Genomic DNA, 242,693 nt, shown 5'->3' with positions numbered 1-242,693 from the left:
TTTGATTAAAGGCGAGCTTTTAAGCCTGAGAAATCACCCCGTAAATGCACACGTTTAATTGCACATGTGTTAATATGTATGCTTACACAGTATTAAAAGACACTCAAAAATTAACGTCATTTACCTTCGTTCCCGCGTTTGACTCGTGCTGTAAATCTCTTCCTTGTTTTTAGTTCACGTGATTACGTAGGAGGCGTGATGACGCGATACGTGATTCCGCCTCCTCCATTAGAGTATATGGACAAAAAACAGGTTCCAGTTATGACCATTACACGTAGAATTTCGAAATGAAACCTGCCTAATTTTTGTAAGTAAGCTGTAAGGAATGAGCCTGCCAAATTTCAGCCTTCTACCTACACGGGAAGTTGGAGAATTAGTGATGGGTCAGTCAGTGAGGGCTTTGCCTTTTATTAGTATAGATATAAACGTCTATGCGTGGAAGAGTGTGTGTCTGTCCGGCCCGGAAGTGAGAGGTGGAGTTGGGGTAAGAGCTCCACCTCCGAGGTAGCAGAAAACTTGCTTAGCCACTAATAACACAAGTGAGGCCAGCACGTCATCAAAATTAAACTTCAGAAAAAAGACAAAGTCGCTTAGCTGCTAACATCGGCAAAACGGTATCCCTTTTACTTTTCCTCCTGCCCCTAATACACAAGCGAGGCGAACATGTCGGCAAAATGAATCCTCCTAGAAGAGAGATGCCCAGAGTAGTTCTTTTCAATTACCTGACATCTCTACATTTCAATTTTTTTCTGATGATTTCAAGTTTCTAGGACCCCGGGCTTTTTACAGAATGGGCTTACACAGCTAGTATAATATTTACTCCCAAAAACTTCAGCATTGGTGCTGATTCACCACAAGAGTAAAGAAAATAAAGAAAGGCCAAGGAGCATTAAAGTAGAGGATTTCTTTTCAAGAAGGCTGGAGGTTGGCTTGAGGTGCATGAGCAGAACTAGAGGAAGCTGGGCCCGTTTGAAGTTCACACTTCCAGATGTACCTATCATTATCTCTTCTCATTTAAGTCATGCTGATGTAGCTGAGGATGACAACAGCACACACACTGTGATTCTTGCTCCCTCAACTGTGTACGCATGATAGTTCTTCTGCATGACAGCAGTGCTTGAAAGAGAACGGTGTGACATACTGAAGACTTCACAGTTATACCCAGCAGACCGGAGTCAGTGGCAGATAGCTTGTCATTATTTCATGGTACAATACCTACTGTTTCTGGGAACAAAGTGCTTTGCCAGAGCACTTACAGGGCTAGCAGAGATGTGCTTGTACCTTTGAAGCACAAACCAAGAAATCACTTCAGTTAAGGGGTTTTGTTCCCAGTGAGTCCCTCTAGTAGAATACTGAAGGCCAACAGGAAACTTAGGAGGATCAGTTTCACATTGAAAGCTTATGTCTGCTAATAAGTTACAGTGTTGTCAAGAGACTTGGTATAACTCAAAACACTACTTTACCTTAAGTTGCTTTTTACCTCCTTTTACCTTTAGATGTGTATTGCATCTTACTTATTACAAATAACTCAGACACAGGCCTATAACATAAACTCCAATCACTTTTTTAATCTTTTTCTCCAACCCCCTTTTTTTCTAATTGTCCTGCACCCCTTCCTCTAGCCCATAATCCCAATTCCCTTAAAGGAAATTCCCTTACCCACTTTTGCAAATAAGAGACCACCATATGGCCGTACCACAAAGTAATCTGGCATGTTTGGCTTACTTTATGATTTCTGTCTTAGGTGATTCTATTATATAATTACAGTATGGATTTCTTTACTTTGCATGGATTCCACTGTGGTGGGCTGGCGCCCTGCCCGGGGTTTGTTTCCTGCCTTGCACTCTGTGTTGGCTGGGATTGGCTCCAGCAGACCCCTCTGACCCTGTAGTTAGGATATAGCGGGTTGGATAATGGATGGATGGATGGATGGATTCTCACAATGTCTCAGATATGCAGACTGATAAATTAGGAATTGTAATGGACTCTGTAGAAATCTGACTTCAATAAGACACCCTTGCGATCGGCTCATTTGAGATGCTGGGAACATATTCTGCTTTTATGGTTTTTTTTTTGGTTGTTTAATAAAACAAATGAAATACTGCAAATACAAGTAGCAAACAAAGAATTCAAACTAATCATGTCATTTCCTATTTTCTAACCTGTTTAATCCTGGACAGGGTCCCAGAGGGTGCTGGAGCCAATCACGGCTAGCATAGGGTACAAGGCAGGAACAAAACCCAGGCAAGGTGCCAGTCCATCACAGGGTAAACACACACCAGGGCCAACTGAGTGATGCCAGTTCACCTAATCTGCAAGTCTTTGGACTGTGGGAGGAAACAAGAGCACCTGGAGGAAACTCAAGCAAACACGGGGAGAAAATGCAAACTCCACTTAGGAGACTTGAAACACAGAAGCAGCAATGCTACCACTGCATCTGATCAACTGCAACTGATCATGTCGTTATTCTAAATATTCAGAATATCCTGTGAGGTTTTGGAAATATTTGGAGTCACCTGGGCCCCAAGGCCTGGGCAATAAAAACGGCCTCTGTGCCAGTCACCAGTCATACTTACTTTTTGCCCTGTTCATATTGACTTACAAAAAGCAACACATCATGATTTTGTTTTTAAAGGTTTTTAAACCTTTAAGAAGTAGAAGGTGTGAGACATCATGTGCTTATTATTAGCCTCCGCACATGTTGTCTTCAGATTATTTTAGGATTATTTTACTTTCCAATGTGAAATAAATAGCTGGACACACAACAAAGGCTTGGGGCAGCCACCTGTATAGTTCCCCTGGCTGCCAAAGGGCTTAAGTTTTAGTACAATATGTACAGGTTCAAGTCCAAAGTAGAACTGCTCAAGTATGGAGGATGAGGGGTTTTTATAGTCAGTTCCCAGGAAGTGACGTCCTCAGGGCTGGGACAGGAGTAACCTCCTTGGGTCTGGGACAGGCAGGATTTCTCATATTTGGTCTACAGAGAGAAAAGAGAGAGGTTTAGCACAACCCACCGCCCCCTGGCCTGGCGTGGAATTGGCATTTTCTGGTCCCTTTGGTTGACTCCCAAGCACACGTGTGTGATCCTGAGAAACGACAAATGATAAAGAGTCTGTGATATTCACCAACCAGCCACAGTATTAAAACCACTGACAGATGAAATGAATAACATCGATTATCTTGTTACAATGGCAACTGTCAAGGGGTGGGATATATTAGGCAGCAAGTGAACCAGTCAGTTCTTGAAGGTGATGTGTTAGAAGCAGAAATGGGCAAGCGTAAGGATCTGAGCAAATCTGAGAAAAACCTTGTGATGGCTAGATGACTTGGTCAAAGCACCTCCAAAACAGCTGGTCTTGTGGGGTATTCACAGTATGCAGTGTTTACTTCCTACTGACAACAGGGTTATAGGTGCCCAAGACTCAATGATATGGATGGGGAGCAAAGGCTCTCCTGTCTGGTCTGATCCCACGGAAGAGCAACTGTAGCACAGATTGCTGTAAAACTTAATGCTGGCCATGAGAGAAAGCTGTCAGAACACTCAGTGCATCTCAGCTTGCAGACTGATCATAGTGCTCATTCTTTACAATATTACCCATGTCGCTCAGTCGTACGGCATTAAGATCAATATGGAGAAGAAGTCTTGACAACCAATGGTTCTATGGCCAGTTTCCATCTCAATGACATTCAGGTCAAACAGGTTAAAGAATTTAAGTACCTTAAAGATCACTGGTCCAGGAGCAAAAAGTAGTATGACTACTACCAAAATTACCAGCCAGATTAGCCAAGTCACTGTGGCCTTTGAATCCCTCTAATGGTGCTGGTAGCAAAAGAAAAACATATACATGAAGACTAAAAGTCTGCCTCTTCAGAACATTGATCTTGCCTATTTTGCTCTATGGATCAGGGAATTGGACGATGCTACAATCAATAAACTTGAAGTTTTTCAAATGCGATGCTTGCATTCAATTCTATATGTCTCGCTTCCTGACTATATCTGAAATGACACTCTCCGAATCCAATGCGAGCAGCAGTCCAAAATTAAAGAAGAAGCTCAGAGACGCAGATTGAGATGGTTCAGGCATATATGCAGGATAGCTGACAGCAGGCTTGCACACAGGATGCTGTGGGGTCAGCGACTATCACAGCAGAAAGTGCACAAGGCAGCACCGAAAAAGACCTGGATCAAACACATCGAAGCTGACAACAAAAACCAATCAACAGTAGTGAAGCTGAAAACATCACACTAGACAGGAGTGGAAAAGCAGCATGAAAGAAATCTGGGACCTAGTGGCACCCACAGTAGCTTACTGGCTGAGAGGTCACCCTCATCCAGCTGTTCGCTAGGGATCAAAGAAGAAGAAGAGCCCATGCTGACCCCGTCACTAGCTAAAAGCACCTTCAATGGGCATATTAATGTCAGAAGTGAACCATAGAGCAATGGAAGATAGTGTGGCCTGGTCTGGTGAATCACGTATTATTTTAGATCATGTCAACAGCCAAGCATGAGTGCATCATTTACTTGGGGAAGAGATGGCAACAGAATGCACTTTGGAAAGAAGGCAAGCCAGTGGAGGCACAGTGATGCTCTGGGCAATGTTCTGCTCAGAAACTTTGCATCCTGTCGTTCATGTGGATGTTACTTTAATACATTCCACCTACTTAAAGACTGTTGCAGACCACGTACACTCCCTCATGACAACAATATTCCTTGATGGCAGTGACCTATTTCAGCTGGATAATGCGCCCTGCCACATTGCAAAAATTGTTCAATAATGACAAAGACCTTAAATGGCCTTCAAATTTCCCAGATCTCAAACCGATTGAGCATCCTTGGAATGTGCTGGAAAAACACATGGCAGCACCCCCTCACAACGTATAGGACTTAAAGGATCTGCTGTTAACATCTTGGTGCCAGATACCACAGAACACCTTCACCTCTTGTGGACTCCAAGCCTTGAAGGGTCAGAGTTGTTTTGGTGGTACAAGGGGGACCTACACAATATTAGGCAGGTGTTTTTTAATGTTGGAGCTGATCAGCGTGTGTGTTAAAGTAGAGATTAGTAAAAACTCATCAGAAGAGGTCAGCCTTCATGTAAGACAAACACACGCACACACACACACACATACATACCTCAGGCTGCTGCAGTGTGTGTCTGTGTGTGTCAAGATTAAAGTGTCTGATATATTTTTCATATAGGTAATTTCTTAAAAGCCCCCACCATTCTGTATAAATTTCTCAATTGTCATTTTTAACTAAAATATTAGAAAGAATGATTTATGATCAACTGGTTGATCATCTTAACTGTAATAATTTACATGAGATCTACCAATCTGGCTTTAGATGTTATCATGGGGTTGAGACTGCCCTCCTGAAAGTATTTAATGACATCTCTCTTACTACTGACTCGGGTGAGGATGTCCTCCTAGACTTTTCAACAGCTTTTGACACTTTGGATCGTGAGATCTTGCTGTTATGGCTTGAGCATCTGGGTGGGGCTCAAAGGGTAAGCTCTTGACTGGTTGAGGTCATATCTCACTGGTAGACATTTAACAGTAACTCTCAATTCCTCTTTTTCATCTACTGCTGCTGTTAAATGTGGTGTTCCTCAGGGAACCATTATTGGTCTTATTTTATTTTCTATATACTGTATCTTCATCCTATAGGAGCTATTTTTAGGAAATTTAATGTTCCTTTTCATTGTTATGCTGATGACACACAGGTTTATATTCCTGAATGCAACTCTGCAATGAATCAGTTGCACAATTGTCTTGAAGAGCTAAGATCCTGGATGGCTGACCATGTTCTTGATCTGAATCATAATAAAACAGAAGTGCTGATAGTTAGTTCTGCAAATTGGTTTAGAACTTCTTGGCACTTTTGTGGACTTTTGTAAATCTCAAGTTCAAATCTTGGGATTATTTGTGACAGTAACCTCTCTTTTGAGAAACAGATTAATTCTGTGGTCAAGAGTTGCTTTTTCCAGCTTCGTCTTTTAGCCGAGGTTAAGCCTTTGTTTATCTCCTAGGGACCTTGAGAAAGCTACTCATGCTTTTATCTTTTTATCGGCTTGATTACTGCAACACGTTGTATTCTGGGATCAGCAAATCCCTGATATGCAGGTTGCAGTTGGATCAGACTACTGCTCCTCATTTTTAGGTTAGATGAGAAAGTTTGATTCTGTATCTCTAATTTTAGCCTCTTTACACTGGCTGCCTGTTCATTTCAAAATTGATTTTGAAAATTTTGCCACTGGTTTTTAAATCAATGCATGGGTATGCACCGTCTATCTATGCAAATTGTGTGTTTTACACCAGCAATCCAGAGAGCTTAGGTCTACCAGTCAGCTGTCTCGTGTGCTCCCTCGTACTAAGTGTAAAACTAAGGGGGACTGAGTTTTTGCAGCTGCTGCACCTCATTTGTGAAATACTTTACCATGCTACATTAAGAATGCACCATCAACTGACCTGCTTAAAATGAGATTGAAGACTCATTTCTTTTCTTTAGGTTTCAGTGTTCTTCGGTGATACTGCTGATTCTCCCCTCGTAGTCAGTGGTTTGTTTCAATTCACTGCTGGTTGTATTATGTTTTATTGTATTTTATTCTATTTGTTTTATGTCCTAGGCCACTTTGGCTACTGCATTGCTGTTGTTGTTGTTTTAAATATGTGAATTTCCCATTGGGATTAATAAAGTATCTATCTATCTATCTATCTATCTCTATCTAAATGTACTTTATAAATACATTAACATTATAAACAGAAAATGGAAATAAAAAACTTTAAAACAGCCTACAATGCATTTTAACAAGTATTCAAAAACTTTACTGCATTGGATCAAGTTCCAATTTTTAATGTTCGTTTAAAAAAAAATATTAGTGCAGTCCTCTATTCCTGAATCTATATAATACCAAAGATCGATCTCTGAGCTTATGCAATAAGCATTGTCAATCATAGGCAAAATGAATTATTACTATTTATATTAGATCAAGTTAAAACCAAATAGCCAAAACCCAAAATCTTATCCAAATATCACACATAAATCTTTAGTATTTTCAGTTCGTTAAGCCTTACTGCACTAAGACAAGGATTTGTTTTGTTTATTTATTCTCAAAGTTGGATGACCAGTAGTAACACACCACCATCTGCTAATTTCTTCTAACATTAAAATATTTTCTGTTTGATTACTTTTTTTAATCATTTTGATTGATTATGATCATGGAATCATGGATCTCTTTTCACTTTGGTGGTTTACTTTCATTTTGATTTTACACTTATTAATTTTACATATAATTATGTTTTAAATTTTATTGCAATGCATTTTGTTTTAGAAGGCTCTGCCATTTTGAGAAGCTGCTGCTATTACATAATGACCCATAACGAGAAATCATAGCCCTGAAGTCTCTCTTGCAATGTCACTGTCACTATTGCGTGTTACTTACTGTCCAAGGCTGTGGATTCTCTCCCAGCCATCTTTGCAAGTGCTACTGCTAGTTTTCCTGGGTTATGATTGTTTAGCTTAGAATTTTTGACCTTGATCTTTGTCTCTCGATTTGGTCCAGACATAACTTAGGTTGTCTCTCTGGTGGGATTCCTAGCTGTCTTCTGGTTTAGAGTTAATCTTTCAGTACACTTAGCTTTATTTTGCCCTGCAAATGTTCCATGTTGTAGCAGAACAATGATATATTCTGTATATCCAAGGCCAGGAGAGTGAGTCTCTCACACATTTATGGAGAAAAGATCTTGGTATTCTTAGTAAGATCTAAGTATTGAATTGATTTTTGTGATTTTCTTAGTTTGATGTTGTCTTCGAATTCTGAGTATTGGATTATGGACTTGGACTGAGTTGCTTTGGATTGACTTTTTAGGAAAATTCTTTTGCCTTATTTTGCCTTATTTCCTTTTTTGTTCTCTTTTTGATTATTCTACACAAATCGTTCCTTTATAAACATTCTTCTTTGGAATTGTCAAGTTTATCGTCTCACTTGAAGGGCATTTTTCACATATGTTTGAACTTTTAAAGCTGGCTTCCAATTTTTGGGCCTGTGCAGGCTGAAGCCTGTCTGTGGTGGTTTGGGTTGGGCTGCCTTGGGTGAGGGCATCTGTAGGTTGATCAGTGAATGTCCTGGCCTTGTTAGTGGGTCTTTTTTGCAAACCTCACACTGTTGTGAATGGGTTCATTGTTAAACTTTTATGCATTCTGGAGGTTTCTGGTACCCATGATTCCAAATCTCTTATCAGTTTTTCGATTGAAAGCTTACTTTTGTTGTTGTGAATTATTTGTCCCTTTTTACTGCCATTTTGATTATCCCCGTGTTAGGATGGGAATAAGCAGGCAGTCTCATTATTTTATTTTTACTGTTTGCTAAAGATGAACTGTGAAGTATGCCACTTTTGTGAAAATGAATACTAGACTTTGCTTCCTCCCTGTGGATAGAAACAAATGGGCTGATAATTGCCAAGAGAAATACGTAGTGGTTCAATTGCTTTGAAAAATGAAAAATGAAAAAGGGGATAAATCGATTCCATAATGAGTGGGCAGTATTTGAACTTTAAAGCTATTAGAACAGACAGAGGTCACTAGAGACAAATAGAACATTGATTTTGGTAGAATCCTGGGTCAATGTATTGAATGTGGAAAACCCATTCATTCTGGTTGTAAGCGTGTCCTGTATTGAGTAAGAAAAACATGAGTGATGAACATTCTCCTGTATGTGAAAATCTCCAAATGCAAGGCAATGTTTTGAAAGACTTGAGGGTCTACTGATTTCCTGAACCTGAGAAACAATGTTTACTGAAACAACGTGGTAAGAATGATTAACATAAGTGCTTATGTATTCATGAGCATTTAAAATGAATATGCTTTATTTATAGTGAGGGGAGGCATTTTCTAAGAAGGTTTCTCATGTTTGCATTTAAACACTGAAAAGAAGTATTCCTCAAAATGACAGATAAATAAAGTATCTCAAGTAAATACTCATATCCATCCCATGCTCTTTTCAATGTCTCTTGTGTTGACGACTTATATTGAATAATATGAGAGCTATGTCACTAATAATCCCCTTGTATCTGGTCCCTCTGGTAAGTTCAATTTTAAATAACGGACCTCCTGCCTGTCTAAAAACAGTTGTTTACAGCATTTTGGGAGACGGGTAGCAGATTGTTTCAGGAAGCACATCTGAGCTGTTAAGATCAAAGACCTCAAATAACACTTCATATCAAAGACCTCAAATAACACTTCATATTTTTTGGTCAAAGCCAAGCTGATTTCTCTTTCTGTGTTCTTTCACAGGGTGTCAAAGACACTTGTCAAAGAAAAACAAAAGAAGCCAAGATCATTCTCAGCCTGGGGTCACATATTTATCCAGATCAGACTAACTTTTTAATATTTGTCTTCATCTTCTCTAGTAGAAGCTGTTGTATAACTACTGTCACCTTTTCTCCTTTCATCTGCACAGGCTTTGTTACCTTGTTGCTAGGTAACCTTTGCAAGGTGCAAATGAGGGAGCGCAGAACCAAAGAAATGTTGGGGTGCCTACCGGGCCACCCCTTTTGCTGCTAAATTCCAAAAACAGAACAAAAAATTAATACACGGTGGGTCAATAGAAATAAGCCACACCAGCTGCCTTGCCAACCACTGCAGCTTGGTAAAGGTTTCAGCTCACTTGAGCAGGTCTGAGTCGGGGAGCTCTGTCATATGGGACTGCATTTCTCAGACTCAGCCCCTGATTTACAGTCATATGAAAAAGTTTGGGAACCCCTCTTAATTCTTTGGATTTTTGTTTATCATTGGCTGAGCTTTCAAAATAGCAACTTCCTTTTAATATCTGACATGCCTTATGGAAACAGTAGGATTTCAGCAGTGACATTAAGTTTATTGGATTAACAGAAAATATGCAATATGCATCATAACAAAATTAGACAGGTGCATAAATTTGGGCACCCCAACAGAGATGTTACATGAATACTCCTTTTGCAAATATAACAGCCTCTAGACGCTGTCGTCCTATAGCCTTTGATGAGTGTGTGGATTCTGGATAAGGTATTTTTGACCATTCTTCCATACAAAATCTCTCCAGTTCAGTTCAATTTGATGGCTGCCAAGCATGAATAGCCTGCTTCAAATCATCCCATAGATTTTCGATGATATTCAAGTCAGGGGACTGTGACGGCCATTCCAGAACATTGTACTTCTCCCTCTGCATGAATGCCTTTGTAGATTTCGAACTGTGTTTTGGGTCATTGTCTTGTTGGAATATCCAACCCCTGCATAACTTCAACTTTGTGACTGATGCTTGAACATTATCCTGAAGAATTTGTTGATATTGGGTTGAATTCATCCGACTCTTAACTTTAACAAGGGCCCCCGTCCCAAGAACTAGACACTCAGCCCCACAGCATGATGGAACCTCCACCAAATTTGACAGTAGGTAGCAGATGTTTTTCTTGGAATGCGGTGTTCTTCTTCCGCCATGCAAAGCGCTTTTTGTTATGACCAAATAACTCAATTTTTGTCTCATCAGTCCAAAGCACTTTGTTACAAAATGAATCTGGCTTGTCTAAATGAGCATTTGCATACAACAAATGACTCTGTTTGTAGCGTGAGTGCAGAAAGGGCTTCTTTCTCATCACCCTGCCATACAGATGTTCTTTGTGCAAATTGCGCTGAATTGTAGAACGATGTACAGATACACCATGTGCAGCAAGATGTTCTTGCAGGTCTTTGGAGGTGATCTGTGGGTTGTATGTAACCATTCTCACAATCCTGCACATATGCCGCTCCTGTATTTTTCTTGGACTGCCCGACCTGCTGGGTTTAATAGCAACTGTGCCTGTGGCCTTCCATTTCCTGATTACATTCCTTACAGTTGAAACTGACAGTTTAAAACTCTGAGATAGCTTTTTGTAGCCTTCCCCTAAACCATGAGACTGAACAATCTTTGTTTTCAGATCTTTTGAGAGTTGCTTTGAGGATCCCATGCTGTTACTCTTCAGAGGAGAGTCAAAGGGAAGCACAACTTGCAATTGACCACCTTAAATACCTTTTCTCATGATTGGACACACCTGTCTATGAAGTTCAAGGCTTAATGAGCTAATCCAACCAATTTGGTGTTGCAAGTAATCAGCATTGAGCAGTGACAGGCATTCAAATCAGCAAAATTACAAGGGTACCCAAATTTTTGCACGGGCAGTTTTTCACTTTTGATTTAATTTCATACAACTAAATACTCCTTCACTAAAAATCTTTGTTCGGAAAACACCCCAGTACTCAGATGTTCCTAGGAAATGAAAGACATACCACTGTTATCTTTTTTATTGAAAGTAGAGTAAATTATTATGTAGGCTGAGAGGGGTTCCCAAACTTTTTCATATGACTGTATGTCGTCCTGACCAGAAGAGCCATGAATTAGCTGATGTGACTAATGTGCCCTCACTGGGTGCTTCTCGGAGCTAAAGGGTATTGCATACCTTGTTTGAGCCTTGAAGGTGATCCTCAGGCACCCATGTGTGACACCTTTAACCTTCTTTTTTACTTTTTAAATTAATTAAGATGGAATTTTACAAACAGTTTACAGTATATATAAAGTCTTATAGTAAGCAATTTTCCATATGTATCTCTGACAACACTTTCCTTAGTACATTGTGCTAAAGAAGTTGAGCAGATCCCACTGTCCTCTTTCAAATAGTAATCTTTTACTTCTCCTTTTGACTACCTTACTGTTCCATGGAGATAATGTATATAAACCCTCCAAGGCATGCTTGGTTTCATCCCAATAGACAATGCTTGGTACTCTACTTACTTGATTTACAATCTAGATAGATAGATAGATAGATGGATAGATAGCAAAAGCAAAATTGCCAATGGCCAAGCACTGAGACATATGCTGTCCAACACTGTAAGTGCAATCACAAATCTCACGAGGCACACATCATACCCTAAAGCACACAGTCATAAAAAAGTCAACGTAATCAGCAATCAATTTACAAATTATTTCTTCAAAAAAATAAGATAATAGTAAGAAATGGTAACTGCTAGGTTAAACTCTGTCTTCTTTTTCACACCATTCTAGGCAGAGTGCTGGCTCTTCCTCATTGTGATGGGGCAGACACCAAGTACATTGCTTTTGACATTCTCGTGTAATATATTTGGTTTGCTTGGTATAAATTAACAGCGGGAAGGACTAAATATTACTGCAAAAGACACATCATTTATTAAAAATCCTAATTTGTCAAGTGGAGGCAGAAGTAACCTGCCATGTGCTGATTCTGCAGGCAACCTGCAAGAGAAAATGTTAGCCTAGGTAAATACCGTCTGCTTTTCAATTTAAAGGTATAAATGATATGTCACCTATTTTTATTTTCTTAATCTGGCAGAGGAAATGGGTAAATAAATGCAAAAGTACATTAGGATGATATTTCATGACAGGGTATTACAGTTTACTCCATTTAACACTCTATGGAGTCATTCTGTATGCTGCCTGGGTTCCACACATCCTTGACTTAAAGCAGCCTTTCTGCTCAATCCACAAGTGGGACTAAAAAGAGAGAGGAAAAAGCAGACTTCATCTTGTAAACATGTACGGCTTGAAATATTTAAGGATATTTCCACATGGAAAAAGTAATGTGTTGCGATAAAAATGCTAGCAACACTCAAACCCTACAAAACAAACTTTATTCCTTTCATCCTTCCTTTTGAAGTGAATCCAAGAGCCATATGTGTGTTAAGAATTGTGTTACATTGATCGAATATAAAAAAAAGATCTATTTAAAAGGACTGTTTCCTTTGTACCTGCCTACATGCTTTTTCTAATATTTGGCTATATAGTATGTGGCAGTATTAAAAGTGCAGACAATGATATTTACAAAAAGATAAAAAAACAAATGACTTGGATAATCTTAAGGTTTGGGGGCAAACAATTGGAAAAATGCAGTTTAATGTAGAAAAGTGCAAAATGCTACATTTGGGCATAAAGAACGTCAATTATAAATAAAATGGGAGACACTGTGATACAGGAAGCAATCTCTGAAAAGAATTTAGGAGTTTATGTAGACACAACAATCTCATCATGTAAGCAATGTGCAGAAGGGATTGAAAAGACAAATAAAATGTAAGGTTATTTCCTTAAAACAGGTCAATATAAATCGATAGGGATCATGCTTAGATTATATAATGCACTAGTGAGGCCTCAGCTGGCGTATGGTGTGCAGTTCTGGTCATCACACTATAAGAAGGGCATAGTTCCACTTGAAGCTGTGCAGAGGAGAGCAACCAAGTTCATCCCATCACTTAAGGATGTGTCGTACTCTGAAAGACACAGAGAATTAAACCTGTTTAGTTTGAGACTGACTGGGAGTCTAATCCAGGTCTTTAAAATTCTAAAAGGAATTGAAAAAGTAGATCCAGCAGAATTCTTTCAGATTAATGTTAGATCACATACTTCAGGACATCAGTGGAAATTGAAGGGAAGTGTAGTTTAAGATTGAAGCCAGGAAGCACTTCTTTATGCAAAGGGTTGTGGGAACCTGGAATAAACTCCCAAGACATGGAGTTGAAGAAGGAATCTAGAGAACCTTCAAGAAGAATCTGGATGAGATAATAGGACAAGCTTGATGAACTGAATGGTCTCATCTCGTTTCTTATGTTTTATGTTATGAGAAAGAGAGAGATATTATAATGTGTCCAGTCCACATGTCTGATTCAAATGGCAAGGTAAAAACTTTAAGTTGCCTTGAATCTGCCATGGTCGTGAAAGCCAGATGTACAGGCATGGGCCAATTAGGAATAGCACATCTTTTGTGATCTTCACAAATGGCAGCATTCCTGGTACACAGAAAAATGGGACACAACTCTCAAAATCATCCTGGCTATAACAATTTTGAAAAATAGAACATTGACAAATGTGCTTGATGGAGAATGGTGTAACTTCTGTACATGAGCTTCATTTAGTATATTGGTGGTAAGAGATATTAGTGAGTCCAAAGAGTTCCTGCCCTGTGAAAAAAAGAAAGATGTGGCTGCATTGGACTAAGTTTGTTTTTCTCAGTCATTGGGTCATGACTCACTTTTGGGTTGCAGGTTGCCGCCGATGGGTTTGCAAGTTACTATTGTTTATAATGGCAGTGGAACGTGGTGAGTCGCTGCTCTGACGTTCATGCTTGTTCTCCCTCACTGTGATCATAAGGCCCGACTCTTGGTAGGTTGCAAAGACAATTACATGGGAAACAGTGGGTCACAACACTGAAAAGACTGAGAAAAGCTGATATGGGACATTAACACTGGAAATGTAAGCATTATTTTGTCAAATATAAACTTGGCTTCCTGCTGATTTTCACTGAATGAGGACTAGCATGTGACAAAAACCCCACACGTCAATTGATCTATCCTCTTGGGTGTCAATAAAGCAGGAATAATGTTGAGGGTTGTGCTTTAATTGCTTTCCTATGTATGAATAGTGCCACATTTGAAAGCCGCAGGACATCTAAACTCCATTGCTGGTCACATAACCCTTCGTGTAAGGACAGAAGTTGAGAGCAGGCATGAGACCACCACCAACAGGAGGTTCTGTGCCCCAACATTATGAAAAGACCCCCAGCGACAGCAACGTCTGAAGAGCAATGAGTGAAACAATGGCGTCTCATTTTGCAGATGGTTTTGTAAAATTGCACCAATAATTGATTTTGCATGGGATATTGGAATTGCAAAGCAAAAACTTACTATAGGTTTGTTTTTTGGGTTGAGGGTAATTACACATGTTTGGGGTTGAGAGCAAGAAATATTGCTTCCCATACAAATGTTAGGAGGTTTTTCTTCAGAAAAAGAGATACAGACAGAGATATTAAATTACCAATTAGTGTGGTGGACAGTTTGACATTCAAAACTTGGCTTGAGGTTATTTTAGAGAAATTAGGTTGATATAACTGGTGAGCCTTGTTGGGCTGAATGGTCTGTTCTCGTCAACATTTTTCTAGTGTTCTAATGCTCTAAGGGTTATTCCATTGTCTGCTTCCTTGGTGACCCTCTAATACATTGTCTTACACCCTACATTCCCTGCACGTTCATGTTGCCCGTTCTGCCTTGCACCACTCATTTGAGTATGGAGATAACACAATTTGTGCTCACTTTCCACAACTCTATAAGTTGACTGAAGCCAAGATCCTTACCAAGGCTCACTAACAGCCTTGCAAATAGGCCAATGGATTTTACCAGCTAAAAAGTGCCCCCGAAATGCATTCAAGTAAGTGCCATTAATATGCAACTGCCTTCCCATGATCTGCACCAGGCCTATGCACATGGAGAAAATAGTTACAGATTAAAGTAAATATATGTACTAATGGAGCAAAATAGCATTTCTGTTGAGAATTTATTTGTGAAGTGAAACTCTCAGTTTCATGTGAATTGTTTCCCTCATCACTGCTGCTTAAGCACAAATACAAACAAGACCATAAAGACCCAATACATTATACGTGTGTCCCTGCTCTTCTTCAATGTAGACAGATGAGTCGGGATAGGTGTGTCCTTTAAAGTGAGAAGTATGGGAACAGTGTCAAGCCTCAGGCCACTAGGGGTTCTAAAAGGATGGAACCAATGAAATGGTCTCAAGGACTGACCAGAAGTGGTTCACATGCTGGACTTTAAATCCCTTCTGGTAAAGCAGTCCAATGTACTTGAAGTGGGAGGAAGAGAGACCAGAAAATGAAAACAAAGGGAAGAGTGAGCAGGAGGAGAGTCACTGAGGTACACCCTTTTCAGAGCAGCCACCTCACGTGACAGATTGCATTGAACTCTGTATAGTTAGGCCCAGACAAGAGTAAGGTAATTAATTATAGGAGTAAAGTTTATTGTTTTCAGTTATTACTGCAGTACTGATCTCTTCACTAACCTATGCTCTTCTGTTTAATCTCCATATTTTATATTTTGACCTTCATGGTTGGTTTTTGGGTTAGGATGTCTGCTGCAGGATATCCAGCGGTGAATTCACCTGCAAAAGAAATTTTTCAGCAGGATACATTAAAGTCATCTTGTGCCAGGAAGCGTTTACCACACATTTCATACCTTATTGAATCTGGATATTCTGAGAGAAGAGCAAGGGTCAACATACCTGATTAACATGGAAACTGAATAGGTGGAAAGTAGGGCTTTTCAGGTCTAAAGGGCCAAAAATAAAAATAAGATAACCCCAAAAAACTCAAGTCATCAAGGTGAGTTAAATGGTATATCATATATGGGGGTTTTCTTATACCAGTGACTCAGAAGGCATGGTCTGAAGTGATTTACACACCTTCATAAATAATTCTTTTTTGTTTTTGACATTTATACGTATCAGCAATGGTTTTGCTTGCAGGTTCTTATGAGGGTACAGTGGTCTCTCAGATCCATAATCCATGGTTTCATTCATGGGGTGTGGGGGGGTTTTGCATGTTCTCCCTGTGGCTGTGCTTTTCTTCAATCTGACTTCAGCCAACAAGCAGCCTCTCTAGGAAGTACTGTATATTCTGATGTACTGTAATTTCTAGAAGAATGTATGGAGAAAAGTTAGATACTCATTCATAATGGCCATATTGCAAACGCATTACCCATTTCCACTTGTAATCAATAGCACAAAATTGCTTTGGGTGGTTCTAAAAACGACTCCTATTGAGTGCCGAGGCATATTCACGGCAAATTTGACAGTCAAGTAACTGGTTACAAAATGAATGCAGCCAGGCAGGCAGGCGGGCAGGCTAATATATTTCCCATCCAAATTTTATTCAATAGCTTTACTTTAAAGAGAAGAAAATAAACTGAGTCTGTCAACATGGGTATTTTATGATTTATTAATAAAAAATAAATTGTCAAAACCAATGACATTGAAAAGGGCCTGCAAACAAGCAAAAGGGCACAATGCTTTTGGTGCTGTTTTAAACAATGACAATTCTTACACTTTAAGATAAAGGAATTAATTTTTAAAAACTGCAAAAAATTATCTGTGTTCTTCCAATAAATTTATGCTCTTTGTTTATTCTTTCATTCATTCATTGTCCAACAAACATAAGCCAGCACAGGCCACAGGGCTCAAAGGTGGGAATCAGCAGTCACCAAAGGCTTAAACTGCTGTTAATCTCAGCACAAGAGAAAGACCCAGCAGGTCATCATCTGATTTTCCATTACAGAATCCCAGGTAGACACTGCCAGCATCATGAAAACCGATGCCAGTCCATTTCTGGACACCCACACCAGGGTTGGGGCTATTCATAAACTGAATTGAGAATGCATGGTAAATTCCAATTCACTTCCTGGAATTGGAATTGGAATTAGAATCACATGCTGCTGAAGGGACATTGAATTGGAATGTCAGGAAATAAAATTGAATTCAAATAAATTCCACAAAATTCCACTTTCTAAGATTTAGAAATACAAGAGTAAAATATGTTTTATGCATTATACATGTTAATTTCACAAATCACTGTTAAATATAAAAAAGTAAAATATGAAATTTGATTGTCTCATTTTGGTTGATTTTGGATCGCTTTTTGTGTATGATCTTGGACTGTTTTGAGCATCTGATTTGTTTATGAACTCTGAACTGCATCATCAAAGACATTCTAACAAACAAGGTCCTTTCACTCTCTTCACCAAAAGTAGTAACTACAAAGGATTGCCCTTCACCACCAAAAAAAGAGAACAAAAATTTTTGCATTTATGGACACCCAAGTCCCATCCACCTCTACAGAGTTAACAGCATCAGAGGAGGAACCAAGTTACCTAAACCTACTGTGCCATACCGAGGAGTCTGATTCTTTCCTGTACTGGAAGGACAACCAGAACCGCCTCACCTATTTGGCTTAACTTGCATGTCAGTATCTAACTATTCCTGCCTCATCTACTCCTGTGGAACAGGTTTTCAGCATTGCTGGCAAGATACCAGTGCCACTCATCATTTATCAATTGTTAATGTATTGTGCTCAGTTTTATTTACTATTTGTCATGCATTACTTGGTATTTGTAAAGCACCGTATCTAAAGTTCACATGTATATTCCTAGAAGTAATCCCTAATAAAACCTCAGAAAGAGCAATAAATGGAATTTGGCAGGATTTCACTGAATTGAATTCTACTTCCTGCAATTCCAATTCCATTCCAGTTCAGTTTCCTGTAGTTGTTGTTGAATTCCAATTCCATTTCCTTGTTTGAATTGAGATTGTTGAGTTCATTCTTGAATTGACCCCAACCTGTATTGTATGAAAAGCTGCGCATGCGTTAAATAATAATGTGTGCCATTTAGCTGCAGTAGTTAGAGGGAGGGGTGATCTGGAACACCTTCAAGAAATACTCCTTCCAAAAATTATTTCTATATTATTTACCTACAGATTGTAGTGATGGCCAAAAAAAAAAAATTAATCTCATGTTTTCATGCAGAATGGAGATAATGAAGCTTCTGATACAATAGGCATCTCTTGTGGCCAACATCGGACATCAGCAAACAATATTAAAAAAGCCATTTAAAAAATCTCATGTGTCACATAATCGACGGGTCAATTTGTCCGGTCGTGAGCTCACAACATCCAAAGCATGTAATTTTGTGTGGAAAAAACTCTGAATAGGGGAAAAGATCAAAATGTTATCACACTTAAATATCTAACTCTAATTTCAGTATATAAATACATTCAAGTACAGTATTATAAGAAAACAAACACGCTGTGCTAAAAATTGAAACATACAGTACCTCATCTTTTCTAATTTGAGAATGAGGATGTGAATTGTTCATTGAATTAAGATTTCCGCCATCTAATCCTATGTGGAATTAACTTCTGGAACCCGTGGCATGCAATAGCCTTTACAGAAACTCTCCTTCTCTTTTTTTATTAGAAATATTAAAGTTTGTGATGTAACTAATTAAAGTTATTGATTTGTAATGTTAGAATTTGGCCTCTGGTTTGTTACCATACATTTTGGAATGAATTTTTAAACTAAACTGAAGAGAGCACCAACCTGCCTCAACTGCCTCTCAGCCAAAGTGCGAACTTGAGAAATGTTACATGGTGAGCATAAAATAACTGATGGCTGCCTACGTCTATAAGGTGCGAGAATGTGTGGGACTCTGAGGAATGTAAAGAGGGATATATTAAAAATACCTGTATTAACTGCACTCAGTTACGCCATATCAGAAGAGCTGCTTGTTCGAAAATAAAAAGGGCGAAAGGGATAAAAGTTACATGTTTGTCTAGAGATGAAGGAGACAAAGATCCGGAGTCAGGATGGGGGGGTAAGGTGGGAAGGATTCAGTCCTGGCCTGATTTCTTGTAGCGAAAAATGTTCTGTTTGCTTTCATATTAGTTGTTTGAGCTGCTACAGAAAGTTCAGGTACTGTGATATTTTAGGTACTGCAGAGAATCAGCTTACACCTCTAATTTCACATGCTATTTTAATGCTGAACACGTTTCATCAGACTGAGTGGAAAAAACAGGAAGGGGGATGAAGTTTTTTATGAATGTACAATGGTATAAAAGTAAGCACAGTACAATTAAAACTAAAATGTGTGATCAAGACATTGAAATACAGAATGAATTAATCTATGACACTGCCCAGGAAAGTAAACCACATCACCCTGGCTCTCCCAGCGACAGAAATGAATCACTCTGTTACCAATATCTTAATGATGAATCATTCTGAATGCTGGTGATCTCAAACAAGGAATCTCTAGTGTCTATAAGGCATGTTCTCGTCATGGACACTACAAGCTGAACCTGCTCTATCCAAATGTTAACGACTTTAAATACAAACCTGTGGTCTGATCTCAGCAGGTCTGACTCCATCTTACTGCCACCTACAAGCCTATTATTGACAGCAGCAACTCTCTGTTATCCAAGCCACAAATTTTTATGTGTGTTTGTGTGTGTGTGTTGGGGGGGAGTTGTTGTTTGTTTAAATTTTATTTTTGGGGGAGCTCCTGTAAAATTTGAATTTACCCTTGGGAACAATAAAGTATAATCTATCTATCTATCTATCTATCTATCTATCTATCTATCTATCTATCTATCTATCTATCTATCTATCTATCTATCTATCTATCTATCACAATACTGATGGCAGTACATACTGCATGTATATGTGTGTATGAGTTCATATACTGTATGTCAGGCAGTACATGACCCTGACTGGGCAATTACTTAAATCCTGTGACTCCAAATATTTTGTTTTAACTAAAAAAAATATATATTCTTTGTGAGCTTTAGAAGAATGACTTTTGCCATAATTCAGGAATTTTGAACTGGGAAACAGTGAACCACAACTGCAAGGTGTCAAAGCCACTTTGAACTTTCCACAAAGATTAAATCAGAAAGGTTAAAAAAAGCAGACTGAGGTGGAAGAGCAAACTCAGGGAGAGCATTCTGGACAGAGCTGAGGTCAAAACACTGGAGGACAAAAAAGATTACAAGTACAAAAGGATTAGTAAGGCTTCAAGTCAAGAACAGCCCAGGTCAAAAACAAAAGATGAAAACCTCAAAAAGAGATTGACAGAGAAATTCATTTTCTCTCAGTAGAAAAATGAGGTCTGTCATGTATCGAAAACAAATTGCACACCTTTACTGAGCATGTGGCTTCGCCAAAAATAAGATGGTTGCCAAAAATCACAAAGCCATGCCCTGTGAGACCACATGCACTCACATGCATAAGCAACATTTTACGTCATAGAAGCTAAAAATCCATAATAGGTGTGCAATGACATCGTCTTCATTATGTGATGCATAAATAAAAAAAAAAAGATGATAAAAATACAATGATGTGAAAAAATAAGGACATCCAATTAAATGTTTTTTTCTTTTTTAACATATGTGGACAGATCAATATTTATTTGATCTTCATTTAAATAGTATCTATCGATAAAGGTGAGTATGATATAACAAACATCAGGCCACATTAACACTTTATAGTCCATTGTGTAAAAAGTAAGTACACCCCCACATCTATCACAACCTCAGACACGTACAATTTAGATTGATTAGAACATCATGAGAGAAAATTCTGTCTGAACCTGTCTTATGCTCTTTGTTGTTGAAGTGCGTGTTAACCCCATATCTACATTGAAAGAGCTCTCTGAGGACTTCAGACAGAAAGGTTGTAGATGCATCTGAGTCTAAGAAGGAATTGAAAAAGATCCCCAAAACAACTCAAAATCAACCATTCCACTGTCTGGAAGATCATATACAAGTGGAGAGGATTTCAAACAACTGCCAGCTTGCCCAGGTCAGGCCAACACAGAAAATGCAACCTGAGAGCAAAATTAAAGATACTGAAAAAGTTGTGCCAAGTGGAAGCATTTGCTGTCCAGAAATAATATCAGAGACTAAAGACTAAAGACCCTCATGTATAAACAGTGCATACACACAAAAATTTTGCGTACTCCCATTTCCACGCTCAAATCGTGATGTATAAAACCTAAACTTGGCGTAAAGCCACACACATTTTCACGCTAGCTAAATGCTTGGCGTACGCAAGTTCTCTGCTCAGTTTTGCAAACTGGCAGCACCCTTCATCAAAGCAGTGCTACTGTTCCAGTGTGGTTTCCCTTTCTTTTTTAGATCCACATCCCTGACGCGGCTTTATAAATACACTGAAATTAACTGCATATTGTTTATTAGTTTAAGGCGTGACCCTGTGTTCGGATTCAGCGGGTTGGAAAATGGATGGATGGATGGCATCTGATTGTAATTAACCTGTAACAATATAATGGTTCACGGAATGGCCAAACCATTCCAAATACCATAGCTGCTTTTGCGTTGTTCCTCTCAATGCACCACTCAGACTATTTATCCCACTGTATCTGAGTGTGCAATCTGATCGGAAAGAGAATTATTGGTATACAGCATCAAGCACACGCTGTCTCAGCCATGCTGTCTATTGAACTGCTCTTAAACAGCAAACGCTTTAGAGCCTTTCCTGTATGGAAACAGTTTCATCCCAAGAACTATAAACGCACTCAATCAGTCCATCAAGTGCTCCTTGTAGAGCTGTTTTTACTTATAAGTACAATTACTTTACTGTAAACTTGCGATACAGTTATAATATTGCACAACCTGAGCCACTTTATAAAGCACGTATTTACATATGATGACGATATCATTAATGTTAACATCATTTAAATAATCTATATTGTTAATAATTAAACATGTGAGGACAAAGTGTCGCATCGCTAGCAAGGAGCTGGCGCCCGTTCACAGGTTGTTCCTGCCTCGCTCTGTATTCTTGCTGGGGCATACGCGACACTGGAAGGATAGGTGGACAGAATAATTAAACATGTACTACGAAGATATTTCAATGTTCCTTAAAAGTTTTGAAGAATCAGCGTTTTAAGCTTACAGATGGCTTAACATCTATTACAGAGCTGATTGTGTGGCGATTGGTTACTTGGAGAAAGAAAAGGAAGGACAGGAACTGGGAGTTAATACTTTTGAAAGAGACAGTACTGCTGCAATAAATTATTTCATCGAAGGTCGCACACGGCGCAGCAAGCATCTTGCGGGAGGCAGTCTGTGGACAGGGCGCCAGTTCATCACTATCACTGCGCCACTGTGTTCCCATGCTTAATAACATGCTTTAACTCCTATTATCATGAAAATGATATCAAGTGTACATGTCAGTATTTTAATTATTCAGAGAGCTGTAATATCACGAATGTAATGGATTCTGTGTCCAGTCGGAGGAAGAGAAAGCCCATTTAAGAAGCACGTAGTGATTCACACACAGAGCACATAGAAGAAAACATAAAATACAAAGCATTTAACATGCTACTATAGTTACGATGATATTTGGGAAACTAGTAAATTAAATGATTTAAAGATTAAGTTTATGATGTTCTACTTTAATGACAAAATTAACTACGTGATTAAAGAGGAAATTTCGAGATTAAAGTTGACATTTCGAGCTTTTTTCTCACTGTGTCCCTAATTTTTTTCTTTTCTCTGTACCCTAATAAGCTTTCATATGACATTCAGATGGTGGGCTATGACTCGCCTTTTCACGGCGACTTTGATATCTGACAACTTCTTTTTTATTTTGGGTACTGTGCGACTTTGTGAACTTGAGCTTTCGAGTTTCTCCGACCCTCTGTGTCACTCGATCAACTTCCTTTTGTTGTTTATACCACTGTTTAACACTAGAATTACCAGAGCCTACGAAAAAACTCGTATATCCGGCCCACCTTAAATCGCTTCTTAAATCCGTTCACACCTCTCCGCCAGCATCCTTTGTCCTCTAAATGTGCTGATAAAAGACAAGCTGCCAGCAGCCGGCTATTCCATCCCCTGACTCTCTAAGTAAGATCGGGGGAGGGGTGATGTTAGAGCGCCTGCGCTTATTCAGTGCAGCTGGGACAACGCACATGTTGTTCTTTTTTTCTTTCAGTACACGTGGCTTCCCTGTTTATTTCTATATCTAGTGACTTCTCTGCCTGTCTGTCTCTCTATTACGCAGTGCTCTGTCTGTCTGTGTGTTATGGATCTTAAAAATAAGTTATAAGGACAGTTGTTCCTGTTAATTGCAGTCTCAATTGTTAAAAAAATATTTGAAAAGGAGCATCCCACATGAAAATATAACGATCTCAGTAACTGACAGTGCATACCAATGTATAAATTTTATGTCCGTTTGAGGTTTAAAAGAAAAGAAAAAAAAAGCAACACTTCATCCCCAGCGGGGAATCGAACTCAGGTCTGTGAGGCAAGGAAAAGCTGCTCTGCACTAAGAGGCAAATCTTAACACGCTACACCACAGAAACTGTTGTATCATTCTTGAAGCTTTTGTGAAAGTGTTTATTTGATCTTTTGAACTCGGGCTTTACATATTCTATAGTTTATGCCTACTACATTTTGTAACATTTATTACTAAAATATGAAAAAGTTTCTGTTTTAACAATGTGTTTACACAGATTACTTTAGAATAATGATCTCTTATTTCGACTGTAAAACTCCACTTCACTCCCACATAATCAATCACACAGTGAGCTGGGAAAACTTCGCTCACGTTCTAAGTCGGTGGGGGGATGGAATAGCCGGCTGCTGGCAGCTTGTCTTTTATCAGCACATTTAGAGGACAAAGGATGCTGGCGGAGAGGTGTGAACGGATTTAAGAAGCGATTTAAGGTGGGCCGGATATACGAGTTTTTTCGTAGGCTCTGGTAATTCTAGTGTTAAACCAAGAAATAGTATGTTCTTCTTTGCCTCCACTGAAATTCTTCTATTTTCCCCCGTGCTTTTGCCATTGCCTTTTCACAGAACGCTGAGCTTAAGGGGTATTTATATTGATTTGCCTATTCAAAGAAGCGTAATTCTGGGAGGAGTTGGGGTGGGGCAGCAGGTGCGTGTACGTGCGTTACTTTTCACGCTGACCGGGATTTATGGAGCGGAAGAACATGGAAGTTGGCGAACACACAGATTTATGCATCTGGATTTTTTTGTGCGTATGCAGGTTTCTGCTTTTGTCCTTACACCATGTTTTAGTGTAAATTCTACACACAGCATTATGCATGAGGCTCCAGGACTTCTGGAATAATGCACTCTGGGCAGCCAAGACAAAGATTGAGTTATTTGGCCACAGTACCAGAAGACATGTTTGACAAAAACCAAAGGAAGCATTTGACCTGAAGAACCTGATCCCAGCTGTAAAGCATGGTGGTGGAAATGTTATGGTTGGGGCTGTCAAGGCTGTACTTTCTTTTTCCATGGACAGAAATAATCTATGTGTTCATTTTTCATTGAACAAGTTATTGCAAAGACAACTTTTTAGAGTTTTTATTTTAATTACATCACCGTTATGAAAAGATACTATTTCAATAAAGATCAAGTCTTAATATGTCTACATATGTTAAAAAAGAAACTTACTTTTCCACATAACTGTAAATGTAAGAAGATCAAAACATTTTCTCCTCTCACATCATAACAGATAGACTTTTTTTCTTTCATTTTTGGTTATATCTGTTTTGAATATCTTAATTGCTCTCATTTATCTCCATACACTTCAACGTGTCCCTAAAATGGTGTATTCTGTGATTTTGGTTTTTTTTTTGCATTTATATGTTTTGTTTTTATTCTTGCCATTTTGGATCTTTTTTGCATGGCAGCTGTGTTATTTGTAGCTGATATGTAAATTGCTGGTTACATGACGAGCAGCACCATCCCGCTGCGTCTATTTGAAATGGTAGAACTCAGCAGCATGCATTTAAATATTGGATGTAAGATATAAAAACAAATGTAGTGTAAAAGATGTTTTGGAAATTGTGAGCTACTATTAGGACAATTGTAGCAGCTGACTGTAATTTACTGGTTTTGAGCTTTGATGTACACTTCAGATGTTTTATTTTGGTTATTTTAGCTCTAGCCTATCTCCTGACTATGATGTTGTTTCCTCCTAAAACATTTTTCCATTTACTGCCTCTTTTCCAGACTCGATTATTATACCGTGTACCTTTTTTCACCGTAGTGCTCATTACAAAAAGGCATTTAGTTATTTAATATTTTCTTCCATTTCTTTCTTGCCAGGCTGTTGTTTCAAGCTTCATTGTATCTGCATTCATGTTTGATCTTGGGGAGCAGAGAAGAGCCTGAAATCAACTCAAAATTGCAGAGTAGTCTACTGTCCAGTAATGCCAATTGACACAATGGGCAAAGCATTTTTTGCAACCAATTTCTACTGGGTTGACTGGTGACCTTGTTTACAGAATTTTCCCTAAAAATATGTTGTGCAGCTTGCTTAGACAAACATTTGTTCAATACTACCCCATGATGCTTTGTGAGACCAGTGTGACATCACAGAGATGTAGCGGCCATGTTGGATGTGGATGTCACTACTCACTACCTGTTGTAGGCGTACTCCACCTCACACTGTAAGACACTGCATTAATAATTTACGCTGTACACATGCATGCGTGATGGGACTATCAGTATTCACCCCAAGTGAGTTAAACAAAAAAACCAAAAACCTGCAGAATTTTTATTTAAGGGGTATGTTATCTGACCATAATGAGAATATTATGATAATACAGGTTAAATCCCATCATAGCGAATACCGAAGTATCAAAATTTTCAGAATAATGAATACTTTTTCTTGGCCTGGACAAACGTTCATGGAGCATCATGTTAAACTAATCTCATTTTAATGAAATGGAAATCTCAAATGTTTTTTCGACCAAAAATGTCCACCAAAGATAATGCAAAAAATACTTAATGCTGCTCCTACACTTTCCACGCTGAATCTTGGGAACCCGGTAACAGGTTGTCTCAAAATGAGAGACAGTCTGTTGCGAAATTTCCGGCAGGCTCGGTGAGCATATAGTAGAGACGTCATACAAATACCTAAATTCTGAATCAGTGCTCCACCGAGCATCCGCATGGGTAGTCGTGTAGTCTGCGGATACTGTACTGTTCAAGTATCATAGAGCTTCTCAAAGTTTCTTTGAGATGAGCAAAAAAAAAAGTGAGAAACAGAGTTATATTACGCTGAAAGAAAAACTGTAAAAGAAAAATAGGAAAAAGTTGATTCCAGAATGAAGAAAAATGACATGGTAAAAGCATTTTGGAATCGCGCTTTCATCTTCATCTAACAACTCATTTTCATTCTGTAATTTCATACCTGTATTTCTATTAAAAAAGTTGCATCTAAAGTCTTGTTTTCATTCTGTGTTCATACCTTTATTTCTATAAAAATTACATTTAACGTCTCGTTTCCATTCTGTATTCATACTTGTATTTCTGTTAAAAAAAATTACATTTAACGTCTTGTTTTCATTCTGTGTTCGCACCTGTATTTCTACTTTAAAAAAAATACATCTAATGTCTCATTTTCATTCTGTGTTTTCATACCTGTTTTTCTATAAAAAAATTTAAATCTAACATCTATAGTAATTTTCATTCTGTATTTCTATAAAAAAAAGAAGTTATACCTAACATCTCATTTTCAAATAAAATATTTTTTGCAGTTAAAGAAACACTGTTTTATCATACAGGTATTGTCAAGCTTGGGTCACAGTGTTGCACGAGAGACAGGAAGATGACTCCAGGTTTTCAAGGAAAATACGGGTACTTTATTAATGTATAGAGAAGGCAGGTACAGTCTCAAGACTTCATTCAGAATAGGAGCTGTTAGGAGCCACAGCACGGGGTTTGTCATGTTTTAGCTCCCATCTTCAGATTAGAAGAACACCAGCAGCATGGAATCATCACTGTGGTAGACACGATCTGGAGAAGACAGATCAATAGAGTGTGAGGGACAGCAGATCAAAGCCTGGTGTTAAATGTTAAACATTATGTGACAATCGCGGTACGCAGTAACCCTGATCCTGCAGAGGACAACCAATTGCTTTGCCCTTGGTTTACTGTTTACCAGACGCAACAGAGCAGCTATGGAACTGTCCTTGTGCCACTGCTGTTAAGACATGATAAATCGCTGGTGGCCCGATGACAATACTATATGTATTTTCCACATATTCGTTATAACAAAATACTTTATAGTCCCGTGAGTTTCGTTATAATGGGATTCCACCTATACTTTGTTGTTCTGCATAGATTTATTGTACATTGTGTCGTTCACAGCTGAATTTAACACATTATGGTCCTCTCTCTGTAGCACAAATTTGGTAGTGACAGGGACAGCTCCCAAATATATAACAATACCTTACATCTCAGACTCTGTGCATTTTAGTTAGTCAAAGTGATAGGTACTTGGGAGATGCAGAGTGAGTGCGAGGGACTGTCGGCAGCCTTACCTGACTGAGACATCCTCGGAATGGAAGGACCGGGGGAGAGAGTGTGCACAGGGCATTATGTCCCCCGGAGCACTAGAAGGCAGAGGTACCTCAGATTCCCACAGGGCAGCATGGGACATGGAGTTCCTCAACTCAGTCCTGCTGGGTTCCATGTGTGCTGCCAGGGGGTGCTGCAGGGACTGAGGAGCTCTGCTTAATGGGGTTTCCATTTCATCCGGAAGTGCTTTCAGATCATGTGTACAGAAGAACAGATGTTCTCCTGGTGGAAGATAAAAAGAGCTGCCTGCCTCATAATGACAAGCCGGAGTTGGGTGGAAGGTCGACAAAACTTACGAGGAGGAATGGAGGAGGCAGTAAGAGACTAAGAGAAGGACAAAGAGTGTGTTTATTATGCTTTATAGGGCTTATTGTATATACTTGTGGCTGTGGTGATGGGAAACACTTGTTGAGAAGAGTTTTCCCCAATAAAAGACTCTTTGGGTTTTTAACTTGTGTCCATGCCTGTTTCTGTTGGGTGTTTGGGGAGATGGAGCGGCCCCTGGTGTCCACAAGAGATTAAAAAATGTATTGTGGACTATAATTTTATCTCAGGGATGCACAGTGGCACCTCAAACTTGAAGTTACATTTTTGCTCAGAATAATCATTCAAGAATAATTGGCATACGCTTCCCTGGCCCTTAGGAAAACTTCAAAGGCCATTGTACCTTTATAAACCACTCAACACTAGTTCAGTTCTTCTTTCCTGAATTACTTCAATGCATTTCATGCAGCAAATTCTCAAAAATTCCTGAACATTTCCGTGTTTTCACCAAACTTGAGGTGAAGTAAATTCAGATGGCTTCACTCAATCTAGTAAAGGCCAGCCATCAGAATCAGTGGCTTGGGCACCATTCAAAATCAAATGAAGGACTTGATTTCCTGAATGTTCTTGGTGGATTTGGAGGACACCTGTAGGCTCTTCATCTAAATGCTTGAATGTAAGCAATGTCCAAGTAGATGGTCATTCATGGGAAACTGGAGGCTCTCCTAGTGGAGTCTGATGTCTTGGTTCCCCTGAGCTGTCAGGTGCTTTATGATGTCCATGTTTTCAGGGCAGTGCTTTTGCTGCCTCACCATTAAAAACGAGCAGCTCTGTCCCTGCTCTCCTGCCCTGGTGCCATGTGTTGTCTTCTGTCAACATGGAGGTCCCAATTTTCCATGCCTCCCTGTCTTTAAAAGTAGTCTGGGAAACTGCTGGGTTGCCTTCCCTGTAGCAATGTTAGGGAATTTTACATGTGTCCACTCAGGTAACTTCATTCCCTAATACCTGAGAACCTCTGCCCATAGCTCTTCTGCCAGATTTCCTTTGTGCCCGGGAGCCTTGATGGGGCATGTCCCCACCATGGGGCACCCGTGTTTGCCTGCAAACCCCTGGTTGATCCATGACTTATTACAATAGAATTCCATTTGAATGGCATGCCAATTTATGGACAAACCCAAGATCTCCCATTCTATCAATGGTTCCTCCTCTTAGGAGGCAATTGACTACATGGACAATGTTAATACTTTTTACAGTATAAAGAGATACATATCCCATATTGAGCACATTGGCAGATCTAATAGAAAGTCTGCTACAGATTATTGTATCTGTGCCAGGTGGTCTATAGCACGCCCCTGAAATCAAGCCAAACGTTGTTCACTGTTTGAAACCAAATTGCCTAACAAAAACATAATTTATCTCCTATTTGAAGCAATTTTGCATTTAGTGTTTTTCTTATTTATCTTCCCTCTTGTTCCTAAATAATCTTTATCCAATATATTATGCTCATCCCTAGGTTTCTGTTATTGCAGTAATAATATACTACTGCAGTGTTTAACTACAGCTTAGCCATTAAATATGTCAGCTTTCAGACACACAGCTCCAGGGATGTGATTACTTCTTCCAGTCATTGTAATTTACATGCTGGTTAACTTTTTTATTATGCCATATTCTTTTGTTTGCATTTGTTTTCTGTATGCATTTATTTTTTATTAAATTGAATTATCTTGAGTGTCACCTCATCTCCTATACTGGGGCCTATCTTTTTGAATCCTGCACTTCAGTTCTCAAGTTAAAGCCATTCAAATGCATTGCATTGATGATATATTGTACCTTTAACAACATGGCATCCATCCTTCAACGTTACCCACATATTATGGTAACAGTTAATATTTATGTTGTTCAAACTTTTGGATTTTCCTGAGCAAAGCCATATAATTTCTCTAGACATCCAGCACTAAAATAAAAGTAAAAGATAGGCCTCTAGTATAGTTCGACAACTCGTTATGGTTCTTATTTTTTGTGACTTGTGATCACAAGAAGAAGGATTAGGATGAGCTTTCACTCTGGATGGTTGTTAATGAAAAATCTTTATGAAAGAATACCATAATAAAAAATATTCCATTCTCCTTCACTTCAGTGAACAACCTTGCAGGATTTAAAATCTCTGATCTTTCAGAAAATATATTTTGAAAATATATCAATGTTTTACTGTGGGAAAGGCTTTCGTGGGTACCTCTCCACAAAATGTAAATGTCCTTTCATCAAAATACAGAGATTCTTTTCCTGTAGTTATATGCTACTCATGTTTGCCTGTTCTTAAACTTAACCACCCTTTAGAGATATACAGTTCCGAGCTGCAATTCACTTGCACCTAGGACTGCAGTCCACTAGCTTCCATAAATAGCCATCCATCCATCCATTGTCCAGCCCGCTGAACTTGAACACAGGGTCACGAGGGTCTGCTGGAGCCAATCTCAGCCAACACAGGGCACAAGGCAGGAAACAATCCCGGGCAGGGTGCCAACCCACCGCAGGACTCCATAAATAGCTCTCTCTCAAAATGTACTTAGTAATGACTGTCACTCTAGCTTATTTCTAAGAAGTGTTCTCTCTTCCTCACCTTCAATTGACTTGTCTGTTCCCAGTCCCGAGTGAGAATAGTGTAAAATATTCCAGAAAGCAGGCTTAACAAGGTCTAACCTTTTAAATAATTAGTGCCGTAAATAAAATGTGGCTGCCCACACCATACAACCTAATAGTGCTAGATGTTCGGTCTCTCTAATCAAGTAGTTACTTGAAGTCTTGATAACAGCTTAAAGCATTCTCAGTGCCCTCCACTCTCTGTCTCTGTTTCTCTTGTCTCCAGTCTTTTTTGATTTTGCTGGACTTTATATAGTAATCTGCATAGTCATCTTATTTGTGAATCTCATAAATCTAAATGCATGCCTCTCCAATCTGCTAGGCTTTCTTCCTAGAGTGGGACATCTTAGACCTTGTCTCCAGGAAAACTAGACAAGGTGTTTCCAAAACCACATCAGAAGAGTGACACACTCAGAAGCCACACCTCGATAAACACTCAGAAGACGTTTGCAGAACACCCCTGTTATATTCCAGCTAGAGTGCATCCACTAAGACGGCTTCAATTTCGTGTTATATGTCTCTGTTTTTCATTCTTGATTCTTTTATTTATGTTATGTGCATCATTCTTTATTTTTGATTTTTGTCTATCTAATTAGCTGCCTTTTTTATGTTCCATGTGTTTTGTGAGTGATCCCATAAGCGGAGGGGCCACCTGCCAATCACCATCAGGAACTTCTCTCTGCCCTATAAATCTGTTCTTAGTTGAACAGATGTATATGCTGTAAATAGGCAACATGTCAAAAACTATATATGCTACTGTATTGGAAAGCATTAAACTGCTTTCTAGTCTGTTAATGTGATTGTCTCTGTGAATTACTGTGTTTATGTTCTTTTGCTGTTAGCTATTAGCTTTAGTGTGCTCTTTTCAGTGAATGGTTAATTTACAGAAGTGTCATAGATATTTATATTATACCTTCAGTGTATGATTTTATATGGTTTTATACTTATTCTAGAAAACTGTGCATATTATGCAAGCCTAACATTTACAGATATCCATCCATCCATTTTCCAACCCGCTGAATCCGAACACAGGGTCACGGGGGTCTGCTGGAGCCAATCCCAGCCAACACAGGGAACAGGCAGGAACCAATCCCGGGCAGGGTGCCAACCCACCGCAGGACACACACAAACACACCAAGCACACACTAGGGCCAATTTAGAATCGCCAATCCACCTAACCTGCATGTCTTTGGACTGTGGGAGGAAACCGGAGCACCCGGAGGAAACCCACGCAGACACGGGGAGAACATGCAAACTCCACGCAGGGAGGACCCGAGAAGCGAACCCAAGTCCCCAGGTCTCCCAACTGCAAGGCAGCAGCGCTACCCACTGCGCCACCGTGCCGCCCATTTACAGATATCACAAAATGTAATTTAAGATATCGATGAATGCATTATAGATATCTGAAAATATGAGTATTTCAAGATATCTTAAATGTATTTAAAGATATATCAAATGCAGTTCAAGACATTTTAAAAAGAAACCCTTGAAATCAATTTTAAGATATCTTGGATATTTTTAATATTTTTTTTCCTTGGCCTCTAAAAATAATAGTGGTATCATTTTGAGATTAAAGTTGTCAAGAAATTCAATGGTTCAATCATTTTTTTTAAATTGAAATCATTTTGGAAGATGTTATGTTTATAATATGCCTTCCCGCTGTGTCGTTTTGTTTTTATTATGGGCGCCGGCACTGTTTGCTGTTTGTGATGCAGGCAAGATGACTGGGAGTGTGAGGCAGATAACGTGATTATCACCACAGTATAAAGGTCAACATTGCACACTTCCCGACGCTACAAGTTTGTGGAAAATTCAAAGCAAAAAAAAATTATGAATTCTTTTCTGTTCATTGACTTTCATTTACACAGGGGCACCACTAGAGGTTTTGGGCCCCATGAAAGGACATCGTACTGGACTTCTTACAGAGTCAATGCAGAAATAACAATTTGAGACTTTCTGTCACTTAAAGATATTCTGAAAATAATATGAGATATCTTGAATTGCACAGGTAGTTATTTTATGATATCTAGTAATATGTTTTAGATATCTCAAAAGGCACAAGAAGATATTTTAAAACACTTGGAAATGCATTTCAGAAATCTCAAAATGGTCAGAATGTATGTTAAGATATCTCAAATTAGATTCACTTCAGGCATCTTCACATTTACTTACCTTTGAGATATCGAAAATATACTTTTAGACATCTGAAATTCATTTTCCTGAATACATCTCCTCTTGAGATATACTGAAATATATTTCAAGATACAGTATTTCAGTTTGTCAACCTGCCTTATACCTTTAAAAAGACAATATCTAAACACCTGCTATGCATCTAAAATACAACAAAAGATTTTTCAAATGTGTTACTGTATGTCAAAATTTGGTTTATAAGCCAAAAAAATGGCTTCCTGACAATTCTGAAATATCCTAAATACTCCCTATAGATTTTAAGATATCTCACATGCAATTCAAGATAAGCTGAACTGCATTTAATGATATCTAAAATTCATTTTCAGTTATTTCTAAATGTTAAATTGGCTTGCCATAGCACATAAATGCTCGACTTGTATTGAGTTAAATTTATTTATGTACAGCTCGGTATCCAACCAGATAAAGTGTAAAATTTACATGCATCAATGTAACTCAAATACATAGTGACAGCTATGATCATGTTGAATATGAAAAGCGAAGGATTAGGCAGGAATAAATGCAAGGATCAAGAAGTAAAGAACTGAGTGCTTTCAGCCATGCTGTTCTTTAACCACACACTACAGATGGAAATCTAACTTTATCCAAGGTTTATAATTCAGCCCTCATCAATGCAGGGTAACACAATGCTGCTGCTGTTGCTGCTAACAGAAAAATAGTAAACTAGTAAATATCGTTACATCAAAATTGAGTTTACATACAATTCTGAAATTATATTCTAAACTGCAAAATACATCTTTACAGATTGTGTTTATGTTCATGGAATACATTTTCTAAAACCAGATTTTTAATACTGTCCATTTGTGTTATTTAGTCCATCCATCCACCCTTTACTCTTAAACACCCTAAACCTAGACTGCAAAAATGAACTCTAAACAAGTGAAAAGTAATTATATCCTGACACTAAATCATGTCTTCATTATTGGAAGAATTACTGACTTATCAAAAACTTTGTACAAGGGACGTTCAAAAAGTTTCCGCACTTTTTTTTTTTAACTCTATTTATTAAGAATTTCAAAAACAAATGACATCCCTTTTCTACATAGTCACCTTCGTTTGAGATGCAATTTTCCCAGTGTCGTACCAACTTTTTAATGCCCAACTACCACTCCTCCCGCCTTCACCGTTTCAAACGAAAATATAAAAGTGCGGAAACTTTTTGAACATCCCTTGTATTAATGATTCTTTAGCTTACTTTTAGAAATCTTGTCAAGTTAATGTCGCTTGCCTCATTGGCAGATATTTTTATTAAATAAAAGCAAAACAACTCCCATTTAAAGTATTTTTTTTTCTCTAGTTTTTCTATATGCCTTTTTTGCAGCGTAATTCAGGCTCATGGCCCACTGAAGCCTACCTCAACAACACTGCGTACAAGGCAATAACTAATCACGGTGAGGCCATCAGCCCCCACAGAGCACACTCATGCAAAAACCCACATATCCATTAGTTTTCAATCTTTCCTACATATAAAAAGAAAATATTTAATCACAGAAAATATAAGATACGGCATGCCACCCAGTTGTGAATATAGTCATTTATTTACTTTACATAGACACAAGAATGTACAGGGATTCTCTCTATTTAGAATATAAATCGGTTTTGTTAAATAAATGCCCATCAGTTCAAAAATTATGTCCATTTCAGTAAAAACCCTGACAATATATCCCTTTCTGGTTAAAAAAGCAGTACCAACAAAAAAAAAGCTAAAAAAAAAACTTCCAATACATATCCAGAAAATTGCAGTCTGGCTTATATTTATGAATATTTCTTTAATTTATTTATTACATTAAAATGTGCTATTCAATATAAAATGAGTCATATTGGCCATAAAATAAACATTACTCTGAAATAATATATAGATATGTACAACGAAACAATTAAAAGATGCCTTGGTTTAAGCTGGTAATTAGAAAGGTATCACAACTGCGCCTGGGCCCTCCTGGTTTCATTAGACATGATGCTTATCAGTATTTTCTTGTGAGTTTTGAGGTCTTCCTTCTGGTGCAAAAACAGGAATTTCTGTAAAATTAAAGAATGAAGCACATTAAGAAATTTGAGGAAAACAATAATTTGCAACATTCACTTACTGAATTTAACTTTCTCCATCCCCATCATCTCCAGTTAAATTAAGTAAAAAAAACTTAAAAATGTTTGTGTTTGTATGCCAGAAAATTAGGAACACCAGAGTAAAAATGCAGATGTGTGTTATTTTTATAAGTTATCCATTGCATTGTATTCATTCCCTTTTTAGAGCAGTTGTTTTCTATAAATACACAGTGACCTCCGTAATTTTTGGGGCAAAGACACATTTTTCCTTGTTTTACCCCTCTGCTAAAAGTATAAATCAGACAATTCAGATGTGATTAAAGTGCACATTGCAGACTTTCATTTAAGAGAATTTGCAGACGTTTCAGTCACACCATGTGGATATGATAACACTTTCTCTACATGGTACCCTTATTTCAGGGCACCATAATGTTTGGTACAGTTGGCGCCACAGGTGTCTGCGATTCCTCAGGTGTGTTTCATTCCTTCATAAGATACCTCGGCTTGCTTCTCTACCCTTTAGAGTCTGAAGTTTAGCATAATGACAATAGCTGTGCCAATGAAAGTCAAAGATGCCATTATGAGGCTGAAAAACAAGAAGAAAACCATTAGAAACATCGGTAAAACCTTCATATTACCTAAATCAACTGTCTGGAATATCATCAAGAAGAAAGAACACAATGGTGAGCTCAGTAATCACAAAGGGACTGGTAGGCCAAGGAAGACCACCACTGCTGATGACAGAAGAATCCTCACTATGGTAAAAAAAGCTGCAAACGCCTGTCCGACAATCAGAAACAGCCTTCAGGAGGCAGATGTGTGTGTGTCAGAGACGACTATCGGCAGACAACTTCATGAACGCAAGATGCAAACCACTAATTACCCACAAAAACAGGATGGCCAGTTTGCAAAAAAGGATTCTGGATAAAGGTCCTGTGGACAGACGAGTCATAGATGAACCTGTGTCAGAGTGATGGCAAGAGCAAAATGTGAAGATGAAAAGGAACTGCCCAGGATCCAAAGCAGAACACGTCATCTGGTAAACATGGTGGCGGGGGTGTTATGGCTTGGGCATGTATGGCTGCCACAGGTCCTGGCACACTTCTCTTCATTGATTGTTAGAATTGCTGATGGCAGTGAATTCTGAGGTATAAAGAAACATCTGCTCAAGTTCCAATTAAATGTCTCCAGACTCATTGGATGTCTCTTCATCCTACAAGAAGTTAAATCCCAAACATACTACTTAAGGCAATACAGGAGTTTATCAAGACTGAAAAATGGAAAATTCTGGAATGGCTAAGCCAGTCACCCAATTCAAATCCAATTGAGCAGACCTTCCATATGCTGAAGAGCAAACTTAAGGGGACAAGCCCCCGAAACGAGCAGGAGCTGAAGATGGCATTCGAGGTCTGGCAACAGCATCAGCACCTGGTGATGTCTATGAATCACAGACTTCAATCAGGCATTGTGTGTAAAAGGGATATGCAACTGTGGCAGATGGCCGGGGCCCTTGTCTAGCCAGGGTGCCTCTTCTTTATATGGTCCGGGGGAACAAACAGGGACTGAACAGTACCTCACCCGGGATGCTAGATGACAGCCCCCCAGGGTGGCAGTGGTGCCTCAGATTCCCGCAAGGCTCCATGGGAGATGGAGTTCTCTACAACCCTTTTGGGATCCGGGGTTGCTGCCAGGGGGCGCTGCAGTGGTTCCTGAGCCCGTATGGAAGTGCAACCGGAAATGGGTTGTCAAACACCTGGAGCCCTTCCGGGTGGGCTATAAAAGAAGCCAGCAGCCACCACTCCGGGAGCGAGAGTCGGGAAGAGGAAGACAAAGCTTGCCGGAGAGGGGTGGTGGAGAAAAGAAAAAGACAAAGAGAAGAAGAATTGTTTGGGCTTGTGCTTGTTTGGGACTCTGTTGTGCCTGTGGGAACGGGGAAGGCATAGCCCACAGGCAAAGAAAAGCAAACTAAAACAGTTATTTGTTTTATCAGTGTGCCTCTTTCGTTTGTCTGTGCCGGGTTGAGCGCTGGTATAGCAGCTTTTGTTACAGCGACAAAGTCCTAAATATGACTGCTATAACAGACCTGCCATTGCTATGCCCAAATCATCATGGTGCCTTGAAATGGGGGGACCTTGTAGAAAAAGTGATGTGACTGAAATGTATGGAAATCCCCTCAAATGAAAGTCTGCAATGTGCACATTAATCATGTCTGAATTGTCTGATTTATAATTTTAAAGTGTGGAGCAGAGGGGTAAACCAAGGAAAAGTGTGTCTTTGTTTCAAACATTATGAAGGGCACTGTGCATGTAATACACTGAATATAATAATAACTAGACTGCTGTCATTTTTATTTCAGAGTCTTCAGATTTCAAGTATTTTCATTTGCCTCTCCCTTCTCTGTCTGGTGTCCTCAGAGCTTAATAAAAAAAGAAAGTAGGAAAAAATTGGAGCTGAAGAACAGTGCCGGCTAATACCAGGAGAAGAAATGTTTCTAACACTCAGTGTGAACTGAATTTCATCAAACCATCAAGTGCTTGATCTTCCCTACAAGGAGACCATAGAATAATGATGTGAACAGACGCCCTCAGAAGGAACTGTTTAAACAAAGAAAAGAGGTGAGACTGAGGTATTATCTTTTTTTACTCCAGGATAGCACAACCTGCCATGAAGAGTTTGTGCAAATTAATTTCACTTGCTCTTTGAATTCATGATAAAATGACTCACACGCTGGCCTTCCATATTCACTGAACTTTGAGGAAGCAAACCGTCTCACTTTTTATCAAATGAAAGTCAGCTTTCCATCATGATACAGTCATAAGAAAAAGTTTGGGAACCCCTCTTAATTTTTTGGATTTTTGTTTATCATTGGCGGAGCTTTCAAAGTAGCAACTTCCTTTTACTATATGACATGCCTTATGGAAACAGTAGTATTTCAGCAGTGACATTAAGTTTATTGGATTAACAGAAAATATGCAATATGCATCATAACAAAATTAGATATGTGCATAAATTTGGGCACCCCAATAGAGATATTACATCAGTACTTAGTTGAGCCTCCTTTTGCAAATATAACAGCCTCTAGACGTCTCCTATAGCCTTTGATGAGTGTCTGGATTCTGGATGGAGGTATTGGTGACCATTCTTCCATACAAAATCTTTCCTGTTCAGTTAAATTTGATGGCTGCTGAGCATGGACAGCCTGCTTCAAATCATCCCATAGATTTTCGATGATATTCAAGTCAGGGGACTGTGACGGCTATTTCAGAACATTGTACTTCTCCCTTTGCATGAATGCCTTTATAGATTTCAAACGGTGTTTTGGGTCATTGTTTTGCTGGAATATCCAACCCCTGCGTAACTTCAACTTTGTGACTGATGCTTGAACATTATCCTGAAGAATTTGTTGATATTGGGTTGAATTCATCCGACCCTCGACTTTAACAAGGGCCCCAGTCCTTGAACTTGCCACACAGCCCCACAGCATGATGGAACCTCCACCAAATTTGACAGTAGGTGGCAGATGTTTTTTCTTGGAATGCAGTGTTCTTCTTCCGCCATGCAAAGCGCTTTTTGTTATGACCAAATAACTCAATTTTTGTCTCATCAGTCCAAAGCACTTTGTTCCAAAATGAATCTGGCTTGTCTAAATGAGCATTTGCATACAACAAGCAACTCTGTTTGTGGCGTGAGTGCAGAAAGGGCTTCTTTCTCATCACCCTGCTATACAGATGTTCTTTGTGCAAATTGTGCTGAATTGTAGAACGATGTACAGATACACCATTATGCAGAAAGATGTTCTTGCAGGTCTGTGGAGGTGATCTGTGGGTTGTCTGTAACCATTCTCACAATCCTGCACATGTGCCACTCCTGTATTTTTCTTGGCCTGCCAGACCTGCTGGGTTTAACAACAACTGTGCCTGTGGCCTTCCATTTCCTGATTACATTCCTTACAGTTGAAACTGACAGTTTAAACCTCTGAGATAGCTTTTTGTAGCCTTCCCCTAAACCATGAGACTGAACAATCTTTGTTTTTAGATCTTTTGAGAGTTGCTTTGAGGATCCCATGCTGTCACTCTTCAGAGGAGAGTCAAAGGGAAGCACAACTTGCAACTGACCACCTTAAATACCTTTATATCTCATGATTGGACACACCTGTCTATGAAGTTCAAGACTTAACGAGCTAATCCAACCAATTTGATGTTGCAAGTAATCAGTATTTAGCAGTGACAGGCATTCAAATCAGCAAAATTACAAGAGGACCCACATTTTTGCACAGCCAGTTTTTCACATTTGATTTCATTTCATACAACTAAATACTGCTTCACTAAAAATCTTTGTTCGGAAAACACCCCAGTACTCAGATGTTCCTAAGAAATGAAAGACATAACACTGTTATCTTTTTTGTTGAAAGTAGAGTCAATTATTATGCAGGCTGAGAGGGGTTCCCAGACATTTTCATATGACTGTAGATGTCCGATAGTACAAAACAGGAGTGTACAAAACAACTGTGCCAAAACCATGATAATCCTACACCATGTTGTTTGTCCAAGAAATTCTTTTTGTTGTGTGTGATATACTGTATCCTTATCACCTTGTTGCAAGCCAAAAAAATAATTTTAAAAACTAAAATGACGAAATATAAGTCTTTACAGTTGAAAGAAAACAAAATTAAAAATAATATACTGCTGTATTTATTTCTATGGAAAAAAAAGTTGAATTAAAGATGAATAGTCATTTTGACAATACAGTACATAAATTAGGCAAAAATAAGCAATTCATCTTTTCTTTCAGAAATGTTGAACCAAAAAAATCATCAATTTGTAAAGACACAAGAAGAAGGGAAGGACTTCACAGTGGATAGTATGGCACACAATGGGGTATGACAAATGTGACAAAAAGCACCAAATGAGCTACTCTCACATAGGTTATTAGTATTTATTAAGGTAGGGTGAACTCTTTAAGCAAGTGTCCAAAAATGAAAAAGTAAATCAGAAAATCAGAGATCCCAGTTGGGAGCAGGGAAGTGTGAGCTGTGGAAAGCTAAACAGTCAGATGTGACAGGCCCAGCTAGTCAAGCAGACCTCACAGATCCATCTAGTCAATACTGTTGTGCAAGCTGCTAGAATCATCAGGACAGACCACCTGCTTTTTTTAGTTCAAGCGGACCTCCCTGAGTTGTCTCCTGGCAAAAAGGGAATGTGAGCAACCACAAGAACAGCAGTAACTGGACAGTAGGTGTGCACGTGTTCAAGAAACGGTGATGAAAGTCAAAGTCTAAAAACTCAGAGAGGACGCTACTAAAACTGAATTAATGCCAACATGAGAATTATCAGAAGTCAACAACCAGAAGGCGAGCTGCTGCCAAAATCTGCACTTAAAAGCTGTTCTGTCACAGATGTCAGCTGGCAGACCACAAGAGCAAAAACAAATAAAAGATCAAGAGATGAAATCTTTATCCTAAGGCAAGCAAGGGTCAAATCCAGAAGGCAAAGTATTGATATAGCAAAGCTCAATGTGCAAACTAAAATTAAAGTTTTCGAGAACCTGGCCAAGAATTAATCAAGCCAAAAAAGAAATAAGAACAAAGTGCTTATAAAAAGTTAGTCAGTCAGTTATTATTTAACCTGCTTAGCCCTGAAAAGTTTTTGGGGGTCAGGGGGGTATGGAGCCTATCGTTAACAGCACAGGGTGCAAGGCAGGAACAAAACTTGGACAGGGTGCCGGTCCATCGCTGGCTTGTAAAAGGTTTAGGAGTTACCTACAAAATTTAACATGACTTCTGGGAAATGGCCTTAACAACAGACAGACATCATAGCAACGGAGGCTCAGAATGGTGGTGACTATAGAAAACAAACAATGTGTAAAATAAAAATTAAAAAAGAAATCAAATCAAACTAAAAAAATGAAAGCATTGCAGGTTTCAAAATAAATAATGAACCCTAAATAAACATTTATTAAATAAATTAAAGAAATTAGGGCTATTAATGTAACAAAACTGTACCACAACCTAAAGGCAAGCTGTCGGCAAAATCTAAACACAAGACTATGACAGAAGCCGAAAACAGAAATTGCCGTGAATCTAAAATCAAAAAGTGTTTTGAGGACTAATGCTGAAGTTCTTTGGCTCTTGAATCCAGAATCAAAGAATGGGGATATAAAGACGAGGATCCAAAATGTGGCACATAGGGCCTGCTGGAAGGGCAACCCCAAGTAACAATGCAGCACATCATCTCAAAACGCTGTCATGACACACTTAAAAATAAATAATAAAAGATTTTCCACTGGTTCACAACTACATCCTAAATACAGAGCCCTCACATATTAATATTTTATGAGCTTAAATCTTTCCAAAAATCTACTGTAAAGCAGCCAAAAACAAATTCCCCTGAAGTGAAAAAAAAAAGTGTAACAAACGGACCCAAATCGTAACAAATCCAGGGCTGCTAGGGAGAGTATTTCAAAGAAACACTCGCTGAGCAAAACATTGGGAACACCTGCACATCAGCTTATCCGTGCAGCTCCCTGATCATTCAGTCATGTGGCAGCAGCATAATGCATTAAATCCTGCAGATATACAGTAGGTCAGGAACGTTCAGTTAATGTTCACATCAAACATCAGAATGGGGAAAAAAATGTGATCTCAGTGATTTCGACTGTGCCATGAGTGTTGGTGCCAGACAGCTGGTTTGAGAAATTCTGCAACTGCTGATCTCCTGGGATTTTCTAGCGTTTATTTAGGATGATGTAAAGAGTAAAAATCATCCAATGAGCAGCAGTTTGGTGGACAGAAACACCTTGTTGATGAGAGAGGTCAGTGGAGAATGGCCAGACTGGTTTGAGATGACAAAAAGGCTATGAGAACTGAGATTACCACTCAGTACAACTTTGGTGAGCAGAAAAGCATCTCAGAATGTTCCAACACATCAAGCACTGAGGCTGATGGACTACAACAGCAGAAGACCACGTTGGGCTCCACTATCTTCCAAGAATAAATAGTTGAGGCTGCAGTGGACACTGGTTAACCAAAATTGGACAGATGAATACTTCAAAAACATACCCTGGTCTGGTGAATTTCAGTTTCTGCTGAGCCACACAGATGGCAGGGTTAGAATTGGCCTGAAACCATGTAGCCAACCTGCCTTGTGTCAACAGTACAGGCTGGTTGGTGGTGTAATAGAGTGGAAAATGCTCTCTTGGCCCATTAATGCCAACCAATCATTGCATGAATGCCCCGGCCTATTTGAGTAGTGTTGCTGACCATGTGCATCCCTTCATGGCCACAATTTACCCATCTTCTAATGGCTACTTCCAGCATGATAATGCACCTTTTCCAAAAGCAAAACTCATCTCAAACTGGATTTACAAACATGACATTGGGTTCAGTGCTCTTCAGTGGCCTTCCCAGTCAGCAGATGTGAATCCAACAGAACACCTTTGGGATACGGTAGATCAGGAGATTCACAGCAACAGTGTGCAGCTGGCAAATCTGACGAAACTATGTGATGCAATCAAGTCAACATTGACCCCAATCTCACTGGAATGTTACCAAAATCTTGTGGAATCCATGCCTTGAAGAACTGAGGCATTTTTGAGAGCAAAAGGAGGCTCACCCAGTATTAGTATATAGTGGTCCAAAGAATTTGCGGGTGGCACGGTGGCACAGTGGGTAGCACTGCTGCCTCGCAGTTGGTAGACCTGGGGACCTGGGTTCACTTCCCAGGTCCTCCCTGCGTGGAGTTTGCATTGTTCTCCCCGTGTCTGCGTGGGTTTCCTCCGGGCGCTCCGGTTTCCTCCCACAGTCCAAAGACATGCAGGTTAGGTGGATTGGCGATTCTAAATTGGCCCTAGTGTGTGCTTGGTGTGTGGGTGTGTTTGTGTGTGTCCTGCGGTGGGTTGGCACCCTGCCCAGGATTGGTTCCTGCCTTGTGCCCTGTGTTGGCTGGGATTGGCTCCAGCAGACCCCCGTGACCCTGTGTTCAGATTCAGCAGGTTGGAAGATGGATGGATGGATGGAAGAAGTTGCTCACAGTGAAGGTGGAAATATGTTGGTATCCAAAAGATTATTTTTTTAAGTACACTACCCTACTTCACTAACCCCTATGCACCAACCACTTCGCATTTCTGCCGCTCGCATTGTGAAGAGGGGGACTGAATGCACCCCAAGGAGACGCGACCGCTCCTCCGACACCCCCTCGTAAACGGTGATACAATGAGAAACACTTAATTTTTTTTTACCTCCTCTTTGCTCGATCAGCTGCTGGCTTGCTGCTGCTACTGCCATGCCACGTGATCTGCATTTCGAGCGGTGCAATTCTATCCTATCACCTATCTCCATATATTCGATCTCTTTTCGCTTTTACTTTTTTATTAATATCATATTGAATTTTGATTCCATTACATCATGGCAACGCAACATATAACTGCTGTAGAAGAAGAATGTTCTCCTCAGCACCATGTATTTTGTGTGTTTAGTAAATTAGAATCTTTATAATAACTATTTTGTAACTTGCCAGTGAGAGACGCTTTGGCTTATGAACTAACAAAAATATGTTATTCCAGGGTTCAGGAGAAATAGTGTCCAGATGAATAAAATGTAAGCTGTTTCTTGTTTTTCCCTTTCTCAGAGTGAATGTTTCAGGGACAAGGTCACAAGGCTGCAGAAAGTACATGTGGTTTATGCAAAGGCGTCTCTCCTGCGCTTAGCTTCCAAAACACAGATAATGCTTAGCTCAACAGACATATTGTTTAACTTTACTGTTTTGATAAGGATGTTCTTTCTGTCTTATTAATCATGAGATGCTGAAGTATAAAAAACCCCTCCTGGCTTTTGATCGGGGTTCAATTGAGCTTTGCGGCAATAAGTTATACTCTTTTGAATCTCTACTTACTGCGACTCCGAATGAATAAATAAAGTGAATTGAGAAAATATTATCTGTCTGCTTTCCAGTGTGCCTTTTTCGTCCACACTGCCCGTCAGTGAATATCGTTTCTTTCTCTCTACAAGAAATGTGTCTGACATAACCAAGCAGGACTTTTCCAGATCTCTTTGCATAAGCTCTTGTCATCTTGTGGGACGTGAAAGTGTCTCTGAGACAATCACGTCTCATCTCCTTCCAAGATTTTTTTATAATAAGATTTATAGACTTGGTCTAAAGATTGATACATAAAAGTATGTTTTAAATACTCGCCCTCTGTCGACATATAGAAAACAGGAGTTCCTATTATAGAAAATGCATAAATACTGCAGAAATGTATTGTACCCAATCACCTCAGTAGATGCTCATCCTAAAAAGCTCTTACACTACTTCCGCTCATCCACAGTCATTTCTGCTGCTGTTGTCTGAGCAAGAAGTACTAGCAATTTAAAAATTCTTTTAGCAAAAATGAAAGATTCACATTATTAAAAATATCTATGTTAAGAAAAAAAGCAAAATTATTTTTGTTTTAAAAAAGGCAGATTCATGGAGTCACCATTACAGATGTGTCCACACATAATATCTGAAGGGATCAAAGAATTAAGAAAATATAAAGTACAAAAATGTCAGTACAATCAAGAGCCAATGAAAGTAATCCCTAACAGCAGGCACTGCCATCGAATTTCCAATTAGCAGGACAAGCTTTCATTTTTATCATGATAATGACTGCAAACACACTGCAACAACACCTCAAAGCGATTCTGTAGCAAAGAAATTGGGACACAAAGACACTGGCAGTGATTTGAAAATATCAAACCTAATGAAGCTAATCTCGGACTCTCAATACTGAAAAACATCAACCACATAATGGGGATCTGGGCTGCATAAACTAAAATGGGCGCTGCAGGGGGTCATGAAGCCATGCGATTCAGATACATGGTTTAGGATATATTAAGATTTGCTTACTGATAATCAGAAGTGATTTGACAGACTATTTGAATACTGTCTTATTGAGCTACAGTATGTGCTATAGAGGTATAGAGAGATGTGTTAGCTGAAGCACAGACGGATTCCATGATTAGACACTTCTAATCCAATATGGAGTTGTTATGCAAAAGAAAAAGGCAAGAAAAGAAAGACGACATCTCTATTCTTATCATGCTTTTTCAGAGCTCACACTCAGAGTACAATTCCACAACTTTGTCCAGAGCCGTTTCTGCAGCATTAGAACAGGATGCTACCTAATTGACATTCACATCAGTTAGACGGGAGACTGAGGCTTGCTAGCAGTTATGTCAATGCTGAAGGCAGAAGCATAATGAAGATGAATCAGCACAAGTCTGGGACAAAGGGAGTTGTGGCTACTTTTTTCTTTATCTGTTGTAGCTTAACTTTATCTTTTTAAAATATAAGCCTGCTTTTAAAAATCTTTATAGCATCCAGAATTTTTCAAAATTGTTACACTTTGCCACAGCATGATTGCCAAAGTCTTTCTATAAATGATAAAATTTACATCAGTATCAAATGCAAACAATAAAATCTGTATAGAGTGCATCATGCCTGTTAAGATCATAATGTCTGATCTGGCAGTAGATCAGTTGTTCCCAACCTTTTCTATGCCACACACCCCTAGAAAATGTTTGATTTATCTCTGCACCCCTACAAAAGTAATATCACATCTGAAGATGATTTCTAATTTTTGAACCACATACAGTACTGCGGGTAAACAAATTGAAGGCAAAAAAATAAGCTTTAAGCTCAAGTGCATAATGTTAAATATAAATTTAGCGATTTACCTTTATAAATCTCAATAATCTTGTAAATGTTTCCCCTGTGAAACTTAATTACTGGATTGACGATCTGGGGGTCATCAAGCGCCATGAGGAAATGACACATGATGAACGATCAAGGGGTTTGGAGACCCCCATGAAGCAACGGGTGCTGGCACACTGCTAAGCAACGGAACACAGTCGACAAGCTTTGTCCCCCAATAAAACTTGCACTGCAGTTCAAAAACAGATGCACCGCAAATTGTTGCATTATTGCCAGGACCACCAGCAGGAGAAATGGTAAGTGGAGTGTAAGCAACAGGTGTTACATCTAATTCCGTCCCCCTTGGTCTCCAAATGGCAAAACTGTCAATCAAAACTTGAAATCAGTGATGTTTCATGATCAGGGCTTGCACAGAAATCAGTATTAGACCTCAACCTTATTATTTGCCTTTACAAACGTGACAACCGAGCAAGAAACCTGTGAGGATGCGCATTTCTGGGGCACATTCATAGGTGACATTTTCATATCAAAGAACAGGAGGACTAACTAATAAATGATCTTTAAATGACACCACACTGCAAGGCAATGATTGTACAACAATAAAGTTGGACATGCCCTCATAAAGATGCCCTCACTCAATTTTGGCAAATCGTGATGCAACCTTCCTTTGTGTTGCTCCCCTTGAAATGCCATTGGGCACCCCAGGTTAGGAAACCACTGCTATAGATGATTATTGTATTTTACTAAAAATAAATAAATAAATAAAGTCAAGACGCGTCAACGAATAGCACAAGTGAATTAAAAAAAATTCCTACAAATCCAAAGTGGCCTTCCATTCAAGCAGGACCATCTTAACGAATGGGAACTGGCCGGGGGCCTCAGGAGCATAGGGGCCCATGATGTTTCAGATGCCTATATACAGTGCATCCAGAAAGTACTCACAGCGCATCACTTTGTCCACATTTTGTTATGTTACAACCTTATTCCAAAATGGATTAAATTCATTTTTTTCCTCAGAATTGTACACACAACACCCCATAATGACAACATGAAAATAGTTTACTTGAGGTTTTTGCAAATTTAATAAAAATAAAAAAAACTGAGAAATCACATGTACATAAGTATTCACAGCCTTTGCTCAATACTTTGTCGATGCACCTTTGGCAGCAATTACAGCCTCAAGTCTTTTTGAATATGATGCCACAAGCTTGGCACACCTATCCTTGGCCAGTTTCGCCCATTCCAGTTTGCAGCACCTCTCAAGCCCCATCAGGTTGGATGGGAAGCGTCGGTGCACAGCCACTTTAAGATCTCTCCAGAGATGTTCAATCGGATTCAAGTCTGGGCTCTGGCTGGGCCACTCAAGGACATTCACAGAGTTGTCCTGAAGCCTCTCCTTTGATATCTTGGCTGTGTGCTTAGGGTCATTGTCCTGCTGAAAGATGAACCGTCTCCCCAGTCTGAGGTCAAGAGCGCTCTGGAGCAGGTTTTCATCCAGGATGTCTCTGTACATTGCTGCAGTCATCTTTCCCTTTATCCTGACTAGTCTCCCAGTTCCTGCCGCTGAAAAACATCCCCACAGCATGATGCTGCCACCACCATGCTTCACTGTAGGGATGGTGCCAGGTTTCCTCCAAACATGACACCTGGCATTCACACCAAAGAGTTCAATCATTGTCTCATCAGACCAGAGAATTTTCTTTCTCATGGTCTGAGAATCCTTCAGGTGCCTTTTGGCAAACTCCAGGCGGGCTGCCATGTGCCTTTTACTAAGGAGTGGCTTCCGTCTGGCCACTCTACCATACAGGCCTGATTGGTGGATTGCTGCAGAGATGGTTGTCCTTCTTGAAGGTTCTCCTCTCTCCACAGAGGACCTCTGGAGCTCTGACAGAGTGACCATCGGGTTCTTGGTCACCTCCCTGACTAAGGCCCTTCTCCCCCGATTGCTCAGTTTAGATGGCCGGCCAGCTCTAGGATGAGTCCTGGTGGTTTCGAACTTCTTCCACTTACAGATGATGGAGGCCACTGTGCTCATTGGGACCTTCAAAGCAGCAGAAATTTTTCTGTAACCTTCCCCATATATGTGCCTCGAGACAATCCTGTCTCAGAGGTCTACAGACAATTCCTTTGACTTCATGTTTGGTTTGTGCTCTGACATGAACTGTCAACTGTGGGACCTTATATAGACAGGTGTGTACCTTTCCAAATCATGTCCAACCAACTGAATTTACCATAGGTGGACTCCAATTAAGCTGCAGAAACATCTCAAGGATGATCAGGGGAAACAGGATGCAACTGAGCTCAATTTCGAGCTTCACGGCAACGGCTGTGAATACTTATGTACATGCGCTTTCTCAATTTTTTTTATTTTTAATAAATTTGCTAAAACCTCAAGTAAACTTTTTTCACGTTGTCATTATGGGGTGTTGTGTGTAGAATTCTGAGGAAAAAAATGAATTTAATCCATTTTGGAATAAGGCTGTAACATAACAAAATGTGGAAAAAGTGATGCGCTGTGAATACTTTCCGGATGCACTGTACAGTATGTTTCTATTTTGCTATCAAAACAGGGGTCCCAGTGCACTACTTTGCCCGGGGGTCTATGAAGCTGGTAAGACAGCCCTGCATTCAAGTACATTATGTATAAGCATAAGACAGTAGATCACATAGCACATCTTATAAAACATTTAAAACAGTTGATCAAAGGGCATCAAAGACATCAAACAAAAATTTGGACTCACAATTATGGAAGCAATCTGTTTCCTATCAATTCATTCTCCATAACTGTCTACTTATGTGAGTGAATATGTAATCTTTCTTAAGAGTTATTTAGATTTATCACATTAGCAAGCCAGAATTTGTAATTTTGGGGGACAAGGCCTTGAACGAGATAGAACAAGTTAGAAAATGTGCACATTCACGTGGATTCGATGACTCATTTAACTGATTTGTAAAGTCAATTTTTTTTTGTTACTTCATCAAAGAGTCGTCCATCTTTTTCTTTATTAAATATTTTTGTAACAGTGAGTACTGTATAAAAATAAAAGTGATTTATAGAAAACAATTTCATGTGTTAAGTTGACTACATTAAATACATGCTTTTTAACAGCAGTCTACAATGTCATGTAGTTAGAAACGTAGCCCAAACAGGTTTGTGGTGGCTCAGAAGCTTTCACAGATAGCTGATTCCGACTCAAGTGAAGTAAAACGGCCTTGATCGATGCTGTGGAGGATATGAGACTTCCTAAAACATTTTGTAAAGAAGCACCCAAAGGAGAGTTAAAATCTGCTGAAGTCTCAAGGTAAAATTGTTGCCTAACACCAGAATGTACAGCATGTCTGGAGTTTTGTCGATAATTACAGTGTCAGAGAAATACTGGGTAAATACAGTAACGGAGCTGTGAAGTTGTTTTCAGTGTAATGTAAATGCAGAGTACATACTGTAATTGTTCACTTTATGCTTACAGAACTCCTTTTCTCTTACATCTATTTCTCGATAAGTGATTTTTTTGTTTTGACTGTTACATTTACTTTTACTTGTTTGGCTGACAGTTCCAGTTAACAGTTCCAGTTAATTTTGGCTGACAGTTCCAGTTAACTTATCTCAAGGGACAGAAGTATGTGTGTGTACAAGTTGAATGTGTGCACTCACTTCTCACTGGCATTTGACTTAACTTCTGTTGGGAATGTCTTTTGTCATCAGGAGTGGCTGTCAGATGAGCAAAAGAGGAAAATATTTTTAAAAATTCAAGCTGAAGAGACCCTTGTCAAGGTAAATATAAAAAAGTAAACTCATCCATAATTAGAAGTCATACATTTGTTATTTTAAAATAGATTAGTTTGCAAATTCACTAATGCCTTTCAATGGGAGATTTTGAAATTTTAAAAATGTGTACAGTGTGCTCTATTTGAGATATCTGAATTACATCTTGCCCGAAAAAAGGGGCCTGAGTTGACTTGAAAGCTTGCATATTATAATTTTTCTACTTAGCCAATAAATGGTGTCATTTCGCTTAACTTCTCACAGATATCTGCATGAAAATGAAACTTTCTTGATAGAATTCCTCGAAAAATAAATATGCCAAATTTCAAACAAAGTCGGTTTACTGAAAGCCAAGCTCTTTCGTGCAGACGGACAGACGGACATAGCAAATGCGGTAGGTGCTTTTGGCATTACATGTACCCACACCTAAAAAAGGGTTAGGATGCAGTATGTTCTGGTCTATATCAAATACATTACAGTTGTATGCAAATATTTGGGCATCACTGGTCAATTTTCACGTTTCACCAAATTTCAATGTGAAAAAATGTTAAAATTTGAGGTTGTGGGTTCAAATCCTGCAAATGAGACCACGAGCAAGTCACCTCACTTCAAGTGGAAAAACAAAAGAAATGTAAACAACTGTATTTCAGATGTAAGTAGCCTTAGATAAAGGCATCTGCCAAGTAAGTTAATAATAATAAAGTTAACACAATCGCAACATTAATCAGTAAATGTTTATGCACATTCTAATGCAGTATTACTCTTTTTAACCTAATATAAAAGGATGATAAAACATGCTGTTTAAACATCCATCCATCCATCCATTTTCCAACCCGCTGAATCCGAACACAGGGTCACGGGGGTCTGCTGGAGCCAATCCCAGCCAACACAGGGCACAAGGCAGGAACCAATCCTGGGCAGGGTGCCAACCCACCGCAGGACACACATAAACACACCCACACACCAAGCACACACTAGGGCCAATTTAGAATCGCCAATCCACCTAACCAGCATGTCTTTGGACCGTGGGAGGAAACCGGAGCGCCCGGAGGAAACCCACGCAGACATGGGGAGAACATGCAAACTCCACGGAGGGAGGACCCGGGAAGCGAACCCAGGTCCCCAGGTCTCCTAACTGCGAGGCAGCAGCGCTACCCACTGTGCCACCGTGCCGCCCGCTGTTTAAACATTAGTAGGCAATCTTTTGTTCACAACTTACTCCCTAAAAATCCTAAACATGACTTTGTATACATGCAATGTTTGACGGTGCAAAAGCATCTCGTAATAACAATAAGCCCACTAATTAACAGTAAAGATGGCAAGATGAAATAGTGCCTAGAGCTACTGCTTCACAATTGCAGAGACCTGGGCTCGATTTAGTGCAGTCATTGTGTGTAAGTTTACACTTCCAGGACATTTAGACCACTGATAACACAGGTTCCTGACACACATCTAAAACGTTAATGACACTGCTATGGGACAGGATGAGTTAATGTGGGTGTTAAGAGTGACCTGTGCCATTCAGAGTAGCTTCTGCCTTACATTTAAATCAAAATAGCCACAAATGTGTAATTGTAAAATTACATTAAAAATAAATAACAATAGTTAAACTGTGCAGGAATATAAATCCATCCATCCATCCATTCATTTTCCAACCCGCTGAATCCAAACACAGGGTCAGGGGGTCTGCTGGAGCCAATCCCAGCCAACACAGGGCACAAGGCAGGAAACAATCCTGGGCAGGGTGCCAACCCACCGCAGGACACACAAACACGCCAAGCACACACTAGGGCCAATTTAGAATCGCCAATCCACCTAACCTGCATGTCTTTGGACTGTGGGAGGAAACCGGAGCGCCCGGAGGAAACCCACGCAGACACGGGGAGAACATGCAAACTCCACGCAGGAAGGACCCGGGAAGCGAGCCCGGGTCCCCAGGTCTCCCAACTGCAAGGCAGCAGCGCTACCCACTGCGCCACCGTGCTGCCAGGAATATAAATGATATGGGAAATTAAGGTATTTAAAATGTTAGTCCATTTAAAAAATTTCCAGTAGTAACCTAATTGATTAAACTACTTGGGCACTGCATGAAATGATGGGTACCATTAGTCTTTCTGGATTGATCAAATGAGATATAATAAATCAAGAAAAAGCTTTTGTATTTATGAATAATACCTTGAAAAAAATCAGATAACTTTATAAATGCAGTGTTCCTTATACAACATTAATTGTCAGATTTATTAATGATTTTACTCTTCAAGCTTGCTTTCTTATTGTTCAACTCTGCTGAAATTTAGAAGCAAACATTCTGTCAATGCTTTATAATTTATATTGTTATATAAAACAACAAATGTCATTTCTGTTGTGGCAACTTGGATCTATTTTCCAAGTGCCATATGTTAGATACTTTATTACATAGAGAAGAAAAAAGTTCACAAAAAGTAACAATGAAATGCCTTGATTAAAATGTATGCAGGTTTATAATGGCAAGCTTTTTCGTAAAACAAGAGGAAGAAAATTTTAAAGCCAATACTTTTGAAGCAGTAATTCAAAACAGTCTGTTCTTCTGGATAAACCCTACCAGTTCTTTGGTCTGTGAATGAATTGATGTAAATATGTCAGAATGAATGTTGCCTGGATTTTTCATTATTTTCTTGCGAGCACAGCACTCGAATTTCACATTTTTCTCTAGGCACCAATGTAATCTTTCTGTTTTCTCCCTCCACATATACAGTAATGGCAAATAACAGGAACGTTCAATAGACTGCAGCGACTAATTATACTGAGGTGCACTCTCACCACGAGCCGTCTCAGTTTGCAGATCTGCACTGCAGTAACTGCTAGTGGCCAGCTGCCAACCTACAACATCTGTATTACAAAGACCTAGACTAAGCTGACATGAAACTAATAGGCCTTGGCCGGGCAAATACTCCTTCTGAACACTGTAAGTGGGGTGCTTCCTGATAAGGTCATCTGAGATCTCTCTCTTTCTCAGGCCTCATTGTACTCCACAGTGCCACTGCTGCACTCTCCAACCCGCCAAGTGTATTGCTGTGTACTCACACCATGAGCCATTTAAGTTCACAGATTTGAAAACCCATAATATCTGCATTACAATGGCCTTCAGAAGCAGACTCTTATCAGTAAGAGCTAACAGTAGACCCCCAGCAGATACAGCTTCTGTACACAGCAAACAGAACACTTCTTGGTAACATCAGCTGATCTCTCAATGTCTCAGCCTCCACCATACTGCACAGAGCCACCATCCTAGGAAATTTAAGACTTCATTGTCCTATTCCACATCTGTCTCTTGATTCATTGTTGTACCTATGTTAGCAGTCAAGTTTGGAGTCTTCCTATAGTTTTCCCATTATATTATTAACAGTAACTACTCCAGCCAGTGAATTAGCTATCTTTAAAATTCAACCTAAAAAAATGCAGTTTACTGGATTTACTGGTTTCATACGTGCATGTTGGAGGATCTCCTTACAGGCGCTGTCAAGGTATGTAATAACACTCCAGGGTGAGAGGGGGTGCTATCACTAACATTGTCATCTCCTTCTCTCTCCACAGTGTTGAGAAACTGCACAGTGAGGACAGATGACCCTCTTCTGGTTCATTCTCCATTAAAGCTCGGGCTTCCAGGAGGGAAGTGTAATTTTTGGGAAGAGCTAATCGCCGAATGGACCTCCTGAGAAACCGAACAGATACCATTGGCTAAGCAGCCGATTGATTTAATTTGTTTTCATACCAAATATTTAGAGGGCAAGTACACTGAAAGGTGTTTATTTTTATTGGACTTTGAAACATTAAAAGGGACAACATGGTTAGCGCTCTAAATTTTTCATCTGTAGAGCTGTCATTCCTGCACCCTGCCACACTGGATTATGTATTTATTTGTGGCTGATTTAAATTATCACCATGCTAAACAGAAGATTCGTGCTGAGTTTTCTGACATTTTATATAATCCTCTTGTGACAATGTGCTGGCTGACAAAGATTTCAGGAATAAATGCAATACATATAACATTATCTATTTATCAATTAATCTTTCATAGCATTTTCACGGTGAATATTATCACATCTTCAGCGAAAACATAATATTTAATTAACATTACCCTGATTTAAATAAATGACATAACATTTTGGTATTTATGCCATTTAATTTTTAAGAAAGTCAAGCAATACACAATGAAAAGTAACTGTTATTTTGGAACAATAGATAACTCCACCTTTAGCAACTGCCAAGAGCAAGTTAGCTATAGTACATGAACAGATTCCCACTGCCATGTGAAGGTGTTTCGGTCTGATCCTCCTTGTATAATTGCTTTAATTATGTCACATTTACAGATTTTCAATATGAACCGCTTGTGTCAAGTCCTGGTGTACATCTCAGCATGGTCTGGAGTTTCAATAGGCCATTCCAAACTTTTCTTTTTCAACAATTTTGGAGGTGCACCTACTTGTATAATTCAAATTACTGTTTTCCCTGATGACTCAATGTTGCTCTTCAGATTCAGCTCAAAGAAAAAAATCAATTCATATATATAACAGGTATGCTTGTTCAATTACTTGTTAATGCAAATATCTAATCAGCCAATCACATGGCAAAAACTCAATGCATTTTGGCTTGCAGACATTGTCAAATCAACCTGTTGAAGTTCAATCTGAGCATTAGAATTGACTAAAGAAGACTGGAAAAATGTTGCCTGGTCTGATAAGTCTCAATTTCTGCTACGACATTCGGTTGGTAAGGGCAGAATTTGGCGTCAACAACATGAAAGCATGGATCCATCCTGCCTTGTATTAATAGTTCAGGCTGGTGGTGGTAGTGTAATGGTGTGGGGGATATTTTCTTGGCACACTTTGGGCCCCTTAGTACCAATTGAGCATTGTTTAAATGCCAGAGCCTATCCTAAGTATTGTTGCTGACCTGGTCCATCCCTTTATGACTGCACTGTACCCATCTTCTGATGGCTACTTCCAGCAGGATAATATGCCATGTCACAAAGTTCAAATCATCTCAAACTGGTTTCCTGAACATGACAATGAGTTCACTGGACTCGAATGGCCTCCAAAGTCACCAGATCTCAATAGAGCACCTTTGGGATGTGGTGGAACAGAAGATTTGCATCATGGATGTCCAACCTGACAAATGATCAGCGACCGCGTTATGCAGTCATGCCAATATGGACCTAAATCCCTGAGGAATGTTTCCAGCACATTGTTAAATCTATGCCAAAAACAATTACAGCTGTTCTAAAGATAAAAGTGGGTCCAACACAGTACTGGCAAGGTATAACTAATATAGTGGCCAGTGAGTGTATATATATATATATATATATATACACTTATGTCACATATGTACGATCAGTAGACAACCTCAGGGCTCATTTGATAGTAATTACCCATTGAAACCAGGGGTTGGCACTGTTATCTAATGCCTCACTTCTACCTCACTCTGCAGAAAGAATGATTGACGGACTGGCCTCTGGTGAATCACTTCTGGTATCCAGTCTACCAAACCTTCTACGAGTGTTCTACTTAAACCGTCATCTTGGGACAGCATGATGACAAGCATTTGGAGAGGAATTGTTTTGTCCATTTTTCAATTTATTTTCCAACATAATAAAGAGGGATCACTTCAGCATTCCAAATAAAAAAGTATTATTACAGTTTCTTATAAAATTGTATTTTTGCAATAACCATCGATAAAAGCCAAGTCACTAGGAAATGCAGGAATTGACCTAATGTAGGAATGTCTTCCTCACTGACAACTGTGTATAGCATGTTCAAGATTAAGCAGCTCCAATGACCTTATTATTATTACTTGACTGATGCCTTCATTCAAGCCAACTTACAACATTTGAGATACAACTGTTTACATTTCTTTTTCTTTTTTCTTTTCCAGATGGAGCTTGGCCAGGAGAAGTGACTTGTTTGTGGTCACACTGTGTCAGTACCAGGATTTGAACCCAAAGCCTCTGGGTTTGAAGTCCAAAGTCTGGGCCAATACACCACACTACCTGCCAATAATATTAGCCCTTGATTAAAAAAAAACTATAAATATTGTATACAGAAAAGCACTTAGTTATATAGTACTACTGATACATCCACAGTATATACAGTACTGTACACATGCACCATAACTGATGCCCAACGTCTTATGAATTTCAAGGTGAAGCCCGGTAACGCAGATAGTTTTAATTTTAGTCCCTATAAGCTATTAAATAAAATTACTGAACTCTAGTTGTAACATACCGTAACTATATATAAATATGCAAAATCCTGGTTACATCAAATATTGCATTATTGAAAAAGACAGAGAAGAATGAAAAGACAAAAAAGTGTCCATTACTTAAACATAATTTAAATATAGTATGAAGCAACATCAAATAGAAACTAAGTAATAAGTCTAAGTGAGGATATTTATGTTAGAACCAAAATCTGCCATAATAAAGGTGTAACAGTGTCAGTGACAATGCAGACTGTAATATCAATAATCATAACTCATAGTAATATTAGAAAAGCAAAAATAGACTTGCATGTTGTGGATATGAGCAGATTAAACTTACAAGAAATAAACTGTGGCAATGGAATAAAGTGTGAAAACTACCAGTGCTTGATAGAGCTGATACTCTTATCAATTTCAAGAAATAATTCTGAACACAGAACTATTAGAAGGCCGTGATTGTAGGTACCATAGTATTTTGGAAATGCAAAATGGCAAAAAAATAATAATAAATGTGTTTTCAAAGAGATAGCTTTTCAGCACATATAGAAGTTGTAAAGGAACAATCGGATTTACAGGAATAGCTGAAGAGCAGCAGAGTACATTCAAAAGAATGATTAATAAAATACAGCTAACAGCATAACTAATTGGTCTCTTCAGTGGATAACCAGTACTGGGACAGCTGCTCTTCTTAATTCAATTTCTGATATAAATTAATTGGACAAAAAATTTAATTTCTAGATAACATGAAATTATGAGGTTAAGGAGATACCACAGAGTATGAAAAATCTCTACAAATTATTTGGGCTAATATGTGGCAAATTAAATAATGATTTACATATAGTTTGTAAAAATATTAGACACAACTGTACCATATAATATAATGCAATATGTGCAGTATAAGTCAGAACAGGTTATGATGGAGTTGAAAAATTCATTTGGGAGGCCATATCTGGAATACTATGTGCAGATTTTGTATTCATATTATAATAAGGACATTATAGTGCTAGCAGTTTTGAGTTGGGAAGAATTTTTTTACCATTATTCCCAACTCTTGTATTCAAATTAGATTAGATTAGATAGATTAGATAAGATTAGATACAACTTTATTAATTTCATGGGGAAATTTAAAACTATATAATTATACTGTAAATAGTAATTAAAATTAGTTATTCAATCAAATACACGGAGGTCGCGATGGATGCTAAAAGATATTCTCTCTACTGTAGTAAGTGGAACTAATTAGCTAGCTAGATAGCTGAAGTAATACCATGGAGACCATTAAATCCTATTTCAACATTTTTCAGATAAGATAGGGGCAAGTCAAGTAAAATGACTCCTTTTATTGGCTAACTAAAAAAGATTACAATATGCAAGCTTTTGAGGTAACTCAGGCCTCTTCTTCAGGCAAGATGTAATTTTACTTGACTCGTCACTACATTCATAATGGCTAACACGGTACAACACCCCAGGATAAGACAGGTAAATTGTCAAAATTGAAAAAGAAATTGTCAAAGTAAGTTGCACTGATTTCTCAGTTCTCATGACAACCTTTCTTCTTTTCAGTCAAAACCAGCACAATATGGCACTGTTATTAAGGCGTGCAGCTGATATTCATACTGTATATGTTGGTCATGTTTAGATCTCAACTATTTATTTTTCCTATTTTGAAAAGATATGGTGAAGAAAGATTGAGAAGCCATCTTAGACTGGATGATCTGTTCTTGTTAAAATGTTCACACTTGTTCTTAATATGGAAATTTGATTTACAAATATTTTGATTTCACTACTATCACCCACATTTCAAGTTACAGTGAGGGAAGACATTTAATATTTAAAACAATTAAAAGACCTTCACAGTCTACAGTGGCTCAGGAAATATAATAATTATACTATGCTGTGCATTAAACATAACTTGGAAGACTCTTTGGACTTCTCTCATTTAACCAAATTATTCTGAATATTAAAGTATATGATTCTGTTTTATGCTATAAATGACTATCAAACTCTATGATGCTCTTATGTTACATTAAAAATTAATTTACGGTATAAAGGCAGGAAAACACAACTGGGCTTGTGGATTATAAGAACTAAAGTTGGATTTTTTTCAGTCTAATTTTTGTATATACATACTGTAGAGCTGAAAAAAAATCAATTTATTTATGGATTCATTTTGTGAGCTTGCTTTTTATAGTACAGGTGTCCAAGGTCTACCCCAACAGTATTGAAGCTAACCTTGAAGGTGGTGCCAGTCCATCGAAGGGCACACTACGTCAAATACCCACACCAACTCATTCCAGTTTATAGATGATAACTAACTCAACAGGCATATCTTTGGTATATAAAAAAGCACAATAATCCAGAGAAAACCCATGCCAGCACAACAATAATAAGCAACTCCTCAGAAGACTATGCCAATAATATTGTTTTTTGCTATTTCCAGGTTCATTTCAGAACTAAGAGAACGTCATTTTTTTAGAACCAGCCACAAAATCTGGATGTGGCCCTGCGCACAGCTATCAACTACACTGGAGGACTTGTCATCGATCTAATATACCAATTAATCACCTCCGCTGTCATCCACATAGAAACAACTTGGTTCAATGTTGTGTGTGCCCATCATTCCAGGTAACTTACTGAATGAGCATCATCAGTCTTCACAAGACATGCAGAGGTAAATGCTAGCCTTGAAATCACTCTCAGGTGAGCAATTTACTTTTGAAGAACTCTCCTTGTTAGCATCATGGAAGCACCCTGCAGACAGTTCTTCAAGTAGGAACAATTAACTGAGCAATCTGAACCAGCAAGCACCCATTTTCCTTACAAGGAATATCCAGAATAAGTGGGATTTTTCAAGGTAACAGGTTTTCAAGGTTTATCAAGGTAACAGAGTGAGGGCGTTGTGGGGGCACTGTCATAACACCTATAGAGATGGGATACAGCACACTATGATCGAAAGAGCTACTTGTTACCATACTGCAAATATAAGAAGTGTTCCAGGAGATGTTTTTCCAATCTATTTGTTTTCCATCTTAAATAATACAGTATACTTTATATATTGTACTCTACAGGTTAATGAAAAGTAAGTATTAAGTATATAATTTCTGAATTTACGATTTTGGGGCAAGAGGGCTCAATAATAACAACAAACATTATCAAAATTATAACGTGCAGTGAATACACTTGACTTGAGCATTCCTAGTTTTCATCCTCTTTCTCTGTATGTTTACCATTCATTTGCTCAGAGGTTGATGCGCTTGTTACTTCCTGAGCAGCTCTTCTTTTCTCCACCCTAGCAGCCCGCTTCTTCTTTTCTTTCGTTGGCATCTTTTCGGGTTAAAACTGATTAAGTCAGTGTTTGTGTTGCAATTACTTAGTACATTTTTCTTAATTTTTCACTTAAGCTGGCACTTAAGTCTTCAATCTGCCTCAAGAATGATTTAAGATATGAAGAGGTAGGGGAAGTGACGGCGAAGGTGGTAGGGAATGAGAATGACGCTTGTACGCATGCACCCTGCTGGCCGATGCCGACAGTTGATTCTACAATAAAATAAAATAAAAATAAAAAGAGGAATAACCATTGAGGTCAATCATCACTCTGAAAGCGGATAGTAGACGTCTTTGTATACCAAATTTCAGGTCAATAGTTCAGACGGTTTGCGAGCTACAGGTGATTTAAAATCCTGGACAGACAAACAGACAGCCATGGTAGTGCATTATATATAAAGATATCTTATTACAATAAGCGGAGTGGTGGCTCTGAGGCTGGGGATCTGTGCCAGCAATCAAAAGGTTGCAGATTCAAATCCAGTAAACTCCAGAAGTAACTCTACTCCACTGGGCCCTTGAGCAAGGCCCTTAACCTGCAATTGCTCCGTCTTGGGTATGACGTTAATCTGCATCTAGCCCTACAAGCAGGTCCTCCAACTTACAGGGAAAACTTGGGGGTTGGTGGCAGGACTGGCACTCCAGCCACTGTAAAAAACCTCACACTGTTCAGTGTGGTGCTGAGGTGTCACCCACTGCATTCAGGTCCCGATTTCAGGTGGTTTGTTGTGTGATGGGTGCAGCCACATGCTATTATGCTCCCAACCTTACTACAATCATTTCAGAGAAGGAAGAGGTGAAAACTTGGACGTTCTCCCCTTAAACCAAATCTGAGAGCTATAATTTAATAATTCAATGATGTTTTTTAGACCGTGGTGATGCCAGCAGAAAAAAATTGAGAGCCAGGGACAATTTACAGGAGATTACAGATCACTTGCAGGAGTCAGGGAGACCCCATGGAATTTCCAGGAGACCAGGAATATGTGTGGTGTGGTTACAGTTTTGCTTGGCTACATGTTGATGTCATATAGGGAAGCATTTACACAAAAGCATTTAAAAGTGAAAATTACACACTAAGCACAAGAGATGGGGGTGAACCCTGCTAATATAAAATTGCCTTCATTTTCAGGCATAAAAAGCTCTGCCGGTCATATAAGGAAAGCAAGTGTATAACTAGTGTGACATATGAAGAACACATCGCTTCCATCTGAAAATAATAAAACAGGATTCTGAACTTTAACTAAGAAGTTCTGAAGCTGCCAGGTGATAGCAGCCCTTGTACACCCATAAATACAATTGTAAAACCATCTTTGGAAATCCTAAAATGTATCACACAAAGGCAAATAAAAACAGATTTTTGTCACTTATTCCCTTTGATTCAAGGAGAAAAAGGAAATAATTTGTAGCCTTTTGCTATTCTGCATATATAATAAGTTGCTGTTTCAGCCAGAGGTATTATTATTATTATTATTATTATTATTATTATTATTACAGAAGTGGTATATATTGCAGTAAATCGGTAAACGTTTTTTAGATGCTGAATAAAAGAGATGTTGATTGACTTAGTAACACGTGCCTCTTGAATTTTAATTGTAAAAGGTGGAAAGATATTTATTGTATTTTTGAAATAATTCACTCCAGGAAAATGTATTTTCTTTTCCTCTTTAAGTAGATGTAAACTAAAGGTATGGAACAATTGTAAAAATAAGTGTTGGAAAATAAAAAGGTGACGATAATATAGGGTCATAGAACATGAAAAGGTACTTTTTGTCTTTACATAACAAATCCACAGTAGAAGTTATTTAATTACCAACACTTTCTCGCAAATATCCAAACATAAATTCAAATAAAATAGAAGTACAACTAAGATTACAGCAACTTGTCACCATTATTTTCACTGTGTCCAATATAACAGGATAGCAAGTAAACCTTAGTATAAATCCTGTTGGAAAGCACAGCTAATTAACGGGTATCAAATGCATTAGGAAAATGTTATTATACACTAAACATATATGAAAAAACAATCATGAATTTGTACATTTTTTAATAGCAACTTTAGAAAAAAATAAAATAATGAAACCAGTTTGAAAAGGTTATTTACTTACTTGTACTCTCGCTAGATACAAGCTATTAGTTTACTGTTTGTCCTTAATTGGCTTATTTAACTTTTCCTATTTTTCTTTCTTATAGGTTTAGGTCACTACCTGGAATACTCAACGCATGCTGGGGTGGAATAAAGTGCAGGTGAGGTCACATTTTGGCCCCAAATTAAAGTCACTGACTGAAGTCACTGTGGGCAGCAACTTTGCATACCTGTGGTTAAGTGCCAGCTTCATTTCAGAGGGACTTGCGCAGAATACAGACTTGGGCAGATCTGTGGCAAATTAAATTTAATGTAGTAAGCACAGACATTTTCAAGTAGTAAGTAAAACTGTTTGATTTGACTATGCAATGGGAGGTCTGAAACTTGAAAGGATACCTTTTTGAGAGTCAAGGTGGACTCGTCACTATTTACATCCACACAGTGCTCAGAAGTCATTATGAAGGCTAACAGAATGTTAGATTATATAACATAATGTACAGAGTAAAAGTCAAAAAAGAGTTTTGCTTAAGTTTTATAATGCACACCACCATACTCACTGACACTTTGATTTTTTTTTTTTGCAATTTCTCTAAATGAAAGGCCTACACTTGTAAGGGTAATGATGCTCTGTCACATTTCATTTCTTAATTGCAGTTTTCTTGCCATTATCACTGGAACTGATAAGTTTCTACAGTGTAATATTGTCCAAGTAGTACTTCAGAGTGTGTAGTGACCTAGTCAGTTCCAACTATACTTTAAGACAGACAGAGGATTTTTAAATAATCAACAGAAGTTTGGACACCTGTGCAAATTGTTTGCTTCAATTTGGAAGGCTTAATTTATTTTAATTGCTGTAGAACATCTGTTGGTTGTAACCTATTAGTTATTCCCTAAGGAAGGCCTATTTGTAATATTGTGAAATTTCTTTTTAATCAGTTTTTGCTAACCTAAACTTGAAATTTAAACCTCTGGCAGTTTACTGCTTACATATTCAACATTTTAGGTCATTCATTGCATTTAAAATCTATATATATACTAGTTGATTACCCAGTGGCTTCTCTCACTGAGTGCAAGGGAAAAAATAATATGTAGTCTATAAGTTATTAAACAGTAAAACATTAATATTTTAAGAAGAAAAGATAAATTGAGCATTACTGGACTGGTTTCGCATAAACTACATTTTAAAGGCGGTATAACACAACAGGTAAGTAGTACTAACAGCAGCTAAAATGTATTTGGATCATCTCTTGGTAGTAGATCCCTTTTGAAAGGCGCTACACAACCGCTGTGGTATAGAAATTACATTTTCTATGTGAACGTCCAAATTACATTCCACGTCTCCCAGTGTCCACTTTGTTCTCACGACCCCTTGCTGCTGAAGGCGGTCACGTCTTCACATTGTTTACAGCTTGGCGCAGTTAAAAAGTAGAAAGACGCAAAGCTGTTTTCCTCATCTCTTCTACTATCAAGTACTGCCAACTAAAAAAAAGATTACAATGTGGCAGTTTCCGCGACAGTCACGTGGACGAATAAATAAAACTTCTCTGTCAGAACGCACCTGGCGATTAGTTCCTGTATTATAATATGTTCTGTGGTCATACGTAATTTCCAAATCGCGTGGTCATACCTAATTTCCATTTCAAACATGAAAAGAATTTTATATATATAGATATATATGGTTGAAATAGTTTTACTGTCAAATAATGCAAAGAGTACGCGACACGTGTTTCGCCCTAATTCTGGGCTCATCAGGCGTACACACTCACTGCATCCCCTCTCGGGAATCGAACCTCGAACATCAGCGCCAGAGGCAAAGCCCCTAATGCTGCGCTACGGCATGTGGTTCGTTCATTTGACAGCATGTAGATCGGGGTAATTACATTCATGGCATTCGTAGTCTGAATCAGAATCTGATTGTATGGGTGGTTACCTACCAGGTAACGCTTGTGGTTGGTCAGCAAGTCGGCTAACATCCGCCATGGTGCCCTCTTTCAGTTGCGAGAAGCAGATCATAGAATGGTTGAAACAGTTTTACTGTCAAATAATGCAAAGAGTACGCGACACGTGTTTCGCCCTAATTCTGGGCTCATCAGGCGTACACACTCACTGCATCCCTTCTCGGGAATCGAACCTTGAACGTCAGCGCCAGAGGCGAAGCCCCTAACCCTGCGCTACAGCGTGTGGTTCGTTCATTTGACAGCATGTAGATCGGGGTAATTACATTCATGGCATTCGTAGTCTGAATCACAATCTGACATCGATATATATATATATATATACATATAAAAGTCAATGTATGTGTGTATGTATGTATGTATGTTCCAGTATCACTTCCGAACGGCTGGAGCGATTTTCATGAAACTTGGTACACATGTTTCACATTGGTCGACTAAAAATACTGTAGGGTGAAATCAACCCTAACCCACCCCCTTCTGGGTAGGAATGGGGTGATCTTGTATGCATGTTATCATCCAGTTGACACTCGGAACGACCACCAGAGGGTGAACTGGAGGTGACTGCCAGCATTCTTTATGTTTGAGCCCCACCGCGCCCCTGTTGCTTCTGAAATTATTAAATAGTGTTGGCCGGGTCCTGAGCGTCAACTGGGTGATAACATACATACAAGACTGCAAGACAAGCACATTAGTGAGTCTTCATTGTTTGTTAATTTATTTTTAAAGTTGTGATTTTTTTTAATTATATTTTTCTCAAACAATAAAAAAAAAACAAAACACTATATTTTCCTCCCTGTGCAACGGTGGGTATTTCAGCTATGTTAGCTAGTATATTATATTTGAAGGAAAACTGGAAACAGTTCTAAGACTTTAACGACAAACAAGCAAAACGTAAACTCTTGCTTCCATATTAGGAAGTAGCAAGGCAGAAATAAGGAAATTAGATAGATAGATAGATAGATAGATAGATAGATAGATAGATAGATAGATAGATAGATAGATAGATAGATAGATAGATAGATAGATAGATAGATAGATAGATAGATAGATAGATAGATAGATAGATAGATAGATCAAACTTTCTTTGTCTCCAGGGGAAAATTTGGCTTTTTACAGGAGCTCCTAGATACATACTGTAAATAAGGGCGGACTGGTGGCTCTGAGGCTAAGCATCTGCGCTGGTATTCAGAATGTTGCCAGTTCAAAACGCTGTTACTGCCAAGAAATCCCACTCTGTTGGGCTTTGAGCAAAGCCTTTAACCTGTAATTGCTTCAGGGGTGCTGTACAATGGCTGATCCTTCACTCAGACCCCAAGGGATATGTGAAAACTAACAAATTCCTAACTCAAGAAATTATATCAGGAAAAATGCACAAAAAATAGGTAGATAAGTAAGTAAATGAATTAATAAATACACACACACACACTTTGTTCTGAACAAGGAAGACAATTAAAAAGAAAGAAAACGTTTGACTTGGCTGTCATGTTCCCAGTGAGGCATTGTGCAGGTGTATTGCTCTTGCTATAAAGATGCCCAGAGTTTCTTGACACACTTATAGTATTTTAAAGGTAAGATTTATTTCAGTTTGTAATAATATTCATGTAAGTGTCTATTTCTAGGCAAAATCAAAACAGAAACTTTTCATATTTTATTTTGGCTAAAAACAGAAAATGGAGCTAATATGCCAGTTGTATTATTATTTCAGCACATAAATCAAATCCAGTCTTTGATTAGCATTTAATTTTCAAATCAGGACACCTTTAATTGTATTAAACAGTGAGACCTTTAACCTAATTATTCACCAAACAGCTATAAGTTGCATGAACTATTAGCACCCATGGTAAAGGTGAGTAAAAAAGGCTAAGGGAAAATGTCATTGTTCTTCATTAGATTGATCTTATGCTCAAATTAGGAAAGAAATCTAACCTTCCCAATTTATAAGTACCCCTAGGAATTATCATGAGCAAAATATAATTAAGATACAGTGTGTATGTTATCATTCTTGTTTCATCTTTCAAAAGTACCCGTGAGTCTTTAGGAACTCTTTATTGGTGGACTATGATTTTCTATTTCATTGGGGTAAAATATGAGGTAACAAGTTAAGGAAATAAAAGACCATTTACATAAAACTTGCAATAAATTTAATGATCTCCAGGAATAAATTCATTACATTTGAGAAACAACAGCTTCCCATACCATAATATAATTTTAGTATACAGTAATCCCTCCTCCATCGCGGGGGATGCGTTCCAGAGCCACCCGCGAAATAAGAAAATCCGCGAAGTAGAAACCATATGTTTATATGGTTATTTTTATATTGTCATGCTTGGGTCACAGATTTGCGCAGAAACACAGGAGGTTGTAGAGAGACAGGAACGTTATTCAAACACTGCAAACAAACATTTGTCTCTTTTTCAAAAGTTTAAACTGTGCTCCATGACAAGACAGAGATGACAGTTCTGTCTCACAATTAAAAGAATGCAAACATATCTTCCTCTTCAAAGGAGTGCTTGTCAGGAGCAGAGACTGTCATAAAGACAGAGAAAGCAAACAAATCAATAGGGCTGTATGCGAAGCACCACGGCACAAAGCTGTTGAACGCGGCAGCTCACACCCCCTCCGTCAGGAGCAAAGAGAGAGAGAGAGATAGAGAGAGAGACAGAGAAAAACAAACATGCAAAAATCAATACGTGCCCTTCGAGCTTTTAAGTATGCGAAGCTTCACTAAGCAGCTGCACACAGAAGGTAGCAACGTGAAGATAATCTTTCAGCATTTTTAGACGAGAGTCCGTATCGTCTAGGTGTGCGAACAGCCCCCCTGCTCACACCCCCTACGTCAGGATCAGAGAAAGCGCAAGAGAGAGAAAGAGAAAAGTAAGTTGGGTAGCTTCTCAGCCATCTGCCAATAGCGTCCCTTGTATGAAATCAACTGGGCAAACCAACTGAGGAAGCATGTACCAGAAATTAAAAGACCCATTGTCCTCAGAAATCCGCGAACCAGCAAAAAATCCGCGATATATATTTAAATATGCTTACATATAAAATCCGCGATGGAGTGAAGCTGCGAAAGGCGAAGCGCGATATAGCGAGGGATCACTGTATAAACTTAATTACAAGTTACAATTTTTTAACAGTTTACGTTTGGTTGGCCAAATCATTAACAAAACATTTACAAATATCTATTAAAGCTATATCTTCCATAGTAAAATCTGGTAGTTTGGAGGTGTCAAATGAATGTCCATTAGGCCAATATGCTTCTCATGAAGCAACTGGGTTGGAACAAAAACCTGCAGCCACTGTGGCCCTCCAGGACCGAAGTTGCACACCCCTGATTTAAAGGATCTTAATAATAAAGAGCATAATCAATAAAATGAAGTTAAATCAGCAGCAAAAAACAGTCTCTAATTAAGAAAACCACTGTGGTTCTCCTGGATAAGAGATAAATGTTACACAACTGAATTAGAAAGCTCTACTGATATATAACACTCATCATTATTGTCTTTTTTTACTTACATTATAAACTTTAAATCTCTCTGATTTAAAAAAGAAAATTTCTAAGGCGGATTCCTTTTACAAAACACTTACTGTATATCAAACTGGGATTTGCAATCAACAAGGAATTAAGAAACTCAAATCACTTTCATTTCTCAGTCTTTACTCTTTTAGATATTTTAACTTATCTTGTTTGCTCTCATTAAAACCCACTTCAGCATTTGGACATGTGAAGTGCCAGCACCAACCCTTGCACTACTTCTTCACTACTGTACTACTTCACCACAAATTTCATTACCAAAATAAAATGGAGGTCCATAAGCTCCTGGAGGAGGTGACTCAAGAAATCTATTTATGACCAGCACTTTGTATCTTTTCAAGCAAAATACAACTTATCAGCAAACAAATGTTGCTATCTAGAGTTGCTAATTTCTTAGCATTTAATGGTGGACCAGTAAACACAAAGACAATTTCAACCTATGAGCCATTTAACTGTTAACTTATATAGAATCATTTCTTTGACCTGTGGTTACATAACCACCTACACTACCATCAGTCTGAACTGCTGACACAATTTTTAATCATTCTACACCTCAATTACTTGTATTGCCTGATATTATTTGATCTGTCTGATACTGGTGGCATGTGAAGTATGTGATGATTTGTTCACTTTGAGAATTTTTTTCCATTAAAATAAATATTTTACAACAAAAAATATAGATGGGAATATGGGTTGTGTTTCCTCTAGAACCCTTCTGTGTGGTTTCCTTGCATTATAATAATTCCTGAATATAATGATTAATTAATGGACAAAACGTTAAAGGAACACTTTTTAATCAGTATATAGCATCAAGGCAATGACACTTCTGGGCTATTGATCTGGTCAGTTAAGTACCAGAGGGGGTTGTTAATCAGTTTCAGCTGATTTGGTGCACTAGAGAGGCAACAATGAGAAGACCCCAAAACAGGAATGGTTTAACAGGTGGGGGCCACTGACATTTTTCCCTCCTCATCTGTTTTTTCACTAGTTTTGCATTTGGCTACGGTCAGTGTCACTACTGGTAGCATGAGGAGATACCTGGACCCTACAGAGGATGCACAGGTAGTCCAACTTCTCCAGGATGGCACATCAATATGTACCATTGCCAGAAGGTTTGCTGTGTCTCCCAGCACAGTCTCAAGGGCATGGTTGAGATTTTAGGAGACAAGCAGTTACTCTAGGAGAGCTGGACAGGGCCGTAGAAGGCCCATAACCCATCGGCAGGACTGACCGGTATCTGCTCCTTTGGGCAAGGAGGAACAGGATGAGCACTGCCAGAGCCCTACAAAATGATCTCCAGCAGGCAGGCCACTGCTGTGAATGTCTCTGACCAAACAATCAGAAACAGACTTCATGAGGGTAGCCTGAGGGCCCGATGTCCAACTAGTAGGACCTGTGCTCACTGCCCAGCACTGTGAAGCTTGATTGGCATTTGCCATAGAATACCAGAATTGGCAGGTCCACCACTGGTGCCCTGTGCTTTTCACAAATGACAGCAGGTTCACCCTGAGCGCATGTGACAGATTGCGAAAGGGTCTGGAGAAGCCGTGAAGTATGTTATGCTGCCTGAAACATCGTTCAGCATGACTGGTTTGGTGGTGGGTCAGTGATGGTCTGGGGAGGCATATCCAAGGAGGAACGCACAGACCTCTACAGGCTAGACAACGGCACTTTGATTGCCATTAGGTATCGGGATGAAATCCTTGGACCCATTGTCAGACCCTATGCTGGTGCAGTGGGTCCTGGGTTCCTCCTGGTGCATGACAATGACCGGCCTCTTGTGGCGAGCATATGCAGGCAGTTCTTGGAGGATGAAGGAATTGATACCATTGACTGGCCCCCACGCTTGCGGTGGGACATTATGTTTCGGTCCATCAGGCACCGCCAGGTTACACCTCAGACTGTCCAGGAGCTCAGTGATACCCTGGTCCAGATCTGGGAGGAGAGTTCCCCCAGGATACCATCCGTCATCTCATTAGGAGCATACAAACTACTGAGCACAAATTTCAGCTGCTGCAATGAAATTTCGGCAAAATGGATTATTTTTCCCATTGAGATATGATGCGTTTTCAAAGTGTTCCTTTAATGTTTTTGAGAAGTTTATATATATATATATATACTGTATATATATATATATATATATATACACACAAACACATTTATTATATACAGTATATGTGTTGTGATGGACGTCATGGATGGATGAGTACTATTTCCTTTCCTAGCTGGGAGGAAGGTACAATAGAAGGACTGAGGGAACCTGCTTTCCAGGGCCATTTATTCCCTTAGTATGCTGGGTGGCATTATCCCCCTGGTGTAGTTCTTCTTTGACAACCCAACAGCTACGTGGCAATTGTAGGACTGGAGGGCATTCCTGTTGGTGTCCTTGGGAACCGCTAGAGGAAGCTGTTTGAAGGAAGCTCCTCTGTCAGGAGGAGGTTTTCCCTGAGCTGGAATTGATTTCTAGGTGCGATGTTGCGGCGCTGGAAGGTCTCTCAGGTCCGACATAAAAGAAGGCCCATTGCCTTACTCAGGGAGTTGGAGTGTTTTTGGTTTGGGTTTGATATATACAGTATAATATATAAATACCAGTAAATACTGTGCTGTAAAAAAGTATTTACTCCTTCCTGATTTGCTCTATTTTTGCATATTCATAACCTGTAATTGTTTCTGATCTCCAAACAAATTTAGTATAATACAAAAGACAACTTGAGTAAATACGATATACAGTTTTAAAATGATTGTTTGATTTATTGAAGAAAAAAAGTTCACCAACACCAATATCACCAAGGTGAAAAAGTAATTGTCTCCCAGAGATTTAGAACTCTACTATTTCTATCACTTACTTGTTTATCATTAGGCACATATTTTGTATGTATTTATTATTTTTTGGCACTTCATTTCATTTCATAATTTATCCTGTAATTGTAAAGCACTTTATCCTACATATCTTGAATGAAATTGTGGTATAAAAATGTACATTGTTAATGCTCCTGTGCCTGTCCCTGTGCCCCTGTAATGTTAGCCGGAGTCCACAAGAGAGACTTGGCTATTTATTTTTTATCATTTATAGAAAACGGCAAATTTTAGACCCCAGTTTTGCATGGCAAATGCATATACAGTATATAGAAATAACTTATCCTTTAACAGATCATCCCAAGACTCTGTTGTCTTTGTATTTCAGATTTTTGGTCACACTTTTGTAAAATGTCTCTAATTCTAATGGTTTTCAGTGCCACAACTTTTTCACCCATTCATTTGATTTTTTTTATTCAACATTATTTTTAACAGTTCACATTTTCTTTCATTGTGTGTTCGTTGCTTTGATCATAAAATTATCCTCTGTGATCTTCTATATATTGTATACTGTTCTTTTGTTTTCTAACATAGCTACCCTATATTATTCTCTTAAAATTAATTTTTGTTACTTGCTATCGTTCTTTAGGCTGCATTCTCCTTGGTTTACTGCTTGTCATATAAGATATTACACGTAGCCACTTGAGTGTCTGTTTCCTTTAAGCAAAGTAGACTCTAGCATAGCTGAGTAAGTAGAAATTAAAAATGTATCCCAATACCTTAACCTCTAAGTAAAACATACTTAAAAAGCTGAAAATTTTTATTTCACAATATTCCAACATACATCAATAAATCATTTTTTAAGCAATTAGATTCAACCATAACCTCATTTATTTGGAACTCAAAACATCCACGTATCCAAAGAGCAACCCTACAAAGACCTAAGGCAGAAGGTGGCATGGCGTTACCTAACTTTCAGTTTTATTACTGGGCAGCAAACATACAAGCTATAAAAACCTGGACACAAAAAAATGAACATACACAAGCTTGGCCCGCAATAGAAATAAAATCCTGCAGTACTTCTTTATATTCCCTGCTTTGTGCCCCAATTAATATAAGTTATCGCCAATATATAACAATCCAATTGTGCTTCACTCACTCAGAATATGGAACCAATGTAGAAAGCATTTTAAAGATGGAGAATCTTTTATCTGTGGCTCCTCTGCACGAGAACCACCTTTTTCAACCCTCGCAAACATATGCAGTTTTTAATATCTGGAAAAAATTTGGGATTTAATTGCTTAGAGTTCTTTATACAGTAATCCCTCCTCCATCGCGGGGGTTGCGTTCCAGAGCCACCCGCGAAATAGGAAAATCCGCGAAGTAGAAACCATATGTTTATATGGTTATTTTTAGAATGTCATGCTTGGGTCACAGATTTGCGCAGAAACACAGGAGGTTGTAGAGAGACAGGAACGTTATTCAAACACTGCAAACAAACATTTGTCTCTTTTTCAAAAGTTTAAACTGTGCTCCATGACAAGACAGAGATGACAGTTCCGTCTCACAATTAAAAGAATGCAAACATATCTTCCTTTTCAAAGGAGTGCAAAGCAAGCAGTCAAAAAAAAAATCAATAGGGCTTTTTGGCTTTTAAGTATGCGAAGCACCGCCGGTACAAAGCTGTTGAAGGCGGCAGCTCACACCCCCTCTGTCAGGAGCAGAGAGAGAGAGAGAGAGAGAGATAGAGAGAGAGATAAAAAATCAATACGTGCCCTTTGAGCTTTTAAGTATGCGAAGCTCCGTGCAGCATGTCCTTCAGGAAGCAGCTGCACACAGCCCCCCTGCTCACACACCCCTACGTCAGGATCACAGATAGTCAGCGCAAGAGAGAGAGAAAGAAAAGAAAGTTGGGTAGCTTCTCAGCCATCTGCCAATAGCGTCCCTTGTATGAAATCAACTGGGCAAACCAACTGAGGAAGCATGTACCAGAAATTAAAAGACCCATTGTCCTCAGAAACCCGCGAAGCAGCGAAAAATCCGTGATATATATTTAAATATGCTTACATATAAAATCCGCGATGGAGTGAAGCCGCGAAGGGCGAAGCGCGATATAGCGAGGGATCACTGTATAGACAACATCTTTGCATCCTATGAACAATTACATTCCAAATTTAACTGTCAGCAACACATTTCTTTCACTATCTTCAAATTAGAAACTTTGTTAAACAGAATCTGCCCGATTTTCCTCATCTTGCACCCTCATCTATGCTGGAAAAAATATTACTCAGTTTCGAGGACTCAGACAGCATTTCTGCAATATATAAAACCATTATACAGTCCCTCCCTTTCAAAGATCCAAGAGGACAATGGGAAAAAGATCTCTCCCTCAACATATCAGAAAAGGAGTGGAAGGTAGCCATGCAGAGAATTCACTTGAGCTCCATATGCACAAAGCATACAATTATTCAACTCAAAATTATATATCAAGTGCTTCTGTCTTGCCTATAACTGTCCAAAATGTTTCCAGAGCAAGATCCAACCTGCGAACGCTGCAATCAAGTTCCAGCCTCACTGGGTCACATGTTTTGGGCCTGCACCAAAATAACATCATTCTAGACCAAAATCTTACGTGCCTTTCAGATAGCCTTGGTGTCTCACTCCCTCCTAATCCACTAACAGCTGTGTTTGGTGTACTTCCAGATGGGCTTAAAGTGGAGAAGGACAAACAAACCGTGATTGCCTTCACTACACTATTGGCACGTAGACTTATTTTGTTAACTGGAAGAATCCTAACTCTCCTCTTTTAAGTCAGTGGGTAACTGATGTTTTATACTATTTGAAATTGGAAAAAATCAAATTCTCAGTCAGACGATCTGTACAGAACTTTTTCAAAACCTGGAAGGATCTAATCAATAATATTTTAGAATAAGCTCTTAAAGCACTGAGAAAGTAGATTCTCTCCCCATTTCTTTTTCTTCTCCATTTACCTTTATCCGCCTAGTAAACTCATCAATTTATGTATTTTTACATGCTTTAAGTTTTACTCAGTTGGCCATGCTCTCTTTCTCAGGGGTGGGGGTTGATTTGTTTTCTATCCTATTTTTTGTAAAAATTGATTTATATGTATGGAATGATTACAATAAAATCAATAAAATTATAAATAAAAATAAAAAAGCTGCAAATTAAATATATATTGAAGTCAGTGTATTTTCTGTTATCATGAAATAGAATACAGTTAGATATTACATTTCAAGAAATTCACAAAGAAGTCAGGTTAAAATCTATTAAAATCTTGTTCTGCTTGACAGAAAATATATTTAAGAATACTAGATGTTTAAAAATATAAGAATGATAATCTAAAAGATGACAATGAACACAGACAAAAAGATATAATGCTGTTAAGTCTGTATGTTCAATATAAGTACATGAGCATCTCCTGGTGGCAAATCAGTAGTATGGCAAGCAAAGCAAAACAATCACAAGAGAATAAGCCAAATAGTCAGCAAAGATAAACAAAAAAAACTAAATCAGGAAATCAATCAGTCAGTCCAAATATTTGACTGCTAACTGATATTCTATACAAATGTAATATTTTTCTAATATTTCTAATATTTAATCATTTCTAATATTTTTTTAATATTAGAAACTGGTGCAATTAATTTGTATACCAAGCATACAATTGTTGTCAAGCATACAATTGTTGTCAACTGTTAGAACATCATCACTCTGGTACATTATGTAGATCAGAAATTCTCAGCACAAGAATATGGATGTTAATGATACTCTAATGGACAGCAGCTATAGGAAGCATTCCATTGAAACTCCATTCCAGGACACAGTAAATTACATTTAGTTTTAAAGACTTCATACTGCATTTCAGGCAATATTTCAGGCTTATTACTGGGGCAAGGTGCTCCATTCACCAAATGCTAAAAGTGGAAACTTATGACAGAATCTGGAACTTCAACACAGACAAGTTTCCTTAGTGGCAGAAGTATTCCATAAAATTTATGTTAACAAAATTTGTTTAAAAATTTGGAGAGAAAAGCTTTCACAGTTTCCATAAAGCATTTTAAATACTGTAAAAAAATGTGCATAAATATACATGTACAACATGATGGTAGAGTGGTTACGGGTCCTGCCTTGCAACAGCTGGGAACTCGGTTTGAAGTTACAGTATTCATCTACTAGGTATGATTTCCTGCACTTGCACTGTTGTTGCAGAATTTACTTGTCCTTCCCAAGTTTTTTCTGGTTACTCCCATTTATCTTCACAACATAATAATGTGTGTGTTAGGTGTATTTGCAGCCAAGCCTGCTTTGACTGACTATTAGGTAAGTACATCTTCTGAAGGACTGGCATCCTGTCTAGTTTTGATTTCTGCAGGTATAAGCTCTCAAATGTGGGTAGATATTTAGACATGTATTTTTTTAAATATTTAAAGTATGCAGATATGATGTACAGTATGTATTAGGGTATGAGCTTTTATAGATAACAGGGGTACACATATCTGTACTTTTGCAAAAACATTCTATATAATTAACTACCGGGCTTTGCCCACTGCTCGCTTTGCTCAGCAACCCCCGGGCTGGCGCTACACGCAAGCCTCTTTGCGGTTCTGCCGCTCGCATATGGGGATGTGGAAGTACAATTTAAACGGTTATTTTCATGAGAATTGTTACATACGCATAATAGAACTATTTTACATTACAGTGAGTAATTAACCATATTTGAAAATAGTAAAATGTAATAATTTGAAAGTAAATTATGTCTCATGTTGAGTTCAAGTTTTTCGTTGCATTATATGAATTCTTTTTGTTTAGCTTTGAAATTAACAGGCAAATATTTTTTAAACTTACACTTTTACTGTAAAACTTCAGTAAAATCAATTTTTTGAATTACATTTTTGTCAATATTGGACTGCATTTTGATTCTGTTTTTGGACTTACATTGTGACAACGCAACGAGAGAATGAGAGAATTTCATTTCTTTCTATCTAATAAATAAACTGACTTTTTGAAAGTTTGTCTCTGTGATTTCTTAATTGTCTTTGCAAAATCTATTCTAATGGGAAATGGTAAACATTTTAATACGAATGGCATATCAAGATCTCCTTTGTTGTCTAATGTTATATGGGGAAGATGTACTACATTACCTTTCTTGGATACATTCTTCTTTCAACAGTAATTCAAGCGGTGGAAGACCGACAGTGTTAACGGTTGTAGTTATTCTTCAGAATATTGTAAGTTGATGTTTTCATCTTCCGCACGACCACCACCAACTGTTTCAGCATAGTCTATTGATATGCATTTAACCAATTTGCCATGAAACCGATTGACAATATTTGTGTTAATTCGTTTGACTTCATCGTTTCTCGGTGCTAGGATTGCCTGTGTACTCATTTCTTCTGTTGATATCCCTTCGAAATGAAATTCATCAATAAGATTTGGACATAATACGTCTTCTTAATTGGGAACTTAAAGTTAGGAAAACGTAAAAATGTATAAGAGCCGAGAGAGCAGGAAATGTGTCTGTCAAAAGCATTCACACGAAGGAGATGTGAGTGGACCGTGTGCGTGTTTGAATAAGGTTGAAAGGAGGGTGTGACTTGAAACCATCTCATGTCAAAAGTTTTGTCTTGCGGGACTTGAAAAAATCTCTTGGATAAAGTCTTGTCTCATCACAGGATTTTTTTTTATACAATAGAGAGATGTGCCCATCAGTTGTGTGAAATATTTGGTAATTTACAATCATACCAAATGTATACTTGACAAGAAAAGGTTAAGACACTCTGATATGTTAAGCAAAAGTTTAATTTTCCTGCAACAACACATAGAATAAACATGACTAATGTATATCATACATGATCAGTGTCCTTAAACAAATGTCTTTTAAATATTAAATGCACTGCCAGTGCTTCATCATATAGTACACAGGTCTTGCAGGACCTTCAGCCTGCTACAGGGCAGCTCTTAAATATGAATACTGTACACACAGAAAGAATCATACTCGGTCAATTTGTAAAGTCATTAAGGAATACTGTATGGTAAAATGTCATTTGACATTTACCCTAAGTTCTTGTCTATAAGCCGGACTCATGTATTAGCCGGAGACCAAAAATCATACGAATTTTTAAAATAAAATCGTATCATAGATAAGCCGGACTCATGGATAAGCCGAACGTACTATAACCTATAACTAATAGAAGGGAGGGAGGTCAGTGGTCTCACTCGCGCCCATTTAATTTCTTTAAGGGGGGAGAGAGTGTGAGATATTGCCGTCTCTCTCACTCCCCGCATGGCGCGGTTGGAGCGGCCGGAGCGCGTTCTTTCTGCTCTGGGCGTCGCCGAGTCAACACGAGCGCGTAGCGGTCATTTAAATTGTGATTTTATATGTAAGCATATTTAAATATATATCGCGGATTTCTGCGGACAATGGGTCTTTTAATTTCTGGTACATGCTTCCTCAGTTGGTTTGCCCAGTTGATTTCATACAAGGGACGCTTTTGGCAGATGGCTGAGAAGCTACCCGGCTTACTGTTCTCTCTCTCTTGCGCTGACTATCTGTGATCCTGACGTATGGGGATTGAGCAGGGGGGCTGTTTGCACACCTAGACGATACGGACGCTCGTCTAAAAATGCTGAAAGATTATCTTCACGTTGCTATCTTTTGTAAAGCTGATTCCTGAAAAGACATGCTGCACAGTGCTTCGCATACTTAAAAGCTCGAAGGGCACGTATTGATTTTTGACTGAAAAACAAACTCTCCCTCTCTTTGTCTGCTCCTGACGGAGGGGGTGTGAGCTGCCGCCTTCAACAGCTTTGTGCCGCGGTGCTTCGCATACTTAAAAGCCAAACAGCACCATTGATTTGTTTGCTTCACTGCTTTGAAGAGGAAGATATGTTTGCATTCTTTTAATTGTGAGACGGAACTGTCATCTCTGTCTTGTCATGGAGCACAGTTTAAACTTTTGAAAAAGAGACAAATGTTTGTTTGCAGTGTTTGAATAACGTTCTTGTCTCTCTACAACCTCCTGTGTTTCTGCGCAAATCTGTGACCCAAGCATGACAATATAAAAATAACCATATAAACATATGGTTTCTACTTCGCGGATATTCTTATTTCGCGGGTGGTTCTGGAACGCAACCCCCGCGATGGATGTATAAGCCGGACTTATGTATAAGCCGATATTCTATTTTTTCATTTTCACAACTTTTTTCCTTAGATAAGCCGCGGCTTATTGACAAGAACTTAGGGTAATTAGAAATGAAAAACACTATTTTACCTTTATATTTATAGGATGTTGTCATGCCAGAAAGACTTTCCAATGCTCCACAGTCCAGTGGCGGTGTACTTTATGCCATTCCATCTGACACTTGCCATTGGACTTGGTTATGTGCATGCAGCTGCTCGGCCATGGAAACCCATTCCAAGAAGACCTCACTACACAGTTTTTGTGCTTACATTAATGCCAGTGGAAGTTTGGAACGTTTCAACTAAAGAATCAGTAAAGCGTTGGCGACTTTTAAGCACCCTGCACCTTAGCAGTTATCGACCCCACTCTGTGACTTTACATGTTCTTAACCGTCTTATTCTAAAGGTGGCATCCTATCACAGCACCACACTTGAAGTCAGTGAGTGCTTCAGGATGGCCCATTTTGTTTCACAAATGTTTGTAACTGGGGACTGCATGGCTAAGTGCTTGATTTTATACACCTGTGGCAATGGGTCTGACTGAAACACCTGAATTCAATAATTAAGAGGTGTGTCCCAATACTTTTGTCCATAACAGCCTATCAAGGATTTATTTTCTGTCAGCAACATCTAACATGAAGGCAAATCCACTGGAGAGCATTAGACTTGTCTATAACCAAGGCCATCATCAGCTATCAGAAGGTACATTTTGTTGTACTTGCTATAATTCTTTCTAGATGGAAAAGTAAGAAATACATTTGAACAACTCTCTCTTACTTTATAAAAACTAGGGGGCTTCCCACCCTGCTTACTTCGCTGTCCAATCCCCAGGCCTGTGCTATGTGCCAGCCACTTCGTGTCTCTGCCGCTCGCGTTGGTAGATTTCTCTTTCACCAAAGAACAAATCTTTTAATTCTCACGGATATGCCTCTTCATTGAAAAGAAATATTACTTTTCCCTGATGGCAACACAAATTAGACGATCTACAAGTCTCCGACTTAAAGTTTAAATCTGAACAATATATTTGATCTCTTTTCGCTGTTCCGTTATTTCACCGAGTAATAATTTCCGTTTGTTTGTGCTAATGCTATTTTTACTATCATGTTTTTGAGACTTTCGAACTTTAGTACTTTCATTATCTCTAACCTGCTCTGCATGTGTATCGCGCCAACATTTTTGAACCTCTTTACGACGTTCTACTTTGTCATCTACTCTTTGTCTTTTATTTCCGGCCCCGGGCATGGTTAAATCTCTTGGCACAAAGTCTTGTTTCACTGGACTTGAAAGTATCTCTCTGAAAAAGTCACGTCTCGTCCCAGGCTAAAAAGTCTGGTTTCATCCAAGGATATATTTATATAATAGAGAGATGTTTACCATTGTCCAAACATTTTTTGCAACTATATAATAAATTTCAGATGAGAGGTATATTTGTATTACTCTGATGTGTACATGGTAAGCTTGAATATGCATGCCATGAAAAAATTATACAAGACGCGGATTAAGCAGCAAATAATCTTTTCCTTAACTCTTTAAAAATACGATCTGAAAAATTACTTACAAATACTTGGTGGTACCAACATCTAGTGAAAGATTGTATTTCATTCAATTCAGCAAGATATAGAAGCTTAAAACTTGATGTAAGTGCCAGTGTGGATCTTCTTCTTCTTAGAACATAGCAAGGTGTGGCGTTATGTCAGCTGAATTACACCCCAGACACTTCTGTCTCACTTGAATGCTCAAGTAAACTATGTCTGAGTACACCTAGACGTATAAGCAGCTGTATTTGTGTTAAAATGTGACTTAAATGCCTTTACATGAGTGCAGATTTTGTCTTTAAAAGCATTTTGAGGCCATTCTGAGGAATGTAGGTCTTGAGATAGACAGCAAATGATAGAATCTAGTTTCAGTAAAAAAGAAAGAAGAATGTTATTGTAAATATTAGAGGAATGACAGAGGAGTGACAGATGCTTATATACTTTTTTATTTGTTATTCCTGCATTGGTTTCCCCTTGTGTGAACTCAATGTAATTTTGTCAGTGCTCAATAATTCGATGTTACAACAGCTCAAAGCAAGTCTAGTCAGTGTTACACATGAAAAAAGCAGAGTTCATTTCTATTCACATTCACAAATTCTCAAAAAATTCTCAACCAAAAACTGTTTTTAATACATTATTATGCTAGTTGTCTCTAGGCACATAATTATTAAATTACTGTAATGCTATCAAAAAAATCTTAGCATACTTCATTCATGCTCACTTAAAATGCTAAAAGGTAAATTTAATTGAAATACACAGGCAAAGGTGAAAAGCAGATTTCATATGCAATATGCAATAACAGAATCTATTTCAATAGAATATAAGATTTCATTGATAGCTTATAAGCATGAATATAAGCTAATCTGTTGGGTAATGGATAATAAGCATCTATGTACTTCTGATCCTTACATAAGACTACTTTAAGCTAAATCCATACTTAACGTCTAAAAAATATAATTAGCAATTTCAGATTTATTATAGTAAAAAGAAAAACTTAATGAAAGCAGTGTTTGCCACAAACTCACAAACAGTTAACAACATGGTTGTTAAACAGCCTTTAGATGAAGTGGCTCTCCTTAAAATGAAGGTAGTTAAAGTTATCAGATTCTCTCTATGGTTCAATGATACAACATATTTTTTTTAAATTAGAATGCCTCAAACCAAAGTGTAGATGGAAAACAAGCAAATTACAGGTTTGCAAGTCTGCATGGACTGATAGCATTAAGCGGTAAAATAAATCCTTTAACATGGCTTGCACCGTTATTCTAGTGTCAGAGATGAAAACTTAAATAACCGTTTCTTTTTTTTCAGAAGAACAGCTTTGTTAGCTAACAAGAAATAAGATTTTCCAGGCACAAGTCAATGTAATATTATTAGCAAATATTAAAAAGATTACTTTAATGAAAAATAACATAATCCAAGATTGTAGATTAGATCATAACCATCTAATTCTAATGATAATGGACCAATAAATATCAAGCCTTGTGAATATAGTTTTATTATATTTTAATTAATTACAGTGCAGGAAATTTTATTCCCAAATTCTAAATATGGTTTGGCAATACTGAAATTAACCTGTGACAATAAAGCCCTGGAAATAAATCTTGATAGACAGTTTTATCATCTTTTTATTTCTCATTATTTGTAAAGTACTTTGAGATACGCTTTTGTATAAAAATGTGTTATATAAATACATTTTGTTGTTGTTGTTATTTATTCCTAATAATTATTATTCAGTGTGAACGTTTTCACATTTGTGGTCAAGTATTGTCTTCTTGGAAAATGGCACCAGTCAAATATCTATCTATCTATCTATCTATCTATCTATCTATCTATCTATCTATCTATCTATCTATCTATCTATCTATCTATCTATCTATCTATCTATCTATCTATCTAGAAAAAGTTTAGAATGTTAAAATATTAGAAAAAATAAGGTGAGAATAGACCTTTCAGCCCAACAAAGCTCTGTAGTGCTATCCACTTAATTCTTCCCAAAAAATATCAGGTTGAGTTTTGAAAGACCCTAAAGTCTTACTGTCTACCACAAAACTTGGTACTTTATTCCAAGTGTCTATCACCTTCGTAATGGTTTTCCAAAATTTACCCATATCAAATTACCCTTTTTTTCACTCATTTTAAAATAACAGTCTCGATCCAGTGGACTAATTCCCTTCATAATTTTAAACACTTCAATCATGTCACCTCTTAATCTTCTTTTGCTTAAACTGTAAAGGCTCAGCTCTTTTAATCTTTCCTCATAATTCATTCCCTGTAGCCCTGGAATCAGCCTAGTCGCTCTTCTCTGGACATTTTCTAGTGCTGCTATGTCATTTTTGTTGCTTGGAGAGCAAAACTGCACCCAGTACTCCAGATGAGGCCTCACCAGTGCAATATAAAGGTTGAGCAGAACCTACTTGGACTTGTACTCCATACATCAGGGTGCTTTATAACCTGCAATTCTGTTAGCCTTCTTAATGGCTTCTGAACACTGTATGGCAGTGGATAGGGATGAGCCCATTATGACTCCTCAGTCCTTGTCAGTCCTCAGTCTTCCTGAGTACTTTACACGTTTTGTGCTGAATCAATTCCTGAAATTGGAATTTCTCTACCACAAACTGTTTCCAAGAGATATCAGATTCAGTAAAAAAAACTTTTATTAAGGAAAAAAAAAACTGAAACTGAACCGTTAGTTGAATCAAGAGATAACAATGTGAAGCAGTCATCAGATGTTGGCACAGATAGTGCATATGGCATTGTTTGACCAAACCGCTATGATATGCCTGTTGAATTCAATGGCCTGAAGGTTCATAGTAGAACAAGTAGGTGCAAAAAGGAAAAATGACTGGAATCAAGTCAAGAAAGACGTTGGCCCCCTAAGCATTGTTCACAATGCAGCAACTGTTATTCATGTCAGGGAAAATGTTTTAATTCACTAACCTTTGTGCTGTGGTAGCCTACAACAACACAAGGAGGAAAGCAATCATACGGATTGAGCACTGACATTCTACTCTCTCATGCGCAAACAACAAAAAAACATAAGAAAATTGTGCAAAGAAACACGCTTCTACTCCTGATTGCAACGTCGGGCTGTGCTTTGGTGACTGTTTCAAAGCAGTCAAACAAAGGACATTTACTAACTCTACATCAATACATCAATGGACACTAGATATACCTTTCCTACTGTATTTATGTTTTGATATTTGCATTTTTCTGTTACACATAATAATATTTTTCTTGTTGAAAATATTCAACCTTTTTGACGCATAAATCATAAAAATAATATGGCTACAAAATGACCCTGGTATTGTTTTGGGTGTTTGGGAGGGAAAGGAATTTGGTACAGACATTTATTTTTTATTTAGTGATGTTCTTAACAATGTTAAAAATGAAAAACATTTTTCCACTGCCTCATTTTCTTTGTACTGTGGGCTCCTCCATTTTGTGTTTTTTTGTTTGGCCTTATTACCAAGCTGCTGCTAGTTACGGTCAACAGGAAGTTTGTGGTGCATGATATAACCAGGTCAAAGTTATAAAGGTTAGCGCAATACATTTTCTGATTGTCCGAGTTTGCAGATATTCAAAGAAAAACTATAGTATTCATTGATGTGTCCTTCCTGATATTGTGCCTATAAATTCTCTTCTGTTTTGAACTAACATTTTGTCTCTCATTCTGACATAAGATACCTGTATATTTTACTGATTTCTGAGGCCGTTTATCTGTTCTCATCTTCTTAGATCTGAGTGCCGTATTTGATACCATTGATCACAATATTCTTAGAAATCACCTTAGTCAATAGGTGGGCCTCTCTGGCAGTGTCTTAAATTGGTTTGAATCCTACCTGGCAGGTAGAAAATTCTTTGTAAGTTGTGGTAATTATACTTCAAAGACACATGATATTCTATATGGTGTTCCACAAGGCTCTATCCTGGGTCCACTGCTCTTTTCGATCTACATGCTTCCGTTAGGTCAGATTATCTTTGGGCATAACGTGAGCTACCACAGCTATGCTGATGACATGCAGCTGTATTTATCAATAGCGCCTGATGACCCCAACTCTATTGTTTCACTAACACAATGTCTCACTTGTGTTTCTGAGTGGGTGAGTAGTAATTTTCTCAAACTAAATAAAGAGAAAACTGAAATTTTAGTGATTGGCAATAATGGATATAATGAGGTTATTACAAATAAACTAGATACATTAGGATTAAAAGTCAAGAAGGAGGTAAAGAATTTAGGGGTAACTGTTGATTGTGACCTGAATTTTAAATCACATATTAATCAGATCACTAGGACAGCATTTTTTCACTTAAGAAATATAGCAAAAGTTAGACCTCTTATATCATTGAAAGATGCTGAGAAATTAGTTCACACCTTTGTTTTCAGTTGACTAGATTACTGTAACACACTCCTCTCAGGACAAGACATCAATCGATTGAAACGAGTGCAGAATGCAGCTGCTAGAATCTTAACTAGGAAAAGAAAATCCAAGCACATTTCCCCAGTTTTGATGTCACTACATTGGATATCCTGTGCCATTTAGAATTGACTTTAAAATAGTGCTTATGGTTTACAAAGCCTTAAATAACCTCTCTCCATCTTATATTTCAGAATGTCTTACACCTTACACTCCAAAACGTAACCTTAGATCTTCAAATGAGTGTCTGCTTAGAATTCCAAGACCTTCTGCTGTTATGCACCTAAAATCTGGAATAGCTTGCCAATAGGAATTCGCCAGTCTAATATGGTGGAGCACTTTATAAAACTGCTGAAAACACATTACATTAACATGGCTTTTTCATAGCTTCATGCTCTGTATATTCAATTAATTATCATTATTATTCATGGTGGCTCCAAAATCCGTACTAACCCCTACTCTCTCTTCTGCTCTTTTTCTGGTTTTCTGTGATGGTGATCTGCACCACCACCACCTAATCAAAGCACCACGATGTCCCTACTTTGATGGATTAAAGACCAGAAGTCCACGTGACCATCATCATCAAGTCCTTCCATGAGAACCCTGAGTACAATGAGGACTGATTGAGGTCATTTATGTTAGGTAGAATGCCTAGAGTGGGCTGGGCGGTCTCATGGCCTTGGAACCCCTGCAGATTTTATTTTTTCTCCAGGTGTCTGCAGTTTTTTTGTTTATTCTGTCCTCCCTGGCTATCGGACCTTACTTTTATTGTATGTTAATTAGTGTTGTCTTATTTTAATTTTAATTTTGTCTTTTTTTTTTTCTCTTTCTTCATCATGTAACGCACTTTGAGCTACATTATTTGTATGAAAATGTGCTATAGAAATAAATATTGTTGTTGTTGTTTCTCGCTTTGTTTATTTCAGTCAGTTTTGGTTTAATATTTTTGGCTAGTTTGACACATTCATTGGACTCCCTGCTATCAACCCTCACATGTTTCTGCTGTCACACTGTGCAGTCATTTCTTGGCTATTTACTATTCTACTGGTTTCTTCCTGCATTTCAAAGATGTGCACTAATGTTGACTGCTGACTCTAAAATGACCTGGAGCAAGGGAGAGCGTATGAGCACATACATACAGTATGTAGAGTATCTGCTCTGCCTTGCCCATACCATCAAGCATTGGTTCCTGCCAAGAACACAATTTGGTGGTAGGCTTCACCACCCCGCAACCACAATATGTATTGCTGCATATTTAATATATATGACCCTCCATTGAGTCACAGCCTTAACGTAGTGGAGTGGTTTGCATGATCAATGATCCCCTGAGCGATGCTGTCGGGATTTGGTAGGGCTATCCATGGTGACAAGGTCAGAGGTGAGGTACTGACTAAGACTGGCTCAGCCACCCACACTTCATCTCACCAAGAGTCCACCCAAAGTGATGGAACTTCTTGTTGCACCTTTTCATCTTGCATTGGCTTGCCACGTGGATTTCCAACAGGAAGTGAAGTGGTGTGATTGAGGATTGCGCTCCCTCACTACCAACGATATCAACAACTCCTTTGCGCAAGCTCTTCCTTTCATCTATCTTCTTCATCCTTTCTCCATGAAATATATGCCTAATATAGTTGGGGTTCTCAGTTTCCTGTATTATGTTAAAAGTATCACACATTGCATTGCTGCTGGGTTTCTGATGTTTTTGCACTAGTGTGACTAGCAACTAATACATTTCTTTTTACTGTGTTGAACTTAAAATGATAATAGAGTAACCTGAACTGAGAATTCATGTGGAATAAAAGAGGCTGGGAAAATGGAAGGGTGGATTTAATTTTTACTAACATGTTTTTACCATTGTGTTTGGTGTTTTGCTGTACTAGTGTTTATTTCTTCTTTCAATGAATTTGTTTTAATTGAGTTTGTAAAAGCATACTGCCATTGAGTTTGTTGTTTAAAAGTACTGTATGCAAGAATGAATTGAGTTGAATGGAACTGACGACACCATTCTAAATTTTACAATTTCATTGTGCAGGATAATTCATTAACTAGGACAAAAATATTGCTGTCCAGAGCGCTAATAGTACACAGAACCCAATGCTTCATAAAATGACACAAAACAGAGAGAACAGGCTTCATTCATATAATTCATACATTTGGGAACAGGAAGCACTGGCAAGCAGCACCATCCTAATCAGCCTGTCCTATTTAAAGCGATTCCATTTGTTTCTCCTGTTGCTTGTACATAGCTTTGTAAAAACAGAGTGCACCTTGGCTTCTCCACACACCCAAAATAATGCAGAAGAAACGCAAAATAATGCAAACAATAATTTGAATTAATTTGTATTACTTACAGTATTTCAGTATGAGTTGTAGAACCCCAATAAAATTCATATTCTTCAGTTTTAATCAAAGCTTACTGGGAGTCGGCAGTTCACAATCTTGGTGCACCCTGCAGCCAAACTCAAAAACTCTCTTCTAAAAAAAGAGTTTTTATAACAGACAGGTTCTTTGACTAGATAAACAATGACACGTCCCAACTGATGGTTTCCTTACATGCCAGAATTGTATTGCAGTCAAATGAACTGTTTAATTCCTTTGCAATTATATTAGGGTTTAGGGATGAACCAAGAAAGAGCACAAGCCAGGATAAATTTCTGTCTGCTTTCCTGTCTCTGTCTGCCAGCTAGAATGCGTTTCTCACTTTCTGACCACTCAGTGCCACAAATCAAGTCTCAGTATAGTGTACCATCTCTGTCACGTTTCTCACCTCACTTCCCTCCACTGTGACTGGGCCTACAAACTCAGAATTCTGTTTTCTTTCTTTTTAATTTTCTTCCTTTACAGTCATTATGGTGTGTGTAAATTAATTTATGTATTTACTTACTTATCTACCTGTTTATGTATTTACTTATTTAAAAAGCTTCTGTAAAAATCCAAAACATATCTGTCTAGGGAATGTCCTCTAAAATGTAGAACTTCCTGTACCTTCTGATTGCCCCTACGTTGACTTTAAAGAGTCAAGCCTCAGTGTCAACTAGGTCTTCATTCTCTCTTTAATATACGCATTTAAGAACAGTCTTAGAACAGGCCATTTGGCCCTAAATTGTGTGAAAGCCAACCCAGACAGGCAGGAGACAGGATTTCCACCCAGCACACGTTTATTTACAATTGAGGAGCGTTTCACCCTACTCCCCACAGCACAGTGCATAAATCACCACACACAGGCCAGTCCCTTCTTGCCACCAGTCCTTCTGCCTCCACTGCTCCTCAGGCTTTGTCCTCTTCCTCCCGACTCTGGCCATTGAATGGTGGGGACTGGCTCCCTTTATAGCGCACCCGGAAGGACTCCAGGCGCCCAACGAGCTTCTTCCGGCCACACTTCTGGGTGTGGTGGAAGTGTGGCCAAATAAGGCCCTGGAAAGGTCCATGTGCCCTGCTGGAAACCAAGGGGACTGCCCTCTGTTGGCCTGGGGGAGAATCTGTCCTAAAAATATTCTCTCCCCCGGTCCATTCACACTCTGGGTGTCCTGGCTGGGTAAGAGTTCCAGTTGTCCGCCTTACCCAACCTTTGTAAAATATTGTCAAGTTGAGAACTGAAGGTGCCCAAAGTACAAATATCAGCTACACAACTTGGTAACACAATTTATTCCAATTATCTATGGGTATTTTGCAAAATGTAATTAGTTTTTATTAGTTTCAGCCGCCTGCCATCCGCACTCTCCCCCATATTAGCAAAACAGTGCTATAGAACTTTTCTAATGGATAAAACATTTCAAACATTAACAAATATGACTACTGCTCTGCAACCTCTAATGTTAAGTATACTGGGTGTGTGGCAAAAAAGCGTGTTCAGTATTTAGACTAATACTATGGATCACCCAAAAAGCTACAACTTCGTTTTACACACGTTACTGCTATTACAAAGGCAATATATTTTTTATAAAAGTTTTGCAGCAAGTGCCACCAATTAGAGAAACAAGCCAGTAAAATACTGTATAGTACAGTACAATATTAGCATAGTTTTATGAAAATCATTCAGTTTTATTACTGCTGAACTAGATGCAATATTTATAATATATTCCTCAATGGAAACTTTTGTTTTTAAGAAGTTGTGAAAAGAAACTTATGTATAAAGACAGAATTAAATCTGACTCTAATCATTTTACTTTTTATTTCATTATGCAGAAGTGCATTGTTTTTATGTTCACTATGACAGCACCTGAGGTAAAGCTTTACCCAATAAGAATGTAAATGTGTAGAGGTAAATTGCTAACCGCATTATTATTATGAAGACCCCCAGGAAAGTCTCCACAAACCCCAGTTAGAAAGTCACTAATCGAGAATTACTGCCTTACATGAGTCAATAACAACATCCCAAAGAAACGTATTATAAATGGTAGCCTTCAATTTTGAAGTTAATTTGGATTTTATCATTTTGACCTCAATTTAACACACATGCTAGATGCCCCACAGCTACTACAAGAAATTATAAGTAGTGAGACAAGCTGAGTCCATTTACTTTTTTGCACTTTAACATTCCACTGCTAATAATTAAAAGTAAATAATGGGGAAGAATACTAGGTGAATATTAAGTGCACTCAAATTGATTTAAAATCATAAATACAACAGAGAAGTCATTTATGAACTGTTAAAAAATGACACAAATGTTTCTGAATATATTTTTTTGGTTTAAGTTTTTTTTTTAAAGAGGGATTTATCTACAATGTATCACAAATAATATGTTCCAAAAAAAAAAAACTGGACATAAGAACAAAATTTAAATGGTTTCTTTACTTCCTTTTGTTTGACCTTTTACACTTTTTATGAGTTTAAGTTATTAAAATTTTGCTAAACACCATTCCATCATTAGCACTAAGCAACTTTAACAGATAGTAAATCTGTAGCATATTGTTTAGAGCAGGGGTCCCCAACACCCGGTCCGCGGCCCACTACTGGGCCGCAGCCGTCTGACAGCCGGGCCGCAAGAGAACTGCCGGCAACGGAGACTCACTCAGACTTTTTAGAACCATTGCGGGCGGGGCTTTGCAGCGGCGCAGAGAGAGAAGAGAGACCGAGGTGAGAGACTATTACAACAAAGTATTTTATGGTCTCGACAGTTTCCCCATATGACATGAGTCTATAGAAATCGCGTTACTACGAAGTACATTCAGCAGATAGTTTCATTACAACGAAGTGACCTTGAAATGCTCAAATGAATCATCCACAGAGCAGTTAGATCTGTGGTCGCAGCTCAGTTGTACACATTTGCACAACGATCCCCAGACAGAAGCAATGTAAAAAAAAATTCTTTCTTTGAACTTTCCTCGTACTGTTTTTTTTTTGCTGTTTTTGTTTCCTGCGGTTTTCAGTGATACCTTTTTGCTTATTGCTTGTCAACATTTGAAAAACGTCCATTGGAATTTAACTCAATTGTCACCCTCCTATAGAACAGCAGACATGAAAAAACGATAACAGTGTTAATGTTTGTGATGTGCAATCTGTTGGAATGACAAATGCAATGCATATATCTTTGTTATATGCAAAAAAAGAAGAAAAATCACGGGTTGCAAACATATGCGAACTGCTTAATAACTTCATATTAATAGAAATGTAATGTAAATTGTGTATAAAACTGCCCTACAAACCCACCTCGAATCCTTAACCCCCCCCCCCCCCCCCCCCCCCCCCAAACCGGTCCCTGGAAAAATTTGCTTTTAGTAAAGAGGTCCTTGCTGTCAAAAAGGTTGAGGATCACTGGTTTAGAGGACATAATGATCATGGGGGGATTTTAAATTTCCAAACACTGATTTGGAAGCCTCTAGTCTCACTGAATCCAAACGTATAATACTGTATATACGTTCTGAGACAATGATAAATGAATTTTGCTTAAAACTAGGTGGGAACAATTAGGCAACTCACTTAGTGTCACATTTCTAAACCAATCCAAATTCTCATGACGGCGGTGCGACTTTGAACTCCAAAGGTCAGAAGCGCTCTCCTTAACCAGTTCCGACAGACAGCAAGTTCTGTTTATGATGAACTGTCTGCAGTCTAAAAATGTCTCATAATAAAACCCTAGTAGACATGTGTTGCATATAGAGAAAGCACATTACACGTTTTAAAAATATACACAACCTTTCTTACATAACCTTAGGAAAAACATTTCTGTAACATCAGATTATACATTGGCAATTAGAGAAATGAATGGACGAGTAGTAAATATGAACAATACATTGTCGTACCTGCTGTGTGTGATCTCTGTTGTTTAGTTATGATGATTGAAAGCGTGAAAGAACTGGCAGATATATTCATGAAAATCCATCCATCCATCCATTATCCAACCCGCTATATCCTAACTACAGGGTCACGGGGGTCTGCCAGCCAACACAATCCCAGCCAACACAGGGCGCAAGGCAGGTAACAAACCCAGGACAGGGCGCCAGCCCACCGCAGGGCGCACACACACACACACACCCACACACCAAGCACACACTAGGGACAATTTAGAATCACCAATGTACCTAACCTGCATGTCTTTGGACTGTCGGAGGAAACCAGAGTACTCGGAGGAAACCCACGTAGACACGGGGAGGACATGCAAACTCCACGCAGGGAGGACCCAGGAAGCAAACCCGGGTCTCCTAACTGTGAGACAGTAGCGCTACCCACTGCCCCACCGTGCCACCCTATTCATGAAAATATGGATTGCAAAATATGCTCTTGAAGTAAATGATGTGTCACACGCCTCAAAAGGACTGCTGTTCAGAGAGCTGATAACGAAGAGCCCCAGGAGATGCAGATTTCATTGCTCAAAACAACCAAATGAACAAAACTGCCTAACGACAATAGTAAAAGCACAATGGGGCTGCACATCTAAATGAGTTACTAACATTACAGTTTGAGAATGCAAACATGCCCTGCCAGAATACAGCCACAGCATTTTAACACATAGTACATACATAGACTACAATGCTTTTCTAAACTCTGTTAGTTGTTGTTATGTCTTATAGTGATACAATAGCAAAATGATAGAAAGATAGATAGATAGATAGATAGATAGATAGATAGATAGATAGATAGATAGATAGATAGATAGATAGATAGATAGATAGATAGATAGATAGATAGATAGATAGATAGATAGATAGATAGATAGATAGATAGATAGATAGATAGAAAAATAAAAGTAGAAAAGTACACATATATATACAGTCATACACGGAGCTGCTGAAAAGGCTGCCACTCATGTCATAGCAGACAAAAGTATTTCTCAAAAGTGGAGCCAAGTAGCTGCGGTGGTCTGTGTGTGTGTATGTGAGTCTGTCTCCTCTGTTGCAGCGCTCATTACAGTGTACAATCCATTCATTAATCTTCAGTTACCTTGTGCTAATGAGTTCCTGAATGGAACACAGCAATTTTAGTTTTCTATTTTTTCTCAGCATCAAGTCTTTTGTTTAGTTTCTTTTTTGCTCTTTGGTCGTTTAAAATGCATGGACTGGAGAAATTGGGGGCTGGATTTTAGAAAGACGGCCCTGTGGACGTTGCCTTTGCTGCGGCAGATTCCGCCAGTATTTACTACAAACTTTTTATCAGGTTGTCTCCAGAGACTCATATATGGTCCTGCGAGACTAAGAAGCTTCTAACGGGAATACAAAGCAGAACACTGAAACAGTGTTAATAGCAAATGACTGTTTTTTCTCTCAGTTTGTTTCAAGCGGAACATGTGATGACACCTGTCTAGATCTCAACTTTTTTGAAAAATAAAGATAGAAGAATAAAAACAAGAGTGTTAAGATACTTTAGGTTACATGATCACAGCTGCGACAAGCTGCAAAGCTGAGAGATGTCACAGAGTCATGTCTACCGATGTATGTAATATCTGAGAATGTAAAAGATACTGAGGAACATAAGGTTTGGTACAATAAGTACTCCTGTATTCACCAGGCAGCATTGTGATCACTCATTGTGATCAGAGGAGCTGCTCATCCAAAGATAGAAAGGGTGAAAGGGTGAAGATTAGAGTGAGAATAAATGTTGCAAGCTCATCTGAAGAGGCAAAGATGTGGCTCCATATAATGAGAATGGTCTATTAGTTTTATATAGAAAATATACTTAAAAATATAGAAAGTATATTTATATCTGACTCAGCAAAAGAAAACGATTTACTCTGTTACGAAAATCTTAATGATGAATCATTAAGAATGCTGGTGTTTTCAAATAAGGAAACAAGTGACTATCAGCATGATCCATTTGTAGACACTACAAGTTAGACTTGCTCTATTTAAATATTAGTGACTTTAAATATAAGCCTGTGGTACAATCTGAGCAGTTCTGATCTCATCATACTGCCACCTACAAGCCTGTTATTGACAGCAGCAGCTCTCTGTTGTCCAAGCCACAAGTTCTTGTATGTATTTGGAGGGCGGGAGTATGAGCCCCCGCCCACCACAGCAACACCATCGTCAAATTTGCAGACGACACCACTGTGGTGGGGCTCATCTCTGGGGAGGATGAATCTGCCTACAGGAACGAAGTGCAGCGGCTGACAGTATGATGCACTGACAACAACCTGCTCCTGAACACAAGTAAGACCAAGGAGCTCGTTTTGGACTTCAGGAAAAAGAAAACGGACATCAAACCACTCTACATTGGAGGGGACGGGTGTCAGACTTCTGCTTCCTGGGAGTCCACATCATGGAAGACCTGTCCTGGGGTCCCACACGGTTCCACAGCTGAGCTGGCGAGCAAGGTTCAGCAGAGACTTTATTTCCTGAGAGTCCTCAGGAAAAATAACATCCCCCAAAAACTGCTGGTGTCCTTCTATTGCTGCTCTATCGAGAGTATCCTGTGCTACTGCCTCTGCGTGTAGTTTTCCAGCCTGCACAACAGTGCAGAGGAAAACACTTCAGCAGATCGTAAAGACTGCCCAGCAGATCATTGGCTGTTCTTTACCCTCTCTGGATGAACTGCACAGCTCTCGCTGCCTCAGGAAAGCAGAAAACATTTTAAAAGACTCCTCACACCCAGTGCTGTAGCTTGGGGGGGATTGGGGGCAAGGGGGGACATCTGTCCCTGGGCGCAGCATCCAGGTGGCACCAAAGTTCCCTTCTCCATTGCATTTTAGCAAACACAAGGGGGCGCGAAATTTTCAGTTGTCCCCGGGCACTGAAAACACTAGCTGCGCCACCTATATACAGTTGGATATATATAAACCTACAGTATATATCCAACTGTATATAGGAGCATCAAAACAAAGACTAATAGACTGAATAACAGTTTCTACCCTGTTGCTATTAGGGCACTGAATGCCACCTAATCACCTCCAATGCAGCAGTGCAATAGATGACATCTTGTGCAATAGTGTTCATGTGCAATTAAGGTCTTATGTTAAATGTTTGTGTTCTACCTTATTTCTTCTTATCCTTTCTTATCCTTTTTTTTAATTATATTTTATTTATATTTTGACACTGCAGGGACTGCACCTAATTTCATTATATTTGTTACAATGACAATAAAGATATTCTGATTCTTATCTATTTATCGAAATGAAAAGACGTCATATTCTAAACCCTTATTTGGCATATTTGAGTATTTGCTTCAAAATGAAGAAGTACATGAGAACCAGAAAGTTTAAATGTGACTCCAATCTTTAAGAAAGGAGACAAAATGGATCCTGGTAGATATAAGCCATGAGTCTTATTCTGTACATTGCAAAATTATGAAAATGATAATAAGGAATAGATGAGAAAAATACCAATATAAAAATACTAAATAAAAGACAGCATAGATTTAAGAGAAAAAGATCTTGCCAAAACAATATGTTAACTTTTCTTGAGCAGGCTATTGAAGTAGTTGACAAAAGGTAAGTGTACAACATAATTTATGTAGATTTTCAAAAATCTTTTGATACAGTCCCATACCAAAGAAAAATTTTGAAACTAGAACTTATTGGCATCAGAAGTGACCTACAAAGCTGGACCTTAGGCTAGTTAACTAGAAGAAGACAAAGAGTACAGATAAGATGTGGCTGCTCTACGTGGTGTGACATCATCAGTGGAGTCCCTCTCTATCTCTCACTGGACCGTTACTTTTCTGATTTATATTAATGGCATTGATTACAGTATCATTAGCAAATACACAGATGATAGTAAAAATAGAGGTATGGCAGGCTCTGAGAAGGCAGTGAAAACAATTTAAAAAGAATTGGACAATCGTCAGAACTGGGTGAGCATTTGGAAAATTCACTTTAATGTAGAAAAGTGCAAAGTGCTACATGTGGTCAAAAGGATCGTCAATTACGAATACCAGATGGGGGACATTGTAATACAAAAAGAAACCTCTGAAAAGGATTTAGGAGTAAATTGTGACACATCATGTTCATTATCTAAGCAATGTGCATAAGCTATTAAAAAGGCAAATAAAAAAGTCTGAATTAGTATAAGCTTTCCGAATATGGGGCATTCATAAGAAATGTGATGATTTACTTCATGAGGTAGAAGTACATAATGAACAAGAATAGTTGCGTCAGATATTTAAAATATTAAAATGTGTGTTTCAAATTAAATCTTTAAAGTATAAATACTATAAATTTTAATAGAAATTTGTCATTTTCATCTTCTGATAAAGGTCCATAGAAGGCAAGAACTCTGGTAAAGGATCAAAAATCAAAGATAACATTATATTTATAATCACTGAATTAAAATAGTCTAAACCTATACCCTCACAAGCTTATGTCTGAAATTTGCCATTTTTAACCTAAGACCACCACTAAAGAATGAGGTATCAAAAATATTCTCATATTCAGGATAAACCTTCAACACGCATAAAACAACACTCCACATGCCTATATTACTGATTCTTTTTTTCGGGGTTTTGTGAAAAGGACTAACTTTGACACTGTACACTGTATTGGTATTTAAAAAGAATCTGTTTTTACAGCAGTTTAAAAACTGGTCATACTCTTTATTTATAAAGATAAAACACAAACAATAACGTCAAGTTCAGAAAGTTCATGACAAAAGAGGTTAGATTCATGTAGGTTCCACAGATTTATTAAAACAGTAGCAAAGATTCAGAAAGGACATGGCATGATTAGTTTAGAATAACTAATGAATTTGGGCAAATACTTAAAAATAAGAATCTTGGACCATTTCTCAAACATTGAATCAGTTTAAGATAATACAAGACATCACTTTCCCGTCAAATTGTGGTTAGTAGGTTAAGAGTTGGCCATCTTACCTAAACCTGTTCCTATGTATTTCTTCTGCCATCCATCTGCAAACTTGTATCCTTTGTTGACTCAGCAGCACGAGCCAAAATATCAGCCATTAGTGCTTCTTCCAACTTCTTCCTTACCTGATGGACCTTTTCTTCTTGTTTCCTAAAACAAAAAAAGAACTGTAAATAACATAGATGGGACATGTAGTGCAATGCTTCGGTATATAACACACCATGATTCCCATTTCCCTGTAAAACAATTTCTCTCTGTAGGCTTTAAATACACACTATATGGCCAAATCAAACCTATAGGAGCTTTTTGGACATTCCATTCCAAAACAATGGGCATTAATATGGATTTGCCCTCTTTTTATAGCTATAACAGCCTCCTTTCTTTTGAGAAGGCTATCCAGAAGATTTTGTCTTGGGGATTTTATGCCCATTCAGCCAAAAGAGCATTTGTGAGGTCAAGTACTGATGTTGGGTGAGAAAGACCTGGCTTACAATCAGCGTTCCAATTCATCCCAAACATGTTACATTGGACTGTGGTCAATTCTCTCTGAGGGAAAATTATGACATAGTGGCTCTGACTTTATATATGGGTGCACAGTCAAGCTGGAACAGTAAAGGGCCTTTCCCAAACTAATGCCTCAAAGTTGGAAGCTCACTTTTATCTAAAATATATTTGTATGTTGTAGCATTAACAGTAAACAGCCACAGGCCACTTTTGATCCTCCACCAAACTTTACAACAGGCAATCAGGCATTCACTAACCCAGATTCATCCTTCAAATTGCCAGATAGCAAAGCATGATTCATACCTCCAGAGAACATGTCTTCACTGCTCCAGAATCCAATTGCTGCATAGTTCACCCTACTTCAGCCAGCGCCTGGCATTGCACAAAGAGATTTTAAGCTTGTGTGCATTTGGTCTGCACTGGAAATTTGTTTCATGGAGGCCCCAACGCACAGTTCTTGTGCTAACATTTCTTTCAGAGGCAGTTTCGAACCGTGTTGTAAGTGATGTGACACAGGACAGCTGATATTTAAGCACTATGCACTTCAGCTGCTCTGTGAGTTTGTGTGGTTTACCATTTTGGGGCTAAAGTGCTGTTGCTCCTCGACCTTTACACTTCACAATAATGCCACTTACAGTTGACTGGGGTATATCTAACAGAGCAGAAAGTTTTCGTACAAAACATGTGGCAAAAGTGGAATTCTAGGACTGTGCCATCTCAAAGTCACTGAGGTCTTCATTAAGACCTGTTCTACTGGCAGTGTTTGCCAATGGAGATTGTATGGCTATGTTCTTGATTTTATGTGCCTGTTAGCAATGGGTGCAGTTGAAACACCTGAACTCAGTAATTTGGAGGGGTGTCCACAGACTTCTGTCCAATCAATGTTTTGTGTAAATAATATAGTGTTGATAATTTATAAAATAATTTGTATTTGACAAAATGACAAATCATGTATTCACTGTATTTTATTTATTCACTTTCTAAATAAACAAATCAGCATGACTGTACTAAAATCTAGGGAATAAGAGAGCTCATTTATTTTTAAAATTAACCTAATTTCCATTTCATGTTACCCACGCTCCCTTAACTTTGTACTTGCAACTGTGCCTTTGTGGAAACAAATGTCCTTATCCTGTACATTATGATCAAAGTCATAGGGTCTTTTGCTCAATTTTCCTAATAAGCGCTGCAGATATACTATACATGCTAATTTGTCTACATACTGAACTGAAAGAGTATTAAATATGTATCAAATGAAGCAAGTTGTTGACACTTGTCTTATCTGTCTTATTAATTTTTTACTCCCAGCATGTCTAGGATGCTGTATGACCTTCTTTAAATAGGCAGATGAGTTAGCATTAGCAGGGGACATCGAGACCTGGAATATAAGAAGTAATATGTCTAGCAATTTCCTTGGGGATTAATAAAGTTTTTGCATATCTGTGTATCTAAGATTGATATTAAGAAGGGCGGTGAGTCAAAAAAAACCTTCAGCAAGTATAAAGAGATTTTCTTGAACTGATAGAAGAAGAAGTTAAATGGTAAGAATTAATATGTGTTACAAATAAGGGCTTAATGTTTTTCTAGTATAGCTACACTTGTTTCCTCATATACTACAGTGTATTATCATTCCATTTCTAAATCTGTTTACTCCATTAAGGAGTTGCAAGGATATAGTGAATTAATAAACAAGAAATTAATTTTATCTCTTACGAAGGCTAATACAGGTTCAAACTGTTATTCTTAGTAAAAATAAAACAGTCAATTATGCATTCTTTATTAATGGGCAAGGTCTTCTAGAAAGTAAAATTGATGACACTGATCTTTAAACCCAAGGTTCATAATTCAGTTCTTTCTTCTGACTCGACCTTTACAGGTCACTTGAGGCACCTGTGGTTCAATTTCTAAAGAAATAAAAAATGATCCTGTAAGTTACCTGAGGTAACAGAAGTTATTGTGCAGTCATTAGTGCTGTTCCCTCATGGACCCAAAGTTCTGGGTTTGACTTCTGTACCTGGTCATTTTTTCTTTTGTGTTTACCTCAGTTTTTTCATCCAGGTATCCTGAATTTCTCCTATATACCCAAAAGATGTGCAGGTGACCCTAAATCTGCCATGAGGAGGTGTAAGTGCATGGGCCCTGTGACTCCTGCCGAGGGAGGTTCCAAGTCCATGTGAATTTAACTTTGATCAAGGAGGTTTGAGTATGTATGTATGCATGTATAATTGTAGATAGATAGATAGATAGATAGATAGATAGATAGATAGATAGATAGATAGATAGATAGATAGATAGATAGATAGATAGATAGATAGATAGATAGATAGATAGATAGATAGATAGATAGATAGATAGATAGATAGATAGATAGATAGATAGATAGATAGATAGATAGATAGATACTTTATTAATCCCAATGGGAAATTCACATTTTCCAGCAGCAGCATACTGATACAATAAATAATATTAAATTAAAGAATGATAATAATGCAGGTGAAATGATGCATGTATTACAGAGAAAGCTAAAAAGTTACTCAAGTATACTAATTTTAAATCTGGACTACACAGTAGTGCAGTGAATATCACAACCAAAAGCTCACCAGGTCACTGTCTTTGTGGAGCTTGCCAGGTTTTCACCATTATCTGCATGAGCTTTTCTCAAGGTACTCTCATTTTATTGCCAAATCCTAAACATCATTTGTAATTGTGAGTTGTGCTTTCCTATAGAATGATGCCATGTTCAGTGTTGGTTCTTGTCCTGCCTTCAGTATATCTTACAGTCCCAGAAAACTTTGGTAGGATTAAGCATGTTTGATGCTGGATTCACGGATGAATTTTTACAGTTAAATGTTTAAAAATGTAGCTGTCCTCATTAGGCAGCTGACCATTTTCATCAATATTTTCATTCACAGAACTGTATGTGGGAGTGTGATGAAGCACGCAGGAATCTGTGGCAGTGTGCATTTTTAAAATAATAAACAGTGTGTTCAGGCTCAGGGAGTGTGGATGCGTACAGTAGTGTAGCCGTGTGTCCCCGAGGTATGTAATCAGGAAATTGGCTAATTCATATGCACATGCAGATGTGACCAGTGAGGCCAGTTTTCTTATTGACACTCTGGGGGGCATAATCAAGGCACCTGCACTCGCAATGGATTAAAAGGAGCCTGAGGTGGCTAGATCAGGGTAGAAGGTTCAAGAGAGAAAGAGAGTAGGATCTGAGGGCACAAGCCAGCAAGGCAGTCAGTGGTCCTGCGAATATGCGAACATTCTGGAGAGGCAGGAGTGATTAAGTGCTCCAGGTGTCCTAGACTGATATCAGGAGGCAGGGCGATGGAGGTCCGGCTTTGAGCACACCAGAAGGCACTGCCTGAGGTGGCTGGGATGACAGATGGGGAGAGGGGCAGCTGCTGTCTGCATCTCAGCTCGGCTGCAAGACCCGAGAAAGGTGAGCTGGGGACACGGGGTAGAATGATACGCTAGACTGTTGCTGAAAGAAAGGATGGAGGTAAAACCAGGAGGAAAGTCAAGATTATGGCAGTCTGAAGGACAACTACTGCGACAGGGTGGATTGAAAAGTGTGAGCAGTGAAGTTGTGAATATGGAAAGAAGCACTAATGTTAACCTGTTTATTGGAATTTTTATTTTTTATTTTAACCTTCACCTGTGATACTTTATTGGAAAGGACAATCCTTGGAAGGACATTTACTGTATTAATAATTTATTTCTGTGCTGCGTTTACATCCATCCAACAATTTCAAAATCTGCTTCTCCAAAAAAGCTACCTGGATGTGTTTAAATGAAAATGACCGTGGCACAAGCAGTCCTTAGTCCTAGGGAAAGAATTCTTTTGATCTGAGGAAAAAAATCCTACAAATGAAAACGCGGACGTTTCCTATTTATGGCAGTGCTGTTTAATTAGATCTTATCAAAAATGTAGACTTGTAAGATAACACTGAATTCCTCTTTTAATAATATTCAAGACTTAGCTAACAGTCTCCACATGTAATCGCTGTATAAGTCAAGGTCAAGAGCAATTAAAAATGGTGGAAATTTTAAACCTATTAATTTTAAACTGTTATCAAATGTAAATAATTTAAACTTTACTATATATATGCTACAAAACTGCCTCTGATGGCACTAAAAACATCTGTTTTCTGTACAGGCTTTATGGTTCTTTGTTGGTTTCTACATCTCAGTTGTGTGAAATCCATGCACATTATATCTTTCTTTATTTTATCACTACCTTTTATTACCAGTACTTTTCTCTTATAAATCTGTGACTTCAAATCTTATGAGAACAGAGCAATGGTTGGTGTTGCCTTCCTCAAGGGTCCACCATTTCAGATTCAAATCCCAAACCAGTTTCTTCTCATTGTAAAGCCTGTATATTCCCTTGTTATCTAGTTTTTTCTTCTACATCTCTAAATACATAAAGTATAAGTTATGAGTATTGAGTATTATTATAACACTATGAGAAAATTCACCAATTTCTACTATTGGATTTACAGTGTACGTCTTTCTCTTTGTTCTGTTTTAAAAGTTTACAATTGGACGTGTTTATCAAATTTTAATCTATATTTTATTATTAGCTCATATAAAAGGCTTCTGCAAAATTTGTAGGATTGTTCATTGTTGTTATTTTTAGCTTTAGAAGGACACTACTGCTGGCTTTATTATTTCTGGTTCTTGTGATCAATGCATCTTGCAAAGAAATCTAGCAACTGTTCACATGAAAAATCAGAGGTACAACAAAAGTGGGAGAAATATCTAAGAAAGTACAGGAAAGTAAACTGAAGTGGTATAGACATGTGATGAGGAGAAACAAAGAATATGTGGGCAAAAGAGGGATGGCAATGGAAGTACAGGGGAAGGGAAAGCGAGGGAGGCCAAAATGGAGGTGAATAAAGTAAAACAAGATCTGAAGAAAAGGGACTTGAATGGCTAGGAGGAGCAGGACTGAGCTGTTTGGAGAAGGTTGATCAAGCACAACGACCCCACAAAGGAAATGGGATTCTTAAACTTAATGTAAAATGAGCTGTACAATCGCATAACACTATTTAGACAAAAACCAGTATAAAAGACAGTGATGATTTAAAAATTAATTTTTCAATAACGGTATAATGTATCTCTCTCTATTATAAAAAAATTTTTTACGACTATACAAGATTTTTTTCCTGTGACGAGATGTGATCTTTGGAAGAGAGATATTTTGAAGAGAGACAGAGAGACACTTTCACGTCCTGCGAGATAGGCAAGTCACGTCATACTTACAACCTTTGGAAGCAAGTCCTGTGATACACATGCAGAGCAGCTTAGAGATAATAGAAGTAGGAAAACTCGAAAGTCTCAAAAAAATCAGAGAAAAGATTGCATTAGCGCAAACAAACAGAAAATATTACTCGGAATAGTGAAAAGAGATTGAATAGTGTTTGAGGATGTCTGGGGGACTAGAGAGACAAGGCAGTGAGACAAAAGGACAGCTGCTGTACAGGCTTTTAAACGTTGGTAGCGCCGCACAAAATGCAGATAACGCAGCAGCAAGCCAGCAGCTGATCGAGCAAAGAGGAGGTAAGAAACCAACTGTTATTTGTTTTCCATTGTATCACCGTTTAAGAGGGGTTTCGGAGAAGCGGCTGCATCTCCTTGGGGTGCGTTCAGCCCCCCTCTTCACAACAGCGCATTGCGCTGGCGGGGGGGAAGGGGTTGGTGAGCAAAGCAAGCAGCGGGCAAAGCACCCTAGTTACAATAATAAAAAACTAAAACTGTGGCCTCTTTTTCTGTGTTTCTTAACACCAAAACAAAATTACTGACTCTGACTTTAATTAGTGCAATTTAGGCTAAGGTAATGACACACAATAAAAAAAAGGAGCTCGCGTTCAGACTTCATTGCTCCAGTTTGACGCTAATGTTAACAGAATCTCCATTGGGCCATCCTCACCTGGATTTTAGAATGTAATTAGATTTACAGAACATAAAAGTGAAGCAGAATAATAATGCTTTGCATTTATATAGCGCTTTTCTCACTACTTAAAGCGCTCAGCAATTGCAGGTTAAGGGCCCTGCTCAAGGGCCCAACAGAGCAGAGTCCCTATTGGCATTTATGGGATTCGAACCGGCAACCTTCCGATTGCCAGTGCAGATCCCTAGCCTCAGAGCCACTACTGTACTGTAGTAGACGGTCATCCTAAAAGGTATTAAGATAAGAGAACATTAAGTGTCATTTAGATAGATAGATAGATAGATAGATAGATAGATAGATAGATAGATAGATAGATAGATAGATAGATAGATAGATAGATAGATAGATAGATAGATAGATAGATAGATAGATAGATAGATAGATAGATAGATAGATAGATAGATAGATACTTTATTAATCCCAAGGGGAAGTTCACAATGTATGTATGTACATAATATGTATTTGACTATAAATATAAACTAAACTAAGACAATATTATATAATATGAATGCAAGTTGAGCTGTTTTCAAATACAAAATTCATAAAAACCTTCTCTTTCAATGCATAATGGGGTGATTAAGGCCCCATGCAAGATACATGGATATGTAGAATTCTAATTTTAAAAGCCCTTTATATGATGCATGTATTATAGAGAAAGCTAAAAAGTTACTCAAGTATACTAATTTTAAATCTGGACTACACAGTAGTGCAGTGAATATCACAACTATATAGTCCAGAGTCCAAAAGCCCACCAGGTCACTGTCTTTGTGGAGCTTGCCAGGTTTTCACCATTATCTGCATGAGCTTTTCTCAAGGTACTCTCATTTTATTGCCAAATCTGGCTTTTTACAGAAGCTCTTTAAATAAATACATAAATAGGTTGATAAGTAAGTACTTTAATTAATTAATTAATATCAGACATTGAATGAAACAAAGTGGGCTGAGGTGGGATGGGGGTCTTCACCAAAAAAACTTCTTAAACTGAACACATAAGAACATAATTCCTTAAAAAAAGGAGTCATAAAACTGAAGTAACATTTACAACGGAAGTGAAATGAGACTTTTGAAGAAACAGAAGTACTGCTTTACAAGATGTGACATTTCATCCCATCTGCATATTTTACCAGCTGGAAGCAAAATGGAGCGCTAGTGAAAGAAATTTGCAAGTCAGCAATGATTGTCCCACTCACCTTATCCAACACTCTGTAGGAGAGTGTAAAAAAGTGCCATCTGTTTTTTTGAGTGCCAATGTGTATTACACATAGAAAGGAAAATCAAGGGAACAGAATTTATCTTCTAATTATGTGGCAATCAACCTGTCTACACTAATTTGATTTTTCATTTACTTCATCAACTAAAACTGCAAAATCTGTGATTTATACAAGCATGCTTTTTACAGTGCAAATAATATCTATTTTTATTTCCATTCATCTAATTACTAACTTGACAGGCAGGGCATTTTAAATGGTGCTTGTGTCATTTAATATTCATCTTTCTTTAAAGTATAAATTGCAATAAAGCTTACAGGATTCTGCAACACTGAATGTGCTTTTTCTTGTTCTTAATCAGGAGATGAAAACCAAAAACAATTATTTATTTGCTCCATAAAAGAAAAAACCTTAACAACTACCTCAGAAAATATTAGGATCTTGTGATTATGACTAAAAACTTGCTAACTTCCACAGAGTAATGAATTTTAATAGATGTTAAATCAGGGAGATAGCAGATACATATTCTTTTTGAAAGAAATCAAATGTTAAACCCTTAGGAGCACCATAAATCTCTTATTCTCTTTTAACACTGGCTTCTGTACGGTACTTTTTCTACAAACACAATTTTCCTTTCCACTTTACTTTTATCAAACAGTGATAAATACAGTATATACTGACTTGAATTAATTTCAGCATTTTTCTTCTTATAACCCAGTACTGTGCTGCAGAATGGCACTACAGAGAGAGAATAACGCTGTCCTTTTTCTTTGAGGAATCACCAATACTGCAATGTATCTGAACATTAGAAACCAAGACTTTGCCTTGACTGTTTTTAATAAGCTCTTGCATAGTAGGAGATGCCTCATGTGTTGAAGAAAGTGAAATAAAAGTAAAGGTGTCAGAGTGCCTGATAGGCATCCAAAAAAACTGAAAGATTTCTAGTTAAAGGTTGTAATTCAAAGCTGTAGATTCTTTACATTACAAAAATCATTTGCATATTGCACTGCAGGGGTGCACGCTGTATCGTCTGGAATTTAATAGCAGTTCTCCCTTCCCTTCAGTGGTCATAATTTCCAAATAAGTGCCATGTGTCGCCTGCTGTAAAATGCTAGCTGCCTCAAGAATTGCCTGTTCTGCACTTACAATTCTTCAATATCTAATAAAATATCAAACAACAGGTTACATAAGTAAATCATGAGGGAAAAAGGCACATTTAAGAACACCTCCAAATCCCAACTTTAATTACAAGGAATCTGCCTATTTACTGATTTTCTGGTCCCATGTATTTGCAATTAAGAGACAAAACAAGTTAACACCAATCAGCAGCACATTGTTTTCCAAGTGAGAGCTAAAAGGTAGTACTGGCAAACCAAATGCGCAAATAACAACTTAGTTCCTAAATCACCAGGCAAAAGATTTACAATATGGATAGAAAACTTTGAATCCTTATACAAATGGAATTGACACATCTCCTAAGAATCAACTACAGTATATTGGTGCTTATGTTGTAAGGCACCAATTTAATATTTATAATCTATTTTGCATTGCAATGAATATGTAAGCTCTATTCTGATGCCACAGTAGATAGATGTTTTTTCTGCAATCCGGTTGCTAAAGTGAGAGATAATTTTGTATGATCGTATTATTATTATTATTACTGTTAGTCAAATGCCCCCTAGTAGAGGCCTTTGACTGTTCATGTATCTTTGTAATGTTTACTGCAGCTCATGGCTACCCTTACCTTTTTTGAGTCTTTGTTTCTTTAAAATAATTTTGTTTGTTTTCTTTTGTTATTAACTTTAATTTTGTCTTTGTTTTATTAAGTTCAAGGTTTTCAGTCTTTTAACACAACACCACTTGACATTTCCTAATGTCTTAAAGCAGCTCTCGAACCAATTTACAGAAGGAAACCTACAGTGGCCTCTATAATGTTTGGGACAGAAAAACTTTTTTTCCTTGATTAACCCCTCTGCTCCACAGTTTAAAATTATAAATCAAAAAATTCAGACATAATTAAAATGCACATTGCAGACTTTCATTTAAGGGGATTTACATACATTTTGGTCACAGCATGTAGGGATGACAACACTTTCTCTACACGGTCCCCCCCATTTCAAGGCACCATAATGTTTGGGTCAATTGGCGTCACAGGTGTTTCTGATTCCTCAGGTGGGTTTCATTGTTTCATAAGATACCTTTGCTTGCTTCTACTCTTTGGAGTCTGTAGTTGCCATTGTGAAACATGAGGACAAGAGCTGTGCCAATGAAAGACAAAGAAGCCATTATGATGCTGAAAAACAAGAATAAAACCGTTGGTGACATCGGTAAAACTTTAAAACTGTCTGGAATATCATTGAGAAGAAAGAAGACATTGGTGAGCTCAGTAATCACAAAATGACTGGTAGGACAAGGAAGACCACCAGTGCTAATGTCAGAAGAATCCTCACTATGCTAAAGAAAAAGCTGCAAAGGCCTGTCTGACAGGTCAGAAACAGCCTTCAGGAGCAGATGTGTATGTGTTACAGATGACTATACGCAGAAGAGCTTATGAACAGAAACACAGGGGCCACGCTGCAAGATGCAAACCATTAGTTAGCCACAAAAACAGGATGGCCAGATTACAGTTTGCAAAAAAGACTTAAAAGAGCCTGCAGAATTCTGGAAAAAGGTCTTGTGGACAGAGACAAAGGTGAACCGGCATCAGAGTGATAGCAAGAGCAAAGTGTGGAGATGAAAAGGAACTACCCAAGGTCCAAAGCAGACCACTTCATCTGTTAAACCTGGTGATGGGGGCGTTATGACTTATGGGTTTGTATGGCTGCCACAGGTCCAGGCACACTTCTCTTCATTGACCATGTAACTTCTGACAGTGGTGTCACAGTGAATTCGGAGATGTATAGAAATGTCTCAAAATTCACTGGAAAGCACTTAATCGTATAACAAGATAATGATCCCAAACATACTGTTAAGGCAACACAGGAGTTTTTTAAAGTTAAAAATTGGAAAATTCTTGAATGGCCAAGTCAGTCACTTGATTTAAATCCAATTCCATATGCTGAAGAGAAACCTTAATGGGACAAGCCCCCTGAACAAGCAGGAGCTGAAGATGTTTGCATTAGAGGACTGGCAGAACATCACCAGAGAAGATCCTCAGCACCTGGTGATGTTATGAATCGCAGACTTCAAGCAGTCATTGCATGCAAGGGATATGTGACAAAGTCCTAAATATGACAGCTTTAATAGACCTGCCATTGCTGTGTTCCAAACATTAGCGTGCCCTGAAATAAAAAGACCATGTAGAAAAAATGTTGTACATAGTGTGATGAAAATGTATGCAAATACCCTTAAATTAAAGTCTGCAAGGTGCATTTTAATCACATCTGATTTGTTTGATTTGTAATTTTAAACTGTGGAGTAGAAGAGGAAATCAAGGAAAAATGTGTCTTTGTCCCAAACATCATGGAAGGCACAGTACATTATAAAATGTTCAGTAATCATAATAAAGAAAATGCACTAGAGTAATAAGGGTCATTTTCCTGTATTGTTTTTGAAAAGCAAATAGTAAGAGGAAATGTTAGAAGAAATAACAGAATCTGTTCAAAATATCCTTCAAATATCTCATCTTGACAGAACAAGGAAGATTTTTTTTTTAATTCTGAAAGCAAAGCAAACTCCACTCTCTAAGTAAGCATACACAGAAGACATTGTTTGCCTTTCACGCTTCAACTGAAAAAAAGTCATAATTGAAAAATTAATTAGCCTTAATGTGGGAAAAATACGGCTTTATATCTGAACTGCATCAGTAAAAGACAATCAAGTGTGACAATGCAGCTAACACAAAGGCAGAGATTATCAGGAATGGGATTTCTTCCTGTCATGCAGAACATTGAAGCCTTGCACACTCTACCTTCCATATTAGGACAGAAAGGAAGCCGAGCTTTTGTGCCTCTGTAGTTCTATTATTAGAGCAATCAAATGGAGAAAGCCTGCAGTTTACTGCCTCCTGCTGTTCAGGTAAAGTCTTTCAGGAAGATCACTTTCAAAATATGTCATTTCAGCAGTAGGAGCTCAAACAAGCATTGGTAACCCACTGTATCTCAGAAATGGAATAGTGATGTTAGTAATTAGGTAGTGGTCCACCATAATAGTTCATGTACTGCCATCCAGACTAGCTTCCATTATTTACGAAAAAAAAAAGGTGGAAGATACTGAAAGACACTTCCTTCACTTTTAGAAAATAAGTATGAAATATAAACCTATATATGCCTAAAATGGAACACGGGGCTATGTAATCTCCTAGAGCAGGCACAGCACAGTTCAGCTTTTCAGCTGAATGTGGCAGATGAGCAACTTCTTTATCAAATATAAGGTAGGCATCAGGTAAAAGCCAATCTTTCGCTCTTCCCTGGAACTGCACAAAAATGCTGACAATCTAAAAAAAAATTGTTCTGAAAAACGGGGCTGCAAAATTAAAGTGTCCTTACTTGCAGAAAAAGTGGCCAATATACTTCCCCCAATAACAAGAACACCTCTGTATAATTTCCTTTTACCCTTTGATCTCCAAAAGAAATGCAGTTAAATTAGTCATGTCCTTATTTACAGAAATATACCAATATTCTGCAGAAGCCATTACAGGATTTGTAAGTGCCACTTTAGAAGCTTTTAAAGTGTTTGCCTTTATCAATATGTCTCAGAGATCACTTTAGATGAAACTAACTCCTGTCAAGGTTATATGTATGACCAAAGATGGCTGAGGAGTTCAAAATTAATTGTTTATTACTCCACCTTATACAGCCTACATTGTTTGAAAAAGATTAATATACATTTTAGGAATGACATATATTTCCAACAATATTCTATTATAGTTATGTATTAAAAACAATAAAACTGTCTCTTATTAATATCACCTTTAATAAAAAAGGCATGGAACCTAATGCAAATCATTACAATATAATTTTTTTTACATGCAAGCCTTAAAAATGACTACTATTATGTATATAATGGTTATCCTATGTGGTTACCAGTCCAGGGCACCGTAAATTCATCCATCAATCCATCCATTTTCAGACTCATTTATGTATCACTGCAATAAATCCTATATACTAGATTTGCTCATAAATAACTGCTAAGTGTTACAAACCTAAAGTAAAGTTTTTACTTATAAAATGCTTGGATTACAACTAGCTAAAGCTGATAAAATCATGTTGGCAAGAATGTTGTTTACTATTTCCTTCTGTGGAATGTAAGACACACTGTGTTTAAAATACTTTTAGTTTACTTACAACATTAAACTATTACCACCACAAATGGACTGTTGATAAAACTCTTGAATCATAACACCGTTAATACTTCTATTGTAAATATCTTTTGGGACATACAGAACATTAAAAAATTAAAATGATTTTGTTGTGTCAGAGCTAATGCAACAAATGTCTATAATGAAGAACCGAACAATTACAAGATTTTTAAGTGGAAAAACAACAATCGCTATATTTTTAAATTATCATGTTCACACCACTGATCTCTAAATATTCAAAAGTGATAAATCTGTAAAGTTAAGGCATTACAATCGGCGATAAACCCTGAAAACAAAGGGTGATCATCTCATCGTTTTTTTATCTCCATGCTTATGGTCTGCTAAATCTTACCGAATGTCATCATCTGTGATCGTAAAAGCTTGGCAGAGGGGCTGAGATGTGTTCAGCCATATGGCTGGGTTCTTCTCAACTGCTGCAGACAGCTGTCCTGTAATTGGTGCAGAGCTGGTATGCAGAGCACTCGCAATCGCACAAAGCAACGTTCGGTCTGTATTTGCTGGACCAACAGCTAAAAGAAGACAAAGAGCAAAATACACAATTAGTTTTAATAAAGCAGTTTTACTTACTTTTAAAGATGAAAACAAAGATTCAGTAATTCAAAAATACCTTACCAAAAAGAGGCAAGATGGTCTCTTTTTTTAAACAAATATTCTGTCTTTTTCTGTTTTGTATGTAATAAAAAAAGAGCAATCCATGAGTTTCAAGAACTCCTGCAAGCAATTTGGAGGTCTGAAGGTGCTGGTGCCTAACATCGCAGCAACAGACACAGGGAAGGAAATCATTCTGAGGGCACATTTATACGTGTGAAGTAGCTGTAGCAAGTTAGGGGAAATCACTTTTTCTGTTTTGAAGATCACCTGGGGACAGACAGATTTATTTGTAGTTTTGTTATACTGTATTTTTTATAATTTGTGGCCAACCAGGGGTGCTGCAGCTGATCAAAAACCCAACACACACTGGCTCAGACACAAGTTGCACTGAACAAAGGCTTTAATTCATGGGAAACTCTTCCAGGGATTCGTTTACCACACCAAAACCATGAGAAGGGCCTACAGCACACAGCAATGCTTTGTCTTCTTCTCTTTTTCTCTCTACCTCTACTCCTCTGAGCAAGCATTGTCCTCCTCCCCCTGACTCTGGGTCCTGAAGTTGAGACAGGCAACATATTTTAATATGAAACGCAGGAGTATTTCCGGTGTCCCATAATTGTGGCCCAGGAGCTCTACTGGGTTAGGCTGGAGACTGACAAAACAGCATTTGCAAGTTTTGTCTGCACCCCCTGGCGATGCCAATGGGGCCCAACAGGTCTGAGTCAAAGAACTCTAGTTCCCATGATGCCTTGTGGGAATTCTGTGGGCATTTTCACATACCAAGGGGGCTGTCATCTAGTAATCTGGGGGAGACAATGTCCTGTGCATGCTGTCTCTCCCCTTCCTTTGAGGCTGAGGAAATCCCATCTGGACAATGTTCCTCACAATTTACTAAAAATAGCTAATTATTATGATTACACAAATACTAGAGAAAGAGAAATAATTAGCAACCAAAAATAATAAAAAAATGCCTAACTAGTTTATTTAACATGAACTTAAACATTCAGTTAAATAAAGTCCATTCAAAAAACGGTTCAAATGGCAAAAATAAAATCAAGACCAAGTAACACATAAGACAAATAAATAATAAGGCCATAATTCAATAAAAAGAAATCCAAGCAATATTAAAGGTCCAAAATTGCAAAACATACAGTAAATAAAATAAAACTAATGAAGATAACGGTCAAAATAAAAGTATGAATAAAGTGCCATGAAATATATTGTGCAAAAATTCAAAACACCAAAATATAAAACAGGCTAACCAATAAAAAGTCAAACTACAACAAGGCCCTCAATACAAAAGGTCAAAATACTAAAAGCAAAGATTCCAGAATTTACTCTGTAAACCTTCAAATAATCTAACCCAAATGTTGGAAAGACAGAAGAGGGGAGCTACAGAATAAAAGAATACGTCTGAATCACAGCAATTACCCAGAGGCCTAAAAAACTCTTACATACACCACCCTTAAACAGCAGCCTAGTCAGTCCAATATCTGCAGCACTGAGACATCCAGAGCCCCAACCAAACCGTGACAGTAAATGTTCTGACAAGAGATGGAAAACAATCAGGTCATGGAAGCAAAAATGAAAAGGGTCAAAAGATGGATCATAAGTCAGGTAAACAAGCAAAGTCAAAATCAGAAAAACAAGCCTAAGAAATGTCTAAACCAAGCACATATTCAAATATCCAAGATGGTACACAATTGTATCCAGAAATTCAAAACCTGAAGCACTTTTAAATCTCTCTTGACACAGCCAAATACCCAGACAATGAATGGAGGCATGACCCTGTGTTAGGATATAGCGGGTTGGATAACGACTGACTGACTGACTGAATGGAGGCACCAGCTTGAATATTGATTCTCCAATGACGTCACTCCATGTGACCTCTGGGGTCCACTGCTTAGCAACTTATGGTTGCACTTGTGCACAAAATGGTGCCACCCGTAACAAAAACAAAACTGGTTTGAGGTAAAATTTAAATAAATATCAATAAATTTTATATGATGCCAAGCTCTTAATCCATATAAAAAATAACTGAATAAAATCTTCATATTCAGAAATACAGAAAAATGTCAAAAAATCTTATAAAAAAAATGTATATGGTCATTGCTTACCGATAATTTATATTTAAATGCTAGTACTAATCATGAAGACAACGTTTATTCTAATTGGAATAGGAATTTCATTCACAACAAAGTCAATCAGTAGCTACGGTACATTACAAAATAGCCAACTACCACAAGTGAGTTATTGTAATCTAGTTTACATAGATTTAAAGCCTGTCGCTATTACTGTTTATTCTAAAACAAAAAAAAAACTACTAAATAAAACATGTTTTATTTAAACAAAGTATGGAATCTTATTTATGTTTAGAAGTTTATTGTAATGACATGACATGCTTTACAATGTAAAAGCACTATCTATCACCTACTATATAATACAACACTAAGGTCTTTGTGTCCAGTCCATCTGAGCAATCTGATTGGTCAGTTTAGCTTTGGTGGTACAATGAAAGAGGAACCACAAATGTGAGATGCACGAGGACGAGTATAGGCATATGAAGTATGTTGACAGCATCTCCTTCAAACATGGCAAGTGTAAAACCAGACAGGAGATGAGAAAGGTGCCTTAAAAACAATGACAAAAGTCTGAGAAGCAGACTTTATGGGAATGCACTCAAGAGACGGAGCACCGGTTAAGTGACGTTCACACACACAAATATAGAGGACAGGCACTGAAATCGTACACATAGGGCAAGAGACAGCAAATATTTTGTATTTATTCTATTACCTGTCTTTGATGGGTACTGTGGCTAGTACAGTGTAAAATAATGAGTATTGCAGCATAAAGAGAAACAGTTATAAATTCAGCATAACTATGTTATACATTTAATTTGCTCATTATATTATAACTCAAATGGCTAACTGAATACATGAATCTCAAAACTGGTTATGTGGACGTAAATTTGAAGAGTTTGGGATCAATGACTAAAAAAGAATTTCACGGTAGTCTTAATAATATTCTTGATATTATTCACTTTCAACCGAACTAAGACAGTGTGCAAAAGTAAAAGGGGGGCATGCATCAGAGGGCTTTACAATGGACTGGAATCTTGTTGATGTCTTATACTGAATGCTATAGAATGTTGTAGGGGTGAGTTCCATATTTGTCAAAACATGTAATGAATAACAAAGCTACATTGATTAAATGAGTGCTTCCTGCTATTTTCAAATAATGACAATTACTTTTTATGTTGTTCCATCCTCCGTTAGTTTAATTACAAATCACATATTTCTTCCCATTGCATAGGCATGTGTAGAGAAATTTATTGGAAACATTACAGTATGACATTAAATGATGCAGCTGCTGCACAAAACTACAGACATTATACATGGACTGTGCATTTCTTTAAACTGACATGTATATTACAACTGTGGAATGGTGAAATTATTCAAAACCTGAACATAAACACAGTACATACATTTGAAAACCCACATAATCTAATTCAAGTTCACAGAAGGGCCTGAATCTTTCTGAGCTGCCCTGAGCAGTAAGCAGGAAAAAAACTCTGGGCAGGGTGCCAGTGCGTCACAGGGAAAACATATGCTCAGTCCCTCTTTGACTCACACTGGAGGCGATAGAGATGTACCACTTAACTTAACTTGCATATCTGTGAGGATGCTGAAGGAAAACCAGACTAACTTGAGGAAAACTCAGACAGACGCAGAGAGAACGTGCAAACTTTGTATACACAACAACCAGGTGTAGGATTCTAAAAGAGGTTGCTGAATCTACGAAGCAGGAGCACTAACCATTGCACCATTGTGATACCAAAAAAAGAATCAACGTGTTTAACAAAAAAAAAAAAACACCATCTTGTTAATAAAATAAAATTAATGAGTCCTTTCCAAATAGACAGCATTCCCCAGATTAACCAAAAATGGCTGCTGTTTTGTGGCATTTAATGATATGAGGTGAAATTATCTCTTAGTGATCATTCATTACCCGAATTTCAGGAAGAAAACATTAACTGCCATTGCTTCAAATGTATGGAAGGGCCTGATGGTGACTCTAAATTCGCCTAGGATCATTCTATGTAGACCTAAGTATCTCCTAATCTTTGACTATATACAGTAAACAGATGCAGTTGCAGTCCTCACTGATTTTGCTCTACATCCCAGTATAACAGGCCTCTGTATTTACATACATAGCAAGTTAAGTTGAATATACTCTTACAAAAATGAATGTGCCCGAAAAACAGATATATCTTGCAATGTAATGTGAAATATATGTAGTTCAACTGTATATTTTTAAGATTATATCTGAAATGTAATGAAACATACAGTACATTTACCTTAATATATTGTAACAAACGTATTTCCAAATACATTCTGCATAAAACTGACAGCCCCATGTCTCTGAAAGATCATTCATGGCTTATATTTCAACCTGTAAAACATTCAATTTATTTTGAACTCCCTGCAACTCAAGATAACTTGTTCAAGTAGGTAGAAGTGTCAGCATGCAGTATATTGACTGCAATGTATTCTGTGGTCAAACATGTTCTTGTTGTTTTCTGACATTTCAAGAAATATTATTATAAAAGTTACAGAGCTAGCAGTTAGTCATGTGTATTTCTTCAATATTTTTTTCTGGTGATGAATACATTTACTGTCAGGCTAGAATTTTAACTGTAAATACATCTAGAATATTAGAACACCTGTTCTTAACTCTTTTAGGGCAGTTGTCGACTTTTTTCGACAGCGGGGGTTGAGGTTGAATGTCGACTTTAGTTGACATTCAGGGGCAGAGGGTAATAATCAGCTGCATACATCGACAAAAGTCACCATCACGTTACAGGAAGACCCTCTTTGCTAGAAGGACCATTAGACTCATTGACTTGACATCGAATCCCTCTGTGTGTGTGAGGAGCATAGAGTAAACACTAGCTTGAATGGCATCAACATCGGGCAAAAGAGCAAAGCGAATGTGCAAAGCAAAATACTCTGGGTGCATTATTTGTTTATTTTTTTGCTTTTTGTGTATTACTGCTGAATCAGACTATGACTTATCAAACTCTGATTTTGATTCAAGTGATCTGGAAATCAAAAATGAAAGGCTGGAAGCTGTTTTTTTTTCCAGAAGGTGCCTTTCAGAAAATGAATGATGAGACAAACAGGTATGTAATAAGTATGTAAGAAGTGTTACAGCCGATCTAAGAAAGCTAACGTTTAATGTGAAATGCATATAGTGTTTGCTTTGTGTGCTTTTTAGAAAACTGTTTTTGGGAAAAATATTCAAACCTGGGAGAAAATGGAAAAAAAAATTAGCCCTGAAAGAGTTAAATAAATTTTCTAGGAAAGTTAATATACAGTACAAAAATAACATATAATAAAAATATTGAAATAACTATTTTAGAATATACTGTATAGTATCAATAGAATTTACAGCATATTTAAAATGTTATCATAGTTGTGCTTTACAGTATATTAATCCTACTATTTTAAAATAAATTGAAAAATATAGTTTTATATTTTGGAAAATATATTGCAATATACCAAAATGGCAATAATTTACATATTTTACAGTATATCTTCTTGATCTTCTACAGTATTTATTCTTGAAGTATATTGTAGTATATTTTAAAATATACTCATACTGGTAGCAATATATTTTTAAAAATATATATTTTAAAAGTATTTCACTTTTGTATGGATAAGACAGTTTTATTCACATTTTTTATGATGTGTTTCTATACAGTACTTACATGTTTTAATGCTTCTATGTTCTTCACAAACCCAGCACAAAATTAAGGGACTGTTCTCAAGACTAAAGCATGAAAATACAATTTACAAATACTGTACTTCTCACTGTATAAATGTACTTTGTCATTTGTAAGCTATCAGGTACTGTCCAAAGAGATATACTAAGTGTTAGAATTGAAGTTTCATTAAAAATTCTTTCTGAGCTTTCCTTGTGGTGTAAAAGTAATTGTGGTGTTATTTCTGAGGTTTTTATACTCAGAGGATTCAATTCTGTACTTATTTCATTGTTTGATGCCTTCATTTAAAAGCTACATTTTAATAAATGTTTTTTCGGAAGCCATTTTGTTTTGACAATAGGTGCCGCCATTTTGTGGATTCCGTTGTCATGATGTAGGTCCTAGTTGCTAGGGGTGTGGCCTCCAGGGTCATGACATCAAAGGATCATTGGGGAAGGGTTAAAAGGTCGTCTTGCTGGCCATTTTGTAGCTGAGATTTGGATGAAATACTATGATTTGCAATTCACTTTATATTTGACCGTTTGTTCTTGAAATTACTTTGTTCCTTGATTTTTATTTTTGATTTTCAATTTGTTTTTCATTCCTCTCTTTTTTGACTTCCAGTTTTTACCTTCACTTTGTTTTTCAACTGAATTTATTTCTCTTCTTATTCACTTGACCTTCTTTTGACTGCCTGGCTCAGAAGAATAAGTTTTGAAATACCTTCTCTGAACCTTAAAAGTATTACTCCTGTCCTGATCCCATTCTGGTTCACTTTTAAACCTGTCCTCTTTAACTTACTACTGTTTTATGCTAGAACAATTAAGCATCCATTACAGCAAGCAAAAACTTGATTTTGTTCTCATTAAAGACAATAGAGAAACTGAGTTTAGTTTAATGGTGCACTTTATTCCTTGTCCACCAGCTTCTGCTTGCAAACCTCAAATTGCATCCCATGCTGCAAAGTATCCCACATGCCCTATCTTCCAAGTACCAGCTTTTTTAAAAATTTTCTTTAACTAATTACATTTGTGCATTAAATTACTGCTTATGTGTATTTCAGGTTCAAAGTGGCAGTTTGAGCTGCGCCCTATTTTGCTTTCTGTTTGATTAGATCACCTTGTGTGCACAGACAAGCACATTTAATGAAGGTCTGGGTTTTCAAGTGTCACATTCATTTCAAGGCTGCTGCCTTTACCTGTGAGCATTTCATGCTTTTCAGGTGCATTGCGAGCAAAAAAGTAAAATATTAATAACACAAATAATTAAAAAAGCACATACAGTACAAACTGATGTATATTTAAATATATAATGTCTTTGGAGATATTAAAGTATTGACTTATTTTTAATTTGAATATTCAAATCTTATTTTTGGCTAATTTGAAAGCCCTATTGCCCATTTGTTTGTTCTGTATTGAAAGTGGAAATTTAAATTGAAAATTTCAATTCACTTTAAAAAAAAACGGCTGACAGTAAAATTAAAGCCTTACCTTTACAGTATGGCCACAGTTTGGAAAGCCGTACACTATTGTAATAAGTGTATCCATTTTCATCCGCTGAGCATTCTACTGAAAATGCACTGTATACACTCAAACAAAATGGCCCATAGGTTCTGCTCACCAGCCAATTTTTAGAAATGTATTTTTTCATTTAGGTTATTTTTTTCCTGAAGGATTCTCGTAGATGTGAATGATTTGTCTGATAATTCTGTCATTTTAGTTTTAGCAAACATCTTGCGTTTTCTGGTTAACAGACCTGTTTTACTTAAATTAATTCAACAATAATTGTGTGTGATATAATTTTTCAATACATCTGTTAAAAAATATATGCTAACATATAATAATAATAAACTGATATGAAATTGCTTACAGTATTGTATTTAGAAAAGACAGAAAACAAAGTAGATTCCTGCTAAGATATGGAGTAAAAACAGATTCATTTCATTATGAAGTTGGTCATTTTCATAATGAATTACATATTTGCCCACTGTAGCAATTATAGTGTAAAAAATCATAACAGAAAAAATATAATGTGATGCTTTGTTTGTCATATGGCACACAGATCAGCCAATAAATTACAGTGAAATATTCACAACAAGTTACTTAAGACAGCATGTCTGTCAAGGCCTTGTCTCAGTTACCAGAATTACAACTGAACCTCAGACAACACGGGGGGCTTCATGTAACGGAACTGTGAACGTCTGCTAATAAACAAATGCCTTGTTGTAGTAAACAACAATCGGCGTATCACTGTAAATTATACATTAAATAGTTATGCAGATGCAATTTTTATTTATATATTGATTATTTGTTATGTATTTATACATAGATTTAGCATTCATTTATACACACAAATTAATGTATTTTATTTGAACTAGGAATAACACATTACTTCATGGCAAGGAAATGTCAAGTTGAGAGACAATCCCCATACTGAACGTAAATATTCAGAGGCAAACTAAAAACCAAGACAGAGCTGATGCTCAAGCACTGTGTCTTTTTATATAAATTAATCTTTCCATGACGCCCGACTTAAGAGAGAAACGGGGAAGAAGGAGCATTTAAGGAACCTAAATCATGTACAATACGATAGTTTATTTTTGTATAGCCCAAAATCACACAGGAAGTGCCGCAATGGGCTTTAACAGGCCCTGCCTCTTGACAGCCCCCCTAGCATTGACTCTCTAAGAAGACAAGGAAAACTCCCAAAAAAATCTTGTAGGAAAAAATGGAAGAGACCTTGGGAAAGGCAGTTCAAAGAGAGACCCCATTCCAGGTAGGCTGGGCGTGCAGTGGGTGTCAAAAGAAGGGGGTCAATACAATAGAATAAAATACAATACACAGAACAGAACAAATCCTCAAAACAGTATAAAATAAATTATTTTAGAAGTTAAATATAAAAAAAAAAATTCTGCTCCATACTTCTAAAATTTTTATTTAACAGTAAATGATATCATATAATAAGATTTGGATATTTTTAGAGTCCTGGAGCCCTCATCCATCAAGCTGTATTGTATGTATACATGTATTGGACTAATTTTTATAAATTAATACTGGAATAAAGATAACTAGAAACATACTCAAACATGTCTTTTTGTCTATAGATTTAAAGTCTTACAGTTCAGAAATTCAGGTCTTTGGGACTTTTTTTCCCTGAAACCAATCACCTGGACAGAGTGGAACTGACACAAACTCTTTGGAATACGAGATGATCCAGTTGTTTCCATGTTGAACCAAAGTGGGAGTGCATTAACTGTCAAAGCTAATTTCCATTCAGTTAAGTCTGTTGCCTATTTTAAGATGTGTATGAGGAATCATAAGATATTTCACAAACAAGAGGAGACCATTCAGTCCATCAGTCCCGACTCTGGCTAATAGCTAAGCTAATGTGGAAGGAATAAGCAATTGGTAAAGGCTGTGAAATAAAAATGTATTTTTAGGGAGTGCCTCTTGAAAATGTATCCACAAACAGCTCAGTCAAAAAGTCTAACAACTGTCGGGGACAATGACCAATCTTTTCATTAATGACTTGATTGTACTTTATTTTGTATTGCACCTTTCACAGTACTTACATTGTAAAGGGTTATTACTGCTACAGTATTTCTAATCTTCGTTCGTTTGCCTTTGACTTCTATCTTTACCTACAACTGCAAGATATCAGGCAGGGAATCATAGTGGCAGTAAGTAAAGATTAGATGCCTCCTTCAGTTCTGGACATTAAGAGAATCAGAGGGAGTCTTTGTCAGGGCAGGAATAAGAAACATCGGCAGCATTTTGAAAAGGCAGAGCTGCACAAGAGTTGACATGACAGTTGATGCAGACAGTGGAAAGGGCAGGAAAAAGGGAGTCTAAGCAGCAGGAGTCTGAGGGTTATGTCTGTCATTACAGTGGCTTTGCCATCTGTGATTGATCATGTGCCACTCCCTCTTATTCACACCAGATGGAGATGATTTATGAGGGCTGTCTAATACTCTTTCATGATCCCTTGCTATGCCAGGATAGGGAGGGAGGCATAATTTAGAAAACCTAAAGGAACAGGTTTTTAATAGATAATAAAGAAAACCTAATGCTTAAAACTGTCAAAAAAGGAAACTCTCCACTGATTTAAACATTTGCATTTACTCAAAACATTGCATAGAGAATAGCTCCCTTGCTCACCATGATAAAATGGAAAATCCAACCAGAAGAGCCAATTTTGTGACTGAAAGACTTGAATATGTGAAACTGGTCAGAGCTTTCTGAAGAATGTGTAACAACATAAAGGGTTTTCAATTGTATAGAGCTTAAAACATATATACAGCGGTTAACAAAGATTGTAACTTAATGGTAAAGTAATCGTAAGAAATGCATTTATTTCCACCTTTTTAAAATGTTAAAAAAAGGCATGTAACTTAAGCAAAACTTTATTGCATTTATTCCCCTCAGTTGTCCTAAAACTAGGTCAGCTTCTCATAGCTTTCATTTAATTACATTCTCGAAGTACGCCCATTAAAGAAAACTATTGAAAGAAATACTCCACCTTGTAAACCTTTGGGAAGATCCATAGTTTTAATGATCTGTTCGGTTACATCTGATGCGCTTAAACCTTGTAATCGCTTTTCCCAGAAAAGCTGCAATTAAATGAAAAACAAAAGAATTACAAGTTTGCAAACCATTTGGAAAATATTTTCTCTTCTCTTCAGATGTGTAAGTGACAGAAGGAACTTTGTGACAGTAGAATGTCACAGGTACACGGTACAGTAAAAATGACTTGTGGATGCTGTTATATTTATAGTGTTAACTCTCCATTTAGTAACTGCTTTCTTACTATAAAAAGATTAAACATTAATTGTACATATTTTAGCAGAAAAACAATATTATTTTGGCAGCTAAACAAGGAATTTGTGTCCATTGAGCACAAATATATACAGTAATAGCACTTCTACGTTGTCACGCATGTGCAGTTAGAGATAACCCAAAAGGCTCAGGTAAGCCCAGTGATATCCTGTCATGGAAATAGGGGGTGCTGTCACTAACAGTATCTCCAGATTCCCCAATGGGAGTCCCCTGGAGATAACACCTAGCCCTGTCCCTTCCAGGTTCAGGGGCATTTGACCAGACAAGTTGGCAGAAGTGGGCATTTTTTGATTGTGGACAACAGATGAGACCAGGCACGGTACAAATATAGGGCCTGAGTGGACCCATGCCCACCTGCATTTATCATTAGCCCACCTCTCTTTTTTTTTTTTTTTTTTTTTTTTTTTTTTACCTAAGGTTTTACTTTATTTTTTTCCTCAAATGACAATTAGCCTATACAGGTAATGCATGCATGAATTTTAATACACATCTCCCATGACTAAAATATCAGTTAATTATAAACTTACACTGCAAAATCACAAGTGTTAAATGAATGCTTCTAGTGATTGTTAGCGGATAGCGATTATACAGCGTACGTCTACGCAACAAGGTTTAAAAAATAAGATTGACTTTAAATGTTACCCGCCACAGGCACTCAAAACATATGATGTTAAGAGAAGGCAATCGACTAGTGACTTACTGAAGTTACTGGTTGGGGTACGTCTTGGTGGAGGGAAACCTGAACAGTATCTCGAAAAACAATACTTTTAGGTTTTATTTGCAAAAGGAAACAAGCAGATGTGCAAATTATAAGAGTCTGATGTTGCCACTGAGTTTCTCGGATACCTCTGAAACCCCGCCACTAGTTGTGTTAACATTACCAATGGGTTTGCTATTTATGGATTTTCCAGCACAGTAGTAGTACCACCCAGTCAACAAATGTCGAATGATCGGCCAGGTCACAGATATGTCTGAAATTCACCAGCCGCAAACTCAATCGCTAATAAAGCTTACAACTTCTGTTACAGCTGGTAAGGCGCACAGCTTTGGGGCTCATTGATACAACAGATAACAGCGTGCGTTTGGAATACAGGATATCAAAAGATGCAATTTTGAAATAACCTGAGGGCAGATTCAGTTCAGTATTCAGAGACTGGAAATACATGCATCACACATGTGCACAAATTACAAGGAATGGCAAAAGTGGATTTTTAAGGTTTTATAAGGGTACAGGTCAAAATGATAAGATATTAGCAATGGGCTGGTATGTCACACATAACATCGAAAGGTAGGCCATCAGTTTATCTTAAACATTTTTTTTTGTTTGTTCTTTATTTCGCCTTATACAATTTCTTGCATTAGGAATTTGTTAGTTTTCACATACCCCTTGGGGGCAGAGCGCAGGGTCAGCCATTGCACAGTGCCCCTGGACCAATTACAGGTTAAGGGTCTTGCTCAAGGGCCCAGCAGAGTAGAATCTCTTTTGGCAGTGACGGGGATTCAAATCGGCAATCTTCCGGATACCAGCGCAGATCCTTAGCCTCAGAGCCACCACTCCACCCTAAGTGGATTTAAGTTAACTAGCCAACCCGCGGCGTAGCATACGCCGCATAATTATGTATTGATGGGTGACCACTTCCTGAATGACAGTTGTCAGTACTTGTAGTCACAGTTGAGAAACACTTTTTTAATGTCTTTTAAGCACAGGGGAAACAATGAACATGTGAAACATCCATAATGTAATAAGCCACCAAGAAAAGTAACATTGCAACAATGCTATCTACAGAAGTGAAAACAAATTCGAGCCCGGTGCATTCTTTAACTGCCTTGTGGCACTGTAGTAGTGCTGCTGCTTTGCGGTAAGGAGACTCTGGAAGATTGTGGGTTCGCTTCCCGGTTCCTCCCTGTGTGGATAGCGCTTTGAATACTGAGAACACCGCTATATCAATGTAACGAAGTATTATTATTCTTATGTGTCCACCCCGCTCTCTCTCTAGTGCGCGCCTGTATGTGTATGTGTATGTGTGTGTGCGTGTGTGTGTGTGTGTCACACGCTCTCGCTCTCTCTCTCGCTCGCTCGCTGCACGTGGTCCTGCAGGCAAACACCGCAAAAATAATATATTGATGGCTGAACACTTCCAGAAAGACACAGTTGTCTAAAAGGAGGGAAAAAAATGAACATTTGCAAAATCCGTAACGCTGCTTTCAGTAAGTACAATGCCCACTCGTTTAATTTGTCGGCCACTTTTTGCCAGCCGTCCTTTCTGGTTTGGGCTGCTTTTGCAGTGTTACCGCTTGTGCATATTAAATCTTGAAATCCTTCGAGTAACTAACACCCACACACACACACAGCTTGTGTAGAAGGTCAGCTGCTGAGAGAGCATCTCGACTGTTGCAGGGCCTGCATCGGTGAAGCAGGTGAGACGCTAATGAAACAGAGGCACAGGGCTTATTGGTTTTTAAAGACTGCTTCCTTCATTGTGTTTTGAGAGGGAAACATACAATTGTCCGTGACTGACAATTGGAGGACCACCATCGCACGCTCATTCAGCAATTCACATCCGCGACAAACATGCCTCTTCTTACATGGTCCTGCCGCGTCCACCCTTGTTCTCAAAGCATACACACCGCCTGGTCATGTGCCCGTTCGCAAGAGCAACTCACGGAGACCCGCCCACCAACTCTAAGACCATGGCATGTAAAACAGTTTGCGATGGTGGTGCATGCGTCACATCTTTTTGAAAGTTTGGCCCTGTGCCTTGTTAATTGTCATCGCAAAGGCAAATCTAACAGGAAATTGTCTTCGTGTAAAAGTAAAAGGCAAATTATCTGTGACAAACAAACTGTTTTACACGCTGCATACCAACCTGCGGCGTAGTATACGCCGCATAATCACGCCGTTTTTGTAATGTTTTTTGAGCAGAGGGAAAAAAATGAACATTTGCAAAATCTGTAACGCTGCTTTCAGTAAGTACAATGCACACGCGTTTAATTTGTCACTAATTAACTAACACCCACCCAGCTTGTGTGAAAAAAATGCGCCTGTTCTTTCATCATTTTGTTGCAGCCTATCAAAGACTTGCTGATCATGTTTTCTAGACTCAATATACATGTTGCAGGGCCTGCATCGGTGAAGCAGGTGAGACACTAATGAAAAAGAGGCACAGGGCTTATTGGTTTTTAAAGACTGCTTCCTTCATTGTGTTTTAACCTCAGTTTTAAAGGATTGTTTTAAGGATCCCATGGGATACCCCTCGCAAAATGTTTTACATGCTGCATATAGCGATTCACATTCCCGAGAAACATGCCTCTATGAACAGTCAAAGTGGCTCAGAGATGCATGTGGCCTCTAGCCCAGATGAACATAAATGATGCCATATTTTCCGAGTCATCGCGTCCGAGTTGGTGGGCGTGGCTCTGCGAGTTGTTGTCGTATCCAATGGTCTTAGAGTTGGTGGGCATGGCTCCTTCCTGCGTGCGCCATGGGCAGCTTACTTGTCGGCGGCTTAGTGAATCCATGCCCCTTCCGGCGTGCTTTCCATGGGTGGCTACTTGTCGGCGGCTTAGTGAATTATATATATAGATGTTAACAAATGTCATTCAGACTAGACGTGCAAATAAAAAAAAAAAGTTTACTTTGGTATAACTGGACTTTAAAATGAGAGAATTTTTTTGTTATTTTTATTACTGTGAAATATACGATCTAAACAAGGAAGTGTACAGACTCTTATTTTGCTTTGTAGTTTAAAATGGAGTTTATTTTGCCATGTGACTTATTAAACAGGGACTTGGCAACTCAACAGTTTGCAAGTGCCTGTCATAAGGTTTAGTAAAAACTCATATCTACCACTCCAGGGAAGGAAAGAAAACTAGATGAACATTAGCCAGCTGCGAAGAGAAAACTAAAGACCCAAAAGTCAAATGTGAACAAACTTGGGGAGTATACTTGAACAAAACCCCTGATGTAATTTCACAGATGAACTCTAGTGTTGGTTGAAAGAGTTGAGACCGTGATCAGACACCAAAATGGAGGCTCTGTGGATGCACTACTAGGGGCTTTTGTAATCAAAGGGGGTTTCCAAACAAGCATACCACACTAGGAGACTTGGCATTCACACAATCAAGCAAGCAGCCCAGTCATCAGTCCCTGGATTTAGACTATAATAAGAATTTGGATAGGAGTGTAGCTGACACTAACATTGCAAAAAATATATAAACACATCAGTATGAGTAAATTCCTCAAAGGTCAAAGTCAGAGGCCAAAGAATATCGGTTAAAAAGTGGAGGTTAGCAAGCAAAAGACATGGCACATATAATCATTTCCACAGCACTAAAAATGTATGTCTTGTTATCAATTTACTTCAGATAATTAAAATGTTAGAATCTTAAATTAACATAAATACATGCTCTGTGAAAATGTAAAGTAAAAAAATAGCCAAATTTGGTATAAATTATCATTTCAAAAAACTTTGAAAGAGTCTAGATTGGTTAATCTACGCCATTCTCCCATGACAGAGAAGCCATTTCATGGTCTCCCTAGTGTGAAATTCCATTATTGTTCATTGATTAGATTCTAAAGTCATGCTTTGTGTCATTAACGTATGTTCATCCACACTCACTAGTTACAGGAGAATGGCATTGTCTGCCACTCTTTTACTTTTTAAAGTTTAAGCCATGCTTTTAAAGGATCAAGTTAGTGACTTATTATTAGCCACACATAATTCTATAATCTAAGACCAGAAGGGGTTCATCCATCTCAATAAATGAAGGACACGAATTATAAATTAGTTCATAACAAAAGAATGCAAATCATGACCACCATTTGGATAGATAATGAAAATGTCACTTGCTTTAATGTCCCAATATTCAAATCATGCCTTTCTAATTACAATATTCACTCATTTTATTTGTTCTTATCAAAATGCAATTCCCCTGAATAATCACTACCAAAATTAATTATATTAATAATATATGCAATTAAATACATGACAGAATTATTGTTAAATGATTTAAGAAATAAATGCAAACACAAAATCTTGGGATAAAAGAAAGAAAGAAAATATATATAAAACAAGTGATAACTGCTTGATGTCATTGCTCAGTTTGTATCAAGGTTATTTAATAAGTAAGTCAATAAGCTACTGCAGGCTGCTGATAAAAATAATATACCATTCTCAAATCCAATTTAGTATTTACAAGGTGGGCAGGGATGAAACACTGGATGGGACTCCAGTCTGTCACTTGGCATACTCACACACACATTGACACGGGTTCAGTTTAGGACTGGTAATAGATAGATAGATAGATACTTTATTAATCCCAGGGGGAAATTCACATACTCCAGCAGCAAAAAAATATTAAATTAAAGAGTAATAAAAAATGCAGGTAAAAAACAGACAATAACTTGAATAATGTTCAACGTTTACCCCCTCTGGTGGAATTGAAGAGTCGCATAGTTTGGGGGAGGAATGATCTTCTCAGTCTGTCAGTGGAGCAGGACAGTGACAGCAGTCTGTCGCTGAAACTGCTCCTCTGTCTGGAGATGACACTGTTTAATGGATGTAGTGGATTCTCCATAATTGATAGGAGCCCGCTGAGTGCCCGTTGCTCTGCTACAGATGTCAAACCGTCCAGCTCTATGCCAACAATAGAGCCTGCCTTCCTCACCAGTTTGTCCAGGCGTGAGGCATCCTTCTTCTTAATGCTGCCTCCCCAGCACACCACTGCGTAGAAGAGGGCACTCGCCACAACCATCTGATAGAACATCTGCAGCATCTTACTGCAGATGTTGAAGGATGCCAGTCTTCTAAGGAAGTACAGGCGGCTCTGTCCTTTCTTGCAAAGAGAATCAGTATTGGCAGTCCAGTCCAATTTATCGTCCAGCTGCACTCCCAGGTATTCATAGGTCTGCACCCTCTGCACACAGTCACCTCTGATGATCACGGGGTCCATGAGGGGCCTGGGTCTCCTAAAATCCACCACCAGTTCCTTGGTTTTGCTGGTGTTCAGTTGTAGGTGGTTTAAGTCGCACCATTTAACAAAGTCCTTGATGAGGTTTCTATACTCCTCCTCCTGCCCAATTGTATAATTGTGTAACAGAATGCAAACCCTAGAATCCATAGAGGTGAGGAAGCAGCATTAAGCCTTTTTCTATCATGCAGTCTCTTGTATAGTAACTGCATAAAAATACAGTCATCAATATTTTCAAAACAGCAGAACTTCCATAAATTGTGCTGTTTATTCTGTGAAGGCTTTGTTCATACTTGGAGGAATCCATTCTTCCCTGTACCCGCACAAATTTTCGTGTGTCACTAGCTGCCACATGACCCCAAAGCATTACAGATCCACCCTGTACTTAACAGTTGTAAGGTGTTCTTTTCTTCAAATGTTGGTCTATTTATTTATTTTTTTCCTCAAACCAATCTTTTGTGGTTGCTGAGAGTGTTCGATTTTAAACTCCTCTGTCCATCGCACTTGCTTCCAAAAAGCTTTGTTTTTTATGATGAGATCTCAGGTAAGGTTTCCTTCTAATGGCTTTTCCATGAATATCATGTCCATGTACTGTAAATAACGCTGCAAAGTAGCGCAGTGCACCACCACTCTTTTCTCTGCTAAACCTCCTACAGGTTGATTGCAATCATATGAGGGTTTCACTTTGCCTTCCTCCACCATTCTCTCAGTTTTCTTGGTCTTCCAGATCTTATATTGACCTCCACAAAACCTCCCCTTTGAACAGACTACCACCTAATGAGCGAAGCCAAACCAGAAGTTTTGAGGCCTTACAATTCAAATGGTGGCCAAACATTTGCAAATTCCACATGTACTCTTCTGGTTTATTTTTATTTTTTGGTGTATTCAATTGTATCTGCACATTAACATTTTCATAAGAATTTCCACGGTTTGCTTTTTTTTTTTTTTGCCTATAGAAGTAATTATTCCTATTTTTACTTCAGATGTCAACAAAATATACAATTTTGGCCCCAGCATTTACTTTTTGTACAAAACTGCCCTAAACAGAAAATGACTCTGAAAACCTGCGTTTCTGCTTTTGGTTTTGTCACTTCTGTACATTATCAAGTCGTACAGCACTCTACAGAGATTTTTAAACATCAACACTTTAAGAGTTGTGCACAAGTATTTCAGGTTTATGTTATCAAATAACCATAGCCATTTAGTCCAGCTCAGGATCATTGGTTCTGGAGCTTGTCTTCACAGCCTTGCGTAAAAGGCAAACATCAACTCAAGACAAGATTCTAGAATATTATCGAGCACGACCACGCACACACCCACATTCATTCATGGCGGACTATTTGTAATTCCTCCGTATAACCTTAAACACACATCTTTGGTATGTATATAAAAACTTGGAGTATACTGTATATAAAGCTCAATGAGGGTGTGAGTGTTCTTCATACAAGTTCACACGTACACATCCACTCTTGGTCCAATCTCAACAAAACTTTGCACACTTTGTCAGTAAGGGACAATAGACTACTTTGGAACCCAAAATTTTAACCCTGGGGGTACTGTTTATTCGTTTTTACTTAAGAGTATGTTTTAAAAACACTGCCTTTTCCAAGATTGGGGCCTAAAATATATTATATTAGTTCAGTGAAATAAATTAGTTTAGGGAAATGAAGACTGGACTCCTTCAGTACTGTGTCTCTGGAGAATCCTCGAGTACCGCTGGTTTGACTTTGTGTTGAATGAGCGGTGGTTCACGGAGTCCCTAATGAGGCACTTTACCGGCATCACGAAAGAGTGCCTGTTACGGTACTATGGCTATGTGGCGCGATTCCCTGAAGGTGATCTGGTTCACTGGTCCTCAAGCGGCTGGAACAGGTCAAGAGGCCAGCCCACATAACATCTGACTGCGGCAGATAGAAGGTCATTTCTGGAGGGTGGGACTGGACCGTGTGTCTGCCTTGTGTGTGGGGGGGTTGGGGGGGTGGAGGGTTGCAAACTAGGATCCTGAGCTTTTTCATCATGTGGTGGGTGCAGCAAAAGGCTATACCAGTGCAACCTGACCTGACCTCTGACTTTCAACAGAGTTACAACAATGAGGTCTTTTTTTCAAAAGTAAAAAATTGCATTTTTATAAAACGTTTGATCTTAAAATATAAATATAAAAGAACAAAAGTTCTTTTCTTTTTACATAGCATAATGTACTGCAGAAATAGGAAACCTCAAATAAGCAGCAAGAATGAGAACAAACAATTCTTAGTTTACCTTGAAAACATAAATTTACCTGCATATATACATTAAAGCATTGTGCCACAACCACAAATAGCAAAGGTATTTCAAAGTGTTAAAAACTTTGATTATAAGCATTAGTTTAATCAACCCTCCACCACCATATCATTAACTTGTCTCAAGTGTAAAAAATGTAATTTATTTATTTATTTATTTTTAACTGTTCCATTTCTAATACGGCCATCAATTTACAGAACTTGCATAATCCAGATTTAGAGTCACTGGGAACTAAATATGACCCCAGATGCAAGAAGAAAAACTAGACGTGGACCAGAGTCATCCATGTACCAACATTCATATAGTATGAGATGAGGCCACTTTAGAGTTCCAAGTGAATCTGACTGCACCTACTGTAGGCAGTGACTGGACTGAGATTTTAGCCCAGTTTCTGGGAGCTGTGAAACAGTGCCTCAAACTGTTTTTAAAATAATAAAAATATAATGAGCACTGCACAGTGCACTGGTGTGTAAATATGCATGTGTACTGTCATCATGATGTCATATGATCAGCAACACCTGAATACTACATACACTTACATTACACCTACATTGCATTACATCTACATTGCACTACTCACACACAAACTGTACCTGCACACACTCTGAATACTGACTGGAACATGCATCTGCACTTTATGGAATATGCATCTGTACTTATAAAATATTATCTGTGCAATAACTGTCATTTGTACTTGCTGCTCATTCAACTCATATTGCTCTATAACTTCTTTTAAAACGTACACATTTTACATGGCTTGTCTATTTTTAACTTGTAATTTTTTTTTTTTATTATTTTTTAGCTTTATTGGATCTAGGCTGAGTGACTTGTTTTTCTCGTCATATACATTTCATTGTATGTTGACCCTGTGTTAACCTATATATGACAAATAAACCTTTAACTAAACCTAAACCTAACCTAAACCTACTAACTGATAGTTTATTTTGGTAAAACAATTACAAATTTAAACTAAATAATAACAAAGAAATAATAATAAGGTCAAAATATTGACAAACAAGTCTTTTAGAAAGTGATACTAGGCATTGTAGCCTAGGCACACAGGCTGTCTTTCTTCTGTTTAAAAGCTGACTTCTTCCTTCTCATGTCGTCACTCACACCACACTTTCCACTTGAGTCTGACAAACACAACATTTCATGCAGCAGATGGTGCTCTCTCCCCTTTTTTAGCATTGGTGAAGTCATCCTACTTGACAGCAAATTCTTAAAATACCAAAGAGTGGAACAACGATGCAATACAAAATAGTAAGAAGAATGAAAACTGGCCGTATTTACATTTCAGGTCATATGAAGCTTCTCCTTTCAAAATGTTTCACTTTAGGTTAATATCATGCTACAAATGCTAAAGCAGTAGGATAACACCAACAGCATAATCAATAATTTGTAATTAAAACAAAGATATAACAAGAAATTCAGTTAAAGCTGGATTAAAATGTAATTTTTCTATTACATTTACTAAAAAGGTCATTAAAGAGAGAGCGGGGTAAACAGTGTAATTAGAAAAGGCATTTAAAGAGATCAAAGTAGAGATGTATTCAAAGCACAAACAATGCAATCCTTTATTATGCTCACCTTGAAATTAATTCCTCTACCAACTAGTTGTTTGTATTCACTGAAAAATGTGCTATAAAAATGATATATATTTATAGAAGAAAATAAGTAACTATAATGAAGTGTCAATTTCACATACAGTAAATGTGAAAGGAGGCTCAATGGCAGACAAAGGATTGAGCAGTGAGTTCTACAACAAACATTTCATTTCTCAGGTTTTCCTCTCACAGTTGTCGGACAAGTTCATAACTCGCATAAGCTGTCAATCTCCATTTTTTTTAACAGGGAATTTCCTTAGAGCAAATTTATAATGCATCTGAATTTACAAAAAAACAATAAGTGAATGTTACGTTATAGCTAGTTTGTCTTTTCTAAGAAAAGCAACATAAGAAAAAAAATTACAAATAGGACATGAAAAGGTCATTCAGTCAAAAGCTGTTTTTACTTTTCTGTATGTTCCTGTGAGTTCAAAAATATGGACTGCATAACATAAGGAGCCAATGACTATGCAAACACCTGGGGCCTCATGTATAACGCCGTGCGTAGAACTCGCACTATAACATGGCGTAAGCACAAAAGCGGGATTGTGCGTACGTACAGAAAAATCCAGATGCAGGAATCTGTGCGCACGCAAACTTTCACGTTCTTCCACTACATAAATCCCGATCAACGTGAAAAGTAACGCACTTGCACGCGCCTTCTGTCCCGCCTCAACTCCTCCCAGAATTACGCCTCTTTGAATATGCAAATCAATATAAATAGCCTTCTGTGAAAAGACAATGGGAAAAGCACAGGGGAAAATATAAGAATTTCAGCGAATACCAAGTGGAGGCAAAGGAAAAACGTACTATTTGTTGGTTTAAACAGTGATATAATCAACAAAAGAAAGCTGATCGAGTGACAGAGTGTCGGAGAAACTCAAGATAAAGTTCACAAAGTCGCACAGTGCCCGAAATAAAAAAGAAATCACATATCAAAGTCGCCGTGAAAATACAAGTCGTAGCCCACTGTCTTAGTGTCATATGAAAGCTTATTAGGGAACAGACAAAAAAAATAAGCACACAGTGGGAAAAAAAGCACGAAATGTCAACTTTAATCTCGAAATTTCCACTTTAATCACGTAAACATAAACTTCATCTTAAAATCGTTTATTTTACTAGTTTCTCAAGTAGCACGTTAAATGCTTTGTTCTGTATTTGATCTTCTGTGTGCTCTGTGTGTGAATCACTACGTGCTTCCGTTCTTTCTCTTTCTCCGACAGGACACAGAATCCATTACATTCGTGATATTACAGCTCTCTGAATAATTAAAATACTGAGATGTATACGTGATATCATTTTCATGATGATAGGAATGAAAGCATGTTATTAAACATGGGAACACGGTGGCGCAGTGATTGTTCATATCTCACGCAAGAGGCTTGCTGCGCCATGTGCGACCTTCGATGAAATAATTTATTACAGAAGTACTGTCTCTTTCAAACGTACTAACCTCCAATTCCTGTCCTTCCTTTTCTTTCTCCAAATACCCAATTGCCACACAATCAGCTCTGTAATAGACGTTAAGCCATCTGTAAACTTAGAACGCCGATTCTTCAAAACTTTTAAGGAACATTGAAATATCTTCGTAGTACATGTTTAATTATTCGATTCGTCTATCCTTCCAGTGTCGCGTCAGCACCAGCAATAATACAGCGCAAGGCAGGAGCTATCCGTGAACTAGCTAGCGCTGCGGCACCGTGTCCTCACATGTTTAATTATTAACAATACAGATTATTTAAATAAAGTTAAAGTTTTATCTGTATACTATAAGCAACATATTTTGCTGCATTTCATCTTAAAAATGATATTGTCATCATACGCGCTTTATAAAGCGGCGCGGGTTGTGCAATATTATAACTGTAGTGTAAGTTTACAGTGAGGTCATTGTACTTATAAGTACAAACAGTTCTACAAGGAGCACTTGATGGACTGATTGGGTGCGTTTATAGTTCTTGGGATGAAACTGTTTCTGAAACGCGAGGTCCGTACAGGAAAGGCTTTTGACGCTTTTTGCCGTGGTTGAGGTAGTGTGTACTTGAAACTGTATACCGATAATTCTCTTTCCGATCAATTGCTGCTGTGATTCACACTCAGATACAGTGATATAAATACTCCAAGGGGTGCAGTGAGAGTAATATGGAAAAAGATGATCTGCTGTGGCAACCCTTAACGGGAGCAGCTGAAAGAAGAAGATGCAGTGAGAGTAACAACGCTAAAGCAGTTATGGTATTTGGAATACTATGGCTATTCCCTGGACCATTATATTGCTACAGGTTAATTACAATCAGATGCATTACACTAATAAACAATATGCAGTTAATTTCAGTGTATTTATAAAGCCGCGTCAGGAATGTGGGTCTAAGAAAGAAAGGGTGACCACACAGGAACAGTAGCACTGCTTTGACGCTGGGTGCCGCCAGTCTGCAAAACCGAGCTGAGAAATTGCGTACGCCAAGGTATGAGTTACCGTGGAAATGTGCGTGGCTTTACGCCAAGTTTAGGTTTTATACATTGCGATTTGAGCGTGGAAACATTCGTACACAACATTTCTGTGCGTACGCACCGTTTATACATGAGGCCCCTGGTGATTCTAATCAGAAATCTTTATAATTAATGTATTAATAACAATGCAGTACAATTATAGCATAACATTTGTAAATCAGATTAATCTAATTAAGGGGCACTGAGGATCAGAGTCTCAGGAACAAGAAGGGAACTAATCTTGGATAGGCTTTGCACCCCAATCTTATAACTGGATTAAGCAGGTTTGCAAATTGGGTGAACAGACTAATAAAAAAAAACGTAATATGCCTTTATAATGCCTCCCTGTGACTGCTCTTTTTTGCCTTTAGCCAAGATAGAAATATACTTTCTTGTTAGTACTTTTTGTGTGCATTTGTTTGTTATATTTATGTATTTATTTATTTATGTAATTAATTGAATTTCTGTAAAAAGCTATATTCCCCCCACCCCTTTGGACAAAAAGTATTCTAATTGTAAACAAATGTTTTTAAATGTAAATGTGTTTTGTAATGAAATTCATAGTTAACTCTATTTCACAATGCAGTAACAAAATCCATTTCTTACACAAATGCACACATAACTGCACCAGCCAAAAGCAAATAATAGTGCTTTAGTCCATACTGTTAAAAAATAAATCTGATATATGAAACACTGGCACAGGTTAATGCAGAGGTGTAGTCTGGATACAAATGTGAAAAAAATGTAAAAGGTGCAATAGTAATTGTAGAAATGCTTATCTTAGACTTGTGTGACTCTTCCACTTCAAGAAGGATGATATGTTTGAAAACTCCCACCCAATACATAAGCATCAAAAAGTGTAAGGGTGTCATTATGACCTCTCTTAAAGTTCTGTTATGTGTACTGCAGGAAGAGAACGAGCATCTCTGATGAGATAGGGAAGAAACCATTACCTGGATGGGATGCCAGTGCGCTGACGCAAGCAAACTGGCCAGAAGGACAAGGAAATAAATTTATACCCTGGCAGTATACTAAAGCGGATGGGTTTCCATTCCCCATATGCCAGGTCAGAGGTTCTCATACGGGAACTAAGTCAGGACACCTGCAGGGGTGCTTGGGAGATGGTGTTTGAAAGCGCAGCCCTGTCGGGGTCCCTTGGGATCGAGAGGTCACTGTCAGGGGAGGGCTTCCTGCAGGGTATGACATCACGCTTGAAACACTTCTGGGTCCGGCATAAGACAGCCTGATGCCTCATATCAGTGAGTCAGAGTCGGGAGGCAGTGGGTAACACTCTGTGGAGGAGTGGAGGAAGAATTGGATTGATTTATTGTGATTCGGTGGCTTATTACTGGACAGAGAGTCGTGTTTAAAGGTGCTTGAGTGAGTAAATAAATACCCTTTATTCTATTTGTATAACGTGTGGGACATTGCTGTGTCTGTAGTTTGGGGTTCTCTTGCGCCCCCCCTTGTGGTTACAGCACCTTTGTTATTAGTGACATCCACTTTTAAATGCTTTTCTTCTATATGCTTCAAACTATCCATCCATCCATCCATTAACCAACCCACTATATCCTAACTACAGGGTCACGGGGGGGTCTGCTGGAGCCAATCCCAGCCAACACAGGGTGCAAGGCAGGAAACAAACCCCGGGCAGGGCACCAGCCCACCGCAGGGAGCACACACACACACCAAGCACAATTTAGAATCGCCAATGCATCTAACTTGCATGTCTTTGGACTGTGGGAGGAAACCAGAGCACCAGGATGAAACCCATGCAGACACAGGGAGAACATGCAAACTCCACGCAGGGAGGACCCGGGAAGCGAACCCAGGTCTCCTAACTGCGAGGCAGCAGCGCTACCCACTGCACCACTGTGCCGCCCTATGCTTCAAACTAAATGCAAAATAAAAGTGATCATATCATAGACGGTACTTATTTTTATAGGTTTGATGAGCTTGTGAACCACACTAGGTTATGCTGCTGTAATAAATATATGAAAGTACAATTTCCTTTTATCATTTTCAGTTTCAAGCAACAGCTAATGGAAACTGATTACAGAGGAAAGGTCTTTTTTTATATATAAAATAAGTATAATGTACTTTGCAAAGGCCTAAAATGAAAAAATCTATCTTAAGGTAAGTCTTTGATATGAGAGATAATAAAAACAAGTACCTGTGGGCTCTGCAGTACATTGTACTAAAATGTTCTATGCAATGCTGTGTGTGATTGCACTGCCAGAGAGTTTTAAAGACTTTTTTCATTCTTTAAATTGAAAAAAGGCAGTACATTTTTTTTCTCTAACACAGGCTAAACAGAAGGAATATATTTAACTAAATGTATCTATGCCTGCCGACTACTTCAAGTAAACATGTCCTAAACCTTCATCTCTCATAGTGTCCCCTTTGTGCCACCTACTGAAACAGTCCTCTTCTGTCAAATATGTTGTGATTGACTTGCTTTGCACTACTTGCAGCACTTCAAAGTAGATCCATTTTAATTAGTTCACTGTGGATTGCTGAAGTTTCTAAACCTTGTTTAATGCAATTCTAAACCTGTAAAACCATGGGGGCTCGCTGATTTGTGAATCAAACACAAAGTACTTAACTAAGCATTTTTATGTACATTAATTCAATATGAGTCAGTAATCTCTATGAGCTCAACAAAGTATGCCCATCACCTATTCCTAACTAATTTTTCCAATTCTTGAAGGATTTTTCTTTCTACGTTAGTTTTCCTTAAAAACGTCACCTTAATCCTGAAGATCCTTCTGGTGCTCTTTGATATTCACTTGTGTCTGATACACAATATTCCAGAAGCTCTCAACATGTAGCTGTCAACAGAACCCCAGTTTATGTATATTATAATGCAGGACAAGTAACATTAGTCTTACTCTAAACATAAACTTATATTTTTTTTGAGGATGGAGTCTATAACCATTTCATTAGCCAGCATACCTATTTTTTTGTAAAGATTATTCCTACCTTAAAAAGACATTCACATTTTATTTTTTCTTGTTTTCTGTTAAAGTCCAAGCATTGACAAAGACAACACCTTCGGTCATCCAGGTAAACCCACTTTATCCTGAGTAGGGGTTGCTGGGAAGCTGAAGCTCACACCTACAAATATCGGGCACAAGGCAGGAACAACTCCTGTACAAGGTGCCAATCTGTCAGTGTGAACACACACACACACACACACACTAGGGCCAATTTATCCTCGCCAATAACTATCACAAATGTAGTTTCACATCAATAAAGCTAACAAATATGAAACTGAAGAAAAATTATTTAATTTTTCCATATGTTGTATCTTAATACATAATTCGCCAGTCTCCTCACTCACTCACTCACGTCTGTCCGAAGCCGAATGCGCAGTCGCCTTCTGCACAGCTGCCCGAAAAACCTTACGAGACCGACATCCATCCCCAACATCGCGGCAGGCGGCGGATTTACGGCTGCGAAAATTCAAAGAGAAAGGAGACTACGGCTGACATCCAACCCCAACATCGCGAGAGGCGGCGGATTTACAGCCACAAAAATTCAAAGAGAAAGGCGACTTCGATTAAAGCTCTAGAGGCCTGAAAGGCGACTTCGACTACAGCTCAAGGCCTAATTACGCATTCATTCAATACACCTATATCAGGTTTGTGGTGCTTATACTTATTATATATTATACTATTCCACTCGTGCCCGTTTCATCTTACATTGTTAAAATGGGCTCTTTGTCTAGTATATTTATAAAACTACTTCAAGTCCATTTACAGTTTCTTTTTTTGGATACCAAATTCATTACCATTGTAAATCTAAACTTCCAAAAAAGTGTTTACACATGCCAACTAATGACAGGTGAAACTACCACACGAGACTGACGGGCAACCCAGCTAAGTGTGTGGGGGGGGGTGTCTAGGGGGAGAGAATCCTTACCTGGATGGGAGGCCCCAAACAGATGGACAGGTGTCTCAACCGAGAGACAGAAAGGGCCTCCTGTTTGGGTCAGGAACCTATGTGGATGGACTGGCATCCCAACCAGGAGAGAAGTTCCTTTGCCTGTATGGGATGCCCCAGGTGGATGGATAGGAGTCCTGACCTATGATGCCTACAGTACTTTTCCTGGTCAGAATAAAAGGGAAGGACAGGAAAGGACTGTCTCTGGGGGCCATTTTATCCCCCAGGACTCTAGATGGCAGCAGCCCTGAATATTGGTGGACACAAGCAGGAAATAATGGGAATTGTAGTCTGATAACACAGTCCTGCTGACCCAGAAGTACTTCCTAAGGGTGATGCCCTGGCAACGGAAGTACTCCCAGTTCCTCAATAAAAGGGACTGCACTGCCTTGTCCAGGCAAGTCGGAGCTGGGAGGAAGACGAGCAACACTTGACTGGAGGAGGGCAGTGCGGTGGAAAAAGGACAAGTGATTTGGAGGAGAGAACTCTATTTTGTGCTTCATTTGTGAGCTATTATGTAATAAAACACCATTTATTTGAGCCCAGGACTGTCTTGGTGTGTTTGTGTTTGGGGCTCTCTGGCACCCCCTTGCCACACAGGCTTTGATCTTGTGTGAAATATGTGATAATTCATATTAATAGTATGCCCTTCATTGTATAAGCACACAAGCTTTTGGATAACCAGTCTACTTTTTCCCATCTGTAGAATTCCCTTATGAAGCATATTACAAGCAGTTAACAATAATGGGACCAACTCCTATGGCACAAAAAGCTGAAAGGAAACATGCAATTTTTACACATTACAAAAGCATGAGGACAGTAAATAGACTTCAAATCAAATTTTCTTTGTTGGCATGCATATAAAAAGTACAAAAAAGACAATGTGATGAGTGAGTTAAATGTACTAATTTCACATCAGCAGTCACCTAGAAAAAAAATAAGCTCACAGTAAAATGATTTAGCTGTGCAAAGCAATTCTATAATTTATTTTCAGCCTTGAATGGCCTTGTTGCCCACCTAACACCCTATTGTTTAGTTTACACTGTAGGGTCACTGACAGAGCTGATAGTCAACAAAACGTCTTTATGTGAGGGATACACTACAATAACTGAACATCTCAATGCTTGACAGAATGACAGTGGCAGTGTTACTACAGAAACATCAGCTTATTTCAAAGGATTACCCAGGACAGGGAACGTGGACCTCAAGTGGTGGAAGTCTTTATTTTGGAAGCCCTATCGTTTCCTCCAGAATTTATTGTTGTGGTGTAAAATTTTGCACACAAGTTGATAAATATTTTGTCTTTATTTGTAACTTTGGTAAAGCAATGTATTATTAGTATTTCATCAGTGAAAAGCATTCATGTTTACCCCCTAGGGCTGTCAGGATAGTGAATTTTATGACAGGGTTGGGGGAAGTGCCTCAAACAAGTTTGGCAAATGTTTCTCTGCAGGGTTCTCTCAACCTCCACAGGAAAGCCAGCCTGCCTAGCTGGCAAACTTCACCTTAACATATGGTTTGGGGGGCAGGTGTGAGGGTATTCTCTGCCCCATTGGTCTGAAGTATGGCTGTTTTGGAATTGGCTTGTATCAATTAGCTTGTAAGCCTTTAAGTACCATGATACCCTATTGGCTGTAGGGGTTGGACAGAAAATCTATAAATTTGGTCACTCCCTCGCTCTCTTACCAAACTGTTGAATGACCATCTCACACCATGAGCTGAAAAGGACAACACAATGAAGAGCACAGCTCGGCAGCCATATTGAGACAGGCACGCGGCCTGTTCTGAAGAAAGCTGACCACAAATGAGGACTTAACTAGAGACATTTTAAGTAACAAACAAATCTGTGTGCTGCCTGAAACTACACATTACTATTTCTCAGATTGTATGGTTGCCAATATTCAAACATACTTTGCATATTGTTATTGCTTATGAATATTATCAATAATACATTATTTAAAGTGTAACTTAACTCCTGCTTGTCTTTTACTACACCTAATTGCCTGAGGTTATAAATGTAGAAGAGAAGGTGGGGAGAAGTAATATGGTACAATACCTTATAAACAGTGGTAAGTCTGTGAGATTTGAGGCATTCTGACAAAGTCTACATATTAATACAAAAGGAGAAAGTAGAGTAAAATATTACTCTACCAAGACAAAACAGGTGTGATTACTACTGACTACTAACTGAATGTTGTGAACTGTACTCATTTTCTGCAGCAGCCCGCAAGATCAGTTGCAAATGAATTTTTCTGTGCTGATGTTCACTTCAGTGCACACTTATGTATAATGCATTTCTTCATACAGAGCTCGCTCTACGTGAATGCATACATTGAGGCAAGATATAAAGCACACTAACCAGTAGTAAGTTAGCATGTAGAACGTATAGAATTTAATTGAAACGGGGGTACTGGTCATACATACTGACCGAACCACTGAAATTTTCATGTAAAGGAATAGATATTTCTTTTTATTTATTTTTGCATTACAGGCAACATTCAAGCCTGGCTCAACAGCACCCTCTAGAGACCACAAATGATGTGTATTATCTGACTAATACTGAGGTACTGCACGTACTTACTTACCCACACAGTAAAACTGTTGCGTAAAGGAAAATATTTTAGAACCCAATATCAAGGGCAGGCCAGTAATTTAACTTAATAGCTTACTATTACTTAATACCAAAGATTAATTTACTGTTTGTTGTTATATTTGTGGAATAACCTTGTAAGCAATCACCCAAGATCTGTGTTTCTAGGACTACAGCATTTAATGCAATAGCAAACTCGCACATTTTGTAGTCTTTTCTTTCCAAAAAATAGTGAATGCTGTGCATGAGTTTCATTTGTTAATATGTATAGATTTCCATGTGTTCCAAAGTTGTTTCTGATCACTCTCAAAAACACTACAAAGCCAGAGGAGCTTTTGGCAATTACAAAAAAAATTAGAAATGAGTGAGGTAATAAGCATACACATATCCAAAAAAGCTGTTCAATGTTACTTTTCCAACATCAAGCAATCAGTTTTTAAACCTCCTAATCTATCAGATAAGCAGTCTTAGTGGAAACAGAGCTTACTGTGAGATTAATAGATTTAGGGGAGAAACAAAATTTTGATTGAGGTGGGAATGTAACAAACAAATATAATCAAATGTATATCATGGTTGGAATATTTGAAAATTAAATCTTCACCTTTTTGAAAATGTTTGTATTGTGAGCTTGTACAAGCAAAACTGTCAGCTTAACTTACAATGCATATATGTGTTGTGATGGACAGCGCGCATTAGTAGGCATCCCAGCCGGGGTAGGATAAGGTTCCTTACCTGGATGAGAGGCCAGCCCTTCAAAGACACAAGCAACAGGGTGAAAATTGCCCTGCCTTAACCAAGAGACGTGCACAAGATACCAGTGTGGCAGTGGGTACACTAGCATGCCGGCAGGATTGGTCGGAGAAATTATTCTCAGCCAGGAGGCCAGTGTAGTGGAAAGACAGGGGGAAGACAACCATGTAATCTGGCTATTCTGTAGTTACCACAACGCAGTTGTTGAAAAAAATGCTGTGTGGAAGTATTTGGATAGTTAGTCTTTCAAAATGGGGAAAAAAAAAATCTGGGAAAGCTTAAACCAGGGGTGTCGAAAGTACGGCCCACGGGGCAACTGCGGCCCGTGGTCTATTTTTAATTGGCCCACAGCAAATTCTAAAAATATAATGAATTACAGCCCACACATGAAACTTGTTTTTAACTGTATTGTACATCTTAGGTTTAACACAAGGTGGAGCTACTGTCCTGAACAAGGCAGCGTCTTCACAAACAAGCGCAACCAAAGAACAATTTTGCTACAGGTGACCAAAAATGGCAGAACCAAAGAAACACAAGTGAGTGCAGAAGAATTCAGACATGGTGGGAAAATGAATATTTCTTCCTAGTAGTCAAGGGCAAGTGTGTCTATTTGATTTGCAATGAAACTATTGCAGTGATGAAAGAGTATAATGTGTGTCAACACTACGATACCAAACATTCAACCTGCACGTCCTACACTGGTGCCGAGCGAGAACAGAAAGTTAAGCAAATGGCAGCTACTCTGCTAGCTCAACAACAGTATTTTTTCCTGTGCTACAAAACACATTTCCATACCTCTTCTTTTGCCTTTGGCTGTTTCTTGTTCTTTTTTCCTGTCTAAGTGATCCCACTCAGTTTCATTCATGATGACCTCGTGTCACTGAGGTAATCGGTGTAATAGTAATCCATCTGTAGACTTCCACTTCAAGGACATCTTAATTGTGTTTTCACTGTTTATGGTTATATTGTAGAAAAGTGAAGATATTCTGCCAATATGTCATTTTCCCAAAGGTATACTCTAATCAATTAAAATCTGTTTATATTACCCAGCATTCATAATTCTATCCATTTTAATCTGGTCACCTGGCTGAAATGCACAAGAAGACCATAGCAAAGCTGCCACTGTTCCTCATAGATGTCTACACAGAGGTATCAACATACTCTTCTGAGATCATTGTCAACTTAAAAATTCTGAATTTGGGGGCTGATTGCTTTATGACGTTTTTGTCACTGGTTGTCACTCCATGTTGTACCACTATCACACCTGGTTTGGCTACAAATACATTACAAATACATGGAATGTCTGTGGTGCATTGAGAGGTTTAGGAACCAACCCAGCATTGCTCTAAACATTTTATATCAATATGATTTTTGGAAAACACAAGAAATTCGTGCAACTTTTTAGTGGGAATGTGTACACTTCTTGTCCTATGACGCAATGGGATTATTAGAAGTGGAAACAGAGACAACAGGAATGTAGTCAAAAGGTACTGCCTGAATCAAAGTTAACCCCAAGCATGGCTCAGACTCAGAATTCTATGTGATGACGGTTAAACCTGGGTCAGGCTCAGTGTGACATGTAATAATACGTTTTATAGTATTAAGCCCAAATACTTCTCAGGACAGCATTCTGCTGCCACCTAATGGATGAAAGAACATCATGCTGTTTTTTGTCACTCTAAGGTAACACATTAATATTCATAAGTGGGGTGGAGACTCCAAGAAGCAACACATTGGCAAACAAAAAGCTGTTAAGGCAATTTTTGAACAAACTGAAACTGCTCAAATCAAAAGATAGTGAAGATGATGTGAATTGGTCATTGGACATTGACACGGAAAATGAAACTGATGCATACTGTACTATACGATCAAAACACCACAATATGCCTAGTGAGTTTGATTGTGTGAGGTTACACTATGGTGCAATGGTAGCTATGAGATGAAAAGGCAAAATAATTGCGATGAAGTGCAAGGACAAGCAAGATGTTGGTCCCCTAAGCACTGTTCACAATGCACCAACTGTCAATGTTCATGTCAGTGGAAATGCGCAAGTCACTAAGGCTTGCACTATCGTAGCCTACAATAACAGAAGGGGTGTGTCGATTGTGAATGTCAGGCACTGACACTGTACCCTCTCATGAGCAAGAAACAGAAAATATTTAATAAAAGCGCATGAAGAAACACACCTCTACTGTCCCGATTACAACTGTGTGTTGGGCGATTATCTCAAAACCTAATCACATGGAGCACATGTACTAAATCTACATCAGTACAGCGGTGAACACTAGACATACTGTACCTTTTCTACTGTATTTATGTTGATTTTCTTATTTATACTGTATGTTTCTGACACACAATATTTTTTCTTGTTGGGGGAAAAAAAAATCTGTGTTTTTCGCATGTTTTTCCTGGGGTAAACTTGACAGTATGGAGGCTGCAAGGTTCAGAAGAACGGAGACTGAAAAAGACTTTAAAATAAGCAGAATGGCACTGTGCCGATGCAGGTTCGCTCCATGCTCCCATCTTCCTTCTGGGAGCCCTTGAACCCGACACCGTCGGTAATGTCACTGAAGAGCTAGGCAGTGAGGCACAACAATGAAGTAAGGGGATGGTGCAAAAAGTGCAAAGTACTTTTATTTAAAACCAACAAAACAAGTGTTCAAATAAATAGTGCAGTGCTTTAAAAATCTTCAAATAATTAATCCATAAAAACGAGTGATAGGTGGAGGTTACAATTCAATAGAAAAAATAAATCCTTTAAAAACAACGAGGTTAAAATAATGGCTGGAAGCAGTCTCTTCAAAACACAAAGCCCGGTGCCTTTCTTTTAGTGGGGACTCCCCTGCTTCTCCCGTCCAGGCTATGCACCAGGGGAGCCACCCTACCTGCAGCTGACCTCTGACTTCTCCTGCTGGTCCGTTCGCCTCACCAATCCCTGGCTCTGGTAGGCTTCACCAAACCGTGACTTGGGCTCCCCCCGCGACCAGGGCACTCACGCTAGGGCTTTCACATCCCAAATCCCGACTCCTGCTGCCTTCGCTGGCCTTACACGGCGAGCCATCCTCCTTCCCGTCACTCCCGCTCTTCAAAATGTCCAACGGGAGCAACTACAATTGACTGCTCCTCAGGTGCTGGCCAAACACCCAGCATCACTGCTCAGCTGTACGTGAGTCTGCGCTCGCTCGTTCACTCACTCTTGCACCGGCTTTCCTCTCCCTGCTTCCTGTCACCTTCTCCTGAAACCTCCGTGTCTTTCTTTTCTCCTTCATCTCTTTCTAGTCGCCTCACGCTTCTATTTATTACGGGGACGTGGATCAGATGTGGCAATTAGTAGCTCCCGGGAACAATTACGGATGCAGACAACTCCTCACCTGTGCACTTAAGTGAGGATCACCCGCATCATGAATTCCCTGAGAACCGATCCGCCACACTACCACGCCCTCTATAAGCAGCGATTATTTATTTAAAAAGTGGACTTTTTGATGTGAGCTGTGGACCCGCTATACCATAGGCACTCTCTGTTAACAGGGAAGTGCTAGGATATTATTTGCTTTACTAATTCAACTGAGGTACTCTGTCATATCTAACAAATTGTAAATCAAATTACGTGAATGTAAAAAAGACAAACAGGTTTTCTACAACTTTCAAGACAAAACCTTTTAAAAGGCATTTTTGAGTATTAAACTAAACTGAAAGACTGCAATAAAACCAAAATACTAAAAAAAAGATTGTCATAAAGAGAGTTGGTTCTGTGAAGTTGGACTCAACAGTTTTTAGCTAACTAATACTGTTCACAAAATATTAAAGTTCCATGAATGAGCAAGCAATGCAACATAAAACAGCCAAAGCTTCCATACTAAATTATAGATGAATATGGAGGAATGCTGACTTACTATGTAGAACCACAGAGCATAAGAGCAATTTCATTTTATTTGATATTCACCTGAAATACCTGAATTTTTTATAAAGAGGTACTCCTTCGGCACAAACCTCTCACTGACACAATGCATTTTGTCTGAATATGTCAGCAGAATTTTTGTGGCTAATAAAGATTTTGGCTTATTGAATTGACAGGGCTTTTAGCTTACATAAGCACCCAGGACCTTATCTTGCATACGTAGGCTTTCATTATTTATTAAAACCATCATAACTTCATATCAAGAAAATAAAAACATTTAGGACAAATAGAAGATTATTTTAAAAAACAGACTATATAAACTGTATGCTACTCATTTCAACATGACTTAATTCCAACAGTGCACAAAAAGATTTCCAAAGCATCAAAAGAATAAAGGCAGCCAAGTTACCAACACTAAGAACAGTTTTGTTTTGTCAGTAGAAGGAAAAATAAAATTCAAACCAAACAGCAGGCACTACCAAAATTACAAGTTCATTCCAAAACAGTAAATTGTGATCACTTACTGGTAAAGAATTCACACTTGACCTCAAGGTCAAAGGTTATGGTTTCATAAGCAGAATACCATTTGAGATCTCAAAGTTGTACATATTTACATTATATGTTTAGAAGCTTGCTTAATGTGCTTAAAAATGTTCTTGTTCATATAGATGTTTTGTTGGAGCACACTTCAATAACATGCTGAGTGACTGAATTAGGCATGTGTGAACCCTGCAACTGAAAGTTCTCCTGCCTGTTGCTCCCCATGCTTCTTTAATGTATATTACATTTGTTTTTTATGGATATCGTAACTAGACTAACTGTAAAAAAAAAAAAACCTTTGGCTAGATTTGTGGTATTACTATGTTTTTTTAAATGTTATCATAGACATTTTAGCCTTCCATCCAATGCAATATGCATTAAATACAAAGAAAGTAAAATAACAAGGCAAGATGTACAGTTAAAAGTTTATAATAATCAACGTTCTGTATTACAAAAGTGGGCATTGCCCATTTTGCTAGGGTTTTAGTGGCACACAGGGCCTGTTAAGACAGCAAATTTAACAGGGATGCAGACATTCAGCTGCACAAGCACTCCTGCATTCCTAATGGCTGAACTGAAGCTTTACCAACACTTAGGTCAGCCCTGCACTTCATCTGAGAACTAAGGTATGAATAAGAGTGGAGCAGACACTTCTGCAGAGACTCCTTCAGACTAAAGGTGCCCAAATAGACATTCATTTTAGCCTTGTAACTGCAAACTGAACTCTGCCCTGATGTGACAGACAAAATAAGGCACCTATAAGCAGACCCTGGAGTTGTAACTGCAAGGGTCTTTGAAACGATCACCAGGGGTTACACCTTCCTTTAAAACTAGCTGCATTTATACATTAATAACATAACATTAATTTATGCATTTATAACATTATCCCTCCTCACTTGGGGGACCTGAAATCAGGCGATCCTTCCCATCTGAGAGTAGCCAAAAGCAGATGACCACCCCACCCCAACCAGGGGCAGCTGAAAGCTGCACACTGCTTTTTTGGGAGGTGAGAAGTCACCCACTCTGTGTTGAGCAAAAAGTTTCCAAACATTCTTTGGTCCCAAAGCTACTGTCTCCATAGAGCCTTGTAGCTGGATGCCCTGAAACAGTTCTAAGAACTACTCTGCCAAGTCAAGCTCTGTGCCAGTGACTGAGCCCAGTCTAAGAAGCACGTGTTACTTCTACAAGAAAACTTCAGCACTTAAACGCTTGTGCCAGAAAGTGTATTCTTTTTCCCTATGAAGTTGCAGAGGACACAGCTAAAAGCCTAATGGCGAGCTGAGGAAGGCAGCATCATACAACACCACAGACAAAGACCCATGTAGTAAAGACAAATAGTGGACTCCAACACAAGAAGCTGGAGCACTGCAAACAACTCCACACATTGGCCATCATCCTTAAATGACTTTGTATCGTAAAACAGTTTGTCAGTGCCAAGATAAATTTGAACTCTAAATTGAAAGTAAACAGCCAGCCTCTTCTGTGATGTTACATGGTTGTTTGTCTTGTATGCTGCCTTCTATGTCTGTATATACAGTGGTGTGAAAAACTATTTGCCCCCTTCCTGATTTCTTATTCTTTTGCATGTTTGTCACACAAAATGTTTCTGATCATCAAACACATTTAACCATTAGTCAAATATAACACAAGTAAACACAAAATGCAGTTTGTAAATGGTGGTTTTTATTATTTAGGGAGAAAAAAAAATCCAAACCTACACGGCCCTGTGTGAAAAAGTAATTGCCCCCTGAACCTGATAACTGGTTGGGCCACCCTTAGCAGCAATAACTGCAATCAAGCGTTTGCGATAACTTGCAATGAGTCTGTTACAGTGCTCTGGAGGAATTTTGGCCCACTCATCTTTGCAAAATTGTTGTAATTCAGCTTTATTTGAGGGTTTTCTAGCATGAACCGCCTTTTTAAGGTCATGCCATAGCATCTCAATTGGATTCAGGTCAGGACTTTGACTAGGCCACTCCAAAGTCTTCATTTTGTTTTTCTTCAGCCATTCAGAGGTGGATTTGCTGGTGTGTTTTGGGTCATTGTCCTGTTGCAGCACCCAAGATCGCTTCAGCTTGAGTTGACGAACAGATGGCCGGACATTCTCCTTCAGGATTTTTTGGTAGACAGCAGAATTCATGGTTCCATCTATCACAGCAAGCCTTCCAGGTCCTGAAGCAGCAAAACAACCCCAGACCATCACACTACCACCACCATATTTTACTGTTGGTATGATGTTCTTTTTCTGAAATGCTGTGTTCCTTTTACGCCAGATGTAACGGGACATTTGCCTTCCAAAAAGTTCAACTTTTGACTCATCAGTCCACAAGGTATTTTCCCAAAAGTCTTGGCAATCATTGAGATGTTTCTTAGCAAAATTGAGACAAGCCCTAATGTTCTTTTTGCTTAACAGTGGTTTGCGTCTTGGAAATCTGCCATGCAGGCCGTTTTTACCCAGTCTCTTTCTTATGGTGGAGTTGTGAACACTGACCTTAATTGAGGCAAGTGAGGCCTGCAGTTCTTTAGACGTTGTCCTGGGGTCTTTTGTGACCTCTCGGATGAGTCGTCTCTGCGCTCTTGGGGTAATTTTGGTCGGCCGGCCACTCCTGGGAAGGTTCACCACTGTTCCATGTTTTTGCCATTTGTGGATAATGGCTCTCACTGTGGTTCGCTGGAGTCCCAAAGCTTTAGAAATGGCTTTATAACCTTTACCAGACTGATAGATCTCAATTACTTCTGTTCTCATTTGTTCCTGAATTTCTTTGGATCTTGGCATGATGTCTAGCTTTTGAGGTGCTTTTGGTCTACTTCTCTGTGTCAGGCAGCTCCTATTTAAGTGATTTCTTGATTGAAACAGGTGTGGCAGTAATCAGGCCTGGGGGTGGCTACGGAAATTGAACTCAGATGTGATACACCACAGTTAGGTTATTTTTTAACAAGGGGGCAATTACTTTTTCACACAGGGCCATGTAGGTTTGGATTTTTTTTCTCCCTAAATAATCAAAACCATCATTTAAAAACTGCATTTTGTGTTTACTTGTGTTACATTTGACTAATGGTTAAATGTGTTTGATGATCAGAAACATTTTGTGTGACAAACATGCAAAAGAATAAGAAATCAGGAAGGGGGCAAATAGTTTTTCACACCACTGTATTCAATTATCATATTTCTATAATAATGTACTTACAGTATGTTGAACAATACGGAAGCCGAGAGAGGACATGCAATATGGTTGTTATTTTTGTAAATTGTTTCCTCAAGATAACGGACTAATTTTTTCACGATCTCGAGAAAATGAACTGTTTTCTCGAGATAACGTAAAAATTTTATCGATCTTGATAAAACAAAAGATCTTGTTTTTTTGAAATTATGAAATAATTGTAACTAACGTTTAATGTTTAGCTTATTGAAGCTACGTCCTGTTTGAAATGGCAGAAGCGCAGAATTGTATTGATCAGCGTGTCACATTTTTGTTCAATCAAGGGCTGACACAGGCTGAAATATGTTTATGCCTTAATTTAGAAAATAATAACATTGGTTTCCGTCATTTAAGAAGACGGTTAGCAAGGCTTCTGGCGTATAGGCGTCACAATCTAAGTGAGCCTGATGCCAGGAGCAAAGGTTAAGTTTTGTTTTCTCGATCGAGATAAAATTATTCCGTTTTCTCGAGAAAACAGTTAGTTTTCTCGATAAAATTAGTCTTATCTCAAGGAGACAATTTAACAAAATAACGATACTGCACATTCTCTCTCGTGTTCTGTAGAACAAGTAAAATTGTAGTATATAAATAAATTTTAATATTCTGTTTTTAAAAATGAATGTGCTTTAGTTACCTTGATATAAGTATAATGGCTGGAGACTGCCTCCTACAGAGAAAGGTAAGGAAAATAAAGTGGTAGCATTTTCATGTGTTTAATTACTGCCACTGCCAAAGGCAAAACTGAGAATTTAATTAAGTGATTGATTTAATATCAATTTTTTTCTCTCCCATCTATAATACATTTCCTATATTTTATTTGGTGTTCCTGGGTGGGCACAAAACAGATCCTTCACTCATTTTACAAAAGATCTATTATTTCAATGTCAATCTTATTCTGAAATCTCAAACCTAGGTAAACACAATAAGGCTTTTGTGTCACAGTGGTTATAGTATAAAGAAGGATATATGTTGTGATTAGAAATGATGTAGTTAATAAGATGTGTCTGAATTTTGTCCAGTTTGGATGATTTCTTCTACTAGTTAAGAATATCTGGCCTAAAAGTTTGACTTATTTTGCTCTCCCTTATTCTCCTGTGGCTTTGTGGTGGTTGCGACAAAAAAGTGGATGAGCCAATATAATGCAGGAATAACTAAATTACTTGACTTTACTTTCCCAGCTTAATTATTTGTGATAACTCCTTCTTCATGAACAAGTTTTCTATTACAAACAAAATGTCTGTCTCCTCATTTCCTACTTGGAGTTTTATGTTTACAAAATTTAAAATGCTGCCTTTTGTTCTGCTTATCCGTATCAGGCTGTGCTTCTCTTATGAGCATGCAGGAGCCTCTAGTGGTTCAATGCTGTAAAAGCAACCAGCAAAAATAGAACGCAGTGTAAACAGTTTACACATAAAAAGAAACACATTCTTAAATTATCTGCAAAAACATTATATAACTATACATCATTACAATGTAACGAAGTTCATATGCATTTATATTAAAAACAATAAAATGTTTTTGAGTTCCTGTTTAGTTAGCATTGGGTTAGTGGAAAGGAGGTTCATTGTTGTTTTGCTATTTGGATTTATTGCGCCTAACCCTTTTATATCCATTGCTTTTAACTCTATTTAAATGAAATATCATTTTTTTTCTGTACTGTTTTACTCATTTCTATAAGATCATGGGAGATACAGCAAGGAACCCTAACCAGCCGGGATGCCCTCATTGTCAAAGGACATGGGGAGACAATGCCCTATGCAGAATGTCAGACAGCAGCCCTCCCGGACTGCAGCTGCACCCTGGTTTCCTCACAGGGCATCTTGGGAACTGGAGTTCTTTGGGTGGATGGGGTACTGAGGGAGATAGCAAGCACTACTTTGTGGGACTCCTGCCTTACCTGGAAGTGCTCCCAGGCCAAATCTTTGGGACACCAGAAGTACGTTACACAAATGAAGCAGAATGCCTCAAGTTCGGGAGCCAAAGTCGGGAAGAGGTGGACAAAGCTTACTGGGAGGAAGAGGCAGATAGAAGAAAGAGAAGACAGTGTTACTGTTTTGTATTGTATTGTGGTTGTGACATGGGAAATGCTTATAGGAAGGGTTTCCCACAAAAAAAAAAAACTTTTGTGCTTGCTGAACTTATGTATGAGCCTTAGTGTCAGGTGTTTGGGGTGCTGGTGGCCACAGTCTCTACAGCAGGATGGAGGGACAGATGAGGTAGTGGACCATTTTGCTTTTTACCTTCATGTTGTTCATGGATGAGAGGAGACAGAGGGGTCCACAGTCCCATATTTTGCTTCCAAGTATCACAATAATGATATTGGTTGCAATGGTACTGCAAAGTTGTGTGTAACTTATTTCTATTTTCTGTTCTTTTCTTAATGTCTTCTTATCTTTCTGTCATGTCTTGGAACATTTCAGGCCACATCTACTAGATAACACATGTATTGGCGTTGTTTTAATAAAAATACAGCATTTGAGACATTACAGAGTTGATGGTATTTTGTTTGCACCCACTACAAAATGTGGTGTATTTATAATCTAAGATCATTAGTTCTGCCAGTGATAAGAGTTTTTCAGTAGTAAAAGAACATTTACAGTATTACCTACATAAACTACTCCTGCCAAATATGGCCATCAATCTATTCAATATTTGATCTATTTTTATGAATTAAAGTTGTTTTGAACTTACTGTTTGACAATGTCTAACCACCACTTCTCTCACCCAATACTTTCCTTCTGTAACATCTGTGAAGACCCCATTTGTTCAATAATTATTACTCTATCAATTCATTAGCTAATTAATACTTTCTTTTCTACATGCCATAAATCCTAGTCTAGCATAGATTATAGACAGCATGAACATCAAATGTCACAAGTGTAATGCATTTTTAAGAAGTTTTATTCAAATGCTAAAACCTGAAGTCAATTGTAATTGAATTTTATTTGTTTTACCTCACACTTATTTCAGAAACGTGACACTCTGGACATGGTATGTAATAAAGCACCATTTTACAGACCTGCCTTTCCACATCATTTCCATGATTTGCCTTTTTTCTAATGGATGAATGTTTGGGCATGACTTGAGCAGACCCCCGCGACCCTGTTCAGGACTAAGCAGGGTGGAAAATAACTGACTGACTGAATGGTTGGTAGGTTTGTTTCATTGTTATTACAAATGACAGCCATCAGTTTCTTCAACACACCCCTTACACAATGCATTTTTGGGCAGATTTTTTTTCTCACTGCTTTAGGATCAACATTGTACTAAGATCAGATTTTAAAACACATCTCCAGCACCCTGAAAGTATCATCCTGCTGCTGGTCACATTCCAGTTCACTCTTGAACCTGACATTCCTGACTAATTGCTGTTGTAGGCTGCAGCATTTAACCATCCATTGCAGCAACCAAAAGCTGGTTTCCTTTCTCATTAAGAGAACAACAATGGAAACTAACCTCCACAGTTCTAATTTTCCGTTTTATGAGGGATGGCCGGCTAAATATTCCGGTCCACACCTCCAGGCCGCCAGATGGAGCTCTCCCAGCAGCATGGAAAGTCCCCAAATTCCAGCAGGGCATTATTGACATTGTAGTTGTTATAAACAACCCTGCTGGATACCATGGGGACCACCAGGAGCCGCTATAGGAAGACTTACAGAATGCTATGTGCCCTATAACCCGGAAGTGCGTCATGATCACATGACCGGAAGGAACGACGTGCTTCCGGGTTAAAGAAAAGAATTTTTAATCTGACCCGGAAGTGATGAGGACTTATGGATTGTTGGGATGGAACCACTTCCGGGTCAGGGACTATAAAGGACTCTGGGGAACCCCAGACGAGTGAGCTGAGCTGGACGGAAGGGTGGCAACGCATCGGAGTGGAGGATTGATTATTGTATTGGTTATTATAGGGATTATTGTGAAGTGATTGTGTATTATATGAGTACAAGGGGGCTCCGCCCCTGCTCGCTTCGCTCGCCTACCCCCGGCGTTTTGAACCCGTGCCCGCTGGGCAGCCACATGTGAGGATGACGCACGTTTAATACGGAGCGTTCGCCCGTGTCACTCTGGGGCCCCCCACTGTTAATACGGAGCTCCGTCCGTACTATTATGCAGTGCATTGTGGACTACTGCGGACCCCGTAGTGTTTCCCGTTTCAGTTTGTATCTCGGTCAGTCGAGCTTTTGTTTTTGAAGCTTTTGAATTCCGGTCTTCATTATCTGTAACCTGCTGTCCATGTGTTTGGTCCCCTTGTTTAATCTGTTTATGACGTTTTACTTTGCTTTCTACTCTGTCTTTCATTTCTGATCTGGCTTTATTCTGCTTTTGTTTCAATGACACCTGGTCCGTGGTGAATATATTTTCCCTTTTTCGAGTAATAATTTTCATTTGTTTGCGATACTGTGATGTTTATCGTACTGTTAATAATGCATCACTGTAATGTGATTCACCTATGCTGTATAGTTTGGACGTGTGAGGATGACGTATGTTTAATACGGAGCGTTCGCCCGTGTCATTCTGGGTCTCCCCACTGTTACTACGAAGCTCTTTCCGAACTATTATGCAGTGCATTGTGGAGCACTGCGGACTCTGTGGTGTTTCCCGTTTCACTTCGTATCTCGTTTAGTCGAGCTCTTTCTTTTTGGAGCAGTGCCTGCCTGGTCTGCGTCATTTCAGACGCACGTTGTAGGCGCCTGCATTCATTAATTATATGCAGGCAGGCGCGTGTTTGTATCTCGGTCACTCGAGCTGTGTCGTGTTGAATCCGTGCCTGCTTTGTCTACGCAGTTTGAGACGCGCGTTGTAGGTGTCCACGTTCATTAGATCTGTCCACGCGGGCTCAGTGTCGAAGCTGTGTTAGTTGTTGAGTTGTTTGGTTTTGGAGCCGAGACAGTTTTGCTTCCGCGGTTTCAGACGTGTGTCCGTACCATCTCGGGTTTGATGTATGAACCTTTGTGGACTCCGTAGTGTGTCCCGTTTCACTCTGGGGCGGGGCGTTGACTCCTCTTGTTTTACTATGTCTCCTCCTGTGCTTTTACCACGCATTAGTGCCACTCACAATAGGGCGGCGATGCCTGCGCCTTCCGTATTATGTCGGTTTTTACCATGCTGTGTAGTTGCCTTTGCCATTTGTACTTTACTGTGCCTTCCGACGCACGATGTAGGCGCCTGCACCTTCCGGGTCCGCCTCCGCTGTGTGGTGTGGACGTTTAACTGTCGTTGTTTCTGCCTTTATATTCTGTATCTCGGTGTGCATGTGTTTCGTGCCTAGGTTTTTATGAAGTTGTTGCATTCCAGTTTTCATCATCTGTAACCCGCTCTCCATGTGTTCGTCCCCGTTGTTTAATCCCTTTATAAAGTTTTACTTTGTTTCCTACTCTGTGTTTTATTTCTGACCTCGCTTTATCCTGCTTGCGGCATGTCAGACGGTTTGTAGTCTTTCTCGTTTTACTCTGGGCAGGGGGGCTTTGTTCTGTAACCTGCTTTCCATGTGTTTGTCCCTGTTCTTTAACCTCTTTATGACGTTTTACTTTGTTTCCTACTCTGACGGTTCGTAGTCTCTCCCGTTTTGCTCTGGTGCGGGGGGGGGGGGGGGGGGGCTTTGTGTGTCACCTGCGCACGTGCGTAGTTTCTCCCGTTTCACCCTGGGGGGGGGTCGGGGGGGGGGTGTTGGGTTTGCGTCTTTTGCGTCCACGGGCAGGTCCCTGCGTCCATATCCAGTTTACCATTCTCGTTTAGTAATATGGATAGTGGAGTATAGAGTGCTTGGTGCACATTATTATTATAAAATAAATAATAATTGGATTTTTATCTGGTGTCTGCTTTAGAGGTTTACTATTTTTAAGAGCCTATTCAGTGTCAGTAATGTTTTTTTAGCTGCCTCAGCTATCACACACACACAGATTCACACTCATTTGAGTATTAGTTCTCTGCTGACTTGAGACACATTGCTTGAAACAATGAGCATTTTTCCTTCAACTAAAAAGAAAAAGAGCAAATACGTTCAGTGTAGCCCTGTATGTTATTCCTCAACTGACTACTTCTGACTGCAGCATTCAACTGGCGTCCCACTCTGTGAAGAATCAAGTCAAGTGCTGCACGCCCAATCTACCGCATGCGCTTCTTGTGGTTTTCCTGAAAGTTTTATTCTGTTTTGTTTGATTGTTTTTCAGGAAACTGCTAAGTTAACAAACTCATTTTTACAGAATTTTTCTAACAAGCTGTAAATAAAAATGGTTGCTAAAAAGTATTATAACAAGTAGGAAATAGTTTTACAGTCACTTTGAATGCAACATTTAGTATATTCAGTCATTTAATTTGTGAAACGCCTACTGACTCATAGTACCACAATTTATATAAAAGACAGATGGACTGACAGTTGAGCAATGTCTTCTGACTTTCAGGAAGCAACAAGAAGCATGGCAAGAAAAAAATGTATAACTGCATTTAACATGTCTGAGAAATTATGGGAAATTTTTGTATGGGTTTCATATGTACAGTACAGGCAGAGTGGTCCTGTCTTTGTTGCACTGATTTGTTTGGAATGGCAGGTAAGTTAAGTTGAAAATCTGATGTCATTCAATGGTCACCTCATCAGATCTACAACTGCATTGCTGGACGTTTGAACTGCTTCTAGACTGAAACTGGTTAGGCTCCCCTACATTGCAGAATAGTTTCCCACTTATTCCTCACCAATAGATTAAACAGTTTATGACAACCTGAAAATCAAGGAATTCATGTGTCTGCCCAGAAACAACAGGATATGCTTCCTAAATCTGACTAAAAAAAGCCCTCTAAAGTAGTTACATTCCCCCTCTTAAAATTATATATCGAGCTCATCTGTCTCACTTAAAACTGTCCAAAATGTTTCCAGGGCAAGATCCAACCTGCGAACGCTGCAACCAAGCTCCTGCCTCACTGGGTCACATGTTTTGGGCCTGCACCAAATTAACATCATTTTGGACCAAAATTTTTAAGTGCCTTTCAGACAGCCTTGGGGTCACAATCCCTCCTAACCCACTAACAGCTGTGTTCGGTGTTCTTCCAGACGGACTTGAAGTGGAGAAGGACAAGCAAATGGTGATTGCATTCACTACACTTTTGGCACACAGACTTTTTCTGTTAAATTGGAAGAATCCTAACTCTCCTCTGATAAGTCAGTGGGAAACCGATGTTTTATATTATTTGAAATTGGGAAAAAATCAAATTCTCAGAGGATCTGTACAAAATTTTTTTCAAAACCTAGCAGGATCTAATCAATATTATTTTAGAATAAGAGAAATAACTATTACCGCATTTAATTCCCTTCTCCATCTCTTATTTACATAGATATTTATTTCTCCCTTTCTTTTGTTTATTATTGCCTTATTAAAAAGCCCTAAGCAATTCTCCTTTGGCTAAGCTCTCCTTCTCAGGGGTGGGGTTATAAATTGATCTATTTGTATGGAATGATTACAATAAAAATTAATAAATAAAAAAAAAAAATACATTCCTCCTCTTAAATATCAAATACACGTTGCCTTATTCAATAACACTAGTCAACAAACATTTAGGGGAGTTTTTGAAAGTACCTTTTCAATAGACTCTTTCTGTCACCCAAAGTGTTTGAGCTACTGTAGGTCTTTTGTTAGGCTGTATATTCAGTATATAAACCCTTACTAAGGCGTACAGGCTTCTTAAAACAAATTCAGAATCAAAATCTTTGTGAAGATTTTATAACTTTCCACATTAAGCTCAGACAAATGAAGGACATTGCTAAGACAAGGAGTAAAGGACTTGGATTCACATATGTAAGAAAGAAATTTCGTAGGATGATGCCAAGATCAATGAAGGAATTCTTGTAGAACCTCATATTTGGGAACTGATTCAAGATGAATGTTCTGAAGACCAGTTGATAAAGTTGCATAGCAGTCCTTTAAGAGTATTTGCTGGAACTTCCTGCGGAATCATAAGGCAGACAACTGCCAAGAAATAGTGGATGACCAATTGAACTTGTACAAAGCCATGTGATGTAACGTTTCTTTGAAAATTCCTTTCTTGGATTCTCATCTGGACTTTTTCTCTGGAAATCTTGAAGCAGTAAGCAACAAGCATGGCAAATGATTTCATGAGGTCATTTCTGAAATGGAGATGCAATGCCAAAGCATGCTGGTTCCCAGTAGGTTTCCTGACTGCAGCTGGACCCGTAAGAGTGATATTCCTGAAGCCAATTAAAGAAGAAAACCATACTGTTCTATCTTTTAGGTGAGATGCTCCCATTGTGTATATACAATGTCAATAAATGTTTATTGTAAAATTTAATAGTGTGCCACATAAAATCCTTCTGTGATGGAGACGTCTGGTTACAACAACTTATTTCTTTAAGTTGAATGCCTCAATGGGCTTTTCTAGGCCCTGTTTTTGATAGCCGCCCAGCCTTGCCTCCCTAAGAAGATGAGAGAACCCCCTAAACAAAACATTGTAGGGGGAAAAAAGGAAGAAACCTTGTGAAAGGCAATTTAGAGAGTTGACCCCCTTTCAGGTAGGTTGGGCAGGCAGCAGGTGTCAAAAAATGGGGTAAATACAATATATAAAACCGAACACAAGTAATCCTCTTTACAGAGCTAGATGGCCAATCTTTCCTGCCTGTCTCCAGACTGTGGTTGGGATGAAGCAGAGGAGCTTCTCCTTCAGCATGTCCAGTCATGCTTCGGAGTAAACCCTGTTCCTGAATTCCCTTTGCCCTTAGTTTACAGCCGGTAGTGATACACAAGGCTTGAATGCTCCAAAAACTTAACTTTTATTGTCTACATATAAGTTGCTTCTTTCAGCTTATCAGAGAACCTAACAAGCACCCCAATCACCTAACAACTGACTAATACATATTGAACTCTCCACCCCTGAAATACTGATAACTCCACCCCACCCCACATTCAGAATGATCAGATGTTAGACTGCTGTTTTACACTCTCATCCCAACACAATACAACACTTCAAACTACTCTGTGCTTGCACACCAAGCAATGCTTGATTAGATATTTGAATTCTGCATAAACGAATACTGTAAGATTCACCTATATTGATTCATGTGAAAAAAAGTTTGCATTTTGTTACCCAGTGTATGCCTTAGTGATTGGTGCGCAATTCCTTTTGGCACTGGAAACCTCAAGTGTTTTTTGGTTGTTCTGCTTTTGAATCACTACAAAATCTTCCATTTCACTTTGGCATTTCTCCCTTCTTTCTACAGCCATCCACAGCTTTATTCCGTATTAAGGACCAACAAGGATGTGAGTAGTTTTGATTAATATGTAATTTCTCTCTAAGTACTTAAAAATGTATATTTAAAACTTTAATGAAAAAATAAATCTTGACCCCAACAGACCCCAAAACCTCTTCACAAAATTATAATTATTTACTCTTGTCTGTCTGGCAAACTTAAAGTGAGCATTAAGATGATTCTTTTGAGAAATATTTTCTTACTTGACATCTTCTACTACAGAATAGAATTATGCAGGGCTCTTAATATAACCGACTGAGCACTTTTACTCCATCTTAGCCACTAAACACTTTAGGACTTGCAAGAATAATTTGGGCCTCCCAGTGGATTCCATGAGAATTCTCATTTTTCAGTTGCTCAGATATGACAGACATGCAGTCTGCAAGTGTTGTGATGCACAATTCATTTCTTAATTATTGATCACCAGTGCAGAGCGAGTAATGCAAACACTTGAAAATATTGGTGCGTTTGGGAAAAGCAATCTATACATTTCTATTTTTTTATTTTGATTCTTCATTTCCTTACCTTGCCCATTGATTTACTATGTGACTAAAGGCTTTTAAAAAGACTGGAGCCTCTATCTAGACATTGGGAGAGTTCAGTGGTATGGAAATTATATCTTCATTAGGGTACTTAAAGTTCCTAGAGCACTGTAGAATGTTTACACAAGCAGAATATTTGTTTTCATTTCTTTATATATAATATAATACGCTATCGTGGCTGTTCATTTGTCTTTAAAAAGATTTTAAATCGCCTGTAGCTCACAAACCGTTTGAGCTATTGACCTGAAATTTGGTACACATATATTACGTGACGTCTACTATCCGTTTTCAGGGTGATTGACCTCTAAGATTATTCCTCTTTATATTTTAATTGTAGAATCAACTCTCTGCAGCAGCCAGCAGGCTGGCCATGTGGTGCATGTGTAAGGATGCTGTTCTCATCACTACCACCTTTGCCATCACTTCCTCTTCCTCTTCATATCTTAAATCATTCTTGAGGCAGATTGAAGACTTAAGTGCCAGCTTAAGTGAAAAATTAAAGAAAACGAACTAAGTAGTTGTAACACAAACACTGACTTAATCAGTTTTAATGCAAAAAGATACCAATGAAAGAAGAGAAGCAGCGGACCACTAGGGTGGAGAAAAGAAGAGCTGCTCAGGAAACAGCAAGCACATCAACCTCCGAGGAAACGAATTCTAAACATACAGAGAAAGAGGAGGAAAACTAGGAATGCTCAAGTCAAGTGTATTTACTGCACGTTATCGTGCAGTGTGCCGTTACTGGTAGTTTATAATATCTAACGCCTAATTTTGTCCAGAGAATGATTGTTTGCAATAAAAATCCAGATTCAAGTATACATTGCAATTCAGCTACATTTACAAACTTAAAAAGGGTAACTTCTCCAGCAAGGCACAGAAGCTTTGAGCTCAAGAAATCATTAAAAATATGCTAATTTAATTTCTATTTGTTTTATTTTAAAATTTGTTTAAACGTTCATTACATATGAAAGCTGACGAGTGTTATTCATTGTATGGAAGATTCTGAGAAAAATGTATTAACTAATGAAAAGTGGTCAGTTAAAGTTGTGAAAGTGTGGAGAACCCAACCACAAACCTTTAGTCTAAAATCACTACATCCAAATCATTATTATTACAATTCTGCATAAACATAATTAAAATCATGGCTCTGTTGCCTGACTTTCACAAACTAAATAGTCTAAAATATACCATTATATGAAACATTTAGAATAAAAGGCTGAAATTAGAAATAACAAACAAATTAGGAATTGAAATGAATTATTCTAAAGTAGCATTTAAACACCCATTAACACAGTGTTATTATTTTAATTATAGTAAGATTCATTGTAGTTATGTATTCTTACCTGACGTGGCTGTTCAGTGGCCCTCTGAGGATCGGTCTTTACTTTATTATTTTCATGGTTGGTTATTTTGGTTACAGGTTGCTTAAAAATGGAAGCCGTTTGTCTTATAGGAAGTGCTGTGTTTAAGTCTGGTTTGCCCTGTAGATGGAAGAAAAAAAATGAGTTGACTTCATAAGCTTTAACAGCAAAATTATGAAAAGACAATGGGTGGGGACTAACTCAAGGACATGAGGACACCCTACATAATGATGAAGTTTCTACCGTCATTGGCTCCACAGAAAAACTGAGCCTATACTAAGGTGGCTGGTTCTCATGTGGCATAATTCATCCGCACCTTCTTCTCATTTACTCTTGCAAACTAGTCTGCTCCAGTATCATTTGATTTTTGGAAAGACGTTTGGTTGCAGGGAGGGAAGGTGTGCTGTGATATTACTCATAACTATCAGAAATTTCACTGCAGACCAGACCCCTTGAGTCTTTTTTTAATCACCGATCAGAATAATGGCTATAGGACAGTCTACTGAAATCATCATTTTTCCTACTGAAATGGAGAAAGTTTCCTTTCTAAAGGGGTACAGTCTCAAAATCATTTTAGGGTACTGTGGTGTCTAATCAGAAGGTCAGCATGAAGGGACACTCCTAAAAAGACTTGAATTTGTGTGTGCTCCTGTCACCCCGTGTTCAGAAAACTATCGGGTGTATCTGGATGTAAAGTTCCAGATAACCTACCAAGAAAATGTTTTGTAAGGTTTAGGAGCAATAAGAGACCTCTTTACTAGTGACACTGAGCTGTGTTATTTATATTAGTTTAGCAATTACTAATGAATGGTTTACCTAAATACAGTTCCATAGCTACATATCATTTATATTTCTGGCTTGCAAAGAAGTCTTCTAACTTCTGAAAGATTTTTCTCTCTTGCTCTGTTATTCCATTTATGACCATAAGGTGGCAATAAAACTGTCTGCTAGCAACTTTCACAGCTATTAAGAAAAAAATAAGACTATTCAGGACATCGCACTAAAAATGTTACCAATTGCAGTTTAAATAAACAGACTGACAGACAGACAGATGTTTATGTATCCCCAGGGTGAAATTTTAGAGAAGTTTAGCTTTTTACGGAAGCTCTTTAAATAAATAAATGCATAAATAGATCAATAAATATACACACACACACACACACACACTATGGTCGGAACACACACAACACTGACTAAAAGGGAAGAAAAAATTAAAAAGAAAGAAAAGAAAACTGGGCGGCACGGTGGTGCAATGAGTAGCGCTGCTGCCTCGCAGTTCGCTTCCCAGGTCCTCCCTGTGTGGAGCTATTTGATAACATATCTTTGGACATTAGGAAGACACAACACTCCTAAACCCACAAAAACATATACAAAATGTTCAGACCTCTTAAAGTAGGCACCAAGCGTAGATTTCAATCCAATATCTCAATGCTGAGAGGTAAAAAAAAAAATTATACCTGCATGTTAACATTTTCCTTCATTACATTTCACTGTATGTTCCCAATTTAAAATTAATATAATGCACAAATCAAAGCTACATCTCATTCAGAACTGGCTTGAGAACTAATTACGTCAAAAAAGCTCTATTGTATTATTCTAGCAATCAGGGCCATGAGGAAGGAAAATTAACTGCTGTTTGGGGTTAGGGTTTTTTTTTTTTGTAGAGAAAGAGAAGGAAGCAGATTTTCTACTTGATAAATAAGCAGGTGGCTGCAGCTCTGTAGCTTACTGTACTGTTATGCAAGACCATGATTAGCAAGCATTTGTGTAGTAATGCAAATAAAGGGAAGTGAGGCATTTATTTGGAGATTTTTGTCTTTCATTCTTACTTTCCACAGGAATGTTAAACGTAAAATAACATCCTTGCGTTATCAAGATCAAGTACTTTTTTTCCTGTTCATTTTGAAACAGTTAGATGACCCTGTGATTTTTCCCTAAATAGCTTGTTTTGCCGTTGACACTGCTCCCTAGGGACTGCTGCATCTTCACATATGGTGGTAGATTTACCATTGCTGACTTATGACAGATGGTGAAAATTAAGAACATAAAGACTTAACAGCCTGAAAAAGTTAGTACATGTTATTTTATGTAATTGGTGGTCCATTTTCTTTTATTTTAATTATTTCAAGAAAACACTTATTCTTACAGTACAGTTTATATGTATCAGTTGGTAAAACATTCTAATTTGCATGAACTGAGTTTTGGCCATGTACTACTTCTGCAAAAAAAAATAACCTACTTAAAATATATATATATATATTAATGATTTGGGCACTTCTAAATAGTTGTGCACTTAGTAATTCATCATGCAATTTTATATTGGGATAGGGACTTTGTGGTGGTAATAGTGGAGAGACGAATGGGTCAGGGATTGTCTTTACAGATTTTTGTTATATAATCTTCATAATCATTGGTGAGAGTCATGGTAACAACATGCTGATCTGGACTGACCAGGCCTCCTAATTTCCAGCAAGTTCCTCATGTCTATTTGGGAAATAAATCCAGTTTGAGAATATAATCCATCCACTGTGTCCTAGCTCTTTGTTCAGTCCTTGGGTCACGCCCTGTACACTTCCCACAGGAGGCTTTTGGTGGGCATACTAACTACATGCTAAAATCACCTCAACTAATTTGTCTCAACTCCTTCCAAATCTCTAAAGAACAAGTATAAAAAAACTGACAAACTCCCATTACTCCTCAAAAGTCTGTGCAGGGTTGAAGAGTTAGCCTACTGTTCCATGGCTATGATAGAATAATCCTGAATAAGAGGCTCAACTATCAGTACCCCAAACATAGGATTTCCCAGGAAGCCAGAGAACTGTGGTTTCTCAGTACCTGGAACACACCCTTCTGTTCCACTTTTGGAGAGATGAAGGGATGTATTAGACAAAACACCCCACAATATCTAGTGCTTTCAGCTTTGGGTGTCATGTACTCTTGTGGTGTTGCCACTACAGAGCTTTGTAATCACTGCAGCAACCTCAAACACTAATTCTTCTGACACTCCTCAAAGTGCTCCATCCACCTTTCAACAATATTCCTAGTTAAGGTCAAAGATTCTCTAGCCTTTCTGAGTACAGCCTGAAGAATAACCCACCTACCATTCTTGAGTCGTCAAATGGTTTGCTGGAAACCTCATCAAAGCCATCTGAGAGTCATTGTTCATGACCTCAGCAATTTCCACATAGGCATTCACTTGAGTCTTTGAAGCAGGTACCATTTTTCAGACATACTCCTATGTTTTGATCAAATCTGGAGACCCTTCTGCTAACGATGAACAGAAATCTTTCTTGAACTTGACAGCTTCCCTTGATGCTGGTATCTACTGACGTGTTGGTTGTCACTATGACTGGCACCAACACCCTTTTGGTCATGGTTGCTTTCAGCTGCCTGCACTATAGAGGTCTTCAACATGGTCCATTTGATCTATAGGTCTGTAACTTTCTGTGGTGGAAGATGAACTCATTCTGTAAAGAGGAATTTTCAAGTTGTTCCAGTTTTCTCACTAACCATTGGTGTTTTCCAGATCTAACCAGTGGCTATGCCTTCCATCTGTGCCAGCTCACGACAAAATGACAACTCAGTACCTCTCTTTACTTGAGTATCCAGAACACACAGCCTCAGATCATATAACATGATAACAAACTAATCACTGATCTTTGGACCAAAGTACTTTAGTACTCAGGTACACTTAACTGCATCCTTGAATTTAAAAATGGTGTTAGTTATGGACAATCCATGGTCTCTGATGTCTTCAACATAATTCAGCTGTTTGCAAAGTAGTTACATCCTCACTGGAAACTCTCCAAATAATGTGCAAGACATTCTGTCTTCTTCCTCAATGCAACAGAAGAAACATTGAAATTAAAGTTTATTTTGTGCTGCTTGTGAGTTTATTTCTTAATTTTCATGATTAGTTGTATAAATCCTTCTTAATAAAGAGGTATCAATTTCTGCTGTAAAGCTGTGCTTGTATCCTTGATAACACCACTTGCTGACCTAAAATGGCAGACATGCAAAAATGAAATTGGGAATCACTTCATGCAGAAAGAAGTGGGAAACTGGACCTGCCTAGAGGTGGAGGTGGTTTGGATATTAGTAGATATAATGAAACATCTTAGCAGATTTCTAAATTGTCTACACTTGCCTTGTCCAAGATTAGTGCTCACTGCAAGCTGAACATAAACAGAATTCGCATAGACTACTTCGGTAGCAGGTGTCACAATGATGCATAAAAAGTTCTCCTTCCATTGAGAATCTAACTACTCTTCAGGGAGAAATGGTAACACATTTGATATGGCAGCTCATAATGAGGAATCCAGATAATATACCACAGAGCCTACGACTAAAGTAGCCAACTTGATAATATAAATGATGTCAAAACAAACTTCAGTACTAGGACAATTTCTTCTCAAAGCAACACTGCCTCTATCACAAGTAAATAAACCAAAACGTTAAAGTACTAACATATTTATGCAGATATACTTGCTTTAATGTAATTAGATTTATAGTGGCAAAAAAGAATTACTATTCTTGTTATAATGCAGTATACTTTGGTGCCTTTTTATCAAGAATACACACAAGATCAGGAAACAGTACTATTTTTCAAGTATTTTTTTTACATTCGGAGTAGAGGTATGTTAAGTGAAGTGAGAAAAAACGATCATTTTAAACAAATATTAAGAGCACTAAATAACTGAGAAATGTGTAGATTTAGGAGTCTGGAAACTGGACTAGCAATTGCAAGGATGTGGGCTCAAATCCCACCATCATTGGCAACTGGCAACAGTTAAGGGAATATTACTGAGATCTTTCATGTGATTTTACTTCAATTTCAGTTTAAAGCACAAACTTATTTTGCTCAAAAATGAAAGATCAACCTCTACTGAATTGTATGTACATGGAGACACTGTGCATGTGCCTTTTTAGGTAGATCTGATTTAAACGTACAAAATCTTATGAATTCGAGTTATAAATGAAAGCTACAATTTCAAACAAATCTGCTGAACTTAAAATATAAGTTAAGCTTTTAAATTTTTCAGGCGGTGTATGTGTTGTTCAGCTTGCAGGTTTGTTTATTTTGATAAATGTTTAATTAAATGAATTGCGTGATAACTTTCAAAGATGTTTAGGACCCTCTGCAGAAGGTCACCTTCTTAGCCATAAGGAAGCCATTAAAGAGACAGCAGGGTCTTCTAAATATAAGAGGAGCATTTTAGTCCTATTCTGCCTACAGCCTCTGGTAATCTTAACAAGTAATCTTTATTTCAATGTATTGCTCGTGGGGAAATTTCAAGTTGTTCTCAATTAAGTTCTCTTATTTGGGATTTTGGGTCATTTTTGTGTTCTAATTTGTTAGATGCTTTTAATTTAATCATTTCTAAAACATCTTTATGTTTGAGGTTTCCTTCTTTTGTTTTCTTAGAGAATTTCTGGATGAAGTGATTATTTCTCCACTTCCAGTTTATTAGTTTTATGATTATGCCCTCGTGTTATTCCTCTTGTTTAATTATATCTTATTTAATTTGTTCAATAAAGTTTAATCAAGGTGTCTGGTTACCCTTAAGTATTCCACTAACTTGAACATTCCTCACAAGAACGTTAATTAGAACCATGTGCCTTGGGTGATCCTGGGATCTCCGATCATTACCAATGTACACTACCGGTCAAAAGTTTTAGAACACCTCAGTTTTTCTTCAAATGTAATCATTTGAAATGCAACAAATGACCTAAACTGGTAAAAAGGTAAGCAGTAAATGCCAGAGATTTAAATTTTAAAGTTTAGGTTAGCAAAAACTGGGGGAAAAAAAGGAAATATATTAATGGGCCTTCTTCAGGGGACAACTGATAGGTTACAAAGTACAGGAGTTCTGCAGCAATTAAAGTAAATTAAACCTTGCAAGTTGAAGCAAATCTGAAAACCTGGAAAATCTGAGGTGTTCTAAAACTTTTGACCAGTATTATACATTCAATATCATGACACTTTGGGTTGAATAGTTGAGTCAAGTAAAATCCCCAAGCACTCCAAGTTAAATCGATCAAGGTGAAACTCGCACAAAGAGCAAGAACAGGAACAAATACCCTGACCCTTTTAACCTTAAACTTAACCACAGGTCGTATACTAAACAACCAGATGCAAAAAGCCAGTTACATTTGCTTATAAAGGCTGCCCACATGCTCTACAGTTTTTTTTTTACATGTGCAGTCCTATTATCAGTCTGTTTGAATTTTTCTCTACTTTCTCTTCTGCATATACAGCACAAGCAAGAAAGATGCTTTATTAATCACGCGTTGACTTAATGTATGTGGAGGCTTGCCTAACCCAAAACACTTTTTTATTTTTTTCATCCTCCTCCCAGACTATTAAACTAGTTGACAGGGACTATAACAATATTTCAGTAAAACACAAATAAAAACTGTACATTTCCAAAGCTATAAAGAATGGGATTGTTAAAGGCCTCTTTATCATCATTTACTGTTTAAACTAGCTCCTAAAAAATTTTTCTTAATAGAAACCAACAGTGCCTTCTTCATAACCTGTGTACCTTATTACAATTTCCTTTAATAATCATTTAAGATAAATCAAAAACCACAGGGGGTGGCACAGTGGGTAGCGCTGCTGCCTCACAGTTATTTGACCTGGGTTCACTTCCCTGGTCCTCCCTGCGTGGAGTTTGCATGCTCTCCCCGTGTCTGCGTGGGTTTCCTCTGGGTACATCCGGTTTCCTCCCACAGTCCAAAGACATGCAGATTAGGTGCATTGGCGATTCTAAATTCTCCCTAGTGTGTGTGCCCTGCAGTGGGCTGGCGCCCTGCCTGGGGTTTGTTTCCTGCCTTGTGTCCTGTGTTGGCTGGGATTGGCTCCAGCAGACCCCTGTGACCCTGTAGTTAGAATATAGCAGGTTGGATAATGGATGGATGGATGGAAAAACCACAGGCTTTATTGTTATGAAACGAGAAGGCATTCAGATTTTTAAAGTGCTTTGTAAAGCAGATGCAGAAAACTTGTCAGACTCCTGCCAGATTTGGCACAGTCTACCCATTTTACGTGATCTTTGCCCAATGACAAACCATGTGACTTTTTTCAAATATTTATTTTTCACAATCCTTACAACCGAATATACTGTATAATAGAATTGTGTAGAGATAAGTTCCCGCTTTTATAGAAAGCTATAGTGTGCTTGCCTGTTTAAATGTAAAATATGTACTTTGTAATTGAAATATTTATTAAAAAATATACATTTACATTCAAACATACATTTGTTGATCTGTTGCCCAACACATATATTTGTTAAATTGAATATGAGAAGCATTACACATGTATCACTTCTAGGTTATTTGGGTGTATACGGTTCTGCTGTGCATGACTGTGGTTATCACCAGTGCTGATGTTTCCGTTAGCCTTCTTGTCAATGTCCATACCCGTGCTGCCTTCATTGCTAACTGCTGTGATGCTAGCCTCTGGTGTTGACTTTGTGCTTGTTCACAATGACACTTCACATGCAGAATTTGCTTTCTTGCTTTTTACTTCTCTTAAATGTGTCTCTGTTTCTGCTTCTGTTTGCCATTTCTCACTTTTTACTTCACCACCACACAGTTGTTGCACTGCTGCCTTGCAGTAAAGAGATCCTGGGTCTTCCCTAAATGGAGTTCTCCCAGTGTCTGCGTGGGTTTCCTCCATGTGCTCCGGATTTCTCCCACAGTCCAAAGACATGCAGGTTAGGTGGACTGGCAACATTAAAATGGGCCCTAGTGTGTGTTTGGTGTGTGGGTGTGTGTTTTCACCCTGCAATGGACTGGCACCCTGTCTAGGGTTTGTTCCTGCCTTGCACCATATGCTAGGCTCCAACACCCCCTGCGACCTTGGTCTGGACAAAGCAGGTTAGAAAATGACCGACTGACTTCACCACCAGCATGTTCACACATCTATACACAACCTGGGTGTCTACTACAAACGTAATATGAGTCATAAAACTTCATATTTTAAAATGAAAAAATATTTCCAATGCTAAAGTTGTTTTTTTAAAAACTTAATATTTTCAAGAAAATCAAATTGGATTTTTTTCATAAGTCATAAGAATCATTTTGAATATACCTGGGTACATATGCAGCAAATCAGATTTAGTGTTAATGAATGTGAAACTTGAAAGTATGCCTTGTGATAAAACTTGGGAGTGTATTATGAATGGTTGGCTTCAAACATTTTTAAGACTTTCCCTTTGTTTCTAGAATTACATGTTTGATTTTGGGATTGTTCAGGATGCTAAATCGATTTCTTATATTTTGTTTTGCTTTAACTTTGTTTTAAGGTTACTAAAATATATTTGCATATTCCTGCAAAGTCATATTGAAATATGAGGGTATTGTTGGCTTTGCTTGGCTTCAGATGGACGGCTAGAAGTGAGTAATGCATGTCGTCACAAGTGTGACAGTATAGAGTTGTTATACTGGTTGTCCGAGATTACAGATACAAATCTAAAAGTATTTCAGTGAGGTTTTCTTTGCATGTTTTCCTGGTTAATGAATTTTTCTGTGTTTTTCAGACACACATTTTGGTGTACAGTAGTGTTTAAGGCTTTTGATATCTTGATCTGCTGACATTTTGATGTAAACATGGCCCATTACTGAACTAACGTTCTATCTCTTGATCCCAATTTTAAATAAACAGTTCAGCTCTACAGTGTGTCAAGCACACGCACATAGGGAACACCTTCAAGGCTCTGAAAAGTTAAGCAATACCATCCCAGTAGAGAGGGGGCACTCTAGATGCAGTTCAAATTCTCACTAGTCGAAATACAAATGACTCTGTTCCCACTTCCAAAAGCCAGCCCTGCCTCTTCTGGGTCAGCGTTATAAAGACCTCAAAGCCATGAGAAGCAGGTGCTCATTGAGGACCAGCTAGAAAGGGGGAAAGATCGATCCCTCACCTTTTCTTTGCTTTGTCCTGCTCTGCCGAATGTCATTTTTTTTTTTTTTTACATCTTCCTTTTCCCTCTTGTTTTGACCTTTATTCCCCCCTTCTCCTTTATTAAAGAGGGTTACCAGGTAGTACTCCACCCCCCTTGACGTTTCTTGCTTTGTTTTTTTAGATCACAAGCGTCTCACCTGAAATATTGTGTGCAGTTTTAGTTTGGTTTAACAAAAGTAAAAGTGCTGGGTACTGAAGCTTTTATACTGATTTTAGGACTAAAGAGTGCATGTTATAAGAAAAGATTGAAGGAGATTTCTTGTTTAGTTAACGAAAATAGAGAAATAATAAAGCAGTAAATGAAAATGTAGTAAGTCTTAGATGTAGGAAGAAAAATAATAAAATATGAATGCAAATAGCAAATTAACTAAATAAATACTTCAAGCAAGTCTTTGTATAAGAAATAAGTATCCATCTGAAAGCAGTAAAAACCGTTAAAAAACAACCTCAGGTGTGCTTCAGGCACTCAATTAGTTAAAGACTAATAAACCCCCCTGGGCCCGTCGTACTAAATGATATGAAAGACACTATACAATTTTACTAGGAGAAGTGCTTGATGCCTGGAAAGCTGCCAACATGATTTCAATACAAAAGAAGACAAAATGAATCCCAATTGTTATAGGCCAATAAGGTTTAACAAATTATTTAACCGCTTATACAAAAATATTATAATGAATGGAAAAAGGTTCAGCGGTTATTTCCATGCTGAAAAGGAAAGAAAGTTAAAGACGCAATGTTTCAGTTGTATAGCCTTCATCAGGTGACCCTAACTCTAATATAATCAATAATAGCCATAAAGATTTATTACAGGAAGATTCTGCCAAACTGTTTTTTAGATCTGTTTGAACAAGCCAAATAAACAACATAATTTATTTTTTCAATTTTTAAATGTTTTTGATTATTGTTCTGCACAGAAGCAAGAATCCACTGACATTAAAACTGACTTTTAAAACTGTATTTCATGTTAGTTTATCATCCAGATGAAAAGGGTACAGATGACAGGAAAATACATCCCATGGGGCAAGGTTATCAGTGGACTCCCTCAGAGATCTGTGCTCAGACCCTTTATTCTTTCAAATTTATATTAATGATACAGACTCTGATTTGGTAAACTTATGAAATTTGCTGACACCAAAATTGTAGGGATTGCAAACATTATGGAGGTAGCAAAACACACAGAAGATCTTGGAAATTGAACAAACTGTTGGAAAATACATTTTAACAAAGTACAAGGTTCGACACAAATGCAAAAAGGAAGGCTGTTAATAAATATAAGATGGATGGCACTGACGTACAGAAAACATTTGAAAAGGATTTTGAAGTTTAAATTGGTAAAACATTCCCTTCGTTGAGGCATTGTGCAGAAACAAATGAAAATGCAGATAAAATGTAAGTTTGCAATGTAAATATCTGGGATATAAACTGAGGACATTATTCTCGGACTATGTAATGCACCAGTGAGGCCTTATCTGAAGTACTGTGTGAAGATGTGTGGCCATAATTATCAAGCATCTCGGAGAAGGAAAAACAGCCTGACAGTCTCAAAAATCATGTGCGTGTGACGCAGATTTGGTCCTACTCTCGGGAATAGCCGTAAAAGAATGTTATCAGTTTTCCTACTTTAGGAAACTATTCCTAACTTCATCAGGATTCAGAAGAGCTTGAGAGCTATCCTAACTCACCAGGAAGATGGCGTTCAGACAGAGACTGGCACATACATCCCAGAAAAGCCTGAATGTTTTAAAATGCTGGACAACAATGAATTTATAAAAGATCTCGATCTGACAGAGCTGAAAAAGTATTTATAAGAAATCTTGTACATTACATGATTGATCCATCTACGCGTAGAGGGCATGTGCTTTCAGCCAAAATTAAAGCCATAGGAAAAAAGTAGCTTTGTAATAGCAATGATTTGGGTATTTCTGGGGCTGGCGCTACCATTAAGGCGAATTAGGCATTTGCCTAGGGCGCGGATTATAAGGAGGGGAAAAACCCAGCCACACGGTTTAACTACAAGCTGAACAGTCAGTTGGCGCACTAATAAGCTTGTCCTAGGGCGCAAAATAACCTAGCAATGGCACAGGCTATATTACAATTAACCATTTCTCGAATGTTGCACCAAACTTCGAATGCCCTTTTAACACGTGAGAAACAACAATTATACATTTGTCCAATGCTCAATATGAGGAAATGCCACACAGGTATGCTGAGCTCTAAATTCCATAAACTCTTGGAACATTCACTTTACACTTTGCATGTCCAGGAAGGTTTAAGAATGCAGGTGCAGACTCTCCGGGTGTTGAATAAATAGAGCCTCGGAGAAGATAAGAGGCGATTACGTAGAGAGGCATGGCAAAACACAGTACACTGGAAGAGTGAACATAACTTACAGCCGTGACTAGTTTCAGTATAACTGGTGCTTTACAAGTCATTTCCCATTACTTTATCATCTATGCACTGAAGCTATATATCAGAATACTATAAAGCATTATCATCAGTACCACTTTGCAATTTAGGCTGCATAAAATCATGAAGTTCTTCATTGACAACCACAAACTCTTACTCCTAGCTGGGAGTAGGTGCAGGACAATTCATAAATTCTCCTCTTTCCCTACTCTGCAGTAGGATGAATTCTTTTCCTAGTCCGACATTTAGTGTTAATTCCTAGGAGTGATTCTGAGACACTGGATAAATATATGTCCTCTGTAACCAAGCTACAAAAAGGACATACCACCTGTATAATATGTATAGAGAAGACCAACCAACTATTTCCTGGGACTAAAGGGCATGTCCTACTCTGAAAAGCTTGTAAATTTAAATCTCTCTAGTTGTAAAGAAGAATGTAAGGAGATCTAATCCAGGTCTTGACAATTCTCAAAGACATCAATAAAACTTAGCCAGCAGTGTTCTTTCAGCTACATAGGGAGCCACGAATGTGAAAGATCTCACTAAAGAACCTATGTTTCATTTAATGTTTAGAATTACTGTACAAATTTCATTAGAGAACATTCTGATTTGTTTTATTTAATGGTAAACGTTGTTACTGTTATTTTTTGTAAACAGCTACAGTATGTCATGTTTCATTTTGTGAAATTTGTGGCATTACTGCTATGGTTATATTCATTGTGATGAATATGTATTATTTTTCATGAGCACTACCATGTTGTTAACAGCAATGGTGTCCACTGCTAGGCTCAAGAGCCAACAGCAAACCACCACCATTATAAGAGAAGACACGGAAATAGCTGCATCCAAACTTTTGGTTCTCAACAAAAATACATTTTTAGTAGCTTCGCTCAAAGCAATGCAAAGAAAATATAAATGTTAACTTTGAAAGGATTCTTTATTAAGATTTTAGTTAACAATATACGAGTAGTATAGTATAATCCAAAAAAAATCATTGCCACTTTCTCTTCTCTGTTCTAACAAGCACAAATATTAAAATAAAACAACCATTACAGAAATTAGGAGGAGCTACATTTAAGAAAGAACATACAGTAAGAAGCTTTCTTAGCACAAAAGGTTGTGGGAATCTGCACGCTTAAACTCTGTTAAACACTCTGTTAAACAGTATTTCAATTATTAGGTTTTTAGGTAGACTTTATTATCCCAGAGGGAACAGACATACAGTAATTCTAAAAAAACCCTGTGCAGGATCAGTGGCACCCTTACCACATAACACGCTTCACTCATGATGCTTAGAACATTTAAAGCTGAGCCTTCACTTATGCTTTTGCTCTCTCTCTCTCTCTCTCTCTCTCTCTCTCTCTCTCTCTCTCTCTCTCTCTCCTGTCCTCTCTTCTTCAGAGCTGCATTTGACCCAGCTGATGCTTCCCAGCCACTGAACCTGCTTGACAATGAAGGCTTTGTATTCTTTTAACCTAAAGGAGCGCGCTAAAGCACGACGATCACCGTGACACTTTGCATGTGCAGTGTACTTGTGTGCTGAAGGAAAAACTTGTATTTTGAATAAAGCCTTGGGACTGTTTCTGCAGGGCGGCACGGTGGCGCAGTGGTAGTGCTGCTGCCTCGCAGTTAGGAGACCCGGGTTCGCTTCCCGTGTCCTCCCTGTGTGGAGTTTGCATGTTCTCCCCGTGTCTGTGTGGGTTTCCTCCGGGTGCTCAAGTTTCCTCCCACAGTCCAAAGACATGCACGTTAGGTGGATTGGTGATTCTAAATTGGTCCTAGTGTGTGCTTGGTTTGTGGGTGTGTTTGTGTGTGTCTTGCGGTGGGTTGGCACCCTGCCTGGGATTGGTTCCTGCCCTGTGTTGGCTGGGATTGGCTCCAGCAGACCCCCGTGACCCTGTGTTCGGATTCAACAGGTTGGAAAATGGATGGATGGATGGATGGACTGTTTCTGCCTTTTCAACAATAAAGTTACTTTAGTGATCTCGCCTTCCTGTCTCTGGTGTAAGTCTTTGACCCGTGCTTTGCACATGCGCGTGCGCACACACACACACATATACATATATATATGGCATTCGTAGTCTGAATCACAATCTGATTGTATGGGTGGTTACCTACCAGGTAACGCTTGTGCTTGGTCAGCAAGTCGGCTAACATCCGCCACAGTGCCCTCTTTCAGTTGCGAGAAGCAGATCATAGAATGGTTGAAAACAGTTTTACTGTCAAATAATGCAAAGAGTACGCGACACGTGTTTCGCCCTAATTCTGGGCTCATCAGGCGTACACACTCACTGCACCCCCCTCGGGGAACCGAACCTTGGACTTCAGCACCAGAGGTGAAGCCTCTAACGTTGCACCACAGCGTGTGGTTCGTTCATTTGACAGCATGTAGATCAGGGTAATTACATTCATGGCATTCGTAGTCTGAATCACAATCTGATCGTATGGGTGGTTAACTACCAGGTAACTCTTGTGGTTGGTCAGCAAGTCGGCTAACATCCATTTTCAACCATTCTATGATCTGCTTCTCGCAACTGAAAGAGGGCACCGTGGTGGATGTTTTCAACATATTCATTTTCAACATATATATACATATATATGTTGAATATATAATATATATTTATATATATATATATATACTAGCAAAATACCCGCGCTTCGCAGCGGAGAAGTAGTGTGTTAAAGAGGTTATGAAAAAGAAAAGGAAACACTTTAAAAATAACGTAACATCATTGTCAATGTAATTGTGTTGTCATTGTTATGAGTGTTGCTGTCATATATATATATATATATATATATATATATATACACACACACACAAACATATATATACATATACATATACATATCTACATATATATATACACATATAGACATCCACATATATATACATATATATATACACATAAACATATATATACACATACATATACACACATACATATACATATACACATACATATATACACACATACATACATACACACACACACATATATATACACAGACACATATATACATATATATTTAAATATCTACATATATATACATATCTACATATGTACATATATATACACATATATATATATACACATATCTACATAAATAACATCCGGTGCCGCCGAGAGTGGCAGCCTTTTCAGCAGCTCCGTGTATGACTGTATGTGTACTTTTCTACTTTTATTTCTTACTTTTATTTTTCTATTTCTATTTTTATTTATTGATCACTCCTATTACTTTATCGTATTAATTTATTTTATGTGGATTCGTTCCCTGGACACACTTACTTTTACAACGTGGGCATGGAGTTTTACACGGCAAGACTCGCCTTTGTGAATTTCCCATTGGGATTAATAAAGTATCTATCTGTCTATCTATCTACATATATATACACATATATATATATATATATATATATATATACACATATCTACATATATATACACATATATATATACATATCTACATATATATATATAAACTCAATTTAAACTTACGGTTTACACCGTGCTTTGAAGATGCATAGTACGCGACACGTGTTTCGCCGTAATTGTGGGCTCATCAGGCGTACACACTCACTGCACTTCCTTACGGGAATTGAACCTCGGACGTCAGCGCTAGAGGCGAAGCCCCTAACGTTGTGCCACGGCGTGTGGTTCGTTCATTTGACAGCATGTAGATTGGGGTAATTACATTGCAGGCATTCGTAGTCTGAATCACAATCTGATTGTATGGGTGGTTACCTACCAGGTAACGCTTGTGGTTGGTCAGCAAGCCGGCTAACTTCTGCCACGGTGCCCTCTTTCAGTTGCGAGAAGCAGATCATAGAATGGTTGAAATAGTTTAATATATATAGCAAAATCCCCGCGCTTCGCAGGGGCTAATATGGTATTGCAAACGGTAGCGGGAGCGTTTCTATAAACTTAATTTAAAGTTACGGTTTATACCGTGCTTTTTTTCATTATGTTTTCCTACCTTATCAATTGTGTAATGTGTTTTTTGAACAGGTTTGATTCATCGAAGTGATCACTCCTGCTGCGTTCAGTCACTTCACGTGAGCCGGTCTCTTGTGTGATGTTGCAATGTCCACGGGTTTATTTAATGTTAGCTAAGACCCGACAGTTAAAAGTTTCTCGCTACAGCAATATTAACTCTGTTACAATGTGATCCAAACTGTCGTTTATACCTCGTGTCTTCTCATTAAACTTGTATCTCGCGAATATTGCATTGCAAACGGCAGCGGGTCAGTTCACGTGCTTACGTGGGAGGCGTGATGACACGATATATTTTGATATATATCAAAATACCCGCGCTTCGCAGTGGCGAAGTACTGCTTTAAAATTTTTATTAAGAAGAAAAGTAAACCTTTTTAAACTGTGGCTTCGCCTCTTGCGCTGACGTCGCCTGTCCGCTGTTTTATAAACGAACGCCATATAAGGCCGTCCTTTCTCCTTCACAGTCAGTTCACGTGATTACGTGGGAGGCATGATGACGCGATACGCAACCCCGCGGCCAGTGAGTTGCAGTCCATTACTGTATATGGCCAAAAAAGAGGTTCCAGTTATGACCGTTACGCTTTGAATTTCGAAATGAAACCTGCCTAACTTTTGTAAGTAAGCTGTAAGGAATGAGCTTGCCAAATTTCAGCCTTCCACCTACACGGGAAGTTGGACAATTAGTGATGAGTGAGTCAGTCAGTCAGTGAGTGAGTCAGTCAGTGAGGGCTTTGCCTTTTATTATTATAGATATATATAAAATACGTACTGTGGAGAGCGGCTGGGGGTGGTACCCAGCCGGAAGGACCGGAAGAGAGATTGTGCCTCCTCCGGACCACAAGGGGGCAGTGGCCTTGGTTGGTATGGGGACCATGGGAACAGAGCATGGAAGCTGAACCCTAATGGGGCCTGTGGTCACCGCCAGAGGGTGCCCGGATGCCTAAAGAGCCCTGGACGTCAGCACCAGGGACACCCGGAGTGCTTCCAGGTGCACAGCTGGCATTTCCACCACACCAGGAAGTGCCGGCAGAAGTTCATCGGGAGGCACCTGAAGCACGTCCAGGTGAGCATAAAAGGGGCTGCCTCCCTCCATTCAATGGCTGGAGTTGGGTGGAAGAGGACGGAGCTCGGAGGAGAGGAGTGAAGGCGGTTAGGAAGAGAGAAAGGCACTGTGAGAGGCCAGGACTGAAGGGTGATTGGTACAGTAGTACAGGGTTGTGTGCACTGTAAATAGAGAAAATGTACAATAAACGTGTGTTGGTGCCTGAACCATCAGTGTCTGCCTGTCAGTGTCCGAGCTCCCTTCCACAAATATAATATACTAGTGGTCCCCGCCCGCATAGTAGTAAAACAGGACAGTAAGGAGGGCCCTGACTGGCTCTATACTCCTGACGTCACGCATCCCCTCCCCATGGCTCGCAGCCTCTGTCTCAGAATAGCATGAATCTATTGCTCCTTCATTGTCCTTTAATGGACAGATTTATTTTTTAAAAATCAAGGCTATGTATTCACAGTTATGACATACATTCATTGCCCTGGAAACTTGTGTGTTTAATTTAATTAAAAATTACAATTCCCCAGTGGCTTAAGTTAGTGGTCTATTGAACATCAGAAGAAATGAGAAACAAAAGCCTAAAAACTTTCAGAACGAGTCCGCTTCAAAGCAGAGAAGGTTCAGATTTCAGAAAATGTGACTTCACCATTTCTGATGTATGCTAATGACAAGACAATGCAACTGTATGTGATAAAAATTCATGGTTTACACTTGGCATAATCGTTCCTGATGGAAGCATTTGCTTTCGCTTGTCTGTTCATTCTGTTTTAGGCGGAGATTTTATGTAAGCAAAAGCCACAATACCACAAAGTAGAGCACATGTCTGTAGCTTTTAAACAAGTCACTGCCTTTTAGCTAAAATGATTTGAAAATGCACATACCCAGGATGCGAAATAAAAAGGAAATAATAGAGTCGCCATGCTGTAACACTGCAAGTCTTCGTGGTAAAGGTGACAAACTGGAGAAGTAGACAAAATGCCCACTTAAATAATATGAAAATCTCGCAGTCACTTTTAGGTGTTATGGCTATTTAATATGTCACTGTAGCTAACAAGTTCAGTAAACAAATTCACTTTAACAAAACTATCCTTTTGATCCCTCCAATTGAGGGTGCTTCTTTCAGTTTAACTTTAAAAAACGGAAACATCTTAACTATGTGATATGGTGATGATTTAAAAATCATTCCTGTTGCTAAAACAAACTGCAGCTTTTGAATTGACTCATTCTCTGCAGCAAAGTAATTTGGACGGATGTGACCAAAACTGAGCCTTTTTGGCCATCAGACTTAACGTTGTGTTTGGCGTACACATTATCAAAAGCACGTCATCCCCACTGTGAAGTATGGTGGTGGCAGCATTATGCTGTGGAGATGCTTCTCTGCAGCAGGCACTGGAAGTCTTGTAAGTGTAAAATGAATGCAGAAAATACTGGGAAATCCTGGAGGAAAACCTGATGCAGTCTGCAAGAAGCTGGCACCTTACAAGAAGATTTATTTTCAAACAAGACAGTGACCCCAAGTATAAAGCCAGTAGGAATGACTTAAAAGCAACAATGCTAATGTCCTGGAGGAGCCAAGTCAGACTGCAGAGCTCAATCCAATTTAAAATTTGTGGCTGGACTTGAAAAGGGCTGTTCACTAACAATTCCCAGGCAAACCCTAGCAGAGCTTGAGCAGTTCTGTAAAGAAGAAGTGGGAAAATTTGAAGTGTCCCGATATGTAAAGTTGATGGAGACCTGTGCACGCAGTCTCAAAGCTGTCATGACTGACAAAGGTACACCTACTAAATCATGACTTTAAGGGACTAAATACTGATGAAATTAATTGTTGTGTGCTTTACATTTGTAATTAATTTAGACCGCTTTGCAGAGATCTGTTTTCGTTTTGACAATTAAGTCTTTTTATGCTGATCAATGTAAAAAAAAATGATTCTGAGCTGTATAAAAATAAAATATTAAAACTTCTAAGATGTGAATTTGTTTTATGCACACTGTATTTCATGATGGTGAAAAAATAACCCTGATTTCAACATTTGTGAACCTTTAATGCTAAACCAGTCTTTCATCAAACACAATTAGTTTTCTTGGTAAAACAAGATCATGAGGAAGTTTACGATCTTGGTTTTACTCTTGATTGATTCTCACAAGACAGCACTTAGATGTTAAACTGTTACTTTATTTAACTCAGAATGTATACATCTGAAAAAGGGACTTGTCCGGAAGCTTGAAATGATTCATGCATAGTTCATTAGTTAAGTAACTTGCTTTTCCTAGTACAAGCTAAATAGTTTAATAGCTTCTCTCTCTCTCTCTCTCTCTCTCTCTCTCTCTCTCTCTCTCTCTCTCTCTCTCTCTCTCTCTCTGTCTCTCTCTCTCTCTCTCTCTCTCTCTATATATATATATATATATATATATATATATATATATCTATATCTATCTATATATATCTATCTATATATATTTATATATATCTATCTATATATATCTATATATATATATATATATATATTTATATATATATATATCTATATATATATCTATATCCATCCATCCATTTTCCAACCCGCTGAATCCGAACACAGGGTCACGGGGGTCTGCTGGAGCCAATCCCAGCCAACACAGGGCACAAGGCAGGAAACAATCCCGGGCAGGGTGCCAACCCACCGCAGATATATCTATATATATATCTATATATATATCTATATATATATCTATATATTTATCTATATATCTATCTCTATATATCTATCTCTATATATCTATCTATATATATATATCTATATATATATATCTATATATATATCTATATATATCTAATATAGATATATATATATATAGATATAATCTATATATATATATATATATATATATATATATCTATATATATATATATATATATATATATATATATCTATATATATATATATATATATATATATATATATATATATATATATATATAAAATCCTAAGCCTAAAAGTGCAACGGTGACATTCTTATGTCATGTTTTTTGTCACGCTTTAAATCGGGCTTATTTTAAAACCTACATATATATGTTTGGTATCTTTTCAGAGTTTAGCAAAATTTAATATGATGTTGTTAGATTTTCAGATTCTTATTCTGTTTTTAAATTATAAACTAAAAATTATCAATAACTCAAGTTCAGCAAGACAAGAATTTGTGCCAAGAGATTTAACCACGCCGGGGGCCAGAAATAAAAGACAAAGAGTAGAACAGCAGCTGTACAGGCTTTTAAATGTTCGAAGCGCCATTTGAGATGCAGATCATGCAGCACGACAGCAACAGCAAGCCAGCAGCTGATCGAGCAAAGAGGAGGTAAAAAAAAAAACAACTATTTGTTTCCCATTGTATCACCATTTAGGAGGGGGTTTTGGAGGAGCAACCGCCTCTCCTTTGGGTGAATTCAGCCCCCCTCTTCACAACATGACCGACAGAGACACGAAGTGGCTGGCGAGCGAAGCGAGCAGGGGGGAACCCTCTAGTGTAAGTATAAATGAAAGCTGTGCAAATTTAAATACTGCAAAATATCTCTGTCAAATAAAGCTCTATCTATCGATCTATCTTGGACTGTAAGGGGCCATCCAGCTCCCCAAACCTCACACAGCAATTCTTTGTCTCTTCTTCTCTCTGTCTTCAGCACCACTCTGCCTCCTCTGCTCCTCCTGACAAGCTTTTTCCTCCTTTCTACTGACTCTGGCTCCTCGAACGAAGGCAGCAAGCTTCTTTAATGTTGCACCTAGGAGTACTTCTGGCGGCCCGTTAGCATGGTCCAGAGGCACTTCTGGGTGAGGCAGAAGCCCAACGAAGTAGGGCCCTGCAGTCTCTGCAGCACCCCTTGGCAACACCCACAGAACCCAACAGACCTGAGTCTGCAAACACCAAGTCCAATAATGCCCTGTGGGAATCCGAGGCACCGCTGCAACCCAGGGGGGCTGCCATTTAACAATCCAGGGGAGATAATGCCTTATGCATGCTCTCTCCCCCAGGCCTTCCATTACAAAGGTGTCCTGGCTGGGGCCCTTACCCATCTATCCATCTATCTAATTTATATTTTAGCAAATGTCAAAAAAAGGTTAAATTTGGTCCAACACTGGTGCAATGTCAGTAGGTTACAAATGAGTTTTGTAATTCACACTGCCACAATTTTGTAATAATGCCTAATATTTCTCAATATATTTGCACTCTCACAGCTTTGTTCTTTAATTTACAGGACGTAAAAATGGGTATTAAACATAATTAATAGTGCATTTTTTTTTATCTTGACAGGATTTCCTATATAGACTATGGATAAAGACAACACTGCCACAACAGCAGCTTTGAGGTAAACCACACTATTAGTCTCTGCCAGAAGATGGCACCGAGCAAAAGAAAGAAAACATCAGAGACTATAAAATGTCCAGCAGCAAGCACATATTTTAAAGAGGCCTGATTTTCCAGCACAGTGGGCTTCTGGAAGTCGTCACAGCATCTACAAGTTCCTCTAAATTGTATTTCAAATGAAGATTTCTTGTTATGCAGGAAAGTCCCTGCCCTAAGAAGAGAATTGTGGCCTTGAATGTGGTTACAAATATGCATCTATTAAAAGATATGCGCAGCGGGGCCACAAAGCAAGGCTATTTCTTTTTGCAGTGCCAGTGATGCAGGGTGTAAGAGGCAAATGACTCAGAAGCTTTGTTCCTGGCACAAGCTTACACCAAAGGTCAACACCCATGTAAAAATGACACGTGGAAGTTGGCATTATGATTGCCATGCTGTATCAGTAAGTTTTTATGCAAGAGGATTTTGCGAAAAATACTTTCCAACAGTCTACTCTATAAAAATGAAGTCTTTTCAGAAACTGATTCTTGCAAAAAAGAAAAAAAAGACAACCATTGTATTACTTTTTGACTTTAGAAACTACCACAGATATCAGAAGTTGCTCTTACAATTTCTAAACGCATTAGTGAAGCATAATGTATGGAATCTGACGGCACAGCGTTTTTCAGAACATTTCTGCAATAAACATACAATCATTTTCATAAGTATTCAGAATAAAAATTTGACAGAGTTATTCAGTGTAGTCAGTAGATACATTATAAAAGTGACAAAAGGGTTTCAGATCACTTACTCTGAGCCAAAGTAAACAGACTAATTGGCATTAGAGGGTGTATAACACCATGTAATGTAAATCAATCAGGTTTTTGTTTTCTACAAGAACTTTTCTACTAACATCTCACCCAATATTCTTAACAACTAAATGTCTGATCTAAGGTGTTTTTAATTACTATCTTGAGGAAAAAGTGACAAAACGAACAAGATTCTGTTGCTGTAATAGTAGCTGAAATGTTTTAGGAAGTCCAGAAAACCTGAAGTCAGTGTGAAGATAGATGTTTTAAGTTTACAATCTAGAAAAATATAAAAGAGTGGTACTATTCAACAATAGCTTCTATTTTTCACCTTCTGTATCTCATTTATGTAACGTGAAAATTTTTAATCAAAAGTTATATAGTCCAAAACTCCTCACATCTTCTTGTACCACCAATGTAAAAGTTGCTGCTTCGTACGCTCTTCTAATTAATTTTGGATTATTTATGTTACTATTGTGTGTCACACAATGCACACCAGTGGGTCGCCTTTCAAGCTCACCTTAAGGTATGTGGGACCACCCTGGGATAAGAGGGGGGTTCTATCGCTAATAGTCTTGTCTCCTTTTTCCCCCTCACAGCCTTGAGAAACCACCAATTTTGGGCAAGGAAGCCCCTCCCCTTCCAGTCCGCTCAGTATAAACGGGAGACTCTTCCGGAAGGTGGCGATAGAGAAACAATGTGTCCTACCAAAGAGCACAATCCTATGACAATTCTCCAAGCGAGAGAGTGCTATTAGCACGTGTTTTATTTAATTTTTTTCTTTTCTGTTGGAATTAAACAAGGTTTTTACCCGGTTGGCACCCCAAGCATTTGGATTTTACCCTGCCTCATCATTTGCCCTGCTTTATGCATCAAACGCTTAACAGTATTTCTTTATTATAATAGAGGTAATGCCTGCTTGGAACAAATACCAAAAACTATTGAACGGAATTCATCAGTACGACACTTTTGCTCATTTTTAAACAAGTTTCATTCAGCTTGTACAAGCAATGCATCATTTGCAATTCATGTCACTTTTAAGTACATCCAGTTCTCAGGGAAAGAAAGCAAGTTCGTGTGCATGACAATCTTGTCTACATCTACTGCTCTTACTTTCATGTTTAGTTTTGCCCGCATATTATATAATACCATTCTTTCGAGTTTTTATCTGTTCTGGAAATCAGGTTTGTGTCACCGAGGTGGATGTGACACATACTGTAAGAATGAAATTTCTTTAAAGCTGAGTAAATGTTGTCGTCTTTCAGATTCCACTGAAACCCTGCATAATTTTGTACATAAACTAAAGCTTTGTTCAGCATCTTGTGGTATGTTTAACTGCCATTGTGATGAGCAAATCTCAAAAGTGGTTTGGTGTCTTTGATCACTTCCAGATTGTTGAAGGTTTGCAAAGTCATGAAAAGAAGGCGGAAGACTGCCCTTGAAAAACATTCTGGAATTCTCCTTCATAACTTGGTTTTCTAACATTTTAAAATCAATTGGGTTGTCTTTAATTTGATAACCTACACTGCCTTGAAAGAAAAGGACACGATGTATCGAATATTATGAAAGCTTTTGATCTAGCAGCTTCACATCACAGGCAGTCTGTATTACTCACACTTACATGCACCTTAAGTTAACTGCTAACTCTATATTCACCTGGTGTGAGTGAGTATGGGGGCGTACATGAACGTGCCCTGCAATGGACTATCTACGGCTGATCGTCATTGCTCCCAATGCTGTTGGTACAATCACCAGATCCCAAGGAAACTGAACTGGATAATTAAGTTAGAAAGACAGATGGATGGGTGGATTTCTCACCAGAACTATCCCCATTGTGAGGAGTTAGCCTGGGTTTATGGGTTTGCAGTATATAGTGCACGAGTGCCAAACTCCGGTCCTGGAGGGCCACAGTGGCTACTGGTTTTCATTCTAACCATCTTCTTCTTTAGTGACCAGGTTTTGCTGCTAATTAATTTCTTTTGCCTTCGTTTTAATTAACTTGACTCAGGCTTCCATAATTAGCAGCCAAACCATAATGAGACACAAAAGCAAGGTGCCACATGACCAACTCACCTGTGTCCATCACACAATATCTGAAAATAAAGGAAGGTGAAGGTCTCAGTAAGGTTGATCTCTCAGGTTTCCAAAACATTTTGAAGGTGTTCTTAGAAAAAAAACAGAAAATCAACAGTTTTGGAAATGTCCGCTGTGTCAGAATGAGAGCAGCAACAAGCCATGGAATGAAATAACGGGGTTAATTAACAGAAAGAATCAGCTTCTAATTCAGAGATTGGTCATCTGCTGGCTTGTTTCACGTCTCATTTCTGTTATTTCTGTCATTTAATGAAAAAAATAATAAATTCAGAGGACTGAATCCTTAAAAACAGGGCTATTAAAACGAAGGGAAAAGGAGTTAATTAGCAGTGAAAACTGGTCAATGATTAGGAAAAGGGTCAGAATGAAAACCTGCAGCCACTGCGGCCCTCCAGGACCAGAGTTCGACACCCCTGGTATAGATGAAGAACACGTATCATTTTTATCTGTACGAAAAGAGAAAGCTCAATTAAGTATAAGCAGGGCTGGCGCTACCATTAAGGCAAATTAGGCATTCACTTAGGGCGCAGATCATATTGAAGGAGGGGGAACCCAGTCACACAGGTTAGCTACCGAACAGCCAGTTGGCGCACTAATAAGCTTGGCCTAGGGCGCAAAATAACCTAGCATCGGCAATGAGTATAACAACATGCATGCGATTTATAAGGCATACTGAGTCTGAATCTGCTCCTGTGATTTTTCAAGTTATGAATGGCAAGTTGAACAATTTAACAATCTAACAATAATCTTCCCCACTTTCTGTGGAGTCTTTAATGACAGAACACATAATATACAGTAATATGAAACACAAAACATACAAGAATCCAGAAAACATAAGCTTATTCTCTTTTTTCCTTCCAGCACACTGGCTCAGTAACGCCATATTCCGCATAAACAAAAAAAAATAAAATTCTTAGGAAGTCTAGTGATACTGAACATAATGATAATGTTCTATAGACTTTTTGATTTTGTATAATGCCATTCTACAACAGATATCATGCTAAAGCGCCATTAGAAATTTACATTTATCATTTACAGTTGGCACACAGGCAGTTTGAGTAACTTCAGGATTGGACCTTGAACCAGCAGCTTTATGATTTATGATTGTATATAGGCCAACAGGCCATAAAAATAAGACAACTTCAGATTAAAAATTGCAACATACATTGAGGCAAAATATTTTAAGATTAAGTACAGCTTTCTACTAGTATTTTATTACAAAAATACATTTTTTTTTTTTTTTGCAGTTTTATCTTGATATTATGTATTTTAATGTTATTTTGCATTTACTTCCTACTAGTAAATATGTACAGTGTTATAAAATGTTGACCTTGCTCAGTAAATGGGAATTCACAACACAAAACATAAGTAAACTGAATGTAAATATTAGCTTATTTGCAATGGCTACAGTTATTAATAAGTAGAAGCCTTGTCTTATTTTATTTTTATTTTTTTACTATTGTAGAGCTCATTGGAACAGGGACAGAAACTCCATACTGCAGGGTTCATAGCCTGGAAGCAAAACTACAGCCCAAAAGACTTGAAGCAGCAGCCTCACAACTTACATGACAAACCCACCCAGAACGTGCAAATGACATTTTATTTCCCAGCATACTGAGCAAATACCAAGATAATGAAGATAAAGAAGAAGAAAAGCTGAAGACTAAACATTTCCCGTTCATGTTACAAATTATCTTAATGTACTTTACCTAAAATCATAAATAAAATACTTAGATCTATTTCAAATCTTATAAAACCATTAATTAGGTTTTAGTTTTACAAAAACGAAATTCTCCACACTACCGATCTTTTCAGAAAGGGGAACTGAAATTTAAAACTATTTATGGCTGGTAAAATTTACAAAGTAACCTCAGGTGCTAGCAGCTTGCCTCATAAAGATGAATCCTTTAGTGTTCAGTTTAACTTAACACTTTTGTGTTCTGGGTTAAAAAAATATACAAATATATATCCTTCTAATAAACTCAGTAACATTTCAGCCTTATCAAAAAATTGAGTTAACTGCCATCAGGAGTAAGGGGTGGAATGTGCAATGTGCCAACTGCTGATAACCAGCCTGAATGCTTCAGAGCAAGGAACCAAACCTTCACTGTTTAGAGAAAATGATGTTCTTTTACATTTTTCAAAAGGAGAATCCTTTCCCTCTTACTAAGTGGTATCTACTGTATGGAAGGTTATGCAACAGAGACTATAATGTATAATTAATATATTTTGACACTAGTATTATCAAAGACTAGGACCACATAACTATTATGAATGGTACTTCTTAATTCTCATGGAAATATCTTGTGCCTTCTATAAATATGTTGTTATGTACACATAGTAGAAAAGCATACTCCTTATTCTTCATGTGGCATATTGCTTTGTCACATAAATTGTGTACAGTATAATAAAAGGTAAAAAGTGCCACTTAGTAACATGTTGTTAAATGTACGGCAACAAACAGGAACTTAAATTTAAATCACCTTTTCCTGATATTTTACATTTCGTATACAAAAAAGAAAAACCAAATTAATAGAAATGAAAAGCCACTGTGGCTTGGAGATTAACAAATAATGTTGTCCACCTCTGCTACAAACAAGTGTCAGTTTTGGCAGGAGTCGCAGTACGGGAAATTATGACGGCACTAGGTTGGGAAACAGATTTCCTAGAAAATACACCCTTTGTTGGAAAAGTCTTTTTTTTTTTTAAGTCTTCATAATGCAGGAAAAATAAAGTGGCACTGGATTTGGTAACATTAGCTTGGGCAGTAATAAGCAGGTTTCATTTTAGGGAAGCTTTACATATATTGTACAATAGTATCAGTTAGGCTTTAAGTCAAACATAATCCTCGGAGATGTGTTTATTCATTCCGGGCAATGGAGTTTTAGCTTACTCTTCTTGTAGTTTATATTATTTCTACAGCAAAATACTATTTAAATAGTTAAAATAAAGAATTTGGCAATACAGAAATTGCAAGTTCTATTGACTCATTGCTGTTGTTTGCCTAAACATACAAGCAATACAATAATTCTGAACCATTACTACCTATCCTCTATTCTGTTTCTTTTCTCAGTGTCATGTTGTGGCATTCGGTACCACTGCTCTAATTCCACATTCTTTTCCTGCCCAGAAAAAAATGTCTGTGATATTGGGAGCCATGGAATCATCAGATCTAACTGGTACTGTAGAATACTCAGGAGGGGGTGGGCGGCAGATCTCCAGGACTGTGACGATGTCGGACTTTGTCTTTGCCTGTTATAACTGGCAGTGGACACCAAACAAAGTTTACTATTTCTAGGGATGCTACTGACTGGAGTTTTGTTTTATTTCCTCTCCTCGATTTTTACAACTGGCTATGGTTCAATGATAATGTTAGGGTCCATACATGTTAATCAGTTTGGAATGGCTCCGTTTCACTGTTTGTTTAAAGAAATTGGTATCTTCATATGTATGCATTAGGTAATTAGTAATTTGTAAAATATGTAATAGCATTTTATCTGTGAATGTGTTCCAACTGTCTAAGCCTGCACTTAGTGAACAGCATCACACAAAAATACACTGAGTTGAATTGAATATTATTAATATGTACATAATCAAAAATATTCATCCATTAAAAACTAGAAATGTCTTGACTTTTTGGCCATAAGCATTTATCAAAATTCATGCTTTACTTAACTGATTATGAGAATTATGGTCTTCGTATGCTATGTCTGTTTATTTATATATCCTGTCAATTTCCATCCATCCATTTTCCAACCCGCTGAATCCGAACACAGGGTCACGGGGGTCTGCTGGAGCCAATCCCAGCCAACACAGGGCACAAGGCAGGAAACAATCCTGGGCAGGGTGCCAACCCACTGCAGGACACACACAAACACACCCACACACCAAGCACACACTAGGGCCAATTTAGAATCGCCAATCCACCTAACCTGCATGTCTTTGGACTGTGGGAGGAAACCGGAGCGCCCGGAGGAAACCCACGCAGACACGGGGAGAACATGCAAACTCCACGCAGGGAGGACCCGGGAAGCGAACCCAGGTTCCCCAGGTCTCCCAACTGCAAGGCAGCAGCACTATCCTGTCAATTTGTCTTTACTTAATAAAAAGTTGATCACAAAAAAAATACTGGTACAAAAATAAAGCTTGGTGAATAAATTATCTCATAGTTTTTCACTATAGGTAACACAACTGTACAGGCATTATGAAAAAATCATTACTTAAGTTCCTTTTAACATATTAAAGATGATATGTAGCACTAGAAAAGGTCCAGAGAAGAGCAACTAGGCTGAGTCCAGGGCTACAGGGGTTGAATTATGAGGAATTAAAAGAGCTGAACCTATACAGTTACAGTTTAAGCAAAAGAAGATTAAGAGGTGACATGATTGAAGTGTTTAAAATTATAAAGGGAATTAGTACAGTGGATTGAGACTGTTATTATAAAATGAGTTCATCAAGAACACAGGGACACAGTTGGACACTTGTTAAGGGTAAATTTTGCACAAACATTAGGAAGTTTTTCTTTACACAAAGAACGATAGACACTTGGAATAAGCTACCAAGTAGTGTGACAGAAAGTAAGACGTTGGGGACTTTCAAAACTCGACTTGATGTTTTTTTGGAAGACATAAGTGGATAGGACTGGCGAGCTTTGTTGGGCTGAATGGCCTGTTCTCGTCTAGAGTGTTCTAATGTTCTAATGTTCTAATGTAATACACTCCAGTAGTGACACTTTATGTATATTAACTGTGTCTTTGCTAAGTAAGCATCCATTCATCCATTATATCCTAACTACAGGGTCACGGGGGTCTGCTGGAGCCAATCCCAGCCAACACAGAGCGCAAGGCAGGAAACAAACCCCAGGCAGGGCGCCAGCCCACCGCAGGACGCATACACACACCAAGCACGCACTAGGGAGAATTTAGAATCGCCAATCCACCTAACCTGCATGTCTTTGGACTGTGGGTGGAAACCAGAGCACCCGGAGGAAACCCACACAGACATGGGGAGAAGCTGGGAAGTGAACCCCGGGTCTCCTAACTGTGAGGCAGCAGCGCTACCACTGCGCCACCGTGCCGCCCAGTTGCTAAGTAACAATTATACTAATTCTGTGAATATTAATTAATGTTAACATACACTTGAGCTTTGCATTTGGCAATATGACTAATTCATAAATGCTGTGATCGTTGTCGGTATTTTTGTCCCTTTTTTATCTAGTCCGTCCTGTTTCCATAATGAGCTGTAATCCATCCATCCAAACACAGGGTCACGGGGGTCTGCTGGAGCCATTCCCAGCCAACATAGGGCACAAGGCAGGAACCAATCCCGGGCAGGGTTCCAACCCACCGCAGGACACACACAAACACACCCACACACCAAGCACACACTAGGGCCAATTTAGAATCGCCAATCCACCTAACCTGCATGTCTTTGGACTGTGGGAGGAAACCCACGCAGACACGGGGAGAACATGCAAACTCCATGCAGGGAGGACCCAGGAAGCGAACCCGGGTCTCCTAACTGCAAGGCAGCAGCGCTACCACTGCGCCACTGTGCCGCCCATGAGCTGTAATGGTAAGTTAAATTTACACCTTAGCTTGACCAACAACAATAACGTTAATTAGTACTTTTAAAAACAGAAGAATGGAGTGGGTCATTTCTAGCGGCTGTTGGGTCTGTGGCAGTTTCTTAGAATACCTACCAAACAAACTTCCGGAAAAATTAATTATATGGGAAAACTGTTAACTACCAGTATAGCCTATGGAATGTCTCTAAATGCAAAGCTTGTATAGGCTACCTTCAGTTGCACATTCCTTACATTAGATTTAGTTAATGTTTTTACAAAATCAAAAAAAATATAATTAGCTTTCTTGTGAATGACCTGTTTCTACTATTGATGCAATTGATTAAACCTCTAAGGAATTGTACTTTAAAGACCAAGGAAGTCAAAAGCAAGGCAAGACTAAAAAAAACAAAAACTGCATTCTTTATTCCTGCTCTGAATTATCCCAGCATAGTCTTACACATACTGTACCTTGGATTGACTAAGAGTATCATTTCTCAGTCTTTGTTTGCTCTTCTGTAATTTACTGGGCATCATTTTCCCAGTGCGGAAATCAAAACAGCTGAGATCAACAGTGTTCCCCAAGTAACGAGACAGCTGGGGCTTGCTCCTGAATTTCTTACCACTGGGACTGGAATAAAAAAACACAAAGGTTTGTTAGGAGCCGAGGATTCCGCCAATGTCGGTTTATAGATTCCTATAAGAAGTATACAGTTGGTCATCAGCAAAGCACTAGACAAATAATTGCCAATGGCTTAAATCTAGTCATTATGCAACATTAAGTCTATGTATTGATTATTAATAAGGGATTTTAGAAAAGAGAATGATATTTGCCTCAAAAAGAGTTAACTTTGTGAATCTATAATTTAAATATGCACATCCTAAATAATGAGCTCAAGTTCATGTTCAAGTTTATTGTCACATGTACAGAGTACAGAGAAATGCTTATTTGCATGTCTCAACAACATGCAATATCTGCCTCACGGTGCACAGTTTTGGCTTTGTACTTGTTTCGGGATATAGACGTGCCTGAAGATACTGGTACACCTACACTTAAAAAACAGCTTTCTATGAACTAATCTGAAACTGACAAATATATTTGGCATCCACAATTCTTCATATCACATTTAACAGAATGGAAACTTTGCTTTCGATTTAGGACTGAGTATATTTTAATTTACTAGCATGGACAAAAATATTGGTACCTGTAACCTAATATTTCATGGCCAGCCTTTGGTGATATTAACAGTCATCAAATGCTTTGAATGAGATTTTTACACTTCTCAACACGTTGTTTGGCCCACTCTTCCTCACTTTTATCAGGTTTTGTGTGTACCTTTTCCAAACTGCAAATTTCAGCTGTTTCCAAAGAGGTTCAATGGGATTCAGCTCAGGACTCATTGCAGGCCGGTTAAGAATGGCTCAACGTTTTTTTTTCGCTCATCCATTCTTGGGTGCTTTTTGAGGTTTGTTTTGGGTCATTATCCAGCCGGAGGATACCATCACCTCTGACTTGGAATCAGCTTTCTGATAATAGGCTCTACATTTCACCCAAAAATGCCCTGATTGTCTTCTGATTTTATTGCACACAGTGTGTCCTGCAAAGCAACATTATTGAGCCTCTCCCATGATTCATGGTAGGGATTCTGTTCTTTTCTTTGAAAGCTTAATTTTTTATTCACTGTGAACACAAAGTTTGTGTGATTTACCAAAAAAAAGCCCATTCTCTTAGAAGTACTGTGGCTCGTCAACATGCATTGTGGGAAACTCTAGAGCTTGTTTGCGTTTCTCTGTTAGAAATGGGATATTTCTAGATCTTCAACAATGAAGTGTCCAGACAGCAAAGATGGAATAAGTTGACCTTGAAAGGCAAACCTGTTTTGAAGTTTTCCTTGGTACTTTCTCTACCATTTGAACAGTGGTTCTCTTCAGTCTTGGGAAAGTTTCCTGGTGGACCACATTCAAGGATGTCGGCTCACATAAGCCTTAAACTTCTTGATAATATTGCCAACAGGTAGTCTTGTCGCCTTTAGATGGACCATGTTTGGTTGTTACCATCTGTCTTGCCTCCTCAGACAACTTCTTGCTTTCTCCTTCACTTTCCCATGTTTAGTGTGACCCAAAACTGTTAAGCAAGTTCTTTTCTCTATTTTAACTGACTGAATGGATGATCACCCCAGTCCCAAAGGTATGATGTCCTAGTGAGCTGAATGACTTCCAGCCTGTCACTCTGACATCACATGTGATGAAAACCATGGAGCGGCTGCTGCTTCACCACCTGAGGCCACAGGTCTGCCACGCCCTCGACCCGCTGCAGTTCGCATGCCAGGAGAAGGTGGGAGCGGAGGATGCCATCATCTACATGCTACACCAATCCCTCTCCCACTTGGACAGTGGCAGTGGTGCTGTAAGAATTATGTTTCTGGACTTCTCTAGCACCTTCAACACCATCCAACCTCTGCTCCTTAGGGACAAGCTGACAGAGATGGGAGTAGATTCATACCTGGTAGCATGGATTGTTGACTGTCTTAAAGACAGACCTCAGTATGTGCGTCTCGGGAACTGCAGGTCTGACATTGTGGTCAGCAACACAGGAGCGCCGCAGGGGACTGTATTTTCTCCGGTCCTGTTCAGCCTATATACATCGGACTTCCAATACAACTCGGAGTCCTGCCACATGCAAAAGTTCGCTGACGACACTGCTATCATGGGCTGCATCAGGAGTGGGCAGGAGGAAGAGTATAGGGACCTAATCAATGACTTTGTTAAATGGTGCGACTAAAACCACCTACACCTGAACACCAGCAAAACCAAGGAGCTGGTGGTGGATTTTAGGAGGACCAGACCCCTCATGGACACCGTGATCATCAGAGGTGACTGTGTGCAGAGGGTGCAGACCTATAAATATCTGTGAGTGCAGCTGGATGATAAATTGGACTGAACTGCCAATACTGATGCTCTGTGCAAGAGAGGCCAACTATACTTCCTTAGAAAGCTGGCGTCTTTCAACATCTGCAATAAGATGCTGCAGATGTTCTATCAGATGGTTGTGGCGAGCACCCTCTTCTACGCAGTGGTGTGCTGGGGAGGCAGCATAAAGAAGAGGGATGCCTCACGCCTGGACAAACTGGTGAGGAAGGCAGGCTCTATTGTAGGCATGGAGCTGGACAGTTTGACTTCCGTGGCAGAGCGACGGGCGCTGAGCAGGCTCCTGTCAATTATGGATAATCCACTGCATCCACTGAACAGGATCATCTCCAGACAGAGGAGCAGCTTCAGAGACAGACTGCTGTCACTGTCCTGCTCCACTGACAGACTGAGGAGATTGTTCCTCCCCCAAACTATGCGACTCTTCAATTCCACCAGAGGGGGTAAACGTTAACATTATACAAAGTTATTGTCTGTCTGTATACCTGCATTATTATCAATCTTTAATTTAATATTTTCTTTATCAGTATGCTGCTGTTGGAGTATGTGAATTTCCCCTTGGGATTAATAAAGTTATCTATCTATCTATCTATCTATCTATCTATCTATCTATCTATCTATCTATCTATCTATCTATCTATCTATCTATCTATCTATCTATCTATCTATTACAATAGGAAGATTTGATATTAAAACATTAGTCTGCTTGAAGGATCATGACAAGACAAGTATTTATTATGACTTCTAAAGAGTTGCAATAATTTTGTCTCTGCCATTTTGGAATGTATTTTTTTTGTTTTATTCCATTGCAAACCAAAGAAATACATGTATGGATAACAAAAAGTACTTTAATTTCAATACTTTTCAAAAGGAATGGTGCATTATTTGAATAAAATGGAAGGGCACCAGCATTTTCAGCCACGTCTGTATATGTTCTCCTTGCTTTTGCATGTTTTTTAACGGAACTATACTTTTCCCCTTACATCCCAACCACGAGCATGTTACATTTGCTGGCTTCTCTAATCTGGCACAGTATGTGTGTGTGTAAGTGTGTATACACTGTGATACACTGGTGTTCTTTCACTGGCTGGTTACCACCTTGTGTCCAGTGGTCCTCCCTGCATCCCCGAACGGGATAAGCAGATCAGAAATTTCAGCACAGTTTGAATTATCCATTCGACCCATCCATTATCCAACCTGCTATATCCTAACACAGGGTCACGGGGGTCTCCTGGAGTCAATCCCAGCCAACACAGGGCGCAAGGCAAGAACAAACCCCACCACAGGGCACACACACCCACACACCAAGCACAATTTAGGATCACCAATTCACCTAACCTGCATGTCATTGGACTGTGGGAGAAAACCCACGCAGAAACGGGGAGAACATGCAAACTCCACGCAGAGAGGACCCGGGAAGCGAACCCAGGTTCTCCTAACTGTGAGACAGCAGCGCTACCACTGCGCCACCGTGCCGCCCACAGTTTGCATTAGCCATCTTTAAATATGCAAGTGCATATAAGAGAAGAATTACTGATAAATCACTTATACGGATTCTGTCAGGATGGCACTTATTCTACAGCTGCATGATTAAACGACACACAAAAGTGCTACAAGATGGAAAGAATATGCAAACCTTGAAAGCAGTGTTAAAGGAAAAAAACTGATTGGAAGCCAACACTTTTAAAGAACGTCTTATCATTTGACATAGTTACAACATTACAATAACATCTGGAGCATGAAGGTCGCTTGAAAGCAACCTTGAAATAATGTTTGTTTTCAGTCTCATGGCGGTAAAACACACTTATTTGTCTCAGTATAAGCAAGAGTTTCATTTCAAATGTTCAAGTGGTGAACACAGGCAAACAAATTTCTGGTATCATTAAGAATTATACTACAGTCTTTTGGCCAGCGTGGTCCTGACACAATTAAAGAGGAAACTGTAATGGTAAATGTCACCTTAGCTAGACTCTATTTAAGTACCCTGAAGTAGCTTAATAGGAATGGTAAAAGATATTCTGCCTTAAACATAATACACACTTTCGCAAATAGACAAGTATGTATAAGTCAAGAAAAATGGAATCTTCTGCTTTTATTTCCTCTGGTTTTACTATTTGTAACTCAGTACTTAGAATTTCAATAAGCATATAAAACATGATAAAAAAGAAGAAGATCTTGCATGGTGTTATTAATCTTTATGTGAATATAGTAGATACATAATCTGTATGTGGGCCTTTTCTCAAGAAAATGCAGGTTCTATAGATACATTTTGGATAACTTGCATTCTTCAAGAATGATTTCAGCTATACTTATTTTTTATTATGTGCAGCTTTAACCTTTTTTTGTTTGGTTTTGTTTTGTAATACTACAGTGTATTTTCCTGCAAACTGTTTTAAAATGAAAATACATACTGCTGTGTAATGTACTGTATATGTTTTAGGCTGTAAATGAACAATTATATTTGTTTCATATACAGCATCTTTCAATAAAAAATAAGGGGAATATAATTAGATGTTTACTATACAAATATAATTTAATGTACATAGTGGAAGCAATTGACATGTAATCATGAACAGATTGTCATTCCAAGAATTCAAAATTTAAATATTAAAAAAAGGTAAAAAATTGATTTTTTTTTTTCCTAATTATAGGAGATGTCCTCCTCATAAGACTAACATTTTTCAAATCTGTACAAGTCAAACATTTAGCTATCTATGAAGCGTCCAATTCCGTTTACACTTAATAATATCAGGACCCTGAGTAGTTCCAATGTATTAAAAAATGTATTCTTTTTGATAAAGCTTAATTCAATTGAAAAATGGCAAATGCTTATAATTTTTATAATTTTAACGAGAACAAAGCAAATATTAATTTAGACTATGTAAATTGTGAATTAAGGAGATTATAATTGCAAAAATATTCCTTTATTTCCCCTAGGAAGCACAATGTAAAAGCAGTAGTGAAAAGGGTGCAAGACATGTCATGTTCAAGTTTAGTATGCAACCCACACCCTGCAGCTGGCATGCAGTCACCCAGAGTAGCAAAGGTCAGAAGAGCAGTTCTATGAATAAAATAAAGAAAGCAGGAGGCGAAAAAATAGGTATTAAAAAACAAAATTAAAAACACTTTACTCTAATTAAAGAAAACGGATCAAAATTATCGGCACTTTCATTAAAATAAAACAAACAGCAACCTAAACAGATAAGAACTTTATTGTCAAAGTCCAAACGTATGGTCTCTATGACTCAGATTTCTGCTGGCACCAGCAGCTATTCTAATTAAGGAAATAAAACAGTCATTCAGCAGCACTATAAGAAGGCCTGCTACCATAAATTGCCACAGTATGTTTGACAAGGTGTGCAAATCACTTCCTGGAGTAATGTGCCTGTTACGCAAACAGACTTCACTGTGAACGTCTGACCAAGACTCTGTTTACAGGTTTAACGCTTTTGAAATGATATTTAGCCTCCGGATGCAGCAATAGCCCTTAGCCTTTGAATGAGTGATCAAAACCTGACACATAGAAGCCTCCCGGTTATCCCACTGCATGCTTATAGCTTTAAACAATAAACTGCGTCTGTAAAGTTGTCATCCTTTCCACACCTGGAATTGCATGACTAGCTATGAAGTAATGCAAGCACCCCGCTGCAGTGGGTAGTTAATTATTTCTAAGATATTTTGGTTATTTAAGTGTATCAGCAAACTCCCACCTGTGTAGTTAATCCTTTACTTTTTCAATTCAGGAGAAGGTTTATAGTTGAGACTTTAATGCCTTTCAAAAAAAAATAGAAGAGAAAAAAATATTTTTTTCTGAGCTATCTTATTCCAATACAAAGTTACACGGACATCCATCAAATCTATACATCCACATGAGGCACAAGGCTCGGACCAAACCTGGAGATGGAATCAGTAGCTATAACCCAAATAGCACAAATCTAGCAGAATTTCACCAGAAGCAACCGTAACTTTCAAACTGTCACTCCATTAACTGCTGACATTTTTTGGCATTATTTGGTTATCTATGTGTCTGTTTCTTTCATGGGAAATACAATAGGGCGTATGCCTAGTTAATACCAAGTTAAAAATATACTGCGTATATTTAATGAGAAAAAATATGACACAAGTTCTGAGGTGACAAATCCCGAGAGACTGCCAGCTGTCACCGGGGCTGCTCTATGATTGCAGGGTTGTAGGCTGCTACAGAAAAACAGCCGGCAAACATCCAGATGGTTTGAATTAAGAAGACCATGTTGTGGGTGTTTGCATATGGCCGTGCAAGCCTAAACGTATCTCAAATGCCAATCCAGGAATCAGATGTCCAAAACAAAATCTTCTCCCATGTTATTTTTAATTGGGCGAACACCATCCAAAAGCACTTCACGTGAATATTCCATCCAATTTGCTCAGAAAAGATTCTGTGCTTCAAGTCCAACTGCTTAATCACAGGGCACACTCAGGTATTATAAAACATGCGCTGTAACACAAAAAGTATGGCAAAAAGAGATTCTCTAGATAGACAGAACTTCATTTGTCCCCCGGGGGAAATTTGGCCTTTTAAAGGAGGTCTTTAAATAAATAAATAAATATACACACACTTTGGTCTGAACACACACATCATAAAGCAAGAAAACTCAAAAGAAAGAAAAGTTCTGATTTGACAGTCCCATTCCTAGTGTGGCATTATGCACACGTATTGCTGTTGGTATAAAGGAGATCAAGTTGCGTTTCTTGACACACTTCTGCTGAATAATTTGTTGACTGAAAATCCTCAGTGTTAGCGTGTTAGAGAGAGGATTCATAATAATGTGGAGTGGTGGCTCTGTGGCTAAGGATCCGCACTGCTATCTGGAAGGTTGCTGGTACAAATCCTAATACTGCTAGAAGGGATCCTACTCCATTGGGCCCTTCAGCATGTCCTTGACCTGAAAATTGCTCCAGGGGTGCTGTACAATGGCTGACCCTGCGCTCTAAATAGGCAAATTCCACATGGGTATTGCATATCAAATAAAATCACTTAGTTTTGTTTTTAATTCTCTCTTTTGCTACGACCGTTAGGATTTCCAGAGTGCATCCCATAACTGAGCCTGTCCTTTTAGTTATCTTGTTGATTCAGTGGGCCTCTTTTGAATTGATGTTACTAGCCCAGGACACCTCAATGCAGAAAATCGTACCGGCCATCACAGATTTATAAAAGATGTAAAGGAGGTCATTTCTCAGGAAAAAGAGCCTGTTTCTGCCCTTTCTTATTTAGTCCATCTGTGCTCTGAGACCAGTCCAACCTGTCATTAATGTGGACCCTCAAGTACTTGTTTGGGTTCCTCTACATTCACTCTCTGAATAGTGGCCAGACACAGAGGCTCTTTGGTGTGCTAAAAGTCAATAATCATTTCCTTGGTTTTGCTGATGTTAAATTGCAGGCAATTCTCTTTGCACCAAGAAACAAACTTTTCCACCTGACTCCTATACTCTGTTTCATTCCCTTCATCAATACACCCCATAAGTGCAGAATCATCGGAGCATTTCCTGCTGTTACATGCCCTGGTGTTATATTTATAGTCTGAGGTGTACAGAGTGAAGAGTAAAGGAGACAGCACTGCTCCTTGTGATGTTCCAGTGTATCAGAAACACAGTCCTCGAGTCCCACAAACTGCGGTCTCCCCCTCAGATAGTCCATTATCCAGGACACCATACGCTCATCCACCTGCTTATCTCTGAGTTTACCCTTTAACAGGGGTGGCTGGATGGTATTGAAGATGCTGAAGAAATCTAAAAACATAATCCTCATAACACTGCCAGATTTATCCAGGTGAGAATAAACCTTGTGGAGCAGACAGATAATTGCATCCTCCACTCCAGTCTTTTTCTGAAAAGCAAACTGCAGTGGGTCCAGGTGGTCTACCACAAGAAGACTCATATACTCCAGGGCCAGTCTCTCAAAGGTCTATTATCTATAAGTAAACTGAGAACAGCTAACAAAATATTTCCAAAATTGTAAAATAACATGACTGTTCTGTTTTGAGTGAGATCTTATTTTAGCCTATACTAAAAGAACAAACAGCTGTAGATAAGATAATAGGTGTACAGGAAGATGTGGATCTCTCTAAGTTGGCAGGAACACACAAATGACATTGTATTACTAAATTACAGTATTTCCAATATTATTAAAGCACATTAAAATAATATAAAATGCAAGTAAGACAGAAAAGAATTCAATTGCTGATAATAATTTCAAAATAATCATCTACAACAATAACAACATTTATATATATAGCACATTTTCATACAAATGATGTAGCTCAAACTGCTCTAAAACCATATTTAGATATTATAAAACCACAAAGTACTCTTTATGAAGCTTGTTAAACAGTATCTTTTTTATTCTTTGGTTTTGTTACATTGAGTTTTTTGCACCCACGATTAACATTGTAAAAGTCAGATTCACAGAAATGTACAAAGATGTTAACATCAGCACAAAGCACTGTTTTACACTTTACAGTATACGCTTTAATTAAAGGACACAACCTATGTGTCAGAAAATGGTTGCATCCAAAGGACAGCAGTCCAGTTTGGCTCAGAACTAGCACTGGAGAACAACATGGCCTTGTATGATAGGTATGCACTTCCATAAGGCTCACAACTGCAACAGAGGGCCACAAATTAGGATCACCATCTCCATCTATGGATGAGTCGGTAAAACAATGTGGTTAACTATTATATTATTGCTTAAGTTTTTTTCCCCCCTGGCTTGTATGTATTTCTATTGTTTTTGCTAAGCTTTCATATTTCTTGGTTATTTTTGTTCATTTTGTTTATGTTTCATTAACTGTGTGTTATGTCTCTAAATGCAAGTTGATTTCTTGCGCTCTGCAAGTGAGACCCTAAGAGGCGGGGCCACCATGACCTTTTAGCCCCTTTTGAGACTTTTTGTTGTATTTTTATATTTTGGTGGACTGTCGTTTCAGGTCAAATTTTTTTTTTTACACTTTTCTTTCCCTTGAGCAACATCTACTATAAGACAGGGGTGGCGAACTCCAGGCCTGGAGAGCCGCAATGGCTACAGGTTTTCATTCTAACCGTTTTCCTAATCAGTGACCAGTTTTCACTGCTAATTAACTGTTTCCCCATCACTTGAATAGCCCTGTTAGAAGAGTTCAGCCCTCTGATTTGATTCCTTTCTTCATTAAATGATAGCCAAGCAGAAATGAGATGTGAAACAAGCTAACAGATGACCAGCTAAGCTGGGGCTTCAAACTCCAACCAATTTCACTCCAATCACTTCCTTAATGAGAAGCCAATTCGTGCTGTTAATTAAACCCGTTATTTAATTCCATGGCTTGTTGCTGCTCTCATTCTGCCACAGCACACATTTCAAAAACTGTTGTTTTTCTGTTCTTTCTAAGAGCACCGTCAAAATGTTTGGTGACCTGAGAGATCAACCTTACCAAACCAGCACCTCTCTTTAATTTCAGATATTGTGTGATGGGCACAGGGGAGCTGGTCATGTGGTGGCTTGTTTTGTGTTTCATTATTGTTTGGCTATTAATTAAAGAAAAAGAAACAACTATGGGGCCTGAGTCAAGTTATTTAAAGGAAGTAATTAGCAGCAAAAACTGGCCACTAATTAAGAAGATGGTAAGAATGAAAAGCTGCAGCCACTGCGGCACTCCAGGCCTGGAGTTCGCCACCCCTGATCTAAGATATTTTAAAACTCTAAAGGCATTTTAAACTTTACAACCCAGTTACCCCATTTTCAGGCCCTCATTAGGTCACATCCTCAGGTGGCAGTGTGCAGACTAGCAGACATGGTGTGAGGTTATTTTGGATACGCCAGTCAAAATCCTGGCCTGCCCTGGTGACAGAGTGGAAAGCCACACACTTTTTCAGTATGGTCCTGAATCCAAATCACGAGAATCATTAGTGGTGTTGCTGTCAACCCATTACTTGAGAATATGATGTTAACACTTTCCAACCCCTACAGCAATGTTGTTCCCTACATATAGTATACCATCAGATAATACTACAGAGCATGGGCTGATGACTTGCTGTGCTGGAATTCTCAAAGCCCATTATATCATATGGTCAACTGGCTGGATCCTCCTTGTGTGTTTATAATCATGTCAATCAAACAATGTAACTGAGGTGCAAAAAAGTTGTATTAAGCTTTACATACTTAGCAACTGTCTTGGCTTGAAAAATGGACATATTTGGTAAGTTTTTAAGATTTTCCTCTGTGTACCATACCCTCCGTTACAAAGTGCCAGAGCTGGCAAGACGCTTTTTTAAATTTATAGAAAGTACTTAACTTTAGAACACAATTTCACATGGCAAATGCATACAGTGCATCCGGAAAGTATTCACAGCGCATCACTTTTTCCACATTTTGTTATGTTACAGCCTTATTCCAAAATGGATTAAATTAATTTTTTTCCTCAGAATTCTGCACACAACACCCCATAATGACAACGTGAAAAAAGTTTACTTGAGGTTTTTGCAAATTTATTAAAAATAAAAAAATGAGAATTCACAGCCTTTGCCATGAAGCTCGAAATTGAGCTCAGGTGCATCCTGTTTCCCCTGATCATCTTGGAGATGTTTCTGCAGCTTAATTGGAGTCCACCTGTGGTAAATTTAGTTGATTGGACATGATTTGGAAAGGCATAACCCTGTCTATATAAGGTCCCACAGTTGACAGTTCATGTCAGAGCACAAACCAAGCATGAAGTCAAAGGAATTGTCTGTAGACCTCCGAGACAGGATTGTCTCGAGGCACAAATCTGGGGAAGGTTACAGAAAAATTTCTGCTGCTTTGAAGGTCCCAATGAGCACAGTGGCCTCCATCATCCGTAAGTGGAAGAAGTTCAAAACCACCAGGACTCTTCCTAGAGCTGGCCGGCCATCTAAACTGAGCGATCGGGGGAGAAGGGCTTTAGTCAGGGAGGTCCTCTGTGGAGAAAGGAGAACCTTGCAGAAGGACAACCATCTCTGTAGCAATCTACCAATCAGGCCTGTATGGTAAAGTGGCCAGACGGAAGCCACTCTTTAGTAAAAGGCACATGGCAGCCCGCCTGGAGTTTGCCAAAAGGCACCTGAAGGACTCTCAGACCATGAGTCAAAGTCTAATGAGACAAAGATTGAACTCTTTGGTGTGAATGCCAGGCGTCACATTTGGAGGAAACCTGGCACCATCGCTACAGTGAAGCATGGTGGTGGCAGCATCATGCTGTGGGGATGTTTTTCAGCGGCAGGAACTGGGAGACTAGTCCGGATAAAGGGAAAGATGACTGCAGCAATGTACAGAGACCTCCTGGATGAAAACCTGCTCCAGAGCGCTCTTGACCTCAGACTGAGGCGATGGTTCATCTTTCAGCAGGACAACAACCCTAAGCACACAGCCAAGATATCAAAGGAGTGGCTTCAGGAAAACTCTGTGAATGTCCTTGAGTGGCCCAGCCAGAGCCCAGACTTGAATCCGATTGAACATCTCTAGAGAGATCTTAAAATGGCTGTGCACCAATGCTTCCCATCCAACCTGATGGAGCTTGAGAGGTGCTGCATAGAGGAATGGGCGAAACTGGCCAAGGATAGGTGTGCCAAGATTGTGGCATCATATTCAAAAAGACTTGAGGCTGTAATTGCTGCCAAAGGTGCATCGACAAAGTATTGAGCAAAGGCTGTGAATACTTATGTACGTGGGATTTCTCAGTTTTTTTATTTTTAATAAATTTGCAAATACCTCAAGTAAACTTTTTACACGTTGTCATTATGGGGTGTTGTGTGCAGAATTCTGAGGAAAAAAATTAATTTAATCCATTTTGGAATAAGGCTGTAACATAACAAAATGTGGAAAAAGTGATGTGCTGTGAATACTTTCCGGATGCACTGTATATACCAAGTTTGTAAAGAAATAACTTCGACATGAAAAATCCCAAACCTATTGTTTAACTGGTTCATTAAAGGTGTTGATATGCAGTTAGCGTAATGCACTTTTGTATTATGCCATACATTTATTTCACTTACAGATATACTCGAAGGATGACTAAACTGCGACATCTTTTCATAAGGGCAAATTAATTCATTCAAATCACACTATTTTATTATTAGAAATTGTCCATCTGACTAACTAAAAAGAAAACACTCAAACTGGATTAATACTACTTCAGCAATGTTCCATCAGTCGTACATATTGTGAATAAAGATGAATAAGAATTTTCACGAACAGTTACAGCAACCAGATCCCTTGCAAAACTGAAGCACTAAACACAAATATTTTTTATTCCTGAAGAAATTTTAGTATAAATAAATAGAAAATACTGTATGTGTCAGAAACTCTTCATTAACTTGTTTTACTGTAAGCATGACTTTCTTAGGCCGGAGTTATACTTCATGCGATGCATGCTGCAGCGGACGCTCCTGCTATGCAAGCATTGAAGTGTTTATACTTGAGCGCGTACTTTACGTAAATCTGGAGGAACCCGCCAGGTGGCAGTGCGAGATATTATCACGGTGAGAACATGTTCGGCTTCTCTGTGTTGTGAATTGCCTAGAACACCCATTAAATTCCGATGACACCTTACCGCAATATCTCTGAAAAGGATGTTTATTGATTAAATCCAGGGATGTGTCCATTCCAGCAAGCATTGGGCACGAGTGAGAAACAATCCCTGGACGATGCCTCGGCTCATAGCAAGGTGAATACAAGCACACACATACACTAGCATCATTTTAGCGGCACCAAATCCCCAAATCTGCATATCTTTGGAAGGAAACTGGAGCACACTGAGGAAACCCAGCAGGAAAACGTGTAAACTCCAGGCAGGGAATATCAGCGACGTGACTCCCTGCAAGACAGCAGCGCTAACGCTCCGCCACTGTGTCACCCCATGTGTCTAATTATTAACAGTATTCATTATTTACATGAAATTACCGATTTATCTGTAAAATGTAATATACATACTTTAATGCTTTTCATCATGAAAGTGATATATAAAGTATAAATCTAAGGATTCTAAATGTGCAGAGAGTTGGAATATCATACATTTAATGTGCTCAGTGTGGCGATCTATTGCTGGCAATTCGCTGCTGTCAGGAGCAGAGGAAGCCCTAGAAAAAAAAAAAGAGCACAGAAGACGGTATGTGAGAATTTTAAAACGTATCGTGTCATTACGATCGGGAATATGCAACGCTTAAATATAAAAGCACCATGAAGACATCTGTATGTCGGCATTTTGCTTCACCACATCAAACCATTTATCAAATATCGAAGCGCGCACACCGATCTCGTAGGATCCTCAAAGCGGCTTTCTGTCACATGTAGATAGTAAACAGAGACTCTGACGTCACATTCCAACTTTTAGCACACTGAGCCCCCCGACTTTTTGCTGGTACTGCAACTCGCGCACGCGTCGTGTTGATTTCTGAGGGCCTGCTCAGAGGACGCATCAAATGAACGCTCAGAACGCGTGGCGGCCATGATGCGGGTGCGTACGCGTTCTGAGCGTGAAGTATAAATGCGCCCTTAGCATTCTCTATTTTACTGAATATAGAAGTAGTGAAAAAAATACCTAATGTGCAGCATTATGAATTTTTAAAATCCATACTGAGGTTTATGAATGTATTTACATCAACATGAAGAAACCCGGAAGGAGGAAGAATGCCACAGAACAAAATGTAATGGTGTAGAAAAGTTAAGGCAGTACTCGGTGAACATGAGAGCTATTATGCTGCCTTCTCATCCTTGACTACTACAAGGTATTGCCTTACGTACAACTGCAAGTTTAAAGTATACTTATGGAATGTTAAATTATTGCTTTCTAAGAGATACTGCGGCTCGAAACTGACTTACCACTAGGACTGAAATCTGACCTGTTTATTCTACAATTTCACATATAAAGCATTATCAATATTAAACATTAATCTACTGCAGGGGTGGGCAATGTCTGTCCTAGAGAGCCACAGTGGCTGCAGGTTTTCATTCCTACCCAGTTGCTTAATTAGAAAACAATCCTTGCCAATCTCAGACCTTATTTAATTTTATGGCTTGTTAGTCTTAAATTATAAGCTTCTTATATCATAGATTTTTTCCTTTGCAAGGATATCACCCAAATGATTTGAAGCCTAAAACGGATCATTTTCAGTCTGTCACATTTTCTCTTGAGTGTTTTATTAAATCAAACAGTGCATGATAAACACATAAAGATGTACATGGAAACAAGCTAGATGGAGAACTGCTGGCTGCTTTGTCATTTACATCTTATTGCTAATAAGGAGCCATTAAACAGTGAATGCAGCTCTTTAAGACTGAAATAAGCAATTAAGGATGGGGAACCTTAACAAGCGAGACCACTAAAATGAAGCATTAAAATGTCACTTGAGCAATAAGTTCTTCATCAGCAATAATTGACTTCTCATTAAGAAACTGGGTTGGAACAAAAACTTGCAGCCACTGCAGCTCTCCAGGACCGACATTGCCCCCCGCTGATCAAACAGTGCATGATAAACACATAAAGATGTACATGGAAACAAGCTAGATGGAGAACTGTACAGCAGGGGTCACCAACCTTTTTTCCCATGAGAGCTACTTTTACAAAATGAAAATGGCCGAGAGCTACTCATGTTTTCTAACATTTATTCTCATACCTTGTTTCAACCCAAACAAACTGAATAAGCTTGTTTTGCCTGAACATTTACAAAATGTTGGTGTCCACAACTCACATTTTGCATTAAAACATCACAAAAAATATTTAGTTCACCTGCAAGTGCATTTTGTATGTCTGTATGCATTTCTTAGTATATCTCACACTGTTGAATTAAAACATGAATGCTGTCAAAACAAAACAATGCAATTCCAAATACACAGATATTCCTTATTCATTTGTCATTTTGTTCCATGTCACTGTTTCCCTTTGTTCACATGTCCAGTTGCATGTGTGATGTGTTTTGTAGTTAGTCAGATGACTGCCACTACATGGAGTCAACAAGAGAGGCAGGTGTATGGTGGAGTGTAGCCACTTAGGTTAACTCGTATGGAGTCATTTAAATGTTCGTCTGTCAGTCTTGTTCTGAACTTTGATTTCATGACATTCATATCAGAAAAGGCAGACTCACAGAGGTATAGAGACCCAAAGCAGACATTTTCACAGCTGCTTGGTGAAGATTCTTATAGTTATCTGGCTCTGCTAAGCTCCAGAAATGCTGAGAATGCTGTTGAGACTTTAACTGCACATTATTTTGAAGGTTTACTAATATATTAAATACTGTATAAAATCCTATGTCTCTCTGTCTGTCTGCTTTTCATGAGAGAACTACTTAACGGATTTAGATCGGGTTTTTTTCTATAATTTGCTTGAACATTCCGGTTGATTTTGCGACTTCTCTCATTTCGCTGTGTATCATAGTTCGCTTGCCATACCGATTTATTTGTGCGAATGCGAGATCCACGCAACGGGCCGAGGGGAGGGGCCTTCCTCACTCACTCGACAGTTTTGAGGCGTGGTCCTTAACCCCGCTTAGGTAGTGAATGAGAGAACAATTGAATTCAACTTTGTTTGATATATAAAATAAAGTGTTACTTAGGTCTTGATGAGTTTGAGTCTGGATATTCTATTAAGTGTATGCCACATTGAAAAGACAGGTTGCAATTCAGATTGTGGATCGTGATTTTGTCTTAAAAGGATCGTGATATGATTTTTTGGAAGATTACCCACCCCTAATTTGACTAATGAAGTTTTCAAATTTATGTAGGATTCATTAACCCTTTGGTGAGCTACTTGGAAAGGGGTTGCGAGCTATCAGTAACTCGCGAGCGACATGTTGGAGACCCCTGCTGTACAGTATACCTGAAATTTTGTAAATGTTGTCACACACATGCACATGGTAAACCGATTACAGGCTTAAATAATTGTAATTATCCACCGGACCCAGGATTTGCACTGTCACCTAACATTTTCTCTCTTTCTTCCTCTGCAGACCTAAAGAAAGAAATCCCGCTCGATGACCTCACTTCCTGTCCTGACTCTCCTGACCTCACCTCCTGTCCCAGCTATATACAGTACAGTATGTCAACCATCTTGCTTCATTGTAATCAGTTTGTTCTGAGCTCCTTCTGAGTTTTGTTTTGCCTACTTCTTTTCAAGCATACAGGGTGGCTATCCCAAACCTTTATCTTTGTGTTTGTGATTCTTTCACAATGTATATGTAGGTCTGACATGGATCTCTAGGGTGGCATATGTTCCCCCTTACAATACTCAAAACATATATAAAATTGCAAGGAATTAAGTTGTAATCATGGCGGTTCAGTTGTTAACATAACATTTTGGGTTCAAATTCCATACTTGGCTTTTTGTCCATGTGGAATTTTCATGTTCTCCCTCAGTTTACGTTGGTTTTTCTGCAGGGTACTTTTTTCTCCCACATCCATAAAGACATGTGTTAAGATAATTAGCAATTCCAAAACTTGACTTTTGTGAATGTGTGGGAGCATACGTAAGTGGGACCTGCAATGGACGTACAAGCTGTTTGGGGCTGGTTCTTGACATGCAGTCAATGCCCTGGCACCCATTTCTGTGAATTGTATTAGGTGCCTTTCAAAATATTATGTTATGCAAAATGTAGCTTTTGTGTGCTCAAAACCTGGTATAGGCTTTAGGGTTCATTGCTAGCCAGTGCTTATTTGCAAGTTAAACTAAAATATTGGTCTTTTGGTCTCCTCCCTGAGAAAAAACTGTAGTTTCTTTCATGCTAACAGGTCTCCTCTACAAGAACCAATTGTTTTTGCTTGTTCTGTAAAATTAGAAGTTCCCATTTAATCACATAATATCTCACTTCATGTAAGACCACACAGAATCTGTCAGTGGTTAGATTTAGCAGTTAATTTGTGCACTTGTGAATGGTGTTTCCCAAATATTCTTAACTGTTTAATAGCTCTGTGAAGGTAACAAGATGGTAATAAGTATTTTTCTTTAATGGTTTTATACACTATACTGCAATAAATGGATTATCCATCCATCCATTATTCAACCCGCTATATCCTACATAACTACAGGGTCACAGGGGTCTGCTGGAGCCAACACAGGGCGCAAGGCTGGAAACAAACCCTGGGCAGGGTGCCAGCCTACCACAGGGCACACACACACACACACCCACATACACCAACACACCAAAATCCACCTAACCTGCATGTCTTTGGACTGTGGGAATAAACCGGAGTACCCACAGGAAACCTACGCAGACATGGGGAGAACATGCAAACAACACGCAGGGAAGACCTGGGAAGTGAACCTGGGTCTCCTTACAGCGAGGCAGCAGAGCTACCCACTGCGCCACAGTGCCACCCAATAAATGGATTACAAAACAGTTAATTTCTATACCTCACTCAAGTTAAAGCCAGGACCCTCTCCTCTACTCATCTAGAGAGCAATAAATCAGAAGGTTTATTATTAATTAATCAGTCATAAATACTAAAGCAGCCTAAAGGTTAAGAGATGTTTAGCAGTCTTAATAAATGTTTGCTAAATTCTAGGCGAGTTTTGTGCAGTTGCTTGTGAAGTGATTTGATTTTTTTATTTTAGATTAAATAAGACATCCTTGTCCCATTGTGTGACTGTAGGTGGGTTAGGACTCCTTCACTTGACTTATATAAGGCACCAAAATACAGTGTTCATTAAACAATTAAGAACCATTGGGTGTTAGCTGAAACAGATCTTATAAAGAATTACAGATTATGGTGATTCCAAAATTGTCTTATAAATAAGTGACAAAAAGGGCAAGGAATGGGACTTTCCCAAGTGAAACAGACACCCTCAAATTATTTGATGGTAATTAGTGATGACTACCATTATCCATCCATTTTTTTCACACATTTAGCCAATTCATGCATGCAATGACATATTGCATGTCCTACAAGAAGGAACTGTCAGAAACAACACTCCTGTATTTGGGACATTGGTCAGCAGTAGAAAATGCTCAAATGAGACAAAGATGCAAAGCAATTTCTCTGTCTTTCCCAAGTCTTTAGAGTATGGAAAGAATCCCAGTTAAACACACACAGAACATTGCACCCCACCTCTGAATTCAGCCTGACCTCAAGACTGCATTGACATGCTGTCCTTAAACTTGTGTGATGGCCTTTATTATTCTCTCCTAGGATATGCAAAATACTTTATCATAACTTCACTCCTTCAGTTTATTTACCTCTATAGTATATACAAGTATTTTCTGTCATTATTTCTTTTGCTCATTTCTGTAATTCCAGTTTAAATACAGTACAGCTTTAGGTTTTTGATTATGCATTAACCCACATTATAGTAGGTCAACAATGGTTAGAAATCTTTCTAAGCTTTTCATTGGGGTCTCATTTGTGTTATACAGACCTGTAGAAAACTGTTCTATACATTACAAGTATGCTAAAGTAAACAGCTAAGTTGTTCCTTATGGCTACTAGGAAAAATTTTATAAAATCAGCATATAGAGCTTACATATGGACTTGTATTTTTGTACTGTGGAATTAAATCATATTCTCACATTTAACAGTTTAAGCCAATGATCTCAGTAGCTATAGATGATTCTTAAAATGAACTAGAGTCTGTCTGTCTCTGGGCACATTCACATACACAGCCACACACTGGCCAATTCAGAGTCGCCAATTAACCTAACAAGCATGTAATTGAGGAATGAAAGTAAAATCAGACAACTTGGACAAAAACCTATGCAAACACTGAGAAAATATGCACACTCCATATAAACAGTGACAAGCGGGAATTCAAACTGAGGCTTCTGGGGTTGTGAGGCTGCAGCCATACTAGTGTGTGCTCTTGAGTGACTTCGCTGAAGGATACAGGAGAAAGTAGGGTGAAATGACACCTTTTATTGGCTAACTAAATAGATTACAAATGCTGCATTTGTAATCTATTTAGTTAGCCAATAAAAAGTGTCATTTCACCCTACTTTCTCCTGTATCAATCTATGGCTAACATGGTACAACACTCTACTTCGCTGAAGGATAAAATGGCATCCCTTCCAGAGTTGGTTCCTGCCTTGCAGTAGTTGCTGCCATGACAGACTATGGTTTCAGATAATGAATGGATGATAAAAAAATATCCCTGCTAGCAAAAATATGAAATACAGTACATTTATAGTTTTATGTAACAATATCATTTTATTTCAATTCAGTTCTTTAATAAAAAGGACAATGAATCTATACACTGCTAATTTGTAATACTGCTTATGGTTTGACATTAAAAAAATGAAAGAAAACTGAATATACACTACCTAATTTTACATTTTTTTCTGCTATTAATTGCATATATTGCAAAATGCCCATATTTGTTTATACCGTAACATACATTGGGAGCAAAAATTACTATTACTTTAACAAACATATTTGCTTCCCTGGTGTGTCCCATATTTGACGGTGTCCCTACAACTCTGCATATATCCAACAATCAGTATGCCACTGTGTCACAGAGATTTACAGTATGCTTGCAATGGCATTATAGACATATGATGTAATATTGCCATATTGACACACTTGCATTCATTCTCAGGGTGGCACGGTGGCGTAGTGGTAGCACTGCTGCCTCACAGTAAGGAGGCCAGGTTCGTGCCCTGTCCTCCCTGCGTGGAGTTTGCATGTTCTCCCAATGTCTACAGGGTTTCCAACAGGTTCGCCAGTTTCCTCCTCAGTCTAAAGACATGCGGATTGGAAATACTAAAATGGACATTTGTGTGTGGTTGGTGTGTGTGTGTATGTTCTTCCAGCGATGGACTGGTGCCTCGTCCGGGATTTGTTCCTGCCTTGCGCCATATGCTAGTTGGGATAGGCTCCAGCACCCCCCATGACCCTATTCAGGATAAAGCAACTTTGAAAATGACTGACTGACATCAATTCTCACATATAAACCTTTTAGCATTACTGGGAAAAAATATTACTATTTAATGCAGACACAACATAAGAATCATTTTTAAGCTATGCCATAAGACGTATTCAAATATAAAAATCCCGAGACAAACTAAAAGCAAGACAGAGCTGAAGGTCAAGGAAATTATCTTTTCTATAACCAAAAAATCACTCTAATTTTCTGTTATGGACAGAAACAGGGAGATGAGGTATCAATGGGTACCTAAACAGTTTATTGGACTAATGTTTGTAAATAATATTTGAAAAAGATGACAAAATGTAACAGCCACCACACCCTGTACTCATTGGCTTGAAGTATTGTCTATTACAACGCTTAAACTTCTAGGGCTGTCTTATGGAATTCATCATGCCATTCAGCCTTTGGATATTTTTTCTGGATCAAGTCACCTGGACACATCTGATGAGCCAAGATGTCAGCAACAGAAAAGACATTTACAGAAATTCCTGGTTTATTTTTCTCCAGAGACTCTTGTTCTAACAGTGTGGAGCTTACCTGTCTCTTGAAATTAAATCAGTATTAGAAGTCAAGAGACATTTTTCTGTGAAGTTTGAGTGTTTTAGTTCAATTTTGTACTCTGTTTGACAGATCAAATGACTTTAATGGTGATGATGCTGAGGTATTGGTTCACACTTTTAATGAACAATATGCTGAACTCTTTCACACCTTTGAAATCAGGTCATAGTCAGGTTAATAACTCTTGTCTTGGCTAAAAAAGCTCTATTCATAGTGCTACGAACTACTGTCGAAATATTCAATGTTTATGGAAGGTCTCTAAATTGGAACTTTATTGCCTTTACTTAACTGAATTGAGTTACACCTAAAATAACACAATGCCAGATTCTAGGGCTTCATATTTTGCACAATTAATATCTGATAGCAAACATAACCCCAAAGTTTTGTTTGACACTATTTCTAACATTGTTTCTCCTGTCTCAATTAGTGATCCTGTTTTTTCTAATACTTATTGTGATAATAATCTCAACTATTTTATTGAGAAAGTTACTTCCATTTGATTAATATCTCTGTTTTTCCAAACCTTGTTCAGGCTGATCTCCCATGCTTTTTTTTTACTCTAAATTAATTTCCCCAATATCTCTTGATAACATTTTTACTTTAACCCAGAATTAAATCCTTAGTCTTGTTTGTTGGATGCTCTTCCAACTTCTCTATCTTTTTACGAGTCCTTCACTTGATTGGGTCAAATTTGGTGTTGATGATGATGAAAAAACTAAATTTTATCCTTCTGATTTTAACAATATGTGGCATATTTCTAAACTAAACTATTTCAAGCTAAACACTTAGAAAAGAGAGTCAAATCACAACAGACTGCTTTTCGTAATACATATCATATTTTAGATGCATTGAAGTCTGTCTTTAGGAAACAATATAGGAATATATTTAGGAAACAAAAGATTAGGTGGATTGGTGATTCTAAATTGGCCCTAGTGTGTGCTTGGTGTGTGGGTGTGTTTGTGTGTGTCCTGCGGTGGGTTGGCACCCTGCCCAGGATTGGTTCCTGCCTTGTGCCCTGTGTTGGCTGGGATTGGCTCCAGCAGACCCCCGTGACCCTGTGTTCAGATTCAGCGGGTTGGAAAATGGATGGATGGATGGATGGATATTCCACAGTAACATCATTAGAAAATTAGAACACTCTAGATGAGAACAGGCCATTCAGCCTAACAAAGCTCGCCAGTCCTATCCACTTATTTCTTCCAAAAAAACATCAAGTCGAGTTTTGAAAGTCCCCAACGTCTTACTGTCTACCACACTACTTGGTAGCTTATTCCAAGTGTCTGTCGTTCTTTGTGTAAAGAAAAACTTCCTAATGTTTGTACGAAATTTACCCTTAACAAGTGTCCAACTGTGTCCCCGTGTTCTTGATGAACTCATTTTAAAATAACAGTCTCGATCCACTGTACTAATTCCCTTCATAATTTTAAACACTTCAATCATGTCACCTCTTAATCTTCTTTTGCTTAAACTGTAAATGCTCAGCTCTTTTGATCTTTCCACATAATTCAACCCCTGTAACCCTGGAATCAGCCTAGTTGCTCTTCTCTGGACCTTTTCTAGCGCTGCTATGTCCTTTTTGTAGCCTGGAGACCAAAACTGCCCACAGTACCCAAGATGAGGCCTCACCAGTGCATTGTAAAGGTTGAGCAGAACCTCCTTGGACTTGTACTCCATATATCAGGGCGCTATACAACTTGACATTCTGTTAGCCTTCTAAATGGCTTCTGAACACTGTCTGGAAGTCAATAGCTTAGAGTCCACTATGACTCCTAAATCCTTCTCATAAGGTGTATTCTCAATTTTCTGACTGCCCATTGTGTATTCAAACCTAACATTTTTACTTCCAATGTGTAATACTTTACATTTACTGACATTAAATTTCATCTGCCACAAATCTGTCCAAGCCTGTATGCTATCCAAGTCCTTCTGTGATGATATAACAGATTCCAAATTATCTGCTAACCCACCTATTTTGGTATCATCTGCAAACTTAATCAGCTTGTTATTTATATTTTTATCTAATTCATGTATATGTATTAAAAATAGCAGTGCTTCTTAAGGTTGCTAATGACCTTTTGATGGCTGCTAATGTGAGGGAGTGTTTGGTTCTTGTACTTTTGAATCTTAGTGCAGTATTTGATACTGTGGACCATACCCTTCTAATTAATAGGCTCAATCGTTGTGTAGGTATCCCTGGGACCACACTAGACTGGTTTACACCTTGGCGCAGAGAGGTTTCTCAGTCAGTGCGGGTGAGTACAAGCCAGCCCTGGCATTCCTGTTGTGTGGAGTACCGCAGGGATCTATTCTTGGGTCAGCATTAGTTTCATTATAAAGATTATTAATAATATTATTTCATTAAGATCTTTTAAAGACATCTCATATCACTTTAACACTGATAATATTCAGCAATCACCCTCTTTTAAACCACAACACTTTCATAAGTTATCAGTTTTGGTGAAATGTCCGAGTGAAATAAATGGCTCACTGCTAATTTTTAACAGTTCAATAAAAAAAATGAGTTTTTAATTATTGACCTTCCAGTCTTGCACTCCAAGATCAGTCTCAGGTGTATCAACTGTTTCCTTTAACTTTAAATCTTGTGTCTGGTTTTATTCGACCAGTCTTTGAATCTTAATGCTCAGGTCCTTATCTTGTTCCTGTTTTTATCATCTAAGGATCATATCAAAACTAAGAACAATAATAATAATAATAATTATAATAATTCATTATATTTATATAGAGCTTTTCTTAGTACTCAAAGTGCTATCCACACAGAGAGGAACCGGGAAGCGAACCCACAATTTTCCACAATAGTTTCCAAGGCTCAAATGGAGACGTTAGTTCATGCTTTTATTTTTGTAATTCGTTATTTACATGTTTAAACAAGACTTCTCTGCTACGTCTTCACACTATTCAAAATGCTGCTACCAGAATGTTAACCTGCTCCAGTAAGTGATCTCACAATACTTTGATTTTTTTCTTCTTTTTATTATCTCCTGGAGGAATTTAGAATTCATTTTAAACTTTTAGTAATCACCTATAGAGCATTTCATGATCAAACACCATAATATATTTCTGATCTGTTACACCATTATAGCACTGGTCTCCCACCACCAGGGCCTTCTTAGTGTTCCACGTACTAGGCCAAGGACTCGTGGGGATCGGGCTTTTCAGTCTGTTGCACTGAAATGGTGGAATAGCCTTCCTTGTGCATTACTGGATGCTGATACAACTGATAAATTAAAACAACAGTTAAAGATGCACCTGTTTAGATTAGCATATGGGTAGCCATATGGTTATACTGTTCTTGGTTATGTCAGTTGGAATGTTATTTTTTAATTTTCATTGTCTGTAACTTAATTTTTTCTTTGTGTACAGCACTGTGTCACTCTGTCTCCAAAAGGCATTTTGTGAATAAAAAAAAGAAGAGTTTTGTCCTTATGTCACTTGTTGTGGTGGGTGAAAGTTCTGTGCAAAGATTTCAAGACTAACGATAGCTATGAGAACAGCTAAAACAGCTGATAGACATACTGATAATCTAAATAATCACAATCTCTTTGCTTTCATTATAATGGATGATACTTCAGTAAAGCAAGTAAAGAAAAAGAGGGGACATCAACCGCACACATAAAACTACGGTGTTCAGTTGTTTAAAATCATTCTTAGTGCAACAATATCACAGTGCATTCAGAAGCCTTTTTTCATGAACAGGAAGTGGCATACAGATGTCTTAAATTCACCAGGGAGAAGAGAAGGGTGGAGGACATGCTTTAAGCCACATTTACTGAGGTAACTAAAACATGAAGGACTCAAAAAAGAGAAAAGTGGACAATCACCGAAACCCCTGAGAGTGAAAGGACCCGAGGGTATTAGTGCACAGCTGTTCAAATGAATGAGCTACAATTGGTCATCACTCTTATACTGTCCAAACTGCACTGAAGCAGATAATGTCAGAGATTTTCCAGAAGTGCGATGTGTAGACCACAAAATGCTTGTCACAATGGGCACTTTTTCACAAAATAAAAAATATAATGAAGCCTCAAAAGGCCACAGAGGCAAGCACACCTCAGTGAACAAAATAAAAAAGTGATCTGCTTGCCTCAAATGTGAACTTTGAATCACTACACAATAATATCAGTTGCATATTTCAAAAACATTAACACACTACCATATATTGTTAAGTAAGCTACACATTTAATGTGCAGTTTTAGTTGCTAGAATGTATCAAGGAAGCATCCTAAAGAAGTTACTTGTACCTTCCCATGGTAGCTGATTGACATTAAACAAGATAAAGTTCTATATACTGTACATGTGTCTACTGCAGGATAGAAATCCTGATGCCCATCAATCCATATTACACAATGTATTAATGTCTTTGTGTTTTCGGGTCTTATCTAGATGGGGATGCAAGTCCATTCTTGGGCACTCACAGATATTCTGTTGAGGCAAATCATATTTGGATTTGTGAAGAAAGGATGGAAACACAACAATATAAACATATGAACCTAGGTCCTGTCCCACAATTCAGGACTGTGAGCTATTTAGTGCAACACTGTGTCAAACATTATATAAAGATTTCACATGTGTCAATTGATTTTCCTTGATTAGTCTCTTACCACAAATGCCTTTTCAGATGGCCCTCAAAGAATGAGTAGCTCCTCACCAGACAGTGCATTGAACTTTCCTAATAGGACCTCCAAAACAGTGTCACTCCCCAGTTTGGCCAGTTACATTAAGACTGATTGTGAACAGAAAGGATTTTTATTCAGCTTGGATGAACCACACATGATCTCCATTTTGCAATTCTACAAGTCAACAGGCAGGAAAGAAAATTCCATATTCTCCAAAAGCAATAGCTTGTTTGGCAAATACCATTCTGCCCATCATACTGTGCCCCTCATTTATTGATTCTTCAGGAAAATCAGAGTGTGGATGGGAAAAAATCAATGTGAAATCCATGACAAAGTCTGCCAAAGCTCCTTGTCATGCAAGCTGCAGAATCCAGAAGACATGTGCTCATGTTCTCTCTCCTCTACCAGCCGACTCTCTGAGGCAGGAAGTGAAACGACAAAAGATTCAGCAAATGCTGAAAGAAACCTAAAACAATTTTTCATAAACAAAAACACCTCAGCTTCAATCTGATATAAGCAATCTTACACTATTTTACTTGTTAGATCTAATAAGTGTGAACATTCTTGCTTTGATTATCATAATGGTTACTCTTTACTTGTTGTGCTCTGGGTTTGAACAGGGTGGTGCCATGCAATTAAAACAATTAGGGTTAGGGTTAATCAAGCAGAAATGTGACTGTTACTGTTATGCTAAACTCTTTTAAACATGTAAACAAAATTGCATAGGAAGTTATTGTTTAATTAATACTGAAATGCTGTGTGCTAGCTCACTCATGCAGCTGCATCCCCCTCTTATATGTTCGTTTTCGCCTGATTTCCCACATAGTCGCTTAACCCGCACACAGTCAAATCATCCAGCCTCCCCCTTCTCCATTCCCCTTCCCCCTTCTGTTACTCATGCATGCTTAGTTATTCTTGCTTGTTCCACACGTACAACTGCTATGCCCGAGTGTTCCCACACATTTGGAACTGATCTGTTTTCAGTGGGCACACTCAACTGAGCCTTTGGTAAACCAATATATACTATGCTTCCAAACTGTGAAATCTTAGGCTTGGTGAAGGAGAACATAATGAATGGCCTTTAAATATATCATGATCCTAATGCACCTATAGACTTTCACCAGATTTAAGAACATTTGAAAGTGTAGATAGCAGTTTCATAATAAATAACAAACCCAAATCACACAACAAGTTTTCAACTTTACTTTTTTGGGTATATTAAAAGAAACTGAGGTGTTGAACTAATGGTACATGTAGAGATGGCTAAGACTTGTCATCATAAATACAAATACATATAACCCTTTGTATTAAAGGAAAACATATGTAGCAATTAGTTAGGCTTGTTCAATTAAAAAATGCATTTCCCTGATTACTCTATTCTGCATTTTATCCTCCACCTTAATAAAAGGACAAGTGTCTACACCACCTAATCAAAGCACCATGATGTTCCTACATTGATGGATTAAAAGCCAGAAGTCTACATGACCATCATCATTAAGTCCTTCCATGAGAACCCTAAATACAAAGAGGACTATTTCATTTTTATGTTAGGTTGAACATACCTAGAGGGGGCCGGGCGGTCCTGTGGCCTTGGAACCCCTGCAGATTTTATTTTTTTTTCCAGGCGTCTGGAGTTTTTTTGTTTTTTCTGTCCTCCCTGGCCATCGGACCTTACTCTTATTCTGTTAGTTATTGTTATCTTATTTTAATTCTTACTTTGTCTTTTTTTCTCTCTTCTTCATCATGTAAAGCACTCTGAGCTACATTATTTGTATGAAAATGTGCTATATAAATAAATGTTGTTGTTGTCTGTGCAGCCATCCAGTTGCTATGCCTCTGTCAATTCAAAATATGACGTATTACAAACATTTTTAGTATTAAATTAAATGAATTTGTCCGTTTCAATAGATGGCACATCACAAACATTAACACTGCTTTTACAAATCCCATAGCAAATGCCATATAACTGAGACATATGCATTGAATGTATGGTGCAATGCAAACATTAACGCTGAAGGCTACATTGATTATTTAGATTTCAGACCATCTTAGATGGGAAGTACAGCTAATATTAAACAATTCATCATGATTTTGATTCTACTTTTCCTGGTAGTGTTGATAGAAGCAGCCTACCTGGACTGACCATGTCACCATATCACTAGCAATATCTTGCAAAACATTCTGGAGAACTTCCCAGATGTTCCATGAACATCTCAATTAAAAGCCCAAACCACCTCAACTAACTCCTCTCAGAGTCTGGAGGCCCACGGTGGCTGCAGGTTTTCTTGTTCCAGCCACTTTCTTAATTAGTAACTAATTTAACATAATGCATATGCCTTAATTATAATTGAGTTGCTTGGTTTTTTTTTTTTTTTTGGTTTTTTTTCCTTAACCGACAAACAATAAAGAGATACAAGGAAAGCCAACAGATGACTAACTAATTCAGGGATCTCAAAAGGTCCTCGAGAGCCGCCACTTTTACACCAACCAAACATCTATTTTTTTCTATTTATGAAGCACATTGTTTAATCCTGTCGCTTGTTAGTGTTCTCATTCTGCCACAGCAGTCATTTCCAAAATTGATTTACTTTTTTCTGAGAAGACCATCCAAATATTTTGTGTACCAGGGTAGATCAGTATTTCTCAGACCTTCAGTTTTTTCTTTTCATGCATTTTCTTGACACAGATATTGTATGAAGGAAACAGGTGGAAATGAGTTCTAATTTAGTCTGGTCATCTATCAACTGTTTGCATGTACTTATTGTTTGGCTGCTTTTTTAAAAATGGAAATTAATTAAAATGGAAGTCAATTAACATCAAGGCAACACAGTATGTTCCACTATCTTTAATAACTGGTTAACAGTAAAGAAAGCAGCTGGAATGAAAACCTACAGCTACTGTAGCCCTCCAGGAACCCTCTGATCAAGAGAATTAATGATTTGTTTCTGAGACCTACCTGTATTTTTAATTTTTTTTTTACTTATTATTTTGCCTAATTACAATAGCCCTTCTGGACTACTATAGAACAGTACAGTTAATTGCAGTGCATGGTAGCATATCTGAAAATTCAAGAAAAAGTATGCAAAAACTCTCCACTTTCTAATCAGCACACTGGTTTCAACCTTACAAAGGTACTCCATTCACATTTCACCCAGACAGGGACTTCTCAAATCCATGCCTGTTTTTGGGAAATTTAATCACACATATGACTGCTGCTGAGGTGCAAAACAAGATGTCACTGCTTTGGAAAAACCATTGATATGGAATCTGGTTTTCCTGTTGTTTTGTTACCAATCAGCGAGGTCAACTCTTCTGTCCGTTTTTAAAAGTATGTGCGAAGTATTGCAGTCTTCGTCTGCTGCAGGATATCCTTTTGGTTAAACAAAGTGGGCAATATGAAAATGATGATAGGTGCTGTGGCTAAAGGATGGTGTACTAAAGAGGACAAGAGCCTTTGTACTTTCCCCTGCCAGCTTACTAAACAGATCAGGAAGTGCAGAAAAGATCAAAAAGTTAAAATGTGTTATAGCTAAGACTGGGGGGACTGTAAGGACTGTAACACAGCCAAGTTAAAATGTATAGTAACTGTACTTTGAGACAGGAATCCCTTTCAGGATTGAAACAAAGAGTGTGATCTGAGCCGCAATGCTGACACGGTCTTGATATTTGGTCTCCTGTACTGCACAGTAACATTACTGTTCCTTACGGTGTAACTGACAGTTGTTACCTATGTAAGACAGTTCTTTGTCACAAACATAACTGTTTTTGTGTCCAGTGCTACAAACAGACTTTAAAAAGTTCATGCTGCACACCTAAGTGTTACACTGTGGTTGCATTTCCTGATAATTATTTTTCTCATCTTTAAAGATTCACTACTTTCCAGGTTTAGAAGTGTCAACGTACTATGTTGGAACCTTCGTATATTCACACTACCATTCATGATCTGGCATATATGTGACAAAATAAAATGACATTGTAGCAATTACTCTCTTCACAAAGTCAAAATCATTCAACATAACCCCTTCCCTGTACATGTGCTAAATAAAAATAAAAATATGAGAATTTAGCTTGAACTATTATGTTAAAAAAGAACCAGCAGGGTGCTACTGCACTGATGTGAACTTATAACAAGGATAAAAAGGCGTAGGCCTCACGAAACCTGTGGTTTCAGTGGGGGGGAAGGGGAAGCGCCACGATAGCATCAGCATAGGAGAAATTTTAACTCCCTCATCTCCACAACTGGTCTTTTAATGTCTCCCCTTATGTTAAAATTCTACCATCATAGTTATAGATTTTTTTTTTTTTTGCTTTTCACGTTTTTCAAACACTGTTTATATCTAGACCCAAATGGGAGTTAGGGTGGTTAAATAATGGTCTATGATAAGTACAAGTTGTTACTATACGATTACTGATGAAAGTTAATATAATTAAGGACAAATTAAGGGATGGACACGTGTGAAAAATGAACATTTAGTAACTTCGCTGAAGTATTTCCTTTATAGTTGCACTTACAGTAAATGTGAAGGTCAACGTACTGTGGTTTAATATGTTAAAATACGACTTCCTGAATAATGTGACCCTATTATACTGAAGTTTGAGAAGAATCTCTCACATCAGCAAGACACAGTTGGTGGGTCACAGTGCTTCATATCTGTGATCTAATCTTGTAGTAAAAGTGCTCCCATATGATGGCTAAAAGTCAGTTTACCGAGGGCCATATTTGGACTAAAAGGTATTGTAAAATGATGAAGTCGAGATTAGTTCTAGGGCCTATACAGTAAACCAAAAACTATCATGCCTAACAATGCAAGTTATATTCAGTGATATTAAAAGTAACATGGCCTCCTTTTTAAATATTTGGGTAAAAAGCATTTACTGTAACTGGCATCCAATGATTGATTTAATTCTTTCATCACCTTTTCTAAGCGGTGCAGTTTTCAAGAAGAAAGGGTCTCACTTAAACAAAATCAAACATACCAGTGCAGCTAAAGAACATGTTACAGCTCACTATATATGTCTGAAATTTGAACAGTACTAAAATGTTACATTATTAGTGTTCCTAAGAATTCTAATTCTGAGCCCTAATTCCTGATGATCGCATATCCATAGAAAAACATTCTCAAATCCTCTGAATTAAAATTTATGGTCTCAGGGGACCTTAGCCTGTGGTGGCAGGAATCAGCCAGTCCATCACAGAGTAAACATAAGCACAACAACCAGGACTTGAAACCAGGATATGCCAGGCAGCGGCCATAACCCCTGATCCACAATGCTGCACTTAGGACTGCACATGCACAGATTTAATCTTTTTCATGTGTGTTATTTTTTTTTAAGAGCAAAGTATTACTTTTACCAGTTTGAATGTTTCTGTAAAAATGTTCACAACTTTACATACAACCAGGTACAGTAATGCAAACTGTGGCAGATGGCTGGGACCCATGCCCGGCCAGGACGCCCCTTTGGCACTGGATCCAGGGGAGCAGCCATGGGATGCACATTACATCCCCTGGAACACTTGGTGGCAGCCCCCTGGGTTGCATCGGGGTTCACAATTATGCTACACTGGAGCAGGTGACACACCTGGAAGTGCAGCCTAATTAGGCCAATTATTACCTGGAGCACTTCCGGGAGGGCTATAAAAGAAGCCTGCAGCCACTAATCGAGGCACCAGCGTCGGGAGGAGGAGCGGAGGATATTTCTGTTGTATTGTGTTGGTGTTTTGAGACTGTGCTGTACCTGGGAGACACAGGGAAGACGTGCTCTCCAGCGGAAGAAAAATTTGTGTTTTATTTTACGCGTGCCTCCATGTCCATCTGTGTCGGGTCAGGCACCAATATAGCGCCTTTCACAAAACATTTAAACGAGAAAATGTATAGAATAAATGGATTTATACCTCTGACAATTTATATGCACATTGGATAAAGGTTGAATAATGGAATTGCCTGAAATTCTAAACAGAAAACTGAACTTTGAGGGAAGCACAACACAGCAGTACCATCAACCGACTTTTCATGGCAGGGGTCTTAATTGCAAGGTCCCGCAAAAGCCATCTGGTAGAAATAAATAGATTCATCATACAGTCAGTCACAATTCTCAGCAGCATTCTAATAATGATTTTTTCCTATTTTTTAATAAATAATCCAAAATAATTTATTAAACATTATTGTTCAATTAATGTGAGGGCACTCTAAGCAGGGCTGGTTCCTGGTTGCCTAGTTCCCAATGTTGTAAGAAACCCATGACCATGAATTTTAAGATGTACATACAGTAGAATTTTAATTGTCCCCAGGAGGAAATTTGGCTTTTTATAGAAGCTCTTTAAAAAAATAAATACATGAAAAGATAGACAGATAAATAAATATAGATACACACACAATGTGGACTGAACACACACCAGAATGTCTAGAAAGAAAGAATTTTAAAAGGAAAGAAAATGTGGGACTTACTTATGCAGTGAGACATTATGTAGGCATATTGCTGTTGGTATATATAGCGTTACTTGAAACACTTTTGCTGCATAATTTTTTGTCTGAAGTGTTGCCTTAGTGTGTTAGAGAAAAGATGTGCAGCATTGTTCATAATAGCACTCAGTTTTGCTTTCATTGTCTCCTTCACTACGACCTTCAGGGGGTCCAGAGTGTGTCCCATAACTGAGCCTGCCCTTTTAATTTGATGGTTGATTCAGTGGGCCTCTCCTAAAGTGATTTTACAAGCCCAGCACACCAAAGTGTAGAAAATCGCACCGGACATCACAAAGTTATAGAAGACGTGAAGTATGTAATTACTCACATTAAAGGAATGCAGTCTCCTAAGGAAAAAAGGCATGTTGTACCCTTTCTTATATAATTCCTCTGTGTTATGAGACCAGTCCAGCCTGTTATTGATATGGACCCCCAAATAGTTGTAGGAGTGCATTCAAAAACTGAATGCTTGATGTATTTAATGCATTATTAGTCAAATTAGTTTAATCTACTATTAAGACTAGGTGATAAAAGAATGAATGTGACACATTCCATCCATCCATTTTCTAAACTCACTTATCCAAACAATCACTGGAAAGGGTACCAGCCAACCGCAAGGTGGCCACACACAAATAGGTACATTCTGTGTTGTCTCTGTGTTCACGTAGACTGGAGATTTCACTTTCAAATCTCTGCTTACTACCTTATGTTTATTTGAGCATCTTTACATACCATGTCAAATATATGGCTTTTCTCCCATGTCCCCAAAGACATGCTGGTTATGTTAACTGGTGATTCCAAACTGGCCTTGCATTAGTTAAAGTGTGACTGTGTATGCGTGTCTGTGTGTAAGTTGACCCTACACAGGATGGGTTCCCTGCACGGAGCTTTTTCTGCCTTGCACCCAGACCTGCTGACACATGCTTTGGCCTCCCGCCACCCTGAACTGAATTATTTAGGTATGACAATGTTATGTTTTGCTAAATTTATAGCTGATCATTGAACATTTTACATGTGAAATATTTAAAAAAATATGTAATATATATATATATATATTAGATATTTAATGCGTATATTATATATATATATATATATATATATAAAATATATATATACAGTGGAACCTCGGGTCACGAGCGTAACTCGTTCCAAAACTCTGGTCGCAACCTGATTTGGTTGTGACCCGAAGTAATTTCCCCCATAGGATTGTATGTAAACACAATTAATCCATTCCGGACCATACGAGCTGTATGTAAATATATATTTTTTTAAAGATTTTTAAGCACAAAAATAGTTAATTATACCATAGAATGCACAGTGTAATAGTAAACTAAATGTTTACTTACTTCTTCTGTAATGTTTACTTCTTCTGCTTGGACTCTCTCGCTCTCTCGCACTCACTCTCTCTCTCTCTCGCTCTCGCTCGCTCGCTCATGCTCTCTCTCTCTTGCTCGCTCATGCTCTCTCTCTCTATCGCTTGCTTGTGCTCTCTCTCTCTCTCTCTCTCTCGTGCTCTCTCTCTCTGGCTCTTGCTCTCTCTCTCGCTCTCTTGCTCACTCGAGCTCTCTCTCTCGCTCACTCGCTCACGCTCTCTCTCTCTCGCTCGCTGCACAGGGAATGCACAGGGAGAGACTGAACATGTGTGGAAATCATCGGTGCGTACAAACCAGAAGGGAAGCTGGCATGTTCGTCACCTGAGTGTGTGGTTGTGGTCCGAGACGTTCGTGACCTGAGGTTCCACTGTATATATATGTATATTATAAAAAAAATCTTAGAAGGAGACGAGACGCAATTTTCTCTGAGTCTTTGTGCCAAGAGATTTAACCATGCCCAGAGCCAGAAATAAAGGACAAAGAGTAGATGACAAAGTAGAACGTCGTAAAGAATTCAAAAACATTGACACGGTACACATGCAGAGCAGGTTAGAGATAATGGATGTACGAAAATTCGAAAGTCTCAAAAAAAAGCATAGTAAAGATTGCATTAGTGAAAACAAATGGAAATTATTACTTGGTGAAATAACGGAACAGCAAAAAGAGATTGAATATATTGTTCGGAGATTTGTAGATCATCTAATTCATGTTGCCAGCGAGAATTAAAAGATAATAATAATAATAATTCATTACATTTATATAGCGCTTTTCTCAGTACTCAAAGCGCTATCACCAAAAACGTTGGTGCTGTATGAAGTACAGTGAGACGGAGATTTTAAATATGAGATTCTTTCAAGTCACGGCCTAATTACAACTATTTTCAAACAAGACCACGGTCATCTAACCTTAGTCGTGTAAATGCTTTTGTCAGACACACTTCCTGCGCTCTCAGCTCTTATAAATTTTATCAGGACAATAATTTTATACATTCTAGATAACACGTCAACGACTAAGCGAAGAAGAAAGAGCATGGACAAACATTCAAAAAAGTAGTTTTATTTATTAGAGAGAAAGAAACGATATTCACTCACAGGCAGTTATATGTTGCGTTGTCGCAATGTAAGTCCAAACACAGAATCAAACTTCAATGTGATCTTGAAGAAAAGTTAATTCTAAATATTGTTTTTACTAAAGTGTTAAAGTAAAAGTGAAAATAATGCATATGTAACAATTCCCATGAAAATGACAATCTGTTAAAATTATATATCCGGTTAACCAAACCCGGGGGTGGGCGAGCAAAGCGAGCAGGGGGAGAAGCCCCTTAGTATATATATGAAAAATGATTTATGCTTTGAATAAGACACATATCAGTAATAACTGTTTTAACAGACTGTATCTGAGTGTGCTGTGTAATGACTTTCAGAGTGAAGGAATCTGGGTCTAGTCACTGTTAAAGCAGTACCAAACTTATATTAGTATCATAAAATAAATAAATAAATAAACTATATATTGTGACAGGGTAGAAGGCTAGTAAATTAGTGTCAGGAACTGGGAAGAAAAGAGGAGACTGACCTGGTACAGCTTGTATTCTGTAAATGAAAGGTTCACCTGTATGAGAAGAGCAGGAACACAGCCAAGGATGCATTATGCCCTTTCAATGTGTATGGTATCATGACAGAGCAGTAGACAGAGGGAACTGTGCAAAAAACAAAAAGACTTGTGGCGTGGGTCCAAGCATGCACTGGCTCCGCAGAATATTTGAGGGTAGATTACTCGGTACACAACAGTGAAACCTAGCTCTCCAACTAGAATATAATCATGGGGTTTCAGAACAAAACCAGAAGAATCATTTCATACCATCATAAGGCAGCACAGGGTGGTACATTGGGGACAGGTGCTGCTTAGTACCCCATTAAATGGGACAGGTAAATTCATGAACACTAAACTTTCATGGATATTTAATTACATAATTGGGTTCAGTCATGAAGAGCAACTTGGGGCTGCCAGGAGGGTCTTAGAACATTCAGAGGGTGTTGCTGTGCAAGTGCTTACCAGTGATTGCCCCCAAAACAACACCAGGGTGGCTCCTGACAGTGGCTCACTGATCTTTGAGTCAGTAGGTGAGTTAGGCAACAGCTCAGAGGGACAGAGAAGGAATATGGCCAGAGTATTAGAGAGATAGAGAGTGCTTGGGAGAAAAATTAGAAAAATGTTGGTTCTTGTAGCACTCCTGCTTTGATTTGTGAGTGAGTGTTACAAACTATCCCACAGTTGTCCTGTTTACAGCTATCCTGTTTAACAACTACAGTTCTCTTTCAGTTATTACACTTGTATTTTGTGTTTTCCAAATGTTTATCCATCCTTTGCATTTATTGTGTACAAAAAAAATGATAAACCTTTGTTTTGATGCTTTTTCTGTTTGCAAGGATGCTTTGTGCAAAACCTATCATCTATCGCGAAGGAGCGAAAGCTTTAGATTTGTTAAAAATGTCGATATCCAGTTTTCAGTGGATCTCGATGTTTTAGGGTCCCCTGATACAGAGAATATTGATATCTCAGTGATGGGTGTGTGTCTGTCTGTGTGTCACAGTTTCTTGAGGACGGTCTAGAGCTAAAACGGCTGGACGGAAAAATACCAAACTCGAAACTCAAGCCTGTTATGAGATCACAATGTGCTGATTAGTTTTTGAGCCAAATCGTGTAAAAGAGAAAGAGGTACTCCAGAGGAACCCTCAAATACTGTAATTCTGCAATTCTCGTCAATTGTTATGTGATGACTTATTTTCTGATTAGAAAGATAAGCATTAGAGCGGTAAATACTGAAATGTTCTAGAATAGTTTGGGTAACGTGGTTCATAGGGCTTAAAGCCTACTGACGCTCACGTCCAAATTTTTTTTTGAATACAATTATTTAATTGTACATATTTCATGGTATTTTTCTCATCTCCAAAATTAACTTGTGTTCTTGAATTTCTTTTCATGTTATATTCTGCTATAAATATGTGAATAGTAAATAATTTAATGACTTTTTATCCAGAACTATACTTTATATAAGAACATGTTTAATTGAATAGAATTGAACTGAATTACAAGTAAATGTTATCCTTGCTTCCTTAACTGGAGTGAAAAGTACTTTAATTTCATAATTTCAATAATTACTATGTATATAGGCCAAGATCACTAAACTATTTTAAAAAATGTTCATTTTCTTAGCTATCTATCAAATCTAAGTTTGTTCAGCACTGCATCTAATGACTGTCAAACTCTGATTATTGTGGCTGACAAAAACACAATGCACAGCAAAAGTAAATCCCAGAGAACCCACAATGCACACATTGTCTCTTGTGAATATCATATTACCAAAGGAAAGCAGCACACCTTTAACTATATATTCATTTAGGACATATATAATGCATTTTCTTAAAGTGCCATATGTGCTAGTCTATAGCTGTTAAAAGGACAAATCCCAGCAGAATTCAGGTAGACATCTGGTCAAATTCTAGTCATTTAAGTATTTACTCCAAATTCAAATGGGTTAATGACAGTTCTTCAATAAGAATACCCTTGGGAATACTCTCTTCTGTAATCAAGCAGGACTTTATTTATTTTGTTGTTTTATAAGAACCAGATATGTTTGCCTTTATACACATTTTATACAGCTTGACTAGTTTCAGATTCAAGGGGTATAGACAGTTTGTTCTGGGTAGATGTCACAAATAGCATTTATTTTTAATGTACAGTAATAATTTGAAGAAAATAATGCAATGCAGGTTTTAAATACAGAGGCTTTTTGTATAGGCCTATAGGAAATAATTTAGATCTTAGGCAAATGTTAACTGTCAGAAAGATGCACTTTTAAGTGATAGTAAAAAAAAAAAAAAAAAAACTAAACTAAATATTGCACTTTATGCAATTAATAAATATTTAGGGAAAATAAAATGTTAACAACAAAACCACTTTGTTATGTTGTATAAAATATTAAAAATAAAGAAACTCCTAGATATTTCTGACAGCATTACCATACTAAATAACTTGTGGTTTACAAACTAAAAGGAAAACCAGCAGCCACAATAGAGACTCAGTACCTGTTGGGAAACCTCTGACCTATATAAATATTTGACTTCACTATAATCAAATTAAGCCTTGCCAAACCCTTTTTACAAAAAATATATATACATTAGGAACGCCTCGGGATTCTCCTGGAAAGGCTAGAAGAAATGGCCGGGGAGAAGGAAATCTGGGCATCTCTGCTCAAGCTGCTGCCCCCACGACCCGACCTCGGATAAGCGGAAGGGGATGGATGGATGGATATATACAGTATATGTGATAGGCAGCAAGATAAATCTCCTCAATAAACTATTTTGTTTTCATTAATTTCAAATTAAAATTGACATGTTATTAGTGTTTACATGTTTCCATAATATGCAATGTGCATGTGCAAATGCTTTTGTTGTATTTATTTATTTATATTTTTAATGGATCATACTCTATAATTACTGGGGCCTGTACTGGTTGTGATTCTAATATTTGTCAGCTGTAATGATAATACAGTTTTTATCCTCTACTAGTTTCTGCCTGGTACCGTATTTTGATAGTCAACTGATCCCAGCTGTTGAGTTTTTAGGTGCTGATCTTATTGTCATTATAGATATATTATTCATTAATATTAAATTTAAGCAGCATTATTCAACTGCTAATATCAGTATACAGTTTTTTGGTTGTGCTTTCAACATGAATTTACAGAAGTTCTAAAAGCAACTTACTGGTACAAACAGAAGATAAAATCATTGTAGAAATGATGTATGATATTAAACTCCAGTATGTGTGGCACAGCACAATGATATTTCACTGGCAACAAACATTTCACTGGAGATTAGAAATGCATAATAACAATTCTCATTGTAATGACAGGATGTTACAAAAATGCTCAATATATGTGTAACTTGTACACCTTTCATGAATTTGCAAACTTGCATGTTTTTTCAAGCACTTAGCCTCAACATTTACACTTGTACACTATAGTGCTAGATTAACTATTTCTAACTATTATCTGAATTATTGCAATGTATGGTCACAAAAGCACTGTCCCAGCAGCACCAGGAGCAAGACAGAAAGAAAAATCTGGATGGTTCCACTGTATTACAGGATACACTTAACACAGAAATCTCACTCATACTAGGCCAACTTAAAGGCATTAATACATCTTGACAATTAATCTAGAATGCACAGTTTCAGGATGTGGGTGAAAAACTGGAATATTCATAAACATAACCACACAGACATGAGAGAGTGAGGGCAAATTTCATACATTCAGTGACTGGGCCAGGATTGAAACCCAGGGCCTCTGAGGCAGCACGGGCACTAGCCACTACATCATGGTACTGCCTATTTATTTTAGTTATTTCATAATACGTATTCTACATAAGTATGTATATATTCTAATAGTAATTTATCATTCTAGCGTCCTGCTCCTGGTCTCCTTGTGTCTGAGTGGGATTTCTGTGTGTACTATGACAGCTCTGCCACATCTCAAATTCATGCCTGTTAGGGTAACTGGTGATTCTAAACTGGTCCTGTGTGAATGTGAGTATGTGCGTAACTGGGCCCTGTCATGGATAGGCACCCTTTGAATGGCTGGTTCTATCCTTGCTGACGGGATAGGTTCTGTCCCACAGTGAGTGGGAATTGCATTACATTATGATATATATTTCTAGAACTGTATACTATACAGGTACATTCTTATATCTAAGTTAGCACTAATTTCCACACCTTACAAAAAGGCAGGATATTATCAGTGAAAATATAATTAACAATTGCCATACTAATAGTTCTTTCAAATATGCTGGAAATGTAATTATTTCACAGATTTGTATTGTTTTATTTACATATTGTAATTTGATTAACTAAAAAAAGAAATACTAAATCGATACATTATGTTGCATTATTTTTGAGTGGCTATTCTACTCCTTGGATTAAGCAGAGAGGTACATAAATACATAATCATTTATGCAGACAGGTTGTAGCTTAACCACTACATCTTTACTTTACTAACTTTTCCAAATTATTATATTACATTGTTTCACTCATTATCAGAAACAGATATTCTTTTGTAAGAGTTTAATGATGCTGAAGTATTTTTTAGCTGTCTAAATATGTTGCACTGGGAGCAGAATGGTGAAAAAGTTTGTGCTGCTCTATCATGCCAGCATCCTGGATTCTAATCCCACATCCATTCATTGTCTGTGTGGAGCTGCTACATTCTCTCCATTTTGGTGTGATGTTTCTATACATTGTCTAGTTTCCCTCCCACTTCAGGACATGCAGGTTTTGCTAATCGGTAATTTCAAATGTCCCCTTGTGGTGATGTGTGCGTGTGAGTAGGCCTGGTGATGTAATGGTATCGAAGGTTGCTTTCTGCCTTCTACCCAATGCTGCTGGGATAGAATCAGGCCCCCTGCAACCCTGAAATGGCGAATGTTGCGTTAAACATGTCTCTCATGTCTTTTGAAATATTTGACTTCCTGTTTAAATACATACTGCTAAATATACGGTAGAAACACTGTATCTGACAAATAAAAAGGATTGCAACGATATCTAATGAGTAATAATTTTGAGTTCATTAATTCCTTTAGGTTGTAATACACCACCTACACAACTGTAAAACTGATCACATTACGTACTTGGCATCTACAGAATATTATCACAGTTTAAAACAATACATAAATAGTGATACATGCAGTAAAATTATATAAAAATGTGCCTTTGGTTTTAGGCATAGAGGGATGTGGGTCAATATTTTTCTCGTAACACCTATTCTAACAGCAGCAGATTAAATGAAACACTTTATAGGCTTTCTGAACAATTACTTCTGGAACAGAAAGGTGGGATTTGGAAAAAAAGAGTGATACCTTATAAATATAAATGAGGTGTGATAAAAACGCCATAATAAAGATGGTTCTAAGAATGTGGGAGCCCATATAATAGTATTTCAAAAAATACACAGCCATGTATATTTTAATTTGCCATATCCTAAAAACATTACTACATTACAGAACTGATGTGTGATACTTAAAAACTAGAATGAATATACAGTTTAACAAAATTTTCCAACAAATGTTTGTTGAATGCCAGTTGGCTTTACTGCTATATTTAGCATCATCCTTTTTTCTTTCTAATTCCTGCAGATTCACATCCACATAACTTTTATATATGTAATCTGGTGGAACTTCTGTGTCAATCCATGGGTTTGGTCATGCTGCCACTCTGCTTACTTGAACGTCTTTTAAAAAACCAAGAAGTAGCACAGTAATTAGTGTTGTTGCCACACATCTCCAGGAGTCCGGGTTGTAACCCCTTCTCTGTATACTCCAGTTTTCCTCCCATACCCTAAAGACATACCTTTTAGGCTAACTAGTTATTCTAACTTAGCCTTCTATGAGTGAATATGTGTGCCTGGTGTCTTATATAGTTGTGATTCTGTCCAGCTAGGATAGGTTCTAGTCCCTCGTGATAGCTAATTCGATGGACCAAGTTTGACAACAGATGGATAACAAAACTAACAGTATAAAAAAGTAATGAAAACAGAACAGTGGTGATTTTCACTTAATGATAATCACAAAATGTGATAAAAAAGACATCCATCTACTGAAATTTTAAAATTTCCCAGTACAACCTAATTGGGAACAATAGCCTTTGACACAATGCTGGAGGCAGCCGTGGGCAGCACAACTGGCCATTACTAGACAAGCTTATTTACACAACCTCACATAACCTCACTCACTTATACCAGGCTAATTTAGATTAAACTAATTTTAGATTATATTTAGATTAAAGTGACGCAAAATTAATGTCTTTGGGATGTGGGATGAAAATGAAACTCCTCAAAAACAAACAGTGATGGGGCCAGGAATCAACCATTGGTTCTAGAGTAGTGAGGTTAGTAGTGCTAAGCTCTGGGATACTGTTCAGAACTCAAATAAAAAAGATCAAATATTTATCTCAAATGTTTATGTATTTTAAAACACAAAATGTGCCCTTGCAAAGCAACATGAAGGAAAAATAGGTGAAAGTTCATGTAAGTGCCCTGTGAGGGACTGAAGTCCTGTCCAAAGTTGTTTCCCACCTTGTGCACAGTGTTGCTGGGATAGGATCTGGCTCCCCATAATCCAGAATTGGATTAAGCGGGTTTAGGTATATATAAATGAATAAAAGTCTACTTTCTGATGAAAAGTAAAAAGAGAAGCTTTGGCTGTTGAACTTTTATCAAGATGTAGCCCTTCTTAGCACCTTAAAGATATACTTAATATCTTACATATAAACGTCTACACGTGGAACTGTGTGTGTCTGTCTGGCCTGGAAGTGAGAGATGGAGTCGGGGTAAGGGCTCCACGTCCGAGGATACGCAAGCAAGGCCAGCACGTCAGCAAAACGAAACATCCAAAGAGAGAGTCACTCGCTTATCTGCTATTACAGAAGCATGGGGAGCGCATCGGCAAAACAGTATCCCTTTTACTTTTCCTCCCGCTGCTAATACACAAGCGAGGAGAGCACGACAAAATGAAACCTCTGAAGAAAGACAGTCGCTTAGCAGCTAAAGCACAAGTGATATAAGCACATCAGCAAAACGAAACTACCTGAAATCTCTACATTTCAATATTTTTTCTGACGATTTCAATACTTTCTAGGACCCTGTGCTGTAAAATACAGCTAGTATGGTATAAAGATCTCTGTTATTTTGTTTTTCTGTTACCAAACTTGTTTTAGGGTCAGGATTTGGTTATAATAATAATAATAATTCATTACATTTATATAGCGCTTTTCTCAGTACTCAAAACGCTATCCACATAGGCTATGTCGCATATAATACTGATATTTTAAAACATGTAGCAATTTTTCCATTTCTATCAGAATTTTCAAACGGGAAGATGAACAGAATAATGGTTACTATTTTTGAAAAATTGCAGGTCTTTGTATTAAGAATAAATGCATAAAAGACCTGGTTTTATTTGGTGTGCAAAGAGGATGACTCTTGGTCTCCATAATGAAAAGATGGGAGGGTGGCTATGGGTATAGAATTGCAAAGACCACCCTGAAATTAAATTACTCAATCAATCATACTGTTGTATTATAGTACTTTTCACAGACCACACTGCCACAAGGCAATTTACAAAAAGCAAAATTCAAAACTCATAAAAGACAACTGTTTTTTTACTTTAAAGTCACAAAGTAAGCAGAACAAAGATGAAATATTATTTGATACTTGCCAAGATCTATTATGGGTGGCGCGGTGGGTAGCGCTGCTGCCTCGCAGTTGGGAGACCTGGGGACTTAGGTTCGCTTCCCGGGTCCTCCCTGCGTGGAGTTTGCATGTTCTCCCCGTGTCTGCGTGGGTTTCCTCCAGGCGCTCCGGTTTCCTCCCACAGTCCAAAGACATGCAGGTTAGGTGGATTGGCGATTCTAAATTGGCCCTAGTGTGTGCTTGGTGTGTGGGTGTGTTTGTGTGTCCTGCGGTGGGTTGGCACCCTGCCCGGGATTGGTTCCTGTGTTGGCTGGGATTGGCTCCAGCAGACCCCCGTGACCCTGTGTTCGGATTCAGCGGGTTGGATAATGGATGGATGGATGATCTATTATAGGATGGGCTTCATCACTGTGAGTTTTACTAAACAGGTTTGACTATGATTGGATGGATAACTTTATCTATTAAAGAACATTATTCTCTGATTAAATTAAACTTCCTAAAATTACTTATGCTATAAATCTCTTTTCTTTTTAGCTTCATATATCGTCACGTTTCCTTTATTTACAACATGCATGCAACCTAGCAATAAAACTTATGATTGCAACCCATTTTCATCAAAGATGGTGTCAGGAGTTATTAACTGAGCTAAATCTATAAGATGTGAATTTCTTTTGCATATTATAAACTTACAGATTAACAATTACAAGTGCTTATTACTTGATGAAAGGTTTAGCATGACCTATAAAAATGTAGGAATAGTAAGTAACTAGCCATGCCAATCCCTTTCAAACTCTTGGGGTGCCTTTCTCCCCTGACACTAATGCATATCAATGTGTAGATCTTCACAAGAGTCTCATTTGAATGAGGCTCTCTGAAAAGGAGTCGCCACATTGATGGCTAGTTTGGGTGTCACTTGGCTCCACTAAAGAATCTAAAAATCAATTTCATGGTGCTGGGTGGAGGCAGCAAGTTTGAGTAAGGGCTCAATTCACGACTCTAAAGTCTTGCCCGCCTCTTCTGTTCAAAAATTTACATAGTAGTTGAAAAAAATTTTAAAGATATCCCATATCAGGTATTAGCCTTTAGTATATAAAACTTTGGTCATATCTGAGTGACATTAAAAACAACATAAAGTGGATCTGAATGATATTGTCAGTAAAGGAAACAACTGGGATAAAACAAAATAGTAATATATTTAAAGAAGACGGGCACATCATCAAAGGAATCTGCTTTCCAGATCACATGAATTTAGCAACTCCACATTAAATACTTTTGTGCTTACTGCATCAAATACACATTGAATATTTAAGAGGTGTATGCCTTATTCTGCAAAAATACCACATACATTTTCAAGGTCTCGACTGCAAACCAGCCAAACACAGTTCACAGCGAGCACAAAAGGCCCAGCGTGTTCAGGAATCATTCAAAGGAAGTTAAGTGACTCACACAAAGTAACATCCGATTTCAGCCTGTGGTCAGAAAGGGATTTGCGTGAGGGATAGTTTTGAATCACGCTCATTAGTTTGGTTCCCTGTACCATCTTCTGAAAGCAAACAGCTAAAAACGTCAACCTAAATCTACATTTCTGAAAAGAAGAACCTAGCATTTAAATAAATGCTAAAAAGAAAAATACATGTATACAAAATAGACATATACTACATGGCGTTAGGCAGCAAACAAAGGGCCAATGACTATGATCAGTAGAGTGAAGGAAGCTAGTAATGGTGAAATCTACACAGAGAAGAAAAAACTCTTATTTGCCTCTACAGCTCATGAATAATCCAGGACACAGTAAGCTCACCATAAGTGAAGTTAGGAAAAACATAAGGCACCCTTTAATAAGCACGTATGATTTCTCTTATGCCAAAATACAAAAAAGTCACAACAAGTGAGGCAAGCATGCAATTTTAGATTCTCTCTGGCTAAATGTCGACAATATGACAAACAGCTTACAAAGTAAATAACTATGATCTCCTTCAGAACAAGCAATGTTTATTGAACTCCTAACCATACACTCATAACTTGGTCAACTACAGGATGTGACAAAGCAGCGCTTCTTACAGTCATTTTCTACCTACTGTCTCAACCTCTAACACATTCAAGACAGCCCTTTCCCTTCTCCCTCACATGGAGACACTTGAGCAATAATGAAAGTGATACTGACACTGCTAAACTGTGCAGCACAGCTAGGCAGCCGAGACATGACTAATCACCAGAAAAGCAGCTTTACTAACTTCGGCAAACAACTGCAAGGCAAAGTACATTGGGCAAAGGAAAGAGAAGAGGACACACTAAAATGAGCTTCTACTGAATGAATTAGACAATTCAGTAAGTTCTGCCTAAGGGATGGGGAAGCTGCAAATAACAGAACACAGCATTACACTGTGTAGAAGAGACACTGCTGATTAGTTCCAAAGGTTGAAAGAAACAGTTCTCCTATCTGAAAAGGGACCACTGATGGGACCCCCTACTCTGAAAGGCCACCTGCTACTAGCTTGCCCGCCAGCTTGTCTGAAAAGTTCAAGAAGATGTGTGACAGCTGACCGCGGAGACCTATAAGTTCAAGATCAAAGGAGAGCAGAAAGATAAGGCGAGGTGAAGTGGTCAGCGGAGCGACAGAGCCAGAGTTCAGCTGGAGAAGTGACAGCACGCGGAGTGTTATGGAGAAGGCTGTCTCCGGCTCGCGTCCTGACGCAGTAATAGGGGAAGCCGAGAGGGGGAGTAAGCAGAGACGGATGGTGAATTGTGTACCCACAATGTGGGAAGGCTAGATCGCTAGGCTGCTGTCATCTCTGACTGTTACCTGTAGTAGTAGACATCGCTTTTGCCAGCACTCAGTCCGGACTTCCGGATCACTTCTTCTTTCTTCCACCCCGGGGGTAAAGCCGGGCAGTCCATCCTCTTCCTTTCCATAATCATTTACAATATTTTTTTTGCCGTAGCCCACACACCGTAATAAGTAATCTAGACTGTGTTTATATAGAAGTGATGTCAAATACACAGATGGGTATAAACTTAAGAGCAATTTTTCAGCTGCCCCTACCAGCCTGCCCTAGGACTGCACTCAGAGCAGTAGAGCGCCGCTCCGCTCCGCACTGCCCTACCCTGCCCTACTCTGCAAGGAGCCCACACCTCCAGCCCGCAGCGGCGGCGATGGAGGAGACACTGACGTGACGCTCCGAAATTTCTACACTTCCCAGTGACACATAGCGCCTGGCAACCGGCGATCTCCCCGCCCCGCGTGACGACATGCAGAGAGAGCCCTCCCGAAGGAGCCAGAGAGGCCGGCTGGGACAGCCTCCTCCGAGTCAGACCGACGCGCCTCACACAGCCAGCCTGCCAGCCAGCCTTTGGTGTCCCGTCTCGTCCCGTCCCGTCGTGCTCTTCGCGCGCAGTCTCGCTGACAACAGGCTTGATTTTACCCGTCGGTCGTGGGGTGTCTGTCAGTCAATCAGTCAGCCCTGTTAACTTAAAAGATATGTTGGGAGCCGCTTGTGTGTTTCTCTCTACAAACATGATTGCAGAACACCACGAAATCAGGTGTTACTAAATAACATCTGCGTCACTATTGAGAGTTTGTAGTGCCTTTCAGCGAATTGCTTTTCTAAATAGTGGCGAAAAAGTGTAAATGACAAAATGACAGATCCAGCGTAACTTCCAATGTGAAGCATCTTAAAATTGTTCATAGTTTAGTATTTCACATAATAAACCCCTCTAAGCTCATCATCAAGTTCAAGGACCTGCGTCTGTACACTTCGCTGTGCAGCTGACTGCTTAACTTCTTAACAGGTGGTTCGACTGAGTGGCCACACTTCATCAAAAGAAGGTAAGAGTTTTGACAAACGAGAGGAGACCATTCAGCCCATCAATCTGTTTGTTTAGCTAATAGGTAAGCTGTCCCAGGCTGTCATCCAAAGGTTATCAAGGTTCCTGCTTCAACTACATGTCCCTGTGGTTTTTTTTTTCCAGATTCCCATAACTCTGCAAAAAGAATTGTTTTCTGGCTTCAGTCCTAAACGCCCTTGCCCTTAATTTCCACAGGTGTCCTTGAGTTAGTGATAGTTGTTAAGAATTCTTTTAGATCTACAGGTACTTTATCAGTGCCTTTTAGGCTTCAAAAAACCTGGATTAGGTGTCCACACAGTCACCTCTGCTCAAGACTAAAATGGTTTAATTCTCTTGAGTCTGTCACAGTAGAACAAGTCCTTAAATCCTGGAATGCACTTGGTTTCTCTGCACTACTTCAAGTGCTGCTGTCTTTTTTGTAGTGTGGTGACCAGAACTGCACACAGTACTGCAGATGTGGTCTTACTACTGCGTCAGATATATTTATATTTAATAGTTTTTACCATATCATCTCCAGACAGAGGAGCACCTTCAGCAACAGACTGCTGTCAATGTCCTGCTCCACTGACAGACTGAGGAGATCGTTCCTCCCCCACACTATGTGACTCTTCAATTCCACTCGGTTGGGTAAACGTTAACATTATACAAAGTTACTGTCTGTTGTACCTGCATTTTTATCACTCTTTAATTTAATATTGTTTTTTATCGATATACTACTGCTGGAGTATGTGAATTTCCCCTTGGGATTAATAATCTATCTATCTATCTATCTATCTATCTATCTATCTATCTATCTGTCTGTCTGTCTGTCTGTCTGTCTGTCTGTCTGTCTGTCTAACCTATCCTAAGTATTAAAAAATAATCTTTTAATCTGACAAATCTTTTAATCTGACAATCCAAATAAGAAAATTGGTACCACACTGAGACCCAAGAAAAGGATTATTATCATTATAACAATGGAGCCATAGATTAATAAAAACAACCATATAATAATAATAATAAAAACATTTTTTTGTTAACATTTCTTTCACATACTGTAAATACTGTTAAAAGAGAAAAGTGAATGCAAATGTGTGGCTAATAAAACAATAATTATCATTCAAAACAGGGAAGAGGTATATCACTGCCAATTTGAATGCTTAGTGTAAGATTTAGCGAAGCGGAAAAAAATCAATTCAAGGAAAACAGCACATTTAGTTTGTCTTAAATAGCATTACTTTTCAATATTGTTTTTCAAATGAGCTCCACCTTTAATATAGGAATTTATTTTTCTAAACGAGTTCGCACATAATTCAACATATCTTGGTTTTAATTTCACAATTTAATAAACTGAGTAGAAAACTAGCTAAATTATTCCTAAAACATGTATGCTCAATTTGTTTATACAAGTGATAGGATAAATCTTGAATAATTGAAACTGTCCACAGTTTGACATGGTTACTGCTACCTGCTTAAATCATGCTGAATGTCTATAGCTTGTCTCAACCTTTTTGATATTCTGTGCTGTTCATACAGTTCTCAATAGTCCAAACATGTCCTTCATTCTACCAGTAGACCAGTAAATTTCAACCTACTTTCAAATAATGTTACGAGAAGGAATTCTTCCTCACCGAAGCATGTTAAACTTCATGCCATTTTGTCTTTGCACTTCTGCTGTAGAATTAGATTTAATATACTAAAAGATAGGGAATATATGATGAAGCACCGACCAATTGTCCATGACCACTAACATTGCTTTTAGTATGCAACAGTGCCAGAGCATCATATGTGCTGACCAATGTCTGACCCTCTGCTCTGACCTGTAAAGGTCATGCAAAAAGACAATTTCCCCAAGGGGATTAATAAAGTATATCATCATCATCATCATCATCATCATCATCATATACTGTACAACCCCACCAAATTCTCTCAGCCTTCATATCAGTCCTAAAAATCTTCACATTCTTGTTCTGTATCTGTCATTTTCATTTTGACATTTGAAGTAGTGGATGTTTCACTGGTTGTGAGATGGTAGGTGGAATATTTTTTTATATTTTTGTGCCATTTCTTATATTTTCCCAGTAATGCAGTAACAGCATTGTTTCACATATACTGGAATACATACTCCACTAAAGAAATGGTGCTATATCTTTCACCACAAAATTCACGTTTGGATGAACTAGGAAAATTTTTCTACACAATCATGTGGCATCCCATCACAAACCTCGAGCCACAGTTGAAGAAACACTAGCTTAGATGATGAAAATGTTGTGTCAACATGAATCCATAAATCATTTTCAGAGGTTGCTTCCTTTAGAATAGTGTCTCCTATCTTCTATTTGTAATTGACATTCCATTTACCCACATGTAGCACTTTGCAATTTTCTACATGAAATTGCATTTTCCAAGTGTTCTCCCAGTTCTGAAGCTGGTCCAAGTCTTTCTAAATTGTTTTTGCAAGTGTCTGCTGTTGCTCCAATTTTAGTATCATCTGCATTTTTGTCAAGTTTACTACTATACTAAAATCTATTTCATTAATATAAATTATACATTAGAGACTTCACTGATGACCTCATTCCACATGGAGCATCATCCATCACTATTAACACAGTTGCTCCACAGGGCTGTGTTCTAAGTCCTCTACTGTACTCCCTCTACACATATGACTGAATGGCTGAATAACACTAAACACCATTGTCAAGTTTACTGATAACACAGCTTTAGCAGGCCTGATCCCTAACAAAAATGAGCAGAAATAACCTGGATGAAATGGAGAGTCTGTCGCATTAGTTTCAGGGCAATTGAATGTCTGCTAATCATAGACTTTGGGAGAAAACAGCAGAGCCATGATCACTCCCCTCAGAATTAACAGCACTCAGGTGGAGAGAGATGACAATTTCAAATACCTCAGTGTCCCCATCACAAAGGAGCTGAGTTGGTCCAAGCACATTGACACCATCAGATGCTGCAGGGATTTTAGGCTGCATGCCCAGATACTAAAAAATGATATAAATCCACCATTGAAGGTATCCTGACTGGAAGTATTTCCACCTGGTATGAAAACAACATGCAGTAGGACCTCAAGACTCTACAAAGAGTGGCACAATAAGCTGAGTACATCACTGGGCACGCACTCCCTAATGTCTAGGATATCTACATCAAGCGATGCCTATTCACAGCACAATACATAAAAGCCTGCAGATACAGGTCAGGACCTCCACTTAAAGTTCACATCAGCCTCCCGAATGGGGAAAAATGTGATTTCAGTGATGTTCACCATGGCATGATGTGCTGGTTTGAGTATTTCTATAACAACTGATCTCCTGGGATGTTCATGCATAATACTCTCTAGTCTCTATACAACTGTGGCGAGCAGAAAAGCATCTCAGAATGCACAATACATCAAGGCTTGAAGTAGATGGGCTACAACAGCAGAAGGCCAAGCTGGATTCCAGTCCTGTCAGGCAAGAACAGAAAGATGAGGCTACAGTGAGCACAGGCTTTCCAAAACTGAACAGTTAAACACTGTAAAAATATAGCCTTCTCTGATGAATCTCAATTTTTGACGAGAGGCATAAGATGGGAGGGTCACAATTTGGCACCAACAGCATGAATCCATGCAGCCAACTTGCCTTGAGTCAACAGTCCAGGCTGGTGGTGGTGGTGGTGGTAGTATGGTGTGGAGAATGTTTTCTTGGCACACTCTGAGCATGTTAATATCAACAAATCACTGCTTGAATGCCATGGCATATTTGAGTATTATTGCTGACCATGTTTATCCCTTTGAGTGTATGTATGGAAAGCTGATTGGTGACTATAAAGTGGCCTTGTGTGACTGAGTGTGCCCAACAATAGGCTGGTGCCCTGTCCAACTGACTGCACCCTTGCTCACAGTTTCACCAGATTGCCATTGGCCATCAACATTCCTGAAATGGCTAGCTGGGTTGCAGAATGAATGGATGAATATGTTTGGTTTCTTCTTGCTAAGGATACATCACAGCAGATGGGAAAAGAAGTATCATTCAAATCAAATCAATTGGATGGGCTTGGTCATTTCTCATGTCACTACCACTCACTTAAGAAGGGTGGGTAAGCTGCCAGTTAGTTAGTCAAACATTCTTTTATGTAAAAAATGAAAGGCCCAGATGGGGTTTGTAGTTTTCAGAATTTGCATAATGCTAATTTTTGTTTTTTCTTCCTGCCAGCTGTCTTAAATCTTTTGATCAAGTGATTACTTTTACTTTCCACAAATTGGACAATTGTTTGTCTCAGTAAAGACAAACAATATACCCACAGTTAAGACTAAAAACATGTTATTTCAGCATAGAGTACTCATTAAGAGCTACATGTAGTGTGCAGTAAGTATAATTAGTAATTAATCTAGCTTTGTGATTTATGTGTTGATTGATTATGCAGACATATACTGTATGATTTTTGGAACACTTACCTATTTTCAGTGCATTTTATTTCATTTGCATTTGTTAACTTAGCAGATGCTTTTATCCAAAGTGACTTACAAAAAAGGTCAACATAATCGAGTAACATCAGTCTAGAGGACTGCTTGGGAACAAGTGTTATAGGACAAGGTTACAAAATTGACCACGTCCCGTCTTGTTTTATACTTTCCGTCTTTTCTCAGCGGACCCTCTCAAGCTCTGTTAGGTTGGATGGAGACCTTTAGTCGACAGCTATATTCTGGTCTCTCCTGAGATGTTCAAATGAGTTCAACTCTGGGTTCAAGCTCAAAGACATTCATAAAGTTGTCCCTACGCCACTCTTGTGTTGTCTTTGCTTTTTGTGTTTTTCCTGTGCTCATCTCTTTGAATTGGTTGGATTTATTCACATCTAGCATCCTCCAAATGTGAGCTCACTGAGGCTATGTCCTGGGGCAGCTACAAACCCACTGCAGCAGTAACGTTTAACTAATTCCAGAATCCTTTATTCATTGATGCATTGTGTATCAATAAATTGTCATAGTGCCTTTTTAGTAGTACTGAAACTTTTACACCCTTGAGCCCTTTTTAGCTGTCAAAGGCTAGGTCAGTCAGAAAGATTCTAAGCTGCCTTACATGGTCCCAGTCCTTTCAATTTACGGCACTGACTTGACCAGGAGGGGTCTCTGGATAGGTCTTCAGTTTTCCACCCTTAAAAGGGCAACATATTATCATTTCTCCTGGTTTGGGACCATATGCTATTCCATACAACCAGTCGATTTTGCTCTCTGGCCCACCTTTGATGACTTCACCCTAACTTTATAAGGAATGTAAAACTAGCTTGCCATTTACAGAGTTACCAGTCTTTGGGTGTCTTGTGGGAAGGTTTTGTGTTCTTCCCAGGCAGAAGTTCTTTCTCCTATACTGAGATCTCTGCATATTAGCATTCCAGAGCATCACAACCGGGCAATGGCTTTCCTTCCTACTGTGAAGGACGACACATAGGGACCGGCATTCCGAGCAGAATTGATGTGAGATCCTTTGCCAGATGGCATTCCAGTATTACGGAAGAAAAAGGGAAGGCAGGATATTCAGCACATTGTCTTCCCCCAGGTGATGGTGGCGGCATCCCTGGGCTACAATACCCATTTAGATGCCCGCAGGGAATGCCAGGAATTGTAGTCCGGGGGCACAGCCCTGCTTGAGACCATGGGTGCTGCAGGGAGTTACACTCCCTATTCTTGGGGACGTCCATATGGCCAAGAAGTGCTTCCAATGGGTGAAACCCTGGCACCGGAAGTACACCCGTGACTGCAACAAAAGAGACTATGCTGCGTAGTTCAGGGAAGTTGGAGCCAGGAGTGGAGACTGGCAACATTTGCCTTCTAGGAATAGCAGAGGAGAAAGAAAAATTGCTATATTGTGCTTGAGTTCATTGTTTAGAGGTATTTTGTTTAAATTAAAACCGTTGTTTTATACCCGTTTTTACAATTAAGCAATTGTAATTGGGGTTTGAGGCTCTTTGGAGCCCTCTAGTGGCCACACCACATTCTTTGATGCAAAATATTGCCACTGTGTATGTGTTTCACTCTTCTAGGTTCTTGGAGGTTCTGTCTCTGCCCTGTACCCTGTCTCTGCCCTGTACCCTGTATTTTCTGTTTGGCAGCCCCCATCAAAATGGTAAGCCATCATGTACAATAGGCTGGAATAATTAGGGTTGACTGATTTTGTTTTATTTAATATTATGTGGGAAAAGGTGAGCTATTGTCTTTAAGCATGTTATTTTGTTCTTTTATTTCTATTGGATATATCACCATATCCTAGAGAGGAAGCATATAAGACCACATAGTAATACATTTTGTGGACAAAAATCCATGCTCACTATCTTAACAGCTCTCTCTGAAAACCAAGGATTGTATCAGGATACACGCATCAGGAAGAATTTGATAAGAAACTGTGTGACATGGTGTGAGCTGCTGAGCTCTTAAAATGACTGAGAAAAGACTGAATGCATGCAATGTGGCATCTGTCTACAGCTTCTGTGCTAATACCAAAAGTAGAAGATTATTAGGCAGACATCACTAGTTTTCACTTGTAATGTCTTCAGAAATAAAGTTTTCTATTTTTCCTCTGACAGTGTGCAGAAAGTGAAGGAATCTGAATACTTTCTGAGTCCACAGTACAATAGATTTATTTAAACAGTTCTTATCTATAAATCTCATGAGGCATATTTATGTCTTATCATTCTGATCAAAGACAAAATATTTGTCTTTTCATGGTGGAGGAGCAGGGTTCTAATTCCTGTTTAGCGTGTGTTAAATAAGGTCACATTCTCTGTTAATCTTCCCTACCATCTAAATGTAAGCCTGTGATCCTTTATCAGAATAAATCAGGTCTGCATTGACTGTTCATGCTGTGTTTTCATGTTTTGCCCTCTTTTTTTAAATACATTCACAGACCAAGATGGGCTCAGTCACCACTTGCTTGTTTAGTCCAATGTGGTATCAAATAATGCATTGCTTTAAGGGGAATGTGCTGCCTGAATTGGCTCTAGCTCTCAACAGCACCTTTATGGAAGGAAATTTTTAATGTATAACTGGGGGCTCCACCCCCTACTCGCTTCGCTCGCCCACCCCCGGGTTTGGTTAACCGGATATACAATTTAAAGAGATTGTTATTTTCATGGGAATTGTTACATACACATTATTTTCACTTTTACTTTAAAACTTTAGTAAAAACAATATTTGGAATTAATTTTTCTTCAAGATTGCATTGAATTTTGATCCCATGTTTGGACTTACATAGTGACAACGCGATGTATAACTGCCTGTGAGTAAATATCTTTTCTTTCTCTCTAATAAATAAAATGACTTTTTCGAATGTTTGTCCATGCTCTTTCTTCTTTTCTTAGTCGTTGACGTGCCATCTAGAAAGTATAAAATTATTGTCCTGATAAAATTTATAAGAGCTGAGTGTGTCTGACAAAAGCATTCACACGACTGAGGTTAGATGACCGTGGTCTTGTTTGAAAATAGTTGTAAGTACGGCGTGACTTGAAAGAATCTCATGTTAAAAGTCTCCTACTCATGGGACTTAATACCACGCCAACTTTTTTGGAATCTTTTAATTCTCACTGGCAACACGAATTAGACGATTTACAAGTCACTGACTTAAAGTTTAAATCCAAACAATATATTCGATCTCTTTTTGCTGTTCCGTTATTTCACCGAGTAATAATTTCCGTTTGTTTGTGCTAATGTGATCTTTACTATTCTTTTTTTTGAAACATTTCGAATTTTCGTCCTTCCATTATCTCTAACCTGCTCTTCATGTGTACCGTGCCAACATTCTTGTGGGACGTATAAGTGTCTCTCCGAGAAAATCATGTCTCGTCTCCTTCCAAGATTTTTTTTTATAATAAAGAGAAATGAATAGCATGACAGATACAGTATTTGTAGGAAAACAAACAGAGATTTACTTTCATATAAAGTTTAAATAAGAAGCCCTATTAGCCAAAAGCCAATATTTAAATGCAGCCATCCAACTCTGTAATTTTTAGTGCAGTTCTTTCATCCATTCATGCATTTTCTTAGCCTGTTAACCAACCCTGCAAGGGATGCCAGTACATTGTTGAGTGCACTAATATCCACACCCACTCTCTGTCAAATGCAAGCTAATAAAGAGCTATCTTTTGGACGAGAGAGAAAGACTAGAGTACCTGTTTGCTTGAAGTAGAAACAAAGTGCTGGTGGTACTCTTTTTATGGTGATACAATAACATCTGATCAAAGAGTTTTGGGTGCACAAGATGCTTAAAGCACCGGATACATCAACACTCAAACATAGAGTGGGATGGTAGTTGGGCGATCCGCCATGAAGATTTGCTAAAAAGTGTCAGCAAGGTGAACGATTTTGAAACGGTAAATGATTAAACTTCGATCGAAATACACAAAAAGTCAATCTATTCACAAAAAGGTGCCTGTGCTCCTCGACACAGTAAGAAAAGGTGCCTATACTCTATATTAAAATTAGAACAGGTGTCGACCCACTTCAAGCACTGACTGCTACAGTTCTTTTGTTAAAAACACACAAAGGTGTCTGATTATTTGTGAGTACAATAAAACTAAGAGATGATAAAGAGTGCAATAGCAGAAGTAAGGGCAAGCAAGTTTAAGAATACTGTGGAAGCCAAACAAAATTAAGAAACAAGCAACTGTAGGAGCAAGGCAAAGATTAAAGCTAAATGCAAAAAAAAATCGTATCCGCTATGGCCTACTTTATTGAAAGCTAACTATCGATGAGAATAACTAAGCTTTTTGTATCCACAAGGGCAGTATGAAATTGGCTGCATATTTAGATTGTCACTTCCTGTGACATCAGTGACATGGTCATGGTCAAATTATTAACTGACCAGATGTTACATAAACAAAACAAAAAAAAGATGGCACTGAAAATAAAGTTTTCAATTTCAGTTCTTCAGTTTTGTCAAAACCATTACATAGACAAAAATACATATTTGCTGTAGTACTACCTAGTTGGTGTTCTTGAGTGCCCTTTTGTACTTTCCTTTAATTCCATGATTCTAGTTTGATGGTCTTTTGATCTGCTTTTGACTCTACTCTTGTATTTTTTTGTTTTAGATATTACCCTTTGTTTTAATTTTGCCCTTAATACAAAGTTGGTTTTGCATACTTTGACATTTAATAATTTTCTTTGGAATTTGGCATTATTTTTAATGACTGATGCAATATGTAGTATTTTGTAGCAGATGAGATAACAAAGAACCTAGATTGACTGAACTGAAACGATCCCACTCTTGTCCTTTCCAAAGATGAAACCCTTCTAAAAGATGATGCTGCCATTTTCCAACATGGAATGGAGCAGTTCAAATGGCTATTGAACTACATGTGTCAGTAGTGAGAGATAGCATCATCTAAGCAGTTCCTCTGCATTCAAAAAACACATCTATGGGCAACCCACCATCCTAGAAGAGATACTTAGAGCCATCAAAAAATTAAGAACAACAAGGCCTGTAGCATGAATAGTATCTCTAAAGAGATATTAAAGAGTGGATGTGAGTAACTTTCATGGATGTTTTAAAAGATCTATAGCTCCAACTGGGACAATGAAGAAGTAGCATCAGACCTCTGAAATGCCAATACTGTCATCATCTTCAAGAAGAGCGACAAATTGGAGTGTAGAAACTACTATTACATCACCCCACTCTTTACCACAGGGAGAACACTTGCCCATGAGCTCATAACTAGACTGTTCCCACTTGCCAAGGAAATCCTTCCTTAATATTTGAAGCTTCAATCTACACTGCCATAGGCTAAAAGATCAATCTCCAATATACAGATGATTGTGCATTTTCACATTCTTTGCAGAAGCACTTCAGAATACTCTGAACCCCTTCATTGAGGCCCATAAGATTCTCAATATATTCCACATTATTGGGAAAACCAAGATCTTCTACCAAGATCCTCCTGTCTAGGTAACTGACTTCACAGAAATGACCATCTCTGGAGAAACTCTGGAGAAATTTCTGTCCACTTTCATTATCCCAGAAATGGAGTTTCCCAAAATACAACCATTAAGAAAAATGTTTAACATTATATCAGCTACAACTGCACCTTCATAATTAGGCCTGAAGGAGAAAACTAAAATAATAGTCTATAAGGCCATGTGTGTTGCTATTCTCCTGTATGATGAGACCAGGGTTACTGCCTGAAGATTCTCTGTACCATCTAGGAAAATAATTGCACTAATTTCAGCGTCCTCAGTAAAACAAACATGACCAGCACTGAAAAGATTATCATGCAAAACCAACACACCTAGCCTAGCCACAATGGTGTCTCCCCAGATAAGATCACTACTCCCTGT

The 242,693-nt window shown here is 38.3% G+C and overlaps 1 protein-coding gene across 3 annotated transcripts; it reads right to left on the bottom strand.

Annotated features, from left to right (window-relative positions):
- Positions 1 to 34,401: 34,401 nt before the first annotated feature.
- On the bottom strand, positions 34,402 to 231,862 carry mbd2 (methyl-CpG binding domain protein 2). 3 transcript variants are annotated; one of them, XM_028802574.2, is made up of 7 exons: positions 231,357 to 231,831; positions 185,963 to 186,122; positions 156,271 to 156,408; positions 117,549 to 117,639; positions 107,007 to 107,184; positions 93,693 to 93,834; positions 34,402 to 34,901 (listed from the first exon to the last, which is right to left on the bottom strand). In XM_028802574.2, the coding sequence occupies exons 1-6, from the start codon at positions 231,470 to 231,472 to the stop codon at positions 93,705 to 93,707; spliced, it is 813 nt and encodes a 270-aa protein (XP_028658407.1). In that variant the 5' UTR covers positions 231,473 to 231,831; the 3' UTR covers positions 34,402 to 34,901; positions 93,693 to 93,704. The 3 variants fall into 3 exon arrangements, with proteins under 3 accessions (XP_028658407.1, XP_051783983.1, XP_051783982.1); XM_051928023.1 differs by lacking the exon at positions 231,357 to 231,831 and adding an exon at positions 211,467 to 211,572; XM_051928022.1 differs by lacking the exons at positions 34,402 to 34,901; positions 93,693 to 93,834 and adding an exon at positions 103,452 to 103,613 and having other exon boundaries at positions 231,357 to 231,862.
- Positions 231,863 to 242,693: the final 10,831 nt, after the last annotated feature.

The sequence above is a fragment of the Erpetoichthys calabaricus genome, chromosome 5 (genome assembly GCF_900747795.2).
Source record: "Erpetoichthys calabaricus chromosome 5, fErpCal1.3, whole genome shotgun sequence".
NCBI lineage: Eukaryota > Metazoa > Chordata > Cladistia > Polypteriformes > Polypteridae > Erpetoichthys > Erpetoichthys calabaricus.
Note: the sequence above shows the minus strand (reverse complement) of the source record. Positions and strands in the feature narration are given on the sequence as shown.

Excerpts from the sequence above, each read along its gene's own strand:
- mbd2 (XM_028802574.2), bottom strand. The coding sequence starts at position 231,472 with ATGATTATGGAAAGGAAGAGGATGGACTGCCCGGCTTTACCCCCGGGG. Across the intron at positions 186,123-231,356 it reads AGCGATGTCTACTACTACAG|TCCCAGTGGTAAGAAATTCA; the intron begins GTAACAGTCAGA and ends TTTTTATTCCAG. Across the intron at positions 156,409-185,962 it reads ATACTCTTAGTCAATCCAAG|GGCAAACCAGACTTAAACAC; the intron begins GTACAGTATGTG and ends TTCCATCTACAG.